General features: G+C 42.5%; 2 protein-coding genes, 1 long non-coding RNA gene and 1 pseudogene across 7 annotated transcripts in view; 2 read left to right on the top strand and 2 right to left on the bottom strand.

The window, feature by feature from the left end:
* The window catches only part of LOC309615811 (ATP-binding cassette sub-family C member 4-like), a 204,891-nt gene extending 197,759 nt beyond the window's left edge, over positions 1 to 7,132 (bottom strand). The window contains 1 exon segment of the mRNA XM_082365781.1: positions 2,888 to 7,132. Coding sequence (XP_082221907.1) covers positions 2,888 to 3,109 — 222 coding nt within the window. The 5' untranslated portion in view covers positions 3,110 to 7,132.
* A 59,781-nt stretch (positions 7,133 to 66,913) lies between these two features.
* On the top strand, positions 66,914 to 287,557 carry ABCC4 (ATP binding cassette subfamily C member 4 (PEL blood group)). Of its 4 annotated transcripts, none has more exons than XM_082366071.1 (31): positions 66,914 to 68,378; positions 113,103 to 113,213; positions 113,772 to 113,892; positions 126,512 to 126,736; positions 146,903 to 146,992; positions 147,585 to 147,748; positions 148,890 to 149,015; positions 150,532 to 150,781; positions 157,335 to 157,436; positions 161,080 to 161,169; positions 162,368 to 162,559; positions 167,751 to 167,845; positions 168,074 to 168,160; positions 173,914 to 174,010; positions 177,508 to 177,717; positions 179,077 to 179,217; positions 180,032 to 180,069; positions 180,459 to 180,553; positions 182,288 to 182,434; positions 218,553 to 218,632; positions 237,768 to 237,918; positions 239,387 to 239,506; positions 240,982 to 241,092; positions 242,092 to 242,192; positions 243,232 to 243,423; positions 248,118 to 248,273; positions 264,344 to 264,433; positions 266,322 to 266,494; positions 266,925 to 267,030; positions 273,265 to 273,399; positions 285,788 to 287,557. In XM_082366071.1, the coding sequence occupies exons 1-31, from the start codon at positions 68,305 to 68,307 to the stop codon at positions 285,893 to 285,895; spliced, it is 3,978 nt and encodes a 1,325-aa protein (XP_082222197.1). In that variant the 5' UTR covers positions 66,914 to 68,304; the 3' UTR covers positions 285,896 to 287,557. The 4 variants fall into 4 exon arrangements, with proteins under 4 accessions (XP_082222197.1, XP_082222200.1, XP_082222199.1 ...); XM_082366073.1 differs by lacking the exon at positions 66,914 to 68,378 and adding an exon at positions 93,032 to 93,585; XM_082366072.1 differs by lacking the exon at positions 66,914 to 68,378 and adding an exon at positions 111,530 to 112,307.
* Positions 73,635 to 77,135, bottom strand: LOC309616007 (PC4 and SFRS1-interacting protein pseudogene; annotated as a pseudogene). Its single transcript has one exon. The product of its transcript is annotated as a PC4 and SFRS1-interacting protein pseudogene (transcript).
* LOC309616051 lies at positions 174,020 to 177,396 on the top strand. The gene is made up of 2 exons (XR_014237239.1): positions 174,020 to 176,266; positions 176,572 to 177,396. It is a non-coding gene; the product is annotated as an uncharacterized lncRNA (long non-coding RNA).
* Positions 287,558 to 288,358: the final 801 nt, after the last annotated feature.

The raw sequence follows: 288,358 nt of genomic DNA, 5'->3' as shown, positions 1-288,358 counted from the left end.
AGGCGGGAGCTCGGTGGGAGATGAGGTGGGATTGCAGAGCGTTCCTGCTCTGATACAGAGAAGGTGTTCCCGGGGAACTCAATGGACATTTGGAGCAATGAGCATGAGGAACTGGATCACATCAGAGGACGTACTGGGCAGTTTGGAGACGACACTGGCATGTCCTGCTGTGCCTGAGTGACTGCAGGATTTGAGTCCTGACTGATTTCTCATCCAGTTGTTCAAAAGATTTTCCTAGAGGCACGGTGGCATCAAGGGGTAGGGATTCCACTCTTCAAGGTGCTTGGAGGCAGGGCAGGTGATGAGGAAGACTCCCCATCAGAGTTTTCTTGGGCACATGATGGCCAGTGTCCCCTCCTGTCATCCCCAATTCTACTGCTTTGCTGCTTCTACTCCTTCCCATGCTGCTGTTGCAGCAGTGCTTTCAAAGCATCTCTACCTGCCTTCTTCTTCTCCTCTTTCAAATACACCTTTTTATCTTCAATTCTCTTGCTTCCCTCCTTGAAAAGAATAATTTTTTTTTTTTTGGCTGCACCATGTGGCAGGCAGATTCTTAGTTCCCTGACGGATCAAACCTGTGTCCCCTGCAATGGAAGTGCAGAGTCTTAACCACTGGACCACCAGGGAAGTCCTGAAAGAATAATTTTTTTAATGAACAGATTTATCTGTTGTTAGCTCAGTCGTATGAAAGTGGAGGAAAGGAAAAAGCTCAGAAAAAGTCAGATGGATGGATTTACAAGCAGATCATGCAGCTCAATAACAAAAAAACAAACAACCCAATCCAAAAATGGGCAGAAGACCTAAATACACATTTCTCCAAAGAAGATATACAGATTGCCAACAAACACATGAAAGAATGCTCAACATCATTAATCGTTAGAGAAATGCAAATCAAAATTACAATGAGATAGCATCTCACACCGGTCAGAATGGCCATCATCAAAAAAATCTAGAAACAATAAATGCTGGAGAGGGTGTGGAGAAAAGGGAACACTCTTGCACTGTTGGTGGGAATGTAAATTGATACAGCCACTACGGAGAACAGTATGGAGGTTCCTTAAAAAACTAAAGTTAGAACTACCATATGACCCAGCAATCCCACTACTGGGCATATACCCTGAGAAAACCATAATTCAAAAAGAGTCATGTACCAAAATGTTCATTGCAGCTCTATTTACAATAGCCAGGACATGGAAGCAACCTAAATGTCCATCATCAGATGACTGGATAAAGAAGATGTGGCACATATATACAATGGAATATTACTCTGCCATAAAAAGAAACGAAATGGAGTTATTTGTAGTGAGGTGGATGGACCTAGAGTCTGTCATACAGAGTGAAGTAAGTCAGAAAGAGAAAAACAAATACCGTATGCTAACACATATATATGGAATCTAAGAAAAAAAAAAAAAAAGGTCATGAAGAACCTAGGGGTAAGACGGGAATAAAGACACAGGCCTACTAGAGAATGGACTTGAGGATATGGGGAGGGGGAAGGGTAAGCTGGGACAAAGTGAGAGAGTGGCATGGACCAAACGTAAAATAGATAGCTAGTGGGAAGCAGCCGCATAGCACAGGGAGATCAGCTCGGTGCTTTGTGACCACCTAGAGGGGTGGGATAGGGAGGGTGGGAGGGAGGGAGATGCAAGAGGGAAGAGATATGGGAACATATGTATATGTATAACTGATTCACTTTGTTATAAAGCAGAAACTAACACACCATTGTAAAGCAATTATACTCCAATAAAGATGTTAAAAAAAAAAAAGTCAGATGGATGATGTGAAAATCTGTGGAGCTCATGCTACGACATGAGTGAACCTTGAGGACGTTATGCTCAGTGAAATAAGCCAGACACAAAAGGACAACTAGTGTGTGACTCCACTTCCACAAGGCACGTAGAGTAGTCAAATTCATTGAGACAGAGAGAACGGTGGTCACCAGGGGCTGGGGGGAGAGGGATGAGAAGCTGTTTTTTAACGGGTACAGAGTTTCAGTTTTGCAAAACGAAAAGCATTCTGGAGACTGATCGTACAACAACGTGAATGTACTTGACACAACTGAACTGTACACTTAGAAATGGTTTCGATGGTAAATCTTATGTAATTTTACCATACCTAAAAAGAAAAGAAATCTCTGGAGGCACTCCAGAAAGCCTGGATCAGATGATTTATACATGACAGAGAAAATGCCAAATAGCAGGAAGAAAACAAGTTACAGACTGTCCACTCAAATCACCTCTGTGTCCCGGTAGCTCCTGGTCCTGAGTTTATCCAGTTCGAGGCTAGGAGACCCACAAAGCCAGACTCTAAGCCCAGGAAGACCAGCACAGAACAACAAATGTATTTCAAAGAAGCTATTAAGAGCACTAGCTTTTTTTTTTTTTTTTTTCCTCTTTCAGGTCAGGAAAGCTTGCCAAGACGAGACAAACAGGTAATTAAGAACTGGTGCTGTTAACCAGCCGCTTCTGTTTTCATTCATAGTAAGAGAGCTTCCAATTTCCCTATGGAAAAGAGGCCTTGATCTCAACGATAAACCCAGACATGAAAAGGATGGAATTAATTGAAGTCCTCTTTGGCCTTTGTCCAAGTTGGCTCTGGGAAGTTTGGCAAGGTATAGGGACATCACTTGGAAAACTCAGATTAGACAAAAAGCCACACAGGGGCGCTCCCTGGGGAAGTGGATCAAATGAATTAAGAACTTGGCCTAGAGTTCACAGGGGAACCTGTCAGGACAAGGCCGGCAGATGCCTCCCAGACCTAGAGTGCAGAGAGGAGAGTCTCCCTACAGACCTCGCCAGGGGCTGTGTCTAACCTCAGGGGGTGCATCGCTGCGCACGCACTTATGGCCATGCTTTTTAAACAGAGATGTAGCGCATACTTCACTCACCTTCCCCAGAAGAGCAGGGCTGAGGCCGAGAGAAGGCTTGTCGTGTCTCCGTAACCGGCCCCCTGACTGCTGAGTGAGCCCGTGACTGAGAGGTGGGGAAGAGGATGAGACGAATGAGTGTCCTCCGACCCCTCGGCCGCTCCGCCCCCTGCCCTGCCCCCGCCATCTCCGCCCTTCTATTCCCCTCTGCCCTTGTATCTGCCCTTGGACTTGCCCTCGCATCCATCCGGGTCTCCCCAGAGTTCTGTCTCAGAGCTGAAATCTTTCTTAAGCTAACTTCTCTATTGTTTAAAAGCTTAGCCCTTGATATTTGAGTGGCTTGACACACAAGGACAAGGAGGGGAGGGGTGAGGCTGGAAAAGGCATGAGGGTCTGAGGTATTGATTGGCTTCTTCTCTCATCTTTTAAACCAGGGTGTGGGGGCACGTAACATGCAGCAAAGGCAAACACCATAGCATTTTCACCAGACCCAGGTCCCCCATCACTGTGACGGGGGGAAAAGTTACCTTTGCGGGCCCCTGACCTCCATGCTGCAGCCCCTCCCACCTCTCCATGTATGTTCCGACCTCTCCTCAAGAGCATTTTAAATTTCTGACTCAGGTGTTAGGTGGCAGGCTATCTGATTAGGTTATTGCATAATAACGACAAAAGAAAAGGACTGGTAGCAAGATAAGACTGGAGCTAATTAGAGACACAGATGTAGAGAACCAACGTGTGGACACCAAGGGGGGGACGTGGCGGGGTGGTGGTGGGATGAACTGGGAGATTGGGATTGACATGTATACACTGATGTGTATAAAATGGATGACTAACAAGAACGTGCTGTATAAAAAAATAAATAAAATAAAATTTTAAAAAAAAGCTATAAGGATATACTGTACAACAGAATATAGCCAATATTTTATAAAAACTATAAATGGAGTATAACCTTTAAAAATTGTGCATCAGTATATTGCATACCTGTAACTTATAATACTGCACAGCAACTATACTAATAAAAATTTTTATTCCAAAAAAAAAGAAGACTGAAGCTATTTATCCAGCATTTCAAAGGGAAGAAATGAATCATTCCAGAAACTGCTGTCAAGTAAAATTCCAAAATGAATTATTAAACCGATGGCTTGTGGCGATTTAGAAAAGGAAGCAGTGATCATTGGAATGACCTCTTGGGTTCAATAAATATAGGAATGTAATGCCAAATTAAATGCATATGCTTATAAAGACTGACGGATCCAAAGAAAACTAGCAAGATCCTGTATAAAGGTTTCAGCAGGCATCTACGTTTCTCAACATGTTCTTTTTTTTTTTTATAAATTTATTTTTTATTTATTTATGGCTGCGTTGGGTCTTCGTTGTTGCTCGCGGGCTTCATCTAGTTGCAGCAAGGGGGGGCTACTCTTCATTGTTGTGCACGGGCTTCTCATTGCCGTGGCTTCTCTTGTCGCAGAGCATGGGCTGTAGGTGCGCGGGCTTCAGTAGTTGTGGCACGCGGGCCCAGTAGTTGTGGCTCGTGGGCTCTAGAGCACAAGCTCAGTAGTTGTGGCACACGGGCTTAGTTGCTCCACGGCATGTGGGATCTTTCCAGACCAGGGCTCGAACCCGGGTCCCCTGCATTGGCAGGCGGATTCTTAACCACTGCGCCACCAGGGAAGTCCTCTCAACATGTTCTTGACACATAGTACTGAGCATATACATATTACATGATGTTAAGGTGATTATTAAATGGGATAAGGGTATTGTGTTTATCTTTCTCAAGTCTTTATCTCTTAGAGATGTGTATGGGAGTATCTATCAGTGAAATTATATGCATCTGGGAGTTGGGATAAATACTGGAGGCAAGCAGCAAAAGTGGAGAGTTTAATGAGAAAAGACGGACAACATGTTAATAATTGTTGAAGCTTGTTTCATTGTTAATAATTGTTGAAGTTCATTGTACTATTCTGCTTTTGGATATGTTTGAAAATTTCCATAATAAAATGTTTAAACACCTACTTCCCACGATAGGATATGAACAAATGTTTGCTGAATAAAAAAGAATGAGTGGAATAAATTCCCTAAACTTTAAAATCGCAATATAATTGTGTCCCCACTGACATTTCTAAAGTGTTGGATAACTTGATGGATCTTTGTTGCTTCTTGGATCCCACACTTTCCTTGTGGATCCATTTTTTTCTTTTCAAAGTATATTTATAAGTGTATTCAGGGAATGGTATGCCCTCTCTGAATGAAAGAATTTTAAAGCCTTTGTGCTATTCAGGAGAAAGACAGAGATACTCAATAGAAGTTGTGATAATGAGCATCCTTATCTGGTTCCTGATTTTGAAGAGACATTTTCTAATTTCTAACCACTAAAATATGGTATTTGATATAGATTTCTTCTAGGTTCCCTTTAGGCTAAGGGATTTCCCTTCTAATTGTAGTTTACATTTCTGGGTGGAGTGGGGAGACTTAATTGTGCATTGATATTGAATGTTATAAAATGATTTTATAATCTATTGATATCATGTAGGTTTTCTATCTATATCTGTTATATGATAAATTACATTATTTTCTGGTATTACACTATCTTTGGATTGTTGAAGTGAACTTATTAAGTATTATTAAAATATATTATGGGTTTTCATTTGCATTAAATTGCTTTATAGTATTCTGACTTTTTTACACACCCTTTTTCAATCTTAAATTAAAATTTCTTTTCCTTCTCTTTCTCAGCTTTTTCCCTTGACTAACCTTGCCAGACCTTTACCTATGCTATTATCCTTTTCAAACAACCGGCTTTGGTTTCCCAATATATAAAATAAATATTCTTTGGGGTTAATTTTTTCCAATTTATTTTTAATTTTACTGCATCACGGTCAACAAGCGTTTTCTCTATGATATCAATTCTTTTAATTCTTTTGTGGCCTAATACATTTATAAAAATATTTCATATATACTTAATAATTCTCTATTTGTTAGACAGAGTTCTATACATCTTTGAGATCAAGCTTACTAATTTTACATTTATATTAATTTTGTATTTGATCTGGAGTTTCTAAGCAGCATGTATGAAAATCTCTATATGTGTGGATTTATCAAATGATCTTTTTTTAAAAAATTATTTATTTATTTATTTATTTAATTTATTTTGGCTGCATCGGGTCTTAGTTGTGGCGCGTGGGATCTTCGTTGAGGCATGTGGGCTCTTTGTTGCGGCGCGCAGGCTTCTCTCTAGTTGTGGCGTCCGGGTTTTCTCTCTCTAGTTGTGGTGTCCAGGCTCCAGGGTGCGTGGGCTCTATCGTTTGCGGCACACGGGCTCTCACGTTGAGGCACGCGACCTCAGTAGTTGTGACACGCGGGATTAGTTGCCCCGCGGCATGTGGGATCTTGGTTACCTGATCTGGGATTGAACCCATGTCCCCTGTACTGTAAGGCGGATTCTTTACCACTGGACCACCAAGGAAGTCCCTATCAAATGATCTTTTGATTCTATGTACTTTTGATTTATATATTGATGCTAAATCATCAGTGTACAAACTCAGGATTGTTTTAAATTTCTGTAATTTTGTTTCATTTTTCTTTCAGTTTTATTGAGATATAATTGACATATAGTACTGTATAAGTTTAAGGTGTACAGCATAATGATTTGATTTACATGAAATGATTGTCACAATAAGTTTAGTGAATAGCCATCATCTCATATAAATACAAAATTAAAGAAAAAGATATCTTTTCCTTGTGATGAGACTCTTAGGACCTACTCTCTTAACAACTTTCATATGTAACATACAGCAGTGTTCATTATATTTATCATGTCGTACATCACACCTTTAGTACTTCTGTATCTTATAACTGGAAGTTTGTACCTTTCGACTGCCTTCATCCAATTCCCCCTCCTGACTTTCTGTGATTTTTTTAAAATCCTATAATATTGATCCTCTTTATCCATAATAATATTTTGTCTTTTTTCTTTTCTTTCTTTTGTTTTTTGTTTGTTTGTTTGCCACAGGATCTATTTTATCTACTATTAATGTATTACTCAGGTCAGGCTGCCATAACAAAACACAAATTGGGTGGCTAAAAAGTAAGAAATTAATTTTCTCACGGTCCTGGAGCCTGGAAGTTCTAAATCAGGGTGCCAGCATGGTTGGTTTCTAGTGAATATTCTTTCTGGCTTTCAGAGGGCTGCCTTCTCGCTATGTACACACATGGTATTTCCTTAGTGTGTGCTTGCAGAGAGAGAGAGAGAGAGAGAGCGCAATAGAGCAAGAGAACTCTGGACTCTCTCTTCTTACTAGTCCTACTGGATCAAGGCCCTACCCTTATGACCTCATCTAACCTTGATTACCTCCCTAAAGGCCCTACCTCTAAACACAGTCACACAGGGGTTTAGGGCTTCGACACATGAATTGGGGTTGGAAGGACACACACATTCAGTCCATAACATTTAATATTGTTATAGCAACTTTGTTGGGGGAAATGTTTTCTTCGTATATCATTTTCCTTCACTTTAAACCTCTGATTTCATTATGTTTTAGGTGGATTTCTTATAAATGGCATAGATGGTATTTCTTTTTTCTTTTTTTTGCCATGCCATGTGGCTTGCGGGATCTTAGTTCCCAGACCAGGAATTGAACCCAGGCCCTTGGCAGTAAGAGCTCAGAGTCCTAACCACTGGACCGCCAGGGAACTTCCCCATAGATGGTGTTTCTTGTCCAATCTGAAAATCTCTTTTATGACTGATGAGTGTAATAAAATAATACATACGTTATATATAGGATAAATAAAAAACACTACACATATTTTATTGTCATTTTAAAGCCCTGTTTGAGATGGAGGCTCCTACTTTTCTTCAATTCTGGACAATTTTCTCTTCAAAAATGACGTTTTTACCTGTTCTGCCTCAGTTCTCCTCTAGTTTCATACATCCCAACTTTCGTTTCTCTTAATCATGCTTTCATATATTTCATCTCTTCATTTCCCTGTGCTACAATCTGGATAGTTTCAGATTTCTCTTCCAATTTACTAAGTCACTTTTCAGCTATTTCTAAACTGCTGTTTAATCTGGTAATTGAGATTCTTCAAACTGTAATGGCCTTCAAAGGAGATTATCTTCTCTGTGGGAGTTCCATGTGACATGGTTTGTGAGTTTTTCTATCTGGTGGTTTTAAAGTTGCTTCTGCCAGGTATAGGGGAGGGTCAACGGTTCTATTAAACCTCTCTCTCCCTCCCTGCCTCCCTCTCCCCTCTTTCTTCTGCTAATCCCTTAGTTTTTATTTGTATAAATCAGGATCCAATCAGGAAAAGAGAAACCACACTAGTACTTTAAACAGAAAGGATTTAATACAAAAAACTGGCTACCTAGGTATTGGAAATCTGAGAGCACAATGGAGATACCGAGGTAACCCTGAAACAAACAACTGCAGGAAGCAGATAAAATCCCTTGGGTTGAGGAAACAAAAGAGAAGAGGTGGGGTGACCAGAACTAAAGCTTGAGAGAAGGGCACTACAGGTGCTGTTCAGACTCCTGAGGGGAATGTCCACTCAACCGGTGCTCAGGCAAGGCCTCAGCAGCTGTGTGGACCCCTGAGGAAGAGGCCCGACTCCACAGGGGCTCAGACCACGAGGAGACAAGTTCTGGGAAACCAGGAGGTGTGGACGGGGCACCAAGGAGCTCAGCTCCACTGGGGCTCCAACTGCCACTGCTTCTAGTCTCGCTGAGAGGGGGCTTGGGCTGTTGCTGGAGACGGTGCCAGAAGCTGGAGGAATGCTGGCAGAAAGCAACATAGGAAGTCTCCTTTCCCTCCCCGGGCCTCAGGTCTCCCTCTGGTGCCTCCTGCTGACAGAATCTAACAGGAACCAACCAGCAAGGGACTCTGGGAAAAGTGGTCTCCAGAATCCTAGCCCCAGCTCTCTAGAGGAGCCTATTAAAGGATGGCTGTATACACAGCATAGAGTAAACACAGTAGAAATGTTGTTTGGGGTTTTACCTCTTTCCCAATCCCTAAATCGCCACCTACTTTCTGTTGTTTGAATAGTAAAGGTAATATAAAGAACTAGATTGTGGTATAAACAAATGTGAGAATGTTTAATTTGCTTTTGGTTCTACTCATACTTTTTTGTACATTAAAGAACATGGATTTTTTTTTTTCTTAAAAAAAAAAAAAAAAAAAAGAAGAAGAAGAAGGATGGACTTAGGGGTAGGAGACATAAGTTGACCAAGCTCATTTTGCTCTGCCCCCTTTGACTACTCCATACACGCCCTTCTACCCGTATTTGAGCCTACATCTGACAACTCTAATAGTCTTGTGCTTTTTAAAGAAACTATGGTAAAATATACACAATGTAACATTTGCCATTTTAATCATTTTTAAGGTACACTTCAGTGGCAGTTAAGTACTTTCACAATGTTGTGCTACCATCACTACCATCCATCTCCAGAACTTCTTTATCTTCACAGACTGAAACTCTGTACCCATTAAACAATATCTCTCCATTCGCTGCTCCCCCAGCCCCTGGCAACTACTTTTTTTCTCTCTGAATTTGACTCCTCTAGGTAACTCATATAAGTGTAATCATATGGTATTTGTCCTTTTGTGACTGGCTTATTTCACTTAGTATAACGTTCTCGAGGTTCATCATAAATAACATGTACATAACAACAAAGTAGAAAACATGCCTAGCTGCTGTAGCCCTCATTTCTATAGCTGACCCTGAGCCTTTAGTTGATATTTATAATTTTTTCCTATTACCCATTCCATCTTCCCTTTCACTTCAGCCAGGAAGTCAGCTGGCTGGGATTCTTTATGTGGTATTGTGACCTAAATCTTCATTCCTGAAGGATCAGAATCCTTAACTGGGTGAATACAGTCATTCTTTTAACCTTAATTACTGGACTTGAGGGTATTAAGAGGCATTCCAGAGAGTCCCTGGTTTGACTAAGTCTTACCTGCCCCACCGTGTAGTAGCAACCCTACATCCTCTTATAATTGTAATCAATTACTCCAGTCAGTAATTTACCTGCTTCTCTGCATATTGATTCAGTGGCAAGAGAAGCAGTTTACCTGGAACCACTGATGTGTCTCCCGGTGGACGCATTCTCCTCGCAGAAGTAAAGAAAGTCCACTAAATCTTCAGACATTAAATATGCAGGAATGGGAAGCAAATTTCAGGTGTGAGACTGAGAGGCGCTATTCCAACTTCTACCAGCTATATCCTGGACCAGTGTCTGACTGTGGGAGAAATATTAATTTCTGACCCAAAGCATGTACCTTATCCTGTAAAATAGCACTCCAACCTAACAGGGTGTTTTCAACCATGAAAAGGAGTCTCGTCTCCTTGGACACGGAGAAGAGAGTGAATCCACTTGTAATGGTGACTTAGGGACCTTTGGTGTTTCAAAATCATTTTATTTGTTCAAATCCACACAAATGTCCCCATTTCAGTTCTCAGAGTCCCAGTTCTCAATTAATGCCCTAAGGTTTATGTCAGAAAACTGGAGAGGCTGCTAAGTCAGTTTCTCTTGTAATTCCTCAGACCAAATCATCCAACTGTAGGTCTCTATCAGTTCTGTGGCTACAAGAGATCAGTGATTATTCTAGGGCTATCATAGAAGTTCTTGGGTTCTCTGATGGCCTTAAATTGAGTATTTAAAGTCCTGAGTTTGTCATTTTCTTTATTTAAGGCTCTTTGGTACAGTAAGGAGTAGTCATCCAACCTCACGATCCTTGCACCATCATTCCCAACGAAACGTTAAATGCAGTAGCCACTCAGTGTCCCAAAGCCTTGCCTTTGAGAAGTACTTCATCCAAGGCAGTCACAGACCATAATTCAAACACCTCTTTTGCCATTGATGCCATACCCTACCCGGGTCCTATTTTTCATTGGCCATAGGGTTGTCACTATATTCCAGCCCAATCAATTTGATGACCAATCTCAGATTCCCATCTTGAGGGTCTGTTTTTTTGTGATCCATTCCTGGTACCAAATAGTGCAACAGTCAGTATCTGGTCCAGAAAAACATGACTCTATGTATTTCCAAAACCATCCATCTGCACTGAGGAAGACTGAGTGAGACCCAGGTTTCTTAAACACAGTGGGTGGGGGAGCATATATGAAGATGATCCAAGGAGAGAAGGAAACACTGAACTTTTTGTGAATAAGGCACGTGGGTATTCAAGCGTTTTGTTGGAAAAATGAAACTTGGGTGACTGTGCTTGTACTTGGACTGGATGAAGAAGATCATACTGAAGGGCTTATATGATCTGTTTCTTAAACTGGAGGCCATGGTGATGGCTCCTTCATGTAAATTACTCCTGCTCTTTCTGTCTCTTCCAGCCTTTGGTGCTTGATATATGTTTATCTGTCTATGAACGTATCCTGTCACCCCAGTGGGATTTCAAGCTCTGATGACAACAACCAGGAATATTTCCTTCCCTAGACTTGTAACCTTAAAGCACAGTGATGCCCGAGGCACCAGGAAGAGGTGAATTCATTCACCCTGTTAGTCATCCCTTTGATCTCAGAGAACTGAAATTATAGATTAAAACGAATTAAGTAAAAGAAGTCACAAAATAGTAAATAATTAGCAGAAAGCAAGTCTTAAATGAATTACTAAAACCAAACCAGTCAAGGTGTTTTGTTTGAAAAGTCAAGTCTCAATTCTCACCTACTTTTATATTTAGTTTCCAATGAATACTGCACAGTTGGTCCTCATGTACCCGGTTTCTATTTGCTAAACCAATACACAGGTAATTTCCATAACAACTCCTGTAATGGCAGAAGCAACAAAAATGTTAAATATTAACTTTTGAGGTGAGCGGGTAGGGGATCAGTGTCAATTCATTTAAAAACTACAGAGTAATGATTTAATTATTTGGGGGAAGAACACATATTTTAAGTTCAAATCCCTGTACATTTTATTCTCAAAGCAACGCAACTGAGCAGATTTGTGTTTGTAGCTAGAGATGGGAGAAAATGAAAAGAGAAACATCAGGTGACCTGGTCAAGGTTCCTTCTGCCCACAATTTCTGTGTGATGTTACCTGGACTGATTGGAATATTTTGATAAATAAATGCAACCACATGTGCTTTCTGGCTGGGGCTGGTGGGTGGGAGTGGGGAAGGTTTTCTGCTTCTGAAACTCTAGGAGAGGGAGAATGAGCCCCCAAGAGCAGCCTTATATTTGATTAGGAATCATTGCTAAATGATAAGAAAGATGCATAGTTGGGGAAAATGTCTATATAATTTACCTTTTGGCTTAACTATTTCTATCCAGATCCTAGCAATCCTAGAAATTACTTTAAAATTAGACAAAGGGGTGTTGGTGAATAATGTTCTTTAAAAGAAAAGTGTTCAGGGGAAGATTCATCTAATTTTTGCCTATAATTACCTTTGAATGAAATTTAACTTTCAAAAATATAACTTTGACAGTCTTCTGCTTCCAGTCAAGATGAAATAAGAGGGACTAGATTTATTCTTCCACTTGAAAGAAGAAGAACAACAATAAATCAGAAAAATATGTGTAACTTTAAGACACTGGGCATCAAACAATGAAGGGCAGTGACCCCTGAGACACAGAAAAACAACGAGGTGAGCCAAAACCTGATTCAGCTTACTGTCCTGAAATAGTTTCCAGGCCAGGGTGCAGGAAGTGGGCACCTGGGCAGAGCCCACAGGAGGCTCTGAGTCAAGAAGATTGAGCCAAGGGACCAGGGAGACCAAGGTGGTTACAGAGCTGCACAGAGAGAATCCCTCAAGAATTCACTAGAGGAGATTGGTTCAAGATGGCAGAGTAGAAGAATGTGCGCTCACTCCCTCTTGTGAGAGCACCAGAATCACAACTAACTGCTCAACAATCATCGACAGGAAGACACTGGAGATCACCAAAAAAGATACCCCACATCCAAAGACAAAGGAGAAGCCACAATGAGACGGTAGGAGGGGCACAATCACAATAAAATCAAATCACATAACTGCTGGGTGCATGACTCACGGACTGGAGAACACTTATATCACAGAAGTCCACCCACTGGAGTGAAGGTTCTGAGCCCCACGTCAGGCTTCCCAACCTGGGGATCTGGCAACAGGAGGAGGAATTCCTAGAAAATCAGACTTTGAAGGCTAGTGGGATTTGATTACAGGACTTCGACAGGACTGGGGGAAACAGGGACTCCACTCTTGGAGGGCACACACAAAGTAGTGTGTGCATTGGGACCCAGGGGAAGGAGCAGTGACCCCACAGGAGACTGAGCCAGACCCACCTGCTAGTGTTGGAGGGTCTCCTGCAGAGGCGGGGAGAACAAGGACACTGGCAGCAGAAGTTCCGGGAAGGACTCCTTGGTGTTAGCCCTCCCAGAGTCTACCATTAGCCCCACCAGAGAGCCCGGTAGGCTCCAGTGTTGGGTCACCTCAGGCCAACAACCAACAGGGAGGGAACCCAGCCCCACCCATCAGCAGACAAGCAGATTAAAGTTTTACTGAGCTCTGCCCACCAGAGCAATGCCCAGCTCTACCCACCACCAGTCCCTCCCATCAGGAAACTTCCACAAGCCTCTTAGATAGCCTCATCCACCAGAGGGTAGACAGCAGAAGCAACAAGAACTACAATCCTGCAGCCTGTGGAACAAAAACCACATTCACAGAAAGATAGACAAGATGAAAAGGCAGAGGACATTGTACCAGAAGAAGGAACAAGATAAAACCACCGAAAAACAACTAAATGAAGTGGAGATAGGCAACCTTCCAGAAAAAGAATTCAGAATAATGATAGTGAAGATGATCCAGGACCTCGGAAAAAGAATGGGGGCAAAGATCGAGAAGATGCAAGAAATGTTTAACAAAAACCTAGAAGAATTAAAGAACAAACACCTAGAAGAATTAAAGAAAAAACAAACAGAGATGAACAGTAAAATAACTGAAATGAAAAATACACTAGAAGGAATCAATAGGAGAATAACTGAGGCAGAAGAACGGATAAGTGACCTGGAAAAGAGAATGGTGGAATTCACTGCCACAGAACAGAATAAAGAAAGAAGAATAAAAAGAAATGAAAACAGCCTAAGAGACCTCTGAGACAACATTAAACGCAACAGCATTCGCATTATAGGGGTCCCAGAAGGAGAAGAGAGAGAGAAAGGACCAGAGAAAATATTTGAAGAGATTACAGTTGAAAAATTCCCTAACATGGAAAAGAAAATAGCCACCCAAGTCCAGGAAGTGCAGAGAGTCCCAGGCAGGATAAACCCAAGGAGAAACACACCAAGACACACAGTAATCAAATTCACAAAAATTAAACACAAAGAAAAATTATTGAAAGCAACAAGGGAAAAGCGACAAATAACATACAAGGGAACTCCCATGAGGTTAACAGCTGATTTCTCAACAGAAACTCTACAAGCCAGAAGGGAGTGGCATGATATATCTAAATGGGTTTGTTTTATTTATTTATTTATTTATTTATTTATTTATTTATTTATTTATGGCTGTGTTGGGTCTTTGTTTCTGTGCCAGGGCTTTCTCTAGTTGCGGCGAGCGGGGGCCACTCTTCATCGCGGTGCGCGGGCCTCTCACTACCACGGCCTCTCTTGTTGCGGAGCACAGGCTCCAGACGTGCAGGCTCAGTAGTTGTGGCTCACGGACCCAGTTGCTCCGCGGCATGTGGGATCCTCCCAGACCAGGGCTTGAACCCGTGTCCCCTGCATTGGCAGGCAGACTCCCAACCACTGCGCCACCAGGGAAGCCCCCGGCATGATATATTTAAAGTGATAAAAGGGAAGAAGCTACAACCAAGATTACTCTAGCCAGCAAGGATCTCATTCAGATTCGACGGAAAAAGCAAAAGCTTTCCAGACAAACAAAAGCTAAGAGAATTCAGCACCACCAAACCAGCTCTACAACAAATGCTAAAGGAACGTCTCTAAGTGGGAAACACAAGAGAAGAAAAGGACCTACAAAAACAAACCCATGACAATTAAGAAAATGGTCATAGGAACATACATATCAATAATTACCTTAAACATGAATGGATTAAATGCTCCAACCAAAAGACACAGGCTCACTGAATGGATATAAAAACAAGACCCATATATATGCTGTCTACAAGAGACCCACTTCAGACCTAGGGACACATACAGACTGAAAGTGAGGGGATGGACAAAGATATTCCATGCAAATGGAAATCAAGAGAAAGCTGGACTAGCAATACTCATATCAGATAAAATAGACTTTAAAATAAAGAATGTTACAAGAGACAATGAAGGACACTACATAATGATCAAGAGGTCAATCCAAGAAGAAAATATAATAATTATAAATATATATGCACCCAACATAGGAGCACCTCAATACATAAGGCAACTGCTAACAGCTATAAAAGAGGAAATCAACAGTAACATAATACTAGTGGCGGACTTTAACATCTCACTTACACCAATGGACATATCATCCAAACAGAAAATTAACAAGGAAACACAAGCTTTAAATGACACAATAGACCAGACAGATTTAATTGATATTTATAGGACATTCCATTCAAAAACAGCAGATTACACTTTCTTCTCAAGTGCACATGGAACATTCTCCAGGATAGATCACATCTTGGGTCACAAATCAAGCCTCGGTAAATTTAAGAAAACTGAATCATATCAAACATCTTTTCTGACCACAACACTATGGGATTAGAAATCAATTACAGGGGAAAAAAATGTAAAAACCACAAACACATGGAGGCTAAACAATACGTTACTAAACAACCAAGAGATCACTGAAGAAATCAAAGAGGAAATCAAAAAATACCCAGAGACAGATGACAACAAAAACATGATGATCCAAAACCTATGGGATGCAGCAAAAGCAGTTCTAAGAGGGAAGTTTATAGCAATACAATCTTACCTCAAGAAACAAGAAAAATCTCAAATAAACAATCTAACCTTGCACATAAAGGAACTAGAGAAAGAAGAATAAACAAAACCCATAGTTAGTAGAAGGAAAGAAATCATAAAGATCAGAGCAGAAATAAATGAAACAGAAACAAAGAAAACAATAGCAAAGATCTATAAAACTAAAAGCTTGTTCTTTGAGAAGATAAACAAACTTGATAAACCTTTAGCCAGACTCATCAAGAAAAAGAGGGAGAGGGAGGACACAAATCAATAAAATTAGAAATGAAAAAGGAGAAGTTACAACAGACATTGCAGAAATACAAAGCATCCTAAGAGACTACTACAAGCAACTGTATGCCAATAAAATGGACAACCTGGAAGAAATGGACAAATTCTTAGAAAGGTATAGCCTTCCAAGACTGCACCAGGAAGAAACAGAAAATATGAACAGACCAATCACAAGTAATGAAATTGAAACTGTGATTAAAAATCTTCCAACAAACAAAAGTCCAGGACCAGATGGCTTCACAGGTGAATTCTATCAAACATTTAGAGAAGAGCTAACACCCATCCTTCTCAAACTCTTCCAAAAAATTGCAGAGGAAGGAACACTCTCAAACTCATTCTATGAGGCCACCATCGCCCTGATACCAAAACCAGACAAAGATACCACAAAAAAAGAAAATTACAGACCAACATCACTGATGAATATAGATGCAAAAATCATCAACAAAATACTAGCAAACAGAATCCAACAACACATTAAAAGGATCATACACCATGATCAAGTGGGATTTATCCCAGGGATGCAAGGATTCTTCAGTATATGCAAATCAATCAGTATGATACACCATATTAACAAACTGAAGTATAAAAACCATATGACCATTTCAATAGATTCAGAAAAAGCTTTGACAAAATTCAACACCAATTTACAATAAAAACTCTCCAGAAAGTGGGCATAGAGGGAACCTACCTCAACATAATAAAGGCCATCTATGACAAACCCACAGCAAACATCATTCTCAATGGTGAAAAACTGAAAGCATTTCCTCTAAGATCAGCAACAAGACAAGGATGTCCACTCTCGTCACTATTATGCAACATAGTTTTGGAAGTCCTAGCCACTGCAATCAAAGAAAAAGAAATAAAAAGAATATAAATTGGAAAAGAAGAAGTAGAACTGTCACTGTTTGCAGATGACATGATACTATACATAGAGAATCCTAAAGATTCCACCAGAAAACTACTAGAGCTAATCAATGAATTTGGTAAAGTTGCAGGATACAAAATTAATGCACAGAAATCTCTTGCATTCCTATACACTAATAATGAAAAATCTGAAAGAGAAATTAAGGAAACACTCCCATTTACCACTGCAACAGAAAGAATAAAATACCTAGGAATAAACCTACCTAAGGAGACAAAAGACCTGTATGCAGAAAACTATAAGACACTGATGAAAGAAATTAAAGATGATACAAAGAGATGGAGAGATATACCATGTTCTTGGACTGGAAGACTCAATATTGTGAAAATGACTATACTACCCAAAGCAATCTACAGATTCAATGCAATCCATATCAAATTACCAATGGCATTTTTTACAGAACTAGAACAAAAAATCTCAAAATTTGGATGGAGACATAAAAGATTCCGAATAGCCAAAGCAGTCTTGAGGGAAAAAAACCGAGCTGGAGGAATCAGACTCCCTGACTTCAGACTATACTACAAAGCTACAGTAATCAAGACAATATGGTACTGGCACAAAAACAGAAACATAGATCAATGGAACAGGATAGAAAGCCCAGAGATAAACCCATGCACCTATGGTCAACTAATCTATGACAAAGGAGGCAAGGATACACAATGGAGAAAACACAGTCTCTTCAGTAAGTGGTGCTGGGAAAACTGGACAGCTACATGTAAAAGAATGAAATTAGAACACTCCCAACACCATACACAAAAATAAACTCAAAATGGATTAAAGACCTAAATGTAAGACCAGACACTATAAAACTCTTAGAGGAAAGCATAGGAAGAACACTCTTTGACATAAATCACAGCAAGATCTTTTTTGATCCACCTCCTAGAGTAATGGAAATAAAAACAAAAATAAACAAATGGGACCTAATGAAACTTAAAAGCTTCTGCAAAGCAAATGAAAGTACAAATAGACGAAAAGACAACCCTCAGAATGGGAGAAAATATTTGCAAACGAATCAATGGACAAAGGATTAATCTCCAAAATATATAAACTGCTCATGCAGCTCAATATTAAAAAAACAAACAACTCAATCCAAAAATGGGCAGAAGACCTAAATAGACATTTCTCCAAAGAGGACATACAGATGGCCAAGGAGCACATGAAAAGCTGCTCAACATCCCTAATTATTAGAGAAATGCAAATCAAAACTACAATGAGGTATCACCTCACACCAGTTAGAATGGGCATCATCAGAAAATCTACAAATAAATGCTGGGAGGGTTTGGAGAAAAGGGAACCCTCTTGCACTGTTGGTGGGAATGTAAATTGATACAGCCACTATGGAGAACAGTATGGAGGTTCCTTAAAAAACTAAACATAGAATTACCATATGACCCAGCAATCCCACTACTGGGCATATAGCCAGAAAAAACCATAATTCAAAAAGACACATGCACCCCAATGTTCATTGCAGCACTATTTACAATAGCCAAGTCATGGAAGCAACCTAAATGCCCATCGACAGACGAATGGATAAGGAAGAAATGGTACGTATATACAATGGAATATTACTCAGCCATAAAAAGGAACAAAACTGGGTTATTTGTAGAGCCGTGGATGGATCCAGACACTGTCATACAGAACGAAGTAAGTCAGAAAGAGAAAAACAAATATCGTATATTAACGCATATATGTGGAACCTAGAAAAATGGTACAGATGAACTGGTTTGCAGGGCAGAAATAGAGACACAGATGTAGAGAACAAACATATGGACACCAAAGGGGGAAAATGTAGGGGGGTGCTGGTGGTCTGATGAATTGGGAGATTGGGATTGACATGTATACACTAATATGTATAAAATGGATAACTAACAAGAACCTGCTGTATAAAAAAATAAATTAAATAAAATTTAAAAAAAAAAGCATTCACTAGAATACAGATCAGCACGTGCATTTGAGGAAACCCGGGTCTTGAGAAAGAATCATCTGAAAGAAGGAGAGGAAACAAGCATTGGTGTTTACACAGGACCAGGAATCATGTCTGTCATCAATGGCCAGATTGAAAAACTCATAATTTATGGACATTGGGTAGACTATTCAGGAAGATCTTGCCTCAATAATGGGGAATAATTAGCTCTAGACTAACTACTACTCCAGAGCCTCCTAATAAATTATAAAAGCAAGACCCTAAAGAATCCAATTTCTAAGCAACACATTGCAGAATAAAGCTCAAAAATATTTATAGGATTATAAAAATATCCAGCCTGCAACAAGGTAAATTTCACAGTGGCTGACACCTAATGAAAGATTATACAAAAATACATGCAGAGACATAGAAAATACAACTTATAATAAGGAAAATAATCAATTAATTGAAACTAACCTAAAACTAACACAGATGTTAGAATCAGACAAAGACATTAAAGCAGCTATAATAACTATTTCCCATATGTTCAAAAGGTTGAATAAAGGCAAATAAGATATAAAAAGACTCAAATTGAACTCTACTGACTACAATTTCTGAGGTGAAAAAATAATCAGATTAGGCAGCTTAGACATTGTAGAAGAAAAGATTAGTTAATTTGAAGACATCGCAATACAAACTGTCCGAAATAAAACACAGAGATAAAAAAGAAATTTAAAAAATAAAAAACAAAGTGCATCAGTAAGCTGTGGGACAACTTCAAACAGCCTAATAGATGTGTAGTTGAAGGCCCTGAATGGAGAAAGGGGAAATATATTTGAAAAAAAAAATTTCCAAATTTGATGAAAACTTTAAACCCATGGATCACAGATGAACAATTAATGCTAACATAAGAAATGCAAAGAAAACTATATTAAAGTGCATCATAATCAAATTGCTCAAAGCCAATGACAAAGAGGAAACTTTAAATACATCCCAAGGAAAAAAGAAAAGAAAAGGGACATGTTAAATACAGAGGAGGGAATTCCCTGGCAGTCTGGTGGTTAGGACTCAGCATTTTCACTGCCATGGGCCTGGGTTTGATCCCTAGTTAGGGAACTAAAATCCTACAAGCCACGCAGTGCGGTCCAAAAAAAACCAAAAAACCAGGAACAAAGATCGAGATGACAACAAAGTTTTTGTCAGAAACAAATTTAAGAAAAAAGATATTGGTATAGAGCCATTGAAATATTGAGGGATAACACACCATTGTAAAGCAATTATACTCCAATAAAGATGTTTAAAAAAAAAAGAAATATTGAGGGGAAAAAAAACCCTGTGAAACTAGAATTGTGTAAGTAACAAAATTATCTTTCAAAAGCAAAAGTGAAAACAACTTGGTACATTTACTGAAAATCATGGAATTGTACAATTGAAAGGAGGGCATTATATGACATAAAAAATACGCCTTGATAAAGTTGCTTTCGAGTCCCTCTTGCAAGGGCTTCTCTTTCCAATTTCCCTTTAGCAGGTATATCTCTTGCTCTGAAGCAAATGACCTTTGTTCCATCAAATTTGTAAGAATTTTACAACATTTTTAAAAAAGCAAAAGACATGCTTCCCTGGTGGTGCAGTGGTTAAGAATCCGCCTGCCAATGCAGGGGACACGGGTTCGAGCCCTGGTCCGGGAAGATCCCACGTGTCGCGGAGCAACTAAGCCCGTGCGCCACAACCACTGAGCCTGCGCTCTAGAGCCCGTGAGCCACAACTACTGAAGCCCCCACGCCTAGAGCCCGTGTTCCACAACAAGAGAAGCCACAGCAATGAGAAGCCCACGCACCACAACAAAGAGTTGCCCCCGCTTGCTGCAACTAGAGAAAGCCCGCGCACAGCAATGAAGACCCAACGCAGCCAAAAATAAATAAATAAAATAAATTTATTTTTAAAAAAAAGCAAAAGACTTTTGCAATCATACAAAAGCTAAAAGAATGCATCACAGCAGGCTCACACTACAGAAATGTTACAGAAAGTCCTTCATGCATAAGAAAGATATTATCAGGTGGAACTCTGAATCTACACACAAGAATGAAGAGCACTGGAAATAGTCACTACTTGGAAAGCATTTGCTAAGTATTAAATAATATTAAGTAATAAATACTAAGATTTTTTCTGAGTATTTAAATCTCTTTAAAAGATAGTTGACTGTTTCGGGACTTCCCTGGCGGTCCAGTGGTTAAGACTCCGCACTTCCAATGCAGGGGGCGGGGGTTCCATCCCTGATAAGGGAACTAAGATCCCACATGCCATGCCGCGCAGCACGGCCAAAAAAAAAGAAAAAAAAAAAAAAGATATTGGGAAAATCCTCAAATATTTGGAAATGAAATAATATATTTTTATATAACCCATGGATCAAAGAAGAAATCAAGAGGAAAATTAAAAAATATTTTGAGCTGATTGAAAGTGAAAACAGAACGTTAGAATTTGTAGAATGCCAGCAAAGCAGTATTTAGGGAGAAGTTATGGCACTAAATGACTATATTAGAAAGGAGAAAAAGGTCTCAAATAATTGGCCTCAGCTTTTCCCTTAACTAGAAAAGGTAGAGCAATAAAATCCAAATTAAGCAAGAAAGTAAATAATAAAGATCAAAGCATAGGGCTTCCCTGGTGGTGCGGTGGTTAAGAATCCGCCTGCCAATGCAGGGGACACGGGTTCGTGCCCCAGTCCGGGAAGATCCCACATGCCGCGGAGCGGCTAGGCCTGTGAGCCACAACTACTGAGCCTGCGTGTCTGGAGCCTGTGCTCAGCAACGGGAGAGGCCACAACAGTGAGAGGCCCGCGCACCGTGATGAAGAGTGGCCCCCGCTTGCCGCAACTGGAGAAAGCCCTCGCACAGAAACGAAGACCCAACACAGCCAAAAATAAATAAATAAATAAATAAATAAATTTATAATAAAAAAAAAAAAATCAAAGTGTAAGTTGATGGAATAGCAAACAGCAAAATGGCTGTGAAAATGAATCCAAAGCTGGCTCTTTGAGAAGATCAATAAAGTTGTTAAACCTCTAGTGAAACATTCTTGCATACCATTTCTCATATCTTATAAATTGTTCTGAGGTCCAATGAGATAACTTTGTTAAAAATAATAATCAAGATATGACTATAAGATCATTTCTAAATGTCTATTTGCCTATGGTGCTGCATTTAATTCTATAAATTACTTAATGTCTTGAAATTGTAGAAAGTTGCCAATTCTGTTAGAATTCACAGAGCTGGCTCAATGAGGAGAAAAACGGGATTTTTTGGACCCCAGAAAATGCCCATCTTTTCTCCATGATGCCATACCACCTTTGTGGAGATTTCAGGGAAGAAGTCTCTTGCTTCCCATCCCAGAAAACTACAAATGGCAAAGCTAAAGCAAATATCCTATAATTCACACTACGATGAGTATTAAACATACCTATTAAGCTCATACTGTGTGACACCACGTGAAATAAGAGAACAGATTCTGAAACCAGATTTCTGTGTTCAAATTCTAGCTCTGCCCTTTACATGAGAAATTTTATTAAATCTTCTGTGCTTCAATTTCATCATCTGAATAGTTGAGATAATACTGGGTCACAATACAAAATATATTTCTTTTTTTTTAGGCCTCACCATGCGGCATGCAGGATCTTAGTTCACCGACCAGGGATCAAACCCTCACCCCCTTCAGTGGAAGCGTGGAGTTTTAACCACTGGACCGCCAGAGAAATACCGCAAATATTTATATTTCTGGGACTTCCCTGGTGGCACAGTGGTTAAGAATCTGCCTGCCAACGCAGGGGACACGGGTTCAAGCCCTGGTCCAGGAAGATCCCACATGCCATGGAGCAACTAAGCCCGTGCACCACAACTACTGAGCCTGCACTCTAGAGCCTGCGAGCTGCAACTACTGAGCCCATGTGCCACAACTACTGAAGCCCGCACGCCTAGAGCCCATGCTCTGCAACAAGAGAAGCCACCACAATGAGAAGCCCGCACACCGCAACGAAGAGTAGCTCCCGGTCACTGCAACTAGAGAAAGCCCATGCATAGCAACGAAGACCCAACGCAGCCATAAATAAATAAATAAATATTTATATTTCTAACTACAGGTCCCAGTCCAATAAGTTTGAAAGCCACTGGTGTAGTACTTAAGAGCCTAAGACCTGGAGGATTCAGCCTGAATTCCTGACGTGAAGTCAGGAATCCACCTAGATCTGAATACTAGTTTTGCAGTTTATGTCATAAAAGTTTGGGGGAATTTACTTAAGTTCTCTGTGCTCATTTTTTTCATCTATGTAATGGGAATAATAGTAACCACGTTATCAAAGCGTTGTGAGCTATATTTATAACACGAGCTAATTTTTATTAAGCACTTAGAACGTTGCCTGATGTATAGTGAGCTGTAACATAGGGATTTTTTCTGTTATTTGTTGGTTTGCTGGTTTGGGTGGGCACTTATTTCCTTGAGGAAAGACTTGAGGATAGCAGGTAGCATCCTATCAAAGTACTGATCACAGAAAAAATAAAACCAGAACAAGCAAAAACTTTTTTTTTTAATTTTAAGGCAATATATTCAATGTTTAGCCTACAAAAACCATGCAGCTTTTCCCATCTTTACATTTTGCCCAAAACATAATAACAACTTGATCACAAGGACGAAATCTTGCATTTACTTTTATCTCTGCGGTTAGCATGATGGTTGGTATGTAGACAGTTAAACCCAACTTCAAGAGCTTAAAATGCAGCAGTGGCCAGGGCACAGTAAAAGAACTGGATGTAAACATTGGCCAAGGTGAAACAAACAGACTACTTGCTTGACTAAATTAAGGGAGAAGGGAGAAGCATGTGTCAAAGACGACTACTGTAGACCAGCTCAGCAATGGAGAGGGAGGGGGAGAGAGGGAGAGAGGGAGAGAGGGAGAGAGGGAGAGAGGGAGAGGGAGAGGGAGAGGGAGAGGGAGAGGGAGAGGGAGAGAGAGAGAGAGAGAGAGAGAGAGAGAGAGAGAGAGAGAGAGAGAGGGAGAGAGATTGATTTGTCAAGAATGGCCTGCATTTTGGTGGTAGGGAAACCAGTTCAGGAGTTTGAGATGGCTACAACAGAGAGGGGAATGTCCGATAGTCTCCTCATAGTATGATTATAAAGTCCAAAAGACACGGCACCGTACCTTTCAGCAAGTTAAACACACGGTTTTGCCCCACAGTTGGGATTCTTATAGGGATCCTGGAGTTTAGGGATAGTTAAATGCCTGAGGCCAGCAGTGTGTTCTCTTGCAAACTTCCCAGAACTTTGGTACTGGTTCCTCCAGTACCAAACGCTGGGGTCACTGCCGTCACAGAGCTGTGGGCGCCATTGCAGAGACAGATAATGTAGAGACGGGGTGCAGGGAACCCAAGGCTCACTTGGCTGAGTAACCGTTCCAGCTACATTAACTCAAGGATAAAGTAAGAGCATGGAAACTTGGCAACAGTCCCTGGCCTAACCCCCATTTGTAAAATCACTGGAGTCTACCTGCTCCAAGTTTCAGCGGGTATTTCTGGACAGCCTCACATGTGCTCTTCCTGTGGTTAAAGGGTCAGCTGCTGACACCACGTGTCTCTCAGGGGTGTGGTGTTTATTGTCCTTCCAGGACAACAGCTCCAGGAAGAACTCACTCAGGGGGTGGGCAGAACCACCATCCTGTCCGTGCGCTAGGTACTGTCACAAGTCACTCAGGAGGCGGTTTCCTGGTGCTTCCAGGAAGTGTAGCGCTTTATTTTCCATGTCAATGTAGCCTCCTAGGAACCAGACAGAGGTAGTAATTGCTGGGCTGCTGTACCATCTGCATTGTCCCAACCTCCCATGCCGCATTCCACATCCCCCTGAAACTGCCTTCTTGTAAAGTCTTGGCACTTCTGGGATGGTCCTTCATATCACCAGGGAGAAGTGGTAGAAAGGCAAACACACAACACAACTAGGAGGGCAGGTCTTTGAACCTCCCCAAGTGAGGATCAGGACGGGGGTCTTTCCAATCAACAGGAGGAATCAGGTTCACTCTATGGCCCTTCTGAGCATTCAGTAGCCTAAGTTAATCCCAGCCCTGAGGACCTCTCCTTGGCCCCTTCAGTGACACAGAAATACCTGGTTGTATTTCCAGGTATTTGAGAATTCACAGTTCATGGAACCTGCAAGATAATTTTGCTTACATCTTAGCAATGCTGCTTCTACTTTAATTCCCATTTACAAATTTGATATCAGGCCACAGCTTGTCTTCTTTGAACAGTGTTGGCTTTCTGCTGATACTTTGTAGAGGACACTGATTTAAATCTATCACTAAATCAATGAATTCTCAACACTGTTACTTAAAAAAGTCGTTTCATCAAAATATTATTGCTAAGTCATCCTTACCTTTGAATTCTGAAAGGGAACACAAACTAGATCTTGCTGGAGTAACCTCTTTTTAGAACATTCTGACTCAATTTGGTTCCAAATTCCAAGTGGGATGAGCACCAGGGCAAAGTATAGACTCCTGTAGCTCAGACAGTGAATGCTTGGCCCAGATAAAAGCCTAACTATTCAGATCCCAGGGTACAGCCACAGGCCATGGTACTATTCAATATACTCCCCTCCTAGCAAGCTTTTTTTTAAAAAATAAATTTATTTATTTTATTTATTTATTTTTGGCTGCTTTGGGTCTTCGTTGCTGTGCGTGGGCTTTCTCTAGTTGCGGTGAGTGGGGCTACTCTTCATTGTAGCTCTCGGGCTTATGGTGGTGGCTTCTCTTGTTGCCGAGCACAGGCTCTAGGTGTGTGGGCTTCAGTAGTTGTGGCTCGCGGGCTCAGTAGTTGTGGCTCACGGGCTCAGTAGTTGTGGCTCACGGGCTCTAGAGCGCAGGCTCAGTAGTTGTGGCGCATGGGCTTTGTTGCTCTGTGGCATATGGAATCTTCCCGGACCAGGGAGCGAACCCGTGTCCCCTGCATTGGCAGGTGGATTCTTAACCACTGTGCCACCGGGGAAGCCCCCCCTAGCAAGGTTTTGATGCCTGTAATTTAAAGTCAGTCCTTCTTCCCTAATGAGTGCAACATAGTAAATACTTTTTACTTTTTTAAGTTTATTGAGCTGTGATAAAAATAAGAAATGAATGTCATGGAGCATTAGTATTTGTAAGCTGTGACTTGATTGCAATACATTTGCCTGAGTCCAGCGAACAAAAATAACGTGAAGTATAGCCAAACTTTTCAGAAAGTAAAATTATATAAGGCCCAGTACACTGCAGATGGTATGGATTCAATGAACATATGTTAATTTTATTAAGTTGTTTTTGTTTGTTCTTTTGTTTGTTCTTAACTTTCCTTATAGCAATAAATATTTTGATAGATGAATAATCCCTTTAAAATCAATTTTGTCAGATATTTAGAAAAAAATAAAAAATGAATAAAGTCAGTCCTTGTTTTTCTCAATTCAGTTTGAAGTCCAGGTTAATGAATATGTCATATTATGCTGACTGCTAATGTGGGATATGTAACAACGGAGATAGGAGCTGGCTTGAAGGTTTCCTATGACTCTAAAAAATGCCCAAGTGATCTGACTAGAAAAGAGAAATTGGGGGCTTCCCTGGTGGTGCAGTGGTTGAGAGTCTGCCTGCCAATGCAGGGGACACGGGTTCGAGCCCTGGTCTGGGAAGATCCCACGTGCCGCGGAGCAACTGGGCCCGTGAGCCACAACTACTGAGCCTGCGCGTCTGGAGCCTGTGCTCCGCAACAAGAGAGGCCGCGATAGTGAGAGGCCCGCGCACCGCGATGAAGAGTGGCCCCCGCTTGCCGCAACTAGAGAAAGCCCTCGCACAGAAACGAAGACCCAACACAGCCAAAAATAAATTTAATTAATTAATTAATTTAAAAACAAAAAATAGAAAAGAGAAATTGGAGCACTCCTCTCAGGCAGGGTTCCTGGGACCTGTGCTGTTCCTAGGTGGTTAGGCCTTGATTTCAGTAGCAGCACCTGGAGTCAAGGATGCTCCAAGAGGCAATATCTGGAAGGAAACTGAAAGAGAAAGATAGACAGTGCCACCCAGGTTATCAATCAAAGGGACTAGGAGAAAAGCAGAAAGTGCAGGTCCAGGATGAGGTCAGAAACATTCAGAATCAGGCTCAAATGAGAGAGTTCAGGGACTTCCCTGGCTTTCCTGGTGGTTAAGACTCCAAAAAAAAAAAAAGAGAGAGAGAGAAAGAGGGTTCAAAATGGAGACTGAGGTCAGAGCCTATGGAGATCCCCAGAGCCTCTTTGGTATATTCTGTAGCTGCCAAATTTAAGTAAAAAAAAGAAAAGGCTAACTACTCCCCAACAACCTTGCCACAGAATTTTAATGACAGCTGATTTCAGATGGAATTCTGCCACAAGGAGAGTCAGCTATTAGCAAACATTTATGAGCTAGCAAGCATAAAAACAGTTCACATAATTTGTTCTGTAAACTCCATAAAGTCCCAGCTCCCTGTCCTTATATAAGCTGTAACTACACCTTAGGAAAGGTTGACTTGAGACAGTTACAGCAATCTAGAGATAATAAGTAGTTAACCCACTGGCAATCAAAATTCTCTGAAGTCATGGCTGGACACGCAAGACCATTTCAGAAAGGTGCCCTGGGATCCAGTCCCAATGAAGAGAGAGGGAAGTCTTTCAAAGTTATGTCTGCCTTGTTCATGTAAGGTTGGTTTTACATGATGCTGTCTAAAATATTTTAATCTATTCTTGTAGTTTGAGTACCACTGAGTCACCAGCGAGGATCCACTTCTACACCCAGGATGCCAATTATGAGCTATTCATTTCACCAATGAAAACCCACTAGTTCCCACTGGATTTGTTTGTTTACAAGAGCTATTAGCACTTGGTGTTTACACTGCAGTAGTGGTGTGCAACATGGCTTATCATTTAGGCCTTCACTTATCTATAGTCTCTACAGAGATGCCACTCTCCCAGTCCTGATCTGTTGCGAGGTGAATTGTGCCCCCATTCCCCCAAAAAATACATTGAAGTCTGAACACCAACACTCCCACCTGTGAACGTGATCTTATTTGGAAATAGTGTCTTTGCAGATGTAATCAAGCTAAGATAAGGTCATACTTGGGAATTCCCTGGAGGTCCAAAGGTTAGGACTCAGTGCTTTCACTGTGGTGGCCGGGGTTCAATCCCTGGTCAGGGAACTAAGATCCTGCAAGCTGTGTGGCATGGCCAAGAATAATAATAATAATAATAACGAGGTCATACTTGATTAGGGTGGGCCCTAAATTCAATGACTGGTGTCCTTAAAAGGAAAGATTCTAAGTGTTGTATTTATTTCAGAGCTCTCCCTATTATCTGAAGTTACTGGGTTTTGGTTTTTTTTTTTTCACTTCTTTATATGTCATCCTCTACTAAGCTGGAATGGACCCTATTTATCTGTTGTTGTTGGTTTTTTTCTGTATTCCTCCGTGTCTTTAAGAGTGCTTGGTACATGGTCGATGCCCAGCAAATATTTCTGAAATCAATGAATGAATATGGCTCTAGCCGCCTAGGGTTGTTGTAATAAAGCACCACGAGCTGGGTGTGCAGCAACCCCCCATATAAGCAATTGATTCATTCATAGTTCTGGAAGCTAGAAGCAGCAGCGGTTCTCAGCGTGGGAGGCAGGGTATGGGGGAGAAATATAGATGGAGGTGCGCCCTCTAGGAGGAAGCAAAACCACCAAGTGAAAAAAAAAACGTCTGGTCCAGGTGATGATGGGGTGCAGCCGGGAGAAAGTCTATATTGAGGAGGTCAGGACCCTGGGCCAGTTAGACCTAATCTAGTGAAACTGATGTAGAGAATTTGCAGCCCCATAGCTCATGCACATGGTTAAGTGTCCTTGATTGGAATCAACTTTGGAATGGAATGCATGACCCGGAATAAGGCATTCAGTAAGTCCCATGGATGGTGGGGCTGGCACAAGTATGGTACACAAGGAAACCAAATCTAAATCCAGAACGTGTCTATTCCACTGAGGACAAACTGCTGCCCTAGCTACAGTGGAAGGGCCCATGGCCTCAAGATGCCATGAGATGGCTGGGGTGGCTTTGGGCACCCAAGGTGTGGCACCATATTGGGGCATCAGGGCTGCTTGCTGCTGCTGTGGGCCAGCTGGATGCTCAGCGGTGACAGGGGCCAGGCTCACTGGGAGAGAAGGGGTCTGTATTACTGAGTCCAGGCACGGTTTCCATCCCTAGCACCTCTGCCACTTTGTTCGTGAACTCACTGGGCAGGTCTTGAAGAGTCTGAGCAAAGAGCTGTCGTAGGGTGGGAATACCCAATTTGAAAACATCCTCAGCAGCGAGGGACTTGCAGTGGGCATTCACGTGGGACAAAAATATTGTCTCACTGTGATGCCAAAAGATACATCCATCCATTCATATATCTCTTCCCTAGAACTTGTTACAAATCTTCCAACCATGAATTCCTATCATCTGGCTAAAATTTTAGCCATGATAGATGACAGATAGATAGATAGATAGATAGATAGAAAGTCAGACAGGAGGGAGGGAGGAAGGGAGGAAGGAAGGGGGGGAAAGGGACATATACCTTCATGTCTGTTCATATTTCTCAGGCCATGCCTTCTAGGCAAAGTGGGTAATGATGCATATGTACCACTCAGAATTTTGCTGACAGGGAATATTTCACATCAACCTATTCAGTGCTATCCCTGAGTGTGGCTGATACACCACAGCAGTTCACATCTCCCTGAGATAAGCACTTAGTGCAAAGCCTGCTACTTCCTGCTCTACAGGTCCTATCAGCATGATGTTATCAATGTAGTGGACCAGACTGATACCCGGTGTAATAAGGAGATGATAAAGTCACTGCAGACCAAATTGTGACAAAATGCCTTCTGTCACTTTATGTCATTCAACATCAGGATAACATCCAACAGCCTATTATGTTCCCTGTTTACTGGGTGAGAGGAAAGAAACTGTCAGCTCAAGAGCTACATATCAGGTACCAGGTGCTGTGTTAATTTTCTCTAGGAAAGAATTCTATCTAGAACAGCAGCTGTTAATAGAGTTACCATCTGATTAGGTTTATAATAATCCACTTGTTTTATTCTAGATCCGTCTGACTTCTGCACTGTGTAAACCAGAGGAGTGATACGATTTGCCACCTATAGAAGAGTTACTAGTTATCCAATGTCTGTCCTTCTCTTATTCCTCAATAACAGAACCTTGTTGGCAGCTTGGTACATGGTCCTTCCAGCTAAGAGCAGCCGTGGGACTAAACTCTGGCTGACGGAACGTAGGTGAAGGAGTTTTGTGCTTATATTTAAGGGTGTTGGTTGGGGGCCTTATCCTTCCCTTCTTTATTCCTGCTGCCTAGAATGAGAATGTAATCAGTGGTCCTCCTGCAGCTGCAAAGCCATATGAGTGGATGAGATCACCTTGGGGGTCAGTACAGTTGATGGAAAGTAAAGTTCCATTAGTAGGAAGATGAAAAGAAATCAGAAGAGGAGACTAACTATAAGGTAGGAGGAGGATCAAAAGAGAGTTATGCCCTAGAGAGCAAGAGAAGAAAGTGATTTAAAGACAGCTGTTCAACAATATTACATAATACTTATAGGTTGAGTAAAACGTGGAATGAGAAATGATTATTGAATTTGGCAACGTGAAGGTTCCTGGTGACTTTTGGGCTTGTCTAATGTCTTCTTGTGATTAAATTCAGGTATGCATTTTTGGCAAGAATAACACAGAAATGATGTTGTACCCTTCCAGAGAAAAAGAACTAACAGGAGATGAAATAAAATTCATATTTTATGGCAAGACAAGAAAAATTTAAATGTTCTCTGTCCGTTTGGGCCTCCTCCCTCCCCTTTAGTGTGTATCGTGCATCTGCATTGACCAGACTTCCTTAGGAGATAACATTCCTTCTTAACCTTGTAAAGAGTCAGGATGACCCGTTACTTGATAACTCCTCAGGAGATAACCTGCCTTCTTAATCTTGTAAGGTGTCACATGTCCCACTACTTACTTTGTACCTGCAGATCTGGATTGTGTAACTGTCAATACGTCATTTGACAAATTACCCTTTGTCTCAAAAACATATATAACTGTGCTTTGATCTCTAACGGGGCAGAACAGTCCTCAGAGCTTTCTAAAAGACTGCGTTCTGGGGTTATAATCCTCAGGTTGGCAACAATAACATTTTCCATTTCTTTCTTAGATTGACTATTGATCTATTTTTCATCGACATATACATATATATATATACATATATACCTATATAAGGGAGATTTATTATGAGGAATTGGCTTACATGATTATGAGGGCTGAGAAGTTTCACAATCTGCCATCTGAAAACTGGAGACCCAAGAAAGCCAGTGGTGTAATTCAGTCCAAGTCCGAAGAAGGCCTGAGAACCAAGGGAGGCAAAGATGTAAATACCAGTCCAAGGGCAGGAGAAGATGAGATGAGATGTCCACTCAAGCGGTGAGACAGGAAAAAAAGGCGTGAATTCCTCCATCTTCTGCCCTGCTTCTATTCAGGCCCTGAACAGGTTGGGTGGCGGCAACCCACACTGGGGAGGGCAATCTACTTTAAAGAGTCCACTGATGCAAATGCTAATCATCCTTACAGACTCACCCAGAAACAATGTGAATCTGGGCACTCTGTAGCCAGTCAAGCTGACATCATATTAGGAGATACATGATGTAGATATGTTTCAGCATTGGTGATATTAACTTAATCACAGGTTTCTCCCCTGTGAATTTACTATTTCCCTTTCAACTTACTAAGGGTTTTGTGGGGATATACTTTGAGTCTATGCCAATATCCTGTTTCTTTTTTTTTTTTTTCCCAGGGGACAGCACGAACGCAGTCCCCCACTACCACAAATTATGCAGTCGAGTTTCCCATACTTGGGGAAATCTCAGTGGTCAGCACATCCAGAGTGCAATGGATGAGGCTCGCCCTGGGAAAACCACCTCTGTGATCATGGCATCTCCCCTGCCAGGTAAGTATGCAATATCTTATTTCTCATCATATTTTTGCCTATTAATTTTAGCATTTATTCTTACCTGTAACTATTACTACTGTGATGTTTACCACATGGTAATTTTTAACATTTCTGCCAACCCGTCTACGTTTATTAATTGGAATTTGCTCTAAAAGAGTGTTCTGCTCACTTCTAACTGAGAGTGGGTAGGACAGTGTCCTGGCTGTTGGCTCTGTGGTTTGTGGTGATGATTCATGGTCACCTTTGTCCAGTAGAAATATTGGGAGGTGGATGGAAAGGCACCAGCTCTCTGACCATGAAGAAAAGAATTGACTTTCAGTTTTTCATATTCTTCTCCAAATTTTATGTGATTACATTGTCATTAATTTAATAATGACACTTTTACAGTAAAATAGACCATAACATGACTGATTATCTTCTGGGTGACTATATTAATTAAGTCAGAAAGAAGAGTGTGGGTAGGGTAGAAATGACATGAAAATTTCTCATTCAATTTCCCCTGCATGTGAGAAGCAGAGAAAGGACAGACTTCTCAAGCTCAGTGTGAATGATATGATGACCTTTATGAACCCTGGCAGCTTTAGATCATCTAACAAAGCCTTTTCATGGACTTGGCTGGAGGCTCAGGAGGTGCTTTTGACTCAAGAAAAATACCTTGATTTGAAAGGGGTTTTGGTTTCTATGTTTTCTTTATAGGAGCAGAAAACACAATCTTTCTTCTCCTGCAGAAAACTGCACTCTGTAGGTAGAGAAATAAGGGCAGGACCTTTTATCCGATGAATTCCAAGTGTTTTAGGGTTGGGAACTCACCATTCCTCACAATCTTTCCTTACAGGCAGGCACGGGATAGAGAATTATTAGTCTTTGTATAAAAACCAAGGGAAGGAGGGCACAATTACAATAAGAAAGAACAAGCTGGCCTCTGCAGACAGGCGGGCTGATGGCTGGGACATCGGACAATTGCAGCCCTCACTGCTAAGGTTTGCTGCCAGTAACTCATGCAGGTTCATTCCAGAACCCTCTCTCCACTGCCCTCACTTCTCAGGGTTTGCTCTCCAAATCCCTAGACTTCCTTTATTCCAAAATAAGCCTGGAAACACACTGCCTTGCTGATCTTCAATGAATTCCTTGATCAGACTCTGACCCTACATGAGCCTTGCATCAACAAACGACAAAGGAGTGAAAATGAAATTTATACCTCACGTGTTATCCTTTTGCCATCTGACCATGAGTATTCCCAACACCAGATTCTTTTTTCAGAGCGGGTAGAATGTTGAAGGAGGGAGGATTGAGGACTGGACTGTCCTGATGGGTCTGTCCACCCAAATACTGTTGAGTTCATCTCCTTGAATCTCTAATCCCATCTGCTTATCTCAGCTCCAGCTCTACCACTCAAGCCCAGTGAAGAGTATTTCTCTCCTGGAAGACAGTCATACTGGCCAGAGAAGCCCTGCATTCACTCCAGTCCAGTGGTTCTCAACTGGGAATTTGGCTCCCCCAGAGGACATCTGGCAATGTCTGGGCACATTATCAGTTGTTACAGCTAAGTGGGGGGGGAGGCAGGGGCAGTGACTACTGCCATCTAGTGGGTAGAGGTCTAGGACACTGCTATGCATCTTGCAATTCACAGGATAGCTCCCACCACTAACAAAGAATTATCTGGTCCAAAATGTCGATGGTGCTGAGGTTGAGAAAGCCTGCTTCCAGTTCCCCTGCAATACCTCGAATATATAACCATGATCTTTTTTTAAAAAAATTAATCAATTAATTAATTATTTTTGGCTGCGTTGGGTCTTCGTTGCTGCACGCGGGCTTTCTCTAGTTGCGGCGAGCAGGGGCTACTCTTAGTTGCGGTGCGCAGGCTTCTCATTGCGGTAGCTTCTCTTGTTGCGAAGCACGGGCTCTAGAGCGCAGGCTCAGTAGTTGTGGCGCACGGGCTTAGTTGCTCCGCAGCACATGGGATCTTCCCAGACCAGGGCTCCAACCTGTGTCCCCTGCACTGGCAGGCGGATTCCTAACCACTGTGCCACCAGGGAAACCCCCATGCTCTTTCTTTAAAGAGCAACTTGTATCATGTCACCCCATTGCTTAAAACCTTTTACTCTTTCCCATTTTTCCTAGTATGAAGATTAAACAGAAAATCCTCAGCTCCTTGAATCTGCATGACCTGGCAGCCATCCTCCCTCTTTTCTTGTACTCTGTGCAGTAACCAGACGAACTTTATTCCCGTTTTTCTAGAAAGCATCATACTTCCTCCTCCCTCACAGGGTCTTGGCACATATCATTCCCTCTTATAAGTCATTTCCCTCCCTCTTACCAGCCTCTCTGCCTTCTAATCCTTTAGGAGACCTCAGCTCAGAGGTTACTCCATCAGACTCCCTCCCTGACCACCAAGCTGTAAGCAGCCTGAGATGAAAGGCCACGAGCAGAGAGAAACCAGCCCATCCCAGCTCTTCCAGCCATCCCAGCTCAGGCCTGCAATGGAAGTGAGGCCCGTCTTGGACACCCAGCGCCAGCTGAGCCCCCCAGCTGGGCCTGTGAGTGAGCCCAGGGAGGCCAGCAACAGCACTGCCTAATCAGCCCTCACAAATGTGCTAAGTAATGGATAAATGACCACTGTTTTAAGCCACTTATGTCTCGGGTGGGTTATGTAGCGATAGACAGCAGATTCATTCTCACTGGCGTTCTTGAGCTGTGCACTAAGAAGAGCTCCCTGATATCGTGCGGAATTTTCCCCTCATTCCTGGCTCTGTCACCCTTCACGGGACTGTCGCTCAAGACCTGAGTTTCTGGGTCATGGTCCACTTGACAGGATGATGCTCTCTCCCCAGCAGGTCAGTGAGTGGAGGAGAGGAGACTGGGTCCCCTTTCCCATCTCACCACCCCGTCCCATCAGCCTCCCTAGAACTGCAGCACTGCACTGGGCAGGGATATTCTAATTCACTTAACTCAAGAGCTGGAATAAACTCAAAAGGGTATTTATTTCAGTGCAGAAGGGAAATGGCTTAAGTTTTTGACAACTTGTCTTTTCCCAGATTCTAAAAGGGAAATCACTTAAAGAACTGGGCCTTTTGCAAAAAGGTCTCTTCGTGGGAACTCCCCAGGGTCCACACCATTCTTCTTGCCCCCGGTTTTTTATTGAGGGCCCTTGTTCAACTCTCTTCACGTGAATCTCTACCCATCACCTTCAGGAGACCCGTCCTCATAGGAAAACCTCATCCCCAGGAGGGTCTCATCACCTGCGTCAGGCTCCATTCCCCTGGCCAGTCGCCAGGTCTCAAGTCTAAATCACTCCGTTTAGAGTGACAGGGGCGTTTCCTGGGGCTCGGGTCAGTAGGGTGGGGACGTCTGAAGGAGAAAACACTTGATGCTGCTGGCTCCTGGGTCTCGTGTGAGCCTGGGTCTCCCGGACAACGCATTTCCTTCCAGAATCCCACCTCTGAGAGGTTCCTGAGTGTCTGTTTCTTTAAGTCTCTGACCTGATAGAACAAGAAGGTCTATAAACCTCACCTGGCTTCTATCAGGAGGGGAGGCACAAGTTTCCAAGAGTAAATAATCACTTTTCAAGGGAACGATGCAGACTACACTCGTATTAAAAAAGCAATACTTTCCTTAGCTAGTCCAGCGCTTCTCCCTTATCTAGGTCTCTAAGAGATGTCACATACCTTTATTGGGCAGAAGAGGGTTTGATTTCTTCCCGTTCTGTTACCGACCCTCCCGAGTCAGACCCCAACAGGAGTCCTTCCGCCTGGTGCCCATAGAAGGATCACAAGTTCAGATGAGAAGCAAAGGAAAGCTCTAGTCTTTGATCAGAGAAGACAGAAGGGAGAGGTGAGAGCTTACGCTCTAGCATACGCTCCCCCGGAAGGCTCTCGCCGGGCTGCTCTATTTGGTTCCTGTGAGCGGCGAGGAGGGCGGAGTTTTCGTGGGTCAGGCGCAGCTGAGCTCCGGATTGCAGGGCCGGGGGCAGCGTCTCTGCACACGGCGCCCTCCCCGCCATCTTGAATCACGGTGATGGGTGCAGCTTGTTTGCGCACGGCGCGCTGGGCTGCGGTGTTGGCGCAGCCGTTTCACAGCCGGGACTCTGTTCCAAAGGGCCGGGTGCGAGCTGGACTAAGCACAAAGGAAAAGAAAAAAGGTGAGACTTTATTTTAGGACCCAGAGTCTGTGTTTCCTCCCCGAGACTCGTTGATGGGCTTGGCCGGTGACACGTCCCTCCTCTGGCTTCCGTCCTGCGCCTCGTTCCTGAGGGGCGCGGAGGGGCGCAGGTCCGGCTCCTGGAGCTGCTTTCCTGCTGAGTGTGGGGTCGCTAGGCCCCGGGGGAGGAGCAGGACTTCTCCCGCCGCCTGTAGCCGTGTTTGGTGGCCCCCGGGGCCCCAGCCTCAACTGTTGTGCCTGTGCGTGACCGCCGTCTGGAGTTTTATAGATCCTGAGGGTCATTAAGGGGCCCAGGAAAGGCACAGCCCCAGCGGCGCGAGGGTGGCCGGCGTTTCCCCGGCTCCAGGTGTGTTCACCAGCTCAGGCGGCCTGGTTTCTGCAGCCAAGCGGCCTTCCCAGTGGTCTGTCTGCGCCTCCTCCAATTAGGCCGCGTGCATCCGCGTGAAAACAGCTCCACGTGCTGCCCGGTGCACAGACCCCCTCTCCCCTCCTCTCCGGGGAAGCTAAGGATGATCCGGGTTAACTCGGTCCCCCAGGACCATACCGGCCAGTGAGTCGGCGGACTTTTGTCACATCTGAAGTCCAGGCCGGTCTCGTTGGCCGCTGTCGCCAGGGTGGCTGTTACCTTTTTTATGATGACAGTGTTGTATATGGTTCCCCCGACCAAGGTCACTAGCTCCCCTCTGAGCACGGTTGATTCCTACAATTAGTCGTCTCCTCTTTTGGGACACACTTTTGGTTTTTTTTGGAAGAGAAGCTTCAGGTCAAGAGAGGGGTTCGCATGAGTAATCAGGGCGGTCCGTTTCCCCAGGTTGTCCCTCTGGAGGTTGGGGCTCCGGGGCCCCCTTCACGCGAGTGTCATGTCCCCGTGGAGTGACGCCCTGCAGCTTCCGGGCGGATGGGTGCTTAGTATCACCAAGTGGGGTCCGTTCCTCTTAGGAATCGCTGGACTTGTGGGGCTGCAGGTTTTCCAGGTTTTCAGATACACCTGGTCCTCTGGCTGGAAGGGGTGGAGGGCAGGTCGGAGGGTGCGGGCAGCACCTCGTTACCACGGTGTCTCCTACCTGGAGGGCACACTCGAGTCGTTCTATTTCAAGGGGGTTAAAGTGTCACTTCTCTTGGGCTTGGGGAGTGGGTTTACCGTACATGACTTCAAACGCCCTTTAACTTATCCCTTGGGGCTAAGCACAGGCTGAGTAGAGCAGTTGGAATTAACTTAATCCAGTTTTCTTGAGTCTCCTGGCATAACTTGGCTGAGATTCATTTTAAGGTCTGATTTGATCTACTTTCCCTGATGATTGGGGTCGCCAGGCTGACTGCAAGGTCCATTTTATGCCCAGGGCAGTTGTTATCCCTTTTGTCACTTGAGACAGGAATGCTGGGCCATTAGCATTTTGTAAGGATTCTGGGAGCCCAAACCTGGCGATTACTTGTTTTACTTTAACCACTTCACCTGCCATTTCAGTTCTAGCGGAGAACCCTTCTACCCACCCTGAAAACATGTCCACTAGCACCAAGAGATACCTGAAGTTGCCCTATGCTCTCGGTATGGCAGTGAAGTCAATCTGTCAGTCTTCTCCAGGATATGTCCCTCTGGTCTGAATAGGCCTTATCTGGGGGCCCCTGGGGGTCTGGTGTTGGGGATGTTCATTGTGCGGATGGGACGCGTCTCAACTATCAGACTAATTATACTTTTCATGCCGGGAGTTACCATGAGGTCAACGAACCAATTATATAGGGCATCCCTCCCATAGTGAGTTCCGTGATGAGCCTCCCTTATGACTTGACAAGCTGCTGTTTGGGGAAAGAAGTATTGCCCACATTCATTAACTACCCCTCCACGGTCTCCTAGATCTCTTTTGAAGCCCCATTTCTGGGCTTTGTGTAATTCATCCTTCATATAGACTAGGGAGTAATAGGATGGATCTGGCCTTTTAGGTATGAGGGTAGTTGCCAAGTTACCAGTTCTAGGCCTGCCCTTCTGAACTAAGTACTGTTCAGAAGCAAAGGACACCTTTAGTCTTTGATCAAAAAATGGAGAGGTGCAAGCTCCTGCTCTAGAGTACATACTCTCTCCAAAAGGCCATAGGCAGGGCTGCTTTATAAAGTTCTTGGGGGAGGGGGTGTTCCAGATTCAAGTGCCAAGCGTAGCATTTCTGCACCGGGCTGGCCAAGCTGAGGTGTCGGCGCAGCCATTTTGCACTAGGGACTCTGGTCTGAAGGGCCAGGTGCGAGGCCTCTTCACGAGGCGCCCTGTGAGCAAGTGAAACTGAAGCCGTGCAGCTCAGATTGGGACTTGAATCCAAGTGCCCAGGACCGAACCCAGCCTAAATCCAGCTCCTTGCAGAAAGAATTCAGTGAGAGACAAAGTGATGGGTAAGAAGTGCATTTATTTAGAGAGAAACACACTCCACAGACAGAGTGTGGTCCATCTCAGAAGGCGAGAGGCCCTGAAATATGGCGTGGTTAGTTTTTATGGGCTGGGTAATTTCACAGGCTAATGAGTGGGAGGATTATTCCAATTATTTTGGGGAAGGGGTGGGGATTTCCAGGAATTGGGCCATTGCCCACTTTTTGACCTTTTGTGGTTGGCCTCAGAACTGTCATAGCACTGGTGGATGTGTCATTTCGTATGCTAAAGTATTACAATGAACATATAATGAGGCTCAAGGTCTATTGGAAGTAGAATCTTCCGCCATCTTGGACCTAGTTGGTTCTATTCAGTTTTTGTTATGTCCTATGGCTAAGTCATTCTTTTAAAGATTGCACCCTGCCCCCTTCCCTCCTGCTTCAAAACTAGACTAAGCACAAAGGGAAAGAAAAAGTTAGGGTTTATTTTATTAGCCAGATTCAATTTTTCTCCCAGGGAATTGTTAATGGTCTTTGTTGGTGACAGTTTTGTCACAGCATGGGCTACTGAAAATTAAGGGGACTACCTTACCTTTAATCACTGTTTCCTTTGTTATCAATGGAGATAATCCTGATAAAGAGAAAGAGACCCTATGCCTGAATGTCCAAAGAGAGAAGGTATTAACGTAATGTTTTTGTTTGTTTTATTCTGTTGTTTTTTTACACATAAGGTAAGTCCCTAGTTTTAGGGGTTTGATGTTTCTCCTGAAATGAGTGAGAGTCCTTAGTGTCCTTTATTTGCAGAAGAGAATTGGGCATTAGTTAAATGGGAAAGGAAAGGGCCTAGACATCAGTGTGCACAGAGAACCGGGTCTGGGCTCCCAGGTAACAGGCTAGGATGGCCTTGTCAATATGGAAACAGTGTGCCTGTGCTTGTACTGTGGGGGATGAAGAGTACGGATTATAGACCTAACCTGATTACAGATCATATTGAAATGGAGCAGGACCCTGTGGGGCCCTCCTGGGCACAGATCCTTTCTGTGACCCGGTCCCTCTTTCTTGTTTGTAGGAAATAGGCTTCTTTCAACCTCCTTGACCTTCCCTGACTCCCAAAGGGCAGATTCAAAGTTGCTAATCAGGGAAGGGAGCGAATGCAGAAAAAAGAGGAGCAGTCCAGACACAGTAGTGCAGCCTTGGGGGCAGGGTCCTGGTTCCTCCTCAAGGAATATACATAGCAGTATCTCTGAGCTCTTCTGCAGGAACTAGGGCCCCCGCCCAGGTGGAGGACGGTAAGTTCAGGCTGCGCACGGGACTCCTGGAGCAGCGCGGCGTTGCCTCACCACCAGCCAATCAGCCACATACCCTGTAGCCCTCCCCCCAAATTTTGCCTATAGAAACTTTACCTCCAAAAATCCGTCAGGGAGCTTGGGGTTTTAGAGCATGAGCCACCTGTCCTCCTTGTTTTGGCACCTTTGCAACAAAGTTACATTTTCCTTCACCACAACCCAGCATCAGCGGATTGGCTTTCCTGTGCACGGGTGAGGGGACACAAGTTTGGTTTGGTAACAGTATTCTCTAGATTTAAGCAAGGTTCTTATTTATCTTCCTGTTGTTGTCTCTTAAACTTTAGCAAAGTGGTTTCCACTTTTCTGGGCAGATATTTTTAAAATTTATTTTGTTTTCAAAATCAACTTTGCTACAGGATTTTTTTTTTTTTTTTGGCTGTGTTGGGTCTTTGTTGCTGCGTGCAGGCTTTCTCTAGTTGTGGTGAGCTGGGGCTACTCTTCGCTGCGGTGCGCAGGCTTCTCATTGCGGTAGCTTCTCTTGTTGCGAAGCACGGGCTCTAGAGCGCAGGCTCAGTAGTTGTGGCTAACGAGCTCTAGAATGCAAGCTCAGCAGTTGTGGTGCATGGGGTTAGTTGCTCTGCGGCATGTGGGATCTTCCCGGACCAGGGATTGAACCCGTGTCCCCTGCATTGGCAGGCAGATTCTTATCCACTGCCCCACCCGGGAAGCCCCTGCTACAGGATTTTAAAGGACGGATGTAACTGAGTCCTCATCTACTCCCCAGCTGGATGGTACATGCTTCATCTTCTTTTATGGCATTCTCTTATCTTGTCTCACAGTATCCGTAATCCTGCTGCCTCCCCCTTTTCATGCTGAAAGTTCAGCCTCTCTGTACACCAGTGGTGAATCGAATCTTGGAGACAGAGTTCTGGGTGGAGTAGAAAAGGATAACTTTATTGCTTTGCCAGGCAAAGGGGGGACACAGTGGGCTCCTGCCTCAAAAAACTGTGTCCCCCAACCTGGGAGGATTTGATGAGGAGTTTTATAGCAGTAGTTCAAGGGTGTGTTTGCTGACAAGATGAGGGTGTGTGCAGAGCCTGCAGTGCCTTAATCTCATCTCAGGTGGTCTGGTCTTCAAATCTTGATGAGCTGCTCTGGTCCTTCTAATCTCGCCTCAGGTGGTTTCCTGGCTGCTCCTCCCTTGATTAGCAGCAGTTCCAGTCTGCCGTTTGGAACTCCGGATAGGTCATGGAGGCTGGAGTCTTGCCTACAAGAAAGGGGGGGGGGACAAAAAGGGTTCTATGCCCAGGAGCCCCACAGAATCCTGCTTGGTTTCACTTTCTGAAGTTTCCAGACCCCAAGTGGGAAATTAGGGCTTTTCTACTTTACTCGTAATACAGGCTGATGGCATGGGAGTCTCTTCTACAAAGCTGCCAGCTCGACTGTCTTATAGCAGGAAGTAATGTAATAGGAAAGAACAAATCTGATGCCATATTAGACCTGTTTCTTTCACTTTAACTTTTGTATTCTATTGCTTTTGCTACAAGTTAATCACTAAACGGATGTTACCTATAGCTTAAAATATACATAATGGCCCATCTCAGGGAACCCTGCCCCCATGCTTGAATGATAAACTAGAATATCTTTGCTCAGCTCACAGGGAACATCCTGACCCAGCCCACCTGTGAAGGGCTGCAGGAAAGAAGAAATTAACACATCCCCTCCTGAGTCTGGCGGAAACCGGGAGATATTTGCAAGAATTTATAACCTATATTGCCTTTTTTTGTTGTTTCTTGCATGAACAAATGTGTGACTGAGCCTCTGATAAAATGATATATAGTTCCAGATGAGATCAATGATTGTAATAATGTAACTTTAGATATGGGAAGAAGCAAAAGGAGGGAATATTTTCCTGGACCATAAGAGACTAGCAAGGTAGGTAGTCCAGAGACTTTTGGCACTAAGTCCTACTCCAGTGATAGCACATTGAGTGGCCTACCAATGAAATCTTTGCCAGACCTGGGAATGAGCATTCCTAGCACCATGGGATGAAATGGTCATGAAATGCCCCCAAAACCATGGTCAAATTTATGACCATGAAGGGGCCCTGCCAGCTGAAAATTGGCACTTACCATCTACCTCTCCACTGCAGCTGTTGACCTTCAACACCTCCTGAAAGGAGTTCAAGGTGGAGATGAGGAATGAGGCATGCTATGCTCTGGGAAAAACTGGCAAAACAGGCCTTCAGGTAGTTAGATATTTTCAGAAGATTTTATGAGTCCAAATCCTTGCATCTTCTCATATATAGAAAAGCATTAAAATCACTAATGGTGACATCTGCTTTGGCTATTGAAGAAAGAAATGCATTTGGAAGTAAAAATGGAGTAGCTGTGCCACAAGCCATTCTCAAAGCAGTGTCGGCCGGAATGTGGGTACCTCTGTCAAGTTTACGATTAACCTCCTTATCCGAACCTTTATTCCTTTTCTTGTTCAAAACTTGTTCTCGGGACTTCCCTGGTGGCACAGTGGTTAAGAATCTGCCTGCCAATGCAGGGGCCACGGGTTTGATCCCTGGTCCAGGAAGATCCCACATGCCACGGAGCAACTAAGCCTGTGTGCCACAGCTACTGAGCCTGTGCTCTAGAGCCCGCGTGCCACAAGTACTGAAACCCATGCACCAAAAGCCCGTGCTCTGCAACAAGAGAAGCCACCGCAATGAGAAGCTCGCGCACCACAACAAAGAGTAGCCCCTGCTCACTGCAACTAGAGAAGGCCTGCACGCAGCAACCAAGACCCAACGCAGCCAAAAATAAATAAATTAATTAATTAATTAAAAAAAAATTTTGTCTCCTCAAGATTGAGGAGTATCAAAGAAAAGGGAATTGTAACGGAGCGGGGCCCCATGGGACCTTCAGCGGTGGGGGACAGGCCTTCCCCCGATTCTCTGCTTTAGCTCCTCTCTGAAGTACCTAGATAATAGTATTTGATGCACATTTCCTGAGTGGTTTTGCAGATGTAACCCCCCCCACGTCTTCCAACAAATGGAAGATGTTAAGGACATAACAACCATGAGCACACAGCCCCAGGCCTGCTGGAGCCTAAGGGCTGATAACGTTTATCTCTGTGACACCACCCTGCTACCTCCCCATCAGCCAATCAGAGAACTGTGCACAAGCTGATCACATACCCTGCCACCCGCTTCCCTCGCTTGGCTCTTATTTTATTTTATTTTTTTAAATTTTATTTATTTATTTATTTATTTTTATTTATGGCTGTGTTGGGTCTTCGTTTCTGTGCGAGGGCTTTCTCTAGTTGCGGCAAGTGGGGGCCACTCTTCATCGCGGTGCGCGGGTCTCTCACTATCGCGGCCTCTCTTGTTGCGGAGCACAGGCTTCAGACGCACGGGCTCAGCAATTGTGGCTCATGGGCCTAGTTGCTCCGCGGCACGTGGGATCTTCCCAGACCAGGGCTCGAACCCGTGTCCCCTGCATTGGCAGGCAAATTCTCAACCACTGCACCACCAGGGAAGCCCTCACCTGGCTTTTAAAAGGGCTTTGCTGAAGCCCTTCAGGGAGCTCGAGGATTTTTAGGGTGTAAGCTTGCATGGCCTTGCAATAAAACTTTCTCTGCTCCAAACTCCAACGTTTCAGTTTGGCCTCACTTTGCGTCAGGCGCACAAACTTGCATTAACAGTAAGGCACAAGCCATATCCTGTATCCCCCCTAACTTGCCCTTGCCCAGGAGTTTGGGGATGGTGACAGTTGGGGACAGGGATCTCCAACTCTCTGCCTCTCGTTCCCAAACCTTTGCTCTCCTGTGACTTGTGTTTCAGTCTCTCTTCTGTGGAGGAAAACTTGGCTGGATACGTTTTCTTGTAAACCGTGCTCTTTATGCCAGCACCAGTTCCCTTCAAGCTGAAAAACTCAAGAATTCCATTCTTTCATTCCTTTTGCACTCTGTGTGGTCTGTTTCTTCCATGCCAAGTGTTAAAAGGAGGAAGGGCCACAGGGTAACAAAGGCATTACAGGGGTGCAAAATTGACATCATGCCATTATGTAAGAGTGACTTTCAGACCATTCCTGCGGTTGCTCAAGAAGACAAGAGGGGTTATAAAGATGAGGGTGTGACGCACGTAATCAGACAGCAGGGCCCAAGAACTTAACAGCCTGTTCAGGGGGGCAGCTCTCACCAGAAACTGTCGAAGAGGGATCCTCTGATACAACAGGCACACAACAGGGAGGAGTGAAAAAGCTGCCAAACAGGATTTAGCTCACAAAGAGCTTTAAAGTCCACCTCCGGAGTTTTCCTATCCTACATAGCAACAAAAGTGGCAAAGCTCTGAAATTGCCATGGGAACCTAATTCTGCTATACAAATGCTGGCTCGTGGCCTGATTTCTGAAGATCAAGTAAACAAAGGATTTCTTTATCAGATAAAGTTCCCAGATTCCTGTGCTAATAAGTACTATTGATCTAAGCAAGAGACTGATAACTACAGAGAGACAAAAATATGTATTTAATATATTCCAAACAAAATAAGACACCCTGGTGGCAAGAAGAAAACATTAAGTCACTATTTCACTTTTTGGAGTATTTTTAAAAATTCAGTTGAAATAATGATTAAAGGCAGGTAGCATGCTCTATACTATACCCTGTGTGGCCCATGAATCTACAGCAGCGGCATCACCTGGGAGAGGGTAAAAAATACCAGTTCTCGGGACTTCCCTGGTGGCGCAGTGGTTGAGAATCCACCTGCCAGTGCAGGGGACACGGGTTCAAGCCCTGGTCCAGGAAGATCCCACATGCCGCGGAGCAACTAAGCCCGTGTGCCACAACTACTGAAGCCTGGGCTCTAGAGCCCGAGCTCTGCAACAAGAGAAGCCACCACAATAAGCCCACGCACCGCAACAAAGAGTAGCCCCACTTGCCACAACTAGAGAAAGCCCATGTGCAGCAACGGAAGACCCAACAACAAAGACCCAGTGCAGCCAAAAAATAAATAAATAAATAAATTTATTTAAAAAAAACAAGTTCTCGGGAATTCCCTGATGGTCCAGTGGTTAGGACTCTGCCCTCTCACCTCCAGGGGCCTGGGTTCAATCCCTGGTTGGGGATTGGGGAACTAAGATCCCACAAGCCATGTGGCATGGCTAAAATTGAAGAAAAAAAAAAGAAAGAAAGAAATACAAGTTCTCAGACCTACTGAACCAGAATCAACATTTTAACAAGATTCCTAGGTCATTTGTGTGAACATTAAAGCTTGTGAAGCACTCTCTATGAAACTTTTAAATTATTATACATAATAAAGGCACATATCTGTTCATGATAGCAGACTGAAGTCTTTGGAACAATGCAATTAATATGTTAATATTTATTTCATATAAGATACAACTGATATTGTTAATTACAATATTCTTAAATCTTGCGTAACTTAGATTTTCTAGATACACATTAGTTTGGAATCATTTATGTGTTGGGAAAATTAGCAAAGGCAAGTCACTTTGAATTTTCAGATCTTCAATTTGAAGAAAAATTTAAATGCTTTTTTTTTTTAGCCACACCCGTGGCTTGCGGGATCTTAGTTCTCCAACCAGGGATACAACCTGGGCCCTAGGCAGCGAGAGCTTGGAGTCCCAACCACTGGACCACCAGGGAATTCCCTAAATGCTTTTTTTCTTTAATTGAGAGTAAAATCTAGGATCTTGAAGGTCTTGAAATCTTACTCCAACAGTGACTCAAGGATAAGAGGGTGTGATAAAGGTTGTAAATGAAACACTGAGCTCAGGTAAGGGAGAAAAGGATTTTGAATACGAAGACATTAGGCTTATTCTATATGAGAGCCAGGCACACCAGGAACATTCGGACAAAAACAATTGGTCCTGGCTGCATCTCTCACTTTCTATGTCATTTCCCACGGGAGGACATAGTTGTTACCACACATTTAAAAAGCAAAACCAAATATAGCTTGTCATTCTTATGCTAGTGGGCAATGCTTTCATTTTATGCAGTCTTGAATCCACACCCACCCAGCAGAGGGCATGGTGTGGTTAAACTGTAAATCCTTAAAATACTTCCTTTTTTTTTTTTTTTTAAAGTTTTTTTTTTTTTAATTTAATTTATTTATTTTTGGCTGCATTGGGTCTTTGTTGCTGTGTGCGGGCTTTCTCTAGTTGCGGTGCGCAGGCTTCTCATTGCAGTGGCTTCTCTTGTTGCAGAGCACGGGCTCTAGGCGCCTGGGCTTCAGGAGTTGTGGTTTGCAGGCTCTAGAGCGCAGGCTCAGTAGTTGTGGCGCACGGGCTTAGTTGCTCTGCGGCATGTGGGATCTTCCCGGACCAGGGCTCGAACCCGTGTCCCCTGCATTGGCAGGCAGATTCTTGACCACTGCGGAACCAGGGAAGTCCCCAGATGTGATATTTTTGTTAAAATTCAACTATTCTCTTGCTTAAGTCATGGTGGCATGGAAAAGTTAACATCCAAAAAACATTTCAAGGTACTTCTCTAGCAGTCCAGTGGTTAATACTCTGTGCTTCCACTGCAGGGGGCACAGGTTCAATCCCTGGTCAGGGAACTAAGATTCTGCATGCAGCATGGCCAAAAAAAAAAAAAAACTTCCAAAAAACATTTCAAAAGTATGAAAACAGTTCAAAGATTAGATAAGAATTTCTCTGTTTAAAAAAGATATATTAGAGTTAGTCATAAACAAAAATTCTGAAAGGAAAAAACATAAGGTGTTTAGATATCAGGAATAAATATGCTTCAAAGAACATGGCTATTAGTTTTCTATTTTAAAAATATTTAGGAGGATATCTGAGAGTGAACAAGTATAATGAAACAGAAGGTTAACATTCCATTTTAAGAGTCCAGTGTCATCCCACTCTATTCATTGACTTGGGGTGATCAATGGATGTACTTGACAAACTGAGAAGATTCAAGTGTGACTTGACCCTGGGGCTTTGGGCCCACTGCCTGGTGATCCCAGTGACTAATATCAGCTATGAGAATCCTTTTTTCCACAGAGGCCTGTTGCCTTACATTGTATGTGTGTCACAGCAAATTATAACTCAGATTTTCCAAGGACGACAATGGGAAGAGAAGGGCCATGTTCTCTTCCTGTTACTGCCACCATCACATTCCGTCTCAAGCATGGGCACCAATATCTTTTTTTTTTTTTTTTTCTTCGCTTGTGGAACTTTAGTTCCCCTGACCAGGGATTGAACCTGGCCCTAGGCAGTGAGAGTGTGGAGTCCTAACCACTGGACCTCCAGGGAAGTCCCACCAGTATCTTCTTTTACATTCCATAGAAATAACAGCAACTCAGTAAAGCTGAGGGGGAAGGAAAAGAAGGAAACGAAAAGCAGCAACAAGGAGATTATACAGAGTTCTTATAGAAAAATTGAGGTTATAAAAAGCAGTAACTCTAATAATATCAACAGCTGCAACAATAAGATTTTACCCCATCCCATCTGATATCTTCCTAGAAAACGAAACAAACAAAACAACAACAACAAAAATAAGAGTTTACTCATTGGGGTAAATACATAAAGTGGCTTATTATTTTTTTTCCAAAAGGTGTTTTTCCAGCTCGTCTATGTTATTGTTTTTCCCTTAATGAAATCTGACTGATTCTATGTTTTTTCAGTTCATAAGACTCAGCGCTGTTCATTTACAACTTCTGTCTTACACTCTATTCAATCTCTTCTCACCTGCCCATCAAGCTCATTAAACCCTGGGCCCTATATCTGGGTCTCTCCATCTCAGGTCTGTTGACATTTGGGAGGGCTGTCCTATGCATTCATTGTTGAATGTTCAACAGCATACTTGGCTTCTACCCACTAGAAGCTAGCGGCACCCTCCCAAAAGTAGTGACAACCAAAAATACCTCCAGGCATTGCCATATGTCCCCTGGAGGGCCAGGTCTCCCCCAGTTGAAAACCATGGCTCAAGAAATTTGGAATGTGTTATGGAAGTTGCGGTATGTCTGGTTCCCACACAGCTCTCCCTGGTGCCAGAATCCCCCAGTCAAGTAATTGCAGCTGGGGTGGGGTGGGGATTCCCTGGTAGTCCAGTGGTTAGGACTCCATGCTTCCACTGCAGTGGGCACAGGTTCCATCCCTGGTCGGGGAACTAACATCCCGTGGCATGGCCAAAAAAAAAAAAAAAAAAAAAAATGCAACCTAGCTATCTATTTCCTTTATTTGGGATTGGGGAATCGGTGGAGGGAAGATACAGGGACTGTATTAGTCCATTTTGGCTGCTATAACAAAATACTGTAGACTGGGTAGCTTACAAACAACAGAAATCTGTCATAGTTCTGGAGGCTCAAAATCTGAGAAGAGGGTGCCAGCATGGTTGGATGAGGGCCCTCTCCCAGGTTGCATACTTTTCATTGTATCCTCACATGATGGAAGGGGGCAAGTAAGCTCTCTGAGGCCTCTTTTACAAGGGCACTAATTTCATTCATGAGGTTCTGCCCTCATGACTTAATCACCTCCCAACGGTCTCACCTCCTAACACCATCACCTTGGTGATTGGGGTTTCAATGTATGAATTTGGTGGGGACGGGCAGGACACACACCTTCGGACCATAGCAAGGGACAAGCTAGTTTAGTATTCTAGTAAAATATCTTGCCGTAATAGCTTCCATTTATTGAACGACTCCTATGTGCCGGGAACTGCATTAAGCACTTTAACAGAAACAATAACTCTGAGAAATAGATACTACTTTTTAATACCCACCTTACCCATGAGAAACTGAGTTCAGAGAATACGTGTCATTCAGCCAGAGGCAGAAGAGTTGTAAAAGATGGAAGACATGAATATGAATCTAGAAAATTTGGTATACAGTACTCATCTTCAAATTGGGGTTCAGCTTCTGGGATAAGGGCAGATTAACACAGGGGAAATAGGAGAGATACTAGATCCAGGCAATCTGATCTTAAACGTCACAGAACACTGTTGGGTAGAAGTGAGGTACAAATGACACATGAATAATAGGGAGATAGCTGGGCAACATTCAGGGTGTATTCAAAGCAGCAGGATAATGAATAAGGGAGATTTGTTTCTTTTTCCATTTCCAATAACTACCTCTGCCAGCTCTTCCTGCCCAAGTCACCAGGACAGGTATCCTGCACTCCTTTTACTGGTCCCCATTTTCTCTGCATCATCTTGGGGCTTAGCTGACAAAGCTCCTCAGCTAACTTACCTTCTGATGTTTGTGTTAACTGTGGTCTAATATGAAGCTCATCCTTGCCAAGGTAATACATCTACATTTGGACAGTAAAAGCCTTTATTGTCTGGTGAAAGTCAAGGCAGCTGGCTTTGAGTGAAAAATATGTGGGTTTATGCCCGGCTCTGTCACTGTCACTGAGATGTGTGGCCTTGGCAAACCAAGGATTTTCTCTGAGCCTCAGATTCTTTTCCTGTAAATTCAAATGATATCTCCCACCTTACAAGAGTATTTGGGGGATTAACTGAAGTATCCCACCTATGAAAACCAAGCACCATCCCTGAATTCTGTGAATTCAGTAACAGTAGTTGGATGGAATCTTAATCCACAGGAGAGGGAATTTCAAGGCATCATTAGTCAGTAAAGATATATTGGGCAAGGAGCAAATTCACATTGTTTGGGATTATATGGGCTAAGTTAGAAAGAAAAAGAAAGAAAAACTGAAGGGCTCAGGTTAAATTACTCAGTTCTGATGGAATAGGAAAGATAATGGCATTGAAGATTAAAAGAGGAGCTCCAGGGCTTCCCTGGTGGTGCAGTGGTGAGAATCTGCCTGCCAATGCGGGGGACACGGGTTCGAGTCCTGGTCCGGGAAGATCCCACATGTTGCGGAGCAACTAAGCCCATGCACCCCAACTACTGAGCCTGCGCTCTAGAGCCCGTGAGCCACAACTGCTGAGCCTGCGTGCCGCAACTACTGAAGCCCACACGCCTAGAGCCTGTGCTCTGCAGCAAGAGAAGCCACTGCAATGAGAAGCCTGCGCACCGCAACGAAGAGTAGGCCCAGCTCGCTGCAACTAAAGAAAGCCCACACGCAGCAACAAAGACCCAACAGATCCAAAAATAAATAAATAAAATAAATAAATTTATTAAAAAAAAAAAAAGACTGCAGCCCATAATAGTCCCACATGAATACCAGTGACCAGTAGAGACCTCTGTCCTGTTCTATGCTGAGTTATCTTTAGTCTGCGTGTACTGTAGCACGTTCCTCAACAGCATCCAAACACTGACGAATTCGTCGTATCCTAAGATGCCCCCCAGTAACCCGTATGTTAGTACGGTGCAGCCACATCTTTGCTGAATGGGTCAATGTGATCATGGAACTCAGCTTTATTATGAAATAGGAAAAGCTTGTCTTTCGAGCATTGTGGAACTTTCTCTTTCAGCACCTCCCCCTCCCGCCTTCCCGAGAGGTCCCCTGAGGCCACCCTCAAAGAGGGAAAGAGGGGAATATTACAAACCTGGAAGGAGTTGTCTTGCTCAGTGAATAAGGCCACTCCTTCCTTTTCAGGATTTAAAGCAAAACTCACATGAAAGCAGATATGAAGCTTCTGAGTTCAGTTTTGGGTTATCCAAACGAGAAAGTTTAAGCTCAAATTGAGGATTTCCTGGACTATTAAGCTGTAAAATAGCACTAGTGAAATGGAATTTCTCCACCTGTGCACCTAAGTTCTGCATGGCGTTTTCACATGTGACAATCTGACTTAGACCCTCAGAAAGGGATGGATAATCAGGTTCAGACTTACAAGAAAAAGAATCCAAGCTACTAAATCAGGGAGAAAAGTTATTACAGGCTTTTTCATAATTCATAGAATGTCCAATAGGGGGGACAACTAGGATTGAAGGCTATGTCCACAGAAAAAATATGTCCGAAATTGTGCCGCCCTACTAGGCTTGTGAAGATGCTCTTGCTACTGCCACTGGCCACGGACATAGCCTCCTGCACTGTTGCTAGACCTTGGACCCTGTTGTTAGAACCATGACCTCCACACTTCTGGAAACTGGCTGTAGTAGCCCTACCTAAGACAGAATGGATTCCACACAGGTCAGTCTCTTGGCATCAGTAGTTCCTAGATCAAAATCTTGCGTGGATAAGTCCAATTGACAGAGCTTAGGCAGGTATCTGGCCAAGTGGGCAGGTGAGAGGACATTGCTGAGTGTTACCCTTTTTTCCTGGTGGCACAGACCCAATTTTGTTCTGATATCTGTACTCCATGCCATCCTGTGATTCAGAAAAGGTGGATTCAGCCACCTCAGGAGTTGAATCTAGACCTTTTAGGAATTCTGTTCCCTTGCCAGTGGGATAAAATTGTGATACAGTTTTAACCGATGAGATGTGAGGATAAGTCTGTTACAGGGTGTACAGATACCAAGACACTCAGTTCTAACTTTAGGTGAACAAAACGAGAAAACAAGGCCCTAAATGTCCTCTGTACCAGACAGAGCTTTGTAGTCCCATGGGTTTTATCAATGACCTTCATTCTGTGCGTGTGCGTGTGTGCGTGTGCGCGAGCGCGATCCGTTGGAAGAGGGCTGGCCTGCTCTCACGAGGGGACGTGTCAGAATAGGAGGGTGCTTAGCACCACTTTTCCCCCATTAAGTTCTCTAGTCATGGCACATGGAGTGTTGAGTGTTTCAGGGACCTATGCCAATAGGTCAGACCCAATCTGGGTCTAAAAAAACAATTATCGGGACTTCCCTGGTGGTCCAGCGGTAAAGAATCCACCTTCCAATGCAGGGGACACGGGTTCCATCCCTGGTCGGGGAACTAAGATCCCACATGGCGCTGTGGGGCAACTAAGCCCGTGCACCACAACTACTAAGCTCGCGTGCCTCAGTGAGAGAGCCCGTGTGCCACGAAAACAACAGAGCCCACATGCTCTGGAGCCTGTGTGCCACAACTAGACAGAGAAAACCCACACGCCACAACTAGAAAGAAGTCCATGCGCCGCAGGAAAAGCCCACAAGCTGCAATGAAAGATCCCACATGCCTCAAGGAAGATCCCGTGTTCTGCAACTAAGACCTGATGCAGCCAAAAGAAAACAAAAACAAAAGCAAAAAACCAAAAAGAACCCACAATTGTCAACTTCAAAATATCAAAAGAAAGCTGTAATATTGAGATTTACAGTTATTTAATTAAATATTCCTACAGCACAACCAATGACAACTCCTTTCATTGCCAATTTTAATATTTATGAAAATGTTAATGGAAGTGATTTGAGGGACTTCCCTGGTGGTCCAGTGGTTAAGACTCCTTGCTCCCAGTGCAGGGGGTCTGGGTTCGATCCCTGATCAGGGAACTATTTAGATCCCGCATGCCTCAACTAAAGATCCTGCACATGGCAATGAAATCCCGCGTGCCACAACTAAGACCCAGCGCAGCCAAACAAATAAATAAATAAATATTAAAAAAAATAAAAAAGAAAGTGATTTGAAAGGTCTGGTTTTCTCACCGCACAGGTGTTTCTAAACATATACACTATTTGTAAGGATATTTATGGATAGAGATATTACAGGCAATCAAGTAAATGAGTTATTTGTAGCCACATAGTTTCAAAGCAAACTCCTTTCTCAAATGATTCCAACATTAAAGCATATCTTCTGTAGGATGTGAGTGCATTTTGACATGGGAATTACGTGGGGTGGGACCCATCAGAAGTGTCCAAAGCCAAGGCCACTTTTGCATTAGCACAGGGCCCCTGTTTAGAAGGGCCCTGAGATTGGTTTAATGATCTGCTGTTGTTATCTTGGAAGTCTTAATAATTTTTTAAAAATGAACCCAGCATTCTCATTTATCACTGGGCCCTCCAAATTGTGTAGCTGGTCCTGTCCAGAACTTAACAAGATTTTAAAACAGCCCTGGGTGGAGCTGTTCATCATTCTAAAACAATAAGGCTATGCTTCCTTTGCTTTGGCTTGTTTTCAGGTCCTGTGTTTCATTCATTTGAAAAATGTATGACATTTTATAATTCTTACAGGGTAGCCTAGATTTTAAAAGTTGGGGCTTGAAAAGACAAAACTCCCGTTAACCAAAGACACAGACCAACATCAGAAGGCATTACAAACAGTGCCAAGAATTTACAAAAAATAAAGGGTACATCAAAATTAAATTCAGACTAAGCACTTCAATAGGTATTGGCGGCCAAATTGCATCTAGGCTGGGAACCAAGAGTGAACAAACATTTACCTCCACAAATTAAATTTTAAGTGGCTGCAAGACATTTCCATCTACTTCAGATAAAGTTTTAATATGGTTGTATCCACAGTCCATCAAAGTACTGTCTAGACAATGGATGGCATTTTCTGTTTGGGGAAACCAGGGGAGGAAAAACCTCAAGGCCACATCCTGCTGATATCCTAGGAGACTCAATGGCAGGATAAGGCCCTGAGCATTCACTTAACCCTCCCCTTTCTTCCCACGCCCTGAGGAGTCAAGGGCCAGGTGAGGACACTGCCATTTGTAGACATAAAAGGAAAACTCAATCTAGGGACTGGTGAGCGGAGACACACGCACCCTAGGAGTCTCCGGTGCTCTTGGGACAGGATGAAGGGAAGGATCGCCAGTGGGAATGGGGTTGTTCATCATCATCCTCATCAGTTTTATTCTTTAAATAAAATTTATCTTAATTTGGTGGCCAATTTTTTTTTACGCTAAAAATAGTATCTGCTCATCATGTAACATTTAGAAAGTTTGGAAAAAAAATAGAAGAAACCACCCATAATTTCACTTCTTTAAGAAAAACCATTACATCATGAACACTTAGATATCTTTCCTTCTGGTCTGTCTTCCACAATAATGTATATTTTTACATAGATTGAGTAAAATATATGTTCATATTGTACATATATAATTTTGTTTCCTTTTTCCTCTTAATAAATGGCATGACACAATCAGGATAAATAAAGTAAAAAATAAGATGGTTGAAATTAGTTCTAAATATATCAGTTATTATAATAAGTTAATATTCGTTAGTTTTATGAAATAAGAGAAATAAAATGTTGTGTTGGATGAATAACAAAAGCCAGACCTGTACTGTTTACAGGAGACAAAACTAAACCATAAGGACCCATCAAGTTGAAAGGAAAAAAAAAACCAAAAAACCAATCATACCAGGTAATACTAGCTAAAAGGAAAAAATAGCCATAGTCATATTATACAAAATATATTTTATCCCTCAAATAAGATCTGAATGAAAATGAAAGTGTTGCCTATCAAATCTTGTAGGATGCAGATAAACTGTACTTATCAAGAGTTACATGGTATCTGTATCTGGGGTATCTGTATTTGGTTATCTGTATCTATTTTGTAACAGTACAGTTGTTCCAAATTCCTTTGTATTCTTGGCATGTAGTTTTTTCTTTCCATTTTTAAATTTTAACCATTTTTTTATTGAAATATAGTTGATGTACAGTGATATTATATAAGTTACAGGTATATAATATATTGATCCACAGTTTTAAAGGTTATACTCCATTTATAGTTATTATAAAATATTGGCTGTATTGCCCATGTTGTATGTTACATCCTTGTAGCTTATTTTATACCTGATTGTTTGTACCTCTTACTCTCTTAATCCTCTACCCCTATCTCACCCCCACTTTGTCCCCCTACTGGTAACCACTAGTTCTTTATACCTGTGAGTCTGCTTCTTTTTTGTTATATTCACTAGTTTGTTGTATTTTTTATATTCCACATATAAGTGATATCGTACAGTGTTTGTCTGACTTATTTCGCTTAGTATAATTGGGCATGTGTTCTATTTTGGGGGGGGGGCATATATTCTTACTGCATCCCATCTCACTGGCCCCAGCCCCTCCACACACACATTTTTGATACAGGCATGATCAAAATAATCGTATTTGGATAGTTGCTGCAAGATGGTTACAGAAGAGCATATTCCCATTTTTTAATCTAAATTAAAGAGATTATTCACTTTAGACCCTTTGAGTGCATCAAAGGAAACTATTGAAGGAAAGGTAAGTTTCCCTCCCATCCTAGACCCCCTGGTAACCCTGTCCAGAGGCAGCAACTGTTAAGTTTCCACAAACGTGCAAGGATGATATATGCTACTGTTTTGGGTTTTTCACAGAGGGGACATATATAAGTACTCTTTTTTTTTTTTTAATTTTTATTTATTTATTTATTTTAGTTTTGACTGTGTTGGGTCTTCGTTTCTGTGCGAGGGCTTTCTCTAGTTGCGGCGAGCGGGGCCACTCTTCATCGCAGTGCGCGGGCCTCTCACTGTCGCGGGCTCTCTTGTTGCGGAGCACAAGCTCCAGACGCGCAGGCTCAGTAGTTGTGGCTCACGGGCTTAGTTGCTCCGCGGCATGTGGGATCTTCCCAGACCAGGGCCCGAACCCGTGTCCCTGCATTGGCAGGCAGATTCTCAACCACTGCGCCACCAGGGAAGCCCCTATAAGTACTCTTTTTTGTCTGGCACTTTTCATTTCATGATATATTTTGGATAGCCTCTATCTATCAGATAGAGCAGATAGATCTCTACTTCTCTTTTCTGTTTCCCTGTTATTCCACTGTATCAATGCCCCACATTAATTTAACCAGTCCTCCATTGATGAGCACAACGTATCATTTGCAGCCCTTGCTTTTACAACCAATTTTGTGATAACGTCTTTCTTCAGAGATGTCAACACACAGGCATGATTGCATCTTTAGGATGTGTCCCTGAAATACGTTGTTGTGTTGAAACACATGTCCATCAAAATGTTTATAGATTTCGTTTATCATAAAATGTCACCAAGTCTTATAAAGATGCCAGTTTCCACACCCTGGCCAACACATTTTTTGCTCTTTTGCACTCTGTAAGGTGAAAAATTATATATCTCATTGTTTTAATTTGTTTCCCTAATTATGAGCAAGATATTAAGCATCTTTTCTCTGGTTGATAAGCAATTTGCATTTTTCCCCTATGATCAGCTTTCTGCATCTTTTGTTCAATTTTCAGTTGGGTTGTTAGTATTTTTCTTACTGATTTATCCAATATCATTGTAAATGAAAGGAACAACCCATTTTATCTACAGCATACCTACTGCAATTATCTTTTTTTCCTGTCTTGTCATTTATATTTTGATTTTTCTTTATGTGATTTTTGCCATATGACAAACTTCTGTTTTTAGTAAATCCATTTTAACAGTCTTGTTCTCCATGATGTGTGGGTTTATGACTTTTAAAGAAGGTCTTCTCTAAGCCAAGATTATTAGAAAGAAATCACCTGTGTTTAATTCTAGGACTTTTATAGATTCATTTTTTAAAACATTTAAATCTTTGATTCGTGTATATATAATATATATGTATATTATATATATATATTATGGTATAAGGTGTGACATATGTATTAAATTTTATCTTTTCCAAATAGTTAGCCTATTACTTCAATACTATTTATTTATTTTCTTTTTTCTTTCTTTTTTTTTTTTTTTGGCTGTACTTTGTAGGGTCTTATTTCCTCAAGCGGGGATTGAACTGGGCCCTCAGCAGTGAAAGCTCAGAGTCCTAACCACTGGACCAACAGGGAATTCCCATTCAATACTATTTATTCAAGAATGTATCCATTCTAGTTTCAATTGCTGCCTTCATCACAAACTAACTTCCTTCATGTATTGTTGTCCAAAATTGGAGTCTCTTGTATTTTATTACCATGGTGGTGCTAAACTTTAATTATTTTAGTGTAGGTTTTTGCATTTCTTCTCTGAGGTGTCAACTCATGTTTAGTTCCTTTCTATTTTGTCTCATCCTTAAGCACATTTATTCCTTAAGTCCTTAGATTTCTTCTTGGAGCTTTTGTTTCAGACAGGCCATATTTGATTCAATGGATTAGTATGTACCCTAAATTTCATTTTGGATTCCTGACACGTGCTGTCAGTGATTTCTGATGGAGACTTGGTTCTGCAGGGTGAGCCTTACTACTTAGGTAAATAGGTAGGCGACATTGTCCTAGGAGAAAGATTATTTACCTTGGAATTATTTCCATTGTGCAGGGAAGAGTCACTTGACCAGAGTCTCAATTATATAAGTGTATGGTGAGTAGGCCTCCTGTAACACAGTTTGTCTTGCTATAAATTTGACTGCTCAGTTTAGAACAACATAAGTTGCTATATAAGGTGAGTAGCCCCATGTCAGGGAATAATTTAACTAGATTTTCTCTGTGAGTGGCTTCAGACCTCTGCCATGAAGGAAATGGGGGAAGGTGGGTCTGGTCAGAGAGGCAACAGACTAGGACATTCCAGACACAGCCCTTCAGAAGCTGGACAGTATTATGGAAAGTGATTGGGTCTGTGAGGTAAGACACTTGATGCCTGTCACTTTTACGCTATGCCATGTGCCCAGGCCTCTTTGGGTGTGAGGCAAGCTTGACTTGAAGGAAAGCCTCCATACAGAGTCTTTGTACAGTGACTCAGCCCAGCACCAAATCAGCCTCCTCCATCGGTTCTCAGGGCAGAATCTGTTTTAGGATACTTGGTGACACTGATTCCCTAGAGCCAAAATCTCTGTATTTCCACTTTCGATATGCTGGCCAGCACCAGCTTCCCTCCAGCAGCCAGAGAACTATGTGGCCAGGCAAGCCAGAACAGAGGGCTGAGAGAGAAAGGCCTTCCTCCCAGTGACCTCAACCTAAAGCTTTACTGGAGGATCCCTGCTGCATGAAAGGGAGGAGGCTGGCAGGGGAGAACCTGGATCTCTTCCGTTAAAGCACTCTGAAGATGACTGGGACACATTACCCCCCAAATCAAAGAGAAGCACCTCCACTGCTCTATTAAATATTACACACTGGGAGCCTGTAAAACAGCCTTGGCACTGGGACCCTAAAAAACAGATGGACAAAAAAAAAAAAACAAAACAAAAAAAAAACAGATGGACAACCACATGGAGGGATTTGGAGGTTATTATGATTAGAGAAATAAGTCAGACAGAGAAAGACAAATGCTATACGGTATTACTTATATGTGGAATCTAAAAAATAAACAAGTGAATATAACAAATAAGAAGCAGATTCACAGATAATACAGAACAAACTAGTGGTTACCAGTGGGGAGAGGGAAGCGGGGGGCGGGGGGATTAAGAGGTACAAACTACTATGTATAAAATAAGCTACAAGGGGGGACTTCCCTGGCGGTCCAGTGGTTAAGACTCTGTGCTCCCAATGCAGGGGGCGCCGATTTGATCCCTGGTTGGGGAATTAAGATGCCACACAGTGTGGCCAAAAAATAAAAAAAATTTTTTTTTAATTTAAAAAATAAAATAAATAAAATAAGCTATAAGGATATATTGTACAGCACAGGGAATATAGCCAGTATTTTTTTAATAACTGTAAATGGACTTTAACCTTTAAAAAATTGTGAATAACTATGTTGCACACTTGAAACATTTAGTAAATTGATATCAGTAAAAATTAAAAAAAAAAAAAAAAGATGGAGACATTCTTTTTTCCTTCTTACTTTCAGAAATAACACTTAAAAAAATCGTGCTTATAGGGAGTCAGAATATGCCACCCCCAAATATGCTACTTTGGCATAAAAGTTATTTTGAACTGGAGGCAAATGAGAATTAATAGGTATAGGAAGAAGCCTTCCCGGAGCTTCCCTTATCCAACTAAAAGCAGAAACTTCCAAGAAATGAGGCCAGCCATAAATTCTGTCTCCAGGAAGGTTTAAGGTCCTGTGGAAGGGACTCTCCTGGTGGTCCAGTGGCTAAGACTCCACGCACCCAATGCAGGGGGCCTGGGTTCGATCCCTGGTCAGGGAACTAGATCCCACATGCTTCAACTAAGAGTTCGCATGCTGCAACTAAAAGATCCCCCATGCCACAACTAAGACCTGCCACCGCCGAATAAATAAATAAATACTAAAAAAAAAAAAAGGTCCTGTGGAAGACAGAAAGTGGGCACCACGATTGGTCTGCAAACAAACCAAACCTTACTAAAATAACCCTCATCTTCCAGTAGTTTCTCCCATATATTTACCTTCCCACAGTTTGCCATCCCTAAAAACCTAACCTGGTTTTCCTTGTCTTGTCATTTCTCTATAGATCTGTTTTTCTTTGTTAAGATGCTACATATACCCCAAGTTCTAAGGACCCCTTTGAGTTACTCAGCACTGCATTTCTCTCATATTTATGCATGCTGCACATGTCAATAAACCGTTTTTCTCTTGTCCATCTGCCTTATATCAGTTGGGTTGGCCTTCCAGTGCCCCAGTCTTCTAGAAAGGTAGAAGAAAAAGGAATTTTTCCCTCCCCTACATGGTAAAATATAAAATAACCTCAAAATTTACCTTTTTACCACTTTTTAAGTGTATTGTTCTGTGGCATTAAGTACATCCACATTGTTGTACAACTGTCACCACCATCCATCTCCAGAACTTTTTCATCTTCTCCAGCTGACACTATGTACCCATTAAACAACTCCCCACCCACCCCAAACCCCCATCCCCTGACAAATACCATTCTACTTTCTGTCTCTAAGAATTTGACTACTCTAGGTACATCATATAACTGAAATTGTTACCAAACGCAAGTTCATGTGCCCAACTCACAGTGAGGCCAAACAAACCAAAATGTCAGAGTTTGGAGTGGAGAAAGGTTTACTGCAGTGCCAAGCAAGGAGAACAAATGACTCATGCTCAAAAACCCGAACTCTGATGGTTTTCAGGGAGTTTTAATAGGCACAATTTGGGGTGAGGGCTGCAGGGTGTGTGACTTTCTTCGGATTGGTTGCTGGTGAGGTAACAGGGTGGTGTTCCAGGAATCCCGTGCTCAGCCTGAAGTTGCCATCCTCTACCTGGGTGAGAGCTTTAGTTCCTGCAGAAGAACTCGAAGATACTGTTATGTATATTCCTTGAGGAGGAACCAGGATCCTGCTTTCATCTCTGCATTATAGTTTCTTTTTTTTTTAAATTTATTTTATTTATTTATTTTTGGCTGCATTGGGTCTTCATTGCTGCACGTGGTCTTTCTCTAGTTGCGGCAAGCAGGGGCCACTCTTCGCTGCAGTGCACGGGCTTTTCATTGCGGTGGCTTCAACTTCAACTATGACTACTAGGCACGCGGGCTTCAGTAGTTGTGGCACGCGGGCTCAGTTGCTCCGCGGCATGTGGGATCTTCCCAGACCAGGCCTCGAACCCGTGTCCCCCGCATTGGCAGGCAGACCCTCAACCACTGCGCCACCAGGGAAGCCCTGCATTATAGTTTCTTGATTGTTCTTCCTCTGTTTTTGCATTCCCTTATTTCCCTGAATAGCAACTGTTTGGACCTGCTCTTTGGCATTGAGGAAGGTCTAGGAGGCTGAAGTCTTTTTCCTGCAAATAAGAAATGGGGGGCACAGAACAGCGTTTGTGCTCAGGAGGGCCCCACAGGGTCCTGCTCAATTTCAGAATGTCATTTGGTGACTCAATACTTCTGGCCACCAAATGGTGGATTTTTTCCCCACACTAACCAGTTCTCCAACTCTCCAGACATCAACTGTGTCCTACAATTTAACTCAATTCTGACACTATCTACCTGGAGTTAGTGTCAGACCTTGTAGGTTAAGGGCTCAGTCCCACCAGTCTGCCCCTCCTTCCCAACTTTCGAAGCCAATCCTAACTCCAGGTTGTCACGCGTGCTTCTTACAGACTGGTTATAAATCAGGATTCCCACAACCCCTCCACGGGTTTCGTAGTTTTCTAGAGTGGCTTACAACTTAGGAAAACAGTTTACTTAATTAGGTTACTAGTTTATATTATAAATGGATTCAACTCAGGAACAGCCAGATGGAAGAGATGCACAGCAAGCTATGGGCGGAAAGGGCAGGGGGCTTCCAGGCTCTCTCCAGGCGAGTCACCCTCCCAGCACCTCCGTATGTCTGCCAACCTGGAAGATCTCTGAACCCCATCCTTTTGGGATTTTTTATGTAGGCTTCATTGCTTAGGCACAGTTGATTAAGCCATTGGCCATTGGTGATTGAACTGTTTCCAGCCCTTCTCCCCTTCCTGGAGGTCGGGGGTGGGACTGAAAGTTCCAACCCTTTAATCCGGTGTTTGGCTTCCCTGACAAACGGATTCATTCACTCAAACTCAGGTGTGGTTGAAAGGGGCTTGTTTTAAATAACAAAAGAAACCTTATCACTCTTGTCTTAGACCTCCTAAAGGTTTTAGGAGCTCTGAGCCAGGAACAGGGTGAAGATTAATGTATACTTCTAATTATAAATCACAGTAACAGTCTTCTGTGTTCATGCATGCTGCAGCATGTGTCAGAATTTCCTTCCTTTTTAAGGCTGAAAGATACTCTATTGCATGTTTATACCACATTTTGTTTATTCATCCCAGAAATAACACTTTTGAATGCATTTATTTTCTTCAAATAAATCTTGACATACAGGGAATTCCCTTGCGGTCCAGTGGTTAGGACTCCGCACTTCCACCGCAGGGGGTACAGGTTTGATCCCTGGACAGGGAACTAAGATCCCTGGGTGGCACGGCCAAAAAATTAAAAAAAAAAAACCAAAACGAAAACTAGTATCTCTTTAGGAAAAAAATCTTGACATGCATATTCAGATGGGTTTCATATGTGGGCAAAAAGTCTGAAGTTATTTATTTCCCTCTTGTGCTATTATCCACTTATTAGCTCATTTTTTTTTTAAAGCTGAAAATAGAACTAACAGGATTCTTTCTCCCTTCTCTCCTAAAGATTAGGCTATGTTTTACCTGTAAATAAAGTAGTGAGTGACTAGTAAATATTCAGCAAATACTGCTGAGAGATAGGTAAGAGCTGTTCTCATGTAAAGTGTGATTGAAGAATCTAATTCTGACCAAAAATTTATTCTACAATAGGTAATTATGTAATCTGTGCCATTTCTAGGCTTTTAAGCTCATAAATACTTTAAAATTGTGTTTTCTTGGACTGGGCAATTAAAAAAAAAATCCATGTCTCTGCTGTACAAGCTGACTTTTCTGCTGTTGTGATCATACTGGTTCCAGGGTTTGGAGAGCACAGTGTTCCAGTCATTCTACCCAACTCGATTCTGGTGACACCACTTCCACTCGCTCTGAGGCAACCGTTTGCTCCAGCAAACTGTCTTTATACACGTCTAGCTTCCTGGTTCTAAATTGCATCAAGTACCTCAGAAATGTTGATGTAATGATTACTTCTTTACTTTCTGTTTGTGACTCTAAAATCATATCTGAAGATGAAGAGAGAGGCAGCCCAAAGTGGCAGAAAGTTCATGGGCTTTGAGACCAATATCTGTGTTCAAATCTTGTTTTTCCATTTTGGAGAGTTCGCTTCACCTTTCTCTAAACTTTATTACCTGTAAAAAGATAATTAACATATACCCTATACCTATTGCAAGGATTTAGTGAGATGATAAAAGGGTACAGTTACACATTCAATGAAGGGTAGTTATTGTTAGTGAATGAAAAATATCACGTTTTGCCAAACAATTGCCTTATATGACATAACCTTTGGTCAGAAGCATAATTACAGACTGATTGTAAATTCCTTGGAAGGCTTGCTGGATTTTTGGTGTGTTTTTCATATGAATATTGGTACGTACTTCATTTGCTATGTGTTGCTGAGAAAGCTAACATCAGCGATGATTGTATTTAGTAACAGTTTTTGTTCTTTCAACACTGCCTTCTGAAATTCAGAAAACCTCTGTTAATCTGTATAATGTAATACAGCATTTATTTTATTTTATTTTGTTTATTTATTTACTTATTTTTTGGCCGCGCAGCGCTGCATGCCAGATCTTAGTTCCCTGACCAGGGATCGGACGAGCACCCCCTGCAGTGGAAGAGCGGAGTCTTAACCACTGGACCACCAGGGAAGTCACTACAGCATTTCTTTTAAAAAACTTTTTTTCCCTGAGGAAAAATAAGGTTTGCCTTGGTTTTTAATTACCCATAATCTGACAATACAGAAATAAACAATTATTGTTATCATTTTGGAATATTTTCTTCCAGTGTTTCTTGTTTCACGCATTCTTGTGCAAAATTGGTATAATGGTTTCGTGTCATTATATGAATATTTTCTGTTGTATTTGTTTGGTCCCCTGAAACTAAACTCTAGGACAAGAATTTGAATGCAGTAGATTATTTTGGTAGTGGTCCCAGGAAACGCTGGTAATGGAGGGGGGAAGTGAGACAAGAAAGGGAATGAAGGCAGCAAAGGTTACATTATCAAGCATTTTCCAGGGATGGGCTACTGGAGCATAATCCTGCTGGGTAACTTTAGGAGACAGTGTGGAACACAAGCCTCACGGTTAACTTCTCTGAGGAGTGAGTGAGTTGGGGTATTTATACTCCTGTCTGTCTGTTGACTGAAGGCTGCTGGGGGAGGAGAGCAGAGAGAGACATTAAATTCCCTGGCACTCTGGGCCTGCCTTGAACTTGAGCAGAGCTGACTGTGGTGGCAGACAAAGCCCTCAGGCAGAGTTGCAGGAAGTCAGGCTGGTGTGAAATGGAAGGGGGCAGGGCTTATGGGCAGGCACTGGCAACTCTCACCCATGTCATTAAACACTGGCTATAGAACAGTCCACAGTGTGGAGGAGTGCCTTCTCAAGGGGTGTACTCCTGCACTTATTTCTTTTTCCATTTTCTGTTCCTCCTCACAGCAAAATTTCTCACAGGAGTTGTGCATAACCGCTGTCTCCACACCTTCACACACTGTCCTCTGCTCAACACAGTTTTATAGGGTTTCTCTGTCTCTGTCTGTCTTTAAAATACTGCTTTTTCTAAGTCAAAAACCTCCACTTTGCCAAATCCAGTTGTTACTCTTCTGTCTTCAGAAGCATAGGTTCCAGCTTTTCCTGCACTTCTGTGACCCCATTTTCTCCCACCTCTATCTCCTTTGGCTTCTCCCTCTCTCTCTCCCTTTGTTTGTTTCCATACATCTTATTTCTTTAAGGAAAATTCTAAGTAAATATAGGAAAATCAATATTTTATATAATCTGGGTTATATACACATTTAAAAAATAAAATTTGGCGATATTTTTAGCATTCTTAAAATACTTCACATTAAAAGAAGAGGGAAAATTTACTAACCATTTAGAGACACTTATAAACCATTAGCAAACCAAAGTGCCTTGTGATAACATTCACTTCTCCAGCTGTCATTCTTTAGGCAAGTTCAGTTTCACAGAAGACAACTGAGGCCAAGAGGCATATAAGTTGCCAAAATTATATGTACAAACTCATAATTATTATTCCTAGCAGAGAGCCTCAGATCCTTACTTTGAAGCCTATTCAATATTACTTTACAAGCCGGTTTAAAAGCATTTAAAGGGGGGGCGCTTTCCTGGTGGCGCAATGGTCAAGAATCTGGCTGCCAATGCAGGGGACATGGGTTCGAGCCCTGGTCCGGGAAGATCCCGCATGCCACGGAGCAGCTAAGCCCGTGTGCCACAACTACTGAGCCCACGTGCCACAACTACTGAAGCCCGCGTGCCTAGAGCCCATGCTCTGCAACAAGAGAAGCCGCTGCAGTGAGAAGCCCACGCACCGCAATGAAGAGTAGCCCCGGCTTGTCACAACTAGAGAAAGCCCGTGCACAGCAATGAAGACCCAACGCAGCCAAAAAAAGTAAAATAGTATTAAAAAAAGGAAGAGAAGAAATAAAAATGTATAAAAAATAGACGTGAACTTTTTGAAGTTAAAAAATTTTTTTTTGTTGTTGTTATTCAATATATATACATAAATCAGTAAACCCCTATACCTTATGTTTCATTAGGCCTAAGAGTATTGCACCAAATGACACAATACCACATGCTGGTAATGATACTAAATAATTAATAACATTTGTCATTATGTTCTGCCCACTCTGAGAATGGAGGGCCATCAGCAATACATTTTAGAAAAATGCCCATCAAAAAAGGCAACATTTTTTGTTTTAATATTGAAACATAATGGAACTTATTTCCATTATCTACATTACAATAAAGGCCTTCACTCAAAGGTGTGTCTCTAAGGATGGAAATTGCTAAGTTGTAAGCTCTGTGAGGGTATGAAACTTACATTTCATTTAGATGCAATTTGCTACTTCTATACGTACAGCTTCCCTGAGAGTTCATATCTAAAAGGAATGAAGGGGGGGGGACTTCCCTAGGACTCTGAGCTCCCAACGCAGGGGGCCCGGGTTCAATCCCTGGTCAGGGAACTAGATCCTGCACGCATGCCGCAACAAAGATCCCGTTGCTGCAACTAAGACCCAGTGCAGCCAAAATAAATAAATAAATATTTTAAAAAATAAATAAAAGGAATGAAGGGAAGTCTTTTCAGAAAACCAAACAGAAATTCTAAAGTTTTTAATGTTCAGGAAGAGTGCTTCAGCTTTTTAACCCCTGAATGTTATATATCTATGAGTATCCAAAACAGAGATTAAACAATAATATGCAATACAAATTAATTTCATAAATCTATTTCTTACCTCAAATTCTATTTCTCTTAGTTTAATATATAATAAAAAAAAATTTTTTTAATGAAGAAAAAAATGGACCCGATAATGGTAATTTGCAAGGGATGGAAAGGAGATTATGATGATAACTTTAGTAGTGTTTATACACTATTTTCTAAAAATTGACAGGAGAAAAGCTAAGTCTACCCTTCTAATTTTCTTGAGTTGAAGAAAGCTGTATCTCTATCAGATGCTATATAAGACTGAAATTCTCTAAGGGATCAATGGGGATATTTTATTAATATAGAATCTGAATCTATAACTTAAAAAATCTATTTCCACTATTATAACATTTCACCTTTTGGATAAATAGTCTTCATCAGTGTCTTACCAGTGTTTCATATATTTTTTTCCCCTTTTCTTTCCCCCTTCCTTCCTTCCTTTCTCTTTTTTTTTTTTTTTCTTTCTCTTTTTTGAGGGGCAAGTACGGAGATTTCCCGTATCTGCCCTGTCCCCGCACTCCATAGCCTCCTCACTACCAGCATTCCTCCGCCAGAGTGATGCTTCTGCTACAACTGATGAATCTACACTGACACATCATAGCCACCCGAAGTCCGTAGTTTACATTAGGGTTCACTCTTGGTGTTGTGCATTCTATGGTTTTGGACAAATGTATAATGACATTTCCATCAATGGTATCATACAGAGTATTTTCATTGTCCTGAAAATCCTCTGTGCTCCACCAGTTCATCCCTCACTCCCACCTCCACCCTCTGGCAGCCACTGATCTTTTTATTGACTCCATAGTTTTGCCTTTTTGTCATATAGTTAGCATTATACAGTATGCAGCCTTTTCAGGCTGGCTTCTTTCGCTTAGTAGTAAGCATTAAGGTTCCTCCATGTCGTTTCATGGTTTGGTAGCTCATTTCTTTTTTGTGCTGAATAATATTCCATTGTCTGGATGGGTCAGTTTATTTATCCATTCACCTACTGAAGGATGTCTTGGTTACTTCCAAATTTTGGCAGTTATGAATAAAGCTGCTATAGGCATTTCACAGATTCAAAAAAATTCATTTCTCTTCCTTCGAAATGCATCCAAACCAGACTGAAGAGGTGCCTCCTTTGGTCTACTTCATACTCTCTCCATATTTGCATTAATTGCTTTATTAAATTAGCATACTATTTTCTTCATCTTGCATGTATTTATTTTAAACAATGTGGGAAAATGCAATAAAACACCCAAATGGATCGACAAGTGCCATTACAATACAGAGATGGTTGTTGAATGGAAACTGAAAAAATTGACTCATAGGCAGAGATGGTTCATGCTCAGAAACTGCAAACTCCCAGATGGTTTTGGGGAGACATTTTTATAGGCAAAATTTGGGGTGAGGGCTGCAGGGTGTGTGAATTTCTTCAGATTGGTTGCTGTGAGGTAACAGGGCGGTGTTCCAGGAAGCCTGTGCTCAGCCTGAAGTTACCATCCTCCACCTGGGCGGGGGCTTTATTTCCTGCAGAAGAACTCAAAGATATTTTTATGTATATTCCTTGAGGAGGAACCAGGATCCTGCTTTAATCACTGCACTATAGTTTCTTGATTGTTCCTCCTTTGTTTCTGCAGTCTCTTACTTCCATGATTAGCAACTATTTGAATCTATTCTTTGCAACAGGGAGGTCTAGGAGGCTGAAGTATTTATCCTTCAAATAAGAAAGGAGGGGACAAAGACAGGTTTTTGCGCCCAGAAGGATCCCACAGGGTTGTGCTTAGTTACAGATTTATTCATCTTGCTTAACTGAAGCTAAAAGCCTTTTTTTTTTTTAATTGAAGTATTGTTGATTTACAATGTTGTGTTAAAAGCCATTATTAATAACACCATTTTAGCCAAGGTACATGGGAAATTATCAAAGTGATCTTGTTATAAGCACCAAGAACTTTGATCCTCCCTCATTTTGGGTAGAAGGGATGAGAAACTGCTGAGCTGGTAAGATGGCCACACAAATAACTAAACACTTATTAGTGGGAATTAAAGATTTTGTTCATTCAGTCCTACAGTCATTCATTCATCCAAACCATGTATTCTAGGTACTTTCCACACACACTGTCCATCCACCAGACCATGCTGGACTCTTGCTTGAGTCCAAATCAGAATTCATCATTTATTGATTTTAAGACCTTGGTCAAGTTCTGTCCTTAAGCCTCATCTTTTTCATCTGTGAAATAGAGATAATAATGCCTTCTTAAATAGGGCATTGTTAGAGTTAAAAGTGAGATCAGGTCCCCAGAAATTCGAACAACCGTGTTTTGTAAACATATGTCACTGTTATTCCACTAGGATCTGAGCACATGACGAAAGAAATCATAAGGCAGTCTCTCTCTCCCCATATTCCCCTTTCCTCATCTGAGAGGGCAGCAAAAAGCTCACAGAGGTCCCTCGCACAGTGCAGCAATGTGAGATGCTAAAAGCCTGTCCCCAATGGCAACATGCAGTCATCTTCCAAAATCATTTGAGTTGTAACCCTCTGTTACTTTCCTTTAGCTCTTGCAGCTCAACGAACGTAATCTGTGCTAAACCCTGCTGTTGTCCGTGGTCAAATGCTCGGCCGCAGGTCGGAGACCCTCCCCCAGGACTCTAGTTTGGTCAGGATGAGGGCAGGGGGCCCAGAGGGCAGACTGCTAACGCCTTCTGCCCGCTTTCTCCCGGCGTTTGGAAAGCCGCTGCCGAGGGGGCGTTTCTGAGCAGCAGGGGCGGGCAGATATGGCGCCTCCCCTCTCCACCTTCTGGGTGGGTGCCTGGGCTGGGAGCAAGAACTACGGCAGAGTTTGCAGCCAGGTGCCAGCACGTGGGCGCCTAGGCGCGGAGCCCGGTGTTCCCTGCGCTCGGCCCACCCGCCTCCATCCAAAGGCGCCGGCGGCCTTGCCTCACACCTTCGCCAGGCTTCCTACTGCGTCCGCGCGGCCAACCTTTTGTGCCGCCGCCCCCGCACGCGGCCTGTAGCTCTAGGCTCCCAGGGATCCGGCAGCAGCGCGTTGCCGGCTTCCTCCAGGCGGCCCCGGGAGGCGGCGCGGCCTGGGAGGCGGGGACCCGGAGGGCCACAAGCGCTCCGCTCCCGGAAGCGAGTTGTTCTCTGGCTCCCGTGGCGCGGATCCGCGCGGCAGCCTGAGGTCCAGCATCCCAGCCGACGCCTCCAGGAGCAGCGGGAGCGGCGCCCACGCCGGAGCAGCGCAACCCCGGCCAGCGCCCGTCCTGGCCTGCAAGATGCTGCCGGTGTACCCGGAGGTGAAGCCCAACCCGCTGCAGGACGCGAACCTCTGCTCGCGCGTGTTGTTCTGGTGAGCGCCCCGCCTGAGCCGTGACACCCCTTGCCGCCGCGGGCCGGCGCCTGGCGCCTTTCGGGGGCAGAGGGTTGCGGCGAGCAAGCGCTTTCCGCTGGCGCCCAGGCCGCTGGGCTTCTTGCTGCCGGTGGGGCCGCCCCGCACTAGCCGCCTGGTACCCGCCTGCGCGCGGCGGCGGGGCAGAGGGCCGGTGACTGGGACCTGGCGGCGGCGGCGCCGGGTGTCCCTGCCTTTCCGCTCGCCGCCCCGCCAGCCTCCAGTTGCCGGGAGCGGCGGGAGCAGGAGGCGGGGAGGCTGAGACCCGAGGCTGCCCGTGGGGGGTCGGCACCCAGCGGGAGGAGGGACTGGACCCTCCCCACCCCCGACTCCACCTCTGAACTGCACCCTTTTTTCTTTTTTTCGTGAGCAAGCAGCTTATGAACAGCTTCCTTTATGTAATTAGTGCCCTGGACCAGTCGCCGTCTTCCAACAATGTCCCCACCCTTAACCATATTCCTTATATGTCTTATGTGACAGCAGCGCTCCAACTCCTCCGGGCTCCCTCTGTGTCTGTGACCCTGTCTCCCTCCCTCCCTCTCTCTCTGCGTGTGCGTCTCTCAGTGTCCTGGTACGTAGTTAAGGCAAATTTCTAGTGGATTAAAAAACACTCTTGTTTGTATTTAATGAACGGGGACACTATTCGAGAACATGTTTTGCTTTTGCCTGGGACTCACAGCCACGACTGGAGTGTGCATTTGACCAGCCCTTTCCCTATTGGGAATCTTTCCACTTCCACCTTTGAGGACCACTCTGGGGATGGGGTTCCTGAAGTCTGTGGGGTCTTACCCAGGTCTCTAGCCTTCAGAGAAGTGTTCTGTGGTCTTGGTGCAGGTGGTCTGCCCAGGAGTCCTATTGTCTTGAAACCACTGAAGAGTCCTTGAGTTGAGAGGAAACACCAATGAAAAACGGCTCAGAGAGAAGCTCTTAACTGAAGTTTTCCATCTAGTAGCTGGGACTACTAACTTCAACCTTTGGGCTTTAGTCACACTTGCTTGATTATTAGACCTTTTGTTTCAGGACCCTAACCCATTCATCTTTCCCGTATATTCTATTTCCTTTTTTTAATGGGACAGCCTAGGGGATCCCCCGGGGATGGGAGCTCCTATGCTTGTTTTGATGGTGGTGTATTCAGTTTGTGTAGGTACGTCTCTTGGCCATTTGGTGGCCTTTCAGGATCAAGAGGGGCCTAGAAGAAGAAATATGGGTGTGGTTACAGTAACTTCAGGCAGGGCAAGGAACTCTCCAAGCCCATTCTGTTGGTGGACTTTCAAAATGTATGCGAATGGAAATGGGAAGGTGAGGACTTCTCATTGATTTTGGTAGGCACCCATTTCCAGTTTTCCTGCTGGAGGGCAAGGACCTATATTATCTCTTATTTTACAGCTGAAGGCACCGAAGCAGAGAGTTTGAATAAGTTGTCTACCATCACACAGCTAGTAAGTGGTGGAGAGGGACCGTAAACTAGGCAGTCTGGCTTCTGAGCCTGTGTTCCCTGTGTATGTAACTGCAGTTCTGAGCTGCTTCTGTTGGTATACTCATTGGTAAACGCAAAGAGAAGGCGATTGCAAACACATCTTTGTTCTTCTCGGCAGGAGTTTCTCAAGGGAAGTTCTTAGCAGCGTTGGAGGTCATGGTATGTGATACGTCTCTATAAACAAGCTAAAGGGCGACTGTTCTCGAAGTATGGTACTCAGCATCCTCATCACCTGGGCATTTGTTAGAAATGCAAATTCCCCTGCACTCATTCTAGGCCAGTTCTGTAAAGTTAGAAACTCTTCGGATGGGGTTTAAACAAGCACTCCAGGTGATTCTGATGGAAGGTTGATGCTGGCTACTGCTTTAAGTCACTTCTCCCATTGGCATTGTTACTTCAGTATTAACTTGTAAAAAGGGGTCCAGGACTTCCCTGGCGGTCCAGTGGTTAAGATCCCGATTTTCCACAGCAAGGGGCATGGGTTTGATCCCTGGTCCAGGAACTAAGATCCCGTATGCCACGCCAAAATAAGAAAGAAAGGGGGGCAGGGTCCAGACTTTGCGAAGTTAGTTGTTGACCATGATTGCCATCCTGTATTCAAAGTCTGAGGTACCTTAGTGATTTCCTTGTGTACCCAACTTGGCTGTCACGGGAAAGCTGAAATGAGCCCAGCCAGGAAGTTCCGCCCAGAGAGAAGGCCCACCTTGTAGAGAAAAGTCAAGTTTTCATCTTCTCATTGGGTATGTGCTTCTTAAATTTCATCTGGGGTTTAGTGTTTCCACAGCACAGTTTGTGCACATAGGATCTAAGGAGTCATACACTATGGCTTTGATAATTTTTGTGGATTTTAGAAAAGAATATGTATTTTTCTATTTTTGTAAGAAATTTAGAACTATAGAGCAAGACGAAAAGAATAAGGATGTGTTTCTATTAGCCAAGTACACTTGCTGATATCTTGGTTGTTTCTTGGTCTTTCCCCTAGAAATCTTTATGCACACCTTCGTGCCCACATTCATCTTTTCTATAAAAGGAAATAGTTTTGAATCCTGAACCCTTCTTAATTTTCTATGGTTAACATTTACTTATGGCATTAAATAAGCATGGTATTAAAACATGGTATTTAATTGCAGTTTATGCAGTCTTTCACTTTTGTCTAGCACAGTTTATTGCTAATTATGATGTGCTGTATATCCATGACCTTGTATTTTGGTGCGTCTTTCCTTTTTCTATATTCTCAGAAGTAAAATAACCAGTGAAAGGCTACATTGTTTTCCATCAGGTTCGGGCCAATTTGCCCTCTTAATAGCTGTTTGTGAGCTCATTTCATTGTCAGCTTTGAGTATGTGAATTACATTTTTCTAGGTCTAAAGTTAAAAATAATATCAAACTCGTTTTTTTGTTTGTTTGTTTTGTTTTGTTTGGCTGCGCCACAAGGCATGCGGGATCTTAGTTCCCCGACCAGCGATGGAACCCACGCCCCCTGCATTGCAAGCATGGAGAGCTAACCACTGGACCGCCAGGGAAGTCCCCCAATATCAAGCAGTTTTAATTTGAATTTATTTTATTATTATTATTATTATTATTTTTTTGGCTGTGTTGGGTCTTCGTTTCTGTGCGAGGGCTTTCTCTAGTTGCGGCAAGCGGGGGCCACTCTTCATCGCGGTGCGCGGGCCTCTCACTATCGCGGGCTCTCTTGTTGCGCAGCACAGGCTCCGGACGCGCAGGCTCAGTAGTTGTGGCTCACGGGCCTAGTTGCTCCGTGGCATGTGGGATCCTCCCAGACCAGGGCTCGAACCCGTGTCCCCTGCATTGGCAGGCAGATTCTCAACCACTACGCCACCAGGGAAGCCCTGAATTTATTTGATTTGCAGAAATGGAACCTTTTTTTGGTGTCTATTGACCATTTATTATTATTTTTTTGAATTGTGTATTAATAGATATTTTCCTATGAGGTATTTATATTTTTGAAATAACTTCTAACAGTGCTTATAATTTTGCAGATTTTCATTTCTCTTAATTTAGCTTAGAGGTTTTAAATTATATATCATTAAGTATATCAAACTTTTCTTTTTGGTTTCTCCTGTTGCTTTGTAATACCTTTTCTAAATCCCAGCATCATCTAAATCTCTGTAAGCATTTTACTTTACTTCTTGTTTCATTTCTAACAATAAAGCCAGCTAGAATTTCTCTTAGTGTTAGATATAAGATAGGCCCCATTTTTTCTGAAACAGCCCATCTTCCTATCATGGTTTATTGAATAATTCTTGCTCATCCCCATTATTGGAAATAAGTGGCATAAATTATGAACCGTGTCCAGTCTGCTGAGACTCTTCCTGGTTATGTCCCCACTGTCCGGCACAGCAGGCCTCTGGGGTGTGCTCTGTACTTCTCTCCCACCCTCGTCCCAGAGGCCAGCAGTTTGGGGGTTAGTGTGGGACCTGTCCCCAGAGATGAGGGTTGAGTAGGGTCTTTGGCCAGATGCACTTGGCCCATCAGGGAGTGGTTAAATTGTAGCTTCCCTGACGCTGACCATGTCTCAGTTGGTGAACTGTCACCTTGCAAAGGGAGTGCTGTTGTGGAAACTGCCACTGGTGTCCAGACAGACTCTCTGGAGACTCTTGTCAGAGAAGCTGATGACATGAGGGGGGATGTGAACTGGCTGAGTGCTGAGATGTTTAGGGAGGTTGGTCCTGTTAGGCCCTCAGTAAATACTGATCGTGAATGCACAGAAATGTGTAATTCCAAACTAGGATTCTTTGCACCATTTTCATACTACTACTTGTTAGAATCTTGTTGTTCTTCGTCAACAGTCAGAAATCCAAATGTTGTAGATGCAGGCTGGGTGAGCTTTCCAGGGCTCTTTTTCTGACTTTGGTTTGTTCCCCTCTTAGGTGTTTAGTTTGATTAGTTTTGGCAATTTTATACAATAACTCCAGCACCATGGAAGATGAAGAACACCCTAAAGGTGTATTAAAATTTACTACTAATGGGACTTACCTGGTGGTGCCGTGGTTAAGAATCCACCTGCCATTGCAGGGGACAAGGTTCAATCCCTGGTCCGGGAAGATCCCACATGCCGTGGAGCAACTAAGCCCGTGCCCCACAACTACTGAGCCTGCGCTCTAGAGCCCATGAGCCACAACTACTGAGCCCGTGTGCCACAACTACTGAAGCCTGCTCGCCTAGAGCCCGTGCTCCGCAACAAGAGAAGCCCGTGCACCACAACGAAGAGTAGCCCCCACTCGCCACAACTAGAGAAAGCCCTCACACAGCAACGAAGACCCAGTGCAGCCAAAAATAAATAAATAAATAATAAAAATTTACTACTAAGTCCTTACAGTGAGATACACAGTGTAACAAATTTAAGTTTACTTCCTGTAGTTTATTCCTGGTTTTTTGGGTCTTTATAGTCCTCACCTGCTCAGCCTGAGAGGTGTCAGCTAGTGTCCACTCAGACGTGTCACGTGGATAATTTGCCTTTCTGAGTCTTCCAGGGGTCCCCCAACATGTTGACTCCCTTCCCTTTGTTGATCTGAAACAGTCTGTCAGATATTTCTCCAGCAAAGATGGGTTTATTTGGGATCAGCAGAGAGTTGCAATTCAGGGTCTGCAGCCATGGCGAGCCATGTGTACGTCTCCAAAGGGCAGGGGAAGGAGAACTCTCATAGAGGGGAGAAGAGAGTTGCTAGGGCTGTTGTCGTAAGCAGAGTCCATGGCTTTTCTTTCTCTTTTTTTAAAAAATAAATTTATTTATTTATTTATTTTGGCTGCGTTGGGTCTTTGTTGCTGTGTCCGGGCTTTCTCTAGTTGCGGCGAGCGCAGGCTTCTCATTGCGGTGGCTTCCCTTGTTGCGGAGCACAGGCTCTAGGCACGCGGGCTTCAGTGGTTGCAGCATGCGGGCTCAGTAGTTGTGGCTCACGGGCTCTAGAGCGCAGGCTCAGTAGTTGTGGCGCACGGGCTTAGTTGCTCCACGGCATGTGGGATCTTCCTGGACCAGGGCTCGAACCCGTGTCCCCTGTGTTGGCAGGCGGATTCTTAACCACTGTGCCCCTAGGAAGCCCCATGGCTTTTCATTGGCTGAGTCCTTGGCAGGAAAGAAGAGTCTGTCTGCTTGCCTTTGGGCTCTGATATTTTTGCAGGCGTGAGAGCTCCCCCTCCTGGTCTCCCAACTATTTAATTGAGGTTTCTGTTCGTTAATTTTTTTACCCTTCCCTGTCTGTCTCCCAGGCTATGTCTGCTATGTGGGGTGTGGAACACCTTCATCCTAAATCTTGCCTGTAACTTTCTGATGGATCCAGGGAACCCTGTCCCTCTTACCATGAGGCTTTTCCATGGGTTTCCTCTTTGTGTAAGATAAGCCCTTGTAAGTGTTTTCTGTGTTTCTGTGTCCACCACGGATAAAATAAAGGTGAATACCTGTAATGCAGTGGGAAGGTCTGAACTTAGGTGTGGATGGACTCAGGTCTCATCTTCGACCCTGCAAATTCTATGTAGCTACATGCAAGTGAATCTCAGCCTCCCCTGGCTTAAAATCGGGAGGCTGGAGATAATCTTAATTCAACTGACCCAGTCCAGAGTTATGGCCTCAGGTTGTTGGGGCCCTGGGGATGCCTGAAGACAGGAAGGTAACTTTTACGTCCAGTTCAAAGATTATTCCTTTTAAGATCTCTTTATGTTAGGTAAATACCTAGAGATAACTGAAAATGGCAGGGGGTAAACTGAATCCTTTCTTCAGATGTTAACTCATGTTTTCCCATTTTCAGCAGTATTTCTGATGTGCTGTTAAAAATGCAGATGCAGGGCTCTTTCCCTCCCTGCCTCAAGGTATTCTGATGCTGGTAGGTGTGGAAGGGACCTGCATTTTAAGTTTATTCACAGCACTTGCATGCAATTAGTCGTCAGAGATGGAAACATTTAGATAACAATACACATAACCACTAACACCTATTGAATGCTTCCTCTGGGCTCAGAATCTTGCTCATTGTTTTAACTTTTTTAAACATTTTATTTATTTATTTTTGGCTGCGTTGGGTCTTGTTGCTGCCCGCTGGCTTTCTCTAGTTGTGGCCAGCGGGGACTGCTCTTCCTTGCAGTGCATGGGCTTCTCATTGCGGTGGCTTCTCTTATTGCAGAGCCCGGGCTCTAGGCACATGAGCTTCCGTAGCTGTGGCGCAGGCTCAGTAGTTGTGGTGCACGGGCTTAGTTGCTCCGTGGCATGTGGCATCTTCCCGGACCAGGGATCGAACCTGCGTCCCCTGCATTGGCGAGCGGATTCTGAACCACTGCGCCACCAGGGAAGTCCCTGTTTTTATTATTTATTTATTTATTTATTTATTTTTTAAAAAACTTTATTTTAAAATTTTGGTTACAGTTTCATTTTTGTTTTCTTAACAAGTCTACTGTTTAATCTCTCAGGATTAAAAAACAATTATTAATCTTCTAAAGAACTGAACAACAAAGGAATGTCAAGGGAAGGGCACAACTGTCCCATTCTCTGGGGGTATAGTAGCTACTCCAGTTTAACACCTAGCTTCAAAACAAAATGAATTTTTATATTTTCTAAATGAAATAATGTACAACCACCATCTTCATCTGAGCTTATTATAACTTTCAAACACAAAGCTTCATTTTAAGCTTGGTAAAAATCTTTTAACAGGAATGATGGCCGACCTTAATATGTAGTGTGTATCTTACAGGAAATGTTTTTTAACAATCATAACACAGTAATAATGCCATTAATGAAGTCCTCAATTTAGAATCTGGAACATTCTTCCATCAAGGGGGGGGAGGGGGAAATTCAGTCCAATGAGTCTGTCTCAAGATCTTCATCTTTTGTTTGCTCCACTTGTATTTTCTTTTCAGTAACTGGATTAATGCTTTGAGCCCAAAATGAGATATATTTTTTATTACTGTAGATTACATGTTGTTTGGTGCTCAGTTTCCATTTGTTGCTCTTGCTTGCGTTTTCTATCTGCTGCTTCTTTCTCATGTTGGCCTTTCAGCATATTCCTTCTATGAGCAGTCTGAAAGTTTCTTCCACCTTTTCTCTTCTTTTCACCTTCTTGATCATCTCCTTCCTCTTCAGAATCAGAGGTTGATGTAAGCCCTGTTTTAGCCAAATTTTTCCTTTTTGATTCAACTTCTTTTTTCCCCTCTTTTTTATCTGGCTCTTTTCTTGGCTTATCTTCTTCCTTCTGGCCCTCTTCATCCTTTCTAAGCTGCATTTTAGGTTGTTTTTCCTCTTGCCCTTTTTTCTTACTTTTGTCTTCTTCAGTTACCATGTCACTCTCCGAAGGACAGGGCTGTTTTACCATTTTGGGTCTGCCTCTTGGTTTTGGAATCTTGACTTCTGTAGCTGCAGGTCGTCCTCTTTTAGGACCCATGTTTAGATTAACAGATGCTGTTGCTGTAGTCACTACTCCTGCCTCCTCGGTTTCTACTTGTTTTTCTGCCTTTCTCTTTCTCCCTCTTCTGGCAGCTTTTGGAGTGGTTATGTCAACTGCTTTAGTCACATCCTCGTTGCTGGCTTTTTCTTCATGGTCAGTATCTTCCTTTGAAACACTAGTTTCTTTTTCTTCAACTTCAACCTCAGATGACGCATTTGATTGTTTAGTTGATGCCTGTTGACTTGAAAATTTCACTTTCGGATTGTTATCTATCTCCCATAAACCTTCATTAAAGCCTTTTCGTTTATTTGGTTTGCCGTACTTTTCCTTATTTTCTGAGTAAGGAAATATGTCCTTTGGGCCTAAAAAAGCAGTCTCATGAGTTCCAAAAAAGAAAATGGGTAGTTTGTTTGTGGGTGGTTTTACAGCTCCATCAGCAACTTCATCTACTCGAGCTGGCCAATGAGGATAACCTTTCATCTTGGCGAAGATGAGGTCCCCAGGTTTGAAATCGCGAGTCATGTTTCGGGGGCGAGGCCGGGGGTCCGAGCACAGGGAGGAGGTGTGGCGGTGCGGACTGCGAGGGGATGCGGGAGGGCGGACGGCAGCCGAGGCTCCCGCGGCGGCGGGAGGGGGAGGATGCCTCGGGGTGTCCCGACGCGCCTGCCGGGGCCGCGGGCGCTGAGGCTGCGGTGGCGGGCCGGCCGCCTCTGCCCGCGTCCACGCAAGCCACCTGCGCCACCAGCTGCCGCAGAGGCGTCTCAACGGCTCCGAATAGCAACCGCCGCCGCCGCTGCCGCCGCCGTCGCTGTGCTGCTCCCGCGCGGCTCCCGCTCGGCGCCCGCTAGCACTGGGACGGGACCAACTGCTCCTGTTTTTATTTTTAATGTCTCATTTAACCCTCAGACATTCCTATGAGTCAGTGAGGCAGGCATCCTATGAATGAGGAAATCCAGGTCCAGAGAGGAGCCTCATAGCTGGGAGGTCTGAAGGCCCCAGCTGGGACTCCACCCACATCCTCGGCACAGCCGGGAGGCTGGCAGCGCTCAGTGTCCTGTCTGCCTGGCTTTAGCTCCCACAGGTTGGGTGAATAACAAATGAATATGCTGACAGTTAAAACTCATGTTAGTGACTGAATATGCTCTTTACATAGGCATGCAGCTGGAGCATGTTTTCCTACGTTCTGTTTGTTGTGCTGCTGCCCGAATTGCTGAGTGGGTTGTTGGCATCCTTATTCCTGCAGTTCTGAAGGCATCAACCTGTCAGTTCCCCTTGACTTCTTCAGCCTCATCTGCTGACATCAGATCCTGTTGATTCAACTTTAGACATGCCTTTGGAGTCATTCATTCATTCAGCAACTGTTTCCTGAGTGTGGATGTGTGGGATTCACAGGAAAGGGGACCACAAAGATGCCACCCTCCTGGAACTTGTGTCCCTCCCCGCCCCTGTTCCGTCCTCACCTAACAGTCTTGGCTTCACGTCCTCCCAACGGGTCTTCCTGCTACCGTTCTTTCCCCTAAAACAAATCCATGCCATCCCCCTGCTTAAAAATCTCTGCTTCCTCCTGCTCTCAAGAGTAATTCTTTAGCATGGCCTTCAAGGATCCTTCAGAATCTCCTTTCTGAGCCTCATCTTTCATCATTTCTTACACAGCTGGACTTGTCTGATGAGTTGAGGCCGATCTTATAGCTATCCTGCCTTTGCAGGGCCGTCAGAGCCAGGCCTGGGGTCCTGCCTGGTGAAAGGCAGCTGCCGCTGAGGGAGCTGTTGCGTTACCGGGGCTGTGGGAATAAATGCGGGACAGCAGGCCGATGCCCATGTTGTTTTCCCAGCACCACTGCCAGAGGCTCATTTATACAACACTGAGTCCTCATCTAGGTCGGGTACAGTGGAGCAGTGCCCCATCTGAAGCCAGATTGCCTGGGTATAGATCTGACCTCTGCAACTTACCTGACCATCATACGCACCTCACAGGGTTGTGGAGAGCATTAAATGAACCAAACACTGGTGAAACATTTAGAACAGTGTCTGGCAGATAGTAAGCAGTAAATAAATATTAAAAGATAGCCATGGCACCTTCTTGTTAGCAGTTGTAAGCTAACGTATTCGTTTGTAAATTGACACGGTCTATTTCCCAGATGGGTGTGTGCTGCAGGAGCGGTGTGAATGAGGTGTGCACTGATTGATGCAGGGCTTTGAGGAGGGGTGGGACGGAGGAGGGGACGCATCCCAGGCAGGAGACGGGCGCACGCAGGACGCAGAATTCTGTAGAAGGTAGTACGTCCTGAGAATAGAAAGACGTGTGTGGGTGCCCCCCTCTCCCGTCTGGTGGTGTTTGCAGTTCCTCAAGGTCACAGTCCTCCCCTATGTCATCCCTGCCGACTCTCAGACTTCTCTCATCCTCTCCCCTAGTCGTGTGCTCCTGATGCACATCTGTAGCACGGCTGTGGTTTCTAACTTAGCTCCTTGTTCCATTTCCTGGTTTCATGGCCACTTCTGTGCTGACCTCTTCGTGTGGCTAGTCCCTACCTGGTCTTTTCCCAAAACCAGCTCCTGTCTGCCCTCCTTCCAACGTTATGAGATCAGAGGGTTGGAAGGGAGGGAGCTTCTAATCCGTACTGAATACAGGAATCTCTTCCAGACATTGTGCAATGGGGAAATTTACTGCTCTTATGTCTTCATATTAAAATGCCAGAGTATGGTCTATTGAGCCAGTTTTCTTTCTGACCAATTTATACCCATCTGTGTCTCCTTTTATATTTTTTGGTCAACACAGGAATTTGACTCCCCATCTTCATATGGGGGCCTTCTGGTATTCAGAGATGGGCTTTACAGACCCATTAAATCTTTTCAGAGAACTGTCTCCAGTTTCTATGCTGCCTTTTTAAGTGGCAGGGTTTTCAGGCCCTCTTCCATCTGGTTGAACTGAATGCTCTTTAGTAAGGTTTCTTTTTAAAATAAATTTATTTATTTATTTATCTATCTTTGGTTGCGTTGGGTCTTCGTTGCTGCGCGCGGGCTTTCTCTGGTTGCGGCGAGCGGGGGCTACTCTTTGTTGTGGTGCGTGGGCTTCTCATTGTGGTGGCTTCTCTTGTTGTGGAGCACGGACTCTAAGTGTGCGGGCTTCACTAATTGTGGCACGTGGGCTCAGTAGTTGTGACTCACGGGTTCCAGAGCGCAGGCTCAGTAGTTGTGGTGCATGGGCTTAGTTGCTCCGCGGCATGTGGGATCTTCCCGGACCAGGGCTCGAACCCGTGTCCCCTGCATTGGCAGGCGGATTCTTAACCACTGTGCCACCAGGGAAGCCCCTGAATGCTCTTTAGTTTATCAATGTCTTTATTCTCATGTGGCATCTGGAACTGGACAGATTTGATCTGATCAGAGGTAGTGTTTTAACTAATTACTTAGACAATTTAACAAATAATTTGTGTGCTTGACGTGCTCCAGGTTATGTTCTAGACCACGTGTTGGCACACTGTGACCCACAGGTCAAATCCAGCCTACTATCTGCTTTTGTAAATGAAGTTTTATTGAAACACAGCCATGCTCATTCATGAGCATGAATGTTGCAACAGATGCGAAGTTGCAACAGAGACTGTGACCTGCAAAGCCTAAAATGTTTATGATGTAGCTCTTTACAAAAAATGTTTGCTGCCCTGTTCTAGATGTTTGGGATATAGTAGTGAGCAAAAGAGGTAACAGTCCTTGCCTTCACGTAACTTAAGCTCTAGAAAAGGTGAATAAGTAACATATAGTATGTTAGATGGTTATGAGTGCTGAGAAGAGAATAACAAGACGGGGAAAGGGATCAGGAGTGTGTTTGGGGAAGGGAGGTGACAGTTTTAGGGGGGCCAGGGGGAGCTTCACAGAGAAGACAACACACCAGAGAGATGACCTGGAGGAGGTGATGGAGTGAGTTGTGCACATTCAGGGGGAAGGACAAGTGTAAGACAAGAGATGATGGGGACTCCATTGGCCGTTGGAGGACTTGGGCTTCACTCTGAGTGGATGGAGTCTACTGAAAAGTTTTGAGAAGAGGTGTGACATGATTTGCTCAGGATTTAGTAAGATCACTCTGGCAGCTGTACGGGAAGTCAACTAAAGAAAGTTATGGGCAGAAATGGGGAGACTGGCAGGAGATTTCACAGTAGTTCAGGCCAGAGATGATAGTGGCTTTGACCAGGATGGAAGGAGTGGCAGTGGTGAGTAGTAGCTGGGTTCAGGGAAGAGCTTATTTAAAGGTGGAGCTGTGGGAGAGGTGGTTGGCTTTGATGGTGGCACTTGAGAGGAAGTGACTTTCAAGGTTATCTCTGTGGATTTGGCCTGAGCACCTGCAAGGATGGAGTCACCATTAAATGAAATGCTGAAGCCTGCAAGAGGAATGGGTTGGAGAAGACCGGGAGTTTGGTCTTGGCCAAGTTAAGTTTGAGATGTCTGGTACACGTGGGAGAGGTTGAGCAGGTCATGAGTCAAGGGCTCAGAGAAGAAGTCTGAGCTGGAGATAAAATTTGGGCGTCATCAGCAACGCATACAGTTGAGATGTATTGGACCCATGGTCAACTGACTTCACAGTGCATCCCCATACAAACTTCTATTTTATCTGGTTTTAAGTTCATTTATTTTGTTGATGTCAAAGTTCAGCGTCTCATTGTTGCCTGTAGAAAGTGCTTTGAAAACTTTTGTTGTCTTTACTTGAGAAAGGACAGGTCCTGGGACTGTCCTCCAGGTTGTGGCCAATCTGCTAATGAACACCATGGGCAGTGGGTGAACTTGACACACAGGTATCAGGAGAGGTTGGGAGTTCAGAGGTCTCTTATCTACTGGGTAGTTATTCTGAAACCCTACAAAGAGAAGACTTGAGGTTAGTTTGACATGATTTCCTCTTAATGATTGCAGGCTGGCTCTTGGTGCTGCCTTTCCTAAATATACTTGGAAATTACCTTCTTCAAACAGTTGTTGGCATGTATTATCTGTTAAACTTGCTAGCTCTGTTTTATCTTAAGTTCCTGCTATTGAGTGTACAGCAGTTTCTCAGCCCTCAGTATGATTGAATCACCTGGGCAGCCCTAAAATTTGAATGCCTGGTCCCTCCGGTTAGGCCAATTTGAATCATCATCTCAGGGCATGGAACCCAGGTATCAATATTTTTAAAAGGTTCCCTACAAATTTCTGATGGACAATGAAGACCAAGAACCCCTGATTAAAAACAGTTTCCAAAGGTCAGACATTTTTCTGTGCAAATTTTCGTTTTTGTGGCTGGGGGTTCTGGTCTGCCCTCACCTGCGCACCCCCTTTTCTAAGTTCCTGTCAAAGCAGGAGAACAACTGGCTTGTTCATCCCTGTGGGGACTCAGCAAGGTGTTGTGGAGGAAGGGAGCTTCCTATGTGTGGGGATCTTAGATATACTTGGTCCTTGGGTCCTTGTAGTAAACCCTTGTTGAACCTGGTTTTGTCCTCATTTTACCAAAACAGGACAATTGAGGAGCTCAGAGTTGAGTCAGGACGACAAATTCCAGAGAATGAGCTATGGCATCTATGTTGCTGTGTTTATTTCCTCACCCTGGGCAGACAAGAATGCCTGGATTGATTGAGCCTACAAGGGTAATTGAGTGGAAATCTCACACTTGTCAACAAAAAGCTCCTGAGCATAAAATTGCTCACCCAATAAATTGCTTTTATTTGCAGACCCTTATTGGTGTGTTTTGTTGGTCAGGATGTGACTGAGATTATGTGATAAACCCAGTTGGCTACTTCTTTTAACTTCTATTGAAGGGATTCTTCAACTAGGCAGTGTGCACTCTTTTCTCTCTCTGTAAATATAGAAAGGTGTCTGTCCTGTTTTTTTTGGCTGTGTTGGGTCATTGCTGCGCGGGGGCTGCTCTTCGTTGTGGTGCACGGGCTTCTCATTGTCGTGGGTTCTCTTGTTGCAGAGCACGGGCTCTAGGCGTGTGGGCTTCAGTAGTTGTGGCACGTGGGCTTCAGTAGTTGTGGTTCGCGGGCTCTAGAGCGCAGGCTCAGTAGTTGTGGCACATGGGCTTAGCTGCTCCGCAGCATGTGGGATCTTCCCCGGGCCTGGGTTCGAACCCGTGTCCCCTGCATTGGCAGGCAGATTCTTAACCACTGCACCACCAGGAAAGTCCTATCATGTCTTTTTATTGCTTTAAATGATCAAGTGTTATTTAAGTCTTTATTCATTTGTGACTTAAAAAAGAAAAAAACTATATTGTTAGCTCTTCAAGGGCAGAAACTAGTGTCTTTGGCATCTCTCAGTGCCTAGCTGAGCATCTTGCCCTTAATAGGTTTATTCAGTGATTGTAAATTACTTTAGTCTTAATCTGAGTTTTTCTAACTTGGAGTTGCTGACACCTCCATCTTAGATCGGAGCAAGCTGAGTATAAGGAGAGAGCATCAGACTGGAGCCAGGGGTCCTAGTCCGGGATCTTACTAGCTGTGTGACCTTAGGCAAAACACTTAACCACTCTGGGCTTTGGTACCCTCTTCTAGAAACTGGCAAAATTAAACCTACTCACAATGTGTTCTGAAAATTAGATTTTAGATTTAGTACAATGAATGAATAAAGTTCCATATACTTATTTTTCTCCCCCACTTCCAGTCAAGCAGGGCAAGGCAGCAGGGAAGTAATGTGGGAAGTAGTGCAGTGTATAATATCCATCTCTGATGAATGGAGAAGTGACCCGTTAGTAACTGTCCCACAGAAATTAAGATATATGAAAAAAAGCTACAAAAAATTTATACTCAGAACTGGGCTGCTCTCTGTGGAAGCATTTTGAAAATTATAAGGTGGTGTTGCTACATCTGCCAGAAGTCTTCTGGAAAGCAATTTCTCAGCAGAGCAATGTGGCCAAGACTGCCCAAGTCAACTTCTGGCAGCTTCCCTCTTTCATAAACAGCGCCAACGCCTTGATCTTGGACTTCTAGCTGGCAAAGCTGTGAGAGAATAAATTTCTCTTGTCTAAGTCACCCTGTGTGTGGTACTTTGTTAGCCTGAGCACACGAGCAACTCCCGTTTCCCATGGAGGGCTTGGTTGGAGTTAGTGCCACTGGTCATTGATCAGAGCTGCTTTGTATTGTGGTAGTTTGTCCCGTTAGACTGGACTCACCAAGGATTCTGACCCCACAAGCCTTACCCTCTACTCCATCTGCTTATTATAGACCGGCCCTCACATATTTTTTTGAGTTGAATTCAGGTATAATTCCTAAGTCTTCAAACATACATGTAGCCAATCTTCATAAACCCTTCGAGTGCTGTACTTGGGAGGGGAGAGTGCATTCTGTCCCTGGGCAGGCAGGCTGGGCATTGCAAGTATAATTTATTGCTCTAGAAATTAGATTACTCATTGTTGCTGTTAGTTCCCCCAGCACGAGGTGGGGACATCTTTGGCATAAGGCTGTCTATCCAGTGTAAGCTCTTCTGTTCTTTTGGGCTATGAGGTAACTCAGACTCATGCTCTAAACTTTCTCTTTTTCATCTACATGAAAGTTTCCCAAATTATTTTTTGCTTTTGGGAAAACCCCATACAAGTCAGTAGTGTATCTGATATTAATAGTCGAAAAAAGATGGCTCTATTGTTCTCAGGCAAACTCAAAATCCTTTCTTCTCCCCCCTTAGAATATGATGTAGTCCTAGTTTTTCCTTCAACAAATATTTTAAAGAGAAGAGTAGTCCCTTTGAGTAAGCCAAATTAGGATTCCTCTTCTCCCTCCCTCCTCCCTCCCTTCCTCTCTTGAGTGGATATTGGTCATCTCTGCTAGGAGCTGCTCAGAAAGTAAAGTCTTTTGAAGGGAAATTCCAGCCGCTTCATGGGGAGGGATTCCTATAAGGGGGAGACACATTTTCTAAGAGACTCTTCCAGGAAGGATGAGGTGCAGCAGGAAGGAATCCCACAGGGCGGCCAACTCACAAACAGAAAGGGAATTAGCTGCCTTGATTTCTGGGAACTGGCCTTTTTATTTAGGGCAGAGCAAAGTGAGTAAGGAGCAGCTACCGCCGAATGCGAGTTGTGCAGAAGGTGGTATATGGGGTGGGGGAGGGTTGTGTTGGAGAGACTGAACTCAGCCTGCAAACTGCAGATGAACCCGAGGCCGGCTGAGCCGTGCTGACTCCGGGTCATCTCAGGCTGACTCTCCGGGAAAGTCTGATTACTCTGAGAAGCTGGTGACAGGCGAACCCCTGGCCCAGGCAGGTTGAAGAAAACGCCGCGCAGGGTCACGCAGACAGAGCCGCTGTGGTTTAAAGCCACTGTGCGGTTTCCTCCCTCTCACATGTTTAGGCTGCGTTCCTGGCAGGGATTTCAAGGCCCTAAGAGGTGCACATGAGCGCCGCTGCAGCGCCCCGTGCGTGGAAGGACCCACGGCGCCGAGCGTGGTGGAGAAGGTGGACCTGAGTGAGGCCGCCGAGTCCTGCCTTCCGGGGGCAGGAAGCACGCAGCGCCGCCGCTGGCCTGAGGTCTTACTCCACGCTTCCTGCCGCCTCTGGGCTCCCTCCCTCGGGCCTCTTTCTGCCTCCTGGTCCTGCCTTCTCCGGTGTTCTCTGCTTTATTTTTCTCTCTGCTCCCCTCCCCTCCGTCCTCAGAAAGTTGGCCCCTTCTACTGAGTTCCACAGAAAACCATGTGCAGTGGCGCTGGGTGGTCTTTGAAGGCGGGGACTGAGGGTTACCAGGGGACCTCGCGCCGCCCGCCTCCATCCGCCTCTCAGCTGCCCTCGCTCTCCGCTCTCCGCTCTCCAAAGCAAGAGGCACATCCTCTGCGCGCAGCCACGCTGAGCGCTCCAGGACCCGCCGGGGCTCTGCGGAATACTTCCCGACCTTAAGCAAATTCGGTAATGCCAGGTGCAGTGCTACCGCAACCACGGCTAACGTTTGTAAAAGCCCGGCCAAGGGCAGCCGCGTTCCTTGCCTCCAGCTGAGGAAACTCAGGTGCGGAGAGGTCAAACAGTTTTGTGCCCAAAGCAACACAACTTTGTAAATGGGGAGGGGGTGGTATTGCCACAGCTTCAGATGTTGCAAGTCCAGTGCCAGAGCTCCTTGGAAGGCAGAGGAGGAGGAGGAAGACTTACACTGAGCTTGAGGAGCTGGTGGGATCTCAGAATAGAACCAGGTGGTGCTGGTAAAACTACATTTTACCTTAGTTTGTGCAGAAATTCTCTTTTTTTAAATCCCTTAAGAAGTGCACCTCCAAAAGCATATCGCACTACAAATGATGGCTTCTTTGCTAGGTTTAGCAATCTGGTGTTTATGTCCAAGTCCAGTCTTTATTTCTTTTTTTTTTTAAACGTCTTTTTAAAAATTTTTATTTATTTTTTATTTTTTTAAAATTAATTTATTTATTTATGGCTGTGTTGGGTCTTCATTTCTGTGCTAGGACTTTATCTAGTTGTGGCAAGCGGGGGCCACTCTTCATCGCGGTGCGCGGGCCTCTCACTATCGCGGCCTCTCTTGTTGCGGAGCACAGGCTCCAGACGTGCAGGCTCAGTAATTGTGGCTCACGGGCCCAGTTGCTCTGCGGCATGTGGGATCTTCCCAGACCAGGGTTCGAACCCGTGTCCCCTGCATTGGCAGGCAGATTCTTAACCACTGCGCCACCAGGGAAGCCCCCAGTCTTTATTTCTGAAGTGTCCCCTGATTCCCGATGGACTTTAGCATTTGGCTTGATTGTAGACAAAAGGGTTTGTGTTCTTTATATCCTGGTCTTCTGACAGGCCAGGATCCTAGTGTTGCGCTTGCATTTTTTATTTTGTTTTTGTTTTAAATTTTGTTTATTTATTTATTTTATTTATTTTTTTGTCCGGGTGACGCAGCTTCTGGGATCTTAGTTCCCTGACCAGGGATTGAACCCAGGCCCTCTGCAGTAAGAGTGCAGAGTCCTAACCACTGGACCGCCAGGGAATTCCTGCATCTTTTTATTTTGGAAGGAAATGATTTGGTCTAGCAGCCTCCCTCCTGCTCTTCCCCCCAAAAAAGGGGAAAAAAACATACCTTGATTTGATATGAAATCAGATTAATAGTAAAACTTTTCATTGCCTGAGGTTGTAGAACTGTTCTGAGTATTTTTTTTGAATTTTATTTATTTATTTTATACAGCGGATTCTTATTAGTTACCTAGTTTATACATAATAGTGTATGTATGTCAATCCTAACCTCCCAATTCATCCTACCACCCCCCTGCCCCGCCCCCTTTCCCTTCTTGGTGTCCATACATTTGTTCTCTACATCTGTGTCTCTAGTTCTGCCTTGCAAACCGGTTCATCTGTACCATTTTTCTAGATTCCACATATATGCGTTAATATATGATATTTGTTTTTCTCTTTCTGACTTACTTCACTCTGTGTGACAGACTCTAGATCCATCCACGTCTCTACAAGTGACCCAATTTCGTTCTTTATTTATGGCTGAGTAATATTCCATTGTATATATGTACCACAACTTCTTTATCCATTCATCTGTCGATGGGCATTTAGCTTGCTTGCATGACCTGGCTATTGTAAACAGTGCTGCAGTGAACTTTGGGGTGCATGTGTCTTTTTGAATTGTGGTTTTCTCTGGGTATATGCCCAGTAGTGGGATTGCTGGGTCATATGGTAATTCTATTTTTAGTTTTTTAAGGAACCTCCATACTGTTCTCCATAGTGGCTGTATCTATTTACATTCCCACCAACAGTGCAAGAAGGTTCCCTTTTCTCCACACCCTCTCCAGCATTTGTTGTTTGTAGGTTTTCTGATGATGGCCATTCTGACTGGTGTGAGGTAATACCTCATTCTAGTTTTAATTTGCATTTCTCTAATAATTAGAGATGTTGAGCAGCTTTTCGTGTGCCTCTTGGCCATCTGTATATCTTCTTTGGAGAAATGTCTATTTAGGTCATCTGCCCATTTTTGGATTGGGTTGCTTTTTTTTTTAATATTGAGCTGCATGAGCTGTTTATATATTTTGGAGATTAATCCTTTGTCCGATGATTCGTTTGCAAATATTTTCTCCCATTCTGAGGGTTGTCTTTTCATCTTGTTTATAGTTTCTTGCTGTGCAAAAGTTTTTAAGTTTCATTAGGTCCCATTTATTTATTTTTGTTTTTATTTCCATTACTCTACGAGGTGGGTCAAAAAAGATCTTGCTGTGATTTAGGTCAAAGGACGTTCTTCCTATGTTTCCCTCTAAGAGTTTTATAGTGTCCAGTCTTACATTTAGGTCTTTAATTCATTTTGAGTTTATTTTTGTGTATGGTGTTAGCGAGTGTTCTCATTTCATTCTTTTTTCTTCTTTTTTACAATTTTATTATTTTATTTTATTATTTATTTTTTGGCTGCGTTAGGTCTTCATTGTGGTGTGTGGGCTTCTCACTGCGGTGGCTTCTCTTGTTGCGGAGCATGGGCTCTAGGCGTGCGGGCTTCAGTAGTTGTGGCTTGTGGGCTCTAGAGCGCAGGCTCAGTAGTTGTGGAGCTTAGTTGCTCCGCGGCATGTGGGATCTTCCCGGACCAGGGCTCGAACCCATGTCCCCTGCATTGGCAGGCGGATTCTCAACCACTGCACTACTAGGGAAGTCCTAATTTCATTCTTTTACATGTAGCTGTCCAGTTTTCCCAGCACCACTTACTGAAGAGACTGTCTTTTCTCCATTGTATAGCCTTGCCTCCTTTGTCATAGATTAGTTGACCATAGGTGTGTGGGTTTATCTCTGGGCTTTCTATCTTGTTCCATTGATCTATGTTTCTGTTTTTGTGCCAGTACCATATTGTCTTGATTACTGTAGCTTTGTAGTATAGACTGAAGTCAGGGAGTCTGATTCCTCCAGCTCCGTTTTTTTCCCTCAAGACCGCTTTGGCTATTCAGGGTCTTTTGTGTCTCCGTACAAATTTTAAGATTTTTTGTTCTAGTTCTGTAAAAAATGCCATTGGTAATTTGATAGAGATTGCATTGAATCTGTAGATTGCTTTGGGTAGTAGAGTCATTTTCACAATGTTGATTCTTCCAATCCAAGAACATGATATATCTCTCCATCTGTTGGTATCATCTTTAATTTCTTTCATCAGTGTCTTACAGTTTTCTGCATAACAGGTCTTTTGTCTCCCTAGGTAGGTTTATTCCTAGGTATTTTATTCTTTTTGTTGCAGTGGTAAATGGGAGTGTTTCCTTAATTTCTCTTTCAGATTTTTCATCATTAGTGTATAGGAATGGAAGAGATTTCTGTGCATTAATTTTGTATCCTGCAACTTTACCAGATTCATTGATTAGCTCTAGTAGTTTTCTGGTGGCATTTTTAGGATTCTCTATGTATAGTATCATGTCATCTGCCAACAGTGACAGTTTTACTTCTTCTTTTCCAAGTTGTATTCCTTTTATTTCTTTTTCTTCTCTGATTGCGGTGGCTAGGACTTCCAGAAATATGTTGAATAATAGTGGTGAGAGTGGACATCCTTGTCTTGTTCCTGATCTTAGAGGAAATGCTTTCAGTTTTCCACCATTGAGAGTGATGTTTGCTTTGCATTTGTCATATATGCCCTTTATTATGTTGAAGTAGGTTCCCTCTATGCTCACTTTCTGGAGAGTTTTTATCATAAATGCGTGTTGAAGTTTGTCGAAAGCTTTTTCTGCCTCTATTGAGATGATCATATGGTTTTTCTTCTTCATTTTAATATGGTGTAGCACACTGATTGATTTGTGTATATTGAAGAATCCTTGTATCACTGGGATAAATCCCACTTGATTATGGTGTATGATCCTTTTAATGTGTTGTTGGATTCTGTTTGCTAGTATTTTGTTGAGGATTTTTGCATCTATATTCATCAGTGATATTGGCCTGTAATTTTCTTTTTTTATAGTATATTTGTCTGGTGTTGGTATCAGGGTGATGGTGGCCTCGTAGAATGAGTTTGGGAGTGTTCCTTCCTCTGCAATTTTTTGGAAGAGTTTGAGAAGGATGGGTGTTAGCTCTTCTCTAAATATTTGATAGAATTCACCTGGGAAGCCATCTGGTCCTGGGCTTCTGTTTGTTGGAAGATTTTTAATCATAGTTTCAATTTCATTACTTGTGATTGGTCTGTTCATATTTTCTATTTCTTCAGTCTTGGAAGGTTATACCTTTGTAAGAATTTGCCCATTTCTTCCAAGTTGTCCATTTTATTGGCATAGAGTTGCTTGTGGTAGTCTCTTAGGATACTTTGTATTTCTGCGGTGTCTACTGTAACTTCTTTTTCATTTCTAATTTTATTGATTTGAGTCCTCTCCTTCTTTTTGTTGATGAGTGTGGTGAAAGGTTTATCAATTTTGTTTATCAAAGAGCCAGCTTTTAGTTTTATTGATCTTTGCAATTATTTCCTTCATTTCTTTTTCATTTATTTCTGCTCTGATCTTTATGATTCCTTTCCTTCTGCTAACTTTGGGTTCTGTTTGTTCTTCTTTCTTTAGTTCCTTTAGGTGTAAGGTTAGATTGTTTATTTGAGATTTTTCTTGTTTCTTGAGGTAGGCTTGTATTGCTATAAACTTCCCTCTTAGAACTGCTTTTGCTGCATCCCGTAGGTTTTGGATCGTCATGTTTTTGTTGTAATTTGTATCTAGGTATTTTCTGATTTCCTCTTTGAGTTCTTCAATAATCTCTTGGTTATTTAGTAACGTATTGTTTAGCCTCCATGTGCTTTTTACTTTTTTCCCTTGTAATTTATTTCTGATCTTGCGGTGTTGTGGTCAGAAAAGATGCTTGATATGAGTTCAGTTTTCTTAAATTTACTGAGGCTTGATTTGTGACCGAAGATGTGATCTATCCTGGAGAATGTTCCATGTGCACTTGAGATGAAAGTGTAATCTGCTGTGTTTGGATTGAATGCCCTATAAATATTAATTAAATCTATCTGGCCTATGTGTCATTTAAAGCTTGTGTTCCTTATTGATTTTCTGTCTGGATGATCTGTCCATTGGTGTAAGTGAGGTGTTAAAGTCCCCACTATCATTGTGTTACTGTCGATTTCCTCTTTTATAGCTGTTAGCATTTGCCTTATGTATTGAGGTGCGTGTATGTTGGGTGCATATATATTTATAATTGTTGTATCTTCTTCTTGAATTGATCCCTTGATCATTATGTAGTGTCCTTCCTTGTTTCCTGTAACATTCTTTAGTTTAGAGTCTATTTTATCTGAAATGAGTATTGCTATATCAGCTTTCTTTTGTTTTCCATTTGCATGGAATATCTTTTTCCATCCCCTCACTTTCAGTCTGTATGTGTCCCTAGGTCTGAAGTGGGTCTCTTGTGGAGAGCATATATCCGGGTCTTGTTTTTGTATCCATTCAGTAAGCCTGTGTCTTTTGGTTGGAGCATTTAATCCATTCACATTTAAGGTAATTATTGATATGTTTGTTCGTATTACCATTTTCTTAATTGTTTTGGGGTTGTTTTTGCAGGTCCTTTTCTTCTCTTGTGTTTCCCACTTAGAGAAGTTCCTTTAGCCTTTGTTGTAGAGCTGGTTTGGTGATACTGAATTCTCTTAGCTTTTGCTTGTCTGTAAAGCTTTTGATTTCTCTGTCGAATCTGAATGAGATCCTTGTCGACTAGAGTAATCTTGGTTATAGGTTCTTCCCTTTCATCACTTTAAATATATCATGCCACTCCCTTCTGGCTTGTAGAGTTTCTGCTGAGAGATCAGCTGTTAACCTTCTGGGAGTTCCCTTGTATGTTATTTGTCATTTATCCCTTGTTGCTTTTAATAATTTTTCTTTGTCTTTAATTTTTTGTCAGTTTGATTACTGTGTGTCTCGGCATGTTTCTCCTTGGGTTTATCCTCCCTGGGAGTGTCTGTGCGTCCTGGACTTGGGTGGCTATTTCCTTTCCCATGTTAGGGAAGTTTTCGACTATAATCTCTACAAATATTTTTTCAGGTCCTTTCTGTTTTCTCCTTCTGGGCCCTCTATAATGTGAATGTTGTTGCGTTTAATGTTGTCCCAGAGGTCTCTTAGGCTGTCTTCATTTCTTTTCATTCTTTTTTCTTTATTCTGTTCCACAGCAGTGAATTACACCATTCTGTCTTCCAGGTCACTTATCCGTTCTCTTTCCTCAGTTATCCTGCTACTGATTCCTTCTAGTGTATTTTTCATTTCAGTTATTGTATTGTTCATCTCTGTGTTTGTTCTTTAATTCTTCTAGGTTTTTGTTAAACATTTCTTGCATCTTCTCGATCTTTGCCTCCATTCTTTTTCCGAGGTCCTGGATCATCTTCACTATCATTATTCTGAATTCTTTTTCTGGAAGATTGCCTATCTCCACTTCATTTCATTGTTTTTCTGGGGTTTTATCTTGTTCCTTCATCTGGAACATAGTCCTCTGCCTTTCCATTTTGTCTGTCTTTCTGTGATTGTGGTTTTCATTCCACAGGCTGCAGGGTTGTAGTTCTTCTAGCTTCTGCATCCTGCCCTCTGGTGGATGAGGCTATCTAAGAGTCTTGTGCAAGCTTCCTGATGGGAGGGACTGGTGGTGGGTAGAGCTGGGTGTTGCTCTGGTGGGCAGAGCTCAGGAAAATTTTAATCTGCTTGTCTGCTGATGGGTGGGGCTGGGTTCCCTCCCTATTGGTTGTTTGGCCTGAGGCGACTTTGTGTGTGCCCTCCAAGAGTAGAGTCTCTTTCCCCCAGACCTGTCGAAGTCCTGCAGTCAAATCCCGCTAGCCTTCAAAGTCTGATTCTCTAGGAATTTCTCCTCCCATTGCCGGAGCCCCAGGTTGGAAATCCTGACCTAGGGCTCAGAACCTTCACTTCAGTGGGTGGACTTCTGTGGTATAATCATTCTCCAGTTTGTGATTTGATTTTATTGTGATTGCACCCCTCCTACTGTCTCATTGCAGCTTCTCCTTTGTCTTTGGATGTGGGGTATCTTTTTTCGGTGAGTTCCAGTGTCTTCCTGTTGATGACTGTCCAGCAGTTAGTTGTGATTCCAGTGCTCTTGCAAGAGGGAGTGAGCGCACATCCTTCTACTCTGCCATCTTGAACCAATCTGCCTCTAAGTCTGTTTTTTAAAAAAATTTTTCTTTTCGCCTGTATCAGGTGGCTCACCTATTGGTTTGCCCAGGATGGTCCTGGTTTACATCACTTATCGCATTGTAATTATTAACAGCACCCCGTTTTACTCCTAGGAGTATCTCGGGTTGGGTGATAAATAATATGATCACTCTAATGGAGCTAAGGTCATCTTCCTTAAAATGTGCCCCTCCCCCCTGCCGTGGAGTATGGGCAGGAACTGTGGACAGAGTAATGCTAATAAACTTTTTAGTATTTGCTGAAGTTTTACCAAGAGTAATGATTAGTGAAAACCTATTACTATTATTATCCCCACTTGAGCGGGTATCCCCCTAAGATAACCCCTGACCTGTGATATGTACATGAGAGTGATGGCTGTGAAAGCTACAGGGAGAGTATGTCCTCCTGGAGGTGGCATCTGGCAGGCTGGGTGGGTGGGCGTCTGGGTTGCTTGGTCCCAGCTGGTTGTGGGACCCGGGGGAATGTTGACAGTCTTGGGACTGGAGAGACAGTACCTAAAGGGGTCTCCTGAAGGTGTGTGCTAGTCTAGCCAGTGAAGGTGCTTAGCTCAGGCAGAAAGAGCCAGCTGAATAGGAAGCCGAGGCAAGGGGACCGTGAGCGGCCAGGCAGCAGGGAAGTCCTGGGTCGGGTGGAGAGGCTGGCAGGCCCCCAGCTGACCCAGACCTTCACCGTCATAGCTAGCTTAGACGACAAGCTGATTGTAGTGCTTTTATAGTGGGTTGGGAGGAAGAGTGGGCCAAGGGCTCCGAGGGGCCTGGTGGCTCCCTGTGCCCTTGGGCTCTGCGGAGGCTGAGGAAGCTGGATTCTCAGCCCTGATGGAAGGACACTGTGTCTGAGGTGGGGCTTAGTAAGTGAGTTTGAACTCTGTGGTGACTGTCCTGGCTTATTACCAGCGGTGTCTTCTCGATCTTGGTCCATTTCCAATCCGAGCCAGTCTCTTTTTTTCTCTTCTTTTCTTTTTTTTTTTTTAAATTTGGCCACGCCACTTGGCTTGTGGGACCTTAGTTCCACCACGAGGGATTGAACCCACACCCTCCGCTGTGAAAGCGCTGAGTCCCAACCACTGGACGGCCAGGGAATTCCCCCAAGCCACTTTCTTTATTTGCCAGTTTAACATATTAGGATTAACCTTGTGGGGTGGATGGGAGAAGATTTTAGCCACGTTTGCCTTTGCTGCTTTCCTCTGGGACCTGCCTGAAGCCCAGCTACCTCTCCCAGGTTCCCCGATAACCCTCCCTTCTACAGGACATTCTTTTATGATCTCTGCTGAATTAGAGGCAAGTACTTAGTATTTCGGGATTTTTCTGAGAGTGCTTTAGACCTTTGGCTTCTGACTCGCTGTTCTTTGCTTGGAACACGAGGACCCTGCTCTCGTCCTTCGAGTCTTGGTCCACACCTGGCCTCCTCGGTGAGCTCGGCCTCCTCACGCCATCTAAAGCGGCTGCCCCCACCCTCAGCCGTGTCTCCCTCTTTTTATTTTCCGTCTGGTCATTGTCATTGTTCTGGACCTATCTTTTTAATTTGATTATCGTCCTTCTTCCCTTCCCGAATGTGAGCTCCATAAAAAAGACTGTATCTGAGGTCTAGAACCTAGAAAAGTGCCTGTTACACGATGGGTGCTTAAGCGTTAATTCGAATTAATGTTATGATTCCGGTTTCCCTATAGTCCTGTTGTTGAGATTCCTGGTGAAAAAAGTGGGTTTGTGTGTTGCATCCTTTTGTATTAATAAAGGGGTTATGCATGTGCTGTGGTTTGGGGGCTGCTTCCCTGGGGATTGAGGGAGGAAGATCTCATTTGGCTCTGGCCTCTTTGGAGGGAGAAAGAGGGAGCGGCCCTTCCTCTGCTCTTGGGTTACACAGCAGGGTCCTGGGGCCCTTTCACTGTTCTTAACCCTTTGCGGGCTGTGTGTGGGGTGGTCTCTCTTACCTCTGTCCCTCCATCCTTCTGATGAGGTGCAGGTGACCTCCATGAGGGGTGGGGAGTAGAGAGGCTTGTGAGAGGGAATCAGATTCCCTTGAAAATGGCATTCTGGTCACAGGGGGTGGTTTAGGGCTGTGGGGAAACAGGACAGCCTGGAGCCAAGGTGACAGGCCATCTTAAAGTGTCTCCTACAAAGCATTTTCTTTGCTGACAAAGCCTGTTTGTGTTGTTTTCAGTTGCTTTTTTCCCGCCTCTGCAAGCTTATAGGAAACATTTTTTTTTTTAAAGCAAATGGGAGAAGGTACCAAAATTATTAAGTAAGCTGTTTTAGCCTGTCCTAGGATTCACTAGGGAGTTTCGTCTCTCTCAACTTACTTCCTATCAAATAAGCCCTTTAACAGACCACGTACAGAGGCTTTTCACAAGATGTTTTTGTTCTTTCTGAATATGCAGCTATTCAAGCTGAGGGTTGGTATGTTCATAATTGACCTAATGCTTCAAAGAATGAACTGGTTTAGCTGGAATTTTCCAAAAGTCTGTCCTAGTGACTTAGTATTGCCCAGATAGAAAGTGTATAATTTATAATTAGCTTTTCCCCCTGAACTCTGAGTAATAGGCAGAAAGCCTATTACATTTTAAATTGGATTATCATTTTGGACAGCTCTTCTCAGTATTATGTAAAGAATTCCCCATTCCAGGTCTGGAGTCTCTGCTGAGAGCTCTAAACAGTTGCCTAGAAGAAAGATGGACAGAATAGTCATAAAGGAGGACTGACCTGGTGTGGAAGAGTGGTGTTATGTTCACAGCCAGCGTGGACACTGGGGATTTTTCCATCACGCCTTCTGCCTCAGGGCTGTTGGGCCTTCTATGTTTTGTTTATGGAGCTGAAGTAATCTCTCAGTTATTAGTTCATGGATAATTACCAGAAATATGAACTCAAGGACTTCTCTGGTGGCCCATTGGTTAAGAATCCGCCCGCCAATGCAGGGGACACGGGTGCAAGCCCTGGTCCTGGAAGATCCCACGTGCCGCAGAGCAACTAAGCCCGTGCGCCACAACTACTCAGCCTGCACTCTAGAGCCTGCAAGCCACAACTACTGAGCCTGCGAGCCACAACTACTGAGTCCACGGCACCTAGAGCCCGTGCTCTGCAACAAGAGAAGCCACCGCAATGAGAAGCCCACGCACCACAATGAAGAGTAACCCCCGCTCGCCGCAATGAGAGAAAAGCCTGCACGCAGCAACGAAGACCCAATGCAGCCAAAAATAAATAAATAAATAAATAAAAAGTGATGTGTGGTCTCTATGCACTTATTAAAAAAAAAAAATATGAACTCAAATCATTACTTTTTTTTTTAACCCTTTACCTTTTCTCCTAATCATGTAGGGTGGTGACATAAAAATTAAATGAAAAAATAGGCTCACCTACTTTATTAGTTATTCTGTTTACTTGGAGGAAAATCATAGCTGTGTCATCAACTGCCCTTTCTCTTCAAACCTCATACCATTTGCCAAGAAATAATTGTGAATTGTAGGACAACCTAGGCCAGAGGTTGAAGTCTCTGTCAGAGTGTTCCTATGGGGCCTTAAATATTTAAAAATTAGTCACCTTGCTGTATGATGATACAGAAGAATCTGATGGCCAGGCCTGAGGAGAAAGAAGTTTGGGCAGAAGCATGAAGAGCTGAAGCAGATTGTTAAGAAAATCCTGGAGCCAGCTTCAAGAGGCATTGGAGAGAACAAGAGGGTCAATGGTACTATACCAAAGTCTTAGGGTCCTCAACTCTCTCAGTGGAACAGAAGGAAACGCACCAAATGCCGCCTCATTGAACATGGTGAGTTTAATTTTAACTTTCTGCATTTCCGATGACATCCTCTGGGGAATCGAAGGCACAACTGAGTCTGATCGGTGGGCCTGAAGAGTCATGACCCCAAGGGAAGGGACCAGGAACAAAAGGAAGCAATAACAGAGGATGCTCTTCAGGACTTCACACCTAAGCCAAGTTGACAGAGCTACAGTGAGGCCGGGCAAGATGGAATTGCACCCTGAAATTCACATCAGTGTTGAAGGGAGCCCTAGGCTGTCAATGCTGAAAGAATCATCAGAAAAAGAGAATGTCTAAAAATTAGAACTGTGCTGTGTGGAGACTTTGGGAAAAAACAGTTTGGAAGTTTTGGGGAGATTCCAAATAAATAGGAACCTTGTTCTGAATAAATTGTTTTTGAGTTAGAGATACATGATTGCAATAGATGCATCTTCCTGATTTTTTTTGGGTGGCAAAATACCTGTTTTTTTTGTCCTTTTGGGGGACATAAAATAAATGGGGTCACAAATTAGGCATATGTGTGTTTTTGTGTTAAGTAGCAAGTATTTACGTTTGCCCAGAACATACTTTGCATTATATGTTAGGTGCTTTGGGGAAATGAAAACAGTAAAGACAGCCTGTGGCCTCGTGGGACCACTGAAGGTAGAGGGGATTGATTTAGATTTCATGTTTGACTGTGAAATCTGTGGCAGTTTCAACAGTGCCAGGCTGGAAGGTGCTTTCTTCCCTGGCTGTGAAAGGTTTTTCCTAAGTACATAAACATTATAAGTTAGATGCCCTGAACTCTAGAATGTTTTTTCCAAGGAAGTTGTCTCAGGTCCCTGAGATTAAGCAGCCTGCGCCTCTTTGAGTTCATCCAGTAATTTAGATTTCTCATGAATTCCCCTTCAGATGGCTCTTTCTTAGAGTTAGTGGGCAGAGGCTTGCGATGGGAGTTCTTGGGGGGTGAGGGGAAGGATCGGAGCTTCCTGGATGTTCAGCCTGTTTCCCAGGCTTTGGTTTAATGGTGACTGCAGGCGGAGGGAATCCTATTCCCCGCTTCTGGTTTCATGCAAAGCCGTGTCACACTCTGTGCCCTGATACATTGTGTGCCCAACGTCTGTTACGTGCATAGCAAAAGAACATGAAGTTAGGTAAACTTCACCCTAAACCCAAGAAGGTTCCACTGCAAAACAGAGCGTCTCAAAGTATCATGGGGTTACTGCCAAGTTCTCTTCTGCTTCTTGCAAATTTTGGACAAACAGTGTACAAAAGGTTACAAAACCTTTATAAACACTGGACTGCTAGTATGTTGAGGGCTGAGGTGATGCAAATATTTGCTGAGATTTTATATAGACAAATAGTCTGTTAATGATAGCTGTGGTCTCAGGGAGCAAACAATTTCTACATGGACTTCTACATAAGAACAGGAGTTCTGGTGGGCCCTGTGTGTGAACCCAAGGCCCATGTGTGACCTTCTTGTCCTCTTGTCCTCTACTGCCAGGCCAGCTGTCGCTATTCGTGTGCTGTGGAGATCCCACTGTTGACAGCCCTGTCCTCTGACTCGGGGTGGCAGATACTGTTTTTAATAGAACCCAGGCAACTTGTATCACGTTACACATACTAAAGTAATCTGTCTGCAGCTGTCTCTGGATTCATTTACTAGCTGCACTTTGAGACCGGAGTTAATCATAGGTCAGAGTTAAACTTTGTCATGGGTCAGGAGAGAAAGGCCAGCTGGCTATTCCTGGTTGGGTCGTTTTTGGTGTGTCTTCTACTGCTCATCGTTTGACTGCCATCTCTGAGTCATCAGAAACGAGAACCTCTTTGGTGGGTGTCTGCCTAGAGCCTCGCTGGTCTGCAGACCAGCAGTATCGCCATCACGTGGAGCTGGGGAGAAACGTGGTCTCAGGTCCTGCCACAGACTTAGTGAATCAGAATTTGTATTTGACCAGAATCTCCAGGTGATTCGAATGCACGGGTCTAGGCCACGCTCCTATTGTCTTCTGCTTTGTCGAAGCTGGGTTGCTACCTCATCCAGGTTCTGACGGTGGAAGAGAAGAGCGTGGAGGAGGTGTGCTCATGGTTTTAAGGCCTGGATCCTGCGTGTGAGTGGCACACAGCCCTTCTCCTGGCTCCCGTGCCACACGGTCTCACCTAACTGCAGGGGGGCTAGGAAATAGTCTGAACATGTGCCAGGAATAAGAGAAGGAAGGATCAGACTCACGAATGGGCCAAGTGATGGATTAGGTGAGCTACGCTGTGGATGGAGTTCAGCTGTTAATATTATTCCCACCTTTCCTTTTGTTACTCCTTTATTCTTTGTTTTTCATTAATCATTACATTAATTAAAATATTTTAAAAGTATACTCATTGCTGATTAGAGAAAAAGATATTAATTTTATTTCTAACCACAGATAACACCAATAACTGTTGGGTGACTCACTTTTATAGAGAAAATAACCCAACATCTAAGACCTATGTACAGATGTGGATTTACCCCCAGTCTTCCTTCTTTTCTCTCATGATGGAAAATGACAAGCATATACAAAAGTAGAAGGAGTTGCATAATGAACCCCTGAGCACTCATCTGTAAGTGTCAACAGGGGTACCACCTCATGGCTAATCTTGCCTCGACTCACTTCTGACTCACTTCCTGGGCTGGATGTGAAGTGTCCATTTTTTTGCATGTCTGATGAGTGAAGAATGGTGTTATGGGCTGAATTGCGTCCCTGCAAAACTTAGGTGTTGAAACCCCAGTGCCCAGTACGTCAGAAAGTGACTGTATTTGGACACTGGGCCTTTAAAGAGGTGATTAAGCGAAAATTAAGACATTAGGGTGGGCCCTAACCCAAGATGACTGGTGTCCTTGTAAGAAGAGAAAAATTGGACCCTGAAAGAGACACTGGGGATGCACATACACACAGAGGAAAAGGGCCTGTGAGGAGACACAGAAGGTGGCCGTCTGCAAGCCAAGGAGAGAGACCTCAGAGGAAACCAACCCTGCTGACACCTTAATCTTGGACTTTTAGCCTCCAGAAATGTGAGAAATTTCTGTTGTTTAAGCCACCCAGTCTGTGGCATTTTGTTGTAGCAACCCTAGCAAACTAATACAAATGATATACCATTGCTCTTTCCTTTTTTTTTTTTTAAAAGGAAGAGCACCAAAACCCACTTTTGTTAATGTCACTGTGTATATTTGTTATGTAATTTTCACAAGTCTTTGTAGGAAAGTGTCAGTATGATTATATATACACATACACACCTGTTAAATTATCTATTGATATCACATTGTACATCTTGTCACTTCACAGTTTTTTTACTCTTTGTGTCATACAACAGGCACAGAATATTATATAAACAAAGGTATAGCTTTAGAGAACTGTTGTAAAGTGAACACCCTGTAACCACCATCCAGATTATGAAATAAGGTTCTGCCAGCTTCCCCTTCCACCTTCAAGTATCCTGTCCCAGTCACAAGCCCTTGCCTTTCCTCAGAAAGAATTAAAGGTCAACTTCAAACTCTTCAGTGTCTATATTTCTTTTAAATCTTCATCGGTATACCTGTAGTGTATTCATTTTTTTAGAGTTTTAATTAGTCTGCATACTCTGATGGGTTCACATTCTGCTTCCTTTTAAAATGCAGTATAATTTAATATAAGCAGTGCCTTTTGATAATGCCGGTCCTATATTTATCTTTTAAAACAACTCTAATATATTCTAGCATATATATTTTAGCGATTTATCTGTTTTCCGGCACTTGCCATTTGGCTACTTTTTTAAGGTAGTATTTTGAGTGTAATCATCATCTCTGGACTGATTCTTTAATTCTGAACCGTGTAATCATTCATCCTGAAAATACATATTCAGCACCTTCTCTGCCCCAGGTACTGGACTATGCACTGGGGAGAGAAAGTGCTGGCCTTCTCTCCCAAGCTTTAAAGCTTAACTCTGTGGAGTACATTTCTTTTTTTTCCTTTTTTTTTGGCTGCGCCGCACAGCATGGGGATCTTAGTTCCCTGACCAGGGATCAAACCTGCGCCCCCTGCATTGGAAGTGCAGAGTCTTCCCCACTGGACGGCCAGGGAAGTCCCTGAGTACATTTCTAAAAGTTAAATTTCTGAGGCAAAGGATACACTGGCTTTGTATTAAACACATCTGGGGTTTTTTTTTGTTTTTTGTTTTTTAATTTTATTTATTTATTTTTTGGCTGCGTTGGGTCTTTGTTGCGGTGCACGGGCTTCTCATTGCGGTGGCTTCTCTTGTTGCGGAGCACGGGCTCTAGGCACGAGGGCTTCAGTAGTTGTGGCTCGCAGGATCTAGAGTGCAGGCTCAGTAGTTGTGGTGCACGGGCTTAGTTGCTCCACGGCATGTGGATCTTCCCGGACCAGGGATCGAACCCATGTCCCCTGCATTGGCAGGCGGATTCTTAACCACTGCACCACCGGGGAAGTCCCTACATCTGGGTTGTTTTAAAGGAAAATTGGATCAATTTGAAATGTGCCAATCTTGTAATTGTGTCTGTGTTGACCTGGCCAAAATTGGAAGGAAAAATGAAATTGGGTCTGGCATGGCACCTTTGTGTTTTTCTGATTCCCAGCAAGGTTGACGTTTCCCCAGCACTGCTTACTGTTGGGTTTCCTGAACAGGTTGACTGTTTATCGCTAATGCCCTTAGGAGTGAGGCAGGGCCAAGTTCTCTCCTCACAGGTGTCCCTGACTTGAATCCTACCCTCTTCACACTGGCATGGCCCCAGGTGCTCAGAATCTGTCCATTGAGAGCCCTTCTCCTACCTCCTTCCAGTTGCTGCTGTCAATTTCCACAGCTGTCTGGAGCCTCAGACCTGTTCCACTTCTGAGCCAGTGGTCAGTGGTGGCCGGAGTGGCGGGCATGAGGGGACACCAGTGACAGGGGCCCGTGCATCCCCATTCAGTAGCTGGTCTGCTAGGCAGTATCAGTATCCTAAATCCTTGCTTCCCCGTCCTTCCCTCAGGCAGGCATCCACCACAGCTAGATTCTAGGGGGAGGGAGGGATCTTTGACCTACCTTTTGCAAGGTTCCTCAGGCCGGGTATCCCAAAGCCTGAGTTTTTGGTTCTAGTTCAATCATTTAACTGACCTTGCCATCTTAGGCCAGTTTTCCTGTCTGGGGCTCATGGGCTGTACTAGATTTTCCAAAGTGTGTTCTAGCTCTCATCCCCTATGATCCAACAATCATTTACCACCGCTGGTCTTTCCTGGAAGGGTAATTCTCCATGCAGTTCCGGACCAAATCCATGAGGAATGCTTGCTGAAAATGCAGATTCTTCGTCTTTGCCCCAGATCTGGGGAGTCAGAACCCCCGTGAGTGGGGTCTGTGTTTATTTTTAACGAGCTTCTCAGGTGATTTCATTGCAGATTAAAATGTGAGAAGTCTGTCCTAGAGTTAGATAGAGCCCGTGTCCACCAGGCAAGAGGAGGGAGCTCTTAAAACATTCCTAGTCTCTTCTTTCCGTGTTGGCAGAAATGTTCATAGTGACAGCAGTGGGCTGGTGGGCACTCGGTCTAGGACTGTAGTTCTGTATTAACTGCGGACAGGACAGGGAGGCTGTGGGAGAAGGAGGTGGTCAAGGAGCCAGTTGGTGGGTGGACCTCTCGGCCAGCAGAAGGTAAGCAGGTGCCGTCCTGAGATGTGAGCTGATGATGTGAAATCTTAAGCTCCAGGGAAGAGTTGTGCACTGAGTTCCGGCACCAACTCCCAGGAGTTGACCCAGACCTCACAGGTGAAGGGCCTCGTCCTCCACAATACTGCCCTCCCTCCCTTCAGACACCAGCTCCCAGTCCGGGGGTCCCCAGGCCACCCTCACTTTTGACCCACTGGCTACAAATTAAGGGATTCCCACAACCCCCTCCCGTTCAATAATTCGTTAGAACAACACACAGAACACAATTGCTTATTATGGCAAACAGATTCAAACTGGAACCAGTCAAAGGGAGAGTCACACAGGGTGAGGTCTGAGAGGGTCCCAAACTCTAGGCTTCCTTGTCTTATCCCTGTGGCGGCAGGACATGTCACCCTCCCAGCACATCGGTGTGTGATGATAGAGTATGGCCAACCAGGAAATCTCCCCCAAGCTTTGGTGTCCAGAGTTCCTATTGGGGTTTCATTATGTAGACATCATGGATTGGACCACTGGCCATGTGATTGAGCTCATCTTCAGACCGCCCTCTACAGAGGTCAGGCTGAAAGCATGGACTCACAGGCCCGACCTTCTAATCCCATGGTTAGTCTTCCTGGTGTGGCCAGTCCCCATCCTGAGTCCTCTATTAGCATAACCTTTAGGAGCCAACCATGAGTCACCGTGTTAGCATAAACAGTCAGAGCCCACACTCATGTTACTTGGGAAATTCCATGGATTTAGAGGAATGAGGATAAGTAGCAGCCAAAGTCTTTTTTTTTTTTTTTTCCTTCCCAGCTTTATTGAGGTCAATCGACAAAATTGTAGGATATTTGGAGTTTACGATGTGATGAGTTGATATATGTATGCATTGTGGAAAGATTCCTCCCATCAAGTTAAGTAGTGCATCCATCACCTCACGGACACCTTTTTTTGGTGAAAACATTTAAGTTCTATCTTAGCAAATTTCAGTTGGACAATACAGTGTTATCAAGTATAGTCACCATGTTTTATATTAGATTCTCAGACCTTATTCATCTTAGAGCTGAAAGTATGTACCCTTTTACCAACCTTTCCCTTTTTATCCCCAAGCTCCTGGCAACCACTTTTCTTTTGTTTCTATAAGTTTGACTTAAAAAAAAAAAAAAAAGATTCTGCATATAGGTGATACCATGCAGTATTTGTCTTTCTCTCTCTGACTTATTTCACAAAGAAAGCATAATGCCTTCTAGGTTATTCCATGTGGTCACAAATGACAGGATTCCCTTCTTTTTTAAGGCTGAAGAATATTCCATTGTGTTATGTGTGTGTGTGTATGTATGTGTGTGTGTATACATATGCATACATACATATACATATATATCACAGTTTATTTATCCATTCATTTGTTGGACATGTAGGTTGTTTCCTTACCTTGACTTGTGAATAATGCTGCAGTGAACATGGGAGTACAGGTATCTCTTTGAGATAAAGATTTCATTTCCTTTGAATATATACCCAAAAGTAGAATTGCTAGACTGTATGGTAGTTCTGTTTTTAACTTTTTGAGGAATCTCCGTACTGTTTTCCATAGTGGCTGCACCAACTTACATTCCTACCTACAGTGTATGAGGGTTCCCTTTTCTTTACATCATCTCCAACACTTGTTATTTCTTGTTTTTTTGATGATAGCCATTCTAACTGATGTGAGGTGATATCTCAATGTGGTTTTGATTTGTATTTCCCTAATGATTAGTGATGTTGAGCATCTTTCCATGTGTCTGTTGGGCATCTTTATGCCTTCTTTGGAAAAATGTCTATTCCGATCTTCTGCTATTTTTTAATCATTTTTTTTTCTTTTTTTGTGAAGATGTATGAGTCCTTTATATAGTTTGGCTATTAGCCCCTTGTTGGATATGTGATTTGCAAATATCTTATATTCAGTAGGTTGCCTTTTCATTTTGGTGATGGGTTCCTTTGCTGTGCAGAAGCTTTCTAGTCCCATTTGTTTATTTTTGCTTTTGTTTCCCTTGCCTTTGGTGTCAGATCCACAAGAACATTGTTAAGATTGATGTCAGATAGGTTACTGTCTATATTTTCTTCTAGGAATTTTATGGTTTCAGATCTTACCTTCAAGTCTTTAATCCATTTTGAGTTAACTTTAGTGTGTGTGGTGTAAGATAATGGTCTAGTTTCATTCTTTTTTTTTTTAAAGTAAATTTATTTACTTATGGCTGTGTTGGGTCTTCGTTGCCGTGCATGGGCTTTCTCTAGTTGCAGCGAGCGGGGGCTACTCTTTGTTGTGGCGCGCGGGCTTCTCATTGCAGTGGCTTTTCTTGTTGTGGAGCATGGGCTCTAGAGCGCTGGCTTCAGTAGTTGTGGCACACGGGCTTAGTTGCTCCGTGTCATGTGGGATCTTCCCGGACCAGGGCTCGAACCCGTGTCCCCTGCACTGGTAGGCGGATTCTTAACCGCTGCGACACGAAGGAAGCCCAGGGTTGGGACTGTTGATGTAAATACAGACAAGGTGTGCTCTGTGGCAGGTTCTCAGACTGCAGCCGATGTCAGCGTCACCTGGAAGACTTGGTCCAGTACAGCTCGCTGGGCCACACAGAGTATTTTTCATAGGGCAGGGTTGGGACTGAGAATTTGCGTTTCTCACGAGTTGCAGGATGCTAATGTTGCTGCTCTGGGGACCACAGTTTGAGAACCTGTGCTGTATAGAAGATGGGTAAGCTGGGGGATTGATCCCTTAGCCCTACTTTGCCCTACACTGACCTGCAAAAAAGCCAAGAAGCAGATCCTGTGCATAGCTCACAACCACAGTTTCCACATCATATTGTAATTCCTTGTTAACATAGATCCCTTGCTCCCCAGACTGAGCTGCTCAAGGACAATTGAACCAGCGAATATAGGAATGTGTTTAAACCATAACCCTTGACTTGGTGGTTAAGGACTGCTGCCAGTGCCCTGTGCTACTCTCTGGGGCCAACCTTTGAAGTAAAGTTCTGTGCCTTTTCCAGAAAGACAGATTAGGGCAGTGGTTCTGATCTAGGAGATTTGGCTACCAAAATGTCATTTTAGGTTGTCATAACTTAGGGTGAAGAGATGCTACTGGCATATTGAGGAAGGAGCCCAGGGATGCGGCAGACTCGCCTACAAAGCACAGGGGAGCCACCTGTGACGGAGAAGCATGCAGCCTGAAACGTCAGCAGCGCTGAGCTTACGAAATCCTGCCGTAGGGGAAAGTGTTCTAGTGTGGTAGGGTGGGTCTTACCGTGAGATCTGTCTGCGTGCCCCTCATTTGTCCCTCACCTCAGTCCCTGCTCTTGGACTTTCTGATCCAGGTCATCCTGTTTCCCTACACCCCGTGTGTCACCAGCCCTGCCCAGGCTGGGCCATGGAAGCCTCCAGTAAGCAGGGAGCACTAACCAATGGTTAATAATTTGCCACAGCTAAAAGTGCTTTAAAATGCATTATTCTTTCAACAATAAATGACTTATTTGAGTGGGGTGAGGGCACTTGTTGAATGTTTAACTGACCTCAGCTGACCTTTGCATTCCCCTTCTCCTAGAGAAATTTAGAGAGCGTTGTGTGAGTGTTCTTTGCCATGGCTTCTCCACCAGCGAGTTGTTCATTTATTTATTCAGCAGAGTTTTGAGTGACTCACTCTGTGCCGGGGCCAGTGAACCACCACGGAAAGACTGGGTCCTACCTGCATGGAGCTCTTGCATGGAGAAGGACGAAATAAATGAGTGGATTATTTTTTCTCTCAACAAATAGAATGTAGTAAATGGGTAAAGAAAGTTGGAAGGAGGAAGTAGAGAATCTGGATTTGCTTTTTTAGACAAGGCAGTCCAGGCCTTTCTGTGGAGGCAGCAATTAGCTTGAGACCTGGAAGAGAAAAGGTGTAATGATGGGGGAAAGTGAGCGAGAGGATCTGTCTGTTCCCAACAAAGGGAACAGCAGTCAGGAGCGTGGCAGGCTCTCGGAAGCATAGCACATCAGCATGGCTGGAACACTGAGCAAAGGTGCTGGACGGGAGACGGGGTGGTGAGCTGGGAGGGACCCATCACGAGTTACACTCGGTCAGGACCATAGGTGTAATTCTAGTGCAGGAGGACAGCATGCTCTTGTACTTTGAAGACATCATTCTGGCTTCTCTGTAGAAAGATCCTAGGGAAACCAAGGGTGGAAGCAGGCAGTACAGTTTGCAGGCTCTTGCAGCTCTGAGAACCGATGGCGGCTTGGGGCTTCGGTCTCGGGACGATGGTGGTGGGAGGGTGAGAAAAGATGCCAAGTGGTTGGGGCCAGGCTGCATTTTGGAGGAAGCAGCTGTGGGACTAGTTGGCGGGTTGGCTGCGGGGGGTGAGGGGAAGGGAGGCATCAAGGGTGACCACCAGGTTTCTGGTTTGAGCAGTGCCTCTGTGAGGTTGACATTTACAGAGAGAATGGGGAGAGCAATTTTGGTGGGGAAATCGGGAGTCCCATCTTGGACTTTAAAGTGGAGATGCCTGTTAGCCATCTACGAGGAGAGGACAAGGAGACACTTGGCCATAGGAGTTTTGGGGAGTAGTAGCTTCTGTCAGAGAGTGCAGGGGACTGCTTTGGCTAACATCTCTACACCTCCTAGTGTCTCCTTCAGCCTCTCCTCTTGGGGGCCTTGGGGAACAGAGCTGAAAAAGCAGTGGCTTCACAGATATACTTCCTCAACATCAAGTGGGTACAGCTTCCCAGTAATGGAGTCTCAGTTCTGTTTTCTAGCCCCATCCCTGCCTACCTGTAAACACGCCCCGACAGAAGAACCTGTAGAGGCCATGGCACGTCTTTGCCAGTTCTCTTCATTCAGTGTTGAGTCTTTTTTTGTTTTTTTTTTTTTAAGCATGCTCCACAGTTTAATAAAACTTCCAGGAAGATGCGCCAGTGTTTCTGTGGCCTTGTGCACTCCTGGGGCATCCGTGAGCCCTCCTAGGAGCGTGGGGTTCCCTGGGTCAGGTCAGGCACACGGCTCCGTGGGGCGTTGGCCTTTACAACATAAGTACTTGTATTGTTTTGGTTGTTTTACGTGTCACTTCCTTCTCACTTTATGGAAAACAAGTGACACAGAGTGGCAGCCAAGTGTGAGCTGGGGAAGGAGGAAGCCCTCCTCAGAGGAGGTCATTTCCGTGTGGTTCTGTGTTCACTGAGCTTCACTGTGTCCCAGGAGCCGTGCAGGTCACGGAGTGTGTGAGGCGTCTGCGAGGCCGTCCTGCCCTTGAGGGAGCCGCAGTCTGTTGTGGAGGTGACTGTGCTACGGACAGTGTGTGCTCAGCGGGCAGCTGTCCGCGCCAGTGTGGTTCAGACGTAAGATCGCAACCCATCAGTGCAGCACGAAGTCAATTTTGTGGATTTCGCCTGGTGTTTCTTTCTTCTTCAAAATAAGTTTTAAAAATTGTGGTAAAATACACAACCTATTTACCACCTTAACCATATTAAAGTGTACACTTGAGTGGAATTAATGACATGACACTCCTGTGCAACCATCATCATGGTCCACAGGATTCTTTTCATCAGTAAAACAGAAACTCTGTACCCATCACTACAACCCCCCCTTCCCCCTCCCCCTGCCCCCTCCCCCCTCCCCCTCCCCCCTCCCCTGGTAGTCACCATTCTACTTTCTGTCTCTCTCATTTTTGACTCTTTGGATACTTCATATAAGTTGAATCATATGGTATTTGTCTCTGTGTGACTGGCTTATTTCACTTAGCATAATATCCTTAAGGTTCATCTATGTTGTAGCCTGTGTCAGAATTTCCTTCTTTGAGACTCAGTAATATTCCAGTGTACATGTATGTACCACACTTTGATTATCCATTCATTCATCATTGGACACTTGGGTTGCTTCCACCTTTTGGGTACTGTACTGCCAATAATGCTCCTGTCATTATGGGTATATCATGACTGGCATTTCTTTTGCAATGAAGTAGGCTAGAATAGAAAATAGCAGGGGATGGGACTTCCCTGGTGGTCCAGTGGGTAAGACTCCACACTCCCAGTGCAGGGGGGCCCAGGTTCTATCTCTGGTTGGGGAACTAGATCCCACATGCATGCTGCAACTAAGAAGTCTGAATGCCGCAACTAAAGATCCCACATGCTGCAACGAAGATCCGGTGTGCTGCAACTAAGACCTTGCGCAGCCTAAATAAATACTAAAAAAAAAAAAAAAGAAAGAAAAGAAAGAAAAAGAAAATATCAGGTGTACATAGTGTGGGCAGACCCAGACTACTGATGAGGCATGAGGCACAGCTTTGCAAGCTGTATGAGATGCCATATATCCTAAATTAACCTAAACGCATTGATGTTTATTTCCCACGGACTGATAGATACACTTTGAGCACTCTGTGAAAGCATCAAGATAACTCACTAAATTCTGTCAGTTCTTTAACCTCGAGTTAGGCATCCTTGTTTTTGGCCACGCCGCATGGCATGCGGGATCTTAGTTCCCCGACCAGGGATCGAACCCGCGCCCCCTGCAGTGGAAGGACAGAGTCTTAACCACTGGACCGCCAGGGAAGTCCCCTAGACATCCTTTTAATTAAGAAAATGTGAATTAGTTGTTCACATGCATTTGATTCAGCTGCTGGAGTGGTTCTTTGACCCAAGTAAGGTAGTTTCTTTCCTTTGCTCTGTGGTTTCGCAAATCCCAATGGGTAGCATCAAAGGCTTGCTTGGGTAGGCAGTCATACTCCTTACTCTCAGGAGGGATATCTGGAACTTGGAAGCAAGAGCTCTGTCATCCCTCATGGGGGAAGAAGTTTAATAGTTTGGAAGAAAACGTTTGGAACAGACACTAAAGGCCAGATATTCAGAGGTGAGTCAGCACCAGGCACTAACCGGCATAGAGGGATCTTGGTGACGAATTGAGTCCTGTATCTAGCGGTGGCCGTGTGTGCTGTGCTAAGTAGATAAGGTATCACCTGCTGGTTGTGAGGTCCCTTACTTGTTAGTTCCAACCAATACTGCTTCAATCCCTTCAGAACCTTGGGAGGTGGTCAGCACGAGTAATATTTTACTTGTGACTCCTTGTTTTAGTCTCAGTGTTAACTGAATTCTGTGCAAATGTGTCAAAAAAGTTTTTTTTGGAGGGGAGGGATAAACTGGGAGCCTGGGATTGACATATACACACTACTATATACAAAATAGATAACTAATAAGAACCTACTGTAGAGCACACGGAACTCTGCTCAATACTCTGTAATGACCTATATGGGAATAAAATCTAAAAAAGAGTGGATATATGTATATGTATAACTGATTCACTTTGCTGAACAGTAGAAAGTAACACAACACTGTAAATCAACTCTACTCCAATAAAAATTAATTAAAAAAAATTTTTTTTGAGGAGGCGATGAGGATGGTTACCCATGCACAATAGTTGTAGATTCTCAGTGTTGGTTGTAGCGTGGGAAAAAGTATCTGGAAGACGTGTGGTGATAAGAAAAGGGACACTATGAAGAAGTGAAGGGAGGGGATTAACCGGTGGGAGGAAAGGGAGATAAGAGGGCCAGGGATGAACCAGAAAAGGCCTGGAAGCTCTGAGGCAGGAAGGCTCTGCAGTGCCCACAGCCTGGGAGGACCCGGGTGGACCCCAGGGTAGAGGGTATGGAGGGAGCTGGGGGCACGCAGCTTGCATTGCTGCTTCGCTTAGAACAGGACGTGGGTGAAAAGAGCAGGGATGAGAAAATGGATTTTGAGCAAGTTTTAAGAAATGGGGAAAGTCACAGAGGAAAGGAGAGAAGATTCTAGCTTGAACATTGCCACCCACGTCTAATTGGATTTGGCTGTGGGCCACTCCAGGAAAGCCAGGGTGGTGACCCGTTTCAAGATAGTTCACCAGCAGTGTGGGTGTTCTGATGTCACGCTGGATGGGTTCCAGTGACATCTGTGCCAGACACCGTGGCACGCAAGGCCTGTGGAGATGCCACGTAGTATGTGAGTTGTCATCGCCTGGAGGGAGTTGTGGTCTCTGGTGGGACAGTTAGGAGGGAGGTGCTGCTGCTGGATGAAGACTTGCGGGAGAGGAGGGAAGGAGAGAGTATCATGGTGGCGAGGGCGACTCTTGGGTTGGAACTGGGTTGAGGGATGGCTAATTTGGCAGTGGTCTCAATGCTGTCAGTGATAAATTGGAGTCAGGGTGCCAACTGACTCAGGCCTCCGTGTCTGTTTAGGTGGTGACACATACTTTAGGCTCCTGTCAGTCAGCTTGCCATCTGATGGAAATGCAAACCTTCATGCCTTGATGGTACCCAGATTTGGGAAGTGAACGGATTTGTGAGGGTCCTTAAATAAAGAGCTATGGGGAAAGAAATTTGCCTAATTGAGCAACTTCATCTATTTTCTGCTGGGACCCACATGGGATTACTCAAGATTGCTGTCATGGTGACAGCTGCTCTTTGTCTGATGGGACTTTGTAGTGTTCAGAGCAACACTGATCCTTTCAGTTGGTGGCTCAGCAGCCCAGGGAGGTGTTATCTCCAGGTGTTCTACCCGTTTGCTGGAGGCCAGTACTGAGAGGTGATGTGGCTAATTCAAGGCCATGCAATCAGAAAGTGGCAAAGTATCATTACATTTTTAAAAATTGTGGTAAAATGCATATAAAATAAAATTTACCATCCTGACCATTTTTAAGCACATGGTTCAGTAGTGTGAAGTACATTCACATTGTTGTGCAACCAATTTCCAGAACTCTTTTCATCCTGCCTTAGTGTGTCATTAAACACTCCCCATTGTCCTTCCTTCACCCCCCTGGCAACCACAGCGCTACTTTGTTTCTCTCTGAATTTGACTAAGTACTTCATTTAAGTGGAATCATACAGTATCTGTCCTTTGTGACTATACCATTTTGCACTTCCAGCAGCAGTGTGCAAGGGTTCCAGTTTCTCTACATCCTTGCCAACACTTGTTATTTCCCTCCCTCCCTCCCTTCCTCCCTTCCTGATAATAGCCATCCTAATACATGTGAGGTGGCATCTCATTGTGGTTTTCATTTGCATTTCCCTGACGATGAGTGATGCTGAGAATCTTTTCCTGTGCAAGTAGACTTGTAAAGAGGGCCTTTCAGGGTAAATCGCAGTGTTAACTCCCTGAGCGTTTTCCGTAGCGAATAAGTGTAGGATAGATGGCAAAACATTTTTCAAACCTGTTTAGTGGTGATGCTCACAGATTTATACTTTTACTTGGGAAGGCAGTTGAGACCTAGAGATATTAAGGGTCACGGAGATGCTGAACTGGAGTGGAGAAGGAGATGGGGGGACAGTTGAGGCCCTGGGGCCTCAGTACCACTGCTGGGACTAGAATCCAGTCTTCTGCCTCCTGCTCTGGGGATCTTTAGAGGTGCCAAGCTACCAGGGTTAGCAAAATCTGAAGCTTAGTCTCTCTTACTGCTTCTTTAATAATTCATAGACGTTCATTTATTCAACAAAGAATTCTTTAGCATCTCCTTTCTACCTGTATTGTGCTAGGAATAACACAATAAAAGAAGTGTGGGGCTTCCCTGGTGGCGCAGTGGTTGGGAATCCGCCTGCCATTGCAGGGCATACGGGTTTGATCCCTGGTCGGGGAAGATCCCACATGCCGCGGAGCAACTGAGCCCGTGCGCCACAACTGCTGAGCCTGCGCTCTGGAGCTCGCGAGCCACAGCTACTGAGCCTGTGCACCACAACCCCCGTGGGTTGTGAAGCTACAGCTACTGAAGCCCGCGCACCTAGAGCCTGTGCTCTGCAGCAAGAGAAGCCATGACAGTGAGAAGCCCGCGCAGCACAACGAAGAGCAGCAACAACTAGAGAGAGCCGGCGTGCAGCAACGAAAACCCAACGCAGCCAAAAAAAAAAAAAAGAGAGAAGTGTGGTCTCTGCTTTCATGGGTTATTATTGTCTGACCTTGGAAATTTCCTTACTCTGGCAAAGTGAGTAGAATGGTGTTACCCTTTGGGCTGTCTGTGCATATTAATCATTATCATTTAAATAATGCATAATGGATTTGGATAATTTTTTTTTTAGTCCTTTGTATAGTTCTTGTTTTTTCCATTAATAATAAGTAATTTGTGGAGAGGTAATTTGAGATTATGTAATATCATGGTTCACATCAAGCTTTCACCCACTAGATTTAACTTCCATTGATAATTTTCTGACTCCATTGTTCCTTCTATATTTGTTTGCATTCTAGACTGCAGCAGCTTTCCCTTCTCTCCTATTTATGAAGCGATAAAGTCATGGATTCTTTTGTTATTTAATGGGTTATAATTCACTGGCATTTATTTAATACCTAAGGTATCCCAGATTTGGCTAGCAAGAGCCCTTCAAGCTGGCTTCTCTGTCTTTTGCACACATCCCTGTGATTACTTTAGAGCTTCCTTATTTTCTGGTGCAGGATGTCCAGGCCCATCTTGTACTTTCTCTGCCGTTGGTCCTGGCCCGTTGATAGTGATGCTGTTTCCGGGAATGCCTGGGGCTCTCCTCACCTGGACCCGGTCTAGTTACAGCAGCCCGCACAGAAATTTCCTCTTTCGGGGCCCATGTTGTGGCTGGACCGGCCCTTGTGGTTCTTACGATTGTGAGACATGTCTCAGCAACAACCAAGAGGGAGTTCTGAAATGGCAAGGTTTGTCACTCACATGTCCTGAAGGGTACAAAGCATACCTGGGGTCACACAGCCCCAGAGAGAGGGAGACGGAGGGAGGGAGGGAGGGAGAGCCCGCGCCCGTGGGTGAGCTTGTACCTGCACTTCTGCCTTGTTGGGGTCAAGGGCTGGGTGCATGTCAGGCAGGCACTTATGATGAAAAAAGCTAATTGTCAGGTGCTAACACACGCTGAACCAACCTTGGAACCAGCCATTGCTTCAAGGAGCGCTGGTTCCTCTTAGGAAGGATATTAAAAAGCCGAGATCTGGGGGAAGGGGACCAAAAGGCACAAACTTCAGGTATAAAATAAATAAGTCATGGAGACATAATGTCCAGCATAGTGACTGTGGTTAATAATACTGTGTTATTTGAAAGCTGCTGAGAGTTGACCTTAAAAGTTTTCATTAGAAGAAAAAAAAAATTATTACTGTGTATGTTAAAAAAACAAAACACCAAGATCTGGAGGCTTGAATACTCCTTGCTACCAGTGTGTCATTTTTTCCAGGGCCTCTCAGCATATAGAGTTAGAGAGAGAGAGAGAGAGAGAGAGAGAGTGTGTGTGTGTGTGTGTGTGTGTGTGTGTGTGTGTGTAAACACGCATCTAATTTTCTTCCCCCATATCTCTATATATTTAAAATGTAGACCTATTTCTGTAGACCTCTTTTTTTAATTTTTAATTTTTTTTTTTTTTTAAAAACAAAGGCCGTCAGTGTGGGATTCTAATTAGACAGATGTGTAGTTTGGATATATGTCACTCTCCTTTTAATTTTTAACAGGTGGCTAAACCCCTTGTTTAAAATTGGTCACAAACGCAGATTAGAAGAAGATGACATGTACTCAGTGCTTCCGGAAGATCGCTCCAAGCACCTTGGAGAAGAGCTTCAGGGGTAAGTAGCAGGCCACTAGTGAGGAGACGGGGAAGGAAGAGTGAGAGTTCCTCCATGTGGCTAATGGTTTGGAGTGGGTCTTACCTTCCTCTGGGTTCTTCTGCAGCCTCCCCGCCCATGACATTGCATGCTCACCCCGCTCAGGCTGACCCTGGGCTTAGCCCACTTTGGAGGCTGGGGGGACCCGTGTTTCCTGTACCTTTGTGGAGGGGAGGGAGCCAGCAGCCAAGGCCCTGGATGCTGAGCTCCGTCCCCGGAGGTGGTGTCCCTGGAGGATGCTGTCTGCCCTCTTGAGCTGCTCTTGGTGCTGTGAATACAACGAAGCTTGGAAGTAACTTGTTTATCCAAGACCGTGTCTGTTCCCCTCAGAGCCTGTTTTTCTGGTCCTTCAGGGTCTGTACCGCTCATCTTTCAGGAGCCCTGCAAGCAGTTAACCAGCATTCGTGGGGCAGTCACAGAGTGCCCTGTAGTGAAGGCCTATCTTCCTTCCACTCTGCCACCTCTCCTGTTTTACCTGTGGCGGGGCTGTTCTTCACTGTGCTTTGTTTCTCATTGCAGGTACTGGGATCAAGAAGTTTTGAGAGCCGAGAAAGCTACACGGGAGCCTTCTTTAACGAAAGCAATTATAAAGTGTTACTGGAAATCCTATTTAGTTTTGGGAATTTTTACGTTAATTGAGGTAAAAGCTGTTACATACAGCGCATTGCTTTTCAGTGTATGTGGCTCAGTAATGAGATGGATGCGACAGGTGGGGAGAGGTCAGTCGTTTAAGGTCTGAGGATAAACCTTGTCTAGGAAACATGTAGCCCAGCGGTTGTGTTTACCTTTAGAATGGACAGGTCCTTAAAAGGAGTGGACCTCCAGGGGGTTACAATTTTTCTTTTTTTAATAAATTTATTTATTTATTTATTTATTTATTTATGGCTGTGTTGGGTCTTCGTTTCTGTGCGAGGGCTTTCTCTAGTTGTGGCAAGCGGGGGCCACTCTTCATCGCGGTGCGCGGGCCTCTCACTGTCACGGCCTCTCTTGTTGCGGAGCACAGGCTTTAGACGCGCAGGCTCAGTAGTTGTGGCTCACGGGCTTAGTTGCTCTGCGGCATGTGGGATCTTCCCAGACCAGGGCTCGAACCTGTGTCCCCTGCATTGGCAGGCAGATTCTCAACCACTGCGCCACCAGGGAAGCCCACAATTTTTCTTTTAACTGATTAAAAACATAGTGTCGTGGAAGGATGGCACTGAAAAGGAAAGACATGTTATGTTAGGATGTTCTTGGTGCTCAGTATAACTGCTGAAAGTGATCCTTGACCAAAACAAAACCCTGCAACCTCAAACAATATGTGCCCTGTGGTTTGGAGAAAGTAAACTTGGACCTGAGGCCACAACAACATAAGACATTTTACAGGCGCTCAGCAAATAATTGTTAACTTGACCAGGTCACATCTGATAAATGCTTTCCTAAGAAGGTATCTTCACCTTCCCCCTTCCAGCGGAACAGAACCCGTGACCCTGCATCTGGGTTGGAGCTGCCCAGAGCTCGGAAGAGCATACCCTTCGCTGGGCTGGCCCTTCCCAGTGGGCCGGGCACTGAGAGCCGAAGCCCCCCACGGGGAGGAGCTCCAGCTTCACCACGAATTCTGTGCACCACACGTCCTGGTTTCTGTCCCTGGCTGTGGGAGTGGATTGCTGGTTGAAAGCAGAGCCTTGGAGCTGGCGTTTGCAGAGGGTGTAGGAGGGGGATGTGCAGGGGAAAACCTAAGGCAGAAAGCTGGGAGGTCAGTGACCACCATGAACGAGAAGGTTCTGGGTTAAGCTCCCCTAGTGAGACAGTTCTCCCTGGGGGCACAGTGCCAGTCAGCCTTACCTATTCCGGCTGCAGCCTGCTGGAGGCCCGCTGCAAATCCACTTGGGTGGCTCGTGCTCTCTGTGGTACCTTAGTGCTGCCTTAGGGACAGGGCCGGCCTGTGAGTGTGTGAGAGCAGGAGGGATAGAAGATGCAGTTGCTATGAAAGGGTTGTTTTAGTTGGAGAAGGTGGTGAGTTGTCATAAATATGTTTTTATTGGGGGTGAGATGGGTCGGCTAGGTGGTTTGTAGGTGGGAGGTGTGGCTCTTTTTTTTTTTTTTTTTTTTTAAATTTTTATTGGACTGTAGTTTCCTTACAATGCTGTGTTAGTTTCTGCTGTACAGCAAAGTGAATCAGTTAATGTATACATATATACCCTCTTTTTTAGATTTCCTTCCCGTTTAGGTCACCACAGAGCATTGAGTAGAGTTCCCTGTGCTGTACAGTAGGTTCTCATTAGTTATCTCTCTTTTTTTTTAAATAAATAAATTTATTTATTTATTTATTTTTGGCTGTGTTGGGTCTTCGTTTCCGTGCGAGGGCTTTCTCTAGTTGCGGCAAGTGGGGACCACTCTTCATCACGGTGCGCGGGCCTCTCACTGTCGCGGCCTCTCCTGTTGCAGAGCACAGGCTCCAGACGCACGGGCTCAGCAGTTGTGGCTCACGGGCCTAGTCGCTCCGTGACATGTGAGATCTTCCCAGACCGGGGTTTGAACCCGTGTCCCCTACATTGGCAGGCAGATTCTCAACCACTGCGCCACCAGGGAAGCCCAGTTATCTCTCTTTTTAAAAAAATAAATTTATTTATTTATTTATTTTTGGCTGTGTTGGGTCTTCGTTTCTGTGCAAGGGCTTTCTCCAGTTGCGGTGAGCGGGGGCCACTCTTCATCGCGGTGCGCGGGCTTCTCACTATCGCGGCCTCTCTTGTTGTGGAGCGCAGGCTCAGTAGTTGTGGCTCACGGGCTTAGTTGTTCCCTGGCATGTGGGATCTTCCCGGACCAGGGCTCGAACCCCTGTCCCCTGCTTTGGCAGGCAGATTCTCAACCACTGCGCCACCAGGGAAGCCCTAGTTATCTCTTTTATGCATAGTAGTGTGTATATGTCAGTCCCAATTTATCCTGCCTCCCCCCGCCCCCAATTCCCTCCTTGGTGTCCATAAGTTTGTTCTGTACATTGTGTCTCTATTTCTGCTTTGCAAGTAAGTTCATCTGTACCATTTTTCTAGATTCCACATATACGCAATATTATATGATATTTGTTTTTCTCTTTCTGACTTACTTCACTCTGTATGACAGTCTCTTGGTCTCTCCACGTCTTTGCAAATGGCACAGTTTCGTTCCTTTTTATGGCTGAGTAATATTCCATTGTATATATGTGCCACATCTTCTTTATCCATTCATCTGTCGATGGACACTTAGGTTGCTTCTATGTCCTGGCTATTGTGAATAGTGCTGCAATGAACATTGGGGTGCGTGTATCTTTTGTAATTATGGTTTTCTGCGGGTATATGCCCAGGAGTGGGATTGCTGGGTCACATGGTAGCTCTATTTTTAGTTTTTTGAGGAACCTCCATACTGTTCTCCATAGTGACTGTACCAATTTACATTCCCACCAACAGTGCAAGAGGGTTCCCTTTCTCCATACCCTCTCCAGCATTTATTGTTTATAGGTTTTTTGATGATGGCTTTTCTGACTGGTGTGAGGTGATAAATCTCACTGTAGTTTTGACTTGTATTTCTGTAATAAGTAGTGATGTTGAGCATTTTAAAATGTGTTTGTGGGCCATCTGTATGTCTTTTTTGGAGGAATGTTTATTTAGGTCTTCCACCCATTTTTTTATCGTGTGGCTCTTGTTTAAAAGGCTTTGTTGTCCTGAAGGGCACTGCAGGCAGTGGGCAGCTGGGTAGGTGAAGTCTGCCCCACACAACTGGAGAAACCAGAGAATTCTGTCACCTCACAGGTGACTGGATGGTCCTGGGAGATTGAGTTCTCGTTGATGACACAGGTGGGTTGGCCATTGTGCCAGAGGGTAGGGACATCTATATGGGGCCGTGTTCCGTCTTTGAGAGAGCACTGACCACCTGAATACTGCCGTGGCCTTGTGAAGGGCAGGGTGGAGATGCAAACCTGTGCAATTTCCTCGGGGGTTGGAGAGGGTGCAGGAGCCCCTCAGTCTGTCCCAGCCCTTCTTTGACCTGTGTACAGCTGTCCCAGTGATGGTGTTTTCTGCATAGTCACAGTAAGTCTCTGTTTGGAATACAGGCGGCAAGCTGGTGTGGCCTGTGTGTGTAGGGTTTCCCGACCTCACAGAGCAAGCGCTCATGAATTCTGCTTGTCTGGAAACCTTGGGGCTTCGGGGTGTGCCTGCAGCTCATGCCGGGTGCCTGGTTTGGGGGGAGCAGAGATGAGTGGCCTCAGGTTTAGTGTCGGATCGTATCCTGAAGCAGGCCTTTCTCTGCTGTCCCTGGTTCTCTAGTTTCTCTTTGGTACCGGATGCTGAAGAAGTTGAAGGCAGGCGGGTCTCAAAGCGTGGCCCATGTGGCTGGGTTTGGACCGAGCTGCAGGTTTTCCATGCTGTCCTGCACTGTTGGCTCCTTGGGTGGGGTCACTAAACTTTAGATGGATCCCATCCTAATATGAGCCCCAGGTCTTTGCTGTGGCAGCTTATGGAAGAAGCAGACACAGAGGGAGAGGCCACAGGAACTGGGGTTCTTCCTGAGAGGGAATCGGCCTCACTGGGGTGCTGGGAGCTTTGATTCCGAAGTTGTCCAGCCCCGGTAATACTTCCTGCTAGGGGTCCAGGAAGATCAGGCCTGGGGGCTGCATAAGGTGCACCTGGTAGAGCCCTGGCCCCTCTCTCAGGAGGTTGGTTGTTGGGCGGTCATGGCAGAAAAGGGGGGAGTAGAGGACCTGGCAAACGTGCGGGCTCATCTCAGTAGTAGTACTAGGAGTACTAGTACCAGTAACAGGGGCTCCTACTCAGTAGCACTGGTGGTGGTGACTGCAGTACCGTTAGTGTGGTAATGAAAATATTAAGTTCTTGAAAAATACTACGTATCAGAACTGCGGTAAGCACTTTATACGTGATATTAGTATTATTTCTTTGGCTGAGTCAACAAAGTCATAGGTATTATCTTACCCCCATTTTAGAGAAGAAGATACTGAGTGCTGAGTAGTTACACAGTGTGCCTGTGGTCACACGAAGCATAAAGGACGGACTGAGGTTCCATCTCGGGCGCTCTGACTTAAGAGAATGTCCGTCTCAATGACTGAGCTTGTCCAGGGTCCGGAGGGCCTGTCTTGAGAGCTTTGTTTTCGTGGTCTCAGGCACATGCATCCTGAACTTGGTTTAAGGATAATGAATAGGATGCTAAGGACCCCCTTCAGCAGGAAGCCAGCTGCGAACATAACTGAGGGCGGAGCCAAGGTGACCCCATCTCCCGGGTGAAGAAGGTACTAGGGCTTTGACACTAGCGGCAGTGTCATGCTGTGTTTAGATGGACCAGGAGGGGCCCTTTAGGAAACCACCTTCCACTCGTGACTGGCTGTACGTGGATGAGGTTGTGACTGTTCCGGTGACCCAAGTTCTAAACATCCATCCCCACTCTTACGAAACCATTCCAGGTGGGCTCCCTGAGATGGACCAGGGGGCAGGTAGTAGGTCTTGGATGGTGGCTACAGTGGGACATTGATAATCTGGGCACAGGTGGAGTCTTCCATGTTTTTTTGTTTTTTTGTTTTCTTAAATAAATAAATTTATTTATTTATTTATTTTTTGGCTGTGTTGGGTCTTCGTTTCTGTGCGAGGGCTTTCTCTAGTTGTGGCGAGCGGGGGCCACTCTTCATCGCGGTGCGCTTGTTGCAGAGCACAGGCTCCAGACGTGCAGGCTCAGAAATTGTGGCTCACGGGCCCAGCTGCTCCGTGGCAAGTGGGATCCTCCCAGACCAGGGCTCGAACCTGCGTCCCCTGCATTGGCAGGCAGATTCTCAACCACTGCGCCACCAGGGAAGCCCCCATGTTGTTTTTTGGTAAGAGTGCCCAGTTGCTTGCTGAGAGCTCGCTGAGAACTTGCATCCCTGTGAATATGGGGTTGCATTTGCTCAGTGAGAATGGGAATCCCAGGTCAGTTACTGGGGTGTGGAGCAGTTCTCCTGTTCTGTTGTCTGAATACACTTTCCCACACACAGGTGTGCCCCGGGCCTGAGGTCTTAGGGTGATAGCTGGGTAGGGCCAGCTGGACTCGTTAGGATAATAAGTGGCAGAACTCATGGTGGTTCACAGTATAAAACCAGACAGGGATCTCTATTCCCTAGGTGAGTGTTGTGACTGGCGTACGGTGCTCATTCTAAATTTGTGTCCTTAGGATAATAACTCGCAGAACCGTTAGTCCTGATGCAGTGGAGTTCAGGGAGTTGAGGGCCATTAAAGCTCAAGGAGAAGTAAACACTGAACTTTACTGGCAGTCAAAAGAAGCCTGAAATCCAACACAAATACTCCTGTTTTCCTAGACTTGCCTTTTGACATACTGCTGTTTTGGAGAAGTTAATAATCATTCCTTATGACAAAGCTAATAAGGATCTGTCACATTTTAAAACTCATTTTCAGGTGCTGTTTTGGGTTTTCAGTGATTAAAACTACTGAGTTAGGTGCAATAAATGTTAGTTAAATAATTGATTTTATGAAGCAACTTCCCATTTTGTGATCATCTATGCTGCTTGCTGGTCTTTGTATTTTATTTTATTTTTAAAAAATATTTATTTATTTGGTTGCAGCAGGTGGGCTCCTTAGTTGTGGCATGCGAACTCTTCCCCCCCAACAACAAATTTATTTATTTATTTATTTATTTTTGACTGCATTGGGTCTTCATTGCTGCATGTGGGCTTTCTCTAGTTGCGGGGAGCGGGGGCTACTCTTTTGTTGCAGTGCGGGGGCCTCTCATTGTCATGGCTTTTCTTGCGGAGCACAGCCTCTAGGTGCTCGGGCGTCAGTAGTTGTGGCACATGGGCTCAGTAGTTGTGGCTTGCGGGCTGTACAGCGCAGGCTCAGTAGTTGTGGCGCACGGACTGAGTTGTTCCGCGGCCTGTGGGATCTTCCCGGACCAGGGCTCGAACCCGTGTCCCCTGCACTGGCAGGTGGATTCTTAACCACTGGCATGCGAACTCTTTTTTGGGGCATGCATGTGGGATCTAGTTTCCTGACCAGAGATCGAACCTGGGCCCCCTGCATGGGGAACGCAGAGTCTTAACCACTGCGCCACCAGGGAAGTCCCCGGTCTTCGTATTTTAGATAGTGGAAGATGTATACTCAGTACTCAGTCCAGGATTCTCTAAAACGCAGATGTTTCCTTTGTGATCTCCAGGCCTCTTTTAATTCCTCTGGTGCACAGAATGCCTCTTGGCTCATTCGTGATTCCCAGGTAGTGTGCTGTGACCACCCACGGTGCCAGTGGGCCGTCCCCGCGCTACTGGCAGCACCAGCCGGAAGAGGCAGGTGACTCCAGTCCAGGGCGAGGCTTCGGGATTAGGATTTCGAAGTATGGAGACCTCTGTCCTCTGAAAATTGAGGAGTGATCATAATGCTTGGAGAAACAAGTACCAGACTGATGTTGAACATGGAGAGCTTGCAGGCCACCCCTAACTAGAACAGAACAACCGGCGAGTTCCCAGCACGCCTGGCCCCTGTGTGCACCTTCTCGGGGACCGCAGGTGGGGAGGACAGGTCTCTGCCTGCCCAGGGCCCTCAGGGTGGAGAGGAGGAGCCTGAAGCCTCTGCCTGGGCCAGAGACACAGAGGCTGCCTCCCCAGGTCACCAGGGGTCTTCTCCCTGCGAGATGAGGTCTCTGCCTGCCTGCTGGTGTGTAAGTGGGGTGACCTCAGAGAGCAAGGGTGGATTCGCCCAGTCCCTTCCCCTGAGAGGGGAGGAGTGGCCTGGGGGGTTACGTATTATTCCCGGGACCCTTAGAAACGGCCCCCGCCTTACCCGTAGAAAGGCCTCATTTGGCCTTTGTCTGAGGCCACTTTTGCTGATTGTCTGTGGTCCGGGTGGAGCCTGTCGGAAGGCACATGTTTGTTTAAACTTACTCTGGAACTCAGCTGATGGATGGGAAGTAAGCAGAATCCTCTGGTTCCCTCAGAGCTGTACTGGGCCTTTGCATTTATTTCCCAACACTTCTTCCTTCCATGCGCCTCTCACTTCCACTCAACCCAGAAGACTGAGGAGTGGCTGCTGGTGGTAAAGATACTGTGGGCCGTGAGCAACCACTGAGGGCCACACAGCAAGGGAGTGGTAGAGGGAGCATTGAGCAAAGGGTACGGGGGACCTGCAGAGCAGACCTGCTGTGTGCAGGCTGCTGGCTCTTGAGTGTAGGCGTTAGCCATGAGATATCAGTAACACCCATAGTGATGGCCTTGAGTCATCAATGAGGGTGATGCTTTTCAATCCATTTTCTTTCCTTTTTTTTAAACATATGTAAGTTTTTATTATAACAAAAGTTTTAAAAAAATTGAAGCATGATTGACTTACAACATTATATTAGCTTCAGGTATACAACGTAGTGATTAAATATTTCTATACATTACAGAATGATCACCCCCGTAAGTCTAGTTACCCTCTGTCACCATAGAAAGTTTTCCAATATTATTGACTCTATATCCTGTGCTCTACGTTACATTCTCTTGCCTTATTTATGTTATAGCTGTAAGATTGTACCTTTTAATCTCCTTCACCTATTTCACTCATCCCCCCACCCTTCTCAACCCGTCGTTTTTTAAGAAGTCAGGCAAGTAGGTGACTCATTTTTACAAGAGTGCATTTACAATGGTTCAAATTTTAAAAATCTGCTTAGAACCGAAACTTTTTATTACTTTCCAGAAAAGTTGGCTTTTATGAATGACTTCTCAAGAGTGCTTGTTCTGCTACGATCGCCTGTAAGAAGCAATGAGTTTGCCAAGCCCTTTGTGAAACCAGCCTCTGCCATTCAGAATAGAATAGGTCTCTTCCCAGAACTTCTGGATAATAAAGTGATCATAGCTTACACTTGTTTTTATGCTGGTTTCAGAGCACTTTGAGCTGTTTGTTGTATTTCATTTAGCTGTCCCAGGATTCCTCTGAGGTAGACGAGGCAAGTATTTCCACAGACAAGGCCCTGGAGGTGCAGGAGGGCACATGATGGGCTTAGGGGGTCATGTGGCTTGCAGGTAGCAGACCTGGGTTCTGAAGCACAGCGTTCTGATTCCTAGCCCAGTGTTCTTTGCATTCTGTCCTGAGGCTTCCTCTCCTGCCACAGCTTCCAGTGAAGGCTCGCAGAGCCAAGACTTTATGAGAACAACTTTTTTTTCTGATAACAGCTCTGTGCTCCTCTTTCAGCTGCTTCCTGCAGTGTGGTTTTTTGGGGTTTTTTTTGGGTTTTTTTTCCCCCCTGAAGATTTTAAAGAACATTTCAAAAATAGAAAAACAGAATAGTGTTGAAAGGTAGCAGAATGCAGCACCCTAGAATATGGCTTTCTGGAGTAAAGGTTATTTTGAGCTGACTTTTTTTGAAAAATAGACACAGGGACATTTACATTGATAACTCCATTTGTAAGGGCCTCTCCTTCTCTGTGCCTGGAAGAGAAGGTTGGCTCTAAATCACAAAAGAATCTTGTCAATGGAGATTGGGTTTGCATAAGAAATCCAACTCTACCTTTCTTAACTTGTTTACTCTGCTTTTCCTAGTAACCTCTCATAAGGCTCCCCCCTCCCCCCGTTTAGCTGGAACCTCAGGACTTGTGTTCATATAGGTTTTTCTTGGAAGTACGATATGTCTCATGGAATTCTGATTAAAACCCTTTGTGGTACTTGTAAGTCATTCAGAGCAGGTCTGTAGCCCCTCCAGACTCAGATGCCATGATGATGCAGGAGAGGAGGATAGCAGATGTTTACATGAGGTTAGGTTCTGCATCCAGAATCTTCCAGGGAGAGGGAATTTAAGGCTCCATCCCTAATCTGTTGAACCTAAACCAGTTCCTAGAGGCTGGGCCTCAGGCCTGTGAGTGCTCTTAACCCCTCGAGGTGATGCAGTCACGATGTGTGTTACACCACTGTGTAAAAGAGGAGTGAAGACAGATATAGAATCCTGATGGTTATTATTTCTCCAGATTCACTGCTTTTCCTCCTTAGCTCTGTATCTTTCTCAACTCTAACTTTGTCACTTCTTCCCCAGTTTCTAAAAATTAACTGCCTATTCATTTTCCCACAAGCTCACTCATTTGTTTCTTTGTGTGTTAGATGGTTCTGTTTCCTGTATTTTTTTTCCCCCTCATGACTCAGAGATGACGGAGTTGGGCAAGAAATATTTAAAGTACATGGGGGAGGGACTTCCCTGCTGCTCCAGTGGTTAAGACTCCGTGCTCCCAGTGTGAGGGGCCCGGGTTCCATCCCTGGTCAGGGAACTAGATCCCTCATGCCACAACTAAGACCCGGTGCAGCCGAATAAAATAAATAAATAAGTAAGCAAGTAAGTAAATAAGGAAAGAAAAAGAAAAGAAGGAAGGAAGAAAGAGAAAGAAAGAACATGGGAAACATGGAGGAGAAACTGTACATACTGGGGAAGTTCTACCATCAAACTGTGTAAGAAAAAACCCTAAGAAGAAGTAAGAGGTGGGGTTAAATGTGAGGTGCTTTCAGGAGGCTGAATACGAAGGACTCCACCACGAAATATTTGCCTGAGAGATTCCTGTGAAACCTCAAACAATGGGGCTTTGTCGTATTATATTGGGTTGTTTTAAAAATCCTTTATGGTTTTGCAGTTGTGAAGAATTCTTGTGAAGAAATAAGAACTATATTCTCAGTTGGTTTGTGGAAAGAATATTCACTGGGTCATAAGTTGGTGCCATAGATGAAGCGTTTATTGGAGCAATTTTTGACCTTGTTCCTGCTTATCCAGAAAGTTTTCATTTGGTTAGTTCAGGTTTGATAATGAATATTTTTTCAGTTGTTTTATTTCTCACTAGTTGAGGTTTAGGATCAGGAACAGACAGCAGTTTGGAAGCTTTGGGCCATGGACTGGCATTACTCTTATTTTTTTTAAAAAGATTTATTTATTTATTTCATTTAATTTTTTTGCTCCATTGGGTCTTAGTTGCGGCACGTGGGATCTTCGTTGTGGTGTGCGGGCTTCTCTCTAGTTGTGGCTTACGGGTTTTCTCTAGTTGTGGAGCGCAGGCTCCAGGGTGCGTGGGCTTTGTAGTTGTGGCGTGCGGGTTCCAGAGCACATGGCCTCTAGTTGAGGTGCACGAGCTCAGTAGTTGTGGCACGTGGGCTTAGTTGCCCCGCAGCATGTGAGATCTTAGTTCCCTCACCAGGGATTGAACCTGTGTCCCCTGCATTGTAAGGCAGATTCTTTACCACTGGACCACCAGGGAAGCCCCTGGCATTACTCCTTAATGAGACTGTTTGCTCAACTGAGTTATTAAAGATGGTCTCAGTGAAAAAATCGTGACGCTTAGGCAGTAGTGACCTGCCTTTATTTTGTACTCTTTTTTGCTGAATTTGTTGCATCTGTCGGTATTCTCTTTGGTGGGTTTCCGACGTTAGGCTCAGACGGAGAGCTGAGTAACAGGAAACAGTGATTCCCAAAGATAATTATAAGTTTTCGGAAAGTTTGGGACGGCAAGTGTTACCACTGGGCTTCTGGTGGAGAGCCCCAGGTTTGTAGGTTGCGGCACTGGGCTGCCCTTGGCCATACCCGGGCTGGGACTGCCCGTGTGTACAGTTTGACATTCTTGCTTCTCTGTGTCAGCCTCCAGATTTCCATCTCAGTAAATTCTAAACAGTGTGTTTTACCATCTACTGTATGAAGGGCTCTTCCATGAGCTCTTAATGCCTCTAGGGGTGAATGAAGGGGCATGCTGAAAATGTAACAGTGAGCCTTTGTGTCCTTGAGAACTGATTATCTGGCTCTGATCTGATGATCTTACTCATCATGATTGTTCAACTAGACAGTGTTATCTTCCTTGTCTGCAGTAGATGAAACCTTCCATGACCTCATGGAAGGCGAGGCAGTTGGTGCAGCCTGTGAACATGTGTGTAGAGCAAGACAGGAGGGTTGGGGTTTGATGTCACACTGATTTGAGGGACGGGGACAGCTTTCTGTAAATATCCTGATTGGGTACTAGTTGGTTGAGCACAAAATGCATGTTAGTTTTGTTTCGCGTTTGGACTTTTGGATTCTCCATCCCTTCCTCTTGCGTGTGGGTTCTTCAGCTTCAGACAGACAGAAGAGAGCTATCAAATTCAACCTGTCATTTGTTTACCATGTCTGTGTCAGTAAGGAGGGATTGCTTAAAAGGAAAAGCCGAGTTCCAGAAAGATTTCCAAACTTTTGGCACTTTGTCTTTTGAGAAGTCTGTGGAGGAAAGGATGTCGAGGGCGGAGGTGTTTACTTTTGGTGACTTGGATTTGTGTTGAGTGTTCGGTTTTCCCTGATGGGGGAGAAGGGTAACTTTCGAGGGGTGACTAGAGGGAGGAAGTAGGTTATGGGGTGGAGTGGCCATTTGGCAGGGTGGGCAAGTGTTGCTGTTTTGCCTTTAGTTTCGGGAAAGAAAATTGCTTTCACTAAGTCTTTCTCAGGAGGTAAGCATCAATGCCTCCGAACTCATTGGTTTAGGATTTTAATTTTTGCCTTGGGGAATAGATGATTGGTAACATTTCTTCCAAACCAGCAGCTGCAGTGTATGGCGGATGGAGAACCATGGATGACATCATTTTTTAGCTTGGCTTCTGTCCTGTTTAATGTTGGACTCCAAGGAACATCCCAGCTTCTAGTGGGTAGAGACATATTCACACAGCGCCCCCTGGGGCTGAGAGCCTGCGAACCTCCCAAGCTTTGTTTCTCTGTGGTGCTCCCGCAGAAGCTGGGCTGCATTCTCTTGATCTCTGGACATGTGGAGTTTGGGTTGGGAAAGAGCGGATGTGTTTATGCCAGTGTCTCATTTCATAAAGGCTCTTAAAACAGAAGGTGATGGCAAGAGCCTGTCTCCTGTACATGAACCATCTTGACTTTCTGTTGGGCTGGGACATTGAGAGCACAGGGGGCAGGGGCAGGCTGCCAGCAGGGCTTGTTCATATGGAAGCAGATTTCTTACCCTTCTTCAGCTTATCTTCGGCTAAGACTTACTTGGTATTTTGCCAAATGCTTTCTAAAGCACCGGTTGTAATATTTATTGAGCATCCACAGTGTACGAAGCACAATGTACCTAAGGCTTTATTGTCTGTGTAAAATTTTTGCTTAAGGTTAAAACTGCTGTCTGCTTGTGTTATAGAAGATAATGGATATGTGGATTTTTCTTTTAGATTAACCATGAATGTTGCGTTTTGTCAAAACGCCTTTTTAACAAGTAATAATAAAAGTAAAGCTTGTGTTAAGATAAACTGGTTTGGCTTGTGTTTCTAATTAAGGCTTTTTTTCTTTACTTTTAGGAAAGCACCAGAGTAGTTCAGCCCATAATTTTGGGGAAAATTATTGGTTATTTTGAAAACTACAATCCCACTGATTCTGCTGCTTTGTACGAAGCCTACGGCTATGCCGGAGTGCTGAGTGCCTGCACGCTCGTTTTGGCCATCCTGCACCACTTATACTTCTATCACGTTCAGTGTGCGGGGATGAGGTTAAGAGTAGCCATGTGCCATATGATTTACCGCAAGGTAAGTGTCATCCGGTACCAAGGTGTGTACCTTTCCTGAAGTATCAGAAGCCTTTTGGGAAAGTTCTCTGTAAAGCAAAAATTTTATAACTAGTAAAAATTGTGAACCACTACATTGTACACGTGTAACTCGTATAATATTGAACATCAAGTATACTTCCGTAAAAAAGTAAGAAAAACACATTGTACCCGGGAAAAAAAATTTTTTTTTAATGACTGTACTCACTTACACCATACTACAGAGGCTTGCTATTTGCATCAAGCCAATTTTGTTGTTTAAGCAAACCTTACAAAAATGTAATGAAAAGATCTGTGTTGAGATCAGGTCAGGGCTGCTTTTGATAACTTTCTTTCACAGTCCACTGCACAGTAAATTTGTAATGAAGTCTATAAGCATCAGAGTTATCAAGTTGATTTTTACTGTTTTCATGCCTAAATCTCATAGTGGTATTTATGGAGACTCTGTTGTTGTTCATGAAAACCTTTATTTACACAAAGTTGTATTTAATAGTAAGCTTCAGTGATTGGATCTATAAAATTAAATCTAGGAGAAAAGAATGTATTTGAGAAAGGGAATGTTTACATTTTTAAGTGACCCATCTAATCATATTCATTATAATTATGTTAACTAAAGAAAAATGTAAATGGAGTCCATGCTACATAGAGACTCACTCATTGTGTTGTAGAGTTGTGATTGTTCATAACAGTATTAAAGAAAATAGGTGTTTGGGATAAAACTTGAAATTTTTCATTGTTTTTAGTAATTTGGGGGAGAATTCGTTACCGTTCATTCAAAGTCTTTTTCTTAATACATTTCCCTTTTTTCTTTAGTATGTATTATAGCAGTTTTAATAAGACCTGGTTTGATGTTTTCAGTGCTTTTGTATTGAGAAATGCCCATACAATTATTCCATAGATTACCCTGGTCTTAACTAGTATGAAAGGTGTAAGGATTTCAGGTGTCTTTACAAAGGAATTGCCACAGATACACCAGTGTCAAGAGCTGAAGGGCTCTTTATAAACTTGATCCTGGATATCTCTTTTCCCTATTTACTTTCTTAAGAATTTTCATTTGACTGTACTGTATACTTGAAATTTACTGAGATAGCAGATACACACGCAAAGGACAACTACATAATGGACACGTTAAGTGGTTTTACTACAGTAATTATTTCCCACTGTGTATTTATATCAAAGCAACATGTTAATACACCATAAATGTATACAATTTTTATTAAAAAATAATTAAAATCGTCCTTGAAAGCCAAAACCAAACAATTTAAATTGAAATTTTCACTTCTTTTACCTAGTTGCTACTTATTTAGACCTTCTGTTTCTTGGGAGTACTTTTCTTGGCAAAATGGAAGATGTGTCATCATCTTTTCTTGAGCAGAGTCTTGTGAGTCTCGGGGGGTCTGTGAACCCAGGGACCTGGCATCTCACTGTCTGTGTTTGGCTACAGCATCTGAGCCGGTTTCCTCCTGGGTGACGTGGAAATGGCAGTGGTGCCCGTACACTCTAGTCAGGGGTCTTCCTTGTCGTTCATCATCATCTTTGTTATTCTGTGTCACCTTCTACTATTTAGGAGACGGATACTCAGATTGCCACAAATTAGCTAGATGCTTGTCTTTCCAGATCATGCTTAGCTCCCATAAATAAATAGGAAATGTCACCAGAAGTGCCCTGTGAAAGCCTTTCATTAGGTGTGATGGTTCAGTCAAACAGAGCGCTCTTTGCTGCACAGGTGAGCCATTGTCTACCTGTTTTTCTTCCTCTTCCCACTAACACTTGGAAACGTTGCCGTTGGGAAATCTGATATAATCTGGCACATTTGCTTAGATGAATGTAAACATGTCCCAAAGCCATTAATTTGCTGGCTTGATTAGGGTAAGAGAATTGTTCTTTACGAAGTCAGCTATTGTTGGGATTATACCATAGACGTGACCTGAAATTCCAGAAACATGGGAAAGACCAGCTTCCTCATGCACAGCCTTACATCTAGGATCCTGCTCAGGCGTAGAAATATGACACTTCTTAGCAGGTTACAGGTGGGCTAGTTCCTTAGGGGAAAAGCTGGTGCTGCAGAGCAGCTCTGAAAAGCCCCTCTGATCTTTGGGGTTTATGCTTACGCCCTCCGCCCCTGCTAATCCCTGGTCCTGGGGCGAAGTCAGGTTGGGTGTTAGGAATGGAATGGCTGCTAAGTCACAGATGTAACTTTGAATGATCTTGTGGGATGTATCATATATAAGAATGACTTGTCGTTTATCTACCTTTCAGCTGCTTTGGTAAAATTACTTTTGATCACTGCTTTTTAAAAAAATTGTAGTAAAATATACACAACATCAAATTGTCCATTTTAACTCTTTTTATGTGCACTGTTTAGTGACATTAGGCACATTCACATTGTTGTGCAGCCATCATCGCTATTTGTCTGCAGAACTTTTTCATCTTCCCAAACTGAACCTCTGCACCCATTAAACACTTAACTCCCCACCCCCTCTCCCCTCAGCCGTCACCATTCTACTTCTCTGTATGAATTTGACTGCTCTAGGTGCCTCATAGAAGTGGAATCATACAATGTTTGTCATTTTGTGTCTGGCTTATGTCATATAGCACAATGTCTTCAAGGTTCATCCATGTTGTAGCAGGTGCCAGCATTTAATTCCTTTTTAAGGCTGAATAATACTCCATTATAGGTTTTGTGTATCCATTCATCTGTCAATGGACATTTGGGTTGTTTCTACCTTTTGGCTATTGTGAATAATGCTGCTGTCAGCATGGGTGTTCAAATATTTGTTCAAGTCTATGCTTTCAGTTCTTCTGAGTACATCCCCAGGAAGTTGAATTGCTGTATTATATGCTAATTTTATGTTTAGTATTTTGAGGAACTTCCATACTCTGTTCCACTGTGGCTACATCATTTTACATTCACACTTGATCATTGATTTTTGTGTTTAACTTGAGGACTAAATGAGAAGTTTTTATGAACTGTGACATTTTGTTTGGATCAGTGGCTCCAGTTGTTGGTCTGTTGAAACAGCTCATGATGGTCTCTTCATGTTCCTCAAATCTCTAGGGCATTTTTTCGAACTTCTTACCAAATAAAGGGATTGTGGAACACGGGCTCTGTTTTTTGTAAAGTCAGCAGACTGGCATTACAAACACAGGTTCCTCAAAGGAATAGTGTTTTAAACATTATATTCACTCATTTTAGAAAATCGCCCTCAGTCCCTGGTGATATTCCCAGCATGAGTTGCTATCACCTTTACAGTGAGACCAGTGTCTTAATTCCTGTCTTTGTTTTTGGTTGGGACAGAGAAGAAGGAGAACTCATCCAGCTTCAAATCTCAAAGGGTAACTTCCCCAGCTCAGAGCATGGGAGGTGGGCCCGGGCTGGGGGAAGATGGTAATTTCAAGCAAGCTGAGCCTGGCTTGAAGACAGCTGTTGATCTCCAACCCCAGTCAGTAGTGAGAATGTATCTCCCAGTTTCCAGTCCTGACCTTGTCTTCGTGCCTGAATGTTACAGGTGTTCTGACCTGGGGCAGACAGCATGATAATCTCACTAAGCAGGTTGATCTTGTCATATGGCACAGAAATTTTATGTATTATAAAATGCATAGGGCACAGATACCTTTCCTTAAGAGGCTCCTTAATAGCCTAGTGGACTGTAGGTTTCCTGACTTTGTGTGCAGTTTGTAGAACTGTGGCCGTTCCCCATGGTGGGTCCCGATGATGGGTTGGTTTGCTCTGTCTGAACGCCAGGTAAAGCCAGAGCGGATAGTCATGGAGATCACTGAGTGTTCTCTGCTGCTTGTTACCCAGTGCAGACTTACTTGCAGAATCTAATTAGTTTGAGCAGATTTCTTTTTGTGGCTGAAATCATCACTCTCTTTAGTGTTACCCAAAGGATAGTTTGCAGGAGAGATTTGTCATTCTTTGTTTCAGCTTCTAAGATGAGTTGACTCGCTGCAAACACCCTAATTTCCCTTTATCCTTTATTGTAGACCTGTCTTACAAGAATTTATGTACAGTTAATCCTGGATATTTGTAGATTTTGTGTTTGCGAATTTGCCTACTTGCTAAAATTTATTTGTAATTCTAAAAATCAGTACTTGTGGCTCTTTCATGGTCTTCTGCGGGTGTGCACATAGTCTCTTAAGTTTTTTGTCATCTGACATGCATATTCCCAGCTGGGGTGAAAACAATATGTTCTTGCTTTCATACTATGGAACAGATGCCCTCTTTTTGGTCTACTTGGTGCCTTGCTTTCCACATTTTTGTATTTCTTGGGGTGTGATTTTGCAGTTTAAAATGGCCCCTAAAGAGGGCTGAAGTGCTGTCTGGTGTTCCTAAGCTGAGGAGGGCTGTCATGTGTCTTACGGAGAAAGTATGTGTGTAGGTGAGTAAGCTTGCTTCAGGTATGTGTTATAGTGCTGCCGGCTGTGAGGCCAATGTTAATGAATTTACAACAGCGATTAAATAAGGTTAAGTAGAAACATACGTAAAACAAGGTTATGTGAGTATTGAGGAGATGGTGAAGACGTTGTTACCAAAGGCTGCCAAGACCCTAGCCCTGTATTTCCTTCAGGAGCGATGAATATTCACTAGTTCACATTCATCGTGACTGTAGACCATGAACATTGTCAGTAATGAGAATCGACTGCTGACTCAAGGAGGTTGTTTCTATAGATCAGCATCCTGCCTAGAGAAATATTCTTACTTACCTCAGATCTATTTTCAATCATCTAAGTGATGTAGTTCTATTTTCAGTTTGGGGGGACATACATGCTCGTTGTATCCACACTATTTCTATTTCATGGTTTCAGGTAACCATCATCTTTCTGAGTGAAAGACCCTTTCTCTTTCCTTTAATCCTGTCTCTTAAGACTCCCTCCTCCTCTCAACCATTTTATTTCTTTTTCAGACACTTCAGCTCAGTCATATATATATGTTTATAAATTTATTGATTTATTTTTATTTTTGGCTGCGTTGGGACTTCATTGCTGAGCGCGGGCTTTCTCTACTTGCGGAGAGGGGGTTTCTCACTGCCGTGGCTTCTCTTGTTGCAGAGCGCGGACTGTAGGCGCACGGACTTCAGTGGTTGCAGCACGTGGGCTCAGTAGTTGTGGCTCACGGGCTCTAGAGCACAGGCTCAGTAGTTGTGGCACATGGGCTTAGTGGCTCTGTGGCATGTGGGATCTTCCCGGACCAGGGCTCGAACCCGTGTCCCCTGCATTGACAGGTGGATTCTTAACCACTGCGCCACCAGGGAAGTCCCAGCTCAGTTACATTTTAAGATCAGTGGTCAGGACTGCAGGCATCCTTTCTCACAGAGCCTAAGCAGGAAGTAGAAGGAGGCCTTCCAGGGTGCAGGGGGTGACCAAGTTTACAGACTCCTCCGAGCGATGTCTGCTGTCCTGTGCGTAAATGGAGCCTGACTTTAAAAAAATCTATGCACTGAGTGTGCTAAGTGTGAGCAGGGAAGGAAGGGTTCAGCCCCTGCAGCACCTCCCTCTTCATCCCACCCTTCCAGTTTCATCTCCCTCTGAATTTGCTCCTTGGAGTGTGGAAAGCAGAGAGTAGAGAGCTTTGTCACTGTCTCAGCCATGTGATGTTGTGTTCATAGTTCTCAGAACTTTTGTTTTTATTTAAAGCTAATTCTGTTTTGGTACAGACAGTATATTGCTTTAAATTTAGACTGGACAATATGGAATGACAGATGTTCAACTGATTTGGGCTTATAAAACAGCAATTTCGTATGGTTCAATCTGATATCTTGCTTACTAGTCTGTGGTTGTATTATATTTTCTTTCTGAAAATATTGAGGGGCCAGCATCTTGAGTATTGTTAAAGTGAAACAGTGTGGTATTTATGGAAATAGAGTGAACTCCCTTGAAGCACGTGATACTTTGTTTGGACTTTCTCTTCTAATGGTATCTTCTAACTTTCTGACAAAATTAGAGTGAACTAGTAATGCTTCTTACACTCTTCCACACTTTTAAAATATTTTAAACACACTTTTTTCCTTATTTCTCTTTTATTTCTGATATAACCTTGAATTGGGTCTGTGCATCTTGTGAAGAGTTAATCTCATCAGGGGGCAATTGGCAGCTGTTCTAATTTGCTAAGGGAGAGCTAAGAGGAGCCAGTGGGTGAAGGTTTAATTTTCTGCGGGTACTCCTACCTAACAAAGCAGGTTAAGGAAGGAGAGGAGAGACCGTTTGGTTTAGCTTTGTTCGAAGGGGATGTTTCCGCTGCTGGAGAGTAACGGGTGTCAACTGTATTCTGCCTCCTGATAACTGTCTGCTGTGTGGGGTGCGGTGCAAGGTGGAAGCGAATGCTTAGCTCAGTGGTTCCCGAACTGCTGCACGATGGATTCATGAAAATTTAAAAACAACACTGATACCCGGGCCCTCTCCGCAGGCATTCCATTTTAATTGGTACGGGGGGAATCTTATTTTATTTTAGTTTTCGCATGCAGCACGTGGGATCTTAGTTCCCTGACCAGGGATCGAACCTGTGTCCCCTGAGTGGAAGCGCAGAGTGTTAACCACTGGACCGCCAGGGAAGTTCTTTTTTTTTTTTGTATGGGGGGAATTTTAAAAGATGCCAGGTAATAGCCACAGGCCTCAAATGCATGTTCAGCTTAATTTTTTTTCTTATGTCTTATAACCAAGATCTTCCAGTACATAGGGGTGTCATGCGGGCTGCGAGTTTAGCCTTTCTCAGCGGAGATGCCCTTTCGAAACTGCGGCCGTAGACCTGAAGGGTGGTGGCTGTTCTACAGCCCTCCCGTGTCTCAGATTCCGCGCCGGGAGCCTCGTGTGCGCCGAGCCGTCAGGTGTTGAGTCAGGCGCACGGGCATTTTGTAGAAGACGTTGTGGCAGGTCGGATAGGGTAGAAGACTGTGAGCGTGGACCGTGAGGACAGCCAGACCTGAGATCCAGTCCTGATTCTGCTGTTGGCTAAACTGTGAGTGAACTCACTTCTCAGGCCCTCAGTTTCCTGAGTTTAAACATTGGAGTAGAGAATATCTGCTTCATGGGGTTTTTTGAGCATTGGATAACATAACTCCTGCAAAGCACTTTTTACGGAAGTCATTTATTAAATTTGGGAGGGTGGGCGTCGTAAGCATAACAAGACTCTGTAGTTTGACTGCTTTTGTATGAACCCCAGCTTCCCTCTTTGTAGATGTTTGCCTTAGGCAAACTGCTCTAAGCCTTAATCTCCTCGTTTGTAATAGTACCCAACTCTTAAGGTTGCAGAGAGGATTAAATGAGTCAATCTGTGTAAAGCATTTAACACAGTGCCTGGCATTTAGCTAATGTTCAAACATTCCTATCGTCTTTATTATTGGCACTCAGTCACAGAAGGGTCAAATACAAAATATAATCAGATGAAATAGCAGTACGGGTGCTAAGTGGTACACAAGTGTACAGACTTAATGGTTTAGGAAAGGATCCCTCCAGTTGGTGGAGGGGATGTCTGTGTGTTTGTGTATGTATGTCTATGTGTATGCACATAGGGGGGGCGTTGCATGCATTGAGCAGTGTTGAGATGGAGAATTGAAACAGTTTATTCAGGGAATTGTGGAAGCACAGTTGGCATAAAAATTTAGGAGAGCATTAGGCTCCAAGGTACATCTAGAAAGGAATACAGGGACCAGGTGATGGAGAGCCTTGATCATGAGTTTAAGGACCTTGGATTTATTTAGTTGGCAGAGGGGAACCCCTGGAAATTTTTAGTAAGGTAGTAAATGATCAGAGCAGTGATTTAGGAAAATGCACCTGACGCCTATTGTACATGGCCATGCATGAAGTTGCAAGGGACCCTCATGGAGATAATGATTGGAAAGGAAGTCAGATCTGGGAGATGCAGTCTGAGTATCTTACAAGCCATTCATTCATTCATTCTTTCATTCATTCATTAACTCTTAACCATTTTGGCTATTTGGTGAAGCATTTAGTTCTCAATAACTGCTCCTGATATCCCACAGATGAGAGTAGTAGGTCATTGTAAGAATATAATAATGTCTTATTTCATCTCACGTATATGTGAACTGATCTAGTACAATAGTGGGCAGAAATACATGTTAGACAAAATAGCAAAATGAGTTAGTATGTAGACCTTTTAATTCATTGCAATATTCATGAGAGATGGAGAAAAGAATAGAAAGGAGCCAGATCTGAGCGATTAGTTATAGAAGGGGAGAAAAGTGTTGGTTAGGAAATCATAGTTCTAATAGGAATCCGCAAAGCTATCAGTCTCTTAAGTATTGCTGTTTTTGCTTACCATTATTCCAAAAATTTGGGAGGAAATACCCCAAATGCCATCATCCTATATATAATGGCAGGTATCATTTTGCAGATTCTTCTCCAGTCTTTATCTAGCCACACATATCCATACATTTACAGTCTTATTATGTATACAGCTTGTGTCCAGTTTTGTCACTGTATTGACTGCACTCTTACCTCCTCACTGGCTGCATTGATAGTCCATCAAAGAGACTCCCCGTGTTTGCTAGTCTCAGGGTAAAAGATGTCTATATTCATGGCCTTACATGGAGTGTCTCTTTGGTCCATGTTTTGGGATATGCCAAAGTTACCTTCAGATGGGATTTTTTGTTGTAGTCGTTTATGGGAGACTGACTATGGCAGCGCACTGTTCCACTTGAGCTGTGCCGTTCTCATAGTGACAATGTAAGTCCCCCCTGGAGGTGGGCTGTGTGTGACCCAGGGTAACAGGTTTTTACTAGCTAGCCAGTTTGAAAGCAAATTGGCAATACTTGCTTCCTTTCAAAAATTCCCCAACAACAACACAATAAAATTCCTACACCCTTTCATCAAAAGTTAATGTAACTAAATTCCTAAGTTTGGGGTATACGATACACTGTTTAATACTGAGTCTTCTGTTTTCATGTAACTAAAGTTCTGCTCCTCTTCACTATTTTTTAATCAACTCGAGTATTTTACATAAATGCACACATTTGTGCATTCAATTTTTGACAAATGTATACACTTGGAATGTATGTATAGCAGTTTCTTTAAATCTTTCAAAATCGAATGTCTGGGTCAACTTTGTTTTTATTATGAAGAGTGCCTTCTTTTTTGCGTGTGTTACATTTTAAAATTTCTTTGCATGTCTAGGACTTTGACATTGTTTATTGGACGTTATGAAAGCTCCCTTGTAGGTTTGCATTCTGATGTTCTTCTGAAGAGTGTTGAATTTTGCCCAAATCTGTCTTTGAACTTGTGTAGGCTTGGTTTGATGCTTTTTTAGGTTAGATCTTTGGAAGTCCTAAGGTGTTTTTCCCAAGCTTGTCTAACATGTGGGACTCCACCTTCACGCCCCATGTTTCTTGTGGGTCTTCTTAGGCCTTGGTGTTAGTCTTTTCTAGGACAAGTCTAGAGTAAGTCTGTTTTAGAGGAGGGTTTCTAAACCTCAGCAGTACTGACTGCCATTTAGGGCTGGATATTTCTTTTTATGTGTGTGTGTTAGGGGGACGGGGTGAAGAGTAGGGGGGCTACCTTGTGCCCCGAGGCTCCCAAGATCCTTTTTTTTTGGTAAACCTCTGTACTGGCTGGCGTCTTGCCCTGGAGGAACCTGCCGGCTGCTCCAGCTGACTCAGTCTCTGGCCTCTGCCTCGGCCCCATGGGGCTCCTGTGCTGTTTGGACCTCAGTTCGCTGCCACAGCTGTGAAGTGGCTGAGAGCCAGGGCAGTGACCGTGTTCACCTCGTGGGTGTCCCTTTTCTCAAGGATCAGTCTCGTCTGGCAGTTATCCAGTGCCTACCCACGTGGTTGCAGTGGAAGTGGGGCTCTTCCACTATCAGCTACTCAGCCATTCATCAGAGCAGCAGTCTCTCCATGGCTTTTAATAGCTGGATATTTATGAGCCTTGAGGCTGGGCACTCTGTGTACAGTGCAGGGCACGGTAGTTTGACCTGCAGTAGAGACCTGTCCTAACTTCTCGCTGAACAGATAAAGGGTGAGGGCTTATGCTAGGCTGAGGTTCACCAAATTCTGGTGCGAGTCACTTTTGTGCTTAGTTAAAAACCCAGAACCTCTGTCTAATCCCAGACCTACTCCCTTGGAATTTTTTTAAGGAAGAAGCCTAAAAATCTGTATTATTTAATCTGTGCCCGAGGGATTCTTATCATCGAGAAAGTATGATGATACTTTCAGCAGACTGGAACGGGGCAGGGGAAGATGTGATGCCCTCTTGGAAAGGGAAAAGAGCAGCATGAATATTCTGCGTTCCTTTCCCTTGGATCTGTGCTGTAATCATGACTCAAACCTACCTGTCTATCTATCTATCTATTCATTCATTCATTCATTTCTTCCTTCCTCCCTCCCTTCCTCCCTCCCTTCCTTCCTTCCTTGGGTGTCTCACTGCAGTGGCCTCTCATGTTGCGGAGCACGGCCTCCAGGCACGTGGGCCTCAGCAGTCGTGGCTCGCAGGCTCTAGAGCACAGGCTTAGTAGTTGTGGCGCACGGGCTTAGTTGCTCCGCGGCATGTGGGATCCTCCCAGACCAGGGCTCGAACCCGTGTCCCCCGCATTGACAGGCGGACTCTCAGCCACTGCGCCACCAGGGAAGCCCCTCATACCTATTTTTAAAAATTCTAATTAGTTAAACAATTTTTTTTTTGTCTGAATATGTTTTTATTTCTCCTTCATTCTTTATAATATTTTGCTAGGTTTACAATTTTAGGTTGGTGGTTATTTTCGTTTAGGTCTTCAAAGGTAATTTTTTTAAAAAAATAAATTTTATTTATTCATTCATTCATTTATTTATTTATTTTGGCTGCGTTGGGTCTTCGTTGCTGTGCGCGGGCTTCTCTAGTTGTGGCAAGCGGGGGCCACTCTTCATCGTGTTGCATGGGCCTCTTACTGTCACGGCCTCTCTTGTTGCGGAGCACAGGCTCCAGACGCGCAGGTTCAGTAGTTGTGGCTCACGGGCCTAGTCGCTCCACGGCATGTGAGATCTTCCCAGACCAGGGCTTGAACCCGTGTCCCCTGCATTGGCAGGCAGATTCTCAACCACTGCGCCACCAGGGAAGCCCCACGATGCATTTTAAAAAAATGTTGATAGAAGTCTTTTTTCCTCCCCCCTTTTGGGGGGCCTAGTTGATTTGTATTCTCATTAAGATTATCTTCTCTTGCCGAACCCTAAAATGTATATTTATGCATGTTCTTGGATCTCCTTTCTCTCCCTGTCATGGGGTTTTCAGCACTCTCCATGGTTTTCCTTCTTCCTGTTGCCCTACTAGCTCACCTTTGCCACAGCTGTTTCTGTGTGGTTCATCTTTCTGTTCACTTCTCTTGCTTGGTAAACCAGTCATCAGGGCTTCTCTTTCAAACGGAGCAGTTGGTGGTGGAAGGGTCTAAGGGTAAAGGGTCTTTCAGCCAGTATCTTGGAATGTGACCTCACTCTGAACATACGTCTATGAATTTGCCTTATCTATTCCTTGCATTTATATCATAGACTTTATTAATTAAACTGTAGTCATTTTCCTAAAACAGTATATATTGACCACCATCTCAGTCATGTAAACACCTATTTTTAGTTCATTGTTTCAGGTTTTCTGGGATGTTCTCAAGAACCTCGGGCACTTCCGGCCCTTCCACAATGGGGAGTAGTATTTAGCATGCTGTATGGTCACCAGTGAAGGGTTTGACAGTCTTGGTGGCAGTTGTCAGAATGGGGGCCTGGCCATATTCTGCTTGTCTTCACCGTGCAGGAGCTCTAGGGCTTGGGGGGGGTTCCCAGGGTACTGCCTCAGGGACTCATCCCCCAGAGGGGATGAGGTCAGAGAATGTGAAGAAACTCCTCCTGAGGAGTTCACGTCCTTAGCCTGACCTTGGGGTAGATATCACAGGCTCCCATCCCCCAGTGGTTCTCGTGGTCCGCATTATGACTCTCACGTTCAGAGGCTCACTTGTCAGCTCTGTATACATGGCGTTCTGGCGAATCCAGTAGGTGCTGTGGTATAATGGTAAAAGGTGGCCAGCAGAATTTAAACGAAAGCTAACAGTTCTTCCAGGAGGTAAATGCCGCATCCTTCAGAGCTTACAGAGAGCTTCTGAGTAGTGGTGCTGGCTTGCATGCCAGCCATGGAAAATCAGGCCAACAACAAAAAAAGGCAATGGAGTTGTCAGATGAGAGAGCAGCATGTGGTTGATCTTGCATTGACTTTGTTTTTCATTTCCTTCAATCAGTTTTTTTCCTACAGAACCATAGAGGGAATCTGTTTAGTTTTATAGAGGTCACTCGTGTTCATGGGGGTGGAAGATACTAGGCAGAGTTTGGCTTCTTCCCTCAAAGCAGAGATTAATGGCTTTAGATTATGCAATCATGAAAGTAGGTGTGACAGCATTACTAAGCACCTCTGGGCAACAATATGGGAAAAATACAGCAGTGTTCTGCTTTAGGTGAGCTAAACATATTCTCACCCTAGTTGCCTGTTGGAGGAATACCCAATGTACCTAGAAACTGCATTATCTGACAAGCTCAACTCTGTGGGGTAGGGCCGTGACCCAGGAAGTAAGCCAAAAGTGCAAAATAAGTGACACAGTGCCTGTTTTCTGTTCTGAAAGTCCTTTAGGTTCTTACTCAGAGCCTGTTTACTCTGACTCACTTACAGTTTTACGAAGCCATATCCTAGTTTAGAAACAGCAGTAAATGGTGAGATAGTCTCTTGAAGGGATAGCCTGACGGCAAGGGACAAGATAGAATTACAATGTATGAAAACCCAAAAAGCATGGCCATTTTGGGCACTGCGTAGGAGCGTCTACACACTGAGGATCATTGGCATTGGAAAAGAGTCATGTTAGTGGTGAGGAATCTTCATCGTGAGGATGGTGAAGTACAGCTCTCATCTTCTGTTTTAAAGGACTACTGGAGAACGGTTTGGGGAGCGTTTCTATTAAAATGAAGATTGGATTCTTAAAGGGATAATACTTTTCACCAGTCTGGAAAACTCAATTCTGTGGAAAGAACATTCTTTTCTCCTCTGCTCCTTTGATGGTTATATTTATCTGCCCACACTTAGGTTTTGTGTTTCACGAAGTCTGCTGATTTAAAATAATTGAGGAAGGACACACTGTTTATTTTTCAAATGAATGACTAATGTTTCTTGCATTTCTTTTTTAAAAAGTTGAACAAAATCGATGTTTTGGCCTAGATTATAGAGTTCTCTTATGACCCCATATGTAATTTACCACCCCCTACCCCCCATGCCGTAGGAACCCACCATAAATGGATCCTTGCTTGGGTGGAATTCGCACTTCGCAATTCATAATATTGTTCTTAAAGGCCATGCGGATTCTAGTATAATCAGTAATTAGATATTCAGATTGTTTTCCAGTTTTTATATATTAACAAACAGCAGCGCAATGAACCTGATTAAAGCTAAACCTTTGGCGACATCGTTAATTTCTCAGGGTGTATACATTTTAAGCCTTTTGATATACCAGATTTCCTTCTAGAGTTAACTGTTTGCGTTCTCTTTAGTGAAATGAGATGGCCCTACACCCTTGCCAAACGTGGATGTCACATTTTGAGTTTCTTTGAATTTGAGTATTTGCGAATTTTCATTAGCCTTTTGTGTGTTTTGTAGTGAATTTCCTGTACATGTTCTTTGCCCTTTAAAAAAATTGGTAGGCTTTTATAATATAATTCTTATCTATATTTAGGTGTTCTTGATTTATTAAAGATTAATAGCTTACTAACTAATTTAGCATCTGACATACATGGTGCAAATTTGATTCCAGTTTGTTTGCCTTTTATTGTTCTCATGGTGGAACTATTTTGCTTTCACAAGGAAAACAGATTTAACCAAATAGTATCCCCTTGTAAAATGTCAACTTTAAGGAAATATAGAACCAAAACATTAGCATTAATTTGTATGTTGTTTTTCTCTGCACTGGATGTGACATGTTTTTAACTATAACATAAACATTTTATTAGAACTGAATTTTAATTTTCTAAATTAATGAGGAACAGTGTGTGGACTGAAAAAAAAAAAAAAAAGCACAATCTAGAAGTTGAGAGTTATATTTTATTTAGCGGACTCTTTCAGGACCTCAAGCCCTGGAGACAGGACGCTCGGATCATTCTGAGGGGCTACTCGGAAGAGCAAGGGGGTGCCAGGGGCGAGGCAGGATACAAAGGGGTTTGTGCAACAAGGACTGGGTAGTCAGAACATCAAAAGATTACTGTTCATTAAAGAAAACCAGACATCTCAAGGTAATGAAATCAGCACTTTTCTGTGTATAGCAAGATACAAGTCTGGGCTCATTGAAATCGTTCCTTTGACATGCACCCCAGCTATCTGGGGCCAGTATCCTGTGCTTTCTCATCCTTAGTCTCCTCAGGGTGCACGACAGGGGTGGCTGCAGCAGTTGACTGCTTCATGACCGGCATTCTGTTTCCATCCGGAATTCCCTCAGGGGACCGGCAGTAATGTGGCAGCTTGATGGCTGCAACATCCTTTGTTTAATGACTTGGCAGGTAACATTTCTCCTTCACAAGTTGTAACTTTGCTTCATTAAAAACAAAATAACTGAGTGCCCATTCTTTGTCAGGTATGAATACTTTCAGTTTATTTTCTTATGTGCAAAATAGGAAAAAATTCTTACAAATAAGGTTGTTTTCTATTCAGTGTCTGGCTTGTAGTATGTGCTGAATAAATGGTAGCTGTTTTTATGATCATGATGACATAAATGACTATGACATGTCTGTGCACTCAACTACCTGATAGCTCTTGAGGGCAATAGACATGTAATTGATAATGCATATTTCTTATTTCCCTTGTGATATTTTGTTTATTTCCAATATTAACATATTGGAAATATGTTAATTTCCAAATAGTTGTGCTTTTTAGATAAGATATAAATTATTGATTTCTAATTTAATTCTTGTCATCAGAACATTCTGCGTACCATTTTTTTTTTTTTTTTTTTTTTTTTAGGTGTAAGGTTAGATTGTTTATTTGAGATTTTTCTTGTTTCTGGCTGTGTTGGGTCTTCGGTTCGTGCGAGGGCTTTCTCCAGCTGCAGCAAGCGGGGGCCGCTCTTCATCGCGGTGCGCGGGCCTTCCACTATCGCGGCCCCTCCCGTTGCGGGGCACAGGCTCCAGACGCGCAGGCTCAGTAGTTGTGGCTCACGGGCCCAGCCACTCCGTGGCATGTGGGATCTTCCCAGACCAGGGCTCGAACCCGTGTCCCCTGCATTAGCAGGCAGATTCTCAACCACTGCGCCACCAGGGAAGCCCACCATTTTTATATTTAGAAATTTATTGAGATTTATTTTATGGCCCCAGCATATGGTCTTGGTGAATTTACAATGTGTACTTGAAAAAAACCTGTCCTATAATTGTTGAGTGTGGTGTTCCATAAATGTCTGTTAGATTAAGTTGGTTACTTGTTATTCAAATCTTCTGTATCTTTACTGATTTTTTTTTGGGGGGGGTCTACTTGTTACATTTACTGAGAAGAAGGATGTTAAATTCTCTTGCTATGATTGTGGGGTTTTCTGATTTTTCTCCATAGTTCTGTTGCTGTCTCATATATGTTGCAGCTCGGTAATTAGATCCATACACATTTAAGAGTGGTGAATTGACTATCCTGTCATTATGAAATGTCCTTCTTAATCTCTGGTAGTTTAATTCCTTGACTCAAAATCAACTTTGATAATAAGATAGCCTCACATGATTTCTTGCGCTTACTGTTTGCATGCCGCATCTTTTTCCATCCTTTTACTTTAAAGTGTATCTCACATATACAACAAGCTGGGTCTTTCTTTTATTAATCCAGTGTGAGTATGGCAGTCTCTGGCTTTTAACTGGAGTGTTAGTATGTTTGCTTTTAGTGTAAATATTGATGTGATGGGGCTTAAGCCTTTTACTTACTGTTTATTTTCTATTTGTTTCATCTGCCTTTTTTTGGGGTGGCGGGGCTCCATTCCTGACTTATTTCAGTCAATCAGATATTTTTTAGTATTCCATTTTGATTCCTTTGTTGGCTTTCTATCAATATCTCGTATTTTTAATCTTGCTTTAGTGATTAAAATAGGCATCTTATTACAGTCTTGTTTTGCATGTTAATATTGGATTACTTTACATAAAATGTAAGAAACGTATAGGAGTAACAGCCTATCCCTTGTACTATTGTTACATATTTTACATCTACATACACAATATGGTGTTACCATTATTTTGCTTTTAAGCAGCCATTTGTTTCGCAAAGAAATGGAAAGGAATAATACAATCTCTTATATTTACCCACATGTTTGTTTGTCATTTTGGTTTCTCTATTTTTCTACAACTGAATTTCCATCTGGTACCATTTCCCTTTAGCTTGAAGAATATCCTTTATAATTTCTTAAAGATCAGGTTGGGTGGTGATAAAGTCTCTGAGACTTTATCTGAAAATGTCTTAATTTCACCTTCATCATTTGAAGGATATTTACTTTTGTTAGTTATAGAATTTGAGGTTAACAGTTATTCTTTTCTTTCAGCACTCTATAAATTTTGTTCCACTATCTCCTCCTCCTTTTAAATTGAGATATAATCGATATACAGCATATTAGTTTCAGATATTCAGCAAAATGATTCAGTATTTGTGTGTGTGTGTGTGTGTGTGTGTGTGTGTATAGTGTATAGTATGTATGTGTATATGTGTGTATGTGTATATAAATGATTATCACAGTAAGCCTAGTTAATATCCATCACCATACATAGTTACAGAATTGAGTTTGTTAAGTCAGCTATTAGTTGTATTATTTTTCTTCTGTATGTAATGTGTTGTTTTTCGTGGGCTGCTTTCAAGACTGTTACTTTCTGGTTTTCAGCATTTTGACTGTGATGTGCCCAAGCATAGGTCTCTTTGTTTTGATCCTTTCTGGGGTTTGCTAAGATTCTTAGGTATCTGAATTAATATTTTCTACCAAACTTGGAAAAATTTCAGCCATTATTCCCTCAAATATTTTTTTCTTCCCTATTTTGTCATCTCTCCCAGGACTCCAATTACATGTGTGTTTCATTGCTTGTATGGTCCCATTGAACCCTTAGGCTTTCTTTTCTTCTATCAATCTTGCTCTCGCTCTCTGTTTTCTGTTTGTTCTTCAGGTTGTAAACTAAAAGAAAGGCTTAATGAATCTGGGCACAGAGCAATGGAAATTATCTTATATTAAAGTTATCTAGTGAATTTTTCATATTGTACTTTTTAGTTCTAGAATTTCCATTTGCTTCTTTTTGGTAGTGTCCATCTCTCTTCTGAAATTACCTATCCAGAGAATTCCCTGGTGATCCAGTGGTTAAGACTCTGTGCTTCCACTGCCGGGGTCCCGGGTTCAGTCCCTGGTTGGGGAACTAAGATCCCACGAGCTGCGTGGTGAGGCCAAAAAAAAAAACCAAAAAAAGAAATTACCTATATCCATTCACTTGTTATAACCATATTTTCCTTTAACTCCTTGAACATATTTATAATAGCTGTTTAATAGTTCTTGTCTACTAATTCCAAAATCTGGATCATCTCAGGGTCTACTTCTAATGCTTGCATTTTTTTTTCCTCTTGATTATGGGTCAAATTTTCTTGCTTCTTTGCAGGTCTAGAAATTGTTATGTTGGGTGTTAGGAAGTATACATTATAGGAAGTCTGGGTTAAAGGGTATTTGTTCTGATAGGGAATTCCTGGTAGATTGGTCTTGTTAGGATTGGCTTATTCGTTCTATCTTCCTGTTTGTCTTGTCTGTCTATCTGGGGCAATTATTTCCATTTTGAACTTAGTTCAAGTGCATGGGTCTTACTCTAGAGCGTAAGGCATGGCCTTCCTGGCAGCTAAGTGAATGTCTGAGGCGCTTAAGAAGAACTCTTTCTTCTAGGTAGGCAGAAACTCTAGTCTCCTGGCATTGCGTGACCTCACAGAGGCCTCATGGGTCTGACCCTGCTCACGGACAGTGAAGTTCTGGCAGAGTCCCTTTGGTAAATCCCCACAAGATATTCTGGGTCTGCCCTCTGCTATTCCTGCCCAAATTCCAGCTGTTTCTGCAACTTAGAACAGCCATCTCTTCCTCTTCAGTTCAGTGGAAGTTTAGCTCTGCTTGGGCAGAAGGTACCCCCAGGCAGAAAGACAGGCCAGTCCCGGGCTCTCCTCTTCTCTAGGCTACAGTTCAGCCCTGCTTGTCGTTCAGTGCCTGAAAACAGCTGCTTCATATATTTCATTCAACTTTGCAGTTTTACAATGGAGGGCAAGTCCAGTACCAATTATTCTTTCATGGTTGGAAACAGAAATCTGGCAGTTTGCTTGTAAGCTGCGTCTTCCTCATTAATAATATTACTGTCACTTCATGTTCTGTTTTTTATCCTGTGTGGAATATGACTGATTTTCTTTTGACAGATCCTTGATTTCTGTGTTGGCTGCAGTCTTTTTTTTGTTTTTGTTTTTATTAATTAATCAATTTATTTTTGGCTGCGTCGGGTCTTCATTGCTGCGCACAGGCTTTCTCTAGTTGCGGCGAGCAGGGGCTACTCTTTGTTGCGGTGTGCGGGCTTCTCGTTGTGGTGGCTTCTCTTGTTGTGGAGCACGGGCTGTAGGTGTGCGGGCTCAGTAGTTGTGGCTCGCGGGTTCTAGAGCGCAGGCTCAGTAGTTGTGGCACACGGGCTTAGTTGCTCCGCGGCATGTGGGATCTTTCTGGGCCAGGGCTTGAACCCGCGTCCCCTGCACTGGCAGGTGGATTCCTAACCACAGCGCCATGAGGGAAGTCCCTGGCTGCAGTGTTATAGTTGATTCATGTTAACTTTTGTTCCAGAGCCAGCCTTTTGGTGCATCAATTCCAATTAGGTGCAGTTGTCTTGATTTTTTTTTTGATGATCAGTTTGAACCCAGAGTTTGGTGCACCATTCTGCCTTCTTTTAGTTGTTCAAATTAGGGATCAAATTAGCTACTTCTTTAAAATAAGTATTTTCTGCATGAGGTCTTAACATGTATTTGTATGTAAAATAGGCTTTAAAGCTATTTTCAAGAGAGCTTTCAGTAATTAAGGCACAATATGGTTTCTTTCTTTCCTGTAGTGGTATATCCCACCCTCCCTCGCTCATATTTGCAAAGCATTTTTTACCTTTCAAAGTGTTTTCAGTGGCCCATTGCTACCATTCACACATCCCTACTGCACAGTCTGGTTACCTCTTGACTGTTTCACTGACCCCTAATTCTCCTTTCTTCCAAAAATCTCCTGGCCAGTCACTTCTTCAGTTTAATTTTCCTGAAGTTGAGTTTCTCTAATGTGAAAAAACATTGACCGTTCCATGTTGCCTTCCAAACTGTTTAGCTATTTCCCAGACCACCTTTCTAGCCAGATTTTGCATTTTCCCTCCCTGGAGTCTCTGCATGGGTTCCTCTCACCCACAGTGCCCTTCCCTTCTCTCCATATACTTTATCCTTTTCGTCGTCCAAGCTCCTCCCTCACTACAGTGTCACTTGGTAGAAACCTTCCCCAGTTCCCTGTGCCACTGTATTTACTGTTCACTTCACACCTGAATTACAGGTGTTGGTATATATCTTGTCCCATCTCCAAAGACAAGAAGACATGACTATCAGTAAATATATCTCCAGGAGCTCCTGGTGTCCTCCACATAGTAGATAACAACTATCTGCCATTCAACTCTCATACGTACCCTATGATCTTATGCACGGTGAAGAGTTATTTCCATTCAAAGAATGAGGAAACTGAGAATACAGTGTTGAAATGATGTCACACACAAAATTAATGATTGATTTGCAGCCTGTGTCTCCTAATTTCTGTCCTTAAGGCAGCTTCCCTGCTCTCATCTAATATGGCCCAAAATTACTTTAGTTGGCTTCTAAGCATGAACCTACATCCCTTTATATTTTGGGCATGTCCAGATTCATCAAAAAAAAAAAAAAAAAAAGAGAAAGGTGGGAGATTTTGCGTCGGCCTCTGTCTGCTGTCCTTGTGGGCGTGGCTGTCGCCACATTGAGGCGTCAAAGATAAACATGGGTTCCTAGAGCCCTGCTGTCAGGGGTCATCCTGCTCGTCCTGGTGCCACTCAAGACCCCGCGAAAACGCGCTCTGTTTTGTTACGTTCTAAGAGTGACTTGGTATCACCGCAGGGATCCAATTCTCTGTTACCCTCTCTTGTTTCAGGCACTTCGCCTGAGTAACTTGGCCATGGGGAAGACCACCACAGGCCAGATAGTCAACCTGCTGTCCAACGATGTGAACAGGTTTGATCAGGTAAGCTGCCCCTGGGGGATCCTCTTCCATTTCCTGTCCTTACTGTGTTTAGCTTTTTGGGATGCCAGGTGCCCGTGTTTGGCGTTGGCCAGGATTCTTTTGAAGGCGTAAGACCAAGAGTTCTCTTTATCCAACTCTCATTTCTTCTGTGTGCAAATTAGATGTAATAATGTGTACTGTCCTTTAGATGAGAATTTAATTTTTCTAATAATAAATAGGCATCAGTGTTCTTGCCCCACATGGTTTGTGTCTCTAAGGGTCCTCCTGGAGGGGCCCTTCTTGACAGGGGCTGAATTCTGGGGCAGACTTTGAGGAAGCCCTGGGCTCATTTGTGGGATGGACAAAACTGAAATCTTCCTGGTGCTCCCGGTCCTCTTCTCCCTGGACGTCCCTGAGCCTGGCCCTGTGCTGTCCCAGAACAGCGTCACCTGGGGTATATACTTGATTTCTGCTTTAGCAGGTTTAAAACCCACTGTGATCATTCCTGTTTAGGTTCCCGTCTGTTCTTTGACAGAAGATTGTTTCTAAATTGTGTCCTTACTGGTCTGGTTTTTATACATTCCTAAGAAGGCTTTGTTTTTTTTCTTTTAAGGTAACGATATTCTTGCACTTTCTGTGGGCAGGGCCACTGCAGGCTATCATAGTGACCATCCTGCTCTGGATGGAAATAGGAATATCATGTCTTGCTGGGATGGCGGTTCTAATTATTCTTCTGCCTTTGCAAAGCTGCATTGGGAAGTTGTTTTCATCACTCCGGTAAGAGAAACACTGGTTTAAAAAAGTGTTAATATGTAACTGGCAGCATCCACCATCTGCTTGATGCTTTTGTTCAACAAAAACAAAACAAAAATGCCTTCTTTGGTCTCTTTGCATGTGTTGTAGACCCTTTAGGCTTAGCCAGTAGATGCTCCAGCCTTAAGCTGAAGTTTGATCCTGAAGCGGGAAAGGTGACAGCATCCGCTGGCTCCTCCCGGCACCGTACCTGAGCAAGTAGAGTGTCCTTAAGCAGAATGTACATTGAATAGTGTTATTTAAGCATTATTAAATAGTAATGATCTTATAGGGTCAATTCTAGATGCATCTAGTTTTGTTATGCTTGTGTTAGAGCCATTTTCAGGTGTGTATATGTTTGCATCTTGTTTTTAATTCAGCGTTTCCATTAAGTTATAAGCACCCCAAGGGCAAGATCGATCTTAAATATGTCTTTATAAAGCCACATTCCTAGCAGCCTATGTGATAGAAAAATGGCTGGTGATGAAGGGCCTAATGCTGATTAGTTAGGCTTGAAGCAGGTCCCAGAGGGTTGGAGGTGGGTCATTGTCCGGGTTCTCAGGTGAAGCTCATTGAGTTCTTTTGTATGTATGTGTGTACCTCTTCGTGTGGTATTTTTTTTCTCTACTTGGAATTTCGTTTCCTCTTTTTGCTGTGGAGAGATGTTCCGTATCCTTTGAGGCCCTGTTCCAATGCTGCCGGGTCTCTGAAGGCTTTCTTGTTCTCCTTTCCCAGTGGAATTAACAGCCCCATCTTTTCTGCTCCCCAGCACTTTACTCCTCTTTTATTACAGCACAGCCACTGTCTTCCTGTTAAGAGTCGGGTGTCTTTCTGCCTTCCCTACCTGACCATGACATCCTTGGGCAGGTGGTTTGTATCTGATTAATTCTGGGTCTTCATTAGCAGATAGTGCAAGTTCTCCAAGTTACTTCTTGAATTGGGCTGAATGGTTGGCTTCCTAATTGAAGTCTTCTCCATTTCTATTTTGAGTAGGACCTGCCTGTCAGCGCAAAAGAGCTGTACGGAATCATTTGATCCCTGGTCTCTGGCTGTGTGCCACTGCTGCTGCTGATAAGGAAAGTTGGGCTGTGGTCACTAAGGCTCATCTCTCACGTCTGTCCCTTAGGAGTAAGACTGCAGCTTTCACAGACACCAGGATCAGGACCATGAATGAAGTTATAACTGGCATCAGAATAATAAAAATGTATGGTTGGGAAAAGTCTTTTGCAGACCTTATTACCAGTTTGAGAAGGTAAGTTTTTGTATATATACAGCATATTTTCATAATTTATGTCTTATTTACTGAATGGTTTAGAAGTCTTACCAAGTTTTCACATTAAGGTGAACTTAACTACTATCCACTCCACCCCCAACATGTGGCAGTGGGGTTAAGTAGAACAGTGGAGACGTCATTTTAACCTGCTCTTCCATTTACCATCTTCTTAAAGGAAAAAAAATATATGCTTCTTACTTATACAGAAATTAAATTCCAAGTATTTCTTTCTTTTTAAAAAAATTTATTTATTCATTCATTCACTCATTCATTCGTTTATTTATTTTTGGCTGCGTTGGGTCTTCGTTGCTGCGCACAGGCTTTCTCTAGTCGCGGCGAGCGGGAGCTACTCTTTATTGCGATGCGCGGGCTTCTCATTGCCGTGGCTTCTCTTGTTGCGGAGCACAGGCTCTAGGCGAGCGGGCTTCAGCAGTTGTGGCTCATGGGCTCAGTAGTTGTGACGCACGGGCTTAGTTGCTCCGTGGCATGTGGGATCTTCCCAGACCAGGGCTCGAACCCGTGTTCCCTGCGTTGGCAGGCGGATTCTTAACCACTGCGCCACCAGGGAAGCCCCCAAGTATTTCTTAATAGCACAGATTCCAAATAAACAGTGATTTAAGATGTTGGCATCTAAAACAATATTTAAACTAAAAGTATAATTTATGTTAATATAGCACAAATAGGGAGATTATAAAGATTGGGTACTTATATCGGGCCAAACTTTATGAGTCAGTATTATTCATTCCAAACAAAGCCATAAGTATCTTTTTTGCTTTGCTTTATGTTTGTAGAATTTTTTTCCGTCTTTGACTTAAATACCTGTTGAGGGCTTACACTCCAGCACAGGGTACTTAGAATTCTCCGGCAGTACCCTGTCACCTCTCACTTTGCACCTTTGTGGGCGCCCCTCCCTCTGCTGGGAACACACTCGCATCGTCCTTCTTCTCTGGCCTCCGCCAAGCCCGACTGACTCCAGCTCATCTTCTCAGGGTCCACCTGCGTGTGACTTGCCCTGACTCTACTGCTCCGAGTTACACGCCTCTGCTCTGTGCTCCCGTGGGGGCCCTGCTGGCGCCTCTGCCTAATGTCTTGGTGTCTCACAATTTTGGGGTTGTTTTTTCTATTCTTTTATGAGTTCGTCAACTCCTGGAGGGGATGGGCTGTGTCTTTCTGTCATCAGTGAGGAGCCCGGCGCAGGACTTCTGGTTATGAATGGATGTTGACTGAATGTTCAAACCCAGTCTGATTGACCCAAAATGTTTAAAATGTGACACTAAGCCTCTGTTTAGTTGGAAGAGTGAAGTGGTGATGAAGCGTGTGGTCTTTGTGTCGGGCAGGCCCCCGGGTGTGCACTGTGTAGTATCTCCATGATGTGAGGGATGGTTTATCTTCACCTGTGTCCACTCCCTAGGAAGAGGCCACTCACACAGGGCGCTTGAATTCATGTCTTGGATGTTGATGCTTCTTTTAAAATCTATTTCCTACTCTTTTCCAGGAAGGAAATTTCCAAGATTCTGAGAAGTTCCTACCTTAGAGGAATGAATTTGGCATCGTTTTTTGTTGCAAGCAAAATCATTGTTTTTGTCACCTTCACCACCTATGTGCTCCTTGGCAATGTGATCACAGCGAGCCGTGTGTTTGTGGCGGTGACACTGTATGGGGCTGTGCGGTTGACAGTCACCCTCTTCTTCCCTTCGGCCGTCGAGAAGGTGTCAGAGGCAGTCGTCAGCATCCGAAGAATCAAGGTTTGCTGACAAAAAACTTTATTAACTTGTCGGTGGATTTTACCTAAAATGCCTCCTTTTATTTGGTGTCACCGTGTGCCAGTTAGGTGAGATCTAACGCTCTCACTGCCTAAGCTGGTGGTCGTCCCAGAGAGTCTTCAGTGCTCCCGTCTTCTGACATAGGGTGCGTTATAAATACCTTAAGAGGCTGCTCATCTACGGGCAGTAGTGTAAGTAGCAGCGGTGCAGGGCTCTTGTTGAGTAATGACTGCAGGACGATTAAGTTGCCTGAAAGTAGGAGAAGCGAACAGATCTCATCTCCTGTGCTCACACCATTGATGAGGTGACAGTTGTGCTCAGTCCTGGGGTGAATAGGGTTCCTCTCTGGGCCGGGCGGGAGTGAACATGCTGAGAGGTCTCCGTCGCTTGGGCGGGAAGCACGGCCTCAGCCTCACCTCATTCTCTGTGTTTACAAATGGGTTCTTTCCTCCGTAGATGGTTTGCTTGTTGATTTCTGAGCATGCCTTTTCTCCATCGGCCTTTTTGTCCCTGTTCTCTTTTCACTTACGTGTAATCCTGTCTCTAGCTGCCCTCTTCCTTTCAAACTTGTGATTCCCACCATACCCACAGTCACTCTCTCTCTCTTTTTAATCTAACTGTCTGTAAATTGCCAGGGGTGAATAATTTACATCACCAAGATAAGAACCTGTAGATATTTAAGGAGTTGTGTGTTTATGAATTGGTGTAAAATGAAGATAAACTGGCTTTGTGAGCCGGCCTGGGCGTGAGCTTGAGTGTCTGGGCTTTACAAAACATCTAATTTGTTTTGTTCCTACTTCTCGATAGTGATGGATGGCCAGTAATAGATCTCTTGTGAAGTTAGATAGCTTTGGCTGTGATTTTTATTTGATCATTCAGTCGTCATAAAAGGTGAGTTTTTTTTTTTATGATGAAGTTTCTATAGTATAAAAAGCTATTGCCCATAAAACAGATCAGTTATACGGGGTCAGTTCTGCTCCCCTGAATTTATCGTTCTTTCTTCCTTTTCTTTTCTTTTTTTTCTTTAATTTTATGTATTTATTTATTTATTTTGGGTCTTCGTTGCTGCGTGCGGGCTTTCTCTAGTTGCGCCGAGCGGGGGCTACACTTCATTGCGGTGCGCGGGCTGCTCATTGCAGTGGCTTCTCTTGTTGCAGAGCACGGGGTCTAGGCACGTGGGCTTCAGTAGTTGTGGCGCATGGGCTTAGTTGCTCCGCGGCACGTGGGATCTTCCTGGATCAGGGCTCAAACCTGTGTCCCCTGCCTTGGCAGGTGGATTCTTAACCACTGCGCCACCTGGGAAGCCCTTATCATTCTTTTTGATGGGGGCTTCTAGCAACACTGTTAAGGGATGGTCCATGCAGTTCAATAAAATTTCTTTTATGAAGCTTTCACATCTTGAAAGAGGATATTTAGGGATATCCTTGAACTGTAGTGACATTCTTAGTGACACAGTAACCTGTCCCGATGGAGGCTTCACACGTGTGTTGTGCTGCTGTGGTTTTGTTATTGCTGCTGCCATAGCTGCTGTCTTCGATCGCTGCTACCGAGGTTGCTGTGTGGTCCGGGCACTCCTGAAGCCTTTGCATGTCATCTCATTTAATCCTGATAGCAATTGAACGGGATAAGCATTAGTGTCCCCACTTTACAGATAAGGAAACAGGTTCCTGTAACAGGTGAAATAGCTCACCTATCCTTACATAGCTAGTAAATGACAGCTAGGATCCTGCCCAAAGCCTGGTTTTTTAAACCATTGTTACACTGCCTTCTTAGTACCTTCTAGCACGTGGAATATCTATTTTAAAGTGTTGTTGTCATCATCTGGTCTTAGTCCGAAGACCTTCAAAGTTTCCATGTTACTTGCAGAATCAGAATTTTAAACTCTAGGCTCCATTGGCAGCTCTGTTTCACAGCGCATGACCCTCCACTCTGGCGGGGGAGGGGGGAAGACGGGTTGTCTGTGTGACCTGTCACATTCATCCCTGGTTTTGGCTCACTCTTGTGGGCCCCCTGGGTTGCCTTCTCGTCAGTCCTTGCTTTAAGCAAATGCTGCAGAGCCCTCCGGCAGCCCCATGCCCCTCTCCCAGCACTTCCGTTCGCACTGACCTAGGGCTTCCATTTATGCGCACGGCCAGTCCCGCACGGCCCAGCATCATGTCAAGCCGGGTGATCGTGTCGTGATTCCCCAGGAGTATTCTAAGCCCCTTAACAGGAGAGATGGATTGTGGGCTCCTTTCAGTTTTGGGGCTGCAAAGTCACCTGGAACACTAAGGGGAGGAGAAGAGCAAGAATTTGTGTTCTTCCTTTCCCTGCTTCTCAGTCAGGTGTGTTAATGCCTAATTAGAAGATGAGAATGGCAGCAAGAATGGAAGGACTAGGTGAGGTTTGACCACAGACGGGCTGGAGGCGTGGCGGGCACGTAGAGTTTAGAACAGAGTGTGGTTGAAACCCTGCCGCCCCACTGCCTTCTGCAGCCTGGGACTCGGTAGACTGGATGGGCTATCTTCCCAGATTTCCACTCAGGTCATGTTTGGGGCTCCTAGGAAGAAAACCCACCACCCCTGGCTACCTTGGAGGTGGTGCGATGGTCCCCTTATTTTTCTCTTAGTAATGAAAGGGGACTGAAGGTCTTGGCGTTGAGCTACTGCAATAGGATTAAAAATATCTTGTCTCAACTGCAAAGCACTAAAAGTCTTCAGTGACTTTTACATCCAGTAAAATGTGTCTCTGAGGTTATATTGTTCACAGAGCTGCTTAGGTTGTCCCCTACCAGCCACTGGGAGGTCAGTCTTTTTGGCTGCAGTTCTGACGTTGATACTTTCCCTCATGATGTGTTCTGGGTCTGCACTTCCTGGCTCTAATGGCAATTTAATTTCACCTTTCTCATCAGCCCGAGTCCTGGGGAAAAATGCAACCAGCACTTCTTGCAACTTTACAGGCTGGTCTTGTGTTGAATGGAGTCTCATTTAACCCCTGGAAGATTGTGACTTCCTTCCCTTCGCAGACCTATTATTTGTAGACAAGTGCTCAATAGATTTAATTCCTCATTTAAGGCATACTTTTTCTTTTTTTTTTTTGAAAGTGGGGAATTTCTATTCTACCATACATACACTGGATATTGAGGTTTTTTATCTTGGTAACACGCTTAAGGTGAAATTGGAACTTCTGTCTAGACAAGATGTATAACCTACACGCATAACCTTTCGCTTGCTGCTGTGTTAGCTCAGACCACGTAAGGCTGTAGCCACGCAGTCACCGGCTGGACGGATTTGAACAGCCACGTAGTCTGTTCCTTCCCTTAGCCTGATGCCCACGATGGGCTGACTCTGTGCAAGGCTTGGTCTCAGGTGGAGTTGGGACTGTGTAAGTGCAGGAATCACCTAGTGTCTCCCCTCTTTATGACTTTATATCCCTATGAGGGTTCAGAGGTAGGGAGGGCAGTGCCAGCCTGGATCCTCCTGAGCTGGTTCCCAGGAGGATTAGCATTTGAGATGGCCCAGAAGGGTGGGTGGCGTTAGTACTCAGGGCGTTCAGGCAGAGGCCACGTGGGGATGTGGACTTAGGTGCTGCTGGGTCACTGGAGGGGGTGAAGCGTGCTGGACACTCTCAGAGGTGCTGTAAGGAGATCAGGAGGGAGTGGTGTTGGGGGAGCGTCGGTGGTGCTGGGGAGGGCTGGGGAAGGAACCAGCAAAGGAAAAGGCGTATCAGTGTTTTAAGTGGTTAACAGCAAGTGAGATTGTGAAATTACGTTGCTTCAAGAGGAAAGGAGAACTGGGAGAGGGATGAACTGCGGCAGCACAGGCGAGAGCTGGTACCCGGCTGACGATGGGAGGGGTGCTGTGGAGCGAGAACTCGAGCTGCAGTGGCTGAAAGCCTGCAGAGGAGTCCTCGGACCACCGTCCATCCTGCCTCCTGCTGGACACGGGCTCGCGGCGGGTAGGAGCAGCCGCGCCCAGTGTTCAGGTTCTCAGGGAGCCTGGATGAGAGGAGGTGGGAACGAGAGGATAGCGTCTCCCGCCAGCTGGTCCTTGAGAGAAATGTAAGGGTCTCGTCTTCCTTTTCCTGCACAGAAGCGGGTTTTCATGTTCAAGTTTTGTTTTGTTTTTTTTTTTAAAATAAATTTATTTATATATTTATTTAGTTTTGGCTGCGTTGGGTCTTCGTTGCTGCGTGCGGGCTTTCTCTAGTTGCGGTGAGCAGGGGCTGCTCTTCGTTGTGGTGTGCGGGCTTCTCATTGCCGTGGCATCTCATGTTGCAGAGCATGGGCTCTAGGCACCGGGGCTTCAGCAGTTGTGGCACACGGGCTCAGTAATTGTGGCACACGGGCTCTAGAGCGCAGGCTCAGTAGTTGTGGCGCATGGGCTTAGTTGCTCTGCGGCATGTGGGGTCTTCCCGGACCAGGGCTCGAACCCGCGTCCCTTGCATTGGCAGGCGGATTCTTAACCACTGCACCACTGGGTAAGTCCTCATGTTCAGTTTTTACCAGTTGTTTTGAAGTAGAAGGTTGCAGTCATATTTGTAGCTTTGGGGCATGGTAGACAAGGATGTCAAGGACTTGAAGGGTGTTTATGATGTTTAGGGTAGTAGGTTACTATTCACCTGTTGTTTTCTTTCTCAAACATGCTCACATGGTTGTTTCAGTTCCCCCTGTTTTGTTGGGATTTGATGCCTGTGGGTCCTAAAATTAGCAATGTTAAAGCTGCTTACACAGATAGTTTGTATTTCTCTCATGCAAGCATCCTTGTAAGGCTGTGTATGGGTTTCCTGGGGCTCCTTAACAAAGTACCACAAACCCGGTGGCCTAAAGCCACAGAAATTTGTTTTTTCTCAGTCTTGGAGGCTTGAAGTCTGAAATCAAGGTGTCAGCAGGGTCACGATTCCTCTGAATTCTATAAGGGGGAATCCTTTCTTGCCTCTTCTAGCTATTGGTGGTTGGAGACAAACCTTGGTGCACCTTGGCTCGTAACAGCCATCACTCCAGCCTCCGTGTCCGTCATCACATGGCTGTTTTCTGCTTGTGTGTGTCTCTGCATCTCTCTTCTGATAAGGACCAATCATATTATGTTGAGGACCCACCCTAGTCCAGCGTGATCTCACCTGAATTGATTACATCTGCAACAACCTATTTCCAGATAAAGTCACGTTTTGAGGTATTTGCGGTTAGGACCTTAACATTTTTTTTTTTTTTTTGGTTGGGGTGAGCAATTCTCCCTGTAACAAGTTCCGTGGCTAGTATGATCCTCCAGGGTGTTAGGGACCCAGACTCTTTCTCTCTTGTTGCTCCTCTGCATGTGGCCCTGACCCAGCTGGTGACCTCCAAGGCCCAGGCCGTGGGGTGGATGAAGGTCCCGGACGTTGTCACTTTCCACCGGCCTGGGTGTAGTCACGTGGCTACACCTATCTGCTCGGGGGCTGGAGAGAGAGGGCCTCCTTCCAGGCTGCCAGGTGCCAGCTAAAATCCGGGGTTTGGTACCTCAGAGGAACGAGAGCAGATTCTGAGGACAGCCAGCAGTCTCTGTCTGCCACACGTTCACAGTTCTTGGTGGGGGGAGTGGGCAGTGAGGGTGGTATTTCTCTACCGCTGTAGCTTTTCTTGTTGAATTATGTCCAACATTTGCAGTGCAAGAGGGAGTTTTCCTATATATGGTTATGTTAGTTCAGTAGTGGTTCGCAGGACTTGGTTTTATTCAGCTGAATTGCATTGAATAGCTGCTAAGGGGTGTGAAAATAATAAGTGGGAGATGCGGCCATTCCTGCTGTCAAGGAGAGAGGACGTTGACTAAGGAGAGGCAAGTGATTGTGAATAGATGCTTGTAAAGTATTTCTTGAGAGATAGAAACTTAATAAGAGCATTTCATTTTTAGAACAGTGACTCGAGTGATAGTTAATGACAAGCAGTGATTGATTTAACGCGCATGAGGAGTAAAGCAGAGTGTACTTAAGTGCCCAGGGAAAGGTCACGACCCAAAACAGGCAGAGCCAGGGTTTTTGTAGGTCTTGTGTTCCCAGCCTGTCCTGTGCCACCTGATACCTGCAGGCCTGGGAATGGCCTTCCTCTCTGTGTTCCTAGCAATGTTGCATGGTGCTTGGCACATGGTGGGATTCAGTAAATATTTACGGAATAATTCCCTACCAACTCTTTTGTTTATTGTTAGTAAAACAATAGAAATATCAACCTTTTAAATGTGTTGGAGTTTGGAACCACATTTTCTCCTTAGGGTGGAACCAGTACACTTGTTAAGAAAGTTACAAAGACAGCCTCAGGGCCAGGAACTCTTCATTTGTCATATATGTAATATATCTCATACTATACCCTACACTATATGTATACTTTATTGTATATTATTACAATAGTATATAATATTCCATATATTACCTAGTCTGTTCTAATGTGAACCTACACTTTAAGTACAGTTGGCAAAACGATATGTAGGCTGTATAAAGTTTTTTACTGCAAATTCCAAGAAAGCAGTTATTTTTGTTTATGCTTTTCTCCTGGAGTTTAAACAATCTATGTTTTTCCTTTTTTCTGTAGAACTTTCTGTTACTTGATGAGATAACACAGTGCAACCCTCAGCTGCCATCAGGTGGTAAAATGATAGTGGACGTGCAAGATTTCACTGCCTGTTGGGATAAGGTAACACATCCTGTGTATCAAGATTGTGACTGCTAAAAGACAACAGATTTATTGGAGAACTTTGAGGTTTTACACCTGGTGTAAAATGTGACCTGCTAATTTACTGAAAGTATGTTATAAAAATTCTCCGAATCAGGAGTAAGGTTTGCAACTAATGGAGATGAAGTGTAAAATCAGCCTAAGACATTTGACATGTTGCTCTCTCTCTCATTTTCAAGAGAGCTTTCAAAGTATTAGCACATTTTGACCTTAAAGTCCATATGTTTGTAATGTTAGAATTTATATTGATTGTAGAGAAAAAATGCTGCAGTATGGAATGGGTTAACTAACAAATATACAACCAGTTGTTACAGACCAGAGGCTTTGGGGAATCAGTGTACATTTTTTGCCTTGATGTTCTCAGATCATCTTATTACATACTGAGGCCATGATTTAGGTCTTTGCTGTGGGGCAGGGTGGGGCTCCCCCATGCTAAGCTTCTCGATGGTTCTGGCTACTTTGGTGGCAGCCAGGGACAGGGAGGCGACAGCAGGAGGGCATAGTGAGCACCAGTGGTTCCCAGTTTTAGGGTTGCACTGTGTGGCAAGCTGACAGGGATAACTGGTGATTTTACAACACTTGGTTTATTTATGACATTCAGGCAAACAGGAAAAACAGCAGGGTCCGCTCTCAAAACCGCACACCTAGTGCAGCCCCCTTTTCCGACGACTGAAACATTCCTGCCTCCCCGGTTCAGTGGTCCTCTGTGGATTACTCAGTAAAACAGAACCCATAACCACAGGAGAGGGAATTCCATGTAGGGAATTACTTATGCAGAGGATGAAAAGACGGGGGAAGAAAAAAGCAGAAAGGACAACTGTACAGCCAGGTGGGCAGGTGGCAGAAGGTTTCAGGGACCCAGGTCTCATTCATGAAATCATGGGACTTGGTCTCAGTCTTTAAGGAGACAACCCAACCCAGAGATTAGCAGTGGTGGGAAGCCGCTCCCACCCCCAGGGCCGGAAGGACTCAGACGAGGTGGTGCCTCTACCAGAGGGTCCACCATCCGGTGCAGAGCCCAGGAGCTCGACTGCTGGTGGGAGTGGAGACCACAGTGCAAGTGTCCGGCCCGTGCAGACCCCTCATGTGTATTTGCCTGTCGCACTAAGTGTGGTGCCACTTGCATCCTGTTCACCTACTTCTGATTCAGTACCTGCTTCCTCACCAACAAAACAGTAGTATGTTCCCAAATAAATAAAAATATACCCCCTTAGCTTTCGCACATGGAAACTCTAACAAGGTACCTTATCTGACCTGATAGTTTCTCCTACCTTAATATTGTAGTTTTAACTCCTGCTTGGTATTTCTCATCATAATACACTTGAAGCATTTATGAAAAGCACCATTAAAATTCCATTACGATGGCAGCTCTCTGTGAATGGTAACACATACTTTGTATGGAACATTAACAAAATCTCTTATACCAAACTGTGCAGCATTATAAAGTGAGCTGTTTTGTTCTTCTTGCAAGAACGTAATAACACGCTCTCAGACTTCTGTGCAACTTGCACTGTAGTACAGAGCACCCGATTCTGTGGTCCTGGCCTTGCCTATGGAAGGCTGTGCCCTGTGCTGGGTCATTAGTAATTAGGGCCTCTCAGGTTAGGTCATGGGTGAAAGAGCCCTCGGGAGGGGAGGGGCACAGACCTTGGGGATTTTTGGAGAGAAGCTGAGTCTGAATGAATCCCCTGCTGGGTTGGGAGGCTGGAGATAGACATGAGCTTTCTAAGGTGCTCCACTATACAGCCAGGTGGGCAGGTGGCAGAAGGTTTCAGGGACCCAGGTCTCATTCATGAAATGATGGGACTTGGTCTCAGTCTTTAAGGTTTAAAATAGATGGTCCTGTGGGAGCCTCCAAGGGACAGAGAGTGGGGCTCAGCTGATGATCCTCGTAAATCCGCATGCCCTGAGCCTGGATAACTAGGAGAGGACAGGCCCCAGTACCATGGGCTGTCGAGTGCTGCCCCCTTCTGGTTATGCCAGAACAGTGCCCGATCCTGAAGCCTGAACAGGGAGGGAACTCAGTGTCTGGTCCTGACACACTGTGAGGTGTGGTGACAGCGAGCTGATGTTTGTAGGTGGCCCACTATTTTGTCATCTTAACTGAGTGAAAAGTGGTAAAATAAGAACCCTAAGTTTCAGAGAAGAAGAAAGAAGTGGAGAAGCTTAGATGTTTCTCATGTATTAAAATCTAGCTTCTTATTGATAGATTTGTAATTCCTGTAACATCTGGGGCTAGTGTTTTGGTGATGAAGAGCCTCAAGCCTGAACAGGGAGGGAAGTCCATGTTTTTTGCCCTGACAAACGGAAGGGCTGCAGCAGGAAGCTGTGTTTGTAGGTGGCTCATTATCGTGTAGTCACAACTGAGTGAAAGGTAGCAAAATAAGAATCCAAGTGTTAATCAAAAAGAAAGGAGTGGAGTAGCTTTAAAAAAATGTCTCGTGTTAAAATATGGGGCTAGTTATTTTGATGAGTAAAAATAATTATTTTTTCAGTAGCTGCCTGTATCTATAATCAGTTCAGTTCTTTCCAGAGAAATTGTCCATTTAGAACATTATCCAGACTTCTTATCCAGACCCTGTGCTTTTATTCGTCTTTTGGGCATTTTACTTAATCACATGTAACCACTTTTTTTTTTTTTTAACATTAGCAGTTAAGAATTTTTTTAAACACTTAGTATATGTAAAGAAATACACATACCCCTAAGTCTCTTTATGACAGAATTTACAGTTTGTTCAAGAACTTGACCTGTGATTGGCACGATGAGTACTTTATCCTTCTCCTTTGTGTTGGATTGTTTGCTGTGACATGTACCTCCGTGGTTTGTTTTTGTTTTTTTTTACAGTAGAAGTACTTTGTTGTCCCTATTTACCCAGAATAGGTAATGCATGTAAGAGGTACAAAACTGAGGCTTTATCACTCTAGCCTACTGTGTTATACATGATCCCCGCCCCACCCCCTCCTTTTTTTCTTGGTTGTTGGTGTTAAATTGAATCTCTGGTGAAATTGGAGCCTTGACTGCCATGTACGTGACTTTATTTATCAAGAGCAACTTTATCATATAAAGTGCCCCGTTGCTTGCTGAGCATTACTGAGATTCATTCTTTATCAAGTGAAAATAAAGAGATGAGTGGAGATGTCAGATTACTAGTAGAGGACCAGGCATGATATGTACTTATGCTGCCACCCTGTGGAGAGTAGTGAAGTAAACAACACCAATGGCTATAATGGAAACTTACAAATGATTAAAAACCTCCCATACTGGATATTCTATTAAATATATTATATTAATAAGCTAGTGTGCATCATGGAGTTTGCATTTCGAGGAGGGGCCTTGTCATTTCAACTACTTAAATTCTGTGGGTGTCTAGAGCTGTGTCCGTATGAAAATCTGGCAAAAGAAGTAGGCTTCCTAAAGGCAACTAAAGCTGTTTCAAAGGTGTTTTTTGATGAAAAGGCCCCCAGGACTCACTATCTTAAAATAGGAAGGAGGAAAGTATGGGTTATATTAGCATATCAGTGACTTAACGTTATTTTCTCTACTTTCTGAAGTTCGTTTTTTTATTTTATTGAAATGAACCATTTTGTAAACTTAAATTTGCAGGCATCAGAAACCCCAACTCTACAAGGCCTTTCCTTTACTGTCAGACCCGGTGAGCTGTTAGCTGTGGTCGGACCTGTGGGAGCAGGAAAGGTAAGTTATGATGCCTTTCGTCAGCTTGATGCAGTGCCGCAGCCCCTGTGAAATTCTCAGAGTCGAGCCCAGAGCTGTAGGTAACACAGTTTGAATTGGGTGTATCTCGAACAGCATTTCTCTGTTCCATGGAACATTAGTTTTGCAAGAAGGTTGCATGTCCAAATAAATGTGGATAAATGCACATTGTGTTTTCCTTCTTGGTGCTTCATGTTACAGAGTTGGGAACTGCTTGTCGGGACTTTGGACGTCTCAGTGAAGGAAATTATTTATGTGACAGCTGTTCAGGACAGAATGAGACAATGGGGACTTCTTTCTGTCACAGTGGTCCCTCCAGGAGGTCTGGAGGTTGTAATGGCTCTTCCGGGAAGCTTTGAGCATTTCCTCATGTGACTTGACTTGGTCCTGTCAGTACACGTGTAGTGAATGTGCAGCCATGTGCTGGAGCTAAAGATACAGACGTGAGCAAGACCCAGACGCCTCTGCCCTCCAGAGGCAACTATGTTCTGGGGCGAGACAGATGTGCAGGCAGACTACTTCAGCCCAGTGTGGTGAGCGCTGCGATGGTGTGGACACAGACACGCCACGTCTGTGTGTTGTTAAAGATTTGAAGGACATGTGCACATGCACTTGGTCTGAAACAACAAAATACAGGAACCTAAATGTGGGATATGTACACGAGGGGGTGATGATTTAATTTATGATGGAGTTTTGCTCTTTGGACACGACTCACTTCAGAGTGTTTTTAAAAAATAATCATCTTTCGATATATTACTCAGAGAAAGCTTTATTTAAGAACAAGTGTTTGTCAAGTAAAAGATACCCGGATGCAGGAACAATTGCACTGAACATCAGATACATGAAACTACACATCCTGGTGGGCTGCTCTGCTAGTTAAGGATGTTAAACATTCTAACTTAGTCTTTGCTGAGTAGAGCATTTCAGTTGGGGGAAACTCTTGGGCAGTTTAGATTGTCATAGTATTATATTAATACTCCATATCAATCATTAGTGTGCATTGACCAGTAGTGTTGTTTTCAATTTTTTTTTGTCTCAACTGCCACAGCTGTACTTTATCCTCTTTTAAAGGAAAAGGGTTCTGTCGTTTATCAAGCGCCCAGGGTGGGGACAGTTGTTCTGCGGGCATGTCCGTCCTGAGCGCTGCCTGTTCACGCCTGTGTGTTGCCATCTGTTTCAGTCGTCACTGTTGAGTGCTGTGCTGGGGGAACTGCCCCCGAGCCAGGGGCTGGTCAACGTGCACGGGAGGATCGCGTATGTTTCTCAGCAGCCCTGGGTGTTTTCAGGAACTGTGAGGAGTAACATTCTATTTGGGAAAAAATATGAAAAAGAACGATATGAAAAAGTAATAAAGGCTTGTGCTTTGAAAAAGGTGAGTGATGACTTTTGAGTGATATATACTCAGATTTCAAATGATGATAGTGTTGGTTTAAACTACAAGGTTTGTTAAAAGACCTTTTAATGTTGTTTAATGCTTTGAAGCTGGTCTTCTGGATGAACATGTACACACGTGTGTGCTACTGGTTGAATTCTGATGTAACGACGCTCACAGAATGCCTTTTTGGGAGAGGGGACTGTTTCATCTTGTGAAGTTTCATTCACTTTTACCTTCTTTTTTTTTAACGCACAATTACAAAAAATTGTAAAAATAGAGAGCACAGTTTAATGAACTCTCAGTTACCCACCCCCAGCTTCAGCCAGGGTCAGCTTGGTGGCCAGTCTTGCTGCATCTCTACCCCTGCCCACTGCCAGCCCCACTCCCACCCCAAATTATTCTGAAGCAGATCCTAGACCTCAGATTAGTTCATCTGTAAACATTTCACTAGTTTTCTCTAAAAGACCTTTGGAAAAATATTACCACATTATTACACCTGAAAAGTAACCTGAATTTCCTGAATATCATCAATGTTCTCGTCAGTGTTTACATGTTGTTAATCATCTCACTGGGGAATTTCCTTAACCATTGGCTTGAATCAGGCTTCACATAAGGTCTGCCCCCTGTGCTTGGTTGATGCCTCCTCGGTCCCTTTCATTCTCTAGGTTTCCCTCTCCGCTTCGCTTTTGACTTGTAATTTATTATTTAAAGAAAAAGTAATGCTTTAACATTTCTTCTTAATATGCCCTATTTTCAGTGGGGGGAGAGATTGTTTTCAGAAATGGCATTGAATTTCATGGAAAATGGAACATTTCTCTGTACATGGGGATTTAAATGAAATTAGTGAATCAGTTATGCAAACTGAACTTAGCTAGTAGGATAATATAATTTAGTGAAACAAAAGAAAAAATATAAATACTGATAAACGCTATGTTATTCTCTTTGGTTATAAAAATCTGTGAATAATAGCATTAAAGAGCTCTCCCCGGGGTCTGGTCAGAGCAGTCTGGACATCCTATTGTTCTTTTATACTGTGAGGAGAAGGCTGGGACAGGTTTTCAAAGGTGTGGTGTTAAAGGCCTGTGTGGAAATAGTTACTCTGCTTGAACAATGGCTTGAACGTCATAGACTGTAGGAGATGAGTAGCATTTGATGATGTTACTCTGCTTGAACAGTGGCTTGAACGTCATAGACTGTAGTAGATGAGTAGCATTTGATGATGTTACTCTGCTTGAACAGTGGCTTGAACGTCATAGACTGTAGTAGATGAGTAGCATTTGATGATGTTACTCTGCTTGAACAGTGGCTTGAACGTCATAGACTGTAGTAGATGAGTAGCATTTGATGATGTTACTCTGCTTGAACAGTGGCTTGAACGTCATAGACTGTAGTAGATGAGTAGCATTTGATGATGTTACTCTGCTTGAACAGTGGCTTGAACGTCATAGACTGTCGTAGATGAGTAGCATTTGATGATGTTACTCTGCTTGAACAGTGGCTTGAACGTCATAGACTGTCGTAGATGAGTAGCATTTGATGATGTTACTCTGCTTGAACATTGGCTTGAACGTCATAGACTGTCGTAGATGAGTAGCATTTGATGATGTTACTCTGCTTGAACAGTGGCTTGAACATCATAGACTGTAGTAGATGAGTAGCATTTGATGATGTTACTCTGCTTGAACAGTGGCTTGAACATCATAGACTGTAGTAGATGGGTAGCATTTGATGATGTTACTCTGCTTGAACATTGGCTTGAACGTCATAGACTGTCGTAGCTGAGTAGCATTTGATGATACTGTGGACACAACACAGTCGTTTGCTTGTTTAAGGGGCTTCTATTTCCTTCTCGTGAGCTTTGGTTAATGGGAGATTTTTCGTTTGCAGAAATGAAGTAAAGTTGACAGGAATGAGGTAGATTTTTTAAAACATGGTATAGGAAAAGGGGAAATGCAAATGTAAAACAGTAAGAAAAACAGCTCTCATTTTTCAGAGTCCATGTGGAAGTCATTTTTCTGTTTGTCACTCACATGCAAGCACACATAACAAGGTGTATGAGTTACTAATCTTTTACAAGGATCTTTGAGGTTACCATCCTCATTTTATAGTTAGTAACACTGAGGCTTGAGAGGCGGAATGCCTCACCTCTACACTTGCGGCTCAGGTTTAGGACCCACGGGGGTCAATGCTTTGCCCCAGCCCCGTGGGGCGATGGGACCAGTAACTCGGGCCGTGCTCTGGGGCTTCACCCACCCTCGGGTGTCCGTGCGGCACAGACTCTGGTGGGAAGGGGCCCTGCGGGATTGGGCTGCACAGCGATTCTTCTGTACGTGATGTGAGGTTTATAAAGACGGACTGCTCTCCTGGTCGGCTGCGTGGTCGGGACATAGAGTTGGGGCCCCTCGTGCCCATTCCCTCCTTGGCAGGAAGGGAGGCCCAGGGCGGAGAAGGAGCGGAGAGTGGAGTCCTGGCCCCGGCTTCGTCACTTGCCTGCTGTCACTTTGGACACGTCCTGTTTCCTGCCTGGGCCTCTGACGTTTCTGCAGCAAAATGAGGGCGTTGGGTCAGAGGGTTTCCAAGAGGTTTTGCTGCTGCTCTGAAATGGAATCCATGTGTCCATGAATGGGCATAAGACCGTCACAGATAATAGTGGTGTCGTGGAATTATTTTGACCTATAGATACAGAGACTACATGTGTAGTAGGAAAAAAAAGTGTGGTCTTTGGAGAGAAATGGTCCTGAGTAGTAATTTCAGGTGTTCCTCTGTTTCCTTTTTATAAAATGAGGGGGAGGTAGGGGTTTATTGTAAAGAGAAAGGCACTGTTTGTAAAATGCAAAACTGCCAGGTTTTCAGAAGATACATACATAGAAACAAAAATAATAAAAATTTCTTTTTATGGGTGGTTCCCATAAAATAGGAAAAAGCAACATTTCTTTTATTACATATCTTAATAACTAGATGCTTTATACTAGATCTAATTGAAGTACGTGTTTAAGTTCATTGAGCCGAAAACATATCTGTAGTTAAAATATAAAGTAATCACATTTGGCAACGTCGAATTAAGCTGATGCCATATTCAAAGTGACCCTATAGGGAGTTATACAACACAATGTAGGGAACAACCTAATAATGTTTGACCTGCTATAGGGATCGTGTTTAAACTGCAAGGCTTCGGAGGTAGAAGGCTCAGGGAATGAGTTTCAGTTTCTCTATTTAGTAGTGAAAAAATCATGATTTCAGCTGCTTTTCTGAACCTCACCCGGCCTCAGTTTCATCATCTTTAAAATGGAAATCATGGTGCTATCAGCCAAATGGATTTAAAGGTGTGGTGAAAGGCAGTTTTACGCTGTTTGACCTGGATGGAACCCAGCCCTCCTCTGCCAGGGGCTCACGTCAGGTCCCCATTAAATATTTTAACAGTCTGTTCCATGTTTGTACCCTAAGTCTCCAGCATCCCTAAAGGGCCCTTGATGTGCTTCTGGACAGATGGCATCAAACCAGCTTAGCCATTTCCTAGTTTTCCCGTAGTTTGTGTGTCTACTTTTCATTGGAAGTTGGTGAATAAGAATACCTTCCTGTCAGTGGGAGGAATTGTAATATATAATGAACTCAGGCTTTTCCCCTTTAACCTAATCAGAAAATGGTGGCTGGGAAATCAACCTGACTTGGATTTTACTTCAAATCGTCTAAAATGTTTTCCCATTTGTGGCTGGTCCTTAAATAGATTGCAGAGCTAACAGCACACTTGAAGTCCTCCTACCAGACTTGGAGAGAGAGCCTGTTTCTTATGCCCTAACTGTGCTAGAGTGGATCTAAGTGCCTCTTCTAAACCATGGTTCAGATTGCTGCACTACAATGTGGTGCTGTTTTGAGAAGGAAACCAAAACAGCATAAAATGTAGGCATAAAAACTAAGCAGAACAGTTTGCAAGGACTGTCATCAGTGAAACAGAGGCCAAGTAAACTCTGTGTGTTTGTGTGTGTGTGTGTGTGTGTGTGTAAGGCTGGGAAAGTATCTTAAAACGGCTTATTGTATCTCAGGAAAACCAAAAGCAAGCGATGGTAGTAAAGAATTAAGGTGAAAAAATGATGAATTTTCATGGCAGAGCAATTGCTGCCTTTCATTTGATGCTCTGCATTTAAGCTTTGAGTGTACAGGGAACCTGTGTGTGCCTGTGTGTCTTCGTGGCTGTCAGGGAGGGTTATGATGGGGATAGTCTCTTTCTTCTCCTGGTGGTCATCTGCTTTGCGTGTCATGATTCACACTGTGCATGGGTTTTCACTGTTGGTTTGATGAGAAAATAGGCCTCAATCACCAATGGCAAGTTACAATCCCTTCACATCCTTTTTCCATTTATGGAGGGTGTTTATACACTTGTTTTGATTCTCACAGGATCCTGGAGTTTAGTGATTCTTGTTTCTGCAGCACATTTCTGTAGAAGTTGAAAAATGAGACTTAAGGATTTCAAAGGACTAGTTTATCACGGAGATCCCAGTGTGCCACTTGTTCTGTCCCCAAATTTGCTGAAGTAGAGACCAAGAAACGAGGGCTTCATCTGCAGAAAGGTAGTCTGTGTATCCTAGGTTGATGCCTGAGGGGTTTAGTAGAAAACAAGCTCTCTGCAAACGCTGCTCGTCTATGCCAGGATCTGTCAGATGATAATTATTAGGCGATCTAAATCTAAGCCTGCTTCACTCTCCGACAGATCTACTCAAACCCCCTCTGAACAGAGCCCTTCTCGACCCCAGTAGTGACTCCCTTTCCCTCCTTTACTCTCTATCCCCCTAAGCCGGCTTCCTTTTTCTTCTCGTCCTTAGTACTTGCACTCATGTTAATTTTCCATATTGTCTGTCTCCCACCATGGAAAGAAACTCTAGGGACTTTGTCTCCTCATGGCTGAATTCCCTGTGCCCAGAACAGTGCCTGGTATATAGTCGATCCTCAGTAAATGTGTGTCAAAGTAGTCAACTGCATAAATGCTGTGAAAAACTACAGAATGAAAAGAAATGAATGAAAAACCCTGAGAGGTTTTTTTTTAATGTTTAAGGTTACAATTTAGTCACTATAAAATATACCCATTGCTGTTGATCAAATACTTGTATGAAGAACTAATGCTAGAAGGTTAGCATGACAAGAGGAGAACACATTTTAAATCTTTCTCTTTTTCCCCTTTTCTGTCTCCATGTAGGATTTACAGCTTTTGGAGGATGGAGACCTAACTGTGATAGGAGACCGGGGAACCACGCTGAGTGGAGGGCAGAAAGCCCGGGTCAACCTCGCAAGGTAAATGGCTTTTCAGGTTGCCATCCTGCCCCTCCCTCCTCTGCGGCTCCTAGTGGAAGTGAGCAGGCAGACCCCGCTCACCGGGTGGCCCCTGTGTGAAGCAGGGTCTTGGCCCTTTTCCATGGGCTCTTGGAATGAATAATGATTTGTTGGACACCGTCATGATTCAGAAATGGGATCTAGGAAGCTGGAAGCGTTCTTCTCCTGACATCTCTCTACGTTTTCTAGAGCCGTGTATCAGGATGCAGACATCTACCTCCTGGACGATCCGCTCAGTGCAGTAGATGCAGAAGTGAGCAGGCACTTGTTTGAACTGTGAGTTTGCTCCTGTTTCCTATCACTTCTGCTTTCCAAGGACCCTGTGGAGTTCAGGGAAGAGAGCTCAGGAAAGCGTTTGTGCTTCAGGAGACTCGGCTCATTCTGCCCTGGTGTCCCTCCCTCCCCTCCCTTCCCTCCACAGAAGATCCATCCTAGAGAAATTTTGCATCATGATGAGGTCAAGACAGGAAATGCAGAAGGAGCTTGCAGTGTGTGGAGGTCAGGGAGTCCGTGCTGTAGGGAGCTGAGGAGCAGGTGGCAGATCTCCCCCTGCTGCTTGTGGCTGACGGCCACACGTTGTGGATGGACCCAGACCCCAGCCATAAGAAAGGCGCTGTACGTACGGCTTTTAAATCAGAGAGTGGGACTCGGTCACCTGGCACTCGGCTGCCCGTCCTTTTCCTCCATCATTTGTTTAAGGCCCGTCAGAAGCGAAGTTTCCAGTAGTGACATAGGGCTTCTGTGGAAAGGCCTTGTTGGTTTATGCTTATTATTGTATCAGTTTGGAAATACTTAATAAAGTCTAGAATTTAAGAATGATTTTTTTTCCACCTCGGAGTATGACTTCAAAGATTTAACATTGCTTCATGGATGCTTACTAGAATTAATACTTAGACCCACATTGTAGGGTTAAGTTGAATTTCAGACTCGGTATCTAGAATCTGGCTGAAATCCTGACTTTCAGTTTGGGTTTCTGGAATTTGTTGTCAGTGGCTCTTGTTTGGCCACTGAACCCCTGAAGCAGAACAGCTCTGATGCTTTTCTGTGTATAACGTGTCCTAACACACGCTGACTGAGGCCTCTTCTGGAGTCTAGACTGGCCTCTTTGAAAGCCTCGTGAACTTGCTTTTTCTGAAACGGCACCCACATTTACCCCACGGTTAGTTGCCTTGCTGTTGTTCACCTTGTTAAAGCCAACGAGCCCTTCCAGCTGCACTTACGAAAGCCCTACTGTGTGCACTGAGATCCATGCCCTTACAGATGTTGTTGCACAAAACCTCTTAGTTTACAAAGCAGAACAGTGAGCCAGGAGAGGGGAAGGACCCACACGGGGCAGAAAAAGGGAGACTAAGACGTTCAGCTCTCACTTCTGCCTCTAAGGAATCTGTCTCTATGGAGCTTGTTAAGACAGATGCCTGGGGAAAGTTCCGCAGAGTCGCGGTTTAGAGGGTTTGGATATAGGATGGTAAATGCTAAACGGAAGTAGAAGTGGGCAGCTCTAGGCTTTCAGGTGAAGTTGGAAAGCTCCCTGTACACTGGCCTTAGCGGGAAGTGGCCTGTGGGTTTGCAGGCTGGGCAGGGTTTGTGGAGGCTGAGAATAGGATTCAGTTCCTTTTGCTAAATAGGAAGATTAGAAGCAAAGGTGGACACTGAGAATAGGATTCAGCTTCTTTTGCTAAACGGGAAGAAGCAAGGCTGTGAGAAGAACAGCAGGCACGTCCTCGACTGGAGGATGCAGGTTGTACGGCAGAGAAGCAGTTTGAAATTCTCGCTGTCAGTTCCTCTATTTAGTTTGCTAGGGCTCTGTCTGTCCAGGCTGCTCTCACAGGAGACCATAGCCTGGGCAGCTTAGAAATAACAGAAGTTTATCTCTCACAGTTCTGGAGGCTGGGAAAGCCCAAAGTCCAGGCACTGGCAGATTTGGTGTCTGGTGAGGGCCCGATTCCTGTGTCTTCACATGGCGGAAGGGGTGAGGGAGCCGTGTGGCTTCCTTATATATGGACACTAATCCCATACATGCAGGCTCTGCCCTCATGACCTAATCACCTCCCAAAGGCCCCATATCCAGTACCTTCACTATGGGGATTAGGTTTCAGCGTACGAATTTTGAGTAAAAAAACAGTCAGTCTATAGCAGCCGGTTATATTGTGAAGGCTGGAAGGTCAGGATCAAGGTGTGGGCAGGTTTGGTTTCTGCTGAAACCTCTCTTCTTGACTTCCGATGGCATCCTCCTCGCTGTGTCCTCACGTGGTCTTTTCTCTGTTCACGGGCCGGGCTCTTAGGTGTTAGGCTCCTCTTTTTCTGAGGACCCCAGTCAGATTGGATTAGGCCCAGCGTGATTAAAGGTCACAATTATTTCTTTAAAGGCCCTGTCACCAGATACTAAGGTACTGGCAAATAATGTGTCAACATGAATTTTTTGGGGGGGAAAACTTGATTCACAGCAAGTCCGAAGTAGCATAGTAAAGAGGCTTTCGCAGAGCCAGCAGTGTGAGAGCGAGACGGGTGAGGCAGCCCTGAGCTCTGGATACTAGGAGCTGGGATTCCACATCCACTAAGCAGGGGTCATTGGGCGGGTTCCACCAAAGTCTGTATGTAACTTGTGCTTAGTTTTGGGGTGGTGAGAGAGCTCTGGAGATCGATGGTGGTGATGGCTGCACAACAGTGTGAATGTACTTAATGCCACGGAGCTGTATGCTTAAAAATAGTTGAAATGGTAAATTTTACATTATGTATAATTTACCACAATAAAAAATGTGCGAAGTAGCATTGAATCTTTCAGAACACAAGAGCTGGGCAGCTGACATGTGGCATGGCCTCCAACTCTCTGATCTGACGCCCTTTTCCCACCCTCTCCTGATCATGACTTGATGAATTTTCCTTTAGAGAAGTGCCTTGTGGCTTGTCATGGGTTCAGTGAAAGGGCGCTAGTGCTGTGACAGAGGTTCCCCACCCCCCATCCTCCTGGCATCATGGGCAGTTCAGCCTCCCTGTTCCCAGGGTGCTTACCACAGAAGTTCTCCCAAGTTCTTCTTCTAACAGAGGCAGTATTTATAGCTGTTGGGTTTAATGACCTTGGGTGTACACTTGATAGAAACTAACTTGTTCAGACTGTTGTTTGCTAATCAGAACCACATTCTCTGGAGAAACTTAGGGCAGGGAGCACGAATGCAATTTAGGAAATCACTCAGCAGCAACTGGAGAATGTTCTCAACGAGTTAGAAAATTGGATGGAACAGTATGCTATGAAAGATGGTGGTCGTGTCAAAGCTTAGTAATGGGGAGTGTTTTGTATTAAAAGTGAACGAATCGCACTTCTACTTGCCATTAACAGTTTCCCTTAGTCATGAATCTATATCCAAGGTTATTTAGGTTTGTGAATTTTACAACTATATGTTGTAAACCTTAAGTGGATTCTATCACCTACAGAAGGTTAGAGCCTTAGGTGAACTGATGCAGTCTCACCTGTGTCCAGCTGTGGGTCCCGTTTTGGTTCAGAGAACCCCATATCGCCAGACCTCCCGCCTCCTGCGTCATCAGTTGTTCGGGTCTGTCCTGATCAGATGCCCACGCTGCGTCTACACAGCTCGCCCTTCCTGCTCCAGCCCTTCACAGGCTCCCCTCATGTTCAGGCTGCAGCTCCAGGTCCTCAAACGGAGAACCAGCTTCTTTGCCATCTGCCCCCATCGGCCTTTCCAGCTGGTCCTCACACCACTCGGCCGCGCTGGCTTTGTGACGGGCCCTTTCTCACACCTGTCTGTCTGTAGATACTGCTCCCTCTGTCCCAGAGCCCCTGCCTTTCCCTCCTGTTCCTTCAGGGGGAGCCTGTGCCCTTCTGTCTTCCCACAGCCCTCAGTGGGTTGCACTTGACCATGTATCAGTCCTCCCCACCCCCTAGAAGCTGTGAATGCATGAAGGTTCCTTAGCCCAGCATGTTCTGTCCCAGGACCCTTGGACCCGCTGTACTTTCTTCCAGGATGTTTTCCCCCAGATAGTCTCAGGGCTCCCGTGTCACCCCCGTCTAAGACAGCAGCCCCCCTTGGTTTTCCTTCAGAGCACACATCACGGCCCGATAGTGCATTTTCTAAACTCGTTCAGTGTGTCCCCCTGTTCACAGTGCTGAGTAGTGTCTGCTTTCTTGACCTGTGGATGTATGCTCGACAGTTAAGACTGTGCCTGGTATCTCACCAAGGCCTGTCGAATGAATGAATGTAGATAGGTGCTCTTTTTCATTCTTATTTGATTCACTCTGCTACGGGATGTATCCCCTGTTAACACAGCCCTTATATAGGAATAATGCTTAAAGAACTCATCCCTGAATCAATTATTTTTTTATGGTATGTCTTGGAAATCTTTACTCTTAAAAACTTGGAAGATAGATTATTTTCCTAGAGATTTTGATTAAAAGTCTTAATTAGGAATAAATTTGTAGCCATCAACTGATCACTTTATTGTAATTATTTATATTACCTTTTCTGTGATGGAATTACAGGAAGAAAACATTCTAAACCTTTTGGGTAACTCTGTCTTGGACATAGCAGCTCATTAGATTTGATTAACATTTGCCTTCAGTGGTTATTGACAGGTAATTTTGAATTTAGGAGAAACAATTCCATTAAAAGCTTTAGTGCTGAGTCTGAAGAGGTGTTGACTTGGTCAAGAAATTTAGTACGAAATCTGAACTAAGACATGTCAAAAGGTAAAAATAAGTCCGTTTGGACATAATGGAGCGATGGTGTATGTGTCTACATCCTGAGCTCTTGCTTCTGATCATAGACCCAGTGTCCAGCGTGTCCCCTTAGGACTTTTCTGTCCTGAATCCAGAGCCCATGACCGCTCGTGGGTTAGGAGGGAGTGGAGGAGGGGGCTGACGTGTACTGAGCGGATTGGTGGTTTGATTCCTCAACATGTGGGTGAGTTGTCATTGGCCTTGTTTTGAGATGAAGACACTGAGGTTTAGTAGCTCGTCTGATGCTGTCAGGCTCGTGAGAGGGATTGAGCTGCAGTCTGCTGCCTCCAGACTCTGCATCTGGCTCACTCAGCAGGCTGAGCTGTGGCCCAGGTCCCTGAGATTTGCTCTGCGAGGGGCTCAGGCACCCAGAGTACATGCCTGGAGCCCTGCCCGTGGTCACCGGGGCCCTGGATCCGGTTACTAGCTTCCCCAGAGGGGTTGTAGACCCTTGTGGGATGGGACTGGGGCTGAGTCCCTAGGGGTCTGCATTTAAAATGTGGAGCAGTCTGAGGGGTTACTGTAAAAAAAAACACTGAAGTTTGAATACTTGAGGGGATTTTAGCTAAGAGAATTGGCGTGGCTTGAGCCACTGGATGACTTCCACTGTGATGTGGACCATTTGGGCTTTCATCTTTCATTTTCACATTCAGAAAGTTTTCAGTGCAAATGAAATAAGTTTACTTCCTGGATGAGACTGGGAGTGTTGTAGAGACTGATCAAGGCCATGATAGCATTCGTTTTCAATCTAATGTTATTTGGGAAGAAATGTCTACAAAATGCAGTCTGGCTAAGGTTACTGAGAAGCTATGACTTTTTTAGGGGAGTTAATATGTACATCATAAACAATCACCTAGGAAACTGTCTATGAAAAATGTGTACTTTTTTATATGACATAGATCACTCTTCTCCCATTCTTAACATAGGTATAAAATAATTCGTATTTTAATTCAGTCAACTTTTGGAATCTCAGTTTTGCTCCACTGTTTTTCATTGTGAACTATGTAAATAATTGTTAAGATCAGTTTTAGGAAAAACAACTTAGCAGTTGGTGCATCTTTCACTGGACTGCTTTTTAGAATTTTTTAGTGGAGCTAGATTCAAACTTGCTGCTGATTTGAGGACCTAGTTGAATTGATTGATTTATATTTGTATTTAATTTGTATTCATACTGGTATTTGAAGTAGAGAGCTTTGACTGCTGTCTTGTCTTTTTCTCATTATGTTTTCAAATTCTCTGTTTCCAATTTGGAGCACCTCCACTAATGTGCTTTTGCATGCTGTACCTTTTACATTTGTAGGTGTATTTGTCAAGCCTTGTATCAGAAGATCACAATCTTAGTGACACATCAGTTGCAGTACCTAAAAGCTGCAAGTCAGATTCTGATATTGAAAGATGTAAGTAATTTCTAAAAGTCTGTTGAAATTGCTAGCACTTAGTTGTGTTGAAGGCCAGCCCTCCCTGCAGGTCACTCTCCTTGGATTCTTGGTAAACGCCCTTTTCTGCCTCAGTTTTATGCCTCCCTTTTCTCAGAGCTGGTATCCATGACTTTGAGGATGAATCCAAAGACCTTAGAAATATCACTGTTACACTCTAAGCCACATCAACCCTAAACGGTATAAAAGTGCTACTGCAGAGTTGCTGAATTATCAGTGTTGTTGTGAAAATTGTTAAGGATAATGATGCTATTTGATTTAGAACTTTTTATTTTCCCCTTCCACAGCCTAAATCAAAGTGTATTATTTGGAAATTAGAGATACTGAGACATGTTTTTATCCACCTGTTTGTTATACAGTTTGCCTAAAGAGCATCTTTCATTAATACCAAAATGGGTCACCGAGCACCCCCAGTTAGAGATGCCCGCTCTGCTGGTTTACCCAGTTTCTTGTCTCACTGCTCAGATCTTTTTATGTGTCTGATAAACACATATGTGTGTGAGAGCCTGTGCAGCAGTAGGACAGGGCCCTGCCTTCCCGGGGCTCCCATTCTTATGGGGACAGATGTGATGAAAGAGGGGGTGGGGCTGATATCCTGCCTTCCTCCCTGAGGAGCTGGTGCCTCTCGGGCCTGAGTGACATGAAGGTGAGGGCCATCCAGGCACCTGAGGCAGGGCGTCCTAAAGAAGGAGCTGGCCTGGCAGGTTGCAAGAATGGCAGGAAGGCCAGCGTGTCTGAGGAGAGTGAGCAGGGAACGTGGAGGGAGCTGGTCTCTGAGCAGTGCGCAGTGGTCCAGGAAGTGGGATGGAAGCCGTTGGTCGGTCCAGAGCAGAGGAGTGACGTGGTCTGACATGTGATTTAAAAGATTCCTCCAATGTTCGCTGGACGGGCAACAGCAGAAACAGAAGTCTTGGTATAGTTGGGAAGATTCTAGAGCTGCCATAACAAAGTACTGCAAACTGGGTGGCTTAAAACAACAGAAATTTATCATGTCACTGTTCTGGAGGCTGCAAGTCCCAAATCAAGGTGCTGGCAGGGCCGTGCTCTCCCCGAAGGCTCTAGGGGAGAATCCTCCCTTCCAGCTTCTGATGTTCACTGGCTTTCCTTGTGGTTCCTTGGCTTCCAGCTGCAGCACTGTGGTGTCTGCCTCCAGTGTCACATGACCATTGTTCCCGTGTCTGTCTTAGGCTCTTCTCTTCTCATAAGGACATCAGTTGTATTGGATTTAAGGCATCCCTACTCCAGTATGACCTCATCTTTCCTTCATTACATGTGCAAAGAAGCTGTATCCAACCAAATAAGGTCATGTTCAGAGGTGTCATGTTTAGGGCTTGAACATATCTTTTTTGGGGGGCCACCACTCATTGAATGCACTACAAGTCACGTGTTTGGGGGTTGAGTGGAGATTAATGAGAATTTTGCCGAATTAGTGGTTGTTTTGTGCTTCACTCCTTGTTTGCCTGTGTTCCTCAGCACTTCCATTGTGAACCCTTGTCTGTCCCAGTAGGCCCTCACTTATGAAATGAATTTCTGCCATAAGAAAGAGTATTAAAATACAGATCCTCCATTCCTCCCTAAGTCGGGGGCTCAGATTCTTCCAGCTTGAGAATAATCAATTTCATACGCAGAGACATGATGCTAGTGTGGTAAAGCTCCAGCATTAGCAGTATCATGAGCACAGAGTCGGTGATTGTCAGAGTAACCTGAACGACCAGTGTGTGGATGTTTCAGGGCCCCCTTATTGCTTGTTTTGAGGAGACCACCCTCAGCTTTAGTACTGTCAGAACAAGCAGTTGTCCGCTGGTGAGCACCCTTGGATGAGTTGGGGTCTACCCTTACTGTTTGTCTGGTCCCTGTCTCACAGTAGTGAGGGGATGACTGCCCCCCTCATCCCTTCAGAATTATCAATGTTTGGCTGCAGAGTAAAATTGCTATCTTTGTACCACTAGTCGTTTCCCTGTGCATCTTACAGATAACTAAGTAGAAAGCTGTAATTTCCTTAAAGAAGGTGTATGCATTTTGCTTCCCAAGTGGAACAAGACACAATATATCCTGAATAATTTTCTAGTTCTGCAGTGTCAGGTGGTACCCAAAGGCTTCACTGGGTTTCTCCCAGTGGCCCGCCTCAGGGGATAGGGTGAGAGGGGTACCAGCTAGGGTCCTGGCCCACCTTCTTCCATATGTCTTGCCTTAACCAGAGCTGCCCTCCTTTGTTTAGTTTTTTTTTATTCTCTCTTTTTTTTTTTTTTAAGTTTATTTATTATTTATGGCTGTGTTGGGTCTTCGTTTCTGTGCGAGGGCTTTCTCTAGTTGCGGCAAGTGGGGGCCACTCTTCATCGCGGTGCGCGGGCCTCTCATTATCGCGGCCTCTCTTGTTGCGGAGCACAGGCTCCAGACGCGCAGGCTCAGTAATTGTGGCTCACGGGCCTAGTTGCTCCGCGGCATGTGGGATCTTCCCAGACCAGGGCTCGAACCCTTGTCCCCTGCATTGGCAGGCAGAGTCTCAACCACTGCGCCACCAGGGAAGCCCTTATTCTCTCTTTTTAAAATTAGTTATATAACTTTTTATTTAATATTGGAGTATAGACAGTTAACAATGTTGTGATAGTTTCAGGTGCACAGCAAAGGGACTCAGCCATACTGCCTTAACCAGAGCTGCCCTCCTTTGTTTAGTTTTGCATCCTGGGATTTTTCATATTTTGTTTGCAACTGAATGAATCAGCTGTGTCCTTTTTTCTATGATGAAAAAATAGAAATCTTCTGCACATTATCTTATATTACTTTGTAAGTGAGGGAAACTGTGCAATGATGCATCACATGTGGTCAAAGAAAATTATTAGACTGGCTGTAGTTGAAGCAGTTACCTGATGTGGGGAAGACTGGCTGCTTGTGATTGGTTGTCCGTTCCTAAGTTCTTTCTCGGACTAAAGTGCATTGGTTCTGGCTGAAGTTCTCGTTTGTGGCATGTGGGGCACCAAGGCAGTAGAGCCATCCCAGGCTCAGGGCCTCCTTGTTTAGCTACTTTATCAGGTGGAATATTGAATTCTCTGACTTCTGTGTTTGTGGGGAGGTTGTAAAGACCATGAAGACGCCGCTCATGGGTTCTCTCAATTCCCATGTTGTCTAAACAGACTATACTGATACTCCCACCAACATCTGTGCTTTTCGCGTCCCTGAAAATGCCCATGATAGTTACGTCAGTGGCCTGCATTTTAAATTCATGAGCACACATTTGTTCCCTATCCCCCAGTACCTACCGCAGCGCGTGGCAGAGGTCAGAATGCTCAGTTCGGTTGAACTGAGCTGGATTTGTTAACCACAAGTTCAGATCTAAGGATCGTTTTTTTTAACAGAAATCATAATTTAAGATTAATTTACTTCTCTTGATTAGTATTTACATTATATTAGTATTATCAAACGCAAATGCATTCCTTTCAAATTCTTTATTGCTATTTTAGGGAGAAATGGTGCAAAAGGGGACTTACACTGAGTTCCTGAAATCGGGGATAGATTTTGGTTCCATTTTAAAGAAGGAGAACGAGGAGACTGAACCATCTACAGTTCCAGGAACTCCCACTCTGAGGAATCGCACCTTTTCTGAGTCCTCAGTTTGGTCTCAGCAGTCTTCCAGACCCTCGTTGAAAGATGCCGCTCCAGAGGACCAAGATGTGAGTTTGTCATCCTGCAACATGCCCTGGTCTGTCCGCTCTTGGTGGACTCGTGGACCTTCAGTCTGCTCCGCTCATGACATCTTCGTTTGTCCCAAAGTAGATCCTAAGTTGCCAAGGCCTTATTCCATGGAATTGGTAGAATTAAAAGAGCATGCAGGGAGCAAGCCTGATTAAGGTTCTTCTTTGGGTGTAGGGTGGAGAATCTTATGGACTCCGGTAGTGGGTGTACTGCTATGAATTCCAGGATGCATGTGATATTGACATTAGAACTCTTCATGTTACCATAGTTAAATCGTACTTGCTCTGGTAGACCCTGGCTTCCCTTATTCATCCAGAGGCTTAATTTGAAGACCCCCTCATACCCAGCCTGCTATGACTTATATTAAATCAGCTACTTTTCCTACATGTTGGAATGTTCTGGCAGTGCAGGTGACTGATGGTAGTATTTTTCCCCATTGTCAGATGGCCTGTGATAGGCCAAAGGTAGCATGTCCAAAAGACCTGACACATAGTAGACACTTTGGAGTTAGTTCTTGTCTTTCTTTCTTATCTTTCAAGACCGAGAACCACACCTTATCCACCTTGCATTTCCAGTGGCCAGCATAGAGCCCAGGACGTCCATAGCCCATGTGACTCTATAATGTATTCTAAGTCCTCCAGACAGAAATGCAGAAATGCACTAGATCTCCCTTAGAAACATGCACAGGTATTCCTCGATATCCAATCCCTCACTATACAAACCCAGGAGCCTGGATGATTCTGATAAGTATTCAGATTAGTCACTCACATTCCAAACTCAGGAATCCCTCTCTGAAATTCAAGAACCAAATAGATTTGGATCATATGCTGTTCCCCTGCTATCCAAACTCACATGTCTCCAGCTCACAGTGTGAACTCAGTTTACTCTATTTAACTAATAGCTTGAACCCACACTTTGTTTTATGTTTCTATAATTGAGTGACACAAATAAACTAGAGGGATACTTTAGCTACATAACATTTCGTATAATTATTTTGGAAAAAGCTTCTGCATCTATACTTTAATCAGTTATGTTGTAAGTGGGCTATCAATCATGGTGTTCTAATTTAAGCAAAGGTACCCAAGAACATTGTGCAAATGGTATTCCTTGTCTCTAATAGATTCCTAGAAGTAGCATGGTTGGGTAAATGCATACATGGTTTGGCTAGATATTTCCACACCTTTCTCTGTAGGAGGTGGACCATCTTGCACACTCCTATCAGCATATATAGGTTGTGTCTCTTTCCCCACAGCTTTGCAGTGGAGGTCATTGTTGAACTTTTAAAATTTTAGGGTTCATTATTTATATTTTTGTCTCTCACTGCCTTTCCTTTCCAGACTGAGAATATACAGGTTACACTATCTGAGGAGAGCCGTTTGGAAGGAAAAGTTGGTTTTAAGGCCTACAAAAACTACTTCACAGCCGGCGCTCACTGGTGTATCATCATTTTCCTTATTCCAGTAAACATCGCAGCTCAGGTAAGTCAGGACATTTATTTTGATTTGTGCCCTAAGGTTGATACTTATAATACTCTTTATACTGTATTATTTATTTTACTGTATTATTATTTTTAATATGTGTATTAAGGGATTTATTTCAGAGAACTGACTCCATGAGATTGTGGGATCTAGCTGGGTGAGTGTGAAATCAGAAAGGCAGGCGTGCGGGCTGGAACCCCAGGCAGGAGCTGACCCTGCAGTTTTGAGGCAGAATTTCTTCCTTCTCCAGGAAGCCTCAGGTTTTGCTCTTAAGGCCTTCGTCTGACTGGAGAAGGCCCATCACACTGTTCAGGGTAATGTTCTTTACTTATGTTCTGACTTTAGATGTGAACCACATCTACAAAATACCTTAACAGCAATATCTAGCTGAGAGTTTCGTTGAATCACTGGAGACCGGCCTGGCCAAGCTGACACAGAAAACTGACCGTCACAGTACCCGTCAAGCTTTTTTCCTTTGAAAAATCCTGACATTTATACAATTATTACTGTATTTTGCAGTCCACTAGGATTCGCACTGAAAAGCGTTAATATGTGCGGAGCAAAATAAGTGAGGCTTACTGGTGTTGTGTGTGCGTGACAGAGAGATTCTAGGAAAAATATGAAGTCTTTTAGAGATTTTACAATGTCACACGCCCTTCCCTGACCCGCGGTTGTCTGGGACGTGGGGCTTGCCACTGACCTGAGCTGGAAGGACCGTCTCCGTTCTCTGGAACCTTTCCATCCATTCTAGTGAGTGGGGTTTTGAGGGGGTCAGTAATGTCAGTGTTTGAGTGATTGTTGTTTCCTGCTCCAGGTTGCCTACGTCCTTCAGGATTGGTGGCTTTCATACTGGTGAGTGATTCCTGGTCTGACCCAAAGTGCTAAAAAATCGACACGAATCCTCAGTTTCCAACACAGTCATGGGGGAGAGATGGGGCTTGTTCAGCCTCCTCTTCTAATCCTCATGTAGTTTCCCTGAAGAAAAATTAAAGTTCCTGCTGGTGGGTGTGACCCTCCTATGGTCTCTGCTGATGTCTGACCCTTAGCAGCTTCCTTACAGACAATTTTGAGAGCTGTAAGTCATGATTCAAATTGAATTTTCATAAGGTAGACAGACACAGGGCCTTGTGAGCTGGGAAACATTTTCCAGCCTAAAACATGACTCCTAAATCGAGGTTAATTTTTTTTGTATTTACCTAACTCCGTCTATTGCATAATGTTTTTTCTTCCCTGCTCCATAGGGCGAATGAACAGAGTGCCCTGAATGTCACTGTTAATGGACAAGGAAATGTAACTGAAAAACTCGATTTATACTGGTACTTAGGAATTTACTCAGGTAAAATTGAATCATCTGGTCTATTATACGAGAGTCTGAGGTGCTTACTATGAGCCTGTGTGAGCAACTAGGGCTTCCAGGAGTAATTCAGTAATGTCTTAACAGATTAAGAGTCTGAGTCGCATTTATTCTGTGAATTAATTAGAATAATTATTTTAAAAATCTACTAGAAGAGAGGTTGAATGAAAATTCTTAATTTGCTCTGTACTGGATTTTGGAAGTTAAACCAGCATTGCACATTCAGAAAATCAGCCACTGGAAATATGTGGCTATTGTCTACTCTAATAGGTTGCTTTAGCTAAATCTTATATCATTATATGGATGGGCAAGAGGATTAGAAACGGATCCCCACCCCGTGGTTCGGATTGTTCCAATTCTTTCTGAATAAACCTTGGCTTTTATGGACCTTGGATGAAATCCTCTGGCAGCAAGGGCCCCCAAATAAAAGCATTATTCCCTTGTAGGTATGCAAAACTCCCCTTTGCCACATTGCTCATCTCTTGGGCTTCACTAATTACTTAAGAGAGAAGCTAAGTAGGGAGAAATCCAGTGTCTGGGAATTAGGATTCCGAGTCTTTCTTACCTTGAGATCACAATGTTATCGTGTCCGCAACTGTGCGATTCATTTAACTTCTGGCTTGCCAGGCTAATATTAACATGGCTGTCTGTTTTCACAAGAGTGCCTAGAATATATGTAGCATTACATACTTTTAAAAGGAAATCCTCATCTAAAATTTAAAATATTCCCACAGGAAATACTCACACAAGCCTTCTGCAAAGATAGAGTGAGTTATCTTTGTAAGAACATACTCAACTGAAATTTTGTGTGTATTTCGTTGATCTCTTGCTAAGAAATCTAAATCCATTAGCTGTTTACCTTCTGAATTGGTGGACTATGGAGGCTTAAAGGAAGAAGGAAGGGATTTTGTTATACATTCATATAGGATGGTGGGCTAAGGAAAATGCCTATTGATGGCATCCAGGAATTTGAGCGGCTTTCAGGGTTTAAATAAGTGTTGTGTCATCTAAAGGGAAAAAAGTACTTGATGGAATATTTATTACAGAAGTTATTCTATTTAGCATTGTGAGTTCAAAAGATCTTAGGGGAGGGTATTTTAATTTTTATGTGCATAGTAGGTACTCATTTATATCACTAACAAAACAGAATTTAAATGATGATTATTTATATTTCTAATTTGTATTTTTCTTACAGTTCAGTTAGTTAGAATTAGATTTTCTGCTTGAAAATTAATGTGGTATTGTCATATTCTTTAAAGCTACTTGGGCTTTGTCTACAAGGAAATGGTAGTAAATCATTTCTCCTGTTACCTGTTAATTCACATGCTGTTACCAAAGCATATCACAATATTAGATTGAGACATGTTGTAATTAGTAAGATTTCAAATGCGAAGAAGGGACCATCAACTACTTTTTAAAATTATCTTTCTTCTGAGTTTTTAGTAGAATGTATAATTGAATTAGGAAATCCTAGAATGAAATTTTATTTTAACACTTGATGTTTTTCCCCCATGAGGTTTCTATTCAATGAGAGGAATACAGTGATTTTTATATTCTTCTTTTTAAGTGTATCTTATGAATGCATTAAACTCTTTTAGACTCTAGATGCTTAATGGAATAAAGTATTTACATAATATCTTTATAAGCTGCGTGGCATGGTTTAGCATCCTTGAAGAAAAGGCAGAGATCTTGTGCTGAGTGGTTTCTTTATTTCAGGGTTAACTGTATCTGCCGTCCTTTTTGGCATCGCCAGATCTCTGTTGGTTTTCTACGTCCTTGTTAGTTCTTCACAAACTTTGCACAACCAAATGTTCGAGTCCATTTTGAGAGCTCCAGTATTGTTCTTTGATAGAAACCCAATAGGTAAGTCAGACACCAAGGTTCTCAGTAAATATGTCTTGTTATTGTACTTAATGCCTGATTACGTTTGATATTTGAGGTGCTTGGAAGAAAATCACTGTGCATGTTAATCCATTTTCTACAAAAAACTTTGCTGATATTTTTCGCCTACGAGAGGATATCTGAATATAGAGGCATATAAGCTTTTATTCCAATTTATGTGTGTGTGGAAAGATAAGTGTATGCTCACTTTGCAGAATGATTTAGGAACCGATTTGTTGTGTGGCAAATGAAACACCCTACATTTGATGCAAATATATTTAAATATTTTTGGCTAGTTGCTAAAATATTGGCTGTGTTATATTCTGTTAAGGTAAGTTGTCTGCTAGAACCTTCTTATAATGAATCTCTACACGACAGGCTGTGTGTTTCTTTCTTTCATTTCCCATCCACTTCTGGAATCACAGAGCTCTGGCATGTGCCGTGACTATGTGGTTTACCTAGAATGGTAATGAAAAATTAATTAAAACCCAACATTAGTGAAATGTAAACATCCTTTTCAATAAAATTAACTGTATAGCTTACATTGGACTTTTGGTGACATGTAAGAGGCTTGTGGTACACAGCAGGTGGATCTTCAGTAGTAAGTTTCTGGATATGAGTGTCCCTGGAGGTTTATCAGTGGTTGCTTCCTCCACCCTCAGGCCTTTGACCTGTCTTGCTCCTGAACTGGGTTCCTATGAAGAGTTAGTTCATCAGCATACATGCCCACTCGGTTCAGTTGGTTCGACTTGTGGTGAGGCCCAGGGTGGCTTTGTTTTTGCAGGCAATGATTGACAGTACCTTTCCAGGCAGGGATGTGGGCTGGAGGGAGGACAGGAGTAGCCTTGGCCTGGCCATCAACTAGCCATGTGACCAAGGCCAAAGCGATACATACTTCTGGCTGGGCAGGTGAATCTCAAGGCACAGGATGTTGTCTGCCTTGATCTAAAAGTATGGACTCTGGAACCAGCTGCCTGGGTTCATTTCTGGTGCTAGTTACTAATAGTAATAGTCCGTTAAAGTTATATTAATATTTATGTGTTGGTTGTTTAATTTCTCTGTGTCTCAGTTTTATCTGTAAAATGGGGGTGCTATTCACACACTCATTAATATATTGATACTGTTAGAATTAATTAGGTTAATGCATTGACAGTGCTTAGCATACGGTCAGTGCCTAATGAACCTTCGTGACCGTGACTGCGTGGTATCTGGGAACTTCCTCTCCTGTGAAACGGGAATCACTGCTGCCCTTCCTGTTTCACAAGACTGTTGTGAGGATTCAGTAAGACTGTGCAGGGCAGCATCTTGTGCAGATTTATTCAGCACATGTTGTTTAGTCCAGGCCCTGTGCAGAGCACAGGACGGTAAACTGCAGAGGCCCCCACGGATCTCGTCTTTTTATGTCATCATGATGCAAAAGTGATTGGAGGAGTATGTGCTATTATGGCTGTTGTGAAGTTGCTTCAATTTGTCAGTCAATGTGAAAACTACAGCCATAAAGTTGGGAGCATTAAGTGGGACTGGGTGTCTGTTATCACAGCCTCTGAGTGCTCGTGACCACAGTTACCCAGGCTCTTCATGGTCAAGACCTGTAGGCTTCGCCAGACGCTGGTGGATTTGTTATTCAAGGATTTGGGACCACGTGTAAATCTTCGAGGTCGCTAATCTTAGAGCAGCTGGCACGCTCGTGTTTATCTTGCCTCCCCCTCCTGTATGTATTAGCAGGACTTCATTCCTTCAAGAAAATAGAAGCCCAAATAAGTACTACAAACATAGGCCTCGTTTGCCCAAAAGGTTTAGGGGCCAAGAATTATTTATTTACTCTTTTAGTGGTAGATGAAAACTTTTTTTTTTAATTAAAAATTTTAAGTGATCGAGTTTAATTTTCTGTTTGGATAAAAATTTTGTACTTTTTACAGTTGGAAAAAATACAAATTCTTAACATGGGTAAGAATTATGCCTCTTAGTTGACATTATCGATTGTGTGTAACCTAATAATTATATAATATTTTTTAAAATTCCCCTCTACAGTAGAGAGATGGACATGCTTGACTTTTAAGTTGCATTAAATATCTGCGTTTAACGCATCCAAGTTCCCAGCATAAAGTTGTGGCCCCTGAGTTCCAGAGTATGTTCTCCAGGTAGCATGGAGAGATCAGGAAGCATATCCTTCCATTGTCAGAGCACACTCTCCGGGAGACCCCAGGGGTGAGTAAGTTTCCTGTGAGTTCAGGATCCTGACAGCCTCCCAGAGTTAGAAAAGGGAGGGAGAGGAAGGACTTTGGCCGGTGTGTAGAGTTGGCATGGCGACTGATGGAAGCTGGAAACTCCAGGCAGAGGCCCATCGGATCTGCCCCATCCCCAGTCTGGCTGGGATTTGCAGGCGGTTTGCCAGAGTTCCCTTCTTTATACTTGTCTCCAGTGCCCACTTGTGCCAGTAGATTCTCAGTGACCCTAAACTGGATTGTCACTATGCCTTTTGTACGTTCATCCATTGGTGGGAGTGCTCCAGATGTCCTGTCTCCCTTCTCATGCTTCATCTCAGATCCTCATGAACTTTGTTAGATACTGGGGTACTCTGCACTTACGCTAAGAACCAGGCCTCCAGGGGAAGTTCCTGAAACACAGGTTGTCCTACCAAAGTCCCAAGTTCACTTACTTGTATTTTAAGAAGGAGGGCAGAGTCAGCCTGGCAAGTGTGCAGTTCTGAATAGCGTAGTTTCTCTGCCTGCAATTTAACATTCCAGGAAGCCGATTTTAAAGAGGGTTCCATCCCTCTAAGCTCCAGTGGCTGTTACTCTCCATTTTGAATCCTTGTATTGGGTGCATGAAGTTTACTTAGTTTGTTTATATAATTTGATACCTTATTGCCTACTGGTCTTTCATAATCTGTTCCTTAGAATGGCAAAAGCAATGTTTCTTTTTTCTCTGTTCTTCTTACCTTCCCATTACCTCACCGATCTCTCTGCTGTGCTTTCTTCCTTTGGTGTATTTTAGTAATGGTACTGTGTGTGTTTATTAAAGAGCCACACATTTTCAGGGGCCCTGACATTTCTTACACGATTTGATTGCAACTGGATTTGAATAGTGCCTTTGCAGATGTGGGCTGTGTCCCTGTGCTGTTTGCTGCGTCCACCTCTTCCTAGCCAATCTTTGTCTTTTATCACCGAAGCTGCATTTCACTTGTATCAGATCTTCATACACAGGTAACGCAAATCTTAGGTCAAGAGTAAATCAGTTAGAAATTTAGAGATCATTTCTATTTTGAATCCAAATTGTGTTTCCGTTGAACAGGCAGAAATTGTTTTATTTTCTACATCTGGCACAAGAGGGCAGCATGATCTACATTATTTCAGGGATATAATGTAAGGGGCACCTTATTGCAAAATCTGGTTTTTCTGTATTAAAGATTTCTTGGAAATTCCATTTTTATGTCTTGAATCTTTGTATTTTGTAGTATTGATACAGAATTTTAAAAACATTGTTGTGGTTTATTATGTTTGAAACAGTAAACTCTTGTTGTCCTGAAATATCTAGCATTTCAAACAAGGTATTTAGATTTCTTTTTTTTTTTTTTTAATAACAAGTTTGGTTTTTTTTTTTTTTGGCCGCGCAGCATGGCATGCAGGATCTTAGTTCCCCTACCAGGGATCGAACCTGCCCTCCTAGTAGTGGAAGCACGGAGTCTTAACCACTGGACTGCCAGAGATTTCTTAGTTTATTATATGTTCTACCCTAGTAACTGGAATAGACCGCTGCTGCCTTTTGTTTTTTTGGCTGCTGCGCGCTGACTTTCTTTAGTTGCGGCGAGCAGGGGCTATTCTTAGACGCGGTGCGCAAGCTTCTCGTTGCGGTGGCTTCTCCTGTTGCGGAACATGGGCTCCAAGTATGCCGGCTTCAGTAGTTGTGGCACGCGGGCTCAGTAGTTGTGGCTCGCGGGCTCTAGAGCGCAGGCTCAGTAGTTGTGGTGCACGGGCTTAGCTACTCCACGGTAGGTGAGATAGGATCTTCCCGGACCAGGGATCGAACCCGCGTCGCCTGCATTGGCAGGCGGATTCTTAACCACTGCACAAACCAGGGAAGCCCCGCTGCTGACATCTTGACTGGATATATTTTAATTCCTGAAGGGTAGAATATGGTCAGTTGTAGGACCTGAGTCAAACATGAGTTTTGTAAGAAATATGACCACACAGTTTCTTCCATTTTCATCCATGCCATCAGAGTCAGCAGAAATATTTTATTCTTATCAAGTGTCTAGAATTTTACCCTTTGTTTTGGAGACAAGATGAGAAGATAGTTGTCCTGCTTTTTCATGACTAATCCTTGTGACAAAACACTTGGCTGAGTGCTTTGAGTGTAATGGATTCCAGATAAATAATTGTTTATTTTCTGTCAGTTTGTTAATTTGGCTCTAAGAAACTGTGCCACCGGCGTCGCTAGATGTTGTGTTTCTTCTCGTAGGGAAAAGCGAAGTTAATTGGATTGTGGCCAGTATGTTCATTTCACGCGACTGATTTTTCTGCAGTGTGCGCACACGTGTTAGTTCACTTATTTATGCATTCAGTGTAAAAAGAAAGGGACAAATGTATATCCTTAGTTTTTCTTTACAGATCAAGTTAAGTTAGAGCTAACGCATTATCAAAAGAGAAAAAGTACTAATTTCTTTTGTTCTTTTTATTCTTCTGGTAGCACTACAGTTTAAGAGAAGACATATTCTTTTATCTTCCGTAATCAAAACTCTAGAATTGCCCTAAGGATTAATATTTCCAACTTGACTCAGTGGGAAATAAGGCTCTGCAGATTTCACGCATGTAAAATACCCTGAATTAGGATGTGCATCATGTAGGAATTGAGGGTTGGAGCAAGGACGAGGGTAGTGGAGGTTTGAACTATTGCTGTTTCTTTAACCTGGAAAGGGAGTCCTTAACCTCCACTACAAGTTGCTAATGAACTTGTGAAGAAGTGAAAAGTGATTTGAAAGCAACGTGGTTAGCTTTTTGTACTGTGAGCTTTTTGTACTATCAGAATAACCCTCTTGCTATACTATTTATAAAATCGGTTGTCAACAGACCACTGCCTTGCTAGAAAAAAGAGTCATCCGTAGGGAAGAATAATAATTGCAGGGATACCTGTCTGTTTATTCAGTGCAAATGACCACTGAGGTTAGTGCTAAATGCATATTTTTAACAAGTATAATATTTCAGTACTGTCAAAATTACCTTGACGATAATAGGCCTGTTAAATTATAGCTCTATAAGTTAGGAGGTAAGATGGCTCTGCTTAGCACACAATAATCTATGCCTGTTCACACAAGTGATTCTGCTGAGCAGGTAGCATGTTAGAACAAGAAATACTGGTCCTAAAACCTCTGATTTATGGTAGGTGTTGTTTTGACACAGCATCATTCAGACGATTTACAAGGCAAAGCTTCGTGTTAAAATATTTCACCAGTGTCATCATTCGTCACCGACATAAATATTCAGTAGTGATGCTGGAAAATTGGTAATACGCCCATTCATGCCAAATCACTTGCTATGTTTCCTTTCAAGTGAGATCTGTTGTGGATATGGTTAAAAGAAACTATGATTTTTCTTCCTTGAGAGCAGATGAGCTGTAAGTAATTGAGAATAAGAATAACAACTATCCTGACAGCTTTCATGTACTCATCTTGCCTAGGTTGCTTTTAATTCTGGCTGAAGTCCTACAGCCTCCCCCCGCCTTTGTTTTTCTTCCCTTTCTTTGCTTAGTGCACATTGTAGAGAACATATTTATATGTACGTTAGTTAAAGAGGCTTTTTGTGTTCAAAGGAAGAAGTTAGTCATCATCTGAAAAGCTTTGTTGCAAAACTAAAACACACATTTCCCCTTTCATTTTTTCTTGTTAAAAATAACAAATGCAAGTGACTATAATGGGAATAACACAAAAGATTTCATCAATCATAATGATTCTCAATGGCCACATAAATATTACTTTTTCAGGTTTCAATGAAACAGCTAATAGTTTGAAGTAGGTGTGGTAATTAAATCCTGTTGGGTTGTGACATATTAAAAATAATGTTTTTCACATAACAATGGTTATATGTACTTAAAGTCTTATCAGGGTGATATTAAGTCATATTTTATGGGTGTTGCTCATTTACTGCTAATAGTATCATAGAAGCCTTTGTTACGAGTTTAAATAGTTACATATATTTGATTACCATTGTTATTTTGTCAGTAATCTCTATAAAGGTGATTATTATAGCACTTGTCTACACCTGGTAAATATTGCAACATTTTGGTGTACATTTTAAATCTATTAGAATGTTCTGATTACTCTTTATCCATTTTTTTTTTCTCCGTTAATAATCCTACATGGAAATACGGACAATTTAGTAACAGAGAAAGCACTGTGGTTCTCCAATAAAATGTTAAAAAGATAAGATTTGAGAAGCTTGTACCTTGTTCAATGTGCTAATGGTACTATCTCCGGAAATTGTTAAGGATGACATTTTACTTGATTGCATTTAAAAATTTTCCAATATCATAGGATATAGAAGTTCTCCACTTCATTTTAATATGTGTTGCCTCAACCTTCAGCTTAATTGGAGTCAGGCAGTCTTTGGTACCCAGGACTTCACTGCTGTATTCCAGTTTCTGGTCTTAGTGTGCTCAGTAATTTGGCATTATTTTATGGGATGTATGAATTATAGCGCAGTTATCCCTTGGTATCCTCGGGTGGTTTGTTGCAGGACCCCTGTGGATACCAGAGTCTGAGTATGCTCAATGTCCCTAATACAACCTGTGCACATCCTCCCATACACTTTAAATCCCTTCTAGATTACTTATACTTTTACTTATATAAGCAAATTCAAGTTTTGCTTTTTGGAACTTTCTGGGATTTTTTTCAAATATTTTTGATCCATGGTTGGTTGAATCCAAGGATGTGGAACCCATGGTTGGGAAGCCCCAAGTGTAAGTATAATTCAAATACTGTTATTTAACAACACCTGCCTCCCCAGACACACACACACACACACACACACACACACTCTATTACTTCAACCTTGTAGCTGTTTGTGACAGAAAATACATCAAAGTAGTTTTATGACACAGTTCATTGCTTTTGTACAGCTATTTCAAGAGAAACTGGAATAGTTCTTCGAGGTCGGATTCAACAACAATAAACATTAAGTATATCAATTTCCTGGATTGAAAATTCCATGTGGTTTTGCTTTACGGCCAAGTCTTTCCCCTCAAAGATTTGATTTCAAAGCTCTCCTGTGACACCATGGGGCTAAGTTTGATTTTCATTTTCTAACTGGAGCCTTCATCTTCTGTTACCATTTCTTCCCTGCCTCCCCTTTATTTTAAACATTATTATTATTTTGCCATGAAGAGAATGGAAAAAAATCCAAATATTAATAACATTCAGCCAGCAATGTTTTATTTCACATAAAGTTATGTTTTAGTTAATTAATTTATTTTTAAAATATTTATTTATTTATTTGGCCGCGACGGTCTTAGTTGTGGCACGTGGGATCTTCTTTGCCGTGTGTGGGATCTTCGTTGAGGCGTGTGGGCTCTTAGGCCTCTTAGTTGTGGCACGTCGGGTCTAGTTCCCTGACCAGGGATCGAACCCGGGCCCCCTGCATTGGGAGCCTGGAGTCTTAGCCCCTGGACCGCCAGGGAAGTCCCCATAAAGTTATGTTTTTAATCTCATCTTTATAGTACTTTTCACAATTACAAGTAAATTATAATTTAGGTAATTATGTATTGACTGCCTGTCTCCTGTGCTAGCCTTGTGCCCTCTGCCCTCCTAGAGTGTATCTGTGGTGTTACTGTGAAAGCCTCCAAATCAGGATTGGGCAACTGTAGTTGCTTAGTAAGTATTTGTTGACTGGATAGAAGAAAGGGTGTTCAGGAGCACATTTGAATCTCTCCATGCCATGATCTCGAAGAACAATGGAAGTTTACAGTCTTGAAAGAACACTTGGTGTTTATATTAAATTGAATTCTTCCTTATAGTTTATTTTCAAAAGTAGAATTTGTAATAGATTATTTATGGTGGACTTTGTTTTTGGTATTTGATGGCATGAAGAAAAAAACCACACATATTGGTTCTTTGGAAGCTGCGGCTCATAGAACCAGAGTAAGCAAGGTTCCAAGTTCTCCTAATGCCAGTCAGTCATGGAAATGAAACTGTCCAACACCTAATACGTTCCCCTGTGGTTTAGTTGTGCATTGAAGATGAATCTTGGCACTTAAGAGGGTTTAATATTTGATACCTGGTAGTTTTACCTTATAAACTACAGTCCCTTAAGAAGTAAAGAGGGGGAATTCAACCATTTTAAAATGTCAGTAGACATTAGTAAACTGTGATTAGACAGGGAGCTCAGATGTAGGTGGCGATGTTGCAGTGTTCCTGATCCGCTAGAACAGAGCTTCGGAAGAACTGTCACTTCACTTTTAACTGGGGCTTTTTTACTCATCAAAATGACCATTTATTGGTCATTTACTGGTTGTCAGTTGTGGTCCCAAGCATTGGAGCAAAAAGTCCTGTCTTCAAGGCATTTGCAAATTTAAAAAATTTCCGACAGTGGATTGTTTATTTTTTTTAAATCTAGTGTTAATATTCTACAATTCCATCTAGAAAAGATACAGATTCAGAGGCCTGTGGGCTCTTAGTTGCAGCATGTGGGATCGTAGTTCCCCGATCAGGGATCGAACCCATGCCCCCTGCATTGGGAGCATGGAGTCTTAACCACTGGACTGCCAGGGAAGTCCTCTTTGGGCTTTTTAGAAGTGTGTTACAAATGCTTTGACAGCAGGTAGAACATAAGCAATGACATTTTCTCCATAAGTAATGTTATCATGAAATCAACTATGATCTGTTGAGTGTTCTTTTCATTCTTGGTAACCACGATTATTCCGTTAAAAGTTTCCCCCTCATTTAGATAGAAAGTCTATCTGACAAGCTTCAAAGTACACTTTGAGTGGAAGTTTATTAAAATACTGTGGTTAAATGGAAAGCTATCATGAAATCAAGTTCTCTGTTCTGGAAATATTTTCCTTTCATTTCTTTTTTGCATCTGCATTTTAATAGATTGTATCACACGGGGAAATGTTTCAACCTCTTGAACACCTGGAAAGTCTGTTTTAGACTTGTTATATGTTTAAGAATCTTTATCCAGACATTAGTCCAAATACAGTCCTGCTCCTCACGATGGGGAATCCTGCCTGTGGGTCTGCTGCTGGGAGAAGGCGGTGCCACCGAGCAGCGTGTTGTTAGCACGTCAGGAGAAACCAGAGTATCTGCCCTGGTTGATTTTCAGCCCAAGTTCCTGATTTGGGGATGTTTAAGTCAATAATTAGTTAATGATTTCTCTCTGAACTTCAAGTGGATGTTTCTAGAAGTGTTCTTTTGACCCAGTGACTGATCTTATTCTTTACGCCGCTTGAGGCATATAATGAAAATGTATAGAGACTTTGGAGGGTGTGGTAAGAAAAACAAAGCTTCCACCTCCTTCTGTTCTACACAAAGATATTTGAACAGATACCACAGAGCATGTAGATTTGTCCTTAAACATATTTTCTTACATAAATAATTCTGTTTATCTAGGTCAGTAGCAGTGCTTTGAGATGTAGTCAAGATCATGGGTTAATTTTTTTTCATTGCCTTCACACATTTAAACATAGAATAAGAAGAAATGGTTGCTTTCTTACATGCAGTCATTATTTTTAGAATTTTTTTATCTTTTCTGTTGGTGTCAGACTGGCCTGGGCTCATAAAATTTATTTCCTTTGGTGGAACTATAAATTTATTATTTTTCCTTTTTGGAGAATAAAGTGGCAATAATATCTTAAAATTATATCTCATGGTAATATAAATCTTCACTATATTTTCCTCTTAGCATAGAAATGAAAAGGTTGTCAAATATGGCTTAATGAGTTCCACCAATGGGTGATACTGTAGACAGAAATATTTCTTATTGGTGCTAAGTTTTAAATGTTAGTCTTGACATAATCCTGTAAATAGAAGGAAAATAAACACGTATTTCAAGGTGATGAGTAATCAGTGTTGCTAGAAAATTGTTCTTCCTTGACTTCAAGATTAAATAAATAGTTGTTGACATAAATAGCCATAGTAATAAAAGGCAGCACCTGTGTAATCCAGGCAGTCAATGGTTTAGCCGACAGTCAGATAAGCTGCTGTTTTTTTAAACAAATTGTCAAGTCTTTAGACCAGGTGAGTATATTTCAGTCATACATTAGGGAATTTTAAAACTTGAATGAAGGAGGTTTAATTACCCTTGATATCAGATTTTCTAACCACTCACATCTCCTTTCACAAAGTAGACACTATAAGAGTTTCATGCTTAATTGACCTGGCCTTCAGGTGTATCGTCTCTTAGTTCTTGTTATGACCAAGTTGCCAACTTTTTAACATAAGATTAAGGTTTGAAATTTTAGGTAACACAGTGAGTACCTTGTAGGTTTTGGATAAACATTGAGTATTTTTAAAAATATACCTCTTCTTTCCTCTCCCCCTAATTCTTATGTCCATTTTTTATTTGATATCAGATAAGAGGACTTTGTCATCAGTAGACATTTTAAAGCTATTAATGGAAATGGAGTTGGGATGTAGGTGGTGATACTGCGATGTCTCAGATCTGCTAGAACAGAGCTTTGGAAGAGCTGTGCCAGTCACTTCACCGGCACAATCAAGGTCCTCTTGATTGAAGCACAGTTATCTTAAGCAGCATTGATGTGGGCTGGTGGTGGTGGTGGTGGTGGTGTGTGTGTGTGTGTTTGTGAATGAGAGAGACTTCTTTTGAGTTAGATTGTCACACCAGAATAAGATTCATATTATTAGATTCTATTAAAGAGATGTAAAATTTAAGGTTTTAATATTAACCAGCCAAGAAAGTGATCTTTGACTTTACCAACACCAAATTGAATGGTTTTCCTTTATTTTACAATAGTGGTTTTGACCACTGTAATTTGGGATCCACAGTGCCCAGTGGTAAAGAGAACAGACTTTGGAATCAACCTGCCTGAATGTGAATCCAGCTTGGCCAGCGACAGATAGACCTTTGTTCAGTCATTTAAACTCTATCTGCCTCAACTTTATCTGCACAATGGGGATGATTGTATAATAATAGTCCCAATGTTTTTTTATGCGTGTGAGAATTAAGAGAATTACTTTATGTAAAGCATGTAAAGCAGTGCCCAAGAAATAACTGACATTGATTGAATTTTGACTAAGTGACATCATGAAATTTTAGCGATTTTTCTTTTTGTCTTTTTTTTACCCCTACAAAATCCAGAGGAATATGTTAATTTTGATAAAATGGTGGGAAAGGTTGTGTGTATTTTCCCAGATGCAAGGAAAAATATGTAAATGATCAAGACTAACAACCTACAAAGCAAAATCAACAGCATGTTTTTTGTTTGTTTGCTTGTTTTGTTTTTGTTTTCATCGGGGCTTAGCTTCATTCCCGAGTTCATTTTAATTTGGTTTCACAGCGGGAGCTCAGTTTTGCGTATAAGTACCAAACATCTGGTCTGTTTTGTTTGTTTGAAAATGATACGGCTGAAGTTTATTACAGAAGTCTATTGTGTAATTAAGTAAAGACAGTTTGAAATTTTATAATATAACTTCTATTTAAATGGAACATTGTAATTATTCCAGGGAACGGCTATACTTCTTAGGAGTAGCAGGAACTTACTATTTTTTAAAGAAAACACTGTAACTGGTCAAAATGTATTCACCTTTTTCAAAAAGCATGAAAAATGGCAAATTTCACAAGTGAAAGTTAAAGTTGACCTAAGGCAGTTTTAGATTGTCCAGCCTTCAAATTTTATTCATGGGATGTTTTTAGAGAAATTTCGTGGTTTGTTCACTCAGGTTAATTCCAGGCAGTTTTCCTGCATTTCTGTCAGATGGACATTCTGATACTTCAAAACTTCTTCTTGCGCAAAATAATGGTTAAAGCAGCTTGGGATGAAAATGAGATTCCCTGTTAGTTGTTATCAACCGTAGATTACATTTTTAATGCAGTTAAAGGCATACCAAATGCAACAGAACAAATACAGTTTTCCTATAAATATTTCTCAATTAACATGAATACACCAACCCGGCAAATGCCATAACTTACTGGCTGGGTAAAATGGCATTGAGGTCGGTGAAGAATGCATAATTTTGGGTGGAGAGACCTAAGTGAAGACAGAGAGCACTTACTTGGTTAACACCTGCCTGCCAGGTGGCTGTATTAGTTAGGCAGGGAGCACCTGCCTCGTCCCAAGTCTTGGCATTCAACCTCAGTTATGTCTGAGAGGCCTTAAGCTCTGAAATGCAGTGATTTTATCATCCTGCAGAGCTGGCTTAGAAATAATTTGATGAAGAAGCAAACCAAAAATAGGTTGTAAGGACTTAGAGGATTTTTGTGATAGTAGTTTCCGCGCACGGTATAATGTTTCAGAGATCTGCTGCACGACAGAGGTTTCGTCTGTTGGCAGTTATAATGTAGTTCCCTATCATATTGAACATCAGCCTGAAGTATGATAAATTTGGACTACTGCCCTATGTCTTGTCATTTCAGAGCAACGTTGTAAATGTGTTTGACAATTTAAACTTGTTAAAATACCGTCTCTTCCATTGTTTCATTTCGTCTTTAATACCATCGAAGCACATGAAATTGTTTTGCAGCCTCTTCTGCCTCTGTCAGCCACATGGTCTTCTCTGCCTTCTTGCCGAATCCCCTGGTCCTTGTCCCCATTGGTTTTTATGTGGAAACCATAGAGATATGATGCCTAGAATTGAAAATAAAGAACCAGTTTGCCCCAAATCATTAATCATCATACAGGTTATATAACTCAACATTGAAGAAGCATCTGCATATGCCAGTGTGCTGGGAATTTTGCATAAGGTAACCAGATACTGTATTCTGAAATCTCCATGGCCATTTTCTAAAGATCCGGCACCCGTTCCTACATATTATATTTCATTATACAATAATGGCAGCTCTTCAAGTAGAGGTGAAATTATGTTTAGCATAGTATTTCCTATGAAATTAATGTGGACATTGTATTAATCAGAAATTGTTTCAGAAATTTTCATGACCTGGACAGTCTGCACAAAACAGGTATTTCAGTGTGTATGAAATGAATGGATATGTGTATCTGAGTGTGTGTGTGTATGAATTCTTTGATCTTCATCTTCCTCATTTTGTTTATCCAGCTTTTACATGAACTTCTTGCTTTTATCAATTTTCAGAAGGATTTAGCATTTGAAAATGAATTAGTTCCAGAATGGGGATTGGAGATGGACCTTTCATCTGCAAGGAAGATTACTGTTTCTGAAAACTAGATGATCATTTTTGCCTGTTCTCGTGGCCCTATTTTTTAAGAGACTTTTACTAGTGCCTTGTCATGACTTTTAAAAAAGGTATTTTTGTGGTACAACATTGTATAAGTTTAAAGTGTACAACATATTGATTTGGTATATTTATATTGCAGTATGATTGATATTATTGTGTTAGCTGACTAACACCTATGGCATCACAAAATTATAATTTATTCTTATGTTGGGAATGATTAATATCCAGTCTCTTAGCAAATTTAATATCTGTAGTACAGTTTTGTTGTCTATCATCGCTGTACTGTGTTTTAGGTCTCCAGGGCTTATTTATCTATTAATTGCAAATATAGACCTTTAAACATCTCATTTTACTGTCTGGTTTTATGAGTTTGATTTTTTTTTTTTTTTTTTAGATTTCATATATAAGAGATATCATACAGTATTTGTCTGACTTATCTCACTTCGCACAATTTCCTCAAAGTCCATCCATGTTTTTGCAAAAAGAAAAAAGAATTTTCTTTTTTCCCATGGCTGAATAGTATTTCACTGTGTGTGTATGTATCTATGTATTTATCTATACTTATAACATCTTCTTTGTCCATTCATCTGTTGATAGACTCTTTGGTTGTTTCTGTATCTTGGTTATTGTGAATAATGCTGCAGTAAAAACAGGAGTGCATGTATCTATTCTACATCCTGTTCCATTTCTGTCTTGACTTTCAGAATAAAATTTTTGTAATTTTATAACTGATCATAAGTTAGGAAAATGTTAGATCTGAAATCTATATTATTTGATATAAGAAAATATGTGGGATCTTGGTTTCATAGTGAGCTCTTCTTTGGCATTTAAGTCACTCTTGGGAGTGAAAACAGCAAAGCACGCATATGAGCATTTTTTTCCCTAACTTAAATGGGGAGGAGGAGTCAGAGAGTAAGAGAGTTAGTTCTCAGATCCTATCATGTTAGAAATGCCATTAAGCATCCCATGATGTCTTTAATAATTTGCATAAAGAGAAAACTACCCTTAGGTAGGCTATTTTGGAAATGTAGTTTAATGTTTAATAGGGTTCATGTTGACTTTAAATGGGAGAATATTATGGTTGGAGGACTTGGAGTGGACAGAATGGAGATCTGAGAAGGTTCCTATTGGGGGAACCACAGCAAAACGACTCCCTGTATTATAGGAACCCCACCCAGCTCGTCGGTAGATCTAAAGATATGGCGGTGCTATAGAAGATTGGGTAAGTTCTCGCATTGGTGTAGTTTAGAGAAACCCTGTTACTAACCAGGAGCTTAGAGTTGATAATGATGGCAGCCTGGAGCCATAGATGAATCAATCCAGGTGAAATCCCACTTAAAACCACCTTTTCTCTTTCTTTTATTCAGGCTTTGGTACCTAGTTCGTTTTTCACTCCCCTACCCCATGCCCCTACTCCCCAAATTTATGGTGACTGGAAAGAGAAGAGATTCTTCAGTTGTCTGTTTTACTGCCTGTGTCATAATTTTTTTTGCAGTGACGTTAGTGTTTTGCTTTCTTACTTGTTTGACTGTCTGATATAGAAGTGAAAAAATATTTGGAAAGTTGCAGGAAAATAGTGCCCAGAATATCTTATTATTTAGTCTCTATAAGGCCCAGTGTTTTACAGTGAGACAGTTTTATTTCTGCTCATTCAACTTTTGCTTATTCGCCTTATCCCAAATAGTATAAGGATAGGATCTAATCCTAATTTTAGCCATCTTTTTGTTTTTTGTTGTAAACTTAGGTGTATAACCTGGAAGTATCACTGTTTTCTTGGTTCCTGGGAAAACCTGTTTCTAGTGTCATTTAAGTTTTGATAGAAATGCAGAAATAGGGTTTCTGAACCGTTGCGGGCTTGGCCGGCTCCCTGGATGATGGTTGGACCAGCTTCTCCTTTGTTGGGCTAAAGTAATCCAGTGTCATGGTCCTGGTCCCCAGTTGTTCCCCCCCCCCCCCAAAGTGCCTCACTTCTCAGGTTCTTTTCAAATATTGGCTGAAGCATATTAAGATTTATTTATCAAAAATGTCATTAATCCCCATACACATGACACCCCCCCCCCCCCCGCCCAGTATAATATGTAATTTAGTGAAAGATTGCGTATGGGGCTTTCTGTTCATGTGATAGCCTGTGTTCTCTCTCTTCACGCTGCACTTCAGAGCAGTATTAAGTTCTTGGACTTTTGAAACTTTTTGTTTCCTTTGTTGAGGGCACAGGTTAGGCAAAAATAATTGGCTGATAAAGACTGCATCTGGACAAAACGAGAAACAAATGAGACCTAGGTGAAAAGTGAATTGACCTAAAAAATCCAAGGATAAGGAATAATGTGTTTTGATCTGAGAAAAGTAAAACGTCGTCTTGGGCTCTCTTCTCCACGCACATTGCGATGATATTTCCCGGCATTTGAAGGCGAGAACCATTCGGTCTGTGTCTCCTTGCAGCCTCCACGTTGTAACGTCTTGGTGAATTAAAGCTCTCTTACTCCTTTCTGATGAAAATACTAGCAATTTCGGAATTGTGACTAGTGGATCTGTTCGGCTCTGAGGAAACCTTTCAGCAATGGGACTTTTCATCTGAGGCCTGTGAGCCCATGACTGTCCAAGAGATTGGGATCTTGCAGTGATTTTGCTTCATTACGAGCCTACACCAACATTATTTAATGCAACCAAGTTTCAAATGCTGCTAAGGAACACAGTTAAGGTCATGGTCTTAAAGGACTTTTTATGTCCTACAGAAGCCTGATTTTCGCCTAATATGTAGAACAGCTTGTGCAGTCTAGCTCTTGGGAGATGAATATTTGTTCGTGTAGGTTACAATCACCAACATACCCTGAGAGTGATGGGAATGTCAGGCAGAATGTGTATTTTGAGGAAAAAGAAGAACTAGTATGCAAAAATTAGTCATGGAAATCCATAAATACCAGGCCAAGAATATTCCTGCAGATGTGTCAGTTGGGTTTTACTAGGAATGATGGACAGATACTTTTGCAGATTTTCCTAACAGAGAATTTTCTTAAAAGTTCAGCAAAATTATGTCTTCATAGATTTTAAACCCTTTCCCCCTTAAATAGAGATTTCTCCTTTCCTTAGTTGCTAGAGTTTTCTGTTGAAAGAATGCACGAGAAGCCTTTTATTCTATGGATTTCTTTTGAACTGTCCCTTAAGAAATGCATACCAATTCTCGAGAATGGTACCCTGGTGCAGTCTTTGGTAGCCGGGATTACTGAGATGGTTTGCTGTTCATACTGTTTGCTTGTGCAACGAGAAAAGATTCAATTCCTCATCAGGTTTTAATACCTGATGAATACCTGCAAATTCTTTGGTTAATCTGTAGCTTGTCCTTAGACTAGCTTTGTTGCCTTTCCTTTGAGGCTGCGGAATATCCATAGGCTGCCCTCCCCTCTGAGGGAGACAAGAGAATGGAGACACCCCCTTCCCACAGCTGAGGAAATGCAGAGCCTGTGGGTGTATCCATCCTGTGTGTTGGTGAGAGTGCACTGGGCTGACTTCACGGGTGAGGAGAGACTTTGAAGAAGGAGAGCCTGAGGCAAGGCTACGGAAGCAGAGCCATTCTGAGTGGAATCAGGCGAGAGGGGGAGTGGGGATAATTGAGGCAGGCAACACAGAATTCAATTTTGGTGGTGGATAGTAGAACAGATCAGAATGAGCGCTAGAGGCTGGGAGATCAGCATGGAGTTGACAAAGTTTTCCACGTGGGTTGTTGCCAGCTTCATGCCAGGGGATGCTGTGGCATTTACGGAAGCACGTGGTCATGTAGATGGGATTAACCACTCAGACATTTGGCACCAAAATCTTCCCCTTTTAGAACAGCTGCCGAGATGGCGAGTTGTACCGGTGTGAACTGAGTGGGGAATCACAGTTGAATACAACACGGGATCCTTAAATATCTTGAAGCTGCAAAGAGGGAACTTAGAATGACGAGCAAGATGAAATCTTACTTTCTTTGCTGAGTTTAGAGAATTTCTGTAGATCCTGCCTTCCTTGAGGTGGAGGCAGACAGAAATCATATACATGTGCGTGTTGTTTCTGGGAGCATAGGGCCTCATTCAGCATGGGCGGCTAGGGTGCGCCCAGGCCGGGGGTGGTGGTTCCTGGCGCTGGGGGGGTCTCCCCCACTGTCATGCTTTTGTCTCAGGGCCAAGTTTCTGTCTGTGTTGTAGCTGCCACAGGAAGAAGCTGGAACATTCCTCTTGTTTTGAATTAGACCAGTGACTGGCCCCATCTACCCCCCAACACCCACTTTTGATGCCCTCTTTCATCCCTCCTTTGGGTGGTCAGTGCCAGCCTGTCTCTACATTGGCCTCAGAGGCTCATAATGAGGTTCCCATAATATCTCTTTTCTAAATAGTGCCAATCTGAAAGCACCATTTTCTAAACACCTTTGTTTAGTGTTTTATCCATCTTTTGTGATAACGGCTCCCTAAGTTTTTCTCGAGGCATGGTGTCATCCAATCCTGTGTGTCTTCTGCTGGACACCACATTAGTGACTGTGGAAGTATGGCTGTGATTGGCCTTGTGGAGCCAAAGAGGCTCAGCGCAGGGAACCGGCCGCATGTGCAAGGGGACCTAAGCGGATTTGAGGGGCAGCTGCTACTGTGGCACAGGTGGAACTGACCAGAGAATGAGTTGGGTTATCCAGGATGTGGGAGTGGCTGATTGGGGCGACCCTGCCCCGGAAACCAGGGAAGGAAGGCTGCTTGCCTGGGGTGGCGTGAGTGTGGGCAGGATGGAGGGGGCTGAACCAGGCTGGGGCGGGAAAGACTTTGAGCTCCATCCTGAGATCCGTAGGATCTGTTTGGTAAGACGCCTGAGAACACACCCTTCTGTGCTTCCCAAAGCTCCGTCACATCGCGGAGCCTCATAATAGGTGGAGTGGGAATTTGAGGGCATTTTCTCCTTTAAAACTTTTGTAATTCTCTGACTCCATAGTTCACACTTAACCACATGCTTTGTGGCCATTTGATTCTTTGGTTTTAATTTAATTGTATCGGGCATAACTGGCAAATTCTGTCTTCTCACTGTTTAAGATTGTTCAGAGTGCCTTATAAAGAGGAAAGTAACCAACGTATTTTAGCATACCTTTAACACAGAAAATTACTGCATAATGAGTTTCTGTAAAATGTGTGCAAACTTAATTTGAAACTCAGGACAGATTACTGTATTGCCTGGATTTATTTTTGTAGTTCTAAGTAGTGACTACTATTTATTTCGTAGATACTCATCTACCACTAGTTATTGAAAAAGTGAATTGCGGTCCCATCTTGGCTCTGGGATAGCAGTGAAGTTGGCGCTTTGTGAGGAGGCAGCTACAGACCATCAGCAGCTGCTCCCTGCCCCTGGGACTCACAGACTTCAGCTTTCTAAAAGTTTTATTCATGTCAGAGGGGGTTTATTATACGAAAAGAGTAGGACATTTTTCCATAAAAATAAAAATGCTGCTCATGGGGGATTCTCCTCTGCTACCCACACCCCTCCTTTCCTGAAAAAAATGTAACTTTGGTGCTTAATCAGGATTCCAGATGTTTGTGTGTATTTATTTATTTCGATATTTATAGTGTTTGCTGTCAAGCCGTTTGCCTCCCTGGGTGCATTCCAGAAATTTTAAAAACATACATGGCAAAGCCACAAAGATCAAAGACCTATGTCTTAGGAACTCTTTGTAGCACTTTAGGCCTGTCTCTGAAATGATTCCTATGAAAGGAACCAAGTAAGAGCTCTGGCTGTCCACCTCTTGTCTTGAGGAATGTTCCAGATGGGGACCAAGCACCTGGTGAAGGACCCATCCTGGGTGGGGTTCTTCCTCTCTGCTCAGTGAGGGGTCTTGGCCTGAAACCCTCCTGCAGAACAAGGCCTTCTGTTAGCTTGCTGGGACACCTCTGACCTCTTGTCTTACCACATTTTATCATTGATGTTTTTATTTCATCCTTTAAAACATAGGCAATAATTATTTCTCCACCATCCCTGAATATTACTAAATTAACCACATAGGATTTTAAAGACAGCCCATTAGAAATAGGGGTGTCACTTTCTATATTAGTTTAAAAGCAATACCGTCTAAATGGAAAACAACAAGAGTTGTTGTAGTAACCATTACTGCCCCCGTGACTAATACCTCAGAACGGGGACGCGCCCTCAATAGTTGAGGCCGTATAGAAGAATCAGCAGAGGCAGGAGCCGCAGAAGCTTTCTTCTGCTACGAACGTCTCAGACACAAAAGGCCTTCTCTGAAGTTCTTACGCGAATGTTTTAAAGATCATGCATTTGGGTTATGGCATCATCGATCAACGTTGTAAAAGCAATCAGTAGATGTTTTCTTGCTTCAATTCCCTACCGCAGATGTCTTCCGGGTGGGACTTGTGGTGGAAGGAGGAAAGTGAGGAAAGGCAGGTAGTTGTGTGAAGTGACAGCCTTGAAAAGAAACCGTCCCTCGTACCTTCATACCTACTCTGAACACAGAGTGTTCTCTACAGAGCAAACCACGCGAGGTATAAACTTGACCTTAACCCTAGCCCAGCTCTGGGTTTTACCCATCCAGAAGCCTGTGGTGCTTTCCTCACTAACCTGGGAACCTTCCTAGCAGAGCAGTGAGTTGTTAACCAGCTCGGTTGCTGGCAGCTCGGGCCTCATGCCTCCATGCTCTTGGGCACTCACTCCCTGTGCCTTAGTGCTTGATTCTCCCTTTCATCTTTCTCTCCAGCATATCAGCCACCCTTCGGCGAGAGAGTTGAAAGGAATTGCCTTTAAGCTTAGTGAATTTAGCCCAAAGGGCATGGAGTTCTCCATCTTCTCCAGGTTGGCCTGTTTGGAGAGGTACCGTTTGCCTTCAGTCAGCTTGAGGCTGGATCTCCTTCGAGGAATCCAGCCTTGTCATCAGTGACCTCAAGAATCTAACTTGGCTTAGGTTCTCGATGCTGCCAATTCATGCTGGGTATACCCTCAGCAACACTGGCTGTCTGCTCAATCCAGTTACCCAGCCTTTTTGGTTTGTTTTTAATTTGAGAACTCTCCTGAGAATAAACGCCTTGCTGTCCCTTAAATATTTCCAAAATTATCAATTCATTTTTCCATTTAATGAGTTTTACATTGAATTGTGTCTGAAAAGTCACGATTTACCAACATTTTAAAAAATCCATTGAGTTTTGATTTCGCTAAATGTATTTTAAAGCCCACGTTGACATTTAGCTACAGGTGCTTTCATACCTAATGTTCTTTTACCCATTGGAACTGGTGGTTTTTTAAAATATAATGTTTATATTTTATATCTCTGAGATCAGTATTGGCTTCAGGTTGCTTTTTAGCATTAGATCTCTGCAATTGCACATAGTAGGTATAGGAAGTTTTTATGCCTAATGAATGAAAATCTAAATTGAATATAATTGTCAAAATATTTTCTCCTTCTAATATTGGCGTTTTGAATGCTAGCAACATCTTGATTTTTCCAATGAGAATTATGGATATTATTAGGATTTTACCTGATCCTGAAATGGTAGGGTTCAGGGAAGAAACTTCTGTGTTGAGTTTGTAGAACTGTATTTCCTTGCTCCTCATTTAATTTCCTTTGGTTCTGATAGTATTCTTCCCTTTTACTTTGCCTAAGGGTCTAAATTAAATATCATATGATACGAAACCCTTTAAAATGGCGTCATGCTCAGAATGATGCTGGTGTTTTCTGCTGGATGCTAAGTCGTCACTACTAAGTTCTACCAAGGCTTGTTCAGAGGTTTTCAAACAGTTTCTGCATAAGGGAGAAAATATTAGCAATTTTGTGTATATGTGGTAAAAAAAAATACATTAGCTAGTGATTTTACTTATTGCCTTTTAAAGATATAAATGAAAACAGATGCCATGTGCTATCCAAAGTTTGAACACAATCAGACCTGTTACATGTATTCTTTTAATTAATTAATTAATTAATTAAGTTTTGGCTGCGTTGGGTCTTCGTCGCTACACGTGGCTTTTCTCTTAGTTGCGGCGAGTGGGGGCTACTCTTCATTGCGGTGCGCGGGCTTCTCATTGCGGTGGGCTCTCTTGCTGCGGAGCACAGGCTCTAGGCGTGTGGGCTTCAGTAGTTGTGGCACTCGGGCTCAGTAGTTGTGGCTTGCGGGCTCTAGAGCGCAGGCTCAGTAGTTGTGGCGCTCGGGCTTAGTTGCTCCGCGGCATGTGGGATCTTCGCGGACCAGGGCTTGAACCCGTGTCCCCTGCATTGGCAGGCGGATTCTTAACCACTGTGCCACCAGGGAAGTCTGTGTTACATGTATTCTGAAAGAGAAGCCCCATGGCCCTAGGAGTAACCCCTGTGTGGCGTTGCCTTCGGCATTTGGTGCTGCCACCTTCACCCCTTCCCCCACCCTCCCCCAGGCGTTTGTTTGGTGGGTCTTTTATTCCTGCCCACCGAGCTTCAAGGCTCCTTTCCATCCTTTAAGTGGTTCTCAGGATCACCCTTCCCTTAATACATGTTTCTAGATACTCTTTTCTGGCGTACCCTGTGGTTTTTTTCTTCTTTGAACTCAACGCTTGGCCCATCCTCACCTCACTTGATCTAATGATATATCTCTCTTTGCTTTTTATTCCGGGAAACACATGCCCTGGAAGTACAGAGAATGTATATACTCACTGTCATCTTCTGTTTAGATCCAATTTAGATTTATTTTGGTGTTTTCCCCCCTTTGCTTTCTGTTTTTAAGTTATATCACTTCATAGAGGGCAAAGGCTGTTGGCACTTCTAAAAGGCTCTTAATCATGCTTCTGGGTGTTGATGACCAACCTAGGAACTGTCTGTAGGGTTCTGACGGGGTTGTCCTTGCCTTGAAATTATACAGATCGGGAGGCTTTAAGTGAATCCTGGTTGTGTTGATTTAGCCACGTCATCCAGTGGGGCTGGATTCCATTTATGCTGATCTTTTGCATCTTTTTCAAAAAAATTTTATTGAAGTATAGTTGACTTACATATCTTTTGCATCTTGAAAGGCTTTTCAAGGTCTTGGCGAGTTTATAAACGGGGTGGGGGAGCATCAAGAATGTTTATTCATTGTGTGAAGTATTTTTGAAAAAAGGTAAATTGCTACAGCATTGTAGCCATGTTTTGAAGACTAAAATGTTTACGCATTCTGTTCTGTCTCCTTTTCTTCACTTTTTGGTGGTGGGTGGCATTTGTGTCTCTCTGGCACTCTTCTCTGCCACCAGCAGGCAGCCTGGCCCTCTGCTCATTTCCACCCTGGCAGATGTTCTTCATCTTCGCTCTGTTCTCCTTAACCTCCTGAGAGACGGTTCTCCTCCGTTGGTGTGCTAGATGGGACCTGGGGCCTCTTGATCCCCGTAAGTGCCCAAGCCTCTGTCTTCCTCACCAGGATGGTGACAGAGGTGGCTGGCCCAACAGGCACCTCTCCCTTGGCCCTGGCACTTCGGGTGCACGGGTACATGTGGAGCTGACATTTTTAACAAGGGCAACAGGAGCAGATGGGCGAGACAGATGGAATGGATTCTGAGAGCAGGATCAGCTTGAATCTTCTCTTCTCTTTTTATTTTAAAACAGTTATGGTAGGGCTTCCCTGGTGGCGCAGTGGTTGAGAATCTGCCTGCCAATGCAGGGGACACGGGTTCGAGCCCTGGTCTGGGAAGATCCCACATGCCGCGGAGCGGCTGGGCCCGTGAGCCACAATTACTGAGCCTGCGCGTCTGCAGCCTGTGCTCCGCAACAGGAGAGCCTGCGATAGTGAGAGGCCCGCGCACCGCGATGAAGAGTGGCCCCCGCTTGCCGCAACTAGAGAAAGCCCTCGCACAGAAACGAAGACCCAACACAGCCATAAATAAATAAATAAATAAATAAAAATTAAAAAAAAAAAGAGTTCTCATCACAAAGGAAAAAACTTAAAAAAAAAAAAAGTTATGGTAAAATTCATAGAACATTAAATGTACCATCTTATTCATTTTTACTTACGCTCAGTGGCATTAAGCACATTCTCACTGTTGTGCAACTTCCAGCACCATCCATCTTCAGAGTTTTTTCGTCCTCCCAAACTGAAACTCTGAACCCACAACTAACTCCCTGTGCCCACCCCCCTGCCAACCACCATTCTCCTTTCTGTCTATGAATCTGACTATTCTAGGTACCTTATGCAAGTGGAATCTTTCAGTATTTGACCTTCTGTGTCTGGCTTATTTCACTTAGCATGTTGTCCTCCAGGTTCATCCGTGCTGTGCATGTGTCAGAATTTCCATTCTTGAGGATGGATAATACTCTACTGTGTGTATGCACACCACATGTTGTTTTTCCATTCATCTGTCAGTTGGCACTTAGGGTTGCTTCCACCTTTTGGCGATTGTGAACACTGCTGCTATGAACACAGGTGTACAAGCATCTCTTCAAGACCCTGCCTTCAGTTCTCTTGGGTGCATCCCCAGAAGTGGAATTACTGGATCATGTGGTAATTCTGTGTTTCATTTTTTTTTTTGAGGAACTGCCATACTTCTTGCATAGCAGCTGCACCATTTTAGATTCTCACTTAGAGTGAACAGAGTTCCAAATGTTCCACATCGTCGCCAGCACTTGCTGTTTTTTGATTTGTTTTTGATGGTAGCTATTGTAACAGGTGCAAGGTGGTTGAATCCTTTATTTTCTTGAGTAAATCATAGGAGGTGGCTTTGGATGCCAGTCCTCTATGGCAGCAAGGGCTGCGTCCCCCAAACAGTTGGGCAACAGTTCCCTGAAAACAAGATGCCCGTGCGGATCTTGTGCTCTGAGTGCAGGTTTCTTTGTTGCTGGTCTCCTCTTGTTGCCTCTTTTTAATTCTTCACTTGAAAATTAGTTCAAATGCAAACCGTGTTTAGATTTATTTACAGTTTTGTAACTCCTTTCCTGTTTCCCTTTTAACAGGCTTGACTTAAGAAGTCTCTTTCAAGTAGTAAATTAATTTAGGTGGCAAGCACCCCACCCGAATTTTGTTATATGCTGGCAGTTTAGATAAATGGATATTATAATCTCAGCACATTTCTGCCCAGTGCTAGTGTGCCTATTTGCAAGAGTCTACAAAAGTGATAATATTTTGTCAGTTTGGGGCCTAGAATAAGAAGAAGAAAAATTACATATTTTCTTATTTGTATTTATAGGATGCCTGTAGGGAAGCTGAAAGTGCCGTCTGGCAGTTTACATGGCTAAATACAGATGAAGAAAGATAAGAAACCCAAAGACTTTCTTTCTAGGCATAGGGGAGAAGACAGGGTCCAGATCAGTTACTGTCAGATGTGTTGGAGATACATTCTCCATTGCGACCGAATATTATTTTTTCCCTTCAACTCACCATTTCGTTGAAGAATGGAGCCTATTTTTAATGACTTTATTGATTTGACGATTGGGTTACAGTGTGCTTTACTTACTGCTGAAATGTTTCGCTCCTGTCAGCACTTAATGTGAATAAATCTACTTTTTGGCCTCACTTTGATAGGCTGATAAAACTGCTTATATTTGCAGGAAAATTTGTTTTCCTATTTTTATGTACAGACACAGTGTGACTTTCCTTTTCAAAATCATTATATGTCATAGTGTCGCTGAGAAATAAACACATGCAGGGCTGTTATCCTTGTGTCCTATTAGAGCAACATAAAACAAAATGTGGGTTTATGCCTGAGGGATCACAAAAACAGATTTAATATTTATAATTAAGGTCAATTTTTTAATGATTTATTGATTTATTTTTTTGTTACTGTGTTAAGACTTAGCAGTTTTGGACTCAGATTTTATATGTTTTTTGAAATTATAAATATACAGTATATCCTACATTCACTGTTATGGTTTGCATATGAATTTAATATTTTGTGTCCAATGAGACCCAGTAAAAGTGCATCTTTTTTTTGTATCGCCCAGTTTATGAGCAGAGTTAGAATACATTGTGCTAATAAGTTTTACATGAAGTTTCTAGACTTTCTTATGGAAAACAATGTCACGTGTATTTATCTTTTATCAATTATAATAAATTCAGTTGGGGGGTGAGATATATCAAAATTCAAAATTTTTCACAAGACACTTCCCCTTCTAAAAATATTTCCTAGTACATATTTTGTTATTAAATAAAGAGAAATACAATTAATTTTACACATTCACTTTCACAATTTTATTTTTAAGTGCATGATAAAACTAGTAACGATACAGCATTTCATAAAGCTGGACTAGGAACCCCTCTCTAAAGATGCAAGTAGAATCTTCAGCAGCACCTGTACCACAACACCATAAAACCCATTATCAGCCAACTCTAAGATTTCTAATTCATATCTGAGTCCACAGTGAAGGGTAGAAATCATGCACTTTAAAAATAGCAGCATTAGTGAAACTATGGAAGTGCTTATACTGCTAGTGTGTGTGGGAAAAAAACCCCGGCAAATAGAGACCAATGTCGTTTTCCTTGCTACTTCACCCTTAGGAAGAAATGAACTTGCAGGAAAGTAGCAGTTCATCTAAGAAACTTGGGGAAAAGTCTCTGGGAATTATCAACCAAACTTAAAATGGCCCTCTGGGTTTTCTTTTCTTTTTTTAAAATTAATTTTTATTGGCGTATAGTTGATTTACAGTGTTGTGTTAGTCCTCTGGGTTTTCTTGGGGAGTTGTGTTCTGAAGGGACGAGTAACTTAAAGGAAGCAACTTGATTAGGGAGGAGCAGGAAACCACAAATGTTTGAACAGATTTTTGCTGGACGGCAGTTGTGTGGATCAAGGGCTTTTATGGCGGCTAACTATCTGCCCTGGGAGAAGTGGCCATAGCTTGCCTTTCCTTCAGGTGGAAGGTAGGTTCCCTGTCTCTTATTCTTTTCCCTGCTCAGAGTGAATAAATATGTTAAGTATGTGAGCAACTGTGCAGCTCTTTACTTTTCCTTTGGGAAGAAGAGAGTTGCTTAGGTATGGTATTGAGAATAGAACGCAGGAGGACTTGCATAAGCCCTCCTGCCCAGGACTAGCCCAGCACATCCTGAATCATGCAGATTGAGCCGCCTGCTAAGTGGGGAAGGAAGGAATATCATGCACAGGCATTTGATGTCTTTTTATGGGGGAACAAAAGAGTTTTGATTTTTTTCACTTGGAGTTCAGCCTGGCTATTGTGTGGTAGAGGAGGCTTAATGAATCATTGTTTAACTAAGATCCTGCCAAGTATTTGACCATTAAATAGCCTCCATGTGTATAGAGTTCTTCTCTGACAGACTCTTATTTGATTGTGATTAATTGGCATTGAATTGGTGTTTAATTACCTCCCGCGGAATCTGAGAACAGTTTGTGTTCTGATTAAGTTATATGATGTAAAACCCCCCCTGGCGCTGGGGAAGTCAGCTCTGTCCTTGCTGTACCTGCCTTAGTGCTGACACGCCGACCTCTGTGGTTGCTCAAAGCTCAGAGACTGTCTCAAAGTATCAAAAACCCGTACAAATTGGGGTTTCAGTTTTTCTTTTAATATGCAAAAGTTTTAGGAATCAAAATTCAGCAGAAGTCTGGAAAGGTTTTCTTTTTATGTTGAAATTCTTTTTAAGCTATTCATTGGGCTATGTTAAACATTTTATACCAGTGGATCAGCTTCCTCTTTTCATAATGTGTCACCGTGTACACGCACGTGAGATGTCCAGGGGGAGAGATCCACCAGCTGGACACACTGACGATGGAGGGACAGTGGGGCCGGTCTGGTTTGGGTGTCACTGCCCTTAGAGAACAGATGACAGCAGAAGAGGTAGGAGATGATCATTGTGGGGATAGAGTTCCAAATACGGGGTGGGGGGCAGGGGGAGTTGCATTTTGGCAACAAGCCAGGTCGCAGGAATGACGAGAGATACTCAAAGAAAAAACCATTATATCCCAGAAACCAGCATACAGGACTATTTCAAAAAGAAGGTCGTTAGAAGTGTTATCTGCTACGGAAAAGGTCAGGATGAGTGAGGATGGAGGGAAAGCTGGCTATTGGTTTTAGAAACTAGATGATGGGTGTAGAGAGGGCAGAAGATGGCCTGGAAGGGACTTGTGGGGTTTTTGAATCGGTCATGATTCCGTCGTTTGGCTAAGAGATAATGTGTCTCCTAAGCTTTTTATAACTGACAATAGAATACATACAATTATAACTCTTAGAGCAATATTTCCACTTATCACTTTTATCTAATTTTTGAAAGGAGTACAGTAGTTGAAAATGATTTTTTCCCCTCCTTTATTTTTCTTTTAAAAAAATCATTGAAGTATAGTTGACATACAGTGTTGTATTAGTTTTAGGTGTACTGCAAAGCGATTCAGTTATTTGTATATGTATATCTATCTATCTAGGTATCTATCTTTTTTGAGGTTCTTTTCCATTATAGGTTATTATAAGATATTGAACGTAGTGCCCTGTGCTATACAGTAGGTCTTTATTATTTATCTGTTTTGTATTTAGTAGTGTGTATCTGTTAATCCCAAACTCCTAGCCCTAGTTTATCCCCCTGTCCTTTTGGTAACCATAAGATTGTTTTCTGTCTGTGATTTGTTTCTTATTTGTATAAATTTTTTCACCCCGTCCTTTGTAATGGTGTTCTTACTTTGCAGTTTTTTCCCCCCAACAAAGGTCCACGCACTTACACTTAATACAACCCAACCACATTTGTGTAACATCTGTTGGTGGTCCCCAGATATTCACACGATACGCTGGAGATCAACTGAGATCAGATTTGGGTGTTGGTTGATCCCACTCCAGCTCACCTTCAGTCACTTTACATTGGGTGGGTAGTGGGAGGGACGATTGTCTTAAAGTTTAGTCACATTCTCACACCAAATGTTTTGCTGTCCTGTTTCTGAGCATTACATGTCCTTGTACGTGTATTAGAGATGGGACGGGTTGATTTCGCATGTTGAATGGTAACTTCCTGATATGTGCCTTTGTGGAAGTGGGACTTCTCTGCTTAGATGAAAGCTTTATTAATAGGTGGTTTTGCCTGCATCGCTGTGGGAGCACATTCCCCAGGTGAGACTGCTCCACGTTCCCCCCACCCCAAACCCCCTCCGATCCCCATTCTTCGGGAGATATGAGATAGAGACTGCGCATTTTGCCTTAAAAGGTGGCCAAGGTGCACTGGGCCAGGAAACAAAGACCTTAGAGACAGAGTGGTGCATTCCTGTGGCAGGAGGAGCCCTGTGATAGGTGGTGTCCTGTTCCCTCAGAATCGGCAGTTCTCACCTGGCCCACGTCTCTCATGGCCACCCCACTTCCTGTGGTTCATGGTTTAGGTATCCCCTGAAATCATGCAAACTGCGCACATGGGCATTTTCCAGTGGACACGCTCTGTAGGTTTCACCAAACCTGCAGTGTTTCAGAGCCGCTGTCTTAGAGATTTTTCTGCCTTTTGCTGTCCATTCCTGACCTTATGTGAGCTGTGAGCCAAACTCCTGCATGACATGTGCACGAGATCCAGCGGTAAAGGAACTAGCCTGGTCTAGCTTCCTGACCCTTTTCCCCCCGATGCTTAGGAGACGTAAAATATCATGGCGGCGGCAGCAGCACGGTTTTCTGTGTCAATCTGTGGGCTGTATCCACTCCTTCAAGGTCAGTCCCCTTCCAAACTTAGCAGTGCCTGATGTGACTTGCCCTGTGTCACAGGACAGGGTAAGGCCTGGAATGAGGTGGCTCTCAAGCCCTGGACTTTGCTTCTGTCCTCATTCATTCTTTTTCAGTCATTTGTTCACTTGTTAATGCATTCATTCCATCTTCAATAACTTGTATAATTTAATTTTGAGGTGGGGTTATTTTAAATGTTTTGCTTTAATTATGGTTAGCCAAGAGAGAATTCCTGGAACTCTTGTAACTCTTCTAATACTCAAAGCTTTCAGCATCCAGTGGATGCTAATGGATTCAACGTTAGCCAATCAGAAGGGGCTGGGCTGTCAAAGGCCAGTTTGACGATCACCGTTCATACCAGCTTAACGCCAGCCCTGCCTATGATTTTACTGTCTCATCCTTATTAGTACATTTTGAATAGAGTTTTCAGATGTGTCCAGTAAAATAGCTCTGTGTCATAGATGTGACGACGTGAATTTTCTTCGTCTCCGTAACCCTGGGTGCAAGTCCCAACCTGGCTACTTTACAGCCGAGTGTCATTGAATTAATTTCCTCCTGCCTCTAAGCTTAAGCTGCCTCTTCTGTAAAATGGGGACACCATCTCGCTCATAGTTTTGAGATGATGCGTACGTAGTTTCCGGCACTTAACTTGGTGCTCATGTGGTGTTGGTGGTGTTCTAGAAACCAAGCAGAACGACCACAAGAAAAAAAATCCCACCAGATCTCTGGTGTGTAGCACAGGCAGCCTGGTGAACCTGTGCAGGGTTTGTCTGTGGGCACAGAGGCCAAGACAGAATTGGTCCTCGGCTGTCGGCTGGGAGCTCTCAGACTCTCTCTGGCCTGGGTCGGATGTGTAAGATGCACGCTGGCTCCACCAGGCCCCCTCCTCAGGACTCCCTCCTCACAACCACGGCTTTGACAAGAGAAGTCGGACCTCTTTGTGACTCTAGGCAGTTTTCAGCAGGGGCCCCTTAACACTACACTCTTCTCCACGCCCGTTCGCACACAGGTTCTCCCCTGTCTTAGCTCTCCAGCTGGGCAAATATTTGTCCTCCCACCCGGACAAACTCCGCTGTCCGTCAGTCCGTCCTCTGGCCTCCTCCTAAGTGCTCAGGCTGTGTCTCCTCCAGGAGAACCCATTAGCCTGGCCCTGCCTAAGCCTGCAAATCAGTGACACTGCCTGGTGTCACCCACTGCTGCCGTGGCCCCGTCTTCGCGCTCTGCCACCAGCATCTTGGATCGCGGTGCCGGGCCCAGCGTCTCTGCACGCGGGCCGCCGAGCTGAGGTGTCGGCGCGGCCACTTCGCACCGCGGACTCTGGTCTGAAGGGCCGGGTGCAGGGCCGGCAGGCTGCACGAGGCAGCGTGTGAACAAGTGAAACTTGCTGAAGCTCAAAGGAAAAGAAAAAAGGTTGGACTTGGTGTTATGACCCAGATTCTATTTTCATTTCCCAGGAATTGTTAATGGCCTTTGCTGGTAAGAGTATGGCGAACGAGGCACTTCATATGTATTTCCCCATGCGTTTCCCCGGGTTGGAAAACAACACCCAGCAGAAGAGAGTGCGTGAAATAGCAATAGATATTGAGATTTGGAAACAAACCATTTATTTATAGAAAGGCCCGTTGTATAGATTCATACAGAATATGCTCAAGCACCCTCTGCATGTGAGGCATTGGTCCAGGCACTGGGGTAACAGCAGTGAATGAAACGGGTAAAACTCCTGCCTTAATAATGTCTATATTATAATTCAATTTCTGTGACTAAAATGGAGACAAGTGGTTATTAGCTTCTGGAAGCAAAGAATGGAATTTCAAGGGGCCGTGAGAATTCCCTGTCAATCCAGTAGTTAGGGCTCTGCGACTTCATTGCCCAGGGCCCGGGTTCAATCCCTGCTGAGCCACTCGGCCAAAATAAATAAATACAGGGGACATAATTGTACATGTTGATAAAACCCGATTAAAGGTTCTTGAGACAGAACATCATCAGAAACGTTCAGGTTGTTCCTTGTTACTCACAGTGTGGTCCTTTGACCAGCCAGCATCAACATTACCCTGGGAGTTCTTAGAAATCAGGAATCTCAGACCTCACCCAGACAGAGCTCTTGAGAAGTTACATTTTAATCCAGGTGCCTTGGAGATTTTCATACAGATTATAGCTTAGAAGCATTGTTTTGTGTGTCTTGGGCTCTTTGTGATCAAACTTCACTTGGATGCACAGGAGGCTTCAAGGTCCTGGAACTTTCACCCCTGTGTTTATACATCGAACACGACTAGAGTGCTGGTGGACTCCGTAGTGATCAGAATTAATCTTTCCAACTGTGCCCCCGATTGACATGTACAAGATGGTCACTAAGTGGGTTCCAGGTCTTACTATATATCTCCCTTCAGGATGAGCCCCGTTTGAAATAATTCATTTCGTAGATTTGTTTTAGGTTTTTGTGTAAGAGTGTATCTGCACAGAAGCGTTCCTATTTTTAAAAAGAAGGTTGGAAAGCCAGTGCCTTTGTGGTGGTTTATTAGTAAACCCCACCTTCTGCCTTGCCCAGCACTTTGCATTTTGTTATAGATTGTGTGAGAAATGTGGTCCGTGTTTACAAAGGGTGTATAATCTAGATGTAAACTCAAGACTAAATATACATGAAAAGTAGTCAAACCACTAAATAGATTATACTATGATATGTTCTGAGAATGTACCCAGACCCCAGGTGGAATCTGGAAGCTTGCTGAAACAGTCCCTCACCAAACAAACTGTCAGAAAATCTATGCCTTTAAACATGAGAATCACTTATGTCTTTGCTGAGAGTGTGTGGAGTCTTCTTTTTGGCTCTCCTTGGATGTAGGGTTTCCTCAGTCCTCAGCTCTAAAAGGAAAAATGGAAGTTGGTGGCAAGCTCTGGGCAATAACACAATGTATCAGCTGAAAGCACAGTATTATAAAAATATTTTTGTTAAAAAAGTAGTTGGGTGGAGGTTGGAGTGCAACTTCAGTAGCCTTAAGCAGCCCCAAAGGCTATTGCCATGTTTAAAAACAGTTTAACTATTAATGCTCAAAATAAAAAAGGTTAGTTTTGTTACTTAAAAGGGTAATTAGTAATTCGAAAATTTAACTGTACAATTTCCCCAACTAATTTTAGAAAGCAAGTCTCTTGTTGGACATGTGGCGCTTTTTCTAGTCTAGGCTTTTGGGTTGCTAGGGGCAGAATCTACACAAGTTAGTTCAGATGAGGAGACCTTGATGGAAAGGAAATGGGCATCTCCTGGAGCTGGAACGATGCTGAGTTTCCTGAAACTGAAGCTGGGAACTGGGGTCCTCATGGGAGCTGGGGCCGTTGTCACAGGGCTCATGCCCAAAGCCACTTTGCCTCTGATCTTTGCTGGGTAGGGCGAGGCTGGTTCACTTTCCGGGCTTCTCTCCTGGCCTTGTATTGCTTGAGAGGGGAAATCGGAATGACTAGGTGGCCGGTCAGTGAGTTGGCTTCCCCTGGGGAGAGAAAAAATTAAAATTGCACATAATACATTATAGACTTGTTTCAGGCTTGTTCAGGTTGTTTTCTACTTCTGACTTGCCAAATGTGCCACACTGAATATCTTTGACGCACTCGTTAACTCCTGGGTATATGTTCCTAGAAATGGAATTTCTGGGTCAGAAGAGGTACACTCTTAGAGTTGTTTATACATACTGCATGTTGGTCCCCAATATCTTCCTATGTAGTACAGATGGGAGCGATGTGGGTGTTCATTATACCCACATCTAAAATGTGACCTGGCCACCAGAATTTATCGCGATTGTTGGCTCTGTGCTTGGATATGCAAGACGGGAGAGGTGGTGATACCACTTGATTATTAAGGTAATCAAGCAGTACCTGGGGTATTGATTTTAATACTGGGCACAAGGCATTAACTGAGACTGTCCATCTGAGTCTGGACAAGAGGCAGAAACCAAGATAGGACACCGAGGTTTATGAGGGATCATTGAGGCACCAAGGAGTAGTTGCTGGAAAGGATATGATTCACTTCATTCAAGTATTTGAAAGGCTGTCATATCAAGAGAAATTAGGTTCACTTTGTGTGGTTATAAGGGCAGAATAAGCAGCACAGCTTGGATGTTCCAGGAAGGCAAGATTTGGTTTAATGTAAGAAAGCCCTGTTTAACAGAACGGTCTGAAAATGCATTGGGTTCCCCATGTTCACGTGAACTGCCCTTCCCTCTACCTCCCTGGAGATACTCCAGCAGGGGCCACGTGTCATTTGGGTGAAGAGTCATGGCATGTGTGTGAAGCGAATTCATCATTAGGATTTCATTTGGAGAGTTTTGAGAAAAGTTTAGTACTATGAGGCCATGAACTTGGAATCACACCTCTGGTTACAACAGTCTATTTCAGAGCCACGTGAAATATTCTGCAAACACCATTCGTTCTCTTAATATTTCTTAGTGCAAAGAAGTAACTGTTGAGGACTTCCCTGGTGGCGCAGTGGTTAAGAATCCACCTGCCAATGCAGGAGACATGGGTTTGATCCCTGGTTTGGGAAGATTCCACATGCCCTGGAGCAACTAAGCCCATGCGCCACAACTACTGAGCCCGCGTGCTGCAAGTACTGAAGCCCACGCGCCTAGAGCCTGTGTTCTGCAAGAAGAGAAGCCACTGCAAAGAGAAGCCCACGCACCACAACGAAGAGTAGCCCCCGCTCACCACAACTAGAGAAAGCCCTTGGGCAGCAATGAAGACCCAAGGCAACAACCCCCACCAAAAAAACAAATAAATAAATAAAAAGAAGAATAAGAAGAAGTAACTATTGAACTTTTTGATCTCACATTTTCTATACTTAGCTCATTGGTGAATGAGAGTTTAGTTTTTTGATGATCTTTGACATTCTGTTCAGTTTCTGTAGTTGCTACGAGGGGAGATGGGTTTTTCTCATTGTTTTTGCTTTGCTTGTATTTTATACTCTTTGCCAACCCTTGGTCTCTCAGACATTATGACTCCCACATCTGGTGAATGGTAAAGGGGTGGTTGACACTGTTCATCCCTGAGTAGCCAATATCTCTTTTAACACTTTCTAAGACAAATTGTACTTGTTTCCAAATTCTGCCTACGTTAAAAAGTTGTATTTTTCCATTGAAGAAATCACAAGAATTTAAACTATGTCTTTAACTTTTTTTTTTTTTTTAATTTTTATTTATTTATGGCTGTGTTGGGTCTTCGTTTCTCTGCAAGGGCTTTCTCTCGTTGCGGCAAGCGGGGGCCACTCTTCATCGCGGTGCGCGGGCCTCTCACTGTCGCGGCCTCTCGTTGCGGAGCACAGGCTCCAGACGCGCAGGCTCAGTAGTTGTGGCTCACGGGCCCAGTCGCTGCGCAGCATGTGGGATCCTCCCAGACCAGGGCTCGAACCCGTGTCCCCCGCATTGGCAGGCAGACTCCCAACCACTGCGCCACCAGGGAAGCCCATATGTCTTTAACATTTTTTGACATGTATATTCCTTACTTGGGCATTGCTGCTTTGAGAAGGTAAAAAATAACTAAATGGGCCACGATATGCATAAGAATATGTGGGGAAATTGCACATCTGATTTTAATGTTCCTAAAGCAGAATTGATTAAATGATTCCCATCTTCTTGCCCCTCGAAGTGTGATCTGGGAAATAGCAGAAAGGGGGTCACCTGACAGCTGGGAAAAATTGCAGACTCTCTAGCTCCACCCAACACTCCTGAATCAGCAAGTGCATTTTAACAAGTGGACCTTCCTACAGTGTCTGGTAGACTTTCCGAGGTGACATGATGCTGCAGAACCTGGGGGGAATAGTCATTATCTCACCTTGGTGGTTGAGCACCTGTTAACTCACCGGGCATTGTGACTGGCTTCTTTCACCTGCACGAGCCCATTTAATCCTGAGAATCACCTTCTAAAGCAGGCATTCCTAGAGGCTCCGAAAATTTGTCCCTGGTCCTCCAAAGGTGTCACTAAAAGTCAGTTTCCGGAGTCTGTATTTCCTAAGCCTGAGACAGGAGAATTGAGGCCCGGCCTGTAACGGCGAAAGCCTCCAATGTCTGCAGCTCCCAGCTTGGGCGCACCCTGTGCCTCCGGTGAGCCAGGCGCCCTGTGGAGGGCGGCCCAGCCGGCCCAGCCCGGCAGCGGAACCTCAGCGCCCAGCCTCTGCTCATTCAGGGTCCAGCTGGGGCTTGGTGTGAAGGGCCTCGGGAGGAAGTCGCCTCTGACAGAGGTCAGGAAGAGCACCTAGATGTCCCACATCTCACCTGCAGGCTGGCCTCCTGGAGCCTTCATTACGAAAGAAATTCAGGGGCCTAGATAAACACATTTCTCAGGAGTTGCTACGCCAAAGTAGGCTGTGTGCGTGCCTGCGTGTGTTGTTACTTCAGTGCCTTTAAATTTAATCATTAAACAGACCAGATATTTATTACAAATTAGTTCTCATCTTCCAATCCTGCAGCCTTCAGAGTATACTGTTTTGGTGAATTTTGAGAAGGGAAATAAAAGCAATAAGAAATGATCTTTTAGTCATCAAGTAATATTTGTTTTCCTGCTTCCATCCCTCTGGTCTTCTTGGATGCTTAAGCACGAGTCGTGTGTTCTTTCACACTTGGTGTGCCTCTGAAAACAACTTATTGCCCTGGTAGTAATCGCACAGCTTGGAAATTGGAAGAATCCCAAATTTCCCAAAATGTAAGGTGCTCTTCACCATCCTGGGGATTAAAAAATTGCAGAGAGGTTGTAATTAGTTTTCTTTTTTTTTAAAGTATCTCTTAGCAAAATTAATTCTGATAAATCAAAGTTAGTGTAACAATTAGGAGTAATTTATGAATTTTAAATTGTTTACCGCCTCTAGCACTTGAAGTCTTAAATAGGATGGATGTAAAAGGACGAAACATTCTAAAATCCACCAACCCTTCCTGATACTTCCACAAGATCTTCTCCCCCCCCACCTTTAAAAATAAGGGCCAAAAATTTCAACTGCCCACTCACTGCCATTGGTATTTTAATATCTCTTTAGGTAACGTCTATTTTTTTTCTTTACCACTGACATTGGCTTATTTCATATGACTCTATAATATATTAAATACATATGCATTTAAAATATTGTTTTGATTTGTTCATGAATTGTTTCTCTTAAAGGGCCTGTCTGGGGAAATGAGTAATTTCTCATATCCTGTTCTTGCAGGAAGAATTTTGAATCGTTTCTCCAAAGACATTGGGCATATGGATGACTTGCTGCCCCTGACATTTCTTGATTTCATCCAGGTAACGTAACGGTCATTTCAGAGTTCTCACAGCGCAAAGCAAAGTGCCTGTTTTTCAAGGCCTTTTCACAGGGACTGAGATGGGCCTTTCAGCCTGACTGTGTTATCGTAATTAAGTGAAAGGTGTGGTTGTGATCGGGAGGCTGAGTTAACATGAGTGACACCTGCTGTAGGAGTGGCTACACAGTCAAGGTGGGTTCGAAGCAGCAACATGCTTGGTAAGTGGTTCTCCCGCTGCCGTTCAGGTATCTGGCGTGGATTCCCTTTACTGTGAGTGAGCACATTTCACAACAGAGAAACAATCACCTCTCATGGTAGCCTAGATTAACTAAATTATGCATCGGATTACCACAAAGGACAAATATTTACTGCACCGTTTTTTTTTTTTTTTTTGTATAAAGCCAGGTGTGGTTACTTACAAAGAAAAGATTAGTAATAATGTGAAAATAATACTTTAACAAGGACAATAGAGAGCAGTTATGGAAGATACAAAGCCTTTAAAAGCAAGTACCTTTAAGCCAATAATTTGAGTAAGGGATCAAACTCATCTCAGAAGATGTCTTTTTTGTTTTTGTAGACAGCTTTTCTTTTAACACATTGATTGCTCTGTCTTAAGGTGTCTTTAAAAAAACAAACCTTCAATCCCACAGAAATACCTTCTACACAGCCTTTGTTTTGTCTGTGGACTTGGAGTTTCTAAAGAATGGTGTTAGGTCATCTGAGCTCTAATCTCATTGAGTACTGTTGTGCGTTTGGGCTGTTTTTCTCTGTTGTTTAATTCTGTCTACTTTTAAGTGATTCAGGCTGAGGGGACTTTCTTTTTCATTTCCAAGTGTTTTGGACATCAAAAAGCATTTATCAAAAGGTGTATATTTTCTAAAATCCCAGCTGCTGCTGCTAATATTGATACTTCCTAAGTTTGAAGCCTTTTCACTTTCCCTAAGTGCCAGTTAACATGAACCCATTTTGAGACCAGGAAGGAGAAATGCTGCGGTTATGGCTTGATGCTCCCCATGCCCCCATTTTTTATTTCAATGCTCAAGTGCTCTTTAAGTCAAAACTTAGGGTCTCTCCTGGAGCCATTTTTATAAAAGGAGCCACAGATACTTAATTTGGAAAATCAGCTATGTCAGAAATATCAGTAATAGGCCTGAGATTATTCTAGCCATTCCTGTTAGTCACAAAGAAATGTGCCAATGAATGTAGACTATGGGCAGAGGCCTCCACTGTTTACCAATGTGAAGTAAGCTGTGATTTAGAGGCAGAGTCTTCCTGTTCTTCTTTTTAACCCGAGGGACAAGGGTCTTACTTAATCTTGGTGAAACGTAAATACCAGTAGTTCCAATTAGCTGATTTCTTGAATCTAATTGCAATAGTAAATCTCAATATTATTGTCTTCAAGAAAGGAGTTTTTGTATAAAGGATGACTCAGTTATCAATTATGATAAAGGTCTATTGTCACTTGTTTTGTTTCCAGGTGTCTTTAAGAAGGCTCCCATAATCCCTTCAGGAAGAAATATTTTCTCCTTTAAAAGATAGTATTAGTTAAATATAAAAGCCCTGATCCCTGCCATTGTTGTTGATTCTTTGAGAGACATTTCCCAACATTCATTGTTTAAATGGTTGTCGGGAGGAATCAGGTGAAACTTAATAAACGATGCAGTAACCGGTTCATCTTACTTTGTGTGCAGAAGCCTTCCTCCAGAGGATTTGCATTCAATGAGTGGGGTTTTGACGAGGTATCACTGGGATCATTTTGAAGTATTTGGACCTGTTGCTATATTAGCAAGCAAAGATTTTTATTAAAGCCACAAAAATGAAGTTAACCTGCCCTCAAAGAAAGGCCAACAAAAATCAAAATGTAAATTGATTTTTTTTTCCTCTTTTTTTTGAATTTGGATAGGACACTGTAAAGACGAAAAGAACCCAGTGGTGATCTGGGACTCTTAATGGAATCATGTAAACTTAAAATAAACACTATTATGGTAAGCACATAGAATGAAAACTAATTTTCCAAATCAAATACATTATATTCAATTCATTTTCCCCAATCAACCAAATGTTTAAAACCTGTTAGTTATAACAGCAATCTTCTGGAAATTAATTAGAAGCCTATTAGCTCTGCTAGCTGAGCTGAACCGAATGAAGAGGGTTGCTCGTTACATTTCTAAATAGGCTCCCGAATTAAAGCAAAGGAAGGTCAAAATGACAATCAGCTTGACTCACCTTATGGCTTTGCTTAAGAGGTGGATCTATTTTTTTTTTTTTAAGGAGTTAATTTTTTTTTAAGGAAATTTTATCCACTTGGACTCAGTCCTCTAATTTAAAAAGTCAGGATAAAAGGTATCCTGAATATTATCTTTGTTAACAATAACACCCTCTCAAGTGCATAGCAATCTGAAATGGAAGCGACTTTTAGGTCTCTTGTCTGGCCCATCAGCTTCTCTGAAGAGTTTTGTCATCCCCTTTCCGAACTGAGATAGAAAATTTCTTGTGTGCCTTTGATTTTAATGTCATTAGCAAAACGGGCCGCTGACATCAGGAGACCCTGGGTTTTAATGTCTCTCATCTGATTCTTAGGGTCAGAATCCTAATGACTAGCAGCTCTTCCTCTGCTCAGGGAAGTTCACAGAACATGAGTCCTTCTAAACCCAACAGCTGACTTTAGAAAGGGTTGGGAATTTCCGTATCAAGAAGTTAACCTTGGTTTGATCTTGCGGTCCTTCCTGATCTACATGTCATCTCTTATTCTTGAGCCAGAAAGACCTTGGCAGGATTTATAGTAACAAATAGAATGCAAATCAACATTCAAAGCTTAGATATCTTTCCACTTTTCAGAATATTAAAACCAACACTGACATGTTTAATGTTTGTTTCTTACTGAAGATAAGCATGTGATAATACTTTTCAGGAGAATTAAAATCAAACAGATACAGAAATAATGTCATTACACTTATCCATGGTAACTTTTTAATCCATAGCATGCGTGTTTCATTACTTTATCTGTAAGACAATGATAATTTTGTTGGTTTTGTAAGTAAGAGTTCAGAAATATGGACCATTGGCCTAGAATATAATTGTGTCTCCAGTTAAGTCTGATGCTGACGGATTGAAGAAAGGGAGCTGAGACAGAGCCCTCATAATGGGGGAGGGGGTGTAGTCCCATGAAGGAAGTCGGAAGTCAGATTTTATTATTCCACTAACAGAGTGACTGAGATGAGAAAATTCTGTTTAAAATGTGAGCAAGTTCGCTGGCCACATGGAAGGTATTTACTTAACTTTGTCCCTTGGACTTCAACAAATGATTTGTATTTGTGTGAACATTTGTGGGGTTTTGTTTGCTCTTTGTTTTGTTTTTGGTTTCATTTAGTGATTCATACCCATGCTGATGGGAAACAGTGACACAGCTCATTTTGAAATGAGTGTAATTTACTATTGTGCAACATTCCAGTGAGAATTCCAGAGGAACAGTGGGGTTAACGTGTGGGATTTGGGAACCTGAGCTGACAGAGGCATGGAACACGAGCGAATGAAGAGAGACCAATTTTTGACTGGCGAGGCATTTTGGAAGCGTAGGCCAGAAATGAGGGAAATTTTTTTTAACATATCATAGGAAATAAATAATTTATACAAAATAACAACAGTCTGCAGGTTGTCTCAGGGTTGCCTTGGGCTTATCAGATAAGTTAGCCAGTGGCTGGCAGTGCGCATCTGGCTTATGAAAGTGTTGTTCAGACACATTTTGTTTGTTTGCTTTTTCAAAAATCATAACAGCTTTGAGTATTAACAATATTTTAAAAACCAAGTCATCTGTCAATCCCGAACATGGTTCTTCACTCATGAAAACTAAATATCTTTATGAAAATAGGGATTGAAATACAAAGTATAAAGGCCATATAAACCTCGTATGTGAGAAATCAATGAGGGAGAATTCTTTGAATAGGACTTTGGCCTTCAAAACATAATGTATTTGAATAAACATAAACAAACAAACAAACAAAACGTGGTCACTTAAAATTCACATTCTTAGGTGTATGACTTGACTTCCTAATGCCACAGCGTAAATACCAGCAACATAAATATAGCCTCTCACTTTCTTAAAACAGTGATTGATTTAATTAATAATGGTACCATATATACATAATATTTATGTTTCAGTAGTATTTAAATTTAAAATTTAATTTTATTAAGGATTAAATTAATTCTTAATGATCATTTTAATAATACAGTAAATTTGTACTATTTGCTGGGCAGTTGTATTGTTTTGTGAATGTATTTGCAACTAGAAATATAATGGAAAATCTTGAAGTTTCTCTCAAACGAATTATTTCCATTGCATATTTGTGATGTGTGGATTTGTAATTTGTTCAATATTTCTCTTTCCCACAACATGTCTTCATTTTTGGATTGTTTGCAGCAGTCTTTTATCGGGCTTCTATTATGTGCTAGGGATGTGGGGATGAAAAAGGTAAAGCCTTTGTCTTCGTTCATCGGACAGGCATTCATTTGAGTGTGTCACGTGTGATAGGCACCATGCAGGGCTTGGGGATGTGGAGTTGAATGAAATCTAATTCCCGTCTTCCTTGAGGCACACTCTCCTGGGAGAGACAGATCGAAAGTCAGCAAGTACTGTGCTGTGTGGTAAGTTACAACAGGAGTATACTGGATAGGAGACTGGATAAGGCTTTAGTGTGAGACAAATCTGATTTCCACACCCAGATCTTCCTTGACATTTTTGGACCTCCAGGTGGAAGCATCCTGTACTTAATTGGAAGTAGGAGTCTGGTGTTTGAAAGAGAGACCTGGGATGAGTATGGCACCTGTGTATTCTTTACTGAGCAGGTTAAAAGCTGAATCTGTGAAAATGGATAAGATTGCCCAGAGAGAGAGTGAAGCATTTCAGGAGCAAAGATCCTTATGGAAACCTTTATATTCAGAGAGAAAGCAGAGAGAGATGGGAAGCAGAGGAGACACACAATGAACAGCAAGGAAGAGAGGAGGAAATAGGTTGGGGAACCTAGGAAGGACAGGCCTGTTCAATGCAAAGGAGAAGGTAAGTCCCTGGAAAGTTGTCGGTTGATTTGGAATCAGGGCGTCTGGTGACCAGAAGAGCAGGTTTCAGATGTGAGGAGGCCCCATTGCAAAGGGCTGAGAATGGAGGAGGCGTGGAGGAAGCTGAAGTGAAGGCAGGCTACTCCTGGAAGGAGTTTGACTGAAACAGGAGAGAGGCCCGTCCGGAATGTAGGGTCTGCGGAGGAGTTGCTGGTTGGGTGTTTAGTTTTGGGGTTGGGGGTGTGTGGTGGGTAATATTTTCCTCTGTCCCTCCTTCCCCTCAACAAACAGGGATTAGCGTTGAGGCCCTGAAGTCCAGGGGTGAGTCAGGCAGGAACCCTCCCCTCCAGGCCCCCAAGGGGAGGGAGACACCCAGAGATTCACCCCTTGCCGCCTTCGGAATCCTAACTGTGGCAGCGCCCTGGAGGAAGTCCTGGAGGGCAAACTGGGTGTGGGGCTGGAGGTAGTAAGGGAGCCTGGTCCAGGAGGTGGGCGTGGCTTCTAGAAAGCGACCTTTGATCCCAGGTGAGAGGAAACAGCCTCTGTGGATGGTGGGGCAGGAGGGGCTGCTGGAAGCCTCGTCCCAATGGGCAACAGTCTTTTCTGTCTGTCACCAGCTGAGAGTGGTATTGGCAAGGGCCTTGAAGGGGGTTTTTCAGTTCTGGTTTGTTTTAAAGGATGTAGGTAGTGCCAAGTGTGTTCAAACTCATTTTTTTAAAAAAATTTATTTATTTATTTATTTAGGCTGCTCCAGATCTTAGTTGTGGCTCGCGGGATCTTCGCTGCGTCATGCAGGCTCTTAGCTGGGGCATGTGAACTCTTAGTTGCGGCATGCATGCGGGATCTAGTTCCCTGACCAGGGATGGAACCCAGGCCCCCTGCATTGGGAGCACAGAGTCTTACCCACTGGACCACCAGGGAAGTCCCACAAACTCATTTTTGATGATTCTGCTCATCCTTGGGTATATTTGATAAACCTTGAAATACACTTTGATCATTTTCATTTTTATTTTCATTCTAAAGTGTTTATTCCATATACTTTTTCTCATCTAATTCTTTCTCATTCCCTAAAATGAAATCTCAGATAATTCATTTAATATTTTGTAATTATACAAAACACCTGCTTTGTGTTATTTCTTTGTTTCTTCTGTCTTTCCCTTATGAGTACTGTGTTGCATAGATTAACCTGCCCACGATTCTCTAAGATCAGATACCTTTATCATTTTTGCTTCAAATGCCCAAATAATTGCTTATTTCAGAAGTTAAGTTTGCTTTTTCACTGAGATGCAGACTAATATATCATAAAAGGGTGAGACCCTTGAAGGGAAGGGGTCATTGGCTTCCAGGATCCCTGAGCCTGGCCGTGGAGCACGCCTGACACTGGAGCGGGACTCACACCCTTTCCCACGGTGCAGTTCCATCTTGGAACACACAGCTAAATAGATTTGTTTCGCTTTCTTTGCCAGTGATTTGTTATGAAGGAGCCCAGGCCTAGAGAGTAAAATTGAAATTTCCTAGTCCTTAAATCTAATCTCCCTGCAGTTCCTGGAAAGAAAGTTTACATGCCTGATGGACTGGCTGTTGATCTACTGGTTTGTCTGTGTGTGTGTGTGTGTGTGTGTGTGTGTGTGTGTGTGTGTGTGTGTTTGCGTTTGCACATCTTTAGCCCATTCTCAAATGGACCCTCTCAATGCTTCAGTTTTTAAGGGACCAGAAAAAGTCTCTCTTCCACATTAATGAAGCTTTTCTTGACCACTCTATTCTGCAATAAAACAATGTCCATCCCTTCCAGAAAAGAAGAGACCCTGTAACAGGAGGCTGATTGCCTCTAGATGGGACGGCAGATTCAGCAACTGCTCTTTTTCGGTTAATCCATTTCTTCATTTTCACCTCCTCCTGCATCACATCATCTCTCCATTTCCTCTGTAACATATGCTTCCGGTGTCTGCCTCCGGGGTGCCTACACTCCCTGCTCCAGTCCTCAACCTCGTTATGTTTCTTCCAAATCCATTGTGACTCTTCCCAAACTTGTTCATGCTACTTGCCCTTGTTGTATCATCTTAACTGTAAATCTCTGGATTCCAAATGGAAGAGTTGTTTGTCTGGCAAGTTGGATACTTTGGAAGGAATTAATAAAGGCGTCACTTAAATAAAAAAGGTGTCGATGAGACAACAGATGAGTGGGGGGGAGGGATGAATTGGAGAAATATAGGAGAATTCTGTGCTGAGAGTTTCAGAAGTGTTTTAGAAATTGTAGATGATGCATTACAGATGTGATTTATACAAGAGGAACTCTTGACATGATACCTGTTTGTGCTGTTAAATTATACCAGAACATTAAGATTTTGTATTATTCTAGAGTTGACTAACTATTCAGATTGTAGCAGTTAAGGGGACATCTTCTGTAACGCTGCCTGGAGAGACTGGGGATGGCTTCCCGTTGATTCCTGAACCTCATGTAGAGATGGAGGATGCAGAAATGGCAGGGAGCCCAGGAGAGTGTAGGATGTAGGCTGGGGCCAGCATACTGTAGATAGCTGGATTGTGAAGCTTGGGGGTCAGTCATCGAAGGAGATAAAGATGGAGGGGCCCAGTGGGACAGATCACAGGGTAACTTGTGTCTCAAGCACAGGAATTTGGTTTGGAGTGTTGGATAGAAGGCTACAGAGAGGAAGAAGAGACCACCAGAAGGACAGGGTTTTGCCAACACAGGGAAGACAGGACGAGGCACTGGCTCGTCCAGGTTTATCTTTGGGACATCCAAGTCGCAATGCCTTGTGTTTCTAATGAAAACCCTGGATTCTTAATAGGGGTTCCACACTGCAGGACAGTCCATCTCCTCAGGTGATGGCATTATTATCCCCATATCCTAACAGGGGAATTACAAGTTTGTACACCGTTAGTTTGACTCTTATAGTTACCAGATATGTTGCCTGTCCAGTTGAATTATAGTTATTGGCCAAATTGGAGCTGTTCATCACTCCAAAGCAAGAAGGAAGTCAACGTTAAAAAAAAGCCAATTGATGTGGTATATTTAATGTGATTCTACCTGAGGATGTAAGAGCCCTGAAAATGTTTTTTTTCCAGTGTTCTTTGTTCTCTAGGAAAAACTTGATGTTTTAGTGGTGTGATTGTGCTATTGTATTATATACTGATTATATGTTAAGGGATAATCGTCTGTGATGTCAGTAGCTTTAAGGAGTGCTGAAGTGGGGAGCCCCGCAGTCTCCCTTTCCAAGCTTGAATCCTAGCTCTCTCCCTCTCTCCCACAAAGCTACACTTTCCTTCTCTGTAAAATAGAGAAAATATTACCAACTTCATAAAGTTTGTTGGGAAGACATAATGAAGTCAATAAAATTCTAACTACATGTTAAGTGCTAAATAATGGCTAGTTATTTTTGAAATAACACATATATTTTTAATTAGGAAAAATAGTCCAATAACAGCATTATGTTACAATAAAGTAATTGTTACAGACAGTTTCCAGGTCCATCTATATCACCACATGAGTGTGTACCACAAAGATTCTCGGTTTGTAATCCTGAAGAATTTAATGGACACTTTCAAATGTAGACTTACAGGGGGAGAAAAAGTTGTTTTCTAAATAGACCATTGAGTACTAAATATATCCATACAATTTCGGAAACTTCAAGATCCCTGATAACATTGAGTAAGGAGTCAGAATTATTCCAGAATTCTTTCCATTAAAACGTCCACTTTCAAGAAGTCTTCCAATAGAAAAATGAGTGAGCGACCATGACCAGTAAGATTCGGAAGGTTGGATTTAGGCATATTAATTAATAAAATTTGGGACCTGCTGTGAGCATGCAAACTTGCACACAGCAAAATGCTGTAATTTATTGAGGAAAACTGAATTGCAAAACCTTTGCTCCTCACACATCCCTAATCCACCCAAAAACAAAACAAAACAAAACACAGCAGCTTGGCTGAGCTTAAATAACTGACTTTTCATATCCTTTCATGGACACAAAGGGCTAATCCTGAGGCTACTTGAGCCACCAATGCTGGCAGTGGTGGGGACCACCATGGAACGTGTCATTCCCTCCTCACCACACACAAAACACATTGACTGAAGCTTTATGAAGTGAAAATGCCCAAGAAAAAGAAAATGTGAAGGAGGTGTTCTCAGTCATTTCTTTCCAGAGGGGGGAGCGCAAAAGAACAAGCTGCTGCATCTGGATATTGAGAACAAAGCAAGCCTGAGACCAGGGCATAATAGGGTTGGGTCACTTGCTTTTATAGAAGCAAAGAGTGGAACTGCCTTTGCTTGTCTCAGTACCACTGACCCTTGCATTTCATTGTGCAGAGATGTCAGGGAAAGTGTGTAGAAAGCATTCCAGCCTCTTTCACTGAACAATGACTTTGTCATTTTGAGATTTCTGTGGTGTGTTGACCCTTTCCCCACCCCCTCCCTCAAATCCCCATTGGACAAAAGAGATTGTTAGTTAGGCTGCCTTGCCCTGTTTGAAAGATCTCTGTTTTTCGGACTCTTTAAAAGTAAACTCATCCATTTTAACTGAATCACAGCATTTTCCCGCTTTTAAAATCAACAGAAGCGTTTTAGTTTGGAATTTGCAGGGATGGGATACTCCCTGAAAACGCTAGTCCCAGAGATAAAGATTCATGCACACTGCCAAGTTAAAGTGGGTTTCCTTTTTAATAGAAAGGAGAATTGATGATATTGGTTACTGGAAATATTTACAAACACTTGACCCTCGGGTTTCAGAGATTAAGGTGATATGCTTCACACAAGCCCACTCATATGCTCCGTTTACCTTTCTTTTTAATGAAAGATCAGACGGCAGGTGGGTTTTTCCAGCTTGATAGTTAGCACACTTAGAAATCAGCAGTGCCAGCATCAGCCTGGTGACAGTTAATCAGCGGGGACCTTCCTAGGCTGGCAACCAAGTGTTCCATTTTGTCTGTCCCAGCATGTGTGGTCCAATGATAACGTTTATAGTTTAACCAGAAGCTAATTAAGACCTAAAGAAAAAAAAAAATAAGGACCCCATTTTTATCAAGCCTTGCGGTGGTATTCAGAGCATAGAACTTTACATTGTAGCATAATTGGACGATGTCCATTACAAAACTATAGTGGCCCTTCACAGTGCTTTCTCTCCCTGCCATCTTGTATCTTTAGGAATGATCAAATGAACTGTTTTTCCTAGAGAGAGGAAAATGGCAAAACATTTACTCATGTTGAGCACCTTTAGAGTCTCTATATGCTCTTCTTGAGTATATTTCTTCAATTCTATCTACCAATGTATTTTCTTGATAAAATTAAGAAGAACGGGTGAGCTGGAGAACTTCCTTCATTTTTATGAAAACCTCGTCCTTGCTATTTTATGCATGGATATATGTCTTCAATCTGATGTGGAGCGTGATTAATTATAATCTATTTGTCTTGTGGTTGCTCTCTGCTTGTGAGTTTTGTTTCTTGCAACTCTTTCTCTGGGTCTTTTGATTTAGTTTTCCCTGATTGTTATCTGCATCCAGTTAGGAAGCAGATAGGGCAGCTCTAGCATTGAAGCTAAGGGCAGCATCCTGTAGGAGATATGTCACATGGGGCTCAGGCACCCCGCTGGTTACCGTTATCTCCCACATGTGTCCCCCAGCCTGCCTTTCCCAGTGCACCCAAGGTAATCAACACATGAAATTATGATTGTGTATTTTACACATTGCCAACACCTGCCTGAGCATAACCGAAGGTACGGGAATTGGATTCTGGTGTCATCATGGCTGTCGTTGCTGTGTTTTTCTTTTTCTTCTTGTTGTTGTTTGTCTTTTTGTTTTGTTTTGTATGATTTGGCTGCTCTGTGGGGCTTGCAGCATCTTAGTTCCCCCACCAGGGATCGAACCCATACCCAAGCAGTGAATGCACTGAGGCCTGACCACTGGACCGTCTTTTAATCTGTTTTTTAAAACGTATTTATTGATTTTTTGAGGTATAGTTTACGTACGATGAAACAAGCAATTTTTCATTTTTTTGGTTAATGAGCTTTGATAATTGTTTACATCCCTTTGATTACCACAAAAGACAAAATGTAGAGCATTCCCGTGACCTCAGAAAGTCTCTCTTGCCCCTCTGCAGTCAGTTTCCACACCCCCGCAGTTATCCGAGATTTCTGTCGACATAAATCAGTTTTCCTGTTCTTGGGCTCCATATATAAATGGAATCAACATAGTACAGGTTTTGCTGTGATGCCTTGTTTTGCTTAATGTGTTTTCAGGATTTTCAAGATCCATCCATGTTGCTCCTTGTTTCAGTGGTTCTTTTCTTTCTTTTTCCTTTCTGAGTCATTCCATTATATGAAGACACCACAATTTATTTATCCATCCTCCAGTTGATGGATATTTGTGTTGTTCACAGCTTTTAGCAGTGAACCTTCTTGGAGAAGTGTTTATACGGACACAAATTATCATTCTTCTCAGCTCTATTTTAGAGGAATGATACAAGCTCCATGTACAAGTGGAATTGTTGGGTCATAAAGTAAGCGTTTGTTAACTTTAAAAAAAATTACCATAAAGTTTTTCAAGATAGTTGCACCATTTTTACAAACCCGCCAGCAATATATGGGAGTTCTGGTTGTTCCACACCTTAGCAATTTTTGCAGCACTTAGTATTATCAGTCTTTGTGATTCAAGTCTTTCTGTGCATGACTACTCTCATTGTGGTGTCAATTTGCATTTTCCTGATGATTAATGATATTGAGCTCTTTTTCATGCATGCTTACTGACTATTTTTTCCAGTTATTCTAGCCACATTTGTTTAAAAGACTTTAATGGATTGAATTGGCACCTTGATTAAAAATCATCTGACTGTATGTGAGCAAGTCTGAGTTTGTATACTTTATTTTGTTCGATTGATCTGTTTATCCTTGTACCAGTACTGCAGTCTTAGTTACTGTTCGTTTTAGTAAGACTTGAAATCCTCTGGTTTAAGTCCTCTAACTTTGTACTTCTTCCTTAAGATTGTTTTGATCATTCTAGATCATTTACTTTTCTGTATAAATTTTAGAAGCCTTTTAATTTGTTTTCAATGAAAGCCTGCTGGAATTTTGATTAATATTTTCTTTTAGCTATAGATCCATTTGAGGAGTGTCTGAGTTTAACACTATTGACTCTGTCAATTATGTCTGTGGTACATCTCTACTTATTTAGGTCATGTTGAATTTTAGAAGTGTTTTGTAGTTGTTACAGAAATCTTATAATCTTTTGGTTAAATTCATTCCTGAATATTTGGTGTCTTTTGATTGTATTTATGGGATTGTTTTTAATATCACTTTCCAATTGCTTGTTGCTGATGTATAGAAATACAGTTGATTTATTTGTGAATCCACTTTGCATTTCCTGGACGTGGTTTTTCTTTTTTAATCTTGTAGAATTTTCTATATCCACAATCATGTTAGCTGTGAATATTAACAATTTTACTTCTTCATTTCCAATATTTGTTAGTTTTATTTCCTTGCTGTGGCTAGAGGTTTGAGTACAATGTTGAAAAAGGTGACAATACATTCTTGTACTCTTAAGATAAAATCTTTTAATATTTTTCCATCAAGAATGATGTTAACTGCAATTTTTTAGGTAGATTGAATGTTTCCTTTAATTCCTAAATTCCTGAGAATTTTACTGTTTTTAAAATCAAGAATAGGTGTTAAAATTTGACCAATGTTTTTCTACATTTCTTCAGATAATTATATTATTCACCATTAATCTTTTAATGTGGTATATTATACCGATTGATATTTGCAGGTTAAATTAACCTTATATTCCTAGAATAAACTCCACTTGGTCCTAATGTGTACCATATATTTTTTTTTTACATATCATTGTATGCAATTTGTTAATGTTTTGTCAAGAATCTTTGTATCTGTTGTTCATGAGGCATCTTGGTTCATAATTTGCTTTTCTTTAAATGTTTTGCCAGGTTTTGGTATCAGAGTTATGCAGTCCTCATAAAAAGACATGGGAAATGGATATTTTTGTTATGGTCTTTTTTTTTTTAGCTGCACCTTGCGGCTTGTGGGATCTCAGTTCCCCGACCAGGGATTGAGCCCGGGCCAGGGCAATGAAAGCCCGGAATCCTAACCATTAGGCCACCAGGGCACTCCCATGGTCAGTTTTATGTGTCAATTTGACGAGGCTGTATTCCAGTTATTCAGTCAAAAAGTAGTCTAGGTGTTACTGTGCAGATGTTTTATAAATATGATTAAAGTGCATAATCAGTTGACTTTAAGTAAGGAATGCTATCTTAGATAGTCTTGGTGGGCCTGATTCAGTCTGTTGAAAGGACTTAACAGTTAAGGCTTCCCTGAATAGAAAGAAGTTCTGCCTGTGGATAACAGCATTGGCTCCTGCCCAAGAGTTCCAGCCTATCGTTTGTGACAGCTGGCCCTGTGGATTTCTGACTTGCCTAGCCAAGTTTGATTGTGAAATACTGCTTTTTTTATGTTGTTAGATTAAGTTTATTGGTATGTTGTTTAGTGTTCCTATGACAGTTTGGATTGTAATTTTTTTTCTTTTAATGTGTTTGTGTGGTTTGTATATCATGATAATGCTGGAGTCAAATTCCCTGGAAGAATTTGGTAAAACTTTTTTCACAATCTACTTGTGAAGCCCTATAGACCTAAAGTCTTTTTTTGGTGGGAAATTTTCATATTATGGAGTCAGATTCTTAAATTGATATGGAAGTATTCAGATTTTTCTGTTTCATATTATGTCAGTCTTTGTATGTGGCTTTTCAAGAAATTTGTTGTTTGCATTGTATTTTTAAGTTTATGAGCACGATGCTCATTATGTCCCGTTTTTAGTGCCTGTGATGTCTCTTGTGTTATTCTCTTTTAATTCACGTTAATGGTAATCCCCCCCCCCCCTTTTTTTAAAAATATTTCCTTGGTGCTTTCAAAGAACCAAGCTTTGGGTTTATTAATTTTTCTCCTTAGAAGGTAGTTTTGTATTTCATTAGTGTCTGCTTTTTACTTTCCATTCTTTTACATAATTTTGTGTAATATGCTGTTCTTTTATTTTAAGATGGATTTTAAGACCCTTGAGTTTTATACTTTCTTTTTGTTTTTTTAAATAAGACTTTTTTTTTGTTGTTACAGCAGTTTTTAGTTCACAGTGAAATTAAGAGGAAGATTCAGAGATTTCCCATGTATTCTCTGTGGCCTTTAAAAAAAAATGTTTAAAGTTATAAATTTACCTCTAAGCACCTTAGTTGCAGCCTTCAAATTTTAATATTTGTAGATATTCATTTTCTTTTATGCCAAAATTCTTTGTAATTTTATTGTAATTTTGAATTAGATGATACCCTGAAATGTATTATTGAACTTCCAAATATTTAGTGATATACTAGTTACCTTTTTGTTATTGATTTCTTGTTAAATCCGCTTAGGTCAGAATATATTCTGTACAATTTCTGTCCCTTGAAGTTTGTTGATACTTGCTTTATAGTATAGGATATATGCAATTGAAAAGAATGTCTTACGTAATCACTGACTGCTGTGTTGTATAGTTCCTAATTAGGTCAAATATATTAATGACATTTTAAAAATCTTTTATATCTCCGTTGATTTTTATCTGCTTTTTCTGTCAGTCTTTGAGATGGGTGGGTTTCAATCTCCCACTATGGGTATGGCATTGTCTGTTTCTACTGAGTTCTGTCAGATTTTGCTTCATACATTATTGAGCTGTGTTATTAGGATTATGTAAGTTCGGATTTTTTAAAATATCTTTTAGATAAAATTGACCCTTTATTCTTATGAAATGTTTTCCTTTATTTCTAGGAATCCTTCCTAACTTCATGTTAGATAGATATTCCAGCTTTCTTTTGGTTAGTTTTTACATGGGGTACCTTGTTCAACATTTTATTTCCACTTTTATTTGGTGTTATTGTTAAGCTGTGCTTTTCAAACATAGGAAATAGATGGACTGTAGTCTTGAATTTCATAATAAGCTCAAACACTGAAAAAGGTTAGTAAGGAAGCTATTGATCATTGAGATTTGCTGAACACAAAGGAAGGGAGAAGTGCACTCTGTTTCCCTAATCATTTCTCTTGTGTTGGTTAAGAAACTGTAAACCAAACCCCACCATGCACTCTTTAGTGGAGTTAACTGTGACTCAGGATTAAGGGCCACCTGAAGGATTACACAGGTTCCACACCTAGTGTGGATCTGAAAAGATCTAAGGCAGTCAGCTGAGGGATGAAAAGCATGATTAGTGAATCCTAAGGAAAGGACAGGTTTAGAAAAGCTTTATTAATATTAGAGTGTGTATGGATCTCATCATAGAGATAAGACACACCACTTTTTATCATTTTCTTATATAAAAGAGTTAATTGGGTTGGGTGAGGTCAAAAGAAATGTGATAAAGGAGGGGTCTGGAACCAGAGCTGATCTGTAGACTCCCTTAGACATGCAAGGTACCATATCACCTTACACCTGCAGACTCAATATTAACTCTAGGGTTAGTATTAAGTTTAGGAGCTTGCACTGAAGAGCTTTCCCTATTTTTCCCTTTGCTTCTATTTATCCTGTGATTGAAGGGTAAGGAGTATTGCTTCATAGAAATTACATTATATTGTTTTTTATTTTTAAAAAATATTTATTTATGTATTTATTTGGCTGTGTCAACTCTTCGTTGCTGCAGGTGGGCTTCTCTTTAGTCGTGGCGCCCAGGCTCCAGAGCTCGCGGGCTTAGTTGCCCCACGGCATGTGAGGTCTTAGGTCCCAGACAAGGGGTCGAACCCACGTCTCTCGCCTTGGAAGGTAGATTCTTAACCCCTGGACCACCAGGGAGGTCCCAGAAATTACATTTTATTTCTTAATACTTAGAGAGCTTCGTGTAGGCGTTCAGGATTTTACCGCCTCTACAAGAATCTTGTGTTAGCTAGCAGCACAATTGATGAGATAGTCATTTCATTGAAAGGCTTTTTTCTAAATCTCATATGTTTCCAGAATAAACAGGTAGAAGAATCTTTCCTACACCCACATCAATAAACAGCTTACTGATCAAAAACTGGGCATTATTTTTTTATCTCCCTAAATCAGGAGAAAATCTTGCTGTATTTTCTTGCCAAGAAGTGAATCTTGCTTTGTTTATTGCACTTGAGTCATATCTTCTGCAAAAATCAGTAATAGTTTAAGGCAATCTGGACGATTTGTACTTACACAACTTGGAATATAATTCTTAAGAGTCTGACTGACAGCAAAATTCAAAGATTTGAAATTCTCTTGGGGTGTTAAGAATCTTAATGATCCTGAATTTATTTTTAATCCTGTAAACAGATAATAAAAGTCCTGTCTACTTATTAAGTGATTTTATGATTAAATACATATTTTACATTGTGCCCAATACAAGAGTGAGTGGGAGAGTTCACATAAGAATGGAGTGAGCCAAAAGTATGGATGGCATATTTGTTTGCATAAAGTAAGAAGAATACATTTTTACTGGTGTTTATAGAGAACATGTTCTTTGGCACAAGCTTCACAGAGACTAGCAGGAACAGAATCCCATGGAACTAAGTTTAAAGTAACATGTGGGTAGAGATACCTAGGAATTCCTACAGGACTGTAAGCAATTTGGAATTTAAATGCCAAACAGGCAAACAGGCCCTCATATTTCACACTGTGCTTGTGAAAGGAATATGTTAAAGTCTGCAATATTAGAATATAGTGTTAATTCTAGACTTAGAGACTTCCTGGGGAAACTTTAATCCAAGTGTATATATTGAACTTATAAAATCCTTAGCCTCATGTTTGTGTTCTTGGGGTTTATGTATTTATTAAAATTAAGTCGTGTTGTATTTTATGCTTTCTTTTGAAACATTTTTAAAAAATTTAAACAGTAATTATTAAAACATGTTAGTGTGTTCTATGAGCAATCATTTTTAAGACCTTTTAATGATCAGTCTGCTCTGTGAGCTGATCAGGCTCTAATTAGCTAGGAAACTAGAACTGGTCCCTGCATGGGAGAGAATGCAAATAAATGGGGAAAAATATAAAAGGGGAGTATATTTAGATCTTAATTTTTTTATTATGAATTTTATCTGTATATGGGATACTGTATCAGGCAGAAATTAAAAGAACAGGCTTGGGAACAATATGAGCAAATTCTCTGACTTCGAGCAAACTCCCAAACCTCTCTGAGCTTTGTAAACAGAAAGGATAATCTCTCCTACTCAGATGTGATATTAGAGTGAAATTAGTAATGCTTGTGAAATACTAGAGAGGTAGGACCCGTGGCAAGCCTCATGAAATGTCATCCATTATTGGTAATTTGGAGGGTGCGGTAATAACCACCATTTATTCGGTTGTCAACCAGATCTAGAGAATTGTGGAATTTCTTCAGTATTATGAAAAATTTGCCATGGGCACTAGCAATACAGCAGTTATCTTAGTTTTTGAATGGGGAGGTTTTTAAACAAAACCATTAACGTTTTCCAGAAGGCATTATTATTATTTTTTTTTCCTTTACTGTTTTTCTGTACTCGATTAACAATTCATTTAGCTTACAGTGTGCTTTGTCAGAAAGAGCTGCTCACAGGACAGCAGCATTTCTGAGGATGAGAGGTGCTCATTAGACCTCCCTTCCACAGGTGGTGGTGACAGTGTCCTCTGCCTGAGTCATCCTGACATCCTAGCAAGGCTGCTTCGTTCCACCAAGAAGGGTGACCTAGGGTGGACACAGTTAAATTTCCTGGGATTCACTAGTCTACAAAATGTAGCTTTTGTACTTTCATTAATATCAACTCACCAATTCATGGTGCATGAAAGAGAAAATGTCAAATTGATCTTCTGTTTGGAATATACTTCTTAATCAGGTTTGCGTTGGTGCTTCAGAGGTCTACCATTTTTTCCCCTTAGTCTCCAAAAAATGCTCAGCAATTTCAGAGCAGTAAGTTTCCACTAATAAGAAGCAAAGTTTGAAATAAAAAATGGATACAGAATAGGAAACATCTCAAAAAATGTTGACTTGCCTCCATTCCCCTAAGGTTATCAATCTTTGGAAGGCCTAGAGTTGGGAAGAAAATACAGAGGGGACAGAAATTGTACTAGGGATGAGGTTTATTGTTCATATTATTTTTAAAGTGTGTCTTCAAACAGAATAGACCTCACATTCAAGTTTTCTCTGTGGCCAGAGAAAAACCACAGTCACTTTGTACAGGTGACATCATTACCACACCTAGGAAAAATAGCACCTGCTCCGGTATGTCCTTGGTTAGTACTAAGCTGTTCCAGTCATTAGAATGAACTGTCTAACAGGATCCAACCTCATGAGATTCTTAAGATTCTTTGGGTCCATAAATCTATTAATACACCATCCCATCTCCCCTGGCTCCTTGAATCTAGAATACAATTAAGGGAGTTAGAATTTATATTTGTTATATATGAACTGGTAGGCACTTCATATACAGTATCTCATTTAATTCCCATCACCATCCTTTTATGCTGTTGGTATATCCCAGTTTTTGCTTAGATTAAGGGTGTTTGTCAGACTTCCCTGGTGGCACAATGGTTAAGAATCCACCTGCCAATGCATGGGACACGGGTCCGAGCTCTGGTCAGGGAAGATCCGACATGCCGCAGAACAACTAAGCCCGTGCGCCACAACTATTGAGCCTGCGCTTTAAAGCCCACCAGCTGCAACTACTGAGCCTGCGAGCCACAACTACTGAAGCCCGAGCACCTAGAGCCCGTGCTCTGCAACAAGAGAAGCCACCGCAATGAGAAGCCTGCACACCGCAACGAAGAGTAGCCCCCGCTCGCCGCAACTAGAGAAAGCCCGTGCATAGCAATGAGGACCCAACGCAGCCAAAAATAAATAAACAAACAAATAAATAAATAAATATTTTTTAGAAAAGGTTTGTCACATGCTAAGCATGCAATAAATATCATGAGCAACACCTGTAATTTTCTTCTTTCTTTGGATGGGAAAGCATTCCTTATCATTCCAACATGTCCTTCGACGAAAGGAGTTTAATCCTAACAAAACACCCATTAAAGGTTATTTTTGAAGAGAATGCTGGATAAAGAGGCCACTGTATCTGTTTTCACTCTTCCAGACATTTCTACAAGTGATTGGTGTCGTGGGTGTGGCGGTTTCGGTGATTCCTTGGATTGCGATACCCCTGGTTCCCCTTGGCATCATTTTCTTTGTTCTCCGGAGATATTTCTTACAGACATCAAGGGATGTGAAACGCCTTGAATCTACAAGTGAGTACCCGGGGCTCTCAGGTTGGGATGGCAACTCAGGCTGGCTTCCGTTTATGCTGTAATGAACCAGACCCCTGAAATTCTGCAGACTCTGTCTTCTGGAATTTCTCACTAAGTTAACATTAGGTAATTGGATATTATGGCCACTGTGAGTCCGTGTGGCCCTTAAGGCAAATGGAGCTGGTGGCGGGTCAGCTGCAGCTTGGCATTTTAGCACAAGGAGGATGAATGTGAGACCATGAGGACAGGGACCGTTTCTGTCTTGTTCATGACATACTTCCTAACACAGAGCATCTACTCCATAAATACTTTTCTTAAAAATACAGAATTTCATCATGTTAGAACTAACATCTTCTCTAGGAGATGCACAGGTAACAAAGTGATGTCAGTATTTCCTGCTGATAAAGCACAAGCTATCACTCATCCCAGAAAGGTCACAGGCTCAGAATCTGCCCACAAAAAAAGCAAGTTGCCTCATTCACGGTGGGGAATGAAAACCAAAAGGGGTCCTTCCTGCCCAGCAACCTACAACCCACCTGTTCCCTGAGGTGCAGGAGCCAGACTGTGGTGCTTGTTGCTCAGTGTGCTCTTAGAGAAGATGCCAGGAAACAAATGGCCAGTCATGTGACACGAGGCCCCAAACCGACGCGTAGTCACTAAAAAGAATGGCCACTGTCAGATTCTAAAAGAGTGATATCAGTGTCACATACCACAGTGGCCTCCAAATGCCTCAAGTATCCAGTAGGGCAGTTATAAAAACATCCATCAGGTTCCCAGAGCGGAAGTCCAAACTATTCAAAGACCCCTTGACTGCATGGGTCCTCTGGGCACAAGGGCCGTGTGATGCCCAGGTGCCCTGTGGCGCACGAAGAGACTCTTGGCATAGGTGTAGGAAAATTCCCAGGATGGAAGGAGACGGCAGACTGTCCGTTCACCTTACTTATCTCGCCTCTGTCCTGTGCCAGCCCTTAAGTTTCTAATCTAAGGTGGAGACAACACACAGATACACAATTTCATCAAAATTCACACACAATTTCATCAAAATTCAGTGTGGTCAGGGACTCTGACGGAGAATTAAATTTAAAAATGATACTGAATCAAAAATTAGTGAACAGTGATTTCTACCTGGAGGGATGTCAGGGAAGAATTTGGAATGTGGCCCTGTTTGAGGAGGACCTTGACGATTGAGTTAGTATGGAGATTCATTATCTAAATCTAGGTCAGATTTGAATTTGGTCAAAGATGGTTTTAAAGAGAACCTTTCATGTCCAGGTCATAAAAGTGAAGCTTAGTGTGAGCAGGAGTTGGAGGGTCCCATGGAGGATCCTCTCCAGGAGAGGGGCGTCATCCCTCTTCCCCCAGGCAGCCCTCCAGGAAGCCCTTGGGTGTGCCCTTTGGAAGGCGGTGGATTTCTTTGCATCGAGTCTACCTGACTTTCTCTGTCGTTTGTCTGTCTCTGCTTCCCCAGCTCGGAGCCCAGTATTTTCCCACTTATCATCTTCTCTCCAAGGACTCTGGACCATCCGGGCGTACAATGCCGAAGAGAGGTTTCAGGAACTGTTTGACGCACACCAGGACTTGCATTCAGGTCTGTAAGTTTCTGGAAATGATTTCAAAGGATGGGAGGTGCTGCCTTCTGAGGCTTGAGTCCTTGTCAGGTGGCCTCGCTGGCCCACACCTCCTCTCTCTGCCTCCCCACGTCCTCCTCCCCACTCCTTCCTCTCAGCCTCCCCTCTGTGCTCCTCTCTTCCCCTGTGACACCCCTGCTTTTCTCCCCTGACTGGCTTGCATTGTCCTTCCATCAAGGTGCCCTGTGGCCTTCTGTCCGTTTAGGGAGGGTGTCAACAGATTTTATTTTTTTAAGCAAAGAGCCACACGGTCTCTGTTGCAACTACTCAGCTTTGCTATTTATTTATTTTAATAATTGAATTGTCAAAAAATTTATTTATTTGTTTGTTTGTTTGTTTGTTTGTTCATTTTTGGCTGCATTGGGTGTTCCTTGCTGCACATGGGCTTTCTCTAGTTGTGGTGAGCGAGGGCCACTCTTTGTTGCCGTGTGCAGGCTTCTCATTGTGGTGGCTTCTCTTTTTGTGGAGCACGGGCTCTAGGCGCACGGGCTCAGTAGTTGTGGCTCGCGGGCTCTAGAGCGCAGGCTCAGTAGTTGTGGCGCACGGGCTCAGCTGCTCCGCGGCATGTGGGATCTTCCCGGACCAGGGCTTGAACCCGTGTTCCCTGCATTGGCAGGCGGATTCTTAACCACCGTGCCACCAGGGGATTCCAGCTTTGCTATTTATTACCGCACTAAAGCAGACAAAAATAATACATCAGCAAATGGCTGTGTTCCAGTAAAGCTTTATTTACAAAAGCAGGTTGTGGCCATTCTTGGCCCTCAGGCTGTGATTTGCTGACTCTTTTCAGAGCATACAGGGTGGCAGACCTGAAGAAGGAAAATAATTTCTCTCTTATCAGATTTGCCACCCAGAATTTCCTCTAAGTCAGTAAAATCGTGGCCCAACTTGCCCATCTTTATTGTATTTTGAAGATAAAATGGCATTTTGAAAGCCACATGCAGATCCTGTTAGCTGATGGTCGTTTGGATACTGGCTCCTAAGAATAAACATTGTGCAGGGCCCCACAGTAAGTGCAGAAGGTGCTGGAAACAGAGTGTGAGCTGCGCTGTCTGCCAGCGGAGAACTAGGAACAGTCAGCCCCGCGAGAGGATGAGCCTCACGTTGAGGCCCAGAGCTGTAAGAAACACACCAACGAGACCATTTTTCTGTGTTCGTTATTATGATCGTAATTCTGTTTATAACCTGTGGGTTGAAGAGTTTAGTACCTTCTTCCCACAAAGCCCCTGGACTGGTATCTATGTATACCATACGTTGTCTTGTGTCAGAGCCCAGCTTTTTGTGATCTTTAGGTTGCTTGAGGATGTAACTTTGCTGTCCTACCTTGTGTAAACATCTTCTGTAGCTCAACGGAGCAAAATGCTCTCCCTCATTAGAAGCAGCCTTCATGATACTTCTGCTTATTCATGATGCTTATTATACTTCACCAATGCAGAGGCTTGGTTCTTGTTTTTGACTACGTCCCGATGGTTCGCTGTGCGTCTGGATGCCATCTGTGCCATCTTTGTCATTGTTGTTGCCTTTGGGTCCCTGATTCTGGCAAAAAGTAAGTACAGATGTGAATAACTATTTGTATTATGATTACGATTTATAGCTTCGTTTGCAGTTATTAATTTAAACTCTTGCCTCTTTGTCTAATACCATATACCGTTTGGTTCTAGTGAATTGTATTAAAGTGTTTGCAGCGTGTGGTTTTTCAGTGTGGCCCTTGTAGAGGAGTCATTTGGGTCTTGATGAGGCCTTTAATGAGATGTCTTGATGAGGGCTTTGATCCTTTTATATTTCTTAAATGGGTCGAAGTCTATACAACTCTAGCAGCTGACCTTCTGAACATTCCTGATAACGTCTTAGTGTTAGGAGGAGAGAACCAAGTGTGCTATTAAGCTTTTTGTCAAGCCTGTGGCATTCAGGCTCCTCGGATCTCTTGGTTGTAGGTGCCTGGTGTACTGAGGTGAGAAATATTCTCTGTAGGAAAGAACAGTATCCTCTGCTGTGTGGGTACCAGATGAGCAGGTCATGGTGTGTGTGGCGTGAATTCACCATCCCTAACTATTCCGCAGTAACAACACTGAATCGTAGTGTTTAATAATAGAACAATGAGAGCAGTATTTTAGATTTAAAAGTACTGGCTCTTAGAACCTATTGACTTTTTTTTCGTGGTTTCCAACTGCAGCTGCGTTGTTGGGCGTACAAAGTGAAATTACATAATGGTCCTTGAAACCATAATGACGAAAGCCTGAATGATGACATGATTCCTCGCCTGTATAATACTGTCAAGTGTATGTCAATCCTGTCGGGATTAATAAACTTATTTAATAGTTTTCTGAGTTCATAGTTTCTTCTGTTTGTTTGTTTTTTCTTTTTGTTTTTTTTTGTTTTTTGTTGTATCATGGTCTCAATCAACAGGTAGTAAAAATATAAGTAATGCTGTTGTTATGTGCAAGTGTTTTAAATATTATAAAGAAGTCTTGGTACAGTGACAGTAGGATCCCGACTCAGGGTTAAGAATGGAACTAAATTATTTCCTTTCTTCTTCCTCATTTAGCTTTGGATGCCGGGCAGGTTGGCCTCGCGCTGTCCTACGCCCTTACGCTCATGGGGATGTTCCAGTGGTGCGTAAGGCAAAGTGCCGAAGTTGAAAATATGGTAACATTTACCTTTTAGTCTTTTCAGGTCTCCTTGTCATTACATCACATAAAGGCAATTCTTATGTAAAAAAAAAAATCTTAAAACTTTTCTTTTTTTTTTTTTTTTTACATCATAGCTAACAGGGTTTGTTAGATCCTTCCTCCATCTGTTTACAATTTATTTAAAATAAAATATATACATCTTTTTCTCAGTCTTATGTATGCCATGTCAGCAGGTTTTATATTCATCACAAGCTGTCTTCAAATATAATAAATGTCTCTGTAGGAGGGAGGTTCTGAAATCCTGGAGAAGATATAAGCTAGGGTAATTCCTCATTCCTGGTGAAAGGAGAATTTAGTATTTTGAGGTTTATTTGTTTAATTCATTTAATTTAATTATTCCCCACCCTCCCCATTTGAGAATTTTTCCTCGTGTGTGTTGAACACCTGAATTTATTGGTGCCCCTTCTCTCTGAATGTACTATCAAGTTATGGTTGTTTAGAAGGCCTTAGTCAATATGTAAATCCTCTGCTGTTTCGAATATTTTCAGTTTCTCCTAAAGGGAGAAAAATGATGAAAATGAAACTTTTCTATTTCGCTCTCTAACAGAGAAGAAAGTAACTAATTATGAAAATGAGGTGTACTGACTATGCAGTTCTATTCATCTACAACAGATGACCCTGCTGTAGCAAAATGCTACTGGTGGGCGTCCATACATACTCTTTTCATTGACAAAATTCTCTGTTTTTTAAAATTCATTTGCGAAAATTGGATCAGTGAAATCATAGTATTCATTTCTCTAGTTCTTTTTGTTTTAATATAATGTTGAAGAAGGTAGCCATAATAAAAGTGTTACAAGACAATGAACAAGTTTACAAATCATCAGTATCCTCATCAAACTACTACTTCTGCTTTTTGGGGTTGTTAAGACCTGAGATAGTCTTCATTATATAAAAGCAGATATAATGATATAAATGCAGAACATCTCATTCACAGTCTTTGAACATCCATAAACAAGACCCTCCATTCCTAACTCATGTGATGTCATATCTTTCAGATGATTTCAGTAGAAAGGGTGATTGAATATACAGATCTGGAAAAAGAAGCATCCTGGGAATACCAGAAACGCCCACCACCGTCCTGGCCCCAGGAAGGAGTGATCGTCTTTGACAATGTGAACTTCTCGTACAGCTTAGATGGGCCTCTGGTATTGAAGCACCTGACAGCACTCATTAAATCAAGAGAAAAGGTTTGTTTTAGCCATTTGCCTCTTTTTTTTTTTGCTGTGTGGATGCTGATTAGATCGGTCCCTCAGGCGGGACCAGGGCAAGCTCTTGAAAAAGAGACTAAATGAGAACAGACATGGTGGCAGGAAGCTCCCCGCACCTGCCCCTCCAGCTTCAAGTCCTGATGTACATACACCCCCTGCACTCGGGTCGTGTGTAGATTCTCCCATTGTATCGTGTCCTCCCTGCTTCCTGTGTGCACGCTGCCCCTCGACCTCAGAGACCCTTCCCTTCTGTCATGTGGCTGGTGAAAGTCTCCTCATTTTCTGAGTCAACTCTCATTCATCTGCTTCTCTGAGACCCTCTGTTCTTCCTCAGCGTCTTTTACATAATGAAAGTAACAGATGAATGGGTAAACAAATGTGCTATATCCTTAACAATGAAATATTATTCAGCCTTAAAAAGGAGTAGAATTCCAATCTATGGATAAACCTTGAGGACATCAGGTTAAATGAAATAAGTTAGACATAAAGAGAACAAATACTGTATGATTCCACTTATATGAGGTTCCTAGAGTAGTCAGATCCATGAAGGCAGAAAGTAGGATGGTGGTCACCAGAGACTGGGTAAGGGGAATTGGGTGTTGTTGTTTAATGGGTACAGAGTTTCTTTGTTACAAGGGAGAAAATATTCTGGAGGGACAAGAATATGAATGTACTTATCACTAAACTGTCCACTTAAAAATGGTTTAGTTGGTAAATTTTATGTTATCTGTATTTTACCACAATTAACTGGTGGCATCTGTGGCGTGCTTTGTAATGGTGGGTCTGTATCTCACAGAACCCTCAGGCTCCTTAAGATCGGCGAGCATCTGGTTTTCATCTCTTGTTCCCCCCAAACTGGCATTCTGCAGGGCACAGAGAGGGTGCTGAGGAACTGCTGGCTGGGAGAGTGAGTGAGTAACATGTACAGGTGTGAGCAACCAGTAACCAAAATACACACACAAGACAACTGCGTAAACAACTGATTACCTAGAGTGTTAAATACTTTTAAGAACTGCTCTTTAAAACTCTTTCCACCACAGACCCATCTAGTGGACTACAGCCATAATTTAATGAATGATACCCTTGTGATGGGAAAGAGTATTCAACTTAATGCCCAAATGGTACCCAGGGAGCAGCTTCAGTTAGTCACACGGCAAAAGCTGGCTTCTAATTATTTCCAGTTTCACCGTAGGTTGGAAAGAAGGTGAGGATTGCTGTGTCGAGAAAACATTCACTGCAGCTCTTGATGCAATCCTGTCCCTCAGAACTCTGTAGGCGATGTTTGCTTACTCACCGACAATGTGTCCATCATATTTCCTGTTTGATACATAATTCTGTTAATTTGCACATGTCTTAATTCATATTTTCTGGCTTTGGGGGAAATTTATCTAAGAAACTCTGCAGTAGAACTTAGGAACATAACATATGTGTATTCTTCTATCTTAAAATCCCCAAGTCATAGGATTAGCTGAGCTTGTAAAATGTTTGTGGGAAAATTGAATCTGGAGACTGAATTAATAACTGTAGTAACGTGACTTTTTATTTACATCTTGATCCACTCACAGTATCACCGTTAGCTTCATTTCTGTGTTTGGAGATTATACCTGGGTAGAATAGTCATGAAGCCATTTCACTCCGTCTGTGTACATCCCAGGTTTCCTCTCCTGCACACCTGCCCCAGCCCCTGTTACTCTGGGACACCCCTTTGGTGTTGGATTTGATTGAGAGAGGCTGCTGCAGGGGAGGATGTGGGAGTGAGCCAGGCCAGCAGAAGTGGAGCTTTATTCTCTTTCCATCCTTTCCTCTGCTGTCCCAATTTCTGGAAGTTCTGGTAAATGGGAAAAATTAATAGGCACTATGCAGGTTTCTAATTCATGGAAGAAATAGCAAGTAAAAATAAAGACCCAAAATGAGGTAAATAGCACCCTAGGCTTCCTGGTTAGATTGTGAACACTGGCTGCATTTTTCATTTAGATGATTTTGTGGTTGATTTGATCATTTTAGAGAGTACTGGGCCATTTTCAAGCCTTTTCCAGCTCTAGAGGTAGATTGATTTTGGTTTGTTATTTTTTTTTCTTGCTCAGAGCTATTACTTGAATAATACATTCTTACAGAGGCTTACTAGACCTTGCTATAATGTGCAAAAATATAATTTTGCTACATTTTCTCCTCTTTTACATAATATTTCCTCGGAAACCCCTCCCCTCACCCCCAGATTGTCCCACTTCCCCTGCAGGCTTCCTAATTCCTTGTGACTCAGGCTGTGGTGCCCGGGCCAGCAGCACCTGCATCGCCTGGAGCGTCTTAGAAATGCAGAATCTCAGGCCCACCCAGACCTACTGACTCAGCATCGCATTTGAGGGAGAGCTCGCAGTAAAGATTTTCTCCAAGTGTCTTTGCTTTTAGGAATGTAAACTTAACTGGTAATGGTGACACTCTTCTCAGGCAATTGGTAAAACCCTTTGGTGACCTGGAAAAGACTTTCAGGTTATAGTTTTGATAACTGAATGGTAGAAATAGCCTAAGCCGGGTTTTCTTTGAGTTGCTTTTTTCTTACTCTCCTCACTGGAGTGTTGTACTTCCATTCCTGTGGCCGTAAGCAGCCTTCGGTGCCACTGCCGTATCTACGCCGTTTACAAATGTTCCAGTTTGCATAGATGGATCAGTTTCAGTGCAGCTAATAGCATAGGAATATACACACATTCTCACAGACACAGTTCTCACCTGTGTTCTGATGTGTGCTGATTTACATATGAGAACACCCAGAAATACAGGCATACTGCTGTTTCTTTGGGGTTTTTTGCGTGTGTGGGTGTGTTTTTTAAAATAACAAATCGAACATTTGTTGCAACCCTGCATTGACCATGTCCATCAGCACAATTTTTCCTACAACATTTGCTCACTTCCTGTCTCTTTGTCACAGTTTGGTAATTCGTGCAATATTTTAAACCTTTTCATTATAATTATATTTGTTATCGTGAACTGTCATCAGTGTTCTTAAGCTTACTACAACCCTATGAAGGCTCAGATGATGGTTAGCTTTTTTTAGCGGTAAAGTATTTGACATTAAGTATGTACATTCTTTTTCAGACATAATTCTGTTGTACATTTAGTATGCTACAGTATCGTGTAAACGTAACTTTTGTATGCACAGAGGAAGAAAAATATTCATATGACTTGCTTTATTTTGCGATATTCCCATTTTTGTGGTGTTCTAGAACCAAATCCATAGTATGTTCAAAGTCTGCATGTACACAGAACAAATGACCCATATGTACATATACCCTCTAGGACCTGCCTATATGCAGAAATTGTCCCATCTATATTATATAAATTAGGATTTACCATATCATACAAAATGGCTGCAAATGTAAATCAACTAAAGCCACTTTTCTTTCAGTTAATCTCTATAAAGATAAATTATTTTTTGAGATTCGATTATTGTTTTTACAGACTAAGATTCGAAACTTTGGAGGTATTTAATGAGAAAATATATCAAGTTACCGTTGTATAATCAGTGCTCAGAGGGGTTTAGTTCTTCTCTGTTTAAAGCCATGAGTTTTTAAAATTTACTGAATTAATTTACAAATGATTGAAAGCATATCTTAGGCCCCCATCTGTATTTAGATTTATAAATAGAGATGAAATCATCTCTTGGGAAGCTCCCACCAGGGAATTTGTAGTTGGGAAGCTTACTGGTAAAAAAAGGCCAGTTTCTGCATACATGTTTGAATTCAGACAGCTAAAATCCAGTTTTTACAATACAGTTTCATTCCTGACCAGCATTTTACCTGCATTATATTGATTCTTTGATCTTATTGTTAATGCACTTAATTTCTCTCTGCTTTGATTTTAATAACTTGACCGATACGTGACATGTATCTTTCCAAGGTTTAATTAGAAGTATTAATTGGTTTGTAAAATGCCTTTTGAAGTGCTCAGATGAAAGGTCCCATATAAACAGCAAATGTTATTTGTGTTGTTGTTGTTGATCTCATTATGTGTATTTTGCCTACTGGGTACTGCCTTTTAAGACACTGAGACCTGCATTTTACAATTTTAAGGTGTTTCCTTTCAAGATAGAGCATTATTAAGGTATTTCTTATCGGGAAGTGATTTTGTTTGTCTGCCAAAGAATACTTCCTCTTAAATGATAGAATCTGATATCCTGAATTCTTGTTTGTGTATAATACTTCTTACTTTTCTTGTTGACATCTCTGTAAACTTGCTCACATAATTCTCAATGTTCAGAATAGCCAGACACTAGGAATACAACTATTTAAAAAGCTGACTGCTAATTGAACACGTGGGAAACTGCTGTTGTTTCACTGCCAGTAGACTGATTCTGTTATTTTTAACTCTTCCTTGGACCAGGGGTTCTTAACCGGGGACATTTGTCAGTGTCTGACATTTTTGGTTGCCGCAATCTCGGGGGTGCTCCTGGTATCTAGTGGGCAGAGTCCAGGGATACTGCTAAACATCCTAGAATACACAGGACAGCCCCCATTCCCCAATGAAGAATTATCTTTCCCAAAATTTCAACAGTGCCACAGTTGAGAAACTTATAGACTACACTCTGTACAGAACTTACAAAATTCGTCTTCAACAACCAAGGGTTTTCCTAGGTTTGTTGCATATTGTGAATTCTTAATCCCTCCTGGATCTCTTTACAGGTTGGCATTGTGGGAAGAACAGGAGCTGGAAAAAGTTCCCTCATCGCTGCCCTTTTTAGATTGTCAGAACCTGAAGGTAAAATTTGGATTGATAAGGTCTTGACAACTGAAATTGGACTTCACGATTTAAGGAAGAAAATGTCAATCATACCTCAGGTATGCACTTCAGAGCATTGACACGTATTCTTTTAATGTGGCACCTAAGTTTAATGTCTTTCAATTTGATTGTTTTTTTTAAAATTGGATGAAAGAGTTGATCCTTTTTCCCCCAACAGAGCATATTTTTAACTTCAGGGATTTTCAACAGATATTTTCATCAGATACCTGGTTTGGTTTGTTTGTTCGTTTGTTTTTTTGTGTGTGTGCCTGTGATTTAATAACTTACCCAGACAGATTTCTGGATTCAGACTTTCTCAGGTACCACAATTTTATCCACTGATAACCACATAATTCTGAAAAAAAATAAGTGGTTTGTTTAGCATGTGAGTGGTTTGTGTAGGGAAACACGAATTTTAAGTGTCTTAATGATGGAATTATGCTGTAGGAAATAAGCTACCTTTTCAACGGTGATTATCTCCCTGGAGTACTTTCTGTGAAACTGTGGGGCTTTGAGAATTACAGCATGTATATATGCTTTGGAGAGACGTTTAGAATTCAGCCATTAGTAAGTGATTTTAATCAGGCAGGCACTACGGAATAGTGAGGAAGAACACGGGACTTGGAATTCCATCTCTGTGCACCTCAGTTTTCTCTCCCTTTCGAGGCAGCTAACAGGACCAACTCATCGAGCTGTTGTGAGGACTAAATAGGTCAGTGTGTGTGGAGTGCTTCCCGTAGACCCCCATACGTGGTTTCTGTGATGGTGGAGCGTTGAATTGGGCTCTGATTCTGTATTCTTTTTTTCCACTTCTTAAATAAGTATGGTGTTCAGGGAGTGTTTGATTATTTGCACAATAGAAGCTCCTGTCATTCCTTATGTTTCAGCCAGTCAAAATAATTCAGAGAACTTTTATTGAGCAATTCCTGTCCTCCAGATATATACCCAAGGGCAACATAGGCCCTGTGCCTTCATCTTCTATCCTGCTCTCTGCTTTGATAAACTTGCTGAGTTTTGTTTTTTTTTTACTTTGGGTTTTTTTTGTTTTTTGTTTTTTTCTTAAATTTTTGAATTTTATTTATTTTTTTATACAGCAGGTTCTTATTAGTCATCAATTTTATACACATCAGTGTATACATGTCAATCCCAATCGCCCAATTCATCACACCACCAAGCCCGCCCCCTGCCGCTTTCCCCCATTGGTGTCCATATGTTTGTTCTCTACATCTGTGTCTCAATTTCTGCCCTGCAAACCAGTTCATCTGTACCATTTTTCTAGGTTCCACATATATGCATTATATACGATATTTGTTTTTCTCTTTCTGACTTACTTCACTCTGTATGACAGTCTCTAGATCCATCCACGTCTCCACAAATGACCCAGTTTCGTTCCTTTTTATGGCTGAGTAATATTCCATTGTATATATGTACCACATCTTCTTTATCCATTCGTCTGTTGATGGGCATTTAGGTTGCTTCCATGACCTGTCTATTGTAAATAGTGCTACAATGAACATTGGGGTGCATGTGTCTTTTTGAATTATGGTTTTCTCTGGGTATATGCCCAGCAGTGGGATTGCTGGATCATATGGTAATTCTATTTTTAGTTTTTTAAGGAACCTCCATACTGTTCTCCATAGTGGCTGTATCAATTTACATTCCCACCAACAGTGCAAGAGGGTTCCCTTTTCTCCACACCTCTCCAGCATTCGTTGTTTGTAGATTTTCTGATGATGCCCATTCTAACTGGTGTGAGGTGATACCTCACTGTAGTTTTGATTTGCATTTCTCTAATAATTAGTGATGTTGAGCAGCTTTTCATGTGCTTTTTGGCCATCTGTATGTCTTCTTTAGAAAAATGTCTATTTAAGTCTTCTGCCCATTTTTGGATTGGGTTGTTTGTTTTATTAATATTGAGCTGCACAAGCTATTTATGTATTTTGGAAATTAATCCTTTGTCCGTTGATTCCTTTGCAAATATTTTCTCCCAATCTGAGGGTTGTCTTTTTGTCTTGTTTATGGTTTCCTTTGCTGTGCAAAAGTTTTGAAGTTTCATTAGGTCCCATGTGTTTATTTTTGTTTTTATTTCCATTACTCTAGGAGGTGGATCAAAAAGGATCTTGCTGTGATTTATGTCAAAGAGTGTTCCTCCTATGTTTTCCTCTAAGAGTTTTATAGTGTCTGGTCTCACATTTAGATCTCGAATCAGTTTGAGTTTATTTTTGTGTATGGTGTTAGGGAGTGTTGTAATTTCATTCTTTTACATGTAGCTGTCCAGTTTTCCCAGCACCACCTATTGAAGAGGTTGTGTTTTCTCCATTGTATATCCTTGCCTCCTTTGTCATAGATTAGTTGACCGTAGGTGCGTGCGTTTATCTCTGGGCTTTCTGTCTTGTTCTATTGATCTATGTTTCTGTTTTTGTGCCAGTACCATATTGTCTTGATTACTGTAGCTTTGTAGTATAGTCCGAAGTCAGGGAGTCTGATTCCTCCGGCTCCATTTTTTTCCCTCAAGACTGCTTTGGCTATTCGAGGTCTTTTGTGTCTCCATACAAATTTTAAGATTTTTTGTTCTAGTTCCGTAAAAAATGCCATTGGTAATTTGATAGGGATTGCATTGAATCTGTAGATTGCTTTGGGTAGTATAGTCATTTTCACAATATTGATTCTTCCAACCCAAGAACATGGTATATCTCTCCATCTGTTGGTATCATCTTTAATTTCTTTCATCAGTGTCTTATAGTTTTCTGCATACAGGTCTTCTGTCTCCTTTGGTAGGTTTATTCCTAGGTATTTTATTCTTTCTGTTGCAATGATAAATGGGAATGTTTCCTTAATTACTCCTTCAGATTTTTCATCATTAGTGTATGGGAATGGAAGAGATTTCTGTGCATTAATTTTGTATCCTGCAACTTTACCATATTCCTTGATTAGCTCTAGTAGTTTTCTGGTGGCATCTTTAGGATTCTCTATGTATAGTATCATGTCATCTGAAAACAGTGACAGTTTTACTTCTTCTTTTCCAATTTGTATTCCTTTTATTTCTTTTTCTTCTCTGATTGCCGTGGCTAGGACTTCCAAAACTGTGTTGCATAATAGTGGCGAGAGCGGACATCCTTGTCTTGTTCCTGATCTTAGAGGAAATGCTTTCAGTTTTTCACCATTGAGAATGATGTGTGCTGTGGGTTTGTCGTAGATGGCCTTTATTATGTTGAGGTAGGTTCCCTCTATGCCCACTTTCTGGAGAGTGTTTAACATAAACGGGTGTTGAATTTTGTCAAAAGCTTTTTCTGCATCTATTGAGATAATCATATGGTTTTCATTCTTCAGTTTGTTAATAGGGTGTATCACATTGATTGATTTGCGTATATTGAAGAATCCTTGCATCCCTGGGATAAATCCCACTTGATCATGGTGTATGATCCTTTTAATGTGTTGTTGGATTCTGTTTGCTAGTATTTTGTTGAGGATTTTTGCATCTGTATTCATCAGTGATATTGGTCTGTAATTTTCTTTTTTTGTAGTATCTTTGTCTGGTTTTGGTATCAGGGTGATGGTGGCCTCATAGAATGAGTTTGGGAGTGTTCCTTCCTCCGAAATTTTTTGGAAGAGTTTGAGAAGGATGGGTGTTAGCTCTTCTCTAAATGTTTGATAGAATTCACCTGTGAAGCCATCTGGTCCTGGACTTTTGTTTGTTGGAAGATTTTTAATCACAGTTTCAATTTCATTACTTGTGATTGGTCTGTTCATATTTTCTGTTTCTTCCTGGTGCAGTCTTGGAAGGCTGTACCTTTCTAAGAATTTGTCCATTTCTTCCAGGTTGTCCATTTTGTTGGCATACAGTTGCTTGTAGTAGTCTCTTAGGATGCTTTGTATTTCTGCGGTGTCTGCTGTAACTTCTCTTTTTTCATTTCTTATTTTATTGATTTGAGTCCTCTCCCTCTTTTTCTTGATGCGTCTGGCTAGTGGTTTATCAGTTTTGTTTATCTTCTCAGAGAACTAGCTTTTAGTTTTATTGATCTTTGCTCTTGTTTTCTTTGTTTCTATTGCATTTATTTCTGCTCTGATCTTTATGATTTCTTTCCTTCTGCTAACTTTGGGTTTTGTTTATTCTTCTTTCTCTAGTTCCTTTAGGTGTAAGGTTAGATTGTTTATTTGAGATTTTTCTTGTTTCTGGAGGTGGGCTTGTATCACTGTAAACTTCCCTCTTAGAACTGCTTTTGCTGCATCCCATAGGTTTTGGATCGTCGTGTTTTCATTGTCATTTGTCTCTAGGTATTTTTTAATTTCCTCTTTGATTTCTTCAATGAGCTCTTGGTTATTTAGTAACGTATTGTTTAGCCTCCATGTGTTTGTGTTTTTTACATTTTTTTCCTTGTAATTCATTTCTAATCTCATAGCATTGTGGTCAGAAAAGATGCTTGATATGATTTCAATTTTCTTAAATTTACTGAGGCTTGATTTGTGACCCAAGATGTGATCTATCCTGGAGAATGTTCTGTCCACACTTGAGAAGAAAGTGTAATCTGCTGTTTTTGGATGGAATGTCCTATAAGTATCAATTAAATCTATCTGGTCTATTGTGTCATTTAAAGCTTCTGTTTCCTTATTTATTTTCATTTTGGATGATCTGTCCATTGGTGTAAATGAGGTGTCAAAGTCCCCCACTATTATTGTGTTACTCTCGATTTCCTCTTTTGTAGCTGTTAGCAATTGCCTTATGTATTGAGGTGCTCCTATTTTGGGTGCATATATATTTATAATCGTTATATCTTCTTCTTGGATTGATCCCTTGATCATTATGTAGTGTCCTTCCTTGTGTCTTATAACATTCTTTATTTTAAAGTCTATTTTATCTGATATGAGTATTTCTCCTCCAGCTTTCTTTTGATTTCCATTTGCATGGAATATCTTTGTCCATCCCCTTACTTTCAGTTTGTATGTGTCCCTAGGTCTGAAGTGGGTCTCTTGTAGACAGCATATATACAGGTCTTGTTTTTGTATCCATTCAGTGAGCCTGTGTCTTTTGGGTGGATCATTTAATCCATACATATTTAAGGTAATTATCAATATGTATGTTCCTGTGACCATTTTCTTAATTGTTTTGGGTTTGTTTTTGTAGGGCCTTTTCTTCTCTTGTGATTCCCACTTAGAGAAGTTCCTTTAGCATTTGCTGTAGAGCTGGTTTTGTGGTGCTGAATTCTCTTAGCTTTTGCTTGTCTGTAAAGCTTTTGATTTCTCCATCAAATCTGAATGAGATCCTTGCTGGGTAGAGTAATCTTGGTTGTATGTTCTTCCCTGTCATCACTTTAAGTATATCATGCCACTCCCTTCTGGCTTGTAGAGTTTCTGCTGAGAAATCAGCTGTTAACCTTATGGGAGTTCCCTTTTATGTTATTTGTCGTTTTTCCCTTGCCGCTTTCAATAATTTTTCTTTGTCTTTGATTTTTCCCAATTTGATTACTATGTGTCTCAGTGTGTTTCTCCTTGGGTTTATCCTGTATGGGACTCTCTGTGCTTCCTGGACTTGAGTGGCTATTTCCTTGCCCATGTTAGGGAAGTTTTCAACTATAATCTCTTCAAATATTTTCTCAGGTCCTTTCTCTTTCTCTTCTCCTTCTGGGACCCCTATAATGTGAATGTTGTTGCGTTTAATGTTGTCCCAAAGGTCTCTTAGGCTGTCTTCATTTCTTTTCATTCTTTTCTCTTTATTCTGTTCTGCAGCAGTGAATTCCACCATTCTGTCTTCCAGGTCACTTATCCGTTCTTCTACCTCAGTTACTCTGCTATTGATTCCTTCTAGTGTAGTTTTCATTTCAGTTATTGTATTGTTCATCTCTGTTTGTTTGTTCTTTAATTCTTCTAAGTCTTAGTTAAACATTTCTTGCATCTTCTCGATCTTTGCCTCCATTCTTTTTCCGAAGTCCTGGATCATCTTCACTATCATTATTCTGAATTCTTTTTCTGGAAGGTTGCCTATCTCCACTTCATTTAGTTGTTTTTCTGGGGTTTTATCTTGTTCCTTCATCTGGTTCATAGCCCTCTGCCTTTTTGTATTGTCTATATTTCTGTGAATGTGATTTTTGTTCACAGGCTGCAGGATTGTAGTTCTTCTTGCTTTTGCTGTCTGCCCTCTGGTGGATGAGGCTATCTAAGAGGCTTGTGCAAGTTTCCTGATGGGAGGGACTGGTGGTGGGTAGAGCTGACTGTTGCTCTGGTGGGCAGAGCTCAGTAAAACTTTAATCCGTTTAACTGCTGATGGGTGGGGCTGGGTACCCTCCCTGTTGGTTGTTTGGCCTGAGGCAACCCAACACTGGAGCCTACCTGGGCTCTTTGGTGGGGCTAATGACAGACTCTGGGAGGGCTCTCGCCAAGGAGTACTTCCCAGAACTTCTGCTGCCAGTGTCCTTGTCCCCACGGTGAGCCACAGCCACCCCCTGCCTCTGCAGGAGACCCTCCAGCACTAGCAGGTAGGTCTGGTTCAGTGTCCTCTGAGGTCACTGCTCCTTCCCCTGGGTCTCGATGCGCACACTACTTTGTGTGTGCCCTCCAAGTGTGGAGTCTCTGTTTCCCCCAGTCCTGTCGAAGTCCTGCAGTCAAATCCCACTAGCCTTCAAAGTCTGATTCTCTAGAGATTCCTTCTCCCATTGCCGGACCCCTATGTTAGGAAGCCTGCCGTGGGGCTCAGAACCTTCACTCCAGTGGGTGGATTTCTGTGGTATAAGTGATCTCCAGTCTGTGTATCACCCACCCAGCAGTTATGGGATTTGATTTTACTGTGATTGTGCCCTTCCTACCGTCTCATTGTGGCTTCTCCTTTGTCTTTGGATGTGGGGTATGTTTTTTGGTGAGTTCCAGTGTCTTCCTGTCAATGATTGTCCAGCAGCTAGTTGTGATTCTAGTGTTCTTGCAAGAGGGAGTGAGAGCACGTCCTTCTACTCCACCATCTTGGTTCAGGGCTGGGTTTTTTTTTTTTTTGTAATACTCTACAATCATCAGGCCACCAAGGGAAGCTGACTAAAACATATACCTTCTTGAGGTGAGAACCACAGAGAAGAGACACGATTAAAGAGCCAGGCAAATGTACTTCCTGGAATGTGGGTATAATGAGCTCTGAAATGCCTGGTTAGTAGGAAGCATATAGAACACGGCACCCAGAGGAAGTAGAATGTGGACTTGTGTCTTATGACTGAGTTCAGGTGCTGCTACCTACCCCTGGCCTCCAAAATACCTGGAATTAGTCTAAGTACTTTTGAAATGAAGATAATCCTATTAGATCACAATGATATGCCATCTCACACCCTTTATGATGGCTGCTGTTGAAGAAAAATTAAAAACAACAAAAAAAGTGTTGGTGAGGATGTGGAGAAATGGGAATCCTCGTGCACGGCCGGTAGAATGCAGAATGATACAGTGACTGGAAAACACTGTGTAGGTTCCTAAAAAAAGTTAAACATAGAATTATTATATGATCCAACAATTCTAATTTACAGTTTAAACCCAAAAGAATTGAGAAGGCAATGTTACAAGATATCTGTACATGCATGTTCATACCAGGATTATTCACATTAGCAAAGAGGTGGAAGCACCCCATGGTCCATTGATGGATGGATAAACAAATGTGGTATACATACAACGGAACATTATTTGGCCTTAAAAAGAAAGCAGATTCTGACACATGCTACAGCATGGTTGCACCTTGATGACATTATGCTCAGTGAAATAAGCTAGTCACAAAGGACAAATACTACTTACACGAAGTACATACAGTAGTCAATTCATGGGGACAGGAGGTAGAATGGTGGTTGCCAGGAGCTGCCAGGACTGGAGAGGTGGGGGGGAGAGTGGGGAGTTGTGGGGGTTTTTTGTTTGTTTTTTTATTTTATTTTATTTTATTTTTTAACAGCTTTATTGGAGGAGTTGTGGTTTAATGGGTACAGATTTTCAGGTTTGCAAGATGAAAGGAGTTCTGTAGCTGGATGGTGGTGATGGCTTCAACAATGTGAATGTATTTAATACCACTGAACTGTACACTGAAAAATGGTTAAAGTGGTAAATTTTATATGTATTTTACCACAAGTAAAAAAATATTATATATATAATGATATATATGTTTTATTATATATCATTTATTATGTATATAACAGTTTCCCTTTTAGGAAAAATGGAAAGAAATTTTCAGCATGTAGAATCCCTGGATTTGAAGATTCCCTCTGGCTATTTGATTGGTGGCTTAGTGATTAATGTAGAAAATAAATGGTTTTAGATTCCCAACTTTTAAATTTTGATTGTACCCATCTCTGAAATGGGCCAAATGAGATTAGTTTGCAGAAATAATGAGCATGTCTGTAAAGTGCTTTTATGTTCTTGGATGAAAGGAATGTGAAACGTGCCCTGCATTACTTTTAATGCTTCTTAATAAGAAAAGTTCTATGCTTGTATACATAAAAGAACTCTGTAAATAAAGAAATAACATTAGATGATTCTTGGCTCTGCAGGTAATGTTTTGGAAACACATCTGAGCAAAGACTATAAACATACCTTGACATCACCAGGTTTTGGTTCTTTTCCATCGGTTTCCACCCTACTTTTCTGAGTATGCTCTATGTATACACTCCGGAGAGTGTGCTTACAAAACAGTGCTAAGCTTTGTATCCATGTAGGTAAAGATCACGAACCATTGTAAACACAGAACCCTTTTTTTTTCACTTTATATCTGTTTGTCTCTGAGGCGCAATGCTAGTTGATTAAAGAGAGAGTGTTTTTGTAACAGGTCCCAGGAAATCAGGAGGCAGCCAGGGACAGAATGTTTAAGAGTGTAGACTGAGTGTCAACATGACCCACATTTTTATTCCCGCTTTGCCTCATACGAATGTGGGGACTTGATGAAGTCACTTGGCTTCCGAGTTTCAGTGTCCTCGCCCTTAAACTAGGTCTAGGATTAATGTCACATGGATTGGTTGTGAAGATGTGACTGGATGAGAAAATGTTTGTGGCCCATACCTGGGTTTTGGGAACGCTCAGTCAATAGTAACTATAAATATTCTTAAGGATTGGGGCCCTGGCCTTTTAGGTGTTATTTCTATAAGATTAACACATTATGGAAAGGCTTTGTTCTTTTCTGTTTAATGTTTTTGTTCTTTAATTTCTGTTGATGTTTTTGTGGTCCTTGGTGATTTTCATTACATTTATTTATTGCTTATAACATAAACCACGTTATTTATATAAATTTAAAGAGTGAAGCAAAAGAAAAAAATCAACACAGTAGCAGTTTTAGGGGAAAAGCATAGCCGCGAAAAATCTACGTAATGTGTTTTCTCCAAGGAACAAGAGGAAAGAATATTACTTTCTTTTTTTTCTTTTGATTTCTGGCTCCCCTCCTACCAGGTTCTTTCCTGATTACCACCCTCTACCCCACTCATACTTTCCAGTCCTCCACCAAAGCCTCCGGCATTTTTTCGCAGTCCTCCCCACGTTCTCGACTATTTTCCTCCTCTCCTTGAGGACAGGGCCTGTACCTCTCATTTCTGTTGCTCTAGTGCTTGCTGCAGGCCCTGACAAGTTGCACAAGTTTTAATAAGAATTCCTAACATTTGTGGAATCCTTAACACGTTTTAGCCTCTTTCTCTACCATCTCCCACTTAATCCTCACAATTTTCTAGTTACCCTCATCTGACAGATTTAAAAACTGAGGCACTGTGAGCTTAACCCACTTAATCAAGTAAGCGGCAGAGCCCGTATTCAATTTTTTGTTTGTTTGTTTTGTTTTTAATTTATTTTATTTATTTATTTATTTTTGGGTGTGTTGGGTCTTCGTTTCTGTGCGAGGGCTTTCTCCAGTTGCGGCGAGCGGGGGCCACTCTTCATCACGGTGTGCGGGCCTCTCACTTTCGCGGCCTCTCTTGTTGCGGAGCCCAGGCTCCAGACGCGCAGGCTCAGTAGTTGTGGCTCACGGGCCCATTTGCTCCGTGGAATGTGGGATCTTCCCAGACCAGGGCTCAAACCCGTGTCCCCTGCTTTGGCAGGCAGGTTCTCAACCACTGTGCCACCAGGGAAACCCTCAAATTTATTTTAGGGAGATTCTCAACTCCAGAGCCTGAGCAGCTAACCACTCTGCCGGCGACTTCAACATGCTGTTGGCTGCAGTCACAGTAGAACTGCCTCGTATCATGATTTCATGTACACACACACGGGAATAAAAATTTCAAAAAGCATTATTTCTCTTGCGCTCTGCAGTCTAACATTTTCTATCATATCCCTTCTATTCTAGTTAATATAAATGATAAAATGATGGTCACAAGGCACAAAATTGACTTCCTGATCCATTGGAGGCACCTGCAGCTTGACAAATACCACCCCTCACTGTCCCCCTGTTGGGCTGGGCTCCCGGTCATTGTTAGCATTACGCCAGGAGCTTCACTGCTGTTCCCGATTCTCACAGGAGCCCTGCAGCGTTATCCCTATTTTACAGTGAGGGAACTGAGTCTTGGGAAGATTAATAGCTTACCCTGAGTCTAATTGCTAATAGCAGTAGAATCAGAACTGTCTGACTGCAAATACATATATGTATATTTCATTATATGTTTGTTGTACTGAATGATGTTTTCGTTTGATATTTTACCCATTTTTTTTTTACTACCACCCCACTGAAAAGGATTTCCAGAACCATCACAGAAGTTAATAAGTGTAGAAGAGAGCTGAAAGATACTTCTCCTAGTGCTATGTCCCGCTTTTGGACAGTATCAATTTAGAAACACATTTATTCATTTATATGTCATGGGGTAATATGTGTCAGGAGACGATACTGCAAAAAGCTTGCATCCCTCTTCTCCTAAAATGCATAGGAAGAAGTGTTGCTTATGTCTGAACACCGTAATTTAGGGAACCTTAGAAACTGCTAGCAGAATCCTCAGAGGGGGAGCCCAGTGCTGTTTCTTTGAGTTGCTCCGCTTTGGTGGGCCAGGCCCACATCATCTTCCCTGGCTCTCTGCTCTCTGTGATCCTGGGTGCAGCAGCGAGCTTCTGGGGTGATCTCCCTCTCTCCCAGGCTCATCCCCATCACTGCTGACCCCACTGTGAGCAGGTTAGAATTGGAGGAGATGTGATAGTACCAAGACCTGCATAGGAACCAGAGGCAGGGGCGTAGTGACATAGACAGTCAATCCTTGAGTCCTGGATGGAACTTTCAAAAACAAATACTATATTCTTAATAAGGTACTCCTCAATTTGTGTCCACAGTTTCAGGAATAAGCAAAAAATGAAAGCACTTCCGAAATAATTTCCTTAAACAGAGCAGGTAGCGGAAATGTATATGGCATTTGTGCTCATGACATGAAGTAGTTAAGTTTGTTAGAGAGGACAAGGTTAGATTATATTCAGGGAGTAGATTGCTTATCTGAAAGGATCTGGAAAAATGGATTTCAAAACCTCTTTGGATGATTCTCTACACCTAGAGCCCTTTATCCTATTGGCACAAAGAAAATGTTTTCAGTTGAAGAGGGCTTCCATGCAAATTCAGTATTTATGATTGCAGCCCAAGGGTTGACACAGATCATCAGCCATCATCTTTATCATGATTAAACAGATTCATTTTTTATATTTAAAAGTTTTCTTTTCTCAGTGAAATCAACAGCTAGGTATTTTTTAATACAGTCCAGTCTGCTCTTTTGGTATTTCTATTCCCTGAGTTTTCTTCAGTAGGTTGAAGAACGTGAACCAGAGCTTGTCTCTCTGACTTCTCGCTGATTACCTGGTTTTCTTTCTCTTTTTTTCTTGTTGAGAACAAAACTGAAAGAGAGAAGAGGTGGCTATGCTGTTACTAGTAAAGAAATACAACTGGATTCTAGCCTAATGCAGTCGGCCCTTTGTCTCTGACACTGAAGTCTTCATTAAATCCCTTGGAACTGCTCCCTGGAGCCCCTGAAAGAGGACTTTACAGGACTTAAATTCTTTTTCCTTTGTTGGAGAACAATGTCCTTTTCTCCTGAATATGGATGATGATCAATTCATTCAGAGGCTACAGGATTTAGAAAAAAAAAAAGGAAACCAAAATGTAAAGTGACTTCAGGTGATTCTCTTATTCTTGAAACAGGGAGATTAGCTTCCCCTTAAGAAAAGTCCTCAGATTAGAAATGAGAACATAGCTTTAGGACGGGAGGAAACAGTAGCAGTAGCTGCTTCTTTTTCTTTTCTTTTAAATCAAATTATGGTTGATTTACAATGTTGCGTTAGTTTCAGGTGTACAGCAAAGTGTACATTCATCTTTACGTACATATTATTTAGCAGAAGCTACTCTACATACACTTTAGTAGAGGGCAGTTTCCTGGTTTGGGACTGAAATGATTAGGGTAAGGATTGTGCTTTATCCTCCCACGTTTGTAACCACTTGTACAGTTTTTTTGTCTTGGTCCCAGGGCATTTTAACCCTCTGAAGGTTGGTGAGTAGGATTTCTTTGTAAGATAATGAGAGGCTTGTCTTCCGGCAGCGTATACAAAAGGTCCAGTAAGACTGCAGTTTTCAGTCTTGCAGTTGTGTCGAGGGATTATCAGTTTACTATATTAAATACTCTGATTCAGAGTGGCCAATTTTTGTTTACACGCCTAATATGAACTCGTGTTATGTTAGTAACAAGGAAAAAATTACTACTGAATATGGCACAAAGGGTTACATGTAAGAAGTATCAACTTTAAACCTTGATGAAAAACAGGTTTGAAACGAATGCTTCATTGAAAGTACTACGTTGAACGAGAGCATTTGTTTTTTGAGTGTACTGTGCCACCTCTTATTAAGTGAGGTTCAATTGTGTCCCTTCAAAAAAAAATATTCTTAGGCTAATAAATTTAGTGTATATTTACATGAAGTTTGTATATCCTGCCATAAACCTCTACACTGAAGTGTTCTGCTTGCAAACATTTTTACAACACTTATTTATACGATTAGTTTATTAACTTCATTGCTTCGAGGTGGGTACTTTAAATAATAATATCTATCAGAAATGATCATTAATTTGACCCTTATCTGCCCTTGCAGTATGTGTCTACTGTGAGCATTTTATTACCTTTTGTAGATAATATAAAGTTTTCTTATTTGGCAAGTGGATGAAAGAAGAATGAGTAGAAACCAAAAGGAACACCATGCATAAAACACATTGACATATTAAAACAGACATTGTTCACAAATTGCCTGCTGGCTTTAAAGAAAAATATAGCTTCAATCAGTTAATGTTTTAGTAAATCATTCTTTTCATTCAACAAGTTTTGATTGAAATTTTACTGATTTTGAAATATATATTGGGCATGTCATAACAAAGAGATATATATTCTTGTATAGAAAACAATTTTCTTCCATCTAGTGCTGCTAAATAAAGAAGTGAAATTTCCAGATATATCCTTTTAGACTGACAGTACAGACTTAAGTGGGCACCCTCTCGGCCCTTAAGGCCTACAGAGTGTCTGAGGGCTCTGTTTAAAGGTTAGCATAATCCAAGTTCAGGCGTTGGTCAGGGGTTCAGAAATGAGGGACTCCTCTTTCTGCAAAGAATCCCGTTTTAGTCCCCTAGTCTTTGGAGAGACTCATGCCCTTCAAAGAGTTTCCTAAAGAGAAGAAGGTGAGGGAAGTGACGATAGAGAGAGGCCCTGATTATGAAATAGGTGGTTGGACTTTATTTATTTATTTTTAAATTTATTTAATTTATTTTATTTTTGGCTGCGTTGGGTCTTTGCTGCTGCGTGCAGGCTTCCTCTAGTTGCAGCGAGGGGGGGCTATTCTTCATTGCTGTGCACGGGCTTCTCATTGCCGTGGCTTCTCTTGTTGTGGAGCACGGGCTCTAGGTGCTCGGGCTTCAGTAGTTGTGGCACATGGGCTCAGTAGTTGTGGCTCGCAGGCTCTAGAGCACAGGCTCAGTAGTTGTGGCGCACGGGCTTGGTTGCTCTGCGGCATGTGGGATCTTCCCGGACCAGGGATCAAACCCGTGTCCCCTGCGTTGGCAGGCGGATTCTTAACCACTGCGCCACCAGAGAAGCCTGTGATTAAACTTTAAATGAGGTCCCTGTGACTGCTCTCTTGAACCACCAAAACCGCACTTCACAAACATGCTAATACCGTGAGCCCTTTGATTGTTCAAGGAAGGAAGAAAGGTGTGTCTTTTAAAAAGAGAGCAATTTATTTCATAGATTAGCTTAAGTAATGACTCTGGAGTGTACTAAGAAAACCAGGTAGGCCCTTCATCAAAAACTTAGACCTCTTACCACATGTGAATTTGCTCTATGAGAAGAACCTGAAGGAAAAAATACTCAGGTTGTACAAGCCCCGTTGGCCAAAGAAATGGTCCCGTTGTTACTATAAGCAGATACCCTGTCTCACTTCTCCCAGTTGGGCTCAATCCAATTCCTAAACCTGGCCTCTTTCAGCCCCTTTATCTCCTCAAACACCAGCCCTTGAAGCGTCCCTCATTTTGGGCCTCAGAATAGCATCCTGCCCATGGTTTAGAGCCGTAAGTGGTGAATGCGGAGAAGAGTCAAGGGAGAGCGTGGAATACTGGGGACCGGCCTCCCCTCTTCTGGCCACATCGTTAGTGTAAACCTCATGGACACAGATAAAAGAAGAAAAATCGCCTGGCTTATTAGAATCTTAGAGTTGATAATTACAAAGAATAAAAAACTTTTTTATAAAACTCTGAAGTAGAATGGTAGTTATTCCCCTGACAAGGAACTTGGGTCTTGGGTTTTTCAGTTCAATTCAGTAACCATTTTGAAACATCGTATGACCAGTGATTTCAGTGCTTTTGGAGTGTATCAGCCACTTGATCAACTTTGTGCAAAGAAAGCTGCCTTTATAATGTCTTCAATTTTGGATTTTGCTTAGGCATGCATCTTTTTCGGTGGCACACCCTGTGTTTTCATGCATTTCTCTCTCACCAGACTTAAAACTAAGACAATAGGGAAAGAACGTACAGGAGGCTCTCTGAGTGTCATTCTTCTTGGCTAGGGAAAAGAAATGTCTGTCTTCTTCTTTCTTCTCAGGCTTTTGTGAAGTGAGGAGGAATAGTCCAGCCCCAAGACCAGGCAGGATTTGAACGTGGTGATTCCAAGCAGTTCGCGGGCACTTGTGGAAGAGTCATATCTCCTCTTGTTCCCACGTGTGTGCATCCTGTTGTCCTACCCCTTTCACTGAAAAGAGCCAATTGGGCTCTTCTCTGTTACCAATAATCTTGTGCCCTGGCTTACTAGAGCCTTCCAGAAGAAAACTTAAATGGCCTACATGAGTTTACATACAAGATTCTCTCTTGAAACCCAGCAAGAGGCATATATTTGCAGAGTAATTTCCTTGTGGTTCCTCCTGAAGCAGATGAATAGGAAGAGCTATTTAAGTATCAAAATAGTTTCATTATGACACAGGTCACAATGGGTTTCAGGTCATCCTGGCCTTGCAGTTAATAATGAGGTTCTGTGAGGCATGTAATCCTGGTGCACAGGTGAGAGAACATGCGGATCAACTGATGCAGAATCAAGAGGCCAAATCCCCATGAACCAGAGGTGCCACAGGCCCCAGTAGCTGACATTCTCTTTGCACATATGGAGATGTTCCATGCACACATGTGGAGAGATTCCCTATCCCTGAAGGCTGTTTTAGGAATGAAGAAAATATTCTAGTTCAAATGTGCAAATATTTAGCAATTCTGCTTTGAGCCACAAACTTCAACTAATCATGCTCTTGGCATTTTCCAGTATCTTACCGGGATGGCAGTTCACTTATATAGCTCTTGATGTAACCTTCCTCAAATAATTATATCCTCTTTCCTTTTTGTTTGTTTCTGTTTAAGTAGATATTACCAGGAAGGCGTTTTTTTAAAAAAAAATCAAACCTTTCTTTCTCTTCTTCCGTTTCTTCTTCAGGTGATACACTCCAACACTTTCTTCTGTTATTAGTGTTCAGTGGTCTGGAAGATATTTTGGAGCACATCTTATAAAATGGAAAATTAATAGAGATAAAATTTTGTAAAGAGGCATTTGCAACCTTATTACTAACGATTATAGTGATTTTTTTTGTATTTTAATTTATTTTCTGTAAACATTCATGTAAAATGAAAATAAGCTACAGTAATAACATTCCCTATTTTGTGGCATTTAGGAACCTGTTTTATTCACTGGAACAATGAGGAAAAATCTGGATCCCTTTAATGAGCATACGGATGAGGAACTGTGGAATGCCTTAGAAGAGGTAATTTATAAAATGTAATTAATTTGTTAACATCAGTGTATATGGATGGACATTTATAGCATTGCAGGTAATTAAGGGGAGCTTATCGGTTTAACTGACTTTGTTTACCTCCTAGGAGAATACTGATGACGTGGTACAGTTAAAATGTGTGTACTGATGATGATGAAAACCAACAACATGATGCCTCATGCTTTTTAGCTTTTGCTCTAGAACCCAAAGCAACTGGATAGATTATTTTGTCCTTAGCAGAGCACTAAACTAGAAGTTAAAATTATGGGTTTTAATTCTAATAGTGACCTAGTGAATTAATTATCCTAATTACCCTGCAACACTCATTTTATTCCTCTGGTCTTAGGGAACATCTGGGAACATCTACTAAGTGGAGACAATGATAGTTTTTCATTATTAACTGAAAGATAATTGAAATCATACTAATAACATGCTGTGGAGTTTTAGAAAAAAAATTTTATAAAGGTGAATTATACATTTGGAATGTGATAATAATTATTAATTGGCATTCATGTCATTTTAATGCTGCAGCATGAATGCAGGTAACAGAGTCCTGGCCCTTTCACTCAGTTTTTATATGGATAAGTTCATTTCTAGAGGATTTTCTCTTATTTGTGTAGTGTTTCACTTTGGACCACTTCTTTGAATTTCCTTACTCTGGCATGAAAAGGATTTTGAATGGTAGGGTGCTGATGGTTTGTATATTTTAATACTAATTATTCTATGCATGTGCCCTAGTTCTGAAAATTGATTCTAAGCTACTGATGGCAGAAACTATATCTAGACTTCTAAACCATACACAGGTTTTTAATTCCTCATACAACCTAGCACAGTCTTTTGCTTTTAGAAATTAAACACTTAATAAACAGTTACTGAATGTTTGCTTGATCTCTTCATTTCAGAAAAGTGTGGCTTATTTATTTTTTTAAAAAATTGCGTTTTTATTGCTGTTGTTTTTGTACAAATCCCATTGACCAGTTGCTCACATTGTTGTTGTTTTGAATTTGTACGTTTTGTCATTTAGTGTCACCTCTCCAAGGTTAGCTGTGAAATCTGCAGTTTATATGGATGAGCTTGGGCTCTGAGCAAGCTGATTCGGCCCTACAGTTTTTCCTGCCAGTAATTCTGGTTTCTGAAGACAGATTATCTTCGGCAGTTAAAAGTTTTTTTTGTTTTTTTTTTTTTTAATCTTGTTGTACGGTTTAATCTTATAACAATCCACTACTTTACACACCATCTATACCCATAGTCTGGGGAAAATAAAACTTTATGTTGTGTCCTGTTTTTCATGAGTTTTCATTCACTACGAAACATTAATGAAATTGAAGTAAAAACCCTTGACTGGTCTAGCAGTATGGTGTTAAACTTGGGAAAGAAGCATCCCCCAAATAGGCTCAAGGTTTACTGTGGTACAGTTTGTCATTGTTTGAATTTTTTTTTTTTTTTTTAAACCTTTAGACCTTCTAAAATGGTAAGTACTGATGAGATTATGTCTCTAGAGAACCATACTTCCCACAATAATTAAAAAAAATTTTTTCCCTGTAGTATACTGACTCCTATCAGCCCTAAAGATCCTTTTTAGATCACATTGGGAGAAATAGCTTTATTTTTTGAGAGACTTCCTTAACTAATCCCTAGGTGGGGTTTCTGGTGGATGTCATGTGGCGGTGATGGGGGACACTGAGATCTTTCTGTCTTGAGTTGACTCTACCATCTTTCTCAGTGAACGCTGCTTGGAAGGAGCTCTTCCCATCACCTGGCTGTACATGTAAGATACCTAGGAAGTCCTGAGGACTTCAAAGCTCTAATGTCTAAAAGGCTTGTCTCCTTCATTAGTAGTTCATTTAGGAAAATGTCATTCTTCTTTCTGTATCCACAGGTACAACTTAAAGAGGCCATCGAAGATCTTCCTGGTAAAATGGATACTGAATTAGCAGAATCAGGATCGAACTTTAGTGTTGGACAGAGACAATTGGTGTGCCTAGCCAGGGCTATTCTCAGGAAAAATCGTATATTGATTATTGATGAAGCCACAGCAAATGTGGATCCAAGGTATGGAGTTGAGGTCCATGAAACTTGGAATCTGAATTTTAAATGTGGTAAATGGAAAACATTTAATGTTGCTGAGAAATGTTCCAAGCGCTCTCTTTTCCCCACAGATATCTCTTGATAACATTAATTGCAGAAAACAAAGGAAGAAACCAAAACCTGTTATATGGTGTTAATGTTATTAGGCATCCTAAGAGAGCTAGATTCCTAAATCCAGCTTCTGATAGTTTCAAGTAATTTCGAGGGAAGACTATCTTACATTGTTTTATGAAAAATCTTCTAAGGAGACTTTTTATACTCAGTTTTTGAAGAGCAATATTATGTCTTAAAGTATTGATTTTTTAAAACATTATAAAAATGTGGTTTTTTTTTTAAGTCTTAAGTCTGCTATTTCTGTCTTTAAGCGAACTAAATTCAACTTCTTTGTTTCCAGAACTGATGAGTTAATACAAAAAAAAATCCGTGAGAAATTTGCCCAGTGTACTGTGCTAACCATTGCACACAGATTGAACACCATTATTGACAGCGACAGGATAATGGTAAGACCCTCACCTGTGGAATTTCAGTCGTTCCCATTTATGTTCAGTTTTGTCAATGTATCCTTCCTTAGAAAACGTGATAGGAACCTCCAATAAGTTAGTTTTCTCTTAAGTTTTCCTCTCATTCCTGACAGTAACTCAAGTACTTACCTACACTTTCAGAATGTGCTATTAAATAATATATCCAGTAATTTCATATTTTCATATTAGAAGTTTATTTGAAATGTTATTTTTCATTAAGATGGCCAGCCACGAAAATACTCCAAATCCAAGACACAGCTTCATATTTCGGTGTTCTAGAACACAGTCATTTTTCCTTTGTCAGTTATTTTTTCAGATTTTTAGATTCCCTTAATCAAAAAATTAGCCTTTCATTTAGACTGCCAAGAGGTTGTTGGGTAAAGTTGCAGAATTTCTCAGCTGTTGGGACTTTCACAAGATTTCCTGTCAGAGGGGAGTCTATGAGAAGAAAGGCCTAGTGAGAAAAAGAAAGTATTTCAACAGAACAGATTTAATTTAGGAAATTTTACTACATAGGAATTGGAGGCATGGGAAAATGAAAGTGAACACTGTGTAAGTAATGTTAGGAAGCAACTATCTAGGACAGATCTGCAGACCTAACTAGCAAGTCTCTTTCACAATAGATCTGGGCACTGCACACATAGCCGACTCCAAGCTTTGGTCTAGTATCTTCCTTCCAGATTTGATTGGCTCGGTCTTTCTTAGTAATTTAATGTTTATTTATTTAGCTTTATTTCCTTCCTTCCTCCCTCTTTTACTTTTCTCTCTCTTCTTCTTTTCTCTCTCTTTGTCCTTTCCCTCTGTTGCTTGCTGAGTGTCAATAAATCTTAGGGTGTGGCTTTATAAAATGATAAGATAATCATCCCTCAAAGGAAAAACCTTTGACTGCAAATAAGCCCAAAAGAATGCAAGTTATTTTCAGGCTAACCCCCAGCCTGTGGCAGTGAGCTGGTTTTACTCATCTTACAGACGATAACTGTTGTCACAAGGTACCACTATATCCAGTGATGCTGATTAGTGATGAATGATAGTCAGTAATACACGATGGTTAATACCCAAAGTCCCTTGTGTCCAGTGATAATGGAGGTGTCTCTCTTGACTTCTTAGGCAGTTTCTGGAATATCACCTCCCATCCTACTTCACATTCACTGTCAGGCGGGATCATCAGTGGGGGCGCTGAGTAGATAGCGGACTGTCAGCACTGAAGCGCAGTGCCTTTAGCCTCACTCCCCCAAGCTGGACGTGCACAGGAGTGAGCTCTGGGGAGGCAGACGACAGGAGTAGGGCATCCCCAACCAAAGGGATGCTCTGGGCTTTAAGCTGTGTGTCTGGTCATCTGGACTAGAACATCACAGTCGGAAGCAGGCCCCACCGGCAGTCTTCTGTGCGGGACCAGGTGACGTTCCAAGATTGGAGGACAGTGACACTTAGAAACCAGGGACGTTGTTTGGCATGGATCATCCTTAGTCCCTCATTTTGTGTTCTTGAATGCTAACTGGAAAAGGGTCCTTTTATTTCTGTTCTTTACTTTTCGATTTGTTGGTCTCATGTCTCAGCATTGTATTTTCCAGACTGTGCCTCAAAGCGTCTTTCTTCCACAAGAAATGAATGATGCTGTGTAGTTTACCTATTTCAAGCCCTTTGTCAGTATTTAGAGGCAGCGGCAGAATGGTGGCTTGATCTCCATCCAGTTCAGTTGGGGGCTCCACTGAATTTAATCATTGCTCCTAAACGTAACCTGGAGATTAATTTTTGGTTTTTGGTATTACAGCATTTATGGTCGCTGGTTTCTTTCATTATCTAATTATTAGAAATACTGTCACCTTGGAATATATGATGGGTTAAAGAAACAGTGAGAAGGGACAGAATTTGCAGACATGTCAGCTGGTCACTCCTAAATCTTATCCATCAGCACTTGATCCACAGATGTGAACATCTGTATCAGCTTAGCCAATCAGCCGTTATCAAAATATGTCCATTTGTTTAATGCTTTATGTACCAGTATCTTCTGGTAAATTTCTATAATCTCAAATTTTTCTCTCAGTTTTTCTGAATAAATCCTTAACATGGTTTTACAAAGTGACTTACAGCTCGGCCCCTCCCCACCTTTCTAGTTTTGTCTCACTCTACTCTTTCCTTTAAAGCTAAAACCACATTGATGGTCTTTCAGTTCTCCAAATGTGGTTTTCACTCTCTCTTATAATTTTGCCCTCTCTTTTAACATTGGTGGCTTAGACTAAGGTGGTAGTAGTGGAAATGGTGAGATGGTTGGATTTGGGATAGACAGCAAAATGGAGCCAAGTGAACTGTGTGATGGATCGAACGTGGGATCTGAGGGAAGACAGAGGAGTCGATGCTGGTTTCTGGCGTGATCATCTCAGTGAATGGGGAAGAAGGAGTCCATTGGGAGAAGGGAAATGCAAGGGTTCTCTTTGGAACCTGTCACCTTTGTGATGACCAACATTGTTTTCTGTGGTGGACTTGCCCTTCACCGTTGGAGCTGCCCTTCGCGCTCCTGTGTTGGGAGACCTTCAGTTTAGGGCTCCCTGGTCAAGGTCATCGGTGATGTTGCAGGGAGGTCCCACCAGGAAATGTGAACATGGCCACTTGTTTACATCTTGGTCCAAGCTGGTTGCGGTTGCTGGCTCCTTAGACCTCAGGGGACCCAAGAGACGCGCATCCCCTAGCTTCAGAGCTGGGGAATTGTTCTCTGTGCTCCCATCCACCCCAGGCGTGAACCTTTTATGTTGCTCTGGAGCTTCTGATTACCAGTTGGCTTTCAATTTTGCAAAAATCTCATAAATAATGTTCTTTCCCACACCTTTGATTTCTGTGGCAATTTTTTTTTTGCTTGCTTGATTTAGAAATATGGGCACACCTTGTTTAATTGTGCTTCTCAGATGTTGCGTTTTTTACCACATCTGTGAAGTACATGGTCTGTGGCAACCCTAAGGCAAGAAAGTCTATCGGTGCCATTTTTCCAACACATGTGCTCACTCCATGTCTCTGTGTCACATTTTGGTAATTCTCAGCACTATTTTCACTATCATTACATTTGTTATGGTGATCTGTGATCAGTGATCTCTGATGTTACTACTACGACTTGCTGAAGGCTCAGATGATGGTTAGCATTTTTTAGCAATAAAGTATCTTTAAATTAAGGTCTGTATATCGTTTTCTCAGTCATAAGCCTATTGTACACTTGATAGGCTACAATGTAGTGTCAGCATAACTTCTGTATGCCCTGGGAAACCAGAAAATTCATGTGAACCAATTTATTGTGATATTCATATCTTTGTGGTGTTCAGGAACTGAACCCCCAAAATCTGCGAGGGATGCCTACCTGTTTCCTTTTCAGAAAGCAAGTGATTGTCTGTTCCTGAAGCTTTAAGGGCATAAAGACAAGTCAATCTGCTGCAAATCCTGATGTTCCAGAGGGTGGGCGGCCAGCCTCGGGGAGTGGCTGGGGAAGTGACAGATGCTAATGAAGGGCATAACCAACAGAGTTATCACCTTAAAGTCATGTAGTTACAAGTGCTTAAGGTGTAATAATTACATTTGGTTGCACTGGTGAATACTTCTGCACAAAGTCGGATGGATATGGTTTTGTTTACTGTAAGTAAATTAAGCAAAAGGCTTGTTGGGAAACAACTGTGACCTAATTAATAGCTATGTTTATGTGTTGGCTCTCCAAATGGATTTACCCAGTTTGGGTTCATTAAGCACCATTAATGTGTCAGGCTAAAAATTCTATTTTGCAAAGATGTTCTCTCAATTTTAAGTTTGTTAAACATGATGGAGTCATAATGACAGCTAATGTAATCTTCCGTACTTTCTCTGTTGCCACAAAACAGTGGAGCAAGACAAACAAATCAGAAATCCTCTTCCTCCTAAGACTCAACAACTATCTCTACATTAAAGGCTTCTTCCTGTAGTTTTTAGGATTAGCTGGTTGCTTGTGACCTGTTTTCTCTTCAGCCAATAGCACAGCTTTTCCCTCCAATCCCTGCACACTCCAGTCTTCATGTCACCGTGGATTCTCCCTAGAAGTGTGAGCACAGGAAGCATGTGGAAATCTGCAGTTGCTCTAACAGTATTGTTGCCTGCGTTCAACATTTTCACTGTCTGCAGTTAGAGAATTCTTTGGAAATGGATGATGAAGAACCAACACCAGGGCCAGGAAACTTGGATTCCACCTCTTCTGTTTATAGACAGTCTTACGATTTAATATTCTTTGCCTTTCTTCCTCAACTCAAACCTCTTTTTAGTAATGTTTTCCCAGATGAATGAAAACCAGAAACTATTTGTCACCCCCGACAAAAAAAAATTGAAAACTGTCCTTATGCGTAGTCATTATGTTGCTAATGCTTATAAGGGTCAAAATAGGTCTTTCTGCCATTTATATTTTTAATCCTATTGTTTTTTGAGAGTGTTAATGGTTTTCTGGCTTTGCCTTTCTTAGATACTAGTCAATCCTGAGAACTACTCATCTCAGTGGAATCATGTATTTTAGACAATATGAAAAAAAAATGAAAAGATTTGCTATTCATTCAAATTTTAGTAAATAAAGTAGAAAGTTGGACAAGGACAAAATATTAATAAAACTTCCCCTAAAAAATATATAAAGTCTCTATAGTCAGAGAACTCATTTCCACCAACTCTGAAGTGGTGATTTTTAAAAGTTGTTGCTTTTGAAGAATGTAAAATTCTTCGTTGTATGAAGTAATTTGATATAATTATTTCCTTTGTCTTTGGCATGAGAGAGACCTATGTTTTAAAATTGCATTTTTTTCTTCTTCACCGTCAGGAGGAATGGTTATGCTCTATAACGCTACGCATAAGTAAAATTACACATTCAGGGCATCTAAATTGGCATGCCGAATTATACGACATTTTAATAATTATGTGGATGTAACAGATTCAGTTATTCTTAAACTCTTTTGAGAGAGCTGCTGTTAGCAGTGATTCTTAGTAGTAAAAGTTTAACAGGAAAATGGCCTTTATGAGACTTAATAAATGTTTCCGATTGAATACCCTGGGACCAAATTAACTGTTCATACCTAGATGTGGAAGAACAACCTGTGTCCTGCGTAGAGTTTCATCGTATTCTCTTAAGATACATTTACTCTAAATATGACCTAAATGAAGAACTAAGTACCACTTAACATCAAAACTGTTTTCCTAGGTATGTCATTTGGGCCAATTATTTCAGATTCTTTTTTTCCCCTCTGAAACCATTAACCAAAGCCACTAATAAGTAGAAAGGCAGAGTTAAGAGCCCTTTCCTCTTCCTTTCAGTTTCCAATTAGTGGACATATTAATGAGCAATAAAATGGGTGAAAGGAAGGCAGCTGAAGAAAGAACAAGAAGCAAGGAAAGATAATTTGTGAAAACAGATTCCGATCCTCGGTAATTCAGATTGGGCTGCCCCCGTGTGCTCTGCAGGCCGTGATCACTGGACTTTGGAGCTCAATTTCTTAATTGCTTCTTTAGACTTATCCAAAGAGAAAATTGGATTTCTAGAGATTTTCTTCTGTGCAGAGCAATTCTGCTAAAGCTGTTTAGGTAGCAGCTCTTTTTGCCAGCTTTTCACTCTCAGAAGAATAAACTACTACCAAAGCTAACTTCAAGAAGCACCTTAACCTCTCTGGCAAAAGATTCTATCCCCACTTAGCTGAAATATTCCAGGGCCCTAAGGAAATTCCGGAAGCATTTACATTTTGTCCCCCAAATTGCTCAGATTCTGTGAAACCAACTCGGGAGTTCATTTGCTCTCTGCCATCAGTTTCTATGACATCACCCTAATTTTTTGCTAAATTGAGTTTGATTTCCTTGAATCAAGAAATTTCCCAGCTCTGTATATCTGTATAAATAGCCCTCAAAGCTCAAGAGCCTGAGAGCTAAAAGCACTAACTAATGATAACAGCCCCAAATGCCCTGGGCAGAATATAAAATGCCATATACTGCTGAGTGCCCCTAATCATAGTCTAAAACTTTCATTTTCTTCCTGTAACATTATAATAATAAAAGGTCGGGTTAGGCCTTTGTCTGCTTAGTAAAACAGGGTAATCAAACCGTTTAAACACCAGCCAGGCTTACCACCCAAACAGATTCTATTCTCACTGTCTTACCCCTTTCGGAAATATTGTCTGAGTTATAATATGTTACTGCAAAACATTGTGTGCTGATGGGCTTCTTTCTGCTGATTAACAGGTTTTGGATTCAGGGAGACTGAAAGAATATGATGAGCCGTATGTTTTGCTACAAAATAGAGACGGCCTATTTTACAAGATGGTGCAACAACTGGGCAAGGCTGAGGCCGCTGCCATCACTGAAACAGCAAAACAGGTAAGCCCGCCGCAGGGAGTTGTAATTAAAGTGCGTCTCCAGGGTTCACTCCTCAGGATCTGGCACCAGGGGTCTGGTAGCAAGCACTCTGTGCCCTTTTCACTTATAAGCCTCCAGAGACAAAGCTTCATGACTGCACCTTAAGAGTACATTGCAGGGGGAGGGCATGTCTGCTGAGAATCTGCAGAACTAGTGGGGGCGGGATGCAGGACGTGTGTGCGCCCACGTGTGCACACACGTGCGCATGAGAGAGAGATTTCGGATTGGAGCTTCCACATGTTTGAACTCTGGGGTCAGATCTCATAGAGCACAGAACACTCATTTTGCAGACCCTTTACATTCTTACGATTGGTGCTTAGCACATTTATGATGCAAATGCTGTCAGGGAACATCCAGGAAATTGGAGGGTTTGAGAAGAAGAATTGGAGTGGAATATTATGAATTGGGTCTAGAAAGATCTACCAGGGAAAGGTGTAGGTCTCTTCTGGCTTCTAACTGTAAAGAAAACTCCTACATGATACTGTCACTTTCTCCCTAATTCTTCGTTGTTCAGAATTAGGTCTGGTTGCCTCCCTATGCTTCCTCTTCTTTCTAGAAGATGAAATTGTCATCAGGATAAATCAAGAATTCACAGTACCCTAACACTGTAGTCTGAATGGCGCTTGAAGGTTTACAAAGCATTTTCACAGATGAGGTGTGTGGAAGCACTAAGCACTGTACGTGGTGTGAGAAAGGTGCTCAATGAGTAGCGTTCAGGTCACGTGGTATCTTTCTAACAAAGGTGAGGTGGTGGTATCTCATAGTACAAATGTGGTAACTGAGGTCTGGTAAGGGACTTAGCCACTGTCATGCAGCCAGCTGTAATTCTCTCTGGAATAAGATAGGAGTGGGATTGATGGAAGGATAGAGGGCGAGAAGAAAAGTCTGCTGTTCTTGCCCTTTTTGATGGGTGGGTTCAGGTGGGTTGAGGCCTCAGAATGTATGTCGTGAGGCTTTCCGTCAAAACTTTACCTCCGGGTGTTAAATTATGGGTGCATTTTCCCTTCTTTATACTTTTCTGCATTTCCCAGATTTTCACTTGTAAGTTGAATAAAATTACTCTTTCAGTATTTAAAATATCTCTTAAAGAAAACGTCCCATAATGTTACCAACAGGAGATAGAATTAGAAATTTGTATGCTCCCATTATAAGACTTCAAAATAGTAAAATAGCTTATTTTTTAAAAAGAAGGGCAAAAATGGATAAAACCGCAAGGAGAAATAGAAAATTCCACAATCAGTGGGAGGTATTAAAACAACTTTCTATCAAATTAATAGAGCAAGAAGAAAACTAAGTCAAGATACAAAAGATCTGAATAATCAATTAACCAATTCGACATCATAGGCATATATAGAGTACTGTATTCAACAATTGCCAGTTGTAGGACTTCCCTGGTGGTCCAGTGGGTAAGACTCTGCGTTCCCAATGCAGGGGGCCCGGGAACAGCCTGCAGGGGCCGACCAGGTTTGATCCCTGGTTGGGGAACTAGATCCCACACGCATGCTGCGACTAAGAAGTCCGAATGCCACAACTAAGAAGCCTAGGCTGCGTGCCGCAACTAAGAGTCTGCATGCCACAACAAAGATCCCATGTGCCACAACCTAAATAAAACAAACAAACAAAACAAAACAAAACAAAAAAAGGGAAAAGAAAACATGTCCCAGTATCTAAGTAATTCTATATGAAACATTTATCTGAAATGTGGCCTGAATTCTCTGTCATTGTTTTATCTCATTCTTCCTCCTTAGAAATGAAGAGCAGTACCTTCCACTGTTCATAATGTAGGAAATTGTGCTGGGTCACAGAGCTGGCTGAAGAGTTTAGGGATCCCGGAAGATTGTATTCTGAACTTTTCATAAGTACTTATATTGTATGTAAATATAGAGAAGTTGCACTTGGAGCCCTATATATATATATTTTTTTTTATATATATATAAATTTATTTTATTTATTTATTTATTTGGCTGTGTTGGGTCTTCGTTTCTGTGAGAGGGCTTTCTCTAGTTGCGGCAAGCGGGGGCCACTCTTCATCGCGGTGCGCGGGCCTCTCACTATCGCGGCCTCTCTTGTTGCGGAGCACAGGCTCCAGACGCGCAGGCTCAGTAGTTGTGGCTCACGGGCCCAGTTGCTCCGCGGCATGTGGGATCCTCCCAGACCAGGGCTCGAACCCGTGTCCCCTGCATTGGCAGGCAGATTCTCAACCACTGCGCCACCAGGGAAGCCCCCTGGAGCCCTATAGTTTTTAATGTGTGAAATTCACAGAGCGCTTTCATCCACTAGAGTGTCTCCCAGTCAGAGCTGCCCTCCTAACATCCAATAATTATTGGGGATTCCCTATATAACCTAGTCACACAGAACAGCCAGGAATCTCACAAACCCTTTTTTTCTTTGGCCTTAGGCATTTCACATCAGACACATGTATCCTCACGTATGGGTTAAAAGTCTCCACTTAAAAAATATGTTATGATTATATATTATCAAACATTGAGCAATGAGAACTAGATCACAGCATTTTAGGTAGGTACATAACATAAGTTCAACACCCTCATTTTACAGGTAAGGAAGCTAAAGCCCCCCTTAGAAGGAAGTGTCCATATATATACAGGTAGTGATAATGCTACTGTGCAGCAGACGCTGGATAAGGAATCTTTTCTTCCAACAAATGTTTTAAATCAAGTGTAACATACATAGAAAAATAGACATAGTTCATTGAATTAGATATCTTGAGATTCCTGGTGTAGTAATCCTGCATGTACTTAAACAATTATCAGTGGTAAGTTACATTTGGGTAGTTCTTTATCATTTATTTTACATACTTCTCGCATGTATGATTGCACTTAATCCTCATCACGGTCCTTTTTTATCCCCCGTCATGGATGAGGAGACTGGGTCCAGGGCTCACCTAAGGTCACAGGTCCAGGGAGCGCAGGGGGTGAATTGGTGGGGGAGGCTGAGCTCCACCCTAGGCACTCTGCTCTGTGTCGAGCCTGAGAACGCTGCTCCTTTCATGTGGTAGCCAAGACGGGGCCAGTCACCCAAGTTCACAGGGTGGCAGAACATCACTCTTGGATTTCAGTCCTGCCACTGCCTCAGGTCACTTCTTTGGAAAGACATAACAAAATAACATATCCTGATTCTCATCTCAGTTGAGTATCTTCTTGACATTATTTCTACATATGCTTGATCCTCTTCGGAGAACAAGCTGTCAGATTGTCAACTTTTTAAATGTGCAAGCATCAGATATCGTTCAGAGCATCGTTCACAGCTGTAACACCGGGAGGATTAGCCTAAGTCAACAAGCTTGTCGCTCTTAACAGAACAGAATTCATTCATTTGAAAAGAAAACTCAACATCTGGGAAAACGTGCGTCCAAGTCATGTTTTCTTGACTACGTAGTTGATTCTCTGAAAATGGTGCACGCAAGCTGAATCACCGTCTGATTGACCCTTTTAGATGATCCGTGAAATAGAGAAAGTACCTTTCAGATACATAAAGCTGAAGGGTACATTAGTTTGCTAGGGCTGCCATACAAAGTACCACAGAGTAGGCACCTTAACAGAAACTGATTTTCTCACAGCCCTAGAGACGGGAAGTCTGAGGTCAAGGTATAGGCAGGATTGATTTCCTCTGAGGCCTCTCTCCTTGGCTTGTAGATGCCATGTTTTTCTCTGTGTCTTCACATGATCTTTGTGTGTGCCTGTGTCCTAATCGCCTCTTCTTATAAGGACTCCAGTCATATTAGATTCGGGGCCACTTATATGACTTCATTTTAACTGAATCGCCTTTATAAAGACCCTATCTCCAAATACAGTCACATTCTGAACGACTGGTGGGTTTAGGACTTCAACATATAAAATTGGAGGGGGAGCTTCCCTGGTGGCGCCGTGGTTAGGAATCTGCCCGCCGATGCAGGGGACACGTGTTAGAGCCCTGGTCCAGGAAGATCCCACATGCCGCGGAGCAACGAAGCCTGTGCCCCACAACTGCTGAGCCCGCGTGCCGCAACTACTGAAGCCCGAATGCCTAGAGCCCGTGCTCCGCAACAAGAGAAGCCACCGCAATGAGAAGCCTGTGCACCGCAACTAAGTAGCCCCTGCTCGCCGCTGCAACGAGCGAAAGCCCGCGTGCAGCAACGAAGACCCAACACAGACAAAAAAAAAAAAAATTGGAGGGGCCACAATTCATCCCATAACAAAGGATAAATGCCTATCATTCATTTTATTCTGGGATGAAGCAGACCTGATCGAGGCTTTTTTGAAGTTTCTTTGTTGCCAGTGTGTAACAGAGGTTTCATTTTATCTATTCGTTTTATCACCAGATACACCCCCAAAATTATGAAATCCTAATATCCTAGATCTAGGACCTTGGACTGGTTTGAATAGTGCAGGAGGCACTTAGCAACCTTGTGACCTCTTATGTTGCCCAAGGTCTCTGAGCCTCAGGGTCCTCACCTGTATGCAGTGCAGGGATTACAGCACTGCCCGGCTCCTTTGCACTTATTACAAGAATCAGATGATGGGGCTTCCCTGGTGGTGAAGTGGTTGAGGGTCTGCCTGCCAATGCAGGGGACGCGGGTTCGAGCCCTGGTCTGGGAGGATCCCACATGCCGCGGAGCAACGAGGCCCGTGAGCCACAACTGCTGAGCCTGCGCGCGTCTGGAGCCTGTGCTCCGCAACAAGAGAGGCTGCGATAGTGAGAGGCCCACGCACCGTGATGAAGAGTGGCCCCCGCTTGCCACAACTGGAGAAAGCCCTCACACAGAAACGAAGACCCAACACAGCCAAAAATAAATTAATTAATTAATTAATTTAAAAAAAAAGAATCAGATGAGAGTGCTTTGTGAATATTGAGCATTTTATAAGATACAAGTGGCATCATTTTTTTTTCAGGCTATAGATTCAACCCTTATCTCCCAATAAGAAAAAGTACCCACAGTTCTTCTAAGTAGCATTAGAGACTCTAAATAATTAAATTTTATTTTTAATAATCAGTTCTTAAAGACATGATGTGTCTAATGCTACAAAATTCAAAAACTTCACTTTTTTAGAATAGGTTTTAAAATTTTATAAATGAAATCTAAGTCACTTTACCATTCCTGTCATTACACGGCTCCTCCCCCGGGGTGGAGCTCCAGCACCATCTTTGACTATTCTCTTGACAAGTTCTGTGCTTCAGTAATAATTTGTGCCTATGCGGCCTTCCTGTTTTTAAGCACAAACGATAGCTCTTCCTTACTTTTTTCATTGAATATTATATCTATGTGCATAGTTATCTCATTCTGTTTAATGGCTACATAGTATTTATGTTCTCTCCATTCCCTACTCCTCATTTTCCCTTCTAATTAATTGTTACAGTTTTATGTTTTTTTCCCCACAAGAGGAGCTCTGTAGTTCACTTACTACTTGTATTCTTTTTTATAATTTATCACCTTCTATTATCTTTCTTTCTTTGGTTTATTTTATTGTTGCTTACTTCCTGAATGCATTTGTTTTTATTTTTTCTTGTCTATTAATATAAATATTTCAAGGCTGTGAACTTTTCTCTGAATACTGTTTTAGATATATCCTATAGGTTCTGGTGTGTAGTGCTTTCATCATAGTTAGGTTTTTTTGTATAGATTCTGCGATTTTGGTTTTCATTTCCTCTTTGGTCCACAAATTATTTGAGAAGGATATCTTTAAAACTTCCTGAGGGTTGGAGTTTTTTTATGTTTATTTGTTTCTATTTTCCTCATCAGTCTCAGTACCTTATGATCAAAAAATGTTGTCTGTCCTGTTTCCCCCAAGAAACAGTATTTATTAATACTTTTTTTGTGTTCTGGTAAATAGGCAATTTTTTGAGTGTTCTGTGGGTATTTAAAAAGATGGGCTATTGTCTGTTTAAGTTATAGAGCTTCATTTTTAATTAGATCTATTTAATTACATTATTTAGTTCTTCTCTATCCTTGTTTATTTTGGTCCGTTTAATGTAACTTGGACTAGGTGAATTAGTCTCATGCTACCAAGTTTCACTTTGTACTTCCTGCTTTTTTTGGTTGTTATAATTTTGATGATATGATTTTTTCCAGTGCACAAATATATTCTTGACTTTTATTATCAGTATGAATTATATTTTCTACTATTTTAAAGTGCCTTTCATTGATTCATTTAATGGTCTTGGCCCTGAATCCAATATGGTTCATAATTAAATTGAGTCCCCCTTTTCACGTTGTTTTCATCTGCCTGGTATGTCTTTGACTGTTTTTGTTTTTGTTTTTGTTTTGGCCATGCTGTGGGGCATGTGGGATCTTAGTTCCCTGACCAAAGATTAAATCCATTCCCCCTGCAGTGGAAGTGCAGAGTCTTAACCTCCTCTGGACCACTAGGGAAGTCCCAGTCTTTGATAGTCTTTTTTTTTTTTTTAATATTTATTTATTTATTGGCTACGTTGGGTGTTAGTTGTGGCACGTGGGATCTTTCATTGTGACATGTGGGCTCTTCACTTCATTGTGGTGTGTGTGCAGGCTTCTCTCTAGTTGTGACGTGTGGGCTCCAGAGTGCATGGACTCTGTAGTTGTGGCGCATGGGCTCTGTAGTTGTGGCGTGCAGGCTTAGTTGTGTGACCAGGGATCGAACTGGTGTCCCCTGCATTGCAAGATGGATTCTGTACCACTGGACCACCAGGGGATTCCTCCGATTATCTTTTAATAGCAGATTACAGATACGTCTCTTGCAATGGCATGTAGTTAGGTTTATCTCTGAGATTTAATCTTAGCACGTGAGGCACCCCCCCCACCGCCCCAATAGATGAGTTTAGGCCATTTACACTTATTGAGATTATAGTTATGTTTTATCTTAGTTCAGTCATGTTATACTGTCAGTTTTTAGTGCTCTTTTTTTTTTTAAATCTTTTTTTAGCCTGTAATTTGTGTTTCTTTGCTCATTGTTTTATGTATGTTCCTTTCATTTCCTCTAAGAATACTTTATTTCTTATTTTTGGCTCCCCATTATGAACAATGATGTCATATCTTCCCTCTCCCCATTCTCCCATCAGATTTTAATTGTTTTTCTTCTACTGTTTATCTTCATACCTTTAAAAATCCTTAAACCTCTATTATTTTACTTACTTGTATTAAGTGATACTTTTTCCATCTCCTAGTTGGCTAAAATTTGTCCTCTGGTATTGTGTTTTTACAGCTTAGGGGTTTGATTCATTAGTGGGGCTGAGAAATCTGTTTAATCAGTCATGACCAGCATGCTTTAAGAAATGAAATAGAAAAGAATGGAATAGAAGAAAAGGAGCAATGTATCTTTCCTAGTAATAGTAAATATTTCATGAAAATGAAACTCCTTTCAGGATAGATAAATATAGATACAGATTGTGAATCTGTACTGAGACTCAAAGTAAAGTTAAGTGTATTTACTATTATGGGTGGCAGTACAAATGAAAGGTTGAAAACAAGTCTCTATACCATCATAAAGGAGGGTCATTGGAGTTAAGAATCCCCAACTTACTGTCTATAGAGTTGACCCTTGAACAACAGGGATTTGAACTGCAGGAGTCCACTTATATGGTTTTTTTCCAGTAAATATGTACTATAATACTACATGATCTGCAGTTGGTTGAATGCATGATGTGAAACTGTGAATATGAAGGAGCAACTGTAAAGTTATACTTGGATTTTCGACTATGTGGAGGGTCCCTAACCCCTACGTTGCTCAAGGGTCACCTGTATGAAATATTTTTCTGCTACATCACCAGTTTATATTTCTGGTTATAATATTCTTGGATCACACGTCCTTTCACTTACTGTGTTGTAATCTTTGCTATAAGGTCTTCCAGCATTGTTTATTCATGTGTAGGAGTCTAAGGCCATGTTGGACATAAGTTGATCTTTCCTGGATACTCAGAGGATTCTTTTTCTGTTTTGAAAGTCATTTGTTTTTCCTAGAACATCACAGACTCTTGGTCACTAGCTTCTAGTCTTTTATTTTAGGGAGTTTATTTGAATTGTATCTTTGAATTTGTTTTAGTTGATTGGATTCTCTTTACAAATATCTGTAATGTATATATTGTCCTTTGTCTATTTCATAAAGCTATTATCTCCTTAATCTTTTTAAAATTTTTATTAATTTATAGTTATTAGACTTGCTTTCTCAGTTCTATCCTCCATGTCTCATATTGTTTGTTTAGTAGTGACTAATATTTGTGCAGCCTTCAGAAATGTCATTTCTTTGATGTTTTCATTTTTATCTTCCTTTTCACTTTGGCATCTGTCAATTCATGTTTCATCTTTTGTTTCTGTTCCATGTTTTCCTGTACTCTCAGATCTCTGCCTCCACGGGTTGATTATTCTACTACATTTTCTTTAAATATGTAATATTATTTTTTTCATAATTTTCATCTGTTCAGTGATTATTTCTTTCATCCATCATGTGCTTATCCTGTTCCTTTTCCTACTTTTTTGTTTGTGTGTTTTACAAATTCTGTATTACTTTTTTATTTATTATTATTCCTACTACGCACTTCTTAATTTTGTTTTTTTAAGACCATATATTTGCTAGATAGTTGTGGCTAGCGCATCATTTCAGACTAAAGGGAATTCCCTCTGCTTAACATAGAAGCATTCCCCATGATCCAGAGAAAGACAGTGAGTGAGTGAGTGTGTGTGTGTGTGTGTGAGAGAGAGAAAGAGAGAGAGAGAGAAATTGATAATACATATTCATTTAGCCTGTATTCCTCCCTAGCCTGCAGAGATGGGCAGTTACAATGCTGCTTGCATTTCAGAATCTCTCTTGTCCTAGGACCTGACCAGTGTACATGCTTTAGGCGAAGATGTTGATTCTATATGATTCCTCATAGACGCCTTAGAATTTGCCAGTTAGTTGGAGAACTGTGCTCTCCCATGATTGCTGAGATCTGCTCTCTTTAGGTACTTTCTCTCTGTCTTGCTACAGCCCATTGGATCCAGTTGCATAAGGCAGTCCATCTAGATATTTTGTCAGTTGTGATTTCAAATGATTCCTGATTTCATCAAATATTGGGCTTACTTTTTAATCTCCCACTATCCTTGCTGTTGAGAGTGATTTCTGAGAGAATAAGGGGAGAAAAATATCCAATATTCCGTTAAGTTAAAAGCAGAAATCGTCTCTAACTCTCTAGCATTCTTTAACTTTGATAATATACCTGCCAGCATGTCCACAAAGTTAGACCTGCTTTAAAGATGAGGAGTTTGAGGGTTACTGGGATTGAACTAGTGCCGTGCAGTTCAGTGAGAATGAATGGACAGATTCTTGAACCATAATTCTACATATATTGAACCATTGATTGCTGGCCTTTAACCGTGCAGGGGAGCGTTTATTGCTCTGTTGCTTTTAGTAAGATCTAATTCCATGATGGTGGCTTTGTTTACAAGTTGGAGTTTAAATACTAAACTTAGTTTCAGCCTACACTGGAGGAACTATAATGAACTAAACCCAAAGAAGGACAGGAAAAGGCTCAAACCCAACACTCACTGGTCTTATGTTCTGCTTGGCCAGAATTTGAACTTTTTTGGCATTGTCTCTTTTAATCCTCATTAAAACCGTTCTGAGCTGGTAGTATTATCCCTCAGATCGAGAAACTGAGGCAGAAGGGCCTAAGGAACTTGTCAAAGTCACAGGTTAGAAAGTGTTAGTAATCTTTTAACTACATTCTGCCTCCCGGGTTACTGTATTTACTGAATAAAATGTGTATTAACTACGACCCTGCGCTTCTGTAAAGATAAAAATCAAAAGATTCACAAAAGGGCCTCCTAGATATTTTAATTAATTTATTTATTTATGGCTGCGTTTGGTCTTCGTTTCTGTGCAAGGGCTCTCTCCAGTTGCGGCAAGTGGGGGCCACTCTTCATCGCGGTGCGCGGGCCTCTCACTATCGCGGCCTCTCTTGTTGCGGAGCACAGGCTCCAGACGCGCAGGCTCAGTAGTTGTGGCTCACGGGCCCAGTTGCTCCGCGGCATGTGGGATCTTCCCAGACCAGGGCTCGTACCTGTGTCCCCTGCATTGGCAGGCAGATTCTCAACCACTGTGCCACCAGGGAAGCCCTAGATGTTTTGTTCTCATCATGTAAGCTGGGTGATGCTGCTGCCTTCTGTGGACTAAGGGACCACGTCTCTGAGCAGCATCATAATCACACCCAACACTTAGCTCAGCGTGTTTTCAACCTGCAGTTTGTAGCCATCAATTAGTTCCTATGAGGTAAGTCGTTGTCTCGTTTCACAAATGAGGCAGCTGGTCAGAGAGAGCTTAAGTGATTTTTCCAAGGTCAGCAATGGTCCCAGGAGAGAGAGGTGAGTTTGGGCCCCTCCATCCCAGGCTCAACCCATCCACAAGGACCCTGCTAACAAGCGTTCAGTCATCTCAACTCCCTTCATAACCTGCCCTATGAAAAAGATGCCTTCTCTCACTTGTGCCATCAGCTAGAGTGTGGTCTACACCATGGCAACAGATGAGGAAAAGAAAGGTCAAATCAAGGATTTTATACACAGGAAGCTCATTTTCATTATTCAGTTCCAAGTATTTCAGACCATGAAATGAAGACCATTTGGGTTAAAAATTGCTACTAATAAAAATTTTTTAATAAAAAATTACATTGAGAAAGGGGTATGGAGAAAGGAACCAGGGTGATGGGGGAGGGGTGGCTGTCAAGCAATAGAAAATGAAATGAATTCCCTTCTGTTCTTTTGGCTGTTTTTACTTTCACTAACAGAGTATATAAATACATAACCCCCCAAGTATGGCTATTTTAAAAAAAAATTGAGGAGGGGGATGAAATGCAATTAGCCCCCCCAAAAGCTTTATTTTTAAATCCTTGCATTATAATGGAAGTAGCCTCAAATTTCATCCAGTGGGATCCAAGCACTCTTGGAGAAATTCTTATTTTTCTCCTTTTAAGTGACATTTTAATATACAGCATTTCATATGTAGTGCTGTTTTGGGGGTAGCAAGTATGCAAGCAATAAGAGAAAAAGTACACATAATATGAAGGTAGGTATCTCAGAGCTTTTCCATTTCATGTGTGAAGTCCACTATCATGATAACTTTGTTGACAGCCCCACAAATGTACTTGGAGTCAGGTTTTGTAAAATAGATCTGAACTCGTATGACTAAGCAACCCAGCACGTGACACGAGCAAGCCTCAGATAGATGGTACATTTTCTGTTTTAAAGACTCAAACAAAACTTTTCACATTCTTCTTTGGAGGAAAAAAAAATTACTTTTGAAGTCCTTTTTCACCCAAACACATTTAGAGATAAGAGCTCACAAGTCTTGACATTATTTCATTTTGTTTTGTGCGTCTGTCAAGGAACTGAGATACGATACAGCTACTAAAAACTGATGATTGTGGAACAGAGAAACTTGACAGCATTTCATTTCCATTGTGTTCTGATTATACATTTATCAGAAAACCTGTATCTCTTCCAGTTCAGCTAGAAATTGGTAGAATTCAAGAACTCAAAGGCTTGGCAAAGACCTGTCCTATTATTTGGTATCATCTTCCATTTTAGAGAAGTTGCTTGGTTGAGTCATTATTAAAGCTTTTGATTCTCTTTTCATTCTTGTATCCCACTATCCACAGATCACATTTCTATAGGCCCTATAACTGCTTTGCCACACAAATTAAACGCCAGGATATTTCATACATATACGCCAGCGTTTCAATGCTTGTCATCAGAGTTTATAAAATATAGGGATTGCAACCTGATATTAACATCCAAATCTATTGTGCTCATTTTGTGTGTGAAAATGAGAAACCCTCATGCAGACGCTAGATTTCCCAGCCTCTTTGTCACCCTGGTTTTAATTTATCACCAGGCTTTGAGTCAGTAAAATGATTCCGCTTATCAATTTAATGTAGTGATAAAGCATATCTGTGAATCAGAATGATCAGAACTCAAGTGGATCTACAGGTTGTTTAGTATTAAGCTCAGCCCCACTGAGGGTTTTAATGGGGCTACTTCCTCCACAGAATAAATACGTCCCTGGTTTTTTCACTTGTTCCTCCACTAGTGATGGGATTGCTTCACATGAAAAGTGGACATAGAAATGCACTGCTTGGGGCTTCCCCGGCGGCGCAGTGGTTAAGATTCCGCCTGGCAATCCAGGGGACAGGGGTTCGAGCCCTGGTCCGGGAAGATCCCACATGCCGCGGAGCAACTAGCCCCCGCTCGCCGCAACTAGAGAAAGCCCGTGCGCAGCAATGAAGACCCAATGCAGCCAAAAATAAATAAATTAAATAAATTAATTTTAAAAAAAAAGAAATGCGCTGCTTTAGGGAGGAGGACTTTAAAACTTTTAAACATGTTTTTATACCTGTCTTTTTTTTTCAGGTGTACTTCAAAAGGAATTATCCAGAAATTACTCACAATGGGCATGTGGTTATGAATGCTTCCAATGGACAGCCCTCAGCCTTAACAATTTTTGAGACAGCACTGTGATTCTACCATGAGGTCAAGTCTATTCCAAAGACATTTTTCCAATAGTCTTTGCACTGTGTAAACTATATTTTTCTTTTTTTTACACCAGCAACAAATATTTACATACAAGTTGTTAGTCTATTTGGATTTTTTCCCTCCACTTCACCCAATGATTTCAAGCTCTAACAAAATGATTTATTATTGTTATTTATACGTTATAGTATTTTTTGTCTTATCTAAATCAGAGGTACAGGCCACCAATAAAAGCTGTTTACCGGGTTTTGTGCCTTAAAGAGACTCCAGAGCCAAAGCACATTTTCTAAGGTATAAGACAAAGTTGTCATAGATGTTTTTTACTGCCCCCAAATTACATATTACTTTCCAATTATATCAGGGATTCTATTTACTTGAAGACTGTGGAAGTTATCATTTTGCCTTACCGCTTTCTTTAACATAAGTAGGATCCACTATTCCCCGCCCAAAACCTCTGGCTAAACTAGTACAGAAAAAAACTAATAGGAAAAACAAAAAATACACGTTAGTTTAAGTGGCATTATAGTAGGAGAGGGCCCCCCCCAGAAAAAAAGATAAATGGTTAAAATACAGAAGGTCAGTATTTAATTATATTTTCTAAAAGAGATGGAAGAGAAAATGCTTTCAGAAAATAGGAGCCCTTCTAGGGGATTTGATAATGACGGACATGTGTTATCATTGATCGTCTTCTAGATTTCATGGCTCCTACATGATATCTGTTGCAGTTTTAGACTCAGCTTGGTGATATTTTCAAAAAGGCCGTGCTGCTAACTGTAATTGACCCTCAATTGACCGTCAGTTGACGGTTGATCCTCTGCTGACGTAAGGCTTTTGCTTTGCCCGTCATTGAAATCCTTTCTAAATCACATGCATGGGCTCTCCTGACTTGGTGAGAAAAACAGAAAGACATTGCATATATTGACTGTATTCATGCAGTATGTTCTCAGGATGCGTCAAGAAGGTTCACTTTTATGAGCCTGCCTAGGTTAGTTTACTTCTGACCGCTAATTGTACTTTGTCTAGCTCTTTCTGATCAGCAGATCAACAAACCACAATACTTCCGAGGGCCTGCCGTACTTTGTTTGAACTATGGGTCCTTAGCTTTTCTTGATGGTGGCGGCTATGATATGGTGCGTTCAACTTACTAAAGGTTTTACTGTCCTGGTTTTACATGTACTCTCAGAATAAGGCATAACCGCCCTCAAATGGAATATGTTTATTACATACACACACACACACACACACACACACATATGTATATGCCTTCTGATAGCCGGTTTTTGGATTCTTTAACAGAGAGAAACAGATGTTTCATAGAATTAAGCCTTAAAAACCACATACTCAGCAACCTACCAAAATACATTGAGTGCAGTTTGTATTTAGAAATAATATGGTTAATGTTTAGTCCAGTAAATTTGTGTAATAGTCATGGTTCTTATTTCAGGAGACTGACATGACAACAAGGATAATATTGAGGTTTGTTAGAACAGTGGAAGTATTTGAAATGTATATGTGTTTATTTGGTCTTTAGAGGTTTTTTTAATCTTTAAAGGCAGTTAAATATGTTTCTATTTTATTTCTTTTTTAATGTCATTGTAGAGTTTTTTAATGAAACAAAATTCAATTGAAATAAATGTTTTCATCTCCAGAGATCTGTATTTTTATTTTTAGAGGTATAACTGACTCATGTCCTTGCTGTTGAAAGCCAGTGAGTTTCCCTGAGATAATATCTATTATCAACTGGTTTCTTGGCTAAGTAGGTACACCAGATACGCTCTGCAGAGAGGTGGGTGTCAGACAGATTTAAACAGTTGCTACTGAAGTAATCCCAGTTGTACCCCTTCCACAAAGGGAAAGTATTAGCTTATGTCCCAAGCTTGAACCAAGTAGTCAGTTGTTGAAGTTTTTGGTGTTTTTGTGTTTTGCCCTAAACTAACAAGAAACATGTGTTGCTGCTGCATTTAAAACACCTGGAGGACGTGTGTTGTCACAGTGTGGTCACCAGGCCGGCAGCGTCAGCGTCACCTGGGAACTTGTTAGAGATGCACATTCTTGTGTCTCACCCTATATCTACTGAATCAGAAACGCTGGTGGTAGGGACCAGTAGTCTGTCTTAACAAGGCCTAAGGATGATTCTGATGCCTTCTGAAGTCTGAGAACCAGTACCATAGAAAATAAAGAACTCCTGAAACTCATTAAGAAAAACACGGAAAGCCCAATTAAAGAAATGGACAAGAGACTCAAATAGGCACTTCACAAAAGAGAATATCCAACTGGCCAATAACTGGAAAAGCGCTCGGTCTCATTAGTTACCAAGGAAATGCAAATTAAAACCACAACAAGATACCGCTAAACACCGAGTAGAACGGCTAAAATTAAAAAGGCTGAGACCAGGAACGGAGTGCTGATGGAGTAGTGGGAACTCTTGTGCGCTACTCTGTGTGCGAAAAA

The sequence above is a fragment of the Balaenoptera borealis genome (assembly GCF_965194805.1).
Source record: "Balaenoptera borealis genome assembly, chromosome: 18".
NCBI classification, from domain to species: domain Eukaryota; kingdom Metazoa; phylum Chordata; class Mammalia; order Artiodactyla; family Balaenopteridae; genus Balaenoptera; species Balaenoptera borealis.
This window is presented reverse-complemented; position numbering and strand designations above follow the sequence as displayed.

Excerpts from the sequence above, each read along its gene's own strand:
- ABCC4 (XM_082366071.1), top strand. The coding sequence starts at position 68,305 with ATGCTGCCGGTGTACCCGGAGGTGAAGCCCAACCCGCTGCAGGACGCG. Across the intron at positions 126,737-146,902 it reads GCCATATGATTTACCGCAAG|GCACTTCGCCTGAGTAACTT; the intron begins GTAAGTGTCATC and ends CTCTTGTTTCAG. Across the intron at positions 174,011-177,507 it reads AGATTCTGATATTGAAAGAT|GGAGAAATGGTGCAAAAGGG; the intron begins GTAAGTAATTTC and ends TTGCTATTTTAG.